This window comes from Fistularia commersonii, chromosome 32 (genome assembly GCF_037954325.1).
Source record: "Fistularia commersonii isolate RoL2024-O1a breed Wild chromosome 32, RoL_Fcom_v1.0, whole genome shotgun sequence".
Taxonomy (NCBI): Eukaryota; Metazoa; Chordata; class Actinopteri; order Syngnathiformes; family Fistulariidae; genus Fistularia; species Fistularia commersonii.
The window spans coordinates 3,771,051-4,058,557 of NC_141315.1; the positions used below are offsets into that span (position 1 = coordinate 3,771,051).

Consider the following 287,507-nt stretch of genomic DNA (forward strand, 5'->3'; position numbering starts at 1 on the left):
TAAAAAAATGCCCTCATCACAGATGTTGTCAACACTTTTAAGCTTTCCCTGAAAATGTTTCCTGGTTTGTTGTATTTGCTCTATATCTACATTATTTTTTGCATTGTCAAAATTAGTGTTAAATATTTATGTATTTATTTTGTTCATGTCTTGACAAATTCATGAATGAGTGTTTTTCGGGCTCAGGAGTCCTCACAGCTTTTTAGTTTTATTTCGAGTTGTTTCACTCTGTAAAAGATTTAACAATATATAAGATCAGTTCACAATGTGTGTCCTTTCAGGGTACCGCTACGTTGTGCTAGATGTTCCCCTTCTCTTTGAAACCAGAAGACTCACCAAGTTTCTCAACCACACCGTTGTCGTTTACTGGTAAGACTCCAAAAGACATAGAAAAAGCTAATGATTCGACTTCACTAACGCCAACTTTTCAGATAGGGATTGTGATCTAAAAAGAATATTTATTCTCATTTCAGTTGTATTTTCGATGGCACAGTGATGATTTGCCACTTCCAGCACTCATGGAGTCTTTTCATGTGCAATGTCAATCAGTGTCTGCCTGTCAGTGGCAGTGGACAGTGTAATATTACTGGAACGGGAGAAAAACAGCAGCAGCAGAACACTGACATACATTGTAATTTGTGGATTTATTTTAACTGCTTTAAAAAAAGATTAGTCAGTGAGTGACCTTGGGTCAGAGTTCCTGTTACACAAGGTTTGAAAACAGTGTCTAAAATGGCCACGTTGTGCATCCCGAAAAGTTCTTCAGATCACATAGGGCCCCTTCTGTGTTCAATAACCCCACACCATTTCAAGACAATTTCTTGGAGAAAAAACATTAACTCCTTCCAATGAAGCCAAGTCAGTGTGACTCAAAATGTCACTTTGTCATTTAAAAGCAAATTTGTCTTCTTGCTTAAGCAGGGAAACTGTGCACACTGTATTTTGTGAATACCTTTAAGTTTGTCTCATCATTTTACTGTAAAGAAAATCTGACCTTTAAGCTTCTAGCATCATGAGTTCTGAATTGCCTCTTCCCTCATCTTGCTACCTTGTTCTACAACTCTCAGGTTTTAGATTACTGATGGCTACAATGGCTACACTATGAGAAACTTCTATTGTCGCTTTCTTCTCAGTGACCCTGCTACTCAGCTGTTGCGCCTGATGCAGAGGGATCGCCTGACCCAGGAGCAGGCCGAGCAGCGAGTGGCTGCTCAGATGCCTCTCAATGAAAAGCGTGGCTTGGCCAGTCATGTTATTGAGAACTCGGGCAACCGGGAAGACACTCACCGGCAGGTCCTGCGACTGCACACAAAGTTGGAGGACTCCATGGACTTCCTCTTAGTGAGGGTCATTGCTATTGCTACCACAGCTAGTCTGGGTGGGATACTTTTATATGCTGCAAAAATGCTTTTGTCCTAACAGATGGCAGATGAGGGAAAGAGGACTCTGGTCATAGGATGAGGGTATGAAGAGAGGGAGGCGCAGGCAGGTCTGAGGTAACCGTGCAATTTACTGTGAGATTAGTTTCACTGCACCCACCGCTACTGCTCAGTGGTGTGTTGTTAACACAGACCCACATTACTGACATTACCAACACGGAAAAATGTGATTTTGTTTGAAAGTTTTGTTATGTGCAATTTTGTGTGGTGTCCCTCAGCCACACACAGATACATGAAGCCTACGTCACGGTTCCTCAGTTGCTGTACAGGCCCACCTGTCCTAACAGTTATAAGTGTGATTCTTGGATAAACCTGTAAAATAGGCTGAAACTTTACTTTGATTTAACAGGCAATGCATGCTTAATATATGAAAATCATTAAAACTGATAGCTGTAATACACAATTTTATTTTGTGACACTTATAGAGTTATCCTAATTCATATTTTTGGTAAGTGTCAGTCTGACTCTCCCTTAGAGAGAGAGTAAAAGGGCTTATATTCTGAACATACAATGTTAGAGGCAAAGTCTCTGTGGTTTCTGTAGTCTTTATTTATTTGCCACCAAGACCTTCAGATTTTAAAAGATTTTAAAATGTAGCCCTGTTGGAACCCTTAGTGAACAAAAATGTCATAGTGAAGAGGAAGATCTGATCCCTCAAAAATGGTCAGACTGTATTTTATGACTTCAGTAATGTGAGAATTTTTATAATAGACAGTATATGACAATCCAATGTGATGACAACAGTGTGAATTTACAAAAATTAACAGACTTTATATTTATCTCTGTATTTTCTTACACTTGAAGTTTTTTTCTGTGAGTACTAAGCCCATGAAGTTGTCTTTGTGCACACACACTTGTAACTAAAATGCAGTATTAGCAGGAGTAACTGCTAAATATAACTGTTCAAACACTGTTCTTTTAAAATTTGAACTAGAAAGAAATGTTTGAATAGTGTCAATTCTTTGTGAAGTTTTAACATTTAACATGACATTTTACACTTTGTTTCCACAAATCACGTTGCAGGATGACAAGCAATGTGGCATTTGGACAAGAGCTGGAAGACATGGCTAAAAATGTTACTAATTTGATAGCACTCCAAGGAATGAGACAAACTACATTATCTATATTATATTGGGGCAATTATTTATCAGTATTGATGAAAATGTCCTCTTCTTGCCCACATATGTCTCGTTCAAGCTCTTTCAAGCCTCTAGCTTAAGGATCATGCACAGGACCCTAGCTACTCCTAGGATTGTGTTCTTCTGGATAGAGATCTTAGATGATCCTGGATATATTGATGCATGAATATTTTTGTGTGTGCGTGCATGCGTGTGAGTGTGTTTGTGTCCAATACCACAGTATCTACTTGGGTTTGAAAAATAGTGTCTCCACATTAATGACAATTATTTTCATTTTTTTGAACAGTTACTGAATGCAGTATTCAACTGCAGCACACATCGTGTTGTATCTAGTCATTAAAAGTATTTTCAGGTATAAAAAAAGTGATTTGTCACTAATATAAATATATTTCTTCCCCTTGTTATATAATCGCTTGCAGTATCGTCAGATGATTTCAACGGGATATTCATCAATATATTATCTAAGCCCAATATTGAAAAAATAGTCACAAAGTGGACAACCCCAAAAATCAATGTATACTCTAATTTTCTAAATATTTAATATTTCAATATTTTATTCCATTCATTTTGTCTGTTTGAGCTCCTCCAAAACACACAGCTTCAGTTTGTAAGCTCTGTCCCAATATAAACTGACCTGACAACAATATGAATAATTTTCCTTTCATAAAATGCACTCAGACGCACAAGGATTACTATAATAATAATAATAATAACCATAATAATAACAATAATAATAATAATTATTATTATTATTATTATCTTTAGTAGTAGCAGTAGCAGTAGTAGTTAGCGTCTCAGAAGTTGAACAATTGTATCCCGTATAATGGGCCTTAAATGTTCCTGTGCAATCAAGAAAACACTACAATTAGTCATTCTGTATTGACAGGTCTATAACATTAATGACCTTATCAATGGTAAACTATTGTAATCTTGCCCTTGTGCACATTAGGGCTGAATCTTGCAAAATCAGGCTGTGGGCGGATGTGATATTGGCATGGAGGTGTCACTAGGCTCAGTGGCTCACTTGGCTTCTTCTAAAGTCCTTACTGGTCTTTTCTTTGTTGTTTTCAAGCCTGAACCATGAATAGGTTCAGTCACTATAACACAATAAATCTAAGGTTGCTTTTCAGGAGGGAGACAATCTGTTTTTAGATTATTTTTTTTCAACTTGGGTGCATTTTGATCAAGAGGTTAACATGTTTCTCTGGACAGCCAGCTGTTGAGCAGAGAATTTCAAATATGTCTTTACTCAGTTTGTTTCTCAGACACCGACAGAGGCCAGATACAATGTGTGTGGGGACAACTATATCTGTACCAGCAAGTGTGAATGCTCCAGGCAAAGAAGGGTGCTACTGTCTCTGTCTGAATATAAATTGGATTTAATTTTGAAGATGTCAAGCTAAAAGGTGAATCGCTAAACTTGCCTTGTTACACTTTGAAAAAGTGCATAGAATCAGCCACAGCCTGGCCATCTTATTGTGTGTTGTGTGTCCTCTCTGGGAGCAGAGCAAATCATTTTCTGATGGCAGGTGGTAAAGACTTCTGTAATCTCAGCATCGTGTTCAGAGAGGGGGCCTACGGCACCGCAGCTTGTCGACATTTTGGAATCTCCTGTCTGAGTGGTTTTTCATCATTCCCACCGCCTACTGCCGTCAGGGAAGGTAAAACAGCTTGGGCAATTGCAAACAAAATAAATAGTTTTCTCTAAACTAAACTCCAACTCTGGATAATTGACAGTTGAAAATGTAATAACTATTTCATTAAGTTTTTTTCTATTTTTTTGTTTACTGGACTGATTTTTTTTTTAATCGCCAAATGCAAGCACAAAATGTCCCTGAGGGTTATAAGCTTTAGTATTCATGGGGTAGCTGAAAGCAATTATGCCATTTTGGTAAATTATCAATTAATACAAGACCATTATTGTTTTCTTTCCAAACATTTCATCACTTGCATATGTGTGAGAGAGTGTGCCTCAGAGCAAAAATGAATCACCCAGTCAGGTTAGTATCTGGATGCTAAATAAGCTCACAAAGGTGTCTCACTTAACTAATTAGACTTGTGGGTGGGAACTGGCTTGGTTTGATTGACATTTGCCTGTCTGTCCTGCTTTGTAGTGCCTGTTAATGTCACAAAATCTCATATCCCTTAGCATTTTGCTTTGCAAATGTATTGCAAAGAACTGAACTCCCATTTCATGTAGTCTGGTAAGTAGACAGCTGGTTTAAGTAGTAATGGTCGTTGCCATTTACTAGTTATAAATCGTCGCCCTCTTGAAATAATCGGCTAAGTCAATTTTTTGCCTTTTTTTTTTTCTTTTTTTCCTAAATCATCTCATGATGCTGACCACCTCCGGCAAAATTGCCTACATCCTCAGTTAAACAGATTGTGTCATTCTACCCCTTTAGTAGAAATTGCCCATGTCAAGAGTGTGACAAATGGTTCAGTTTTTTGTGTTTCCTGAAAAATCTGAAAAAATGACTTTGCCGATTCTTTTAAGAGGGTGACGAAATGATATTTTAGCATTTCGGTTTTTACAATGGGGGCAGAAACAGCTGTCACTCACCTTGAATGTCAGAGCTGAAAATGGTACAATAATGATGACAAGAGCCCAGCGCGTTCCAGTCAGTAAAGTTAAAGAGCAAGACTTCCACACCATTTAAATGAGCAACCTTCCCTCGGATTCATTAACAGAGCAATCTCAAAACAATACTATAAATTCTCAGCCATGAATATTGTGAAGTATATCGGCAATAAGGCTTTTCACCCACAGGAGCGATTTAATCTTGGTTTACTAAAAGAAATTTCCTGTGAAGTTGTTAAAATGTTTAGTAAATAAGTTTTTTTATTTACTGTACACACAGTGGAATTATGTTTGCAGATAACATTCACCAACAATAATACTGCAGAAGGGCATTTCCACTGGGCTCCTCCTGTGCAACATCAATACAAATACAACACGCTTTTCAACCTTTTACATGATTCATTTAGTAACTTTTTAGATAATTGAAACTTACTTTAAGTTATTATTTATGCATTAGTCATGATAAAAGAAGTGTTCGTGTGTGAGAGCATTGAATGTCATAATTTACACAAGACACTTGCAAACTCCAGGTATTGCAGAACTGTAGAAGACTGAATTGCACTTTTTGTAAGTCGCTTTGGATATAAGCGTCTGCCAAATGACTATAATATAATGTAATGTAGAAAATTCAGTCAAGATATTTGTTATTATTATTATAATTATGGGACTGAAACCTCAGTTGCTTTATACAATATAGATAATATACAATACACATAATATACTCACATTACTTTTTAAATAGCGAACAGTAATAATCACTAGCTAAGTAAAAGGCTTGCATTGTCTCATGCTTTTCTGATCTAATTTTGATATTTGGTAGCTTGTTAAATGTTTAGGAGAGAAGGTCAGAGAAGCCAGATTGAGATGGTTGGGCCATGTACAGAGGAGGGATAGTGGATATGTTGGTAGACGGATGCTGGAATTGTAGCTGCCAGGCAGGAGGTCTTGAGGAAGACCAAAGAGAAGATTTATGGACGTAGTGAAGATGTGAAGTTAGTTTGTGTGAGAGGAGGATACAGAGAATAGGGTGAGATGGAGAAGGTTGATTTGCTGTGGCGATCCCTGAAGGGAAAAACAGAAAGAAGAAGAAGAAGGTAGCTATTAGTGAATGAGGACCACTTTATTCATGCATTATCATTTTCATCCACTGTTTATTTTTTATTTTTTGTGAAAGAAATGTTCAACACCCCAAAAAGTCAATGACATAGAAGAAATCGGTTAGCTCCACTTGTCGCACAATATGTCACAAATACAGCTGGACACCAACGGGTAAAACAAACAGGCCTGAGCAACTGTAGCAAGAAAGTGTTCTTGAACTCTGGCATCTAGTGTCGTGCTGAAGAAGGGGCACTCGCAGTTGCCTCTGTAGCCTGTTGTCAGGCTGCATCGACGAGACTGTAATGAGGTGAAGAGACAGGCAACACGCCAGCGGAGCGTTCCCAGCCACATGACTCAACCTGTCCCTATGTGTTAGCGCTGGCTCAGTCAGGACCATGAGGAAACAAGGCCATTGGTATTGAGTCACAGACATACTGGACAGTCCCCATATCAAGCATGACGACAGGGGATGAAGCGGGGAAGAATTGTATGCTGTCATGCTCTCCCGTGGAGTGGTAAGACAGGAGGTCATGCTCATTGGTGCATACATGTAGAATCCATTATGCAAGATGGTGATTTTATATGGGCAGATGATTTTGTTAACGCACATCTGTCCTCTCTGTGTCCCGCGATATGTATTGTTTTTTTTTCCTTCCCGTCATCATCTGGAAGCCAGTTTCTAAGAACCAATTGTGGATGCTCCTAGGTGGACAGCTGAGATGAGAAAGTAGCAATTGCCACTGAGTGAATAGGTGTAACGCTGTAAGTCAGAAAGTTTCTGGATTTCAACAATGTTTAGAATTTTTTCAAGCATGGCCTCTCACTTGTTTCACATACACCAAATGGCTGTTGAAAAGACTTTCTACTGACCTATTTTTCTTTTACTCACATTGTCATAGATTTAGGAATGGACCAATTTTGTGTTGGTGGTATAGAGTTAAGGCCACCATGACCTTACAAAGAGTATTTTCCAAGTCCCTTTACATAGTCTGTCAAGTTATCAAGTTAAGAATATATTAATGGTATTTGTGTTTTTGTGTAATTTACTCATTGCAGAATATAAGATTTAAGTTGGATTGTGACATTAGTCGCTGGCCTAAAACCTGTAGAAATAATGATATCAGCATTAAAGGGGTCTGAGTGGGCCAATGTCGAGTGGGCCCATAGTCACGGTGGAATTTTAATAATTGTTAATTAATGTGGTCTAGTCCCACTATACATGTTAATTGTCATGAGAGTACTTTGTTTTGAATTGGCCTCATATAAATCAAATTTCACTGATGTTGACATTGTTCTCATGTTCAATATTTTGTGAACATGTACAAGATACAGGGCTAAAGGACAAAAGGACCGACAGAAATGTGGTAAATATCTTGTACAATTTGGCAATATTGAACCTTGGAAGCATCATTGTGGTCCCAGCCTTGCAACTTCGCAATTTTCTTTTATTAGGTGTCACGTTCCAAAAATATTTATTGATTTATTTATATACAAGCCACTGGGTGAAGTCATTTTGGTTCATGTTTCAAATGAGTGATTTATTTGTTCATTTCCGTTGGGCAAACTATGTAGTGTCAATTCAAGTCATAGGACAAGGCAGGTAACAAACCAGGTGGGCGGTTTAAAAGAACAACAATGACTTGAAATCAGGGGGCGGCCCAGAGGTGTCTCAGCACGTGTCCTAGCATTGTAACGAACATATCAATTGTTTTAAAGGGTTAATATGACCATGCCAAAATTAATTAAGGCACTCATTTGAAAGTCAGTGTCTTGTTTGTCAGCTCGATGAGCATATATGGTTGCTGACATCAAATAGCTCATAGTGCTGGCCAATTGAGCTTCGAGCCTGCGTTTATGATCTCAATGATGTTTGTCAAACTCATTAAAATAATTCAATTGTGTATCTTGACGATTTGAGCAACCAAGGAGACATTTTTTCATTGTCACAGTGTCAACATGTAAGACGACACCTCACGGTTTGCACATTCACACAAAGAAACCATGTCTGTCAAAGTGCAGGTGGCTGTAGGCCAGATTTGGTGGGAGGAAGTGTATGTGAGCATGAAGGGCAATTAAGCTCGACAGCATAAAGCATCTATCTCTAATTTGGTTCTCCCCTGATGAGTTAAGTGAGATGCTCAAGATAACAATACCAGGGGCTCATTAATGTCACATTCGACATTAAGGAGGAGGTACTCTTTCCAAGCCTACCATTATCCTGTCCTGTATAGAATCATGGTCTGTTTAGTAGCTGATAAGTCTCACGCCTCGCCAGTTATCTCCTGCAAATGTCACAGTGATGCTATCTCAATTTATTGATACTGTGTGGGCAGGAGTAAAACAATCCCAATTTCTTTCAGTTCCATTTGCCTACTCTTAAGATTATGTGAAATTAAAACAAGTCGAGACATAATCCTTCTAAAATCCCTCTACTTATGGAGAATGAAAGGGGCGTACAGTGTAAAATCTGAAAATACCCCCACAGCCCATACCAAAAGATGCAGCTTATGTCAACAAAAGCAGCTTACAGCACTCCTCAGAGGAATACTTATCCTCAAACCCTGGACCTGCTTTAAGTTGGGGCACACATGAGATGAAATGTAAGCCAAAAGTTCAAGCGTCGCATACAGTCCAGATACTGTTTCATCATAAAATGGAACACTGGGGTCTGAGTGTCCTGGTGGGTAATTTGTTCAGCTGAAGTTAACATCAAAATACGCCTGAGGAGGGGTTTGTGTCACATAAGCACAATGGCTTCAGTGACCGTCACCCATTTTTTTTCTGTATGAGGCAAAGACGGAGCCTGCCAGGGTTTTTTTGGAAGACATGTTTGATCTGTTTCTGATCTGGATAAATGGCTTGCAGATGGATCATTTGGTGGCTTAAACAGGACTTTTTTGAATTTTGCACTAATGATGCAATCATTTGTATAACTTGATACCGCACTGAAAGTATTAAAATGGTTCATGCTGTAAGAAAAGAGAGCAGGAACAATATTGTCAAACTGCCAACTTGTGCATTTAGATCCATTTGCATTTCAGGCATATAGTTTGAAATCACGACAGCGAGTTTCAGCCTTAATCTTTGTGGTGTCTTGGGCATTTTATGTAAGGACGATTTCAGTGAGATTGTGTCTCCCTCCCTGGGGACTTCAGAAAAAGTACAGATGTTGCAGACTCGGGGGCAATGCGCACTTCCAATGGTTTCAGCAGTGAAAGCTGTTTCTTGCAGTCCGGGGGCATTTGCCTTTGACATCGTGACATGAAGTCTCTAATTTGACGATGTGCTCATACACCCTGCAAGGGGAGCCTGTGCTAGTTCTCAGCTGCCCCATGGCTCGGGTGACCTCTGCTTAGGCACGGTCCCTCAATCTTAATTGTGTCTGGAGGAATTGCAGTGTCTTAAGACAAGCTTAAGTTCAATCCAGAGGGCTTCTTGGCCTTTGATGGCAGGGAGCCGTTAAAAACACTGTACTATGGCAATCCAGCCCCATTCCTTCATTTTAATCAGCCTTTTTTTTTTTTTTTTACTCGTCACCACATAATAGTGACTTAATTCTGCTTCATCTCACATTTCGGATAACTTCTCTTTCTATTCAGGGGAGAATCTTATTATTATACCAACAAAACTGTCACATTTTCACTTTGTTGATAAGCTTTCAATCATATAATCTTCAATGTGGTAACACAGGCATCACAGTTAGCAGAGTGGAGATCTGACAGTATTAAAGACTTAATGGTTTTTTTTTTGAGGTATAGAGTAACCAAACTACAGCAAGTAATTGCGATGTGATAACTGCATTGTGCTGATGAAAGATGTGTGCCTGAAAGTTTCCTTGGTTTCCTCAGTTGTGAGAGCAGTAAGTTTTCTCTAAAAAAAAATCCTTTTACACTGAAAAAACAGCATCATTGGAAGAATGAATACATTGTGCAGAATGTGCACATTATTTTGATAGTTGCAATCTTTGTAAGTTCCAATCTTGAAGCTAGTAAAGAGTTATGGCGCCTCAGTAGCTAATGTCAAAGGCAAGTTATGTCTAGGGTATTTTGAAAAATCAAAATGAGCTCTCAAGAAAACAGAAAATTATACTGCTTTTTTTTTATAGTTTAGACCCAAAAGCTACTATCTTGTCTTTGACACTGCACTGGTGCTGTAGTCATGGTGGAGCTTAATTTGCCCTGGATTACTTTCGTACTCTGGCCTAAGCTTTGTCAGGATATGTTCTAACAGCTATCTGACTTCTCACACCACGTCTCCATACCCTTTCGAAAAGGAAAAGGAGACATCTTTCTTTTGATTCTGAAATACCCTGGCCCCTGCTTCATTTAGCATTTACACTGTTGTGTCGGCATCCTGCTGCGCCAGTGTGACTTTCACGTGTGCACCATTTGCCGGACCAAACTTTTGGTTTCACTGGAAAATGAGAGATCACAATAGATGAGGCAGTCACATTAGCAATGTAATGTGTGAGGAAATGCAAAAGAAAGGCCTTTTTAATGTAAAATATTCAGAAACAAAAGAGTGCTAGATAGATATTACGCCCACACCATTTAGTCAAACTTGATTAAAAGTCACAATATTTTCTGAAGCTCTCATTAATTAAACACACATTTGGATTTCGTATTGATTTCAACGGGTGTTGCATGCATTAAGAAATCAAATCATTACAAGTGAACACATTAACCATTACATGATATAATTGCACACTTATTTAACAGCCATATTTTTGACAGACACGCAAGAGGATGTATGTGCACTGCTAACACTGTGTGAAGACAAAATTCCATATCAGATGTGCAATTGAGACACAAACAATATTTGTGCTGTAATGGGATAGTATAACTTTATCCTCCAAATGACCACACTAGGAAACATTACATTGTTAGACACCACCACCTCATTTCAGCATATTTGACAAATGGGCATTTCCCTGGAAGAAAATCTAAAGAAATAAATCCAAACAGGACCTTAACAAACACTGAAGTTGCCAAGACAGTCTGATTTCCAGACTTCAATTGGAAATGATGGCTCAGAAATAATGTTGAGGCGTGGCACGGCCAGGGTTGTTAACTGCACCTCAGTGACCTGCAGCGTGGTTCGTGCTCTTCCGCTCAGGCATAGGCACCCTGACTACAATGTAACGTATGGATGAAGAGGTAGACTGTTACCAATAACCACGGATCCACAGCCTTCATCACTGTATTAATTCCAACTTTCAGTCACAGTGGGGCATCGAAAACTACAAGACTGTAGATCAATGGCTATGGGCAACATTAACCATACTAAAAGAGCCAAGTGAAAGTCAGGAATTGAATGTCTTCTCACTGTGATCTTTCAGCTCTCTTTCGTCTTCAGTCGGCATAAAGAATAAACCCTGAGAAAGTGCTATATTTGTTGCTGTTGCCCCCATGAGCCTTGCCCCCATCCAATTTTATGAAAACTTCATCGCCCGCATCCAAATGAAGAATGACACTGTTGCCGGCGTAGTCATAGCTCTGGTCCTGATCCTGGGCAATGGCGCTGGCCCGGACCTGGAATATAACAAGCACACATATACATGATGAGGAAAAGAGGCTTGAAATCTGTGACGGTGGACACATCAGTCAGCACAAAAGAAAAATTACATTAGTTATAATGCCTCAACAATGATCAAAAGAAAGAGAAGCCACGTTAGAAATGCATGCAGCGAATGAGATGGATATATTGCTGAGAAAAGAATATTTGCAAGAGGTGTGCAACCCCCGTGGTGAATATCTTGTTTTCCTCCGATGACTCAACTAAAAGGGTTAGGGGTTGAGTCAGTCTCCCACTGAGCAATGATGGCAGCGCATACTATCCCTTCTCCTTATGTCCCATTCTGTCACCAACCTTTCTATGGGTGGAGCAAACCAAATCCAAGGAGTGCCATGTCCCATAAATGTCACCATTTCAAGACAGGGTAATAACTTGTAAAATGAGTGTTAGATCTCCTGCGAAATCCCCTTCCTCAAGTCATGTGAAAGGAAAAATATCACTTAAAAGTTGCTTTGCTGAGACGGTAAGCTACTATGAGACATGTTCTACGATGGCTTTAGCATGTCAGTAATAATCTGGGTTCCTGTGCAGCATCTACACAATACTGACCAGAAAACCTGTGGTCAAGCTGTTATGAATAATTTTCTTTCAGACAGTAACTAATGTGTCTTCAGTTCTCCCCGGGCCATATAAATGTTAAAATTACAATTCTATCATTTAAGTCATTAATATTGTTGTTGCTGCTGCTGCTGCTGCTGCTGTTGTGGTTTTACTTATGTTAATTGTAATGCTGTCAATGCTGATTTCTCAGTAAGTCATTACCTCAGTGTTGACAGGTTGCTCTAGTTCTTCTTTTTTCCCCTCCTCTCCACATGGGAGACTCATTTATTTGGATGTTGCTGATTTTTCAGCAGATAATTTGGATCTTTCCACCAACGTACTCCGTTGCTTGGACCTGTTAGTGTGAATCCTGGTGTGTGCTAAGTATTTTAATTAAAAAAAATATTAAGTTATTGATATTTGTGGAAATTTTTTGTAATGCCCCTCCAGAATAATGGGAAAAAAATTGTCAAGGAGCTCATGTTTTTTTTTTATTCAGAGTTCTTCAAAATCCTTTTTTCCCGTCTGAAGGGCAGCCTGAGACTAATATTTAATCTCCTGACGGTGGTCAGCAAAGGTTAATGTCGCTTTATAAATGAAATGTCATATTTGGGAATGCAGAGTGGCAGTTTATGCTCAAGGGTGTAGACACAGACAGATGGATTAACAGTTGGCAGCTTATAGGTGTCTTTTCCAGCAACACTCAGCCTGCAGGTGAATCATTATGATTAAAACATCTACATGTAGGCTCTGACATACCGTGTCTCTATTCGGTGCTGCCTGATAAAGGCGCACGTGCGGTGATGTTTTAGAACTGTAAATTCAGCTCAACTTAATTGCGTAGGATTTTTATCTTTTGTCATGTTGAAGGATGAAATATTAATGCGCCAGGATATACTGTTTTCAATTCATTGAGCACAAAGACTTGGGGGAGCCTACCCTCACCTGGGCTATCATGCTACAGGTCCTCAACATCAATGTAATCTTACCCTGCAGCAACAAGTTCAGCGCAAATCAGACTTTTTAAGTCACGGTTGTGTTGTCATGGCTTGCATGTTAGGAAAAAATGTGTACATTAGAGCACAATGAAATCAACTGTGACAACTACATAGGTCTGATTGCTTTATCTTTAAATAAAATACATGCAGTTTGCTGTCAATTACAGCTTTATGCCATAAAGTGGAAGTTCATTATTGAAATTGATCACAATAAACTTTCATAATTAGCATCAACGGCCCTTTTACAGCTTGGCTGCTGTGTTAGATTGCATGTTACTACACAGGTGTCTGTGTAATTGTGTGAAGCCTCCATATAGCCTGTTGCAGCCACTCTGATGTGTTTGTGGAGAGGGTGTCGAAGCTCAAATTCACATGGTGTTTGATCAGTGTTATCACCTGGGGCACCGAAGACATTACAAAATTATCCATGAATATAGCAAATATCATGATTCGATATTGAAACGCCTGGGCCTGACAGGCTGTCTGATAACGCATACTGGCCCATCATGGTTCTATGAAGTTTCAAAGGGCACCAGCTTTGAACTAGCCACAACCTCAGGCTGTGTTTTGATGTGTGCAGACTTGAGATAGCGCTCCGCTCACTTCAACATGTACATCACTGGATGTGTAATATGCAAAGATACACAATCTGGCAGCATGCCACTGTGCATTGTCATTATACTGTAAGACCAGACCAAGTCATAGCTAAAATCATTGCACACATGAATGCATGACTACTCAATTTCAACTGGCAGCACGCTGGTTGCACTGTTCCCTGAGAACGTTGCCGTGTGTTCATCACAGTGTATGATTCAAGTTTTCATCTCTCGCAAAAATCAGGAAAATGGGTAAGTATTTGTGAAATAGGGATTTTACTGATCATAAATGAGCATTTAGAGAAATGGGGTTGCAGAGTTAAACGGGTCACCCACCAGTCCATTCTTGATGAGGTCAGCCCACATGCTGGTGCCATCGCCTCCCCTCATCAGCACATTGTAGATGAAAAAGTAAGTGCCTGGAATCTTGCAGGTGAACTTGCCTGTTGCGCCCTCATAGTTGCCACCGATATTAGTCACCACATCATCAAAGCGCAAAATGTCGTAACCTTCTTGAGGATTTCGCAGTCCCGCGTAAAATGCCACTCGAGGAGTGGTGTTGTAGGTAGTGGTACTAACTGCGCCTTTTCCACCTAATCCTAGAATACCAGTCCGTACTATGTCCACGCTTTCTCCGGGCGGCCCCTTAGGTCCGGGTGGGCCTGGTTCTCCGGGTGGTCCTGGGGGTCCAGGCTTACCTGGGCGTCCTGGTCTGCCATGTGAGCCATGATCGCTATAGGTAGGCAGCGGTGGGCTGATGCTGTGATCACTCAGATCCGCCTCATTGTCCACCTGTAGGCCCATGGTTGCTGTATCTATACCTGCGTGCACACCTGTGCCCGTTGTGCCCGTGCTGGGAAAGGGGTCGCAAACCATGCGGCAGGTACCCAGCATCTCATAGTGGCTTGTGCTGTCATCTATTCCTCCTGTGCCAACAGAGCTGACCAGCACAGGTATGAGAACAACAAGAACCAGGACCAGCATAACCCCCACAGCAGCTGCCACCAGGGTCTTCCGCCCGATGCTCAGCCTGGGAAGGGGCTGCGCTGCCAGCGTGGAACTCTCCGGAGTGGAAATGGTGACTGTGGGGAAGGCGTCCACCTGGCAGAACACTGACACGATGAGGATCTCCAGCTGAGAAGATGATGCCCTGGGAGAGCTGCTGGAAGTGTGTGAGTGAGTGACAGAGCCGTGGAGGAGTAAGGCGGCGGGAGAAAAGCAAGGGACCACAGTGATCCAAAGGAGAGAGAGAGAAAGTAAGATGAGAGGAGGGGGCAGCTTGAGTAAAAAAAAAAGAGAAGGCACAAGGGGAGGAGAGAGAGAGAGAGAGAATCATACACAGTAACCATCTGAGTCAGGGCTGAAGAGGGCACCTTCCTATTGGCAGATGATAAAAGTCAGGGAATACAGCGTTGCGTGTGTGTGTGTGTGTGTGTGTGTGACAGAGTGGGTTGAACACAATGTACGCTTCATTGGATAACCAAACTGAACAAAGAATCTGAGGCAGTTTGCCCATGAGGAGGGTCCAAATTTTCCATGTGGGCGTCTATCTTTACACACATGCAAACACACACACATTCATTTAAACCAATGGCGATGGTTTTCATGCATCTTTCTAGAGTAACCTTCTCTAAGAATAAAATACTCATCAATATTTATTGGATCAAATGAAAGGGTTAAAGGGATGTTGATTTATTGGAATGGCCCTGTTAGGGCATTTAATTTACTGATCCTTGCTAGGTTATCCAGAGTGGTTTTCTTAATATTTTGTCCATCGGAACTACCGTGTTTTTTTTAATTTAATTTTTTTCATTTTATTCCATCCTACTAGACTTCAGGAATTCAGATTAAAATACAGTGATTATCACATTTAGGGTTACCGTTTACCGAAGTGATTCATGAATTACAGTTCTATTGTGATTTCATATTCCATTATCAAACAAGAAAAGTTGCATAGCGCATGACCACATTTGAAATTATTCAAGTCACACTGAGTTGGGTACATGAGTAGCGACGGTGGGATATGGGTTTGTTTTTGACAGCAAGTGCAAAGATGATTTTTTTGTTGCGACACCTCCACATTTGGATCTTCCATTCCCAAGACATAGAGACAATGCTGAGTCAGAAAGCTTGGGCTTCAGTTTCAGTTTCACTACACCAATTATTGCTCTGACCATAAATTCAGTGTTTTATTTTCACTGTGTTGGACATTCTAAATGTAATACCTGATGCAGTTTTCTCCATATTGTCCATATAGATTAAATTTGGTAGAAATATGTAACTGGTACAAAGAAATTAAAAAGATAAATTTAACAAACTCTACATAAAGTAAACAAAAAATACATTAGAGTGATAGGTTCATCAAACGAGCACCCAATCCCTTTCCACTTGTAAAATTTTATGCATTCTTTTATGTATGTAAATGTGTTAATTTAATCACAAACTGATACCTATTGCCTCCTTTTTTAATTATGAACTTCTCTTTGACACATTTACTGCCCTCATGTGGCTGAAAAAAAAACTTTCTCCTCCCGTTACTGTGCCCCAAGTTTGAGTGAGGTTGATTTGGTTTTTGCTGAAAGCAGTTATGGGTGGATTTATTTTGCGCTTTTCCAGGCTACCGATCACTCAAAGTTTTTTTTCATAATTTTGGTGTTCGGCCATCTAGGCGCTGTAGGCTGGGAGCACAAATTTACAAAGAGTGAAACCATACAGAAATAGGTGAAGTTAAATACATAGCAGCTAAGCACAACAGAAAAATACACAGGTCTCCTAGAATGCCAAGCCATTACCCTTTGACAGCATGGTTTAATCGGGAATAAACTTTTCACAACTGTTATTTCTTGTCATCTGTTATTTCTGTCAATCAGCTAAAAGCTATAGTTGACAACAGAAGTTAACATTTACCGTATAAGAAGACCCATAACCTTTTTTCTGAACAGTCTGAAATTAAATCAGGCTTAGCTTTTCGTGTTTTAGGCAGTCAGTATAACCAAATAAATTTCTACTATATTTTCTTTTGTATTACTTTCTCTAAAGTCGAGCTGGGTCAAACTTCTTGGATATCTTTCCACAAGCTTCTCATAAGAGAATGTTCACACGTCTCTTCAGCTGAGATTCACAGCTTCGTGATTGCCACTCTAAAACATTGACGTTGTTGTCCTTAAACCACTTTGTCACTAATTCGGCGATACGCTTAGACTCAATTTGTATCTTGAAGAGCCATTTGCACCCAAGCATTAACTTCCTTGCTGACATCTTGAAATGTTGCTTCAATATTTCCTCATGATGCCATCATTTGTGAAATGCACGAATACCCTCTGCAGTAAAACACCCCCACAACATGTGCTGCCATTCCCATTCCTCACACTTGGGATGATGTTCTCAGGATTGCCAGCCTTCCTTTTTTCCTCCAAATGCAACAATGGTCATTATGGCCAAACAGTTCAATTCTAGTTTTATAAGGTCACACCAGACATGTCCCCAAACATTTCGGTATTTGTCCCTGTATGCATTTGCAAATTGTAATCTGGCATTTTATGTTGCTTTTGAAGTTATGGTTTCTTCCTCACTATATGGCCTTTCGGCCAACGTCTGAACAGGAATCGTTTTGGATAAAGACACTCTTCTTGCAGCCTCAGCCAGCATCTTCACAAGGCCATTTTGGGCTCAACTCTGGCACACAGAACCCTTCCTGAACTGTATGATTACACCCCCATGGTGTTTATGGGGATCTTATCTCCCTGATATCTTGGCTTATTTCTTCTGTTTTTCCCACGTGATGTTACAGAAGGAAGCAGTGTCTTTGTTTTGTCCCTTAAGATGAACCCACAGATGTGCTTCCAATTAACTATTAACTTAATTATCAGAACATCCAAATCCATGACATAATCATCCGGGAATTCTCAAATTATATAACGGCATGTTACTTAATGAATTCAAAAGAATTCTCCAGCTCTCACCATCCTGATGTTTGGTAATCGTTACTGATCTAAAATAGGAAAAGTTTCAGCTGATTTAATGTTAGACAGTTAGAAAAAAAAGGGAATATGTTTTGTTTATTCAGTACATTTACCTGTCTGGATTTCAACAGCATGCATGTTACAGACATCAGACCAGACACTGGACATGATCGTGCCATGAAAAAAAGAAGTGCAATAGAACTACTTTGACTTATTATTAAAGAAGCTTATGCAATAACTTGTCATGATTAAGTGGGTTGCAATTTTTTTTTCAAATAATTCCAGTAAATTTCCAGGGATATAGAGCTATGAGTAAAAGCAGTATTTAATTAGTCAGACAAAATTAAACCAAAAAGACTTGTAACATTGTAATTGAGTGTGTCAAACCACAATCAAAAATCATAATATGAATACAGTTTGCATCTCTGCAAAGCATGTGACAAAGGTATGAAATACAGGTGAACGCAGGCCATTTGTAAACAACAATCATTGAAAATCATGATAAAAAAAGCATGAAAGAAACTGTAGTAGAATGTTAAAAGCGAGATATTGAATAGATTGTTCCATTATAAAACAGAAAGTCCCAGAAGTGAAACTTACTTTACTCTTTGTTGTTTCATGCAAGATGTGTCAGTTCTCAGGTTACACTCTAAATTTGGTTTTAATGAATTCCAGACTTGTTCACCCTTTTGATTGTCTCATTCTTTCCGACAGAACTAGAAACTGACGACACATTACTTCCTTTCTTTTTCACAGGAAACACTTCTGTCATTAAAAAAGGTTTGTGCTCCCATATGTTTGTGCTCACTGCTTTTACTTTGTTCAACCAGATGATGGCAGCCATTGCTTGATATGTCGCAAATAAAAAGCAAAATGACCAGCCAGGAATGAACTTTGCATTAAAAAAAATGTCAAAAGATTTGCACGACTATGTTTGGACTCCAGCTGCCCTGTAGACGACAGCACTCCCTCACATTGTATCAGATCCACAGTAGAGGAAGCTAAAGACCACCCATCTTAGTCAGCCCTGCTCACATTCCACACACAGGAGTGCCTTCAAGTAACTGGATAACTGAGGAAACAGCAGGCCTTCTTTGATGTCTATTTTCAAGATGAACTTATGACTTATCATACTTTTTTGAGACGGCTGATGGAGTAATTTGCCTGCTGACGTACACTGACTCACTTTCTCTCGGGATACGTGAACAATAGGGAACTTTAAACATTACATGCTTAAACTGAGAAAATACATGTTGTTCTCCAGTTGCGTTGTCAAATTTATTTACAATGGGGTTTTGAAAACCACATCGGTGGTGGATGTGGCCAAAGTCAAACGTAGTCCACGTGATAATGAATAGATCCTGGCCTTTAAAAATAGTTCTAGCTTTTGTTGACATTTGGTATGGCAACTTCTCATTTACAAGGAAATGCATGACACCTCATATGTTCACCGAGGGGTTCAAACGGTACAACTTCCTCGATTCTTTCTTTTTGGCCACTTCCTTTTTAGGCAACAGACTGTTGCCTTGCGGTCCCCCTTGGGATTCTGTGGGAATTCCTTAGTTGGTTTACTTGGCTGTTGCTTTCTCTATTCTCAAATATTGTTATTTCAAAATGTGATGTTGGAGTGGAAAAGGAATTTGAAACATGTGCTGCCCGGCGCTACAACTGACATAGCCCATTCCCTGGTTTGTAAACAAATGTAGTCCTTGTTATTCTCTGTGATAAACAACTGAATTTGTTGTTTTATTCTAAACCTTTTGAAGTTGCCCTGCGACACCAATGTCATTGACTTGCACTTACTCCGGCCCACCTCTTTTATTTTATTCACGTATTTGTTCTGCGATTTTCCCGAAGATATTTCCCTTAGGGTCATCGATGATAGGATTATAAAAATGTCACCATTTGCATTCCCTTTATGGACTATTGGATTGTAGCTTGTGAGGGAACACATGGCTTTCTTTCGGAGGGGCCTGCGATCCAAGTCAGACCTCCCCTCCAATTCCAGTGCCAGAGGTTGAGGCTGTCAAACCGGTTCATCTCCAGCGGCTGGAATCTACTCCTCACGGACGGTAGACACATATTTCCCTTTTTAGGGCATGAGAATCTATTACGTAATTTAGGGAGCGCTCTTTCACCAGCGCTCTCGTCCGTGTGGGGGACGGGACGCTCGGAGACTGATTGGCAGCCGGCCGGGCCAAACAAACGCGACGATGCTTCGGCTCCTCGCTCCGCTATTGGTTCATCTTGAACGATGACGTCTAGCGGTCCGCGTTAGTCCCGCCCCCTGGCTCTGTGAGTGACTTTTTCACGTTCCGGCTCCCCCGAGCGGAGTTGTAGTCCTCACACGGGACCGAAAAGCCGTCGGTGGGGACAAAGCGCTTGGGACTATCTCGAAGCGCCTGTGACGGGATTTCGATTTAACTGCGTTAGGCAGCTGAACTATTAGCCGTTTTCTCTTCGGATAGTCGACTGAAGTTGTCACCATGCCGGTTTTTCACACGAAGACAATAGAAAGTATCCTGGAGCCGGTGGCTCAGCAGATATCCCATCTGGTGATAATGCACGAAGAGGGGGAAGTTGACGGGAAAGCTATCCCGGACCTGACCGCCCCGGTGGCAGCCGTACAGGCGGCAGTTAGCAATCTTGTGCGAGTAAGTCACTTTTTTTGAACAATTTTCTTTCCCATTAGTTCGTGTGCTACCTGTCGCTTTTTGTCCCACGCTAACCCCAAGCGAGTAACGCCAGGTAAACGTACACACGCTAGCTAACTTTCATGCTGTCGAGTGATTCGGGGCAAAGGGCAGTGACGCCCTTTCCCCCCCTCGCCGTCGCCCTGCCTCTTTTTTCGGCGCCGACTGCCGTGAGTTCACGTCGGCACTGCCCCGTGGGAGACAGGTACCGGAGCGGGGCGGGCAACGAGGAAGCCCGGCTCCCCAAACGTTGTACGTGGGCTAAAAGTTTTAGATCTAGCCACTGCTATGTGCTTCGAGGCTTAATCCGGAATGGCCGCGCTTCCAGAATGTGAATCTTAAGTTGCATCTGGCTCGTATTATTCCAGTAGGTTCTGCGACCCGCCAGAACATATTGCAATAAAAAGTAATCTCTATATGATATTTCTGTTAACGCCTTTTCTGCAACACGGAGCCTAGTAGACAGCGAATTTCTGAGGCTCTGATAATAATAAAATGTTCATTCAGAGGCACAAGTCTTCCAAAACACAGTGATAAACAATGACTCAGTCTGACTACTGCCATGTTTATAATTTGATAAACAGCGTTTCATTCAGTATTTCATTATACGCTGTATATTATTTTCTTGACTGAAATGTGTTACTTGCATCACTTTTTTACTTTTTTCAATTTCATTCAAATAAAAACTTTATCATGAGTGAACAGATAAACAGAAAGTTAAAACATAAAAAAAAAACTCTGAATATGTTGAGTTACTGTAGCAGATTAGTTCAATTACATTTCAAGACCATCCACTTCTTATTGAATATTTTGGAAAGTTTTCGATGAATGAAACGAAATCTCAGGTATCCTGCCCGGTCCGTACAGCAGGGGTTTTTGACTCACGGGCCATGACAGGTTCTACAATTTGACATGGTCCGGAACAGGTGGAGTCTATAAAATACTGATAGAACTATGACAACTATAAGAACTATGTGATACCCATTAAGTGGAAGGATTTGGCCTTCAACATCAACATGCAAGGCCCATCGTTCAAATCGCTTTCCAAATGTAGTTATTTCATAACACGGTAGAAAAACTTATGTACAGTTTCAGTGTTAATCTCCCTTTGTTGCCAGCGCATCTAAGTCTGCAGTTAGTTTTGTCAGAGCAATTCTCAGGATGGATCTGAAGGTGTTTGTCAGTTTCCTTGGATCTGTGATGGGCTCTGTTGATGTTCATGATCCTGAATGTCCGCTCACATATGTAGGTAGCCAACCTCCTTGCCAAGCCCCTGTGCTCTCTTTCTGGTCTTCGGGAGCCCCAACACTCCCTCGCTGTGTTTTGCAACCCCTGTGCTTTCTCACCTGTCTTCTCAATACCGAACTTGCCTGTCTCCGATTCCCCTCCTTCATCTGTGTCCTGCTTTTACAAACTGTGAACTTCAGTAAAGTATGAACTCTTTCTCTGTTGTTGTGGAGCTGTATTGTTGCAATTGGGTCCATACCCCACCTGCTACAGTGGTACTTGACTCCTGAATTCGTCGTTTGTCGGATTAAGAAACGCAATGGGCCGTACATGGCCTGTGGACCGTAGTTTGCCAAAGCCTGCTGTATAGGGACAGTTTAGTGTTATTCTCCACTAGTTTTGGTCCTTTTGAGAAATTACTTCCTCATCAGTACCATTTCTTCTTTACCCGCTTAAAAAAGAGACGTAACTATTTGTTTTAAAATGTAAAAAGGCGTTTCTTTCATCCAGAGTGTAAAAAAAATAAAAAAATAAAACAAATTAACAGAGCTAAATATATTGAACACAATGCAGTGGTTTTGGTTGATCACTTGGTATTTATGTAACGTGTCTTGATGGATGAACCTCTTCTGCAGGCTGAACTTGCTCAAGCTGAAATGATCTCAGCACTCCAAGTCTTCTGTTGTGTGGTCATATGTTTCCAAAAAGCAGCATGAATGAAGGCATGAGGTTGTAATTATTTCCCGTTTCTGTAGCAACATTAAAACATGGCCATGTTGTGATTTGATTAAAGTCCAGATGAAATTTGTTCTGGCTTCAGTTTGGCTAGTCTCGCGTCATAATTGGTGAGACTCATGTCTATTTTGCACTCTTCAGTTATAGTAACACAGTGACTGCAATGGAGGAAAAGTCACTGGAAAGAATGAGTTGGTTTTATCTCTTATAACTTGTAGACAATTTTAGGGTGTGGCTGTTTTAGAGATTGGAACTCATTGTCCCAATTACCCAGAACACCACAGGTTGCACACATGTCCCTTGGATCAGAACTTTAATCAGGTTAAGAGTCTAGATCTTCACTGTGAATAATAATCATAAGAAGTTATATTGGTATCTTTTCCTGGCTAGGCCAAGTAATTGTTTATGATTTTATGCTCCTCAATCCTAAGTGAACCTTTTTTTTATTGTACAATTGACTTAATCAATGTGACAAATGGCAAGACCTTCAAATCATCCATGTCAAGGACCTTGTCTCATTATTCGAGATACATAGAGAGAATGTGAGTGTGCAAGGCTTGACTTTAAGCTCAGTACTTCAAGTTAAATATGCTCTTTAGCCGATGGGAGACAAAGATGTCTGCTCCAGCTGAGACCCTCCACTGGCCCTCAGCATATTGGACAACAATGTTTTCAACTCAGACATCATTGAACCCGACTTCAATTAAAGATGAATGCGAGGAATGTGAAGAATTGGGTTGGTGGGGAGGGGGTGGCCTATTGGTGGGGTGTTGAGCTGGTCTTTTGAATGAACAACTTTATTAAAAGATAAGTTATAAGATGCACCATTTAAAAGTTTCCCAGTACATGTCTGCTCAACCTTTGGTTGCTGGTTTTTAATACAGCATGAAATTGGTAAATATTTTTACTTACTGGTCTCACACACAATTATGTCGTCAGAGAGGGTTGAGAGGTGGATTTGCCAACATTCAATCTAAAGTTGTCCATCAGTTGGACAATGACAAAGGCAAGTCTTTCTTATGAAAATGGATTGTGCAATTGTGATTGCGACAGTAAATTGCAACTGTCTGTGTGAAGAGAGGCCCCTGATATGTGGATTCTGTTGTAGTCCTATACAGAAGAGTAACTTCCTTACAGTTTACATCAGCAGCTATTCTTTTGCTCAGATTGCAGAGCCATTTTATTTCAGGCCTTTGTTCTTCATTATTTGTTTATCTTTTTTTAAAGCCCTAGGATCAAGAGTAGAATACCAGTGATGTAGGACCTGGAGAGGATGTTGTAAGTTTCTCTCTCCCTTTGAATGGATCAAAAAGGTTATGAGTTCTGTTCAGTATAAAGCTCTCTCATTTGTCATTTTTGCAAAATTGCAAGGATTTGTTTCACATTACTCAACTAACTATTTGAGTTCAGTTTAATTCAGATGGCAGATGAAAATTATCTTTAGATCAAGTTCTTTATAAACAGGAAAAGAAGCTTCCCTTTACCCGGTGCAGCCATATCTGGCAAATCATGTAAAGGAATCATTCCAATAAGCACAGCATTTGGTGCTGTCATCTTGGGAACAAGAAATCTTCTGTAATGTTGAGATTATGCAGAAATGGGATGTTGTGGACTGGATTAATTCCGCAGCTGTAGTGTTATTTTTCTTCAGGCAGGTGAAAATTTGTTAGGCCAGGACAACAATGAGCAGCACCGAATTGAGTGGGAAATGTGTACTTCCCTGTCAGGAAGACCCAGCAGCCGTTGACTGCCCTCAACAAAGCAGGCCCAAGGCATGAAAGGGAAATCCCTCTCCATCAACATCTAGTTAATAGCTGCTGATCATAACAAAGGATACAGCGTGCTAAGACTGTCATTTATCAAATATGAATTGGTTTTGAAAAATCTCAACAGACAGTCTGAACCAAGTTTAATGCACTTGTCCTTTTTGCACAAGCCAGCAGCGGTTATTGCGCTCTCTATAGTGGCTGCAGATGTTCTACTCCAAGTATGAATTTTATACAGAAATTCACTATCAGTTGGGAAAAAAACTCTAGATAACATCTGGTCTGTGACTGATACTGCATAATCGGATCACAGGATTTTAAGCAGACTGGTAGACGTTTCCTGCCCATCTTCGCTTCATTTTTTGGTTTGTTTAGGCAGGAAATTGGTTGTTTTCTGCCATAAACTTATCTCACAGTGTCAATGTTGTAATCTGACACAGAAAGGACTGCATCGACATTATTTTTTTAGCCACAAAATTGTGTTATTAGTTTTATGTAAGGTTACCATGCTGTGTTATCCTACCTGAAGGTGAAGTAAGACAGAAATACATCCATCTGCTGTCAAAACTGGTCAGCATAAAACAGCATTAACATGCCCGTAAAGTTGCAATAAAAAATATCAACATTTGAAAAGTTGATATTTCAGGATATCCAAAGAAGTGGTAAGGGGCACTGTGATTATGATTTATTTACTACAGGATCTCAAACTTAAAGCAGCACACAAATGTAATAAAATTCTTGTGTCATTTGTACCCATTCTTCTCAGTGACAAGTTCCTTGTCACTTATGAGAACTGCAACAGTAAACCCAATAAAATGAGCATTTATGTGAATTTTTGTACAACTATGTAGGTGGGAAAACTGCTTTTTTTCCACATCATATCATCAAATTGGTCACATGAAGAGAATCACTACTATCGTGAGCAATTTCAGAAATAAGTTTGTCTGCAGTTAAATAGAGAGCAATCATTCTTGTGAGCTTAACTATGAAATACTTGTCATATGTTGTGCTGATGGAACCAAAAAACCCTTACCCACAGTCTACTTATTGGAGTTCCTCATTGGTTACTTATGTGTATCTTTTATCAATTTGTTTTAGATAAATGCTGTCATTTCAGTTTCTATCTTCATTAAGCAATCCTACATTTGGAAAATGATGGCTCCTTTAGTTCTTGCCTAGTATTTTAAGGATAAGAATAAGAACAACTTTATTAATCCCGAAGGAAATTGCAGTGACCGGTGGCTGTCACTCTCTGCTTAGTAACACTACAGTCTGCTCATTTTCTGTTACATGAGATAGGTGATTGTGATTGATCCCTGCTGCCTGCAGGGTTTGGATAGCCAAAGCCAAGCACACTGATGATTTGTGACTTTCAACGCCTTTGACACTTCCTGTTACTCATCCCCGAGCAAATTTATATGCTACTGGCACCACTTGACAGATGCATGATAAAGGTGTTGACCTTCAATGTAGCCATTCTGTTGTGCCTGTGACTCATGATTAGTGCAAAGTCATTTGATATCTCTGATACATTACATGCTGGTTCTGAGATTATTGATCAAGGGCGGCTAATGCTCTGCTATTAACGGAATGCTGAGCAAAGTTTCTTAGGGTGAAAATTTACAATTGAGTTCTCCAAGAGAAAGTAACATGCAATCATAATGCATTCATGATTCTGATATAACCCTGCTTAGGGCACTATGGACAGAGATTTACAGAATTTGGCCATTGCAGATCCTTTTTATCAACTGGATGGCCTTGTGCTAAACATGTGAATGGCAGTGTCTGTCTTGGCAACTTTGACACTTTCAGAGTGGCCTTTCTTCTGGCAGAGCAACGGGCTCTTGTCAACAAAGACATGTCTGTTCAAAAGGAGCAGCCACTTTATCAAGCTACTTCGAAACACAGGCCTTCCACATTGCACTTTTGGATGTTAAAAGTAGTGTCAGTGTTTCCACTTGAGGGGCATAATGGTAAATGAGATCCAGTGAATCACATAGTATGTGACAGTTGGTTGTAAGACACTAAAAGATATAAATGTAAGTGGAAATGAACTGCTGACCATCCGGGGGGTTTGCCAACATCTATTTGAAGAACAGGATATTTGGGTTGTGGTTTTGAGGCAGCAGTGATTACCAATGAATTGAAACTAGATGCCCTGAAATCATCTCTTCTTTCCTGTGTGCACTTTCAACCTTCCAAAGCCATACACACCCCATTATGAATGCTGTATTCAGCTTAAAAAACATCTTACCTCAAGAATCACTGGATAAAATTTCCAGTGTTATCACATGTATATGGTTTTAAAACTAAACAGAGAGCCGGCAATCACAAACTGCTCGACAACACCAATCATAAACTCTGGTCACAGTTCTATTTTTACAACAGATTGTTCGGATCACTGTTGGGCTGTTTTAAGCTTGAAGTAAGACAAGGCTCTGAGGACGGGCGTAACTAGAGTACTACATCAAGAAACTGTACTCTTTCAGGATGTTAAGATTGAGCTTTTTAAGCCCGCAGAGTAAGAGATCTTTTGTTCAATTCAAGATCTGTCTGAACATTAATTCACCTCATGTAACTCTTCATTTCAAGTTCACACAGTCTACTTTTTCTCCAACCGAATTACATTTTAAAACCATTTGAACAGTCAATCTCTACAAAGCAATTTCAGGGCTGCTGTTCATTTGATATTTTAGTTATGATTAATTTTTAAATGGAATGAGTTTTTTAACACTATCACTTGTGACTGCTGTCGATGCATTATTTTTTATTTTATTTTATGGCTGTCCTTAAAAATGGCCATACCTCTTCGTAACTCTTAAAGGGAATTTTTTTACATTGGACGCAAATATCCATTTGAAGTCAATGATGAGCCGATTAGATCTTATGGCCAAACTTCCATTGCCTCCCCTGTGAGAATGCATTTTCAAATGGTATCACTTGGCCTCAAAACTTGGAATTACACATTTTGGCCTGGGTGCTAATAAAAATCTTGCAATGTCAAAAGCCAATATTATGCAGAAGTCTCCTCATAATCAAGTTTGGTTGCTCAATTAACCAAATAGGAATTCCATTAAAATATGCAGATAAGCAAACAAATTGGTACACTAGTTGGTATCTAGCCCTGAAAAAAAAAAAAGTTCCTGTCAATAGGTTTTGGTTGATTTCTTAAGGTCATTGTTATCTTTTTTTGTCTTGACAGTGAATGAAACCATCAGGAGAAAAATACAACACAGTCTAAACAATTGAATTATTTTAAAAGACTAGCCTATGCTAGCCTGGCCTATAGACATGTTTCTGTTTCATTCTTTAGATGGACTGCTTTAGCTTAGTATCAGTCTCAGTTTGGTATAATTTTGGCCCAAATTCCTGAAAAATTATTTTGTCTGTGCACTCTTGTTTTAAAAGAAAATGTTTTTCTTAATTTCAGCCCGTTTGTAATCTACCTGATATCACTGTGGATGCTTGAAACCATGACCAGAAATGATTGGAAGTTGAGAAGAGGTGCTGGGCAAACAAGTGTCTCACACGAAAAGAAGATAGGGACATCACCACTATCCAAAATAGATACAGACATGATTTCCATTCTTGTGCTGGCAGTGTCCCCCAAATGGCAACAAAGCCCCCTTTGCTTTTTTCAAAAGCGTTGCAATCAGGTACAGCACTGCTTTTTATCAGTCACACAATTAAATCTATAATCACATCAGTATGCCACACTGTTCAACATTTCTCTTATAATATCCATATCATAAACTCATAATATTTTTGGATTATAACTGTGCTTGTAATAGAAGTTTGGACTGACTGAAATACCAATGTCTATTTAAAAGACCTATGGATTTTTTTACGTGCATGCATGCAGGTCACAGTAACCCTGAAACCCTGGAAGTCTTCCAGATTAGAATAATCTGAAATTATTCTGACAATATCTAAAATCCATTTAAATGTGCAAGGAATTGTAAATGGAATTGCCTTAAGCCATTAAATAACCCTGTCGCTGATTGATTCAGCAACTAATGGTTCATACTTCAGCAGTTTTATGTGTATTAATAAGAGAAAATATAATAATATAAACTGTAAGGTAGGATATTTTGTCTCTGTTCTGGGCACTGAGATACTTAGTCCTGTTCTGGTTAGAGCATGTGTGATTGCTCAACAGTTACAGTTTGATGTGGGGGAGGTGAGTAACTTTTGCGGTAGAGGAGGCATTCAGCTGCTTTACACATCATGACTGCTGAGGCCTGGCAGAGTCTCAGCAGCTGCCTTGTTGAAATTATGTTTCACTGTCCAGAACACAGTTCTGCCATGATTATAACTAATAGGGAGAAGGATCTGTAGGATTTTGAAAAAAAAAATCCCCAATTTATTCAGTTGGTATTCTATTGATGTATAAAATCTGTGATGAAGTTGGTGAAAAGCTTGAAAAAAGCTACACATAACCATCACTGAGTCACTCTGCCAGCTCATCCACTGTAATGTAGAGCTGCTGATGGCAGACTTATAAACTGTCATCAGGGCTGAGATCATGATGTTTGTGGTGATGGGGAGGAGTGTGGTCACCTATCAGCACTACATTCTGCTCGACCACCCCCAGCTTAATTTTAGTTATGTTTAAATTAGTAATTTTGATCCCATTTTGAGAAGTATCATCAAAACATTTTGTTATGGCCTGAAAGGGATGAAAATCAAAGTATATGCTTAGGTAATGCCTCATCGTTGGTACTGATTATACCATGATACATGATACTGCATATACCATGATACATGGTATTGCAAGAAAACAAGTCTACAAAGTTAATGTACTAGAAGAAAATGCAACAATAAAAAAAACTGAGGAAGGTATTAATTCATCAGTGTCTTGACGTTTTCACAGAATTTGATTATGGTGTTGAAATGCATTAATAAAGTGTATGTATGTATGTATGTATGTATGTATGTATGTATGTATGTATGCAAAAAGCCTTGTGAGCCCTAAATTGATGATTTCCTGTCAGAGGGCACTGTGAACATACAGGACTATCTCAGAAAATTAGAATATTGTGATGAAGCTCTTTATCTTCTGTAATGCAATTAAAAAAACAAAAAATACTTTTCATGATATTCTAATATTTTAAGATAGGATTTTTGAGTTCTCTTAGGATGTTAGCCATTATCAGCAATATTGAAATAATTAAAGGCTCGCAATATTTCAGTTGATTTGTAATGAATCCAGAATGTATGACATTTATGTTTTTCGTAATTGCATTACAGAAGATAAAGAACTTTATCACAATATTCTAATTTTCTGAGACAGTCCTGTGGTTCTCATTCATGATTGTTGTTATGTTGGTAAACCAAAACCCATTGCTTTTTCCCTCTTACTGTTCAGAGATTTATCTGAACCAGTGGGCCAAAGACAGGGTCTTTAATGTGATTTAGTATTAAATTAAATTATTTATGTGATTAATTCATTAATATGTGAATGACTCAAATAAGTCTTTGAATTTAACAATGACAGAAATTGTATGATCAGAGATGGTATGAACCACATGAAGCTTAAACACAAACCATCCTCTGCTACAGTGAAGGGAAGCCTGACTGTGATTTTCTGTCGAAATAAGCTGATTTGAGCAGAGTAAAACAGTGAGGAATTCCATCTTGGAGAATTTCTTGCCCTTTATGAAATTAGGAATTTGCAAGTCTTTTTTGCTTTCTAAATGCATATCTAGCATAGTCGAGTCTCCCACAGAAGTTGTGATCTGATCAGATCTTAAAATGAATAAGAAGCGAGATTTTACTGCCATGTGTTGACCTATTACTTTCTTTCCCACTGAAAGCTGATGTGATAATGCCGTGTAGATTACCATGTGATATAAAAAACTTGTGAATGCCCATATTGTCATGGTTTATTTCAGTGAAATCCAAAGAGAATTCTGGGGTAAATTCAGCTTTGTTTTTTTCATTGCAAAATATACACTGATAAAAGTGATATAGACAAGTAATTGGAGAATAACTGACTGCTCAGAATTTAAGAAAAATTAAACTGAGCTCTATTCAATTAGACAATTGTTATAACTGCTGTGGTAATTTACATTTTAGTTCTTGTATTCTTTGGGGTCAGTAACGTAAATACATCTCACGGCCTGCATTTCTTGCGTAATACCAATGAAATTTAATGATATCTCTATTGTGTTATGGCCTGTCATTTATTAAAATCAGTATTCTTTCTACATAGATTTGTTGGACTTTGATTAACATAGTCTTTCTTTTCAGGTGGGTAAGGAGACCGTGCAGACCACAGAGGATCAGATCATGAAAAGGGATATGCCACCAGCTTTTATCAAGTAAGTAGAGAAGAAACTACCTGCATACTGGTTCTTGACAAAGTGACATTGTGAAGAAACTGTATCTTTCAGTATGTGGAACCCACAAGCCTTTCTTTGGCTCTGTCTTCTCTCTATTTATTACAGTAATGGCCGGTTGTGTTCATGCAAAGGTCAGACACGGCATGTTAAGTGCCTCAGACTCTTGCCCTTGTGTAGCATAAATACTTTTTCATGCCCAACTGCTGGTGCTTTTGATATCAGTTAAAATGACGCGGTTACTGACGAATGCTTAGGCCAGGCCTGGCCAACCTGTGGCTCCTGAGCCGCATGGGGCTCTTACGTTCATGTCGACTTTTGTGTTTGTGTGTTTTTTACTTGTGCAATCATGTGCCGCTCCAGTGTTCTCCGCGCACAGCAAAAAAAAAACCCACACAAATACAAGAATCGACATGAACGTAAGAGCCGCATGTGGCTTGGGAGCCACAGGTTGGCCAGGCTTGGTTTAGGCAATGATGCAGAAACCACACAAATGTGGCAAATCATTAACTTGTGCTCGGCTGCTTTCTCTATGTACTACAGTCTCTCACCAATTTTTATTACAAGACTGCAGTCAAGGTGAGACAGCAGGGACCTGAGAGTCCCCAGGGTCATGGATGAAGCCTCTTGGCATGGGCAGGCCGCCAGGCTCAACACATTTGGCGCCTCAAAGTCACATCGTCACCCTGTCGTCATCCATCAGCACGTGCTGGAATTTTCCTCCTTCACTAAATATAGTATCTGTCAGGGTCCGGTTAATGCATAGTTGTTGCTTCTTACTACTGCATGTTGAAGGACACTGTTTACTAGCCGTGCTAGAAAACACACTACCAGCCTTCATATTAAGCATGCATGTTTGTCTTTATCATACAGGACAATTGTTCTTAGAAGGAAGCTGAGTTTCTCTTTTTTTCCAGTTACATCATCCAAAAATGTGGAAAATAGTGATAATATTCCCCTGCTACAAAAGTAGGAAGTCCACATACTGTGGGAACTGGATCATGTGTTTGTCCTTGGCTTATTGCCTGCCTCTGTGCAGTATGGCTGTTACGATATTACGCATGTATCATAAGTGACACTGAATCAAAGGTTTTAGTCATAGGCCCGAGATCTGGTATGTACCAAGTTTATCACAGGGGTGCAGCTTTCAATCATTTACATTTCTGTGGAAGCAGAAATTTAAATTGCTCTCGAGAGCTACAGAGCAGCATAATCTCATTGGCTGGATGGCTGTGCTGCAGTTCACCAGGTCAAAGCAGATCAATTACATATTTATTCAAATGCAAGGAATCAGATCTGTAGTTTTATTGTTCCCATGGGCGGAAATCCAAATTCATTGTTTGTTTTGTGTAACGTTCTTAGTAAATTCTTATGTCCCTTCCCTCAAGTGCCTATTATAGCTTCAAGATCTTAAGGTAGCATTTTGTTGCAATTTAAATGTGACAACTGTCAGATAATTCTTCATCCTATTTCATAACTTTGAATAAAAAAAAGGTGCATTTGATGTAAAAAAAAAATAAATTTTTAAATCTAGTCTATTTTATGTTTTACTCTATCATAATGAAGCTTCATCTTTTTTCCTTCTTACAAACTGAACTTATCAATATGATTTAGAATTGTCTGAAAAATAGAAACCCAGTCTCTAAGTCTATTTCTGGATTTCCTGCTCCTTGTGGCCGATGCTTACGTGCTGATGAATAATTTAACTTATTGCTCCTTTCTTTTTTCAGATTAGCACATTCAAGGCTGAGATTATTTTTAGGACAGAAATTAGCGACATAGTCCATTTCGTTGCCTTTGCTTTACATTATCACCACATTCACAATCTACTCCAGCTCATGCTCTTCAGATTCCTGAGACACAGATGTAAACCCCTAAAATAGTCACTGAATACCACACTCACAGAACATTATGCTTTTGAGTGATGGAAAAGAGCTGCTCTACAAGAAAGATCTTACTTAGAAATAGCTTTCTGATTTTATGCAGCCTCCATACATTGTTCTTTGTAAAATGAATGACTTTGCTCAGGAATCATGTTGGAATTTTATACAGATCACGATATTATACATGTTTTATGCACTTTCAATTTTTGCATGTTTCAAACAAAATGTGAAGAATTATAATTTCAAGGATTTACTCACATTACAGTCATCGAAATTATGCCTGTCCTTATTTCAAAGTGAGTTAATTGTGTGTTAAAGATGAAGTGTTCATTTATGACATCAGTTTGTGTTACAAAACATGGAACGTTGTGGTGAATGTTCTTTTTTTTAGATCATTAATGAAAGACTTTTTTAGAGCCTAGATGCAATATGTTATGGTAAGCTACATCCCAAAGCTTCCATTTTTTATTTGCTGTTTCTGTGCTTTGTGTTATTTTGACATTCTTCTATCACCATGCCTGCTTTATAGTTTAGTGTTTTTATTTATTTTTTTTTATATATTTTTTTGTGTTTGTTTTTTTTTTTACTTTCCCTAAAATGAATCATCCACTTGTTTTTTTCCAGAGTGGAGAATGCATGCACTAAACTGGTGCAGGCTGCCTCCATGTTGAAAGCTGATCCATACTCTGTGCCTGCCCGGGATTACCTCATTGATGGCTCGCGGGGTATCCTTTCTGGAACATCTGACCTGCTTCTCACCTTTGATGAGGCAGAGGTATTGATTTGATTTCATTATTGTTTTCATCTATAATAATATCTGTTTTCTGGCTGTGTTTTTTTTTTTTTTGAAAGTGAAAACAAAATAACAAAATTGTGTTTTTGGGACTTTTGCTATCACGGCCCGTGAAAATCGTTGAATTGTAGAAAACTGTTTCCATCCTGATATACAGAGAGGTTATCTGATTTATTCTTTAGAGAATCTGCACAAGGGGATTGAAATCACTGCAGTAATTATTTTGCTTCAATGTAATAATGCAGTTGAGTAACTATTTCTCCTCTCAAGTTACTGCCAGATAATGTTAGAATCTTTCAGTCACATGGACTCAGATGTATGTTTTTTTGAACATAAAAAATGTTACTTTCATTGTCAGATATTAATCTAAGTCTCAGATTTGTATGAACTCTATGTTTTTACATGAATTTGTTACATGTAATGTAATGTCCATGTTGCTTATGGACCTTTGTTAATAGAAAAAGTACTGAGATGATTAAAAAAACACATTTTTATTATTCTCTCGTCATCATTAATTACCCCCAAAACAACAAAATTGGTGCTGTATCCTTGTACATGGATCATAGCTGTTAAAGCATTGAGATAGAGCATGCCTATCATAAGGCATTACTCTGCTGAAGGTATTATGATTGATTTGCAAGGAACAATGGAAACCTGAGCATCATTGGCTCACAGAGGATACTGTTTCCTCTGTAGAGGTAGATAAACATGGTACATCACTCTATACTGTTCTATTTTATAAATAGTTTATGGATCTTGGACAAAAAGTCACAAATCCATGGACTAAGCAGTCTGTCTGCAGCAGTCAGCAAGACTCAGTCGGAGTCATCCCTCAGCGGAACCATCATTCTCTGTTTGTGTTGACTCCAGCAGTCCTCATAAACCAGGACTGAAGTAGGACAAAGAGGCTGGAATGTCAGTAGACAGCATTATGCACTGTAATTAGAGATAATATGAATTGGTCAGAGGTCTAATCACTTTACCCACTCAATTTGTCTTTCAATTAACTTCCTTATTATTGTAGGTTCGAAAAATAATCCGTGTGTGTAAGGGGATTCTGGAGTACCTGGCTGTGGCTGAGATGTTGAAGTCTATGGAGGACTTGATCACATACACGAAGAACCTTGGACCGGGTCAGTCCGAATGAATGACAAATAAAGCTTTGTGACTTAATATCTCAAAGAAGTTGTTCTAGCTGACCGGGTCGGCCTGGCCTTTGACTGTGTGTACTGCTTATTTCTATTGATTGGTGCGTTGAAAACATTAGCATTCTGATTTTTTTTTGTCACAGTAAATTTCATTGTGCTCAATATAGTTTCAACTCTGTATATTGAAAGTGCTTCCATAAAGGGACAAAGGACTGCATACAAACCCCTATTTTGTATTCTGTTATTGTAACCACAAATAATCCCTTCCTCGGATTTTCAAATTCTCAATAGAAACGCTTATTGACTCTTCTTCGAATCCACCACCTCCATCTAACCCCATTCTCTGGATCCTGTTCTCTGACACCCAGTATCTTTTTGTCCATTTTCTCTTCATCCATAAATTGCCTCTTTTGTCTTCCTCTAGGCCTCCTGTCTGGCAGCTTTAGAAATGATGATTGTCAAATACCCTTTTTTTTTTTTATTCAAATGATGGTGTGAAAAGGAATCATCGTTTTCAGTTGTCTTTGTGATACATCCTGTATTTGGATTTAAAAAAAAACACAGTTGCTAAATGAATTATCGCAACATCTGAATGTTCTCTTAATGTTGACACTTTTCTCAAAGCCACAAACCAAATCTGTTTTGTTGTCAAAATATTCTTGTCATGGCAATCGGACTTGAATTTCTTCACTTGAAGATGTGTCAAACCTCATCCGAGAGGCTTCTATTGACGAAGCCTCTCAGAAGAAATTCAAGACAAGAATTCACCATGACCTGGATGACTTAGAACCTCCACAGATAATCTGTTTTGTCATGGTGTGGTCTGGGGCTACATTTTAAATTTGCTGTTTAGAGCCAACTCCTGTTGTCTAATCAACTTGTTAAAGTAAGAGGCAGAACAATTGCAAAAGCAAAGTTAACCTTCATTTTGCTTTTGTTTATTTGTCTCAGGAATGACAAAGATGGCAAAGATGATAGATGAGCGGCAACAAGAGCTGACACACCAGGAGCATCGTGTAATGTTGGTCAACTCCATGAACACCGTGAAAGAACTTCTGCCCATCCTCATCTCAGGTAATCCCATCACAGCAATTTACACCATCTCTACATTTCTTCTAAGTTCCTTTATATAAACTCATTTATTATTATTATTTTTTTGTAAAACGTATATACTGGCCAATACTGGAAAAAAATCTGTTTTCACTGGGTAACTTTTTTGTTTCTCAGGTATCAAAATCTTTGTGACAACTAATACCTCTGGTAGCCAGGGCGTAGAAGAGGCCCTGAAGAACCGGAACTTTACTTTTGAAAAGATGAGCGCTGAGATAAATGAGATTATTCGAGTTCTCCAGCTTACATCATGGGATGAGGACGCTTGGGCCAACAAGGTACATAAAATAAATTATGTGCTTGCTCCTCTTATCTGTCCATCAGTCACGTGCACACTATTAATCTTCTGGAAGTGCTAGTATTCAGATAGACTGAATTTGAAGCTGTGCTTTCACATGGAAGGCCATAGCGGATGTGAAGTGATCCTCCTCCCGTTGCTGTTTGCATTTTCCCATTAAGCAACGCATGCGCTTTCTTTCCTGAGGATTCTATATCAAGATCAACAGGTGTGGGGGGAAAAAAAAAAGATTGACTTTACAAGCTTACACTACACATCACAATCAAGTGCCTCTAGTTTCAATTCTTCATCATGACCTTGATGACTGAGCGCTTCCACAGGCATCTCTAGTCTCAAAGTACAGTATCTCGTCAATGTGTTGCGTCCTTGGTGTTCTGCATGTTTATGCCTCTCCCCACTCTTCAAACAGCTCTATTTGGCACCACGTTTTCCTTCATTTATGTTCATGGTGGCCTCAGTTGGTAATTCCAGTTAGCATTTGTATTGATGTGATTTTTCCTTCTTTTCGCTGTTTCTTTCTCCCTTCTTCCCTTTATAGAAGGTAAGCCTTGCCTTTTGTGGTTGTCCAGCAGCATGTCTGACCGATGTGTGGTCCTATGCTTTGTCTTATGCTTTGTTGTGCGATTTTGTGCTTTTTATCGGTGAGCGAGAGACATGAGGTTGATCTCCGGAGAATAAATAAGATTGTTAAACATTAGTATGCTGCTAAAGGAGTTTAATTCACAAAAGAAGAGTATAGCAGGATGCCTTGCGAGAATGTTAACTACTGTTTTTCTCATCTGTAGATTTGTTTTGCTTTGTAACACAACATTGTAATTTCGTGTGCTCTCCTCTGTTACCATATAAACTGAAGTCTATGCATGTCCTCACCTGGTCGTGTGATTGATTGAATTGGATCATGCAGTTGTGCTTCATCTGTCATTAATGAAAAGTCTTTCAGCTTCAATCAAAGATCTGATTCAAAGGAGGTTGATGCATGGAACATCTGATATGAATCTGTGTATGAATTGCAAATTTTTTTGAACATTGCAGTAAATCGCTTGATTAACTAACATTTTTTTTTCCTCATAACTTCTAAATAATACAATAGTTACTCTCCCCCATGCATGAAAATGCACCTCTGTATTCTCAGAGGCAACAATGCACTCCCTGTGTTTAATTATTAGCAAGTAAGGAGTGTGTCTGTATTTAATCGAGATCAAATTTAAGATTGTGGATCCTTGAACTGTCTGTTTTCACTCCTCACTTTTTCACACTTAAACTATTAAGAGTAGACACATCATCGGCTACAGTTATTTCATAAAGCCATTCAGCTATTCTCATATCATTAAACACCAATCGACATATCCCCTTTTTTGTGTTTCCCTTGTCCAGCTCTGTTACTCCTCACTGAGTATCTCCCAGTTATTCAAACAAAGATCTTTGTTTTCTTATATCAGGACAAGGGGTTGTTGTGTTTGTTTTTACAAATTTCCAACAAATGATTTTTGTCTAAATAGAGAGCAGTTGTTCTTTTTGAGCGTAATTGCCATGACTCTCCTCTTGAATTCACGGCTGAGAGTTCAAGTTGAACTATGAACAATAATTTGAATTTTCTCCATTGTATCCTGAAACAAAAGTTCACTTAAGCACTCCGTCATCTGCTCTGCTCTCCTGCTTTGCTTCATGTCCTTCAGGAATCTGCTTTTTTCAGCCGACTTCTGCAATGACTGGGGTCATTGTGGAGTCAATTGCTGTTGGACAGATTGTTGTATTTCCATCCACTCTGAGTGAGATACAACAGAGTGCTGTTTGGATTTTTTAACACAACACACTCATGTTGGTGATACAGAGACTGATGGAGATAGCATGTGTTACAAGTTTGTGCCTGACATATGTTGATTTTGCTGCACCATGATTTTGCTGTTATTTTTGGTGAATGAAAAAGAGGATGGAGGGTTATAGTCACCATTATAAGTACCTGGAGTCTCCCTGGACTATGTAATTTTTTCAGAGAATTCAACTCTAAGCTCACTTTTAGTGAGTCATTGCTTCATTATCTGTCCTTGCTTAGGCTATAATTATATGAGATCACATGCTTTCATCATCCACGCAAAATGTGCTCTTTATAGGAATTAGCCTGCAGCTCAAAATTCCAGTGTAAGTTAGAAAAGACTAAGACACAGAAAGGTGTGCCAGAGAAAACAGAGGAGAATTTCCACACTACATATATTAGTATTAAAGATGAATAAAAAAAGTTATGATTCAATGGAAAAACATGTTGATAAAGAGAATAGCTTTTTACATTTTCATTATTTGGTTTACTGACTTCCTTTTATGTTATTGGTGTTTTCTTTCTTTCAAACTAAAAGGACACAGAGGCTATGAAGAGAGCTCTTGGGCTCATTGACTCAAAAATGGCCCAAGCAAAGAACTGGCTTAGAGATCCAAATGCCCAGCCAGGTAATGAAATCCATACTTCTAACTGTTCTGATATGAATGCTTATCTTACCTGGTCCAATTTAATATGGTACTAATTGTGATTTTTTTTTTTAATTCTAGGGGATCCTGGCGAGCAGGCCATCCGACAAATTCTCGATGAAGCTGGGAAAGTTGGTGAATTGTGTGCTGGGAAGGAGCGCAGAGAAATCCTGGGCACCGCCAAAACCCTGGGCCAGATGACTGACCAGGTGTCTGAGATGAGAGCCAGGTACAGGCATAAAAGAATAAACCTTGTATCACAGCTATCTATGGCAAAATGATCCCCACCTTATCTCATACAGCTCACAGGTCTTTTCATGAATAAGCTTGAGGGCCTGGCTGTGGGTTTTGGAGGTTCTATGATAACTTTTATATTAAAAGGTTTGATTTTTAAAACTGCTTGGGTTGCAATTTCATTTTTATCCTTAAAGTGTTGAGGGTGTAATACAGTGGGCATTAGAGGGGATCATCGTGTATAAGCGTGAATGCTCTATCCTTTGGATATGAAATCTGATCGCCACCAGGGACTCAGTCACACTATCAAAACCAGCTGTCCTGCATTAACAAATAATCTACTTTAACCCCTGGTTGAGTCAAGTGGCTGAAAATTTAGAAATGCCTCTCAGTCTTCTATGGAAATCAAGTCAGAGTTTGTAGAACTGGAGCTTAATTGATATTTTTGCATGTGTGGCCTCAAAGTGATACAGAACTGCTGTTTTCTACATTTTATTTGTTCCAGAGGTCAGGGGGCATCCCCTGCTGCCATGCAGAAGGCCCAGCAGGTTTCCCAAGGCCTTGATGTTCTTTCAGGCAAGGTGGGAAATGCTGCCCGCAAGCTTGAAGCCATGACTAACTCCAAGCAGGCTATTGCCAAAAGGATTGATGCTGCACAGGTAAGCTATCAACTTCATTGGAAACTGTTAAGCTGTGAAAAAGATTTCAGAAGGACAAGAGTTACAGTGCTTATTTTTATATTTTATGACAGATTTAGTAGAGGAGTTGGTCCAAACTGACTTAAGAATAGCACAAAAGAAGATTTTGGTGTTTTATTTTCTGACAGAACTGGCTGGCAGACCCTAATGGAGACCCAGAGGGTGAGGAGAACATCAACGCCCTACTCATGGAGGCCAAAAAGATTGCAGACATGTGTGAGGACCCCAAAGAAAAAGATGACATCTTGCGCTCGGTTGGGGAGATTGCAGCCATGACTGCTAAGTTGTCTGATCTCAGACGACAGTAAGTTAAACATCTCAAATAAATTGTGTGTCCCGCACATTTGAACATTTTATTTTGCTTTCTCTTTTAATTTGTTAATTTCTTGATTTCAGGGTCACTTAATCTACATATATCCATGTACTTATGGCTATATGTTTTGTAATATAACATAAAACAGTTCCTTTTAATTTTTTTTTGTTTGTTGCAGGGGTAAAGGGGACACTCCTGAAGCCAGAGCTTTAGCTAAACAAATAGCAACTGCTCTGCAGAATCTGCAGTCTAAGACCAACAAAGCTGTGGCTAATAGCAGGCCTGCAAAGGCAGCTGTTCACTTAGAAGGAAAGATTGAGCAGGCCCAGCGCTGGATTGATAATCCAACTTTGGATGACAACGGTGTGGGTGAGTCAGACCCCCGCCTTCCACAACTTCCTCATCTCTCTATCTGTTTTGTCACACTGCCTCATTTTCCTTCGACTGCTCTTTCAGCTAAGTGCAAGACATCACTGTTACAAAATGTATCCGCTTCCTGAACTCTATCATTTCATGACCCCCTTGCAGTCCCACTATTAATTTCTATGGTCTGCCCTGGAATTGGTCAAGATTGCAGAACTATCTTAAAGATAAATAAATAGAGAAAATGTTGTTAATGATGGTGTTTCTCACTATATTTTACTTTCTGTGCGTGTGTGTGTGTACATGTGTGTGAGACCAGGCCAGGCAGCTATACGTGGGCTTGTGGCAGAGGGACGCAGGCTAGCCAACGCTCTTCCGGGCCCATACAGGCAGGAGCTGCTGGGTAAATGTGAACAAGTGGAGCAGCTCATGGCCCAACTGGCTGATCTGGCAGCCCGAGGTGAAGGTGACTCCCCTCAGGCGAGGGCAGTGGCTCAGCAGCTTCAGGAGGCTTTGAAAGTAAGAATGCTTTTTCTTATTGACTCTTGTCACCTCTGTGACAAAGTAGGATTCCAATACAGATGAATACCTCCCTCTGCTGGTTAGAAGTGGTCAATGATGTGCAAAAATCTGAAATGGAAGGATTTCTATTGAAAATGCCACCTATCAAGTTGGATAGGTTTTTTTATTAGAGTAACAATGCAGGAAAATCAATGTTTAGTTTTCATGACCACACAAAATAGGAAAAAACCTGAACTATTCATATTAGTATTGAAAATATTAAAAAATGGATTATCAGTACCATCATTCAAATTCGAAGTTGTGGTTTCGTCAGCCAATCTAAAAAAAAATCAATTGAATGAAAGATTAGCAGCATGTATTTGTAAATCTGGATGAGGGAGGTAACTAATTGTAACATGTCCATCTCCTGCTGCCAGGACCTAAAAGGAAAGATGCAAGAGGCAATGACTCAGGAGGTCTCAGACATCTTCAGTGACACCACCACTCCTATCAAGTTACTGGCAGTGGCTGCTACTGCCCCTCTGGACACACCCAACAGAGATGAGGTCAGTAGCACCATGAATCTGCTCACTGCTGTGTGACAGCAGAGAAGCTTCTTCAAATGCTTTATCTACTTCTTCTTTTCCTTCCGGCTTTTCCCTTTAGGGGTCACCACAGCAAATCAACCTTCTTCATCTAACCCTATTCTCTGTATCCTCGTCACTCACACCAACTAACTGCATATCCTCTCTCACTATGTCCATAAATCCTCTCTTTGGTCTTCTTCTAGACCTCCTGCTTGGCAGCACCAATTCCAGCATCTGTCAACCGATATATTCACTGTTCCCCCTCTGTACATTACAGAACCATCTCAGTCTGGCTTCTCTGTCCTCTCCAAAACATGTGTTATCCCTCTGATGGACTCCTGATCCAATCCATCCTCATCACATCCGAAGAGAATCTCAACATTTTCATCTCTGCAACGTCCAGCTGTGCTTCCTGTCTTTTTGTCTATGTCACTGTTTCTAGGCATCGCTGGTCTCACCATTGTTTTATATACCTTTCCTTTCGTTCTGGCTGATAGTCTTCTATCACATAGCACCTCTGAACCACTTCTCCACCTATTCCTACCTGCTTGAACTTGTTTCTTTACCTCTTTTCCACACTCTCTGTTGCTCTGGACTGTTGATCCTGAGAACTTAAAACCCTCCAACTTCTTGATCTCCACTCCCCTGTAGCCTCACCGTTCCACCTGGTTTCCTCCGATTCACACACATATATTCTGTCTCGCTGCCTGTCCATCACCACTGTAAACAAGAATGGGCTCAGAGCTTATCCCTGATGAAGTCCCACCTCCACCTTATACTTTCTTTGTTTACCCTAGAGCACACCTCACGACTGTCTCACAGCTGGGATACATGTCCTGCACCAGTCTAACATACTTCTCTGCCACTCTAGACGTTCTCATACAATATCAGAGTTCCTCTCTCTGCACCCCGTCGTATGCTTTTTCTAGGTCTACAAAAGCGCAATGCAGCTCCCTCTGACCTTCTCGATTAGCATTCTCAAAGCAAATACTGTATCTGTCGTCCTGTTTCTAGGCAATAATAAGGCATTATTATCACTTATTTATTACCCTTAAGGATACTTGTTTAAATCATGTCTAGGTCTTTGACGAAAGGGCTACGAACTTTGAAAACCACGCCAATAAACTTGGCGCCACAGCAGAGAAGGCGGCTGCTGTTGGCACTGCTAACAAAAGCACGGTGGAGGGAATCCAGGCTGCTGTCAAGTCAACAAGAGACTTAACACCGCAAGTATGTCTCAATTTAATTATCTTGTATGTCTATTTCAAAGGTTAAGTGTTTTGTTTTTATTGTTGGCTTGTTGAGCCAAGTGTTGCGACGTGTATTATGGAATCAGCAATCAAATTCTGGAATTGCTGTTTAGGTGGTGTCTGCTGCTCGCATTCTACTGAGAAACCCTGGAAATCAAGCTGCATATGAACATTTTGAGACAATGAAAAATCAATGGATTGACAATGTTGAGAAAATGACAGGTGAGGTTCCCCAAACCCTGTCTACATTCTAATCCTAGTTTATATTTCCACTGATTAACATGCTCTTGATGCACAGGGTTGGTGGACGAGGCCATTGACACAAAGTCTTTGCTGGATGCCTCTGAGGAGGCCATCAAGAAGGACCTGGATAAATGCCGCGTGGCTATGGCCAATCATCAGCCTCAGATGCTGGTTGCTGGAGCGACCAGTATTGCCCGCAGAGCCAACCGCATTCTCCTTGTTGCGAAGCGTGAGGTGGAGAACTCTGAAGATCCGAAATTTAGAGAGGTGGTGAAAGCTGCATCTGATGAACTGAGCCAAACAATCTCTCCCATGGTGATGGATGCTAAAGCAGTGGCTGGAAATATTCAGGACCCAAGTATGTTAATTTCCCGAGGAGTCTTCGGGTATATATTATATTTTTGAGTGACTGATAAATTTTGACATTTTGTTTTTATCACTAGGTCTACAGAAGGGCTTCTTGGACTCAGGTTATAAGATTCTTGGTGCTGTGGCAAAGGTCAGGGAGGCCTTCCAGCCTCAAGAGCCAGACTTCCCACCCCCCCCTCCTGCGCTGGAGCAGCTAAGTGTGAGTAACCAGGACTGAAGAAGCAATACACCTTTTGATTTGAAGTATAAAACTGATCATTCTGATTTGTCTTTGCAGCTTAATGATGAAGCAGCCCCCCCCAAGCCTCCTCTTCCTGAGGGTGAGGTTCCTCCTCCCAGGCCTCCTCCTCCAGAGGAGAAAGATGAGGAGTTCCCTGAACAGAAGGCTGGAGATATGGTTAACGAACCAATGATGGTGGCTGCCAGGCAGCTTCACGACGAGGCCCGCAAATGGTCCAGCAAAGTATGTCAACGTGGAATGCAGAAGTTCACATTAAACATTGCCCTGTACTATTGACTCTTTTCCTGTTTGGATCTGTAGGGAAATGACATAATCGGTGCAGCCAAACGAATGGCTTTGCTCATGGCTGAAATGTCTCGTCTGGTGCGTGGGGGCAGTGGAAACAAACGTGCTCTCATCCAGTGCGCAAAGGACATCGCCAAGGCTTCTGATGAGGTTACACGGCTGGCCAAGGAGGTGGCCAAGCAGTGTACTGACAAGCGCATCAGGACCAACCTGCTCCAGGTCAGGCAACATTAAGATGCTTTAATGGCTGTTGACTCCCGAGAGATAAATGAGCCTAATGTCGATGCTGATGTGCTGGTTGAGGGAATTGAAACTGATGTAGGATGAATAATTCATATTAGATGACGTTTCCCCTCCTGAACCCGATGAAGTTGGAATGAATAAATAAACCTCAGTAATGAACTTGCCTGGTTTTTATGTAATCTATCTGTTAGACATGAGAGATTGAGTAATGCAAATGCTGCTTCTGAGCTAACTATCCATCTGTATTATGACATACCTTGATCTGAACCATTCCAACTGCTTTCATATGAAAACCCGATTGAAAGGGACAATAGAATAATAATTGATAACAGAGAATCGTACAACTGTCAACAGAACATCAACATTCATGTCATTTCGTCATGGTTAATTTAAAACAGTTGATGCTGTTTGGGGCCAATTTCAACTTCGAATGAAACCCTTGTGTATTTATACAAATTAGAAATGCCGGGGATTCACCATAACATGAGTCAAGCTTCAAAAATGTAAAAGTCTGCAGTGTCTTTGGTTCAAACCAAAGAAAATGTTTTCTTTGTGTCAATGTTGAATAATTCCATAACTATCTCATATAATTTCAGGTGTGTGAACGAATTCCCACCATTAGCACTCAGCTTAAGATCCTGTCCACAGTCAAGGCAACAATGTTGGGTCGTACGAACATCAGTGAAGAGGAATCAGAGCAGGTGAGCAGAGTTTTATCTGGTGGCAGCTCTAGCTGACTAGGTGTTAACTATATATATTTCTTATTACAGATCATAAAATAGATATTGTTAGAAGCTTGCTTTCAGCTCTTATTCTATTATTTTCCAGGCTACTGAGATGTTGGTCCACAATGCTCAGAACCTGATGCAGTCAGTGAAGGAAACAGTGAGGGAGGCTGAGGCAGCTTCCATTAAGATCCGGACCGATGCAGGTTTCACCCTCCACTGGGTGAGAAAGACCCCCTGGTATCAGTAGGAGACTGGCCAGGTTGCTTACCTTGATGCTGGTGCTGTCCGGTTGGATTTTTAATGGACGGTTGTGTGCTGCATCAGAGCTACATGAACGTCCACTCTAATCTGGGCAAGGTTTCTTTATTACTCCCAAGTCCTGTCTGTAGCAGATGCTGTCCTGATTGAACATAAATGATCAGACTATTGATGAAAGTTAGGGGCTAGGTCATGCTGGGAATGTCTTTTTTTCTAAAGTGTTTAACAAATGTTTTTTAAATATTATTTTGGCAATTCCCAGAACAAATATATACATATATATTTATATTAATTGGAGGTTGAATTTCACCTTTTGCTTTTTGCTCTTCTCAACACACAAAGTACATTTAACACTATTAAGCTTTTCTCAAGAGAAATGTCAGTCTTTAAACTGATCCTCTTTTCCTCATGAGTTAACATTAAAAAAGCATACGTCTTGACATTTCAAATGCACTCTGCTGACATTGGTATTCTCAGTGATATTTGTCAGTGTATAGCACCCTGTTATCCAACTAAAAGAGAAACACTGCTCCTCATTATATTTTACAAAGTTTTTTTTTTTTTTAACTCCACCAAAGATTCTAAAATGATAGTAAGAGGTACAGTTGTGTTTTCAAGAAAACCAGCTATATTAAAAGATAACTCATTTGTACTAGCAGACAAAGACAAAACAGCTTGCTAGCTTGCATTGTTTACATGCAAGATGTTTTGCTTGTGTGGCATGTTGCTCTGAGATTAAAAGTTCTAAACAGGCTTGTGCAACAGGTTCAAGTTCCACTATTCCATAATGAAAGTTATAATTTTAACCTTCACTGCAATCTAGCAATTTTTTTGTTTACAGAGTGTCTCATATGGCTTGCATGTTTTTCCTCTCCTCAAACACGGCACACCATTGTATGTCTCACTTCGTGCACAATTGCACGCCTCCCAGTAGAAGGGCATTGGCACAGGAAACTGATAAGATAAAGTGTCATCTGCAGTCAACGAAAACATTCAATGCCACCACAAAAAACACAACAACCCTCTTCCTGTAACATTTGTAGGTTATTGTAGAGGATATTTGGTGTGGCAGTGTGAATGTTTGTGCATGCATATATATATATATATATATATATATATACATAAAATATGCATCCAATGTGCCTTAATTTTTTGTTTCAAAATGTTTTGTATTTACACAAAGTTTTTCCTGGTGAATATGTTCAAAACGTGTATTGTACATGACTTCCAAATGTGACTTACTGATTTAAATTGAGCTATGGTCAGATACTGAGGTTAGTTTAAAAACAATGTCAGAAACTTGTAACATGTACTCAGCTTTAGATGGGCCAGAACATTTTTGCTTATGCAATGGTCACCATTTTGTAATAAAGCATTTTTTAGCACTTTGAAGCATGTTTTCATTTTCTTTTCTCTATGAAGTGATACTCAAGACTCTTGTATGCTGACCATTTCTACTTAACACGAGCTATTAATTTGTAGGTGCACCATATAACAGGTATGTATAAAATATTATACATGGTTAAATCTGATTAGATAAAAATACCCATCAAATTGATCAAGTCCAAAGTTTTACTGATATCAGGTCATCCCTCACATGCCGATGCAAAGAAATCTTAACATTTTCATCATCATTTTCTTATTTTTTGCATGTGATTATTATTGGTCGTAGTAGCAGTATAGGCTATTAACAGTGACATGTTATGTAATTGTCGTCGTAGGTCAGATTACATTATGTTCCTAATAGAGCCTTTCAAATTGTGTATCAATGCCACTGACTAGGACATGGTAAGGCATCAAATAGCCTTTCTGGTGATATGCTCATAAAAAAACTATTTTGCAAGTATTTAAGCCAAAGGAACCCGATCCAGCATTAATAAACTCATCCTAAAGAAGTAATAATAACTTATCCTTTATTAATCCCTGTGGGGAAATTCGTTCTCTGCAATTAACCCATCACGGATGAACCATGAGCAGTAGGCTGCCGTCCACCAGCGCCAGGGGAGCAGTTAGGGGTTCGGCGTTTTGCAACACAACACTTCGACAAGCTGGGAATTGAACCAGGAATGTTCAGTTACAAAGATGATTGGGCTAACTACTGAGCCATATCGGCCCCAATTAATTCAATATGATTAAAATTATAACAAAAAAAAATTAAACTTCTAAAAGGGCAAAAGTAATAACTTAGTTTATTAGACTTATAAAACAAATATGCCAAATATTTTTTCAGCCTCCTATTTGAAAGAAGAATGAGAGAAAAGATTAAGCAAGCAGTAATGATTAATTTTTTGCCTTTTACAAGAGGTAGAAAGTAAGAACCTTGGAGGATTAAATATAATCTGAATTTTGCAAATTAAGAACACAGACCCCTGAGCCTTTGCTCCCCTCGCCCATGTCACTTTACCAGTCATTTGCCAGTTCGACATAGCTCCACACATCATTTATAAAAACAAGCCCTGTGCATGCCCTTTGGGTTCGCCATTTGAAAAAAGTAATTTAACCCTTGTGAATTTGCAGCGCATGAGCACCAGGTTGACTTGATAAGTGTTGATGACATTTTGATGCCTAATGCAAAAGATTCCTTAAGGCCGTTCATTGTGGTTATCGTGGAAGATATTCCTAAACAAAGTGACAACCAGTGAGCCCAAGGAATTCATAGCAGGGGGCTTCTTTTCCCAGATGATAATCCATCGTTGAAATGAGCATTGCAATAAGCACTGTACATTTCTTTAGATGGACCTGCTTAGTTTTCTCAATTCACATTCGTTGCATTAAAAAAGTGCTATAATATTGTGACAGGAACTTATCCAGTCAGTCGTAGCAAACAAAAGCCTATTTAAAGCCTGCAGACTTTGGGATCCTTCAATCACATTAGGTCACCAGGATGACCCCTTGGTGAATCATTTCAAAATATGAGGGAAAAAGCCCAGGAACCGCCCAAGAAATCAACTTTAAATCAAGTTGTTTTTCTTGGCGCATTAAAAAAAAAGTCAAATTCCTGCTTATCATCTTCTCATTTCCATCATCATTGCTGGTGGTTTTTGCCTGACTCAGTCCGGAACGCGATCATTCCGTTTGCATTTTATCTTAAATGTGAATCAGGCTAAAAGGGAAAACTCCCAAGATAAAGCAAGATATAAAGCCTCCTAATTTGGGCCAAATGTACGCGCATCCGGACAGCAAAAAGTTTCTGGGTAAATAATAGTCGAACTCTCAGCATTTGGTTTGGCACTCGTTACTCCATCAGCATCATCCAAGGGGAGGAAACCGCAGCCTCCCATCGAGGAGATCTCTTCGAATCCGCAGCGCCGACAGCGCCGTCAGGTGTATTTATTTATTTCTCTCTCATTTTCAAAATACCTCAAGGAGGCGAACATGTTGACGCGCAGGAAAATCACGTTAAGGTGAGTCAGCGTCCGCCGGGTGTGTTATCTGTCGTCTGAGCTCCGCGGGGCTAGCACGGGAGCCTGCTAGCTGGCGATGCTAAGGCGGTAGCTGTGGTAGCGTGGATACAAGGTTTGTGTGTGTGTGTGTGTGTGTGTATGTATGAAAGAGAGAGAGCCAGCAGGACTTTTGAGCGTCAAACCAGCTCCTGTGTGTATGTGTGTGTGGGGGTGTGTGTAGGTGAAACTAATCGCTAGCCACTTCCCACGCAGACCGGTGCTACAGTACTAGCCACTGATAACAACAGGCGGGGGGGGGGGGGGGGGGGGGGGGGGCGAGTAAGTGGGCTGGGGGGGAATTACACGTCAGGAACACACATCAAAACATAACAACGTAACAATCCACGCCACTCGTGTTCGCGGTGAATTCCTTCACACTCGCGATCGGTATCCACATGCAAAATAATCATACAGCTATGAATGACAGGGCTGGACAAAGAATGTGACGAACAAGAGAACCGTCACTGCAGCGAGGAAGTGGATGAAGTCTTTTAGTTTAGTTTAGTTAAGTTTAGTTTAAAAAGTTTATTAGGACAGTGTACAATTACATGAAGCACAGAGGCAGAGATGTTTGTACCAGATTGTAGCTCATAGCTAATTTCCATCTGTAGTCCTGGGAAGTCCATACAAATATAAAACTGTACAAATAGACCATATATGAAAAATATACAAATAGGCAATATAATAATTATACAATATACAAACAGGCGATAAAATAAGTAAAACCCAAGTTGACGCAGGGGCACAAGGGAAAAATAAAAACATGCATAGCAAAATGAGAGTTCCATATCTTTTGGTCGGTCACATTTAAAAGTACTAAAAGCTCTAAAAGAACTTAATAAAGTTCTCGATGCAAATTTCCTTTAGGTTGTGTTCAGGGTGCTGGTAGTTTTATGCACTGGTTTTAACGCAGCGCTGTCAAATCTAAAATTATCATATCATTTGTAACACATCTTTCAAGTAAATATATATGCAGTGAAAACCATCTTTCAAACGGACTGTAATTTGAACAATTTGAAGCGTTCTTAACTAGACACAATGAAAAGTCCTCCAAGTATAGCAACTAAATGCTATTACCAGTTACCAAACTTCTATTAAAACTTGTATTTCTGTCTAAACTGAATTATTGTTATTTAAAATGATAAAGATTTGGATGTTATGTAACAATTTTTTTTCCCCCCGCATGTGTAAAATGATAAAGAGGTCAAAAGCCAATGGGTAAAACCTGTCTCTGTGTGTGTTATGTTTCGTTTTTCCTCCCACAATTTGAAAACATACTGTAAGTTGATTGGAGACCCTCAGTTGCCCAGTTTTGTGAATGAGAGAGTGAATGGTTGTATCTATATGTGGCCTTGTAATCAACTGTCGATCATCTGTAGGGTTGAACCGCGCCTTTTGCCCCATGACAGCTGCGCCAGGCTCCACCTCGTCCCCGCCCCCTACCACACTAACTGCACGATAAGCAGTATAGATAATGAATAAACTAGTTTTTCAGAATCTGGAATCCCAAACAAAATGTAAAATGAAAAATGCAATCTTTGTCAAAAAAATGATTTTAGGAACAACCGGCACTCCACTGTCAGGGGCGGCGAGTGCAGGAGGTAGAGCAGTTGTCTTTGGAACCCAACATTCCTGGTTTGATTCTCGGCTCCTCCTTGTGTGTTGAAATGTTGTCGAGCAAGACACTGAACCCCGAACTGCCCCTCTGGCGCCGGTGAATTGCAGCCTACTGCTCACGGTTCATCCATGATGGGTTAATTACAGAGAAAGAATTTCCCCAAGAATGGTTAATAAAGGATAAATTATTATTAAAAGCAAAGGATCCCCCTGAGCAGCAAAATGAAAACCATGCTTCAAATGGCATTTGTACTTATATTTCCCAATGCTGGCGTTCTTAGAACAAGCTGTTAGTGGACTTTCCCAGCCTCAGCAAACACAGTGACCTGTGTGATAATTGGAACATGTGGCATGCTAAGCCACCCCTCCTTTCTGCTCAGCCAGTCACGAGTGCGCAATGTATAACTCACTTCCTGTAGTGAAAGCACATTTCACTGAGTTGGAGAATCACCCGATTAGACAGGGCTTTCTTAGATCATGCCAACACCAAGGTAAGCTTAAATGATAATATCCTCCTCTTAAACGTATCTGATGTCTGCTATGTATATCTATACCTCAAGAATGCAGTCTAGCATATGTCAAACCCCCCAAGGGGCGGCTGCATGACAGTGGTTGCATGTTAAAGAAGCCTGTTTCAGGCATATCATTAGGCCATGAGACAACTTTCAGTTCCTTGCTCTTGAAATAGATGATGGTGACATTTACCGGTTTCATAATAAGAATAAGAATAAGAATAAGAACAGCTTTATTTATCCCGTCAGAAATTTTTGTGCCAGAGTTTCAAGTAAAACATAACAATAATAGATAATAGTAGGAAGGAGGGAGAATAAGAAAAACAAATAAAATGTGATCACTTTTTCTATTCAGTTTCAAACTGGTCAGTCAAACCACGAACATCATCTAAAAGACAGCTTTAAAATCAAGCCTTTTGCCTCGGAGACACTGTTTTTATTGAAAATAAACAAAATGGAAGAATGCAAGACTTGTACCTTTTACCACATTATCTCTTGTACAAGTATTTCAGCTAAATCTTTGGATATGGAACAAAAGCGAACAACAGTGCTTTCATTTGATCAGCTCAGTTATTTGCCAAAGTCATATCCATCACAGAAAAAGAAGCTCAATCTTTGACAGTTTAGATTCCAGTTCTATCATGAGATCACATCCTTTGAAATGATGTCTTTATAGCTTTGTTTGCTGAAGAAAAGGAAACTCCCAAGATCATAGTTATGTCTAACATAGCCGAAATTATTCTTAATCATTGATTCCGTTTCAGCAGCCCCGCCACAGATTATTTTTATCACACGAAAAACTGTTTCCCAACTGTGATGAAGGGAAAGTTTATATAAAACAGCATGCTTCTGTCTCTGCACAGTGAAAACACACTCTTCGGGATGGGTAATCCCTTGCTAGACATTTCAGCCGTTGTGGAAAAGGACTTTCTTGACAAGTAAGTCTGAATAGCATGTTTGACTCCTCTGCCTTTTTCACTTTTCTGTTTCTTCATGCGAACCAAAACGCACTGACATTGTTTATCTTTTTTCATCCTAAAAGGTACGGACTGAAGCCAAATGACCAAATCCTTGCTGAAGACAAACACAAAGCCTTGTGAGTAAAAACCTCCCCCAGGCAGCACATGGCTCACTAGTGTAACTAGTCTATGTGTTAAAATAATGTGGAGCCAAATAAGGGATGACTGGTCATTCACACCGCACTGCAAGCTCTTCTTAAAATAGGCAAGATATAAATCAATCCCCTGTAACCAGGAGCCTCCAATTTTGACACACCCTCATTTTTCCCCAACGTGAAGGGATAAAGGAGTCACCAAATGAACAGTTGCTCTGGGCTTGATAGTAGATCCGTGAAGATCCAGTTTTAAAACATTCTGTGAATGGCTTGTTACTTGGCCAGGGTTGAGATTCAGCTTACCGTGTATGCTCTTTTTTCAGAAGCTTCCTTACTCGCATTGCAAGGAGATGGGCTGGAAACAGTATAGCCTTTCTCAAAAACATAGATATGTGTCTCTAAACATAGCCGCCTTGCTTTTGAAATGTGCTTCGAAGTATGCAACAGGCACACAAATGAAACCAGCGAGGTCTAGACCTAAGAATGTTACCCTTTTTTAATTTGATTCAGTACTGGGGGCATCATGTTTTAGTATACCATACTTATTAATTTAATGCAGGCTTAAATTTGACAAATTTGTGCAGTAGGTGTTGGGAGTTGCAGTGAATACGAATCTGCTTATGAAGTAAAACCAAACGCGTCATGATTTGTGAGCCAGTATTTGTGCCTCGATTGATTAAAAAGAATTTTTCTGAATTGAATCTCGCAGAAGAGTGTAAAACAACTTTCATTCTCTTATTTGATAAAATGATTGAAATCCTTGTAAATATCTGGCAATGGAATTACTCATACAACTTCTTATTCAGAAAAGGTACTTTCATTATCCATGAAAGGACACAAAAAGTAAAAAAAATCAGGTAAGTGATGACCACGTTTCTGATGTTGAACTCTGTCCCAGAAAATCCACTCTGTCCTTTTCTAACTTTGATAAAGATCTCCTGAAAGGCTGCTTGTAACTAACTGATAACTTCTTTGCGGGCAACTGTGATAACAGTTTTCTTTTTTTATATAACTGCACAATAAATGTTCCGACCCCCCACTTAAACCTATCGAGATCTCTAACTTAATACTGGATGTGAAGTTTTCTGGAAATATGTAGCCACTGCCAAAGACAACCTTTCTTTGATAGTTTAATTTCCAATACAGAGTCAACATATTTTCAACTCACAGGAAAAGAAGAGAACAGGAAGAAATACACAAAAAAGCAATACATTTTCATTTTATTGAAAACGCTAAGAATATTACAAGGCAATTACAGTGGAAAAATAGAGTAACACATATTAAGGACAATATTTATGCATATACTGTCTGATATTCACAACTTGTAATGCTTTTATTTTCAGACTGTTCTTTATCATTGTGAGAAAATAAAAAAATGATCAATCAATGTATGATGGTGAAAATGATGGTTTATTTTTGCTTCATCCATTGTTCTCTTCTCATATGTTTGCTTGCTTATAAAAACTATACAATGGGTTATTTGCAGCTTCATAAATGATTTTTGTTGTGTAGGAAAACCACTTTATGTCTGTCTGTCTGTCTGTCTATCTATTTATATAATGGAATTCATTCCTTATGCATCCAAATTTGCCTGGTCAAGAGCACCGTTGTCCGTTGACATGATAACCCAGCTCTTATCTGGTGGCCACGTGTTGTTCCACTTTTCTCGGGTCCAGAGTCTTGCATAGCATTTCACATTTCTGCAGCAGAGGTAGAGGTAAATTGCTATAGTGAGCTGCAATCCCTCGTCTGCTCTGACTTCCTGCTATTGCTTCATACAGAAAAAGTGAATGGAGCAATATCAGAAAGGCTGAGTAGCTCTTTTTAAGTTCATTTTTCTGTTCGATAGCTGCTTCGACGGGTTTTCTTTCATCAGTGTAATTTGACTTTTGCTGGGTGGCACAGTGGCGCAGTGGTTTGCACTTGGGCCTCACAGTATGAAGGACCCTGGCTCAATTCTGACAGGGGACCTTTTTTTGTGGAGTTTGCATATCGTCACCCTCTTAAAATAATCGCCTAAGTCATTTTTTTACAAAAAATTTTTTTTTTGGGCTAAATCATCTCCTCATGATGCTGACCATCTCTGGCAAAATTGGCTTCATCCTCAGTTAAACAGAGTGTGCCATTCTACCCCTTTAGTAGAAATTGCCTGTCAAGAGTGTGTCAAATGGTTCAGTTTTTTGTGTTTCCTGAAAAATCTGAAAAAATGACTTAGGCGATTTTTTGAAGAGGGTGACGATATTCTCCCTGTGTCTGCGTGGGTTTCGTTCCTCTGGATTAGTCAGTTTCCTCCCACAGTCCAAAGAAACTCAACTAAATACAAGTGGAAAAATTGCCCAGATGTGCGAATGAGAGAATTAAGTTGCGTGTCTGTATTTGTGGCCCTGCAATCGACTGGCGGCTGGTCCAGCACCCCCGGCCTCTAGCGTCTCCTGCAACCCTGAGTACGATAAGTGGTATATAGTGGATGGGTGGTTCTTTTCTGTCAAAAATCTTCACAGAACTTCATAGATTGTTAGTTGTTGGCCAATTCGCCATTTCATTGGTGACCGTCAACAACCTTGAGGTGAAAAGCAGCATTACATAATCGCTGAAACAAGAAGTGTGACATGGCTCCATGGAATAGATCCTGATAATATGCGTCATTATGCTGAAGACGGTCTACTACATTGACAGTTAAATCAAGAAATGGAAAGTTTTGGTTTTGTGTGTGACCTATGACCCTGAATATCAGTGACGAATCACCGGAATCACATAGAAATTGGTTCAAAGTTAAAACAGTAGACAACCAAAATGAGCAAAAAAGATGCGTTTGTGAGTCCGAAATTTCCTTCAGATGAAGTTTTGAGCTCTGAATATGTGGCACTGAATTTATTGTGTCTAGCATGTGCCATTATTAGTGGATTAGTATATCTGGTTTTTGCATTGCTTGATGTGATCGCGCTTTCCACTCCTTAACTTTAGAACAGTGCTAATCATGCTGTCCTGTATGTCAAGTTACAGGGTGTGGTCTCTAATTCTGATCATGAGCGTGTCATTTGATCCGCCTCTCGCTGGAGAAGTAGCAAATGAAATCCTAGTATTTATTAAAATTCTATTAGGATGTCAGTATAAGACTGATCATTACATCAGAAGGGCTGAACTTTACAATAGGCTACCTTGTCAGGTCTTGTTACTTGACAAAGGGACACATGTGACCTTGGGCTGCAGCAGCGGCACAAAGCAGCATCATCAGCAGTGTTGTTCTCTTCCAGCACAAAGGCGGTCGTGTTATCTTTAGCCCCACAGACACCATTCCCCCCACATTCTGTACAAGGTCAGGGCAGGATTAACATGCAGCTTTGGTGGTTAATTCCCAGTACAATGCATTACAATACATACTCTTCAATTTAACACACTCAAGCAAACCTGCCATCATGTCTGCCAGTTCATATGTTAATATACATGTTAGAATTTTATTACGTTCCCCATGAACTCATAGCTTCACAGCTTTTTAAAGGCTAATCTTAAGTGTCTGTGAAATGAACCACCGTGGCAACACTAATGATGTTCAGTGAGTGTCACTCTTGAATAATAAGGGCAAAGAGGTCATTCACAAGGATAGTGCTGCGAGGAAGAAGATTTTGTCTCAAACATCATTTCTGTAATGTCTGTAATAGACTTACACGTCTAGCCGACTAACACTATTGTCGTGTCTTTGATTCTACAAAGTGAAACACAAATCATTTTTCCCCATCACCCTGGTGGGAAAGAGATCATTGGATGCAGTACATTGTGGCCATGCCTGAATTCAATTATCTAGTCTCAGCAGAACCTATATAATCCTGTTGTGGCAGAGAAATTGCCTGCTATACAGCTGAAACCATCAGCATCCTTGTTAGTGGTGGCTTGGGACTTGTTTTTATGAGTACATTTCAACTGTGACTATTGACGTTGTTTATTTAGCTTTCTCTATTTTCATGTTATACATTTCAACTGGGGCCAGGAGAAATCCGTTCTAGTCCATATCCATACATGTACAGTACATATCAGGATAGCTGCTCAGGCAGTGAAAATCATGTCACAAATAAATTAATGGAGAGAATTGAGATCCCATTTTGAAATAGATTAATTTGACATTTTTTGGCTGTTATCTCATTTTAAGGAAATGTAAAAATAATTGTATATAGTTTTTTATTTCCAGGTAATCATTGCTGAATTTAATTTTATGTAGATTTCTTTGGTACATCCTCACTAATTTCTGCTGAGTCCTTTCAAGATTAATCTCTTAATCTGTTGCTTGTTTGCTTGGATTTTTTGAAAGTATACTCTTGGTTGTTTTTCCTTAACCACTTGTCTTTTTCTTTTTCCTTTTCCTTTTTACCTGACACATCATATTGCATGTTCTCCCTGTATTGGGTTGGGTTTCCTCTGAGTTCTCCGGTTCCCTCCCACAGTCCAAAAACATGCAGAAGGTGTGTTGGAAAAAATTGGGAAAATCGCCCGGATGTGCGAACGGATGTTTGTCTCCATATGTTGCCCTGCGACGGACTGGCGACCAGTCCAGGGTGTGCCCTGTCTCTCGCCCAGTGACAGCTTGGACAGGCTCCATCCTCCAGTTATCCTACACTTAGGCATCCATAAGTGATAATGAATGGATGGACATTGCATTTTGTCACGATAGTAAAAACAGCCAGAGGAACGAACATGATCAGTATAAAATTAAGAACTACTTGGCAAAACCAAAATACACTTTTTTGCAGATGACCATTTCATATCCAATTGTTGTGACCTTTAAATAATAGTAATTAATATAGGCTGAAATATCAACCAGAGCTAATTTCACGTGTCATTTTTTGCAATTAATATAACTCAAAAAAATCAAATAAAATGTACTTTTTGGACGCAATCGTTTTTTGGAAGGGAGGGAGCCTTGCTCAACTGTCGGCAACATCCGCCCTGCTTTATAATCCAGTATATTACCAGTGATACAGTGAGATTTTATTCTGCAGGCCCATTTTTCAAAGCCTGTACTGCCATCATGTGGCTTAAGATGTTAGTCTTATTTTGTCTGCAAGTTAAAAAAATAAAATAAAGGAACCGTCTCAAAAGATGTACCTTTTTAAAAATCAAGTCATCGGGCTAAAGCGATCATAAAGGTTAAATTGTCATGAATTCTTAATACAGCTGTTGGCCCAGTCAGACGTTTAATTTGTTTGATGCCTGAAATCAAACGTAATTATGAACGAGGCAGCCGATATTATTCATGCATAACATCTCACTCATTTCCTCTGTATTGAATCCAAAACAAACGGTGCGTGTTGCTTTACGTCCAGCAGGGGGCAACAGTAGTCTACTGTTTCTTTCTCCAGCAGTCTTCAGGCAACAACATGTCAACATAATGAAAACGCGCCTCTTTCTGCAGGAGATTATAATGTGGGCAAATAGGCATTTTATTCCTGGATAACTAGGCGGGTTGTTTAGGACACACAGCATATTATTATAAAGCATCCACTCAAACCCTCTTGGGCTTGTTAAGCGTATCATATTAGAGCTAATGACTATTAGTGTGTCAAATCACTGTTACACTGAGTGTATTGTCACCTCTGCAGGGGAATAAAAAGATCAGCTGGCTGGCTTCTGAATATTAGTCCTGTCCAAACATTTGTTTTATGACTCTCTCTATCCAAGGGTAATTAATTGTTTACTTTCTCATCTCTGGATGATGGCGTGACTCTTTGCAGAGGTTGTTTGCTCACAGCAATTAAGTTCATCAGTGCTCATCCTTTTTCCTCCTCCCTCTCCTTTCTACCCCCCCCCCATCCTTTTCTCTTTTTCTCTGTGCTAAATGCAGATTAGCGGCGTCACAATCGCATCGAGAATGAGAGTAAACTCCTCATTATGTCGTGTGACCCTCCGCTGCATGAATAATTCAGTGCTGCTGCGTTAGTGGCTGGCTGTTATTAGCATTTCGGTTGGTGAAGGAAACAGTGGGAGAGAGAGGGAGAGGGAGAGAGGGCGGGAGGCTCATATCACTGACAGGGCTGACTCAGGGGGATCAGCGCTGGATTGAGACACACATCACACACACATCATCACACGACACAGGAGATCAGTAGAGGTGCCTCTCCTCTCACACATCCCGCTGTCTGTGTACATCTTACACACCCCTGCCGTTGATGTGCCGCTCAATCTGCTTACTGGGAGGAAAACAACAAAGACCTCTCTGACTGAGTACATGCTAAACACTCCGGCTGCCGGGTGTACGTGTGTGTTTGTGTGTGTGTGTGTGTGTGTGTGTGTGTGTGTACTTGGGTGTCTGTGTGAAAGAGACTGATCAATTCTGGTCTGTAAACACACTTGACTTTGTTTTCTTTGATTATTATTTTTTAAATACATAACAAAGTGAGTTCTGAGTGCTAGAAACCCCTGGTGGAGCTCTGCTAGTGTGTCAGGGAGGAGAAACACCTCATGATGCCCATGTTTGTGTGTGCTCCCATGCAAGCATGCGTGCAGAAACTGCATGTGCTTGCCATGGTGCCACTTCACTAGATGCACTCACGCTTGAGTGAGTGTGTAGACATATTACAACCCCCTCCTTTTACTTCCCAGCTCCCCTGTCTGTTGCTGAGGCTGAGTGGTGTACTACAGTCTTTAAACCCACCTCCGCTGGATCACCGGAGGGGGTGGGGTCATAGCACGCCCCCCCCCCCCCCCCCCCCCCCCCCCCCCCCCCCGCTGCTGATGCCAAAGGTCATGGGCTTGCATCCATCAGCAAACCTCTGAGCCAAAGAGACGGAGCAGAGATTAATGGCACTCAAGTCGTAATTGAGACATCAGAAACATGTTCAGCCGCCAACCGTGCTGTTCTTGATGTTTTATTGATATGCATGAATCTGACGAAGTGGGCCGTTTGCATAAATATGACATGCTCGCCAGACTTATATTCATCTGTAAGAAATGTGGATCTAAACCTTTTCAAATATGAAACAATTCAATTATACAACAGACGCAAAACTTTTTTTTTTTTCAAATTGCCGAAAGCAGCGGGGGGAAAAATCCTCATATCTTGTTCAGCTGTTGTTATTTGGTGATGAAATGGGCTTTGATGCAGGGAGACTGCTCTGCATTGACACGCTGCATCATAAGGGATGGCTGATGCAATCATAATTAAGGCTCATCCTCGCTGGAGCTGCAAATTTCTCCCCCTTGTTGACGGCAGCTTCCAGCAGGTGGTGCCAGAAGGAAACGTCACAACTCAAAGGGAGTGTAACAAACATAATCCACATCTCTGCCCCCCCACCGCCACCTTTTCCCTCCAACTCTCCCTTTTAAAGAGCGTTTTTATAATTAATATGTGGGCGTCTCAGCTAGTACATACAGTGTGTTCAGTGCAGAAAAGCATGCTCAGGGCTATTTTTAGTCATCTTTGATCCCTGCAGGAAAAGCCACTGATGGTAGCAGCCTTTTTACATCTCGGCTAGTTAGTGTACTATCTGTGCCGATCATTTCCCTACACCTAGCCAGTGCGGGGGAGATGGAAGGCCTGATTGGTGAGGAGCAATACTCCCTGTGTGTTTAAAGTTCACACTGGGCCATATGGTCCCCACAGTGGGGGGTGTTGGTGGAATTATTCACACGGAGAGCCCCGAATCGCCAAGATCCTAGTATCAACCTCCAAGATAAGGGGACCGTCTCAAAGGCTTTGTGCTCTGGCTTCAAATCTCAATCCTCAAGAGAACACCAGAAGCCCCATCTTTGTGCTCACACTCCCTCTTCCCACTGTCTCCCTCACCATGTCCCTCTTTCTCCCTTTCATATCATCACATAAACACACTCACACTTCCTCTCCCACTTCCACATTGCACAGTGTGACAAACGACGCCACTCTCTGTAGCACAAAGTCAAAAAGCGGGGACATTTTAGAGGAGATAGTATAACTCATCCTCAATGAGCAGATTTTACCCCCCCCCCCCCGCACGTTGCACAGATCCTTCCGTGCGGCATAATTAAGTACAAAGAGCAGACTAATATCAACAAATGGGCCATTGAAGCACTTTTTTTTTTCTCGTATCGTGATGCAATTACTTGTCCATTATGACCATATAATTGCGCACTTATCAATCGCGAATCCAGTGTATATCTTGAAACAACAACCCATTCGTATCGATAGCTATTTTGCGACTGGGGGTGGGGGATTTGGGGTGGGGTGCTCTGTTTTTCCAGCTGAATAGAGTTTTTCCCAAAAGGTTTGTGATACCTGAATGATTGAGATATCGTAATGCTCCCTGCCCATAAACATTCATCCCACACTGTAGTCTATTAGAACATGTCAAAGGGCGGGGAACACAGCGTCGCTCCCTGTTTGAATCATGACTCATTTGCGTTCAGTACTTTTATGTGCTTCATTCTCTGCCATCTATTCCCATCTTGCCCTAATGTTCCACTGATAAGAATGTCCTATTCATTGTGCGTTCCTCGCCGGTTGGTACAGAGAGAGTGAGAGAGAGGGAGGGAGAGGGAGGGAGGGAGAGAGAGAGGCTCTACAGGCACTGAATGAAAAGCACATCTATTTCTGAGGGGGAGCTCGAGCGTGGTTGAAGATAATTATTGATTTGAAATAAGAAAAGATAAGGCTCAACCTTGAGCAGCCCGGCGATAGTGCGCAGAACAGAATAATTAATGGGCCTGTCTTGTGTTGGGACAAGCTTTCACACTGAGACGAGCGTATTGATTTTAAACAGATAAACTGCGTAACCCTTTGTGAAGGGTTTGACAAACAATTTAATTGGGGAGAAAAACAACAATATTCCTCGGCCTTTCCATCTCCCTTTCATCATGTCCCCGAGCTGTTTTTCCTCAGCCTGACCTATGGAAACAATTACTGTGCATCGGGCCTTGTACTGCTTCCAGACTACTAAGGAAGGTTGGTGTAGGATGCTCACGCTGATTGGGGAGTCTAATCAATGGTGGAACTGCCTCCAATCCAGATGCCTCTGCTGAAACTGGGATTACTGCATTATTTGAGCTGTATTGCCCCCTCTCTGCCTCTGCCAGAGAAAGATGGATCTGCCTGTTTAAATGTACCTTGCTGCTACAGTTGAAGTAGAGATAATTTACTGTTCCTGTACAGCCTTCCTCCTTCCTAATCTCCAAGGAGAGCAGTAAAGGTGTCCCAGTCCGCTCACTTCTTCCCTTGCCCTCCCCAAGTAGCGATAGAGGCTGTTTGATCATGTTTCCCTCTCTGTCCTTGTGATTTGTAAGCTGTTTTAAAACGTGAATGAGGCAATTAAATAAGCACGAGCGCCGCATAGGTGAGCCGGCGCTGCCGTGGTCATTAGCAATGAATTACCCCGGTGTGCACTCAAACATTTGGGAAGACACTTCCGGGCAGACCACTCCCGAGCATCCACATCCAGTCTCGCCATTGATTAACTGAGACTTGTTCTCGCTGTGAAATCACTCGACGGGGATTTTAGGGCACTCATCCGGTCTTATCGAGATAGGCTAACATCAAAGCTGAATGAGGAGGGATTGGGAAAATGGGGCTCGCCTTGCCCTCTATGTAAGAGACTTAGAGGGGCAAATCTTGAATTATTGTTTCATGTAAATAATCTACAAGACTCATTTTGGGGGGAGGAGGTGAGAGAGGAACTCATGAGTCACTTGGGGCAGAGAACGCTCATAGTACTTTGGAAGTTCTCATATTTCCCTTGATGGGAAATGACGGTGGGGGCTCCATCCTCAGGAATGTAAACAAAACGATGTTCCTGACTTGTAAGATCCGCTGATATGAGGAGGTATATTTCAAGGAGCAATCTCAGAATCCCGCGAATACGTGTTGTGCTCGGTAATCTTATCTCATCCCCCTTAATTTAAATATGATTTTATCTAATCTGAGAAAATAAATGTCCATCTAGAACGTGTGAAGTTGACAAAAGCGCCACTGCTGAATAGTGCTATTTGAGCGGTGTGTTGTAGGAGTCTCCCGCAAAAGGACACATTATATAACGCGGTCTTTCCATACATTCGTGGCATGCGCGGCATAGTTGGAATTGCTCCTCCAGAGAACATTACCACCGAGCAGAGTTTTAAAAGCAGAGGTTAGTAGCCGAGGACATTTTGTTCAATACAATTTATTTTTCTCTCCTCCCTCCCATCACGGAGTGAGCATCGACTGCAGTAGATGGGAAGGGATTTTCTCTCCCTAAATGGCCAAGGGGGCCGTTTACAGTGTCACTACTATGGGATCACATGATGTTTGAGGGTGTAAAGGTCTCGAGGCAGCTGCTCCTTTTCGGATGGGATTTTTGAGGCGTCGAAGAGCAGGGCCCCATGCTGTCTGCACTGAAAGGTGGAGCAAATACTTCTAGGAAGAAAAAAAAAAAAAAACCCTGAAATCCTCGGGAGCTGTGTGTCTATTTGAAATGGGTTCTGGAGTCCCTTGGCTGCCTTCATGTTATAAACACCCACAGTGCTTAAATTCTTCCTTTGTCAAGGAGTCATAACAGGTGTCTCAGGAAGGATTTTTTTCCCCGGTTAACATATTTTCCACTTGCATGGAAAGTTTTTTTTTCTTTATTAGGAACATTCTGCCCTGGGTAGATCCCTTGCCTGGAGACATGATATGGAGACTTTCTTTGAAGCAGTAAAGGTTACTTTCACACTTGCTCAAAATTCGGCCATGCTTAGTTAACCTGGGTTGTGCCGAAGTATTGAACACACTGGATGACATATATTGGCAAGACATGTTGCACTTAGCATGCAGATAGCTCAAGTGTATTTGCATTTTGACTCACGTTTTGATTTTTGTCTTTGTAAATTCTGACAGAAATGTCTGCCCCCACTGAATAAAAGGAATTCACACACTCAGTTGATCAAATCCTCCGCACTTTGCTTGTAACACCTTTTAACGCTTAACTTGAGGTGGAATTACAGCCTAGATTGAATGGTGTGGTACACCTTGAACTATTTACCATGCCAGTAGATTCAGACCTTGATGTAAATACCCTTACAAATAGGCAGTCTTCAATTTGCACTTGAGGGGAGAAAAAAAGGCAAGGACCTCCTAATGTGGTGTATCATCTTGACTGCAGTTAGGTCAGTTTCCTTAGTGGGGTGGACACGTTTATATAGCTGGCCCCCTGGGAGGCTGTTTGTGAAAGACGCGGAGAAAAAAACATTATTCATGTTCTCAGTTCCCCAGATAAAGACTCTATCTTGCAGCACAGCCCAGCTTTGCATCGCGTTAGGCGTAAACATTTAAGTTAGTGATATTTGAAATGACAGCAGGGAAGAATACAAAACTGATAGAACTGTCTTTAGCCTTTCACCGTAAACCAAAGTGTGTTCCTGCGGTTTCCGTCTGAGAATTCAACAATCGCGTGCTTCCCATTCCCCATGTCGTGTCTGTTTTCCTGACTTGTTGTGTTTAGTCTCTTACAGTAATCCTTAACTTTGCCGGAGGGTTCAAACATCAAACATTTAATTAAATGTGGTCTCTCCCTTAACACGCTATCTGTGCCTTGGGTTCTTGGGATGTGGGGTGGTGGTGGTGGAAAATATTAAAGTTACTTTTCTAATTGCTCAGGAAACATCATCTATGAAATTCAAAATAACTACCCGCCTACCATGTGTTGGATGAATAAGATTCTTGTATCAGTTGCTTTGTCTCAGGGAAGCAGCTCAGGTTCCTCAGAAGTGAGTCTCACCGCTCATGTTGCTTTAATACAGTGTGACTAACTGCAACCATGTGCAAACAATGTTTACTTTTAGCTCTTATCAAGCTGACATTTAGACCCCAACTGCCTCTATTCAAGTCCAGCAACCGTAATGGTCAAGTATCCCCTTTGTGAACGTCCAGCATTTTTTTTCCAGCATTTTCTTTTCAAACAGTTTATATAAATGACTTTAAACAGGAATGTCAGAATTAATGAAGAGCAAAAACATCTGCCATTCATGATTATTACATTATATAGTTAGTATATTGCTGACTTCTTTTTGAGCCGCTGACTCCATCCAGTGTTTGTCCCTCGGGACGATGGCAGAACTGATTTGATCAGAGAGATAAACATGACACGTGGAGAGTTGAAGAGACGAGCGTTATAATGAAACCCTTTAGAATCATTCGCTTAAGACAAAGATACATTTCGGCGTTTGAATTTTAAGCATTGGATGAAAGCATAAAAGTATCTTAAACATGTTTTTATTTTGGTGCCAGGTCAGTTGGTTAATCAGATATTTTTTTTCTGAAAAATTGTCTTTGCTCATTCTTATCAAGTTGATTTTATGCATTTATTTCAGTTTGTGTAATCTGTAGATCATTTGCCATTATTTACTCGGGTTATTTTTTCCAGATCATTTTAGTCATTTCTTGGCAGTCTTTTAAATAATGACTCACTGATTTTGAAACAGGAAGGTTAAATAGATTTTTTTTTTTTTGAGGGAATTTCTTGCTTATTCGCTGACTAACTCTTGATTGTTTTGCTGAGGAGAATCAAGTTTAGCTGATGAAAAGTGAAAAGCGATTCAACCAATTAGCAAAACAATACATGAAAAATGAAACTTAAAGCAATAAATCTGCTCAAATATATGGCGAAATAAAGCAAACCTTTAGCAATCCAGGTAATGAGATATGAAGTTTTTTACTACGTTTATAACTATTTAAAAATAAGTTGAGTACAATTGACAAAACTACCTGGATATATCAGATTTATGTGATAAATCGAGTTATCAGGGTAGAAAATAGTTCACAGTCTGTGGACTAAATCCTTTGTCCCGTTGATATAGATATTGTAAGAGATTACCGTCCCCTCCTGTCATTCTGCGAGTGTTGAGAAACACGTATCGGGTGTCTAATCTCTGATGTTCTGGTCAAATTCATTCTGCAATCGCACTTAAAACCTTGTCAATTGTGAAAACTCTGCTTTCTTTCAGGTTTGACGAAATTGTCAAGATGAGGTCAGTTGAATACCATGCTGGGGGTTCGACGCAGAACTCGGTGAAAATTGCTCAGGTTAGTCTTTTCTTGCTCTCTGCAGTTCACCTCTGTGTGTTTTATAATGCAGCTGTAGGCTTTCGCTTCGAATTACAGCCATGGAAACATAGCGCATATCTGTGCTATGCATGCAGGCCTTCTGGTGCTGTGATTTTAATCACACCTGCCACCAAAAACCAAAGACAGGGTTCTTCACTATATTTGCAGTATTGCCGGGTTGGCCTAATTTTCTGAGATGTATTAAAGATCAATTAGAGAGAATTACAAGTAGATGGAATTACCACGTCACAGCAAATTTGATCAAAACAAATGCTGATCTTCTCAGTGGTTGGTGGTCTGATTTTAGCATCTAAAAGAAACTGGTAATTTTCCAAATCTAAAATGGCAATCTGAAATAGAGAGGATTATTCTCTGAATCTGTCCTTTTTTTTTTTCCTTTTTCTTTTTTTAAACTGACAGCGCCACATCTCAGAATTGTGCACACGCTGATTGGCTGCTGATAAGGCTTTGGTCTGTTCACAATAAACAAAGAAAAGCACCGAGCTGAAAAATAAGTCTCTTCCAAGGAGAAATGAGTGCATAAGCTAATTGGGAGGCTGATGTCTGTGGAAGCACAGACTCTTCCGTGTGTGTGGGTTTTTGTTTGTTTGTGTTATTTGTGTCGTGGTGTGCATTATCGTTCAGATGTTTGTGTCCACACGTGTGTGCTTGCGTTTGTGTGTTTATGTAGGACAAAATATATATAAGGAGAGAGAAAAAAACAACGCAGACGGGCCCTCAGGTTTTCCACCAATGCACATCATTTAAGGAGAGATGTTGAGCTGTGTACCTCCATACAAACACTCCCTAATTATTAAGAGTGTTTGCACATATTCCCAAACACTAACTGCCAAAATACTTTAATTCCTTGGGCAATGATGTACCACGGTTGTGAAATGTTTAAATTGTCAACAGCTCAATCAGTCCAATTTTAAGAAAAAACAGCTTGACCATTGCAATTCCAAAAAAAATCAAATGAATGCTGTGCAAAAGCGGTGGCAAAAGCCATATATTCTTTCTCAGCCTCGGATAAGACAAAGATCTAGAGATCTAGACAAGAGTTTTTCATGATCTGTCTAAGAGGTCACTAGAGAAATTGCCCCAAGGTGTGCAACACCCTCGTGAAATCAGATGGAGATTTTTATGGCTGTCTCTTGCTGGGGGAAAAGCTGTTGTGTTCTCTGTGCCCTGTGAGAAACATTCAGTCAACTGAATTGGTCTTCTAATGGCATGGCAGACCCCAGTCAAACACTATTCTACTCTGTTTATTTGGATATTTACCCCCTTTAGCTGAAAGATGTAGAGCTGATTCTGGAATGCTCAAGATAACACAAGTGTTTTTTCTTCTCAGAAACATTTTCTGTCAATATATACCTTAAAGCGCTGACTTTTCCACATTTCACTTTCAGGTGATGGTGTTCTTTTATGAAAAATGTATAATGCATAACCGGTTCCCAGATTATCACATTGTAGCACCTGCAATATGTGAAACTTCAAACCCCGCTGTATTGTAGAAGCTCAACCTTCAAACACGAATGATATGCACTGCAGCACTGAATCCACATCAAAGCGCCCAGTGACTAAATGAGATGCTCGATCCAGGTCAGGTTTGCTCAGGAGCACCATCGCCGCTGGAAGAGAGAGAGGAGTGTTCAGAGGCTTTGCGCAGGAATCACTGCACATGCTGGGAAAACCCAGGGTGTGGGAGGATCAATTCCTTCGCCAGTAGAACTCGTACTTTCCTCCAAACCCCGACCGCTTCATCAGAAGCTGTAATAGGTTAAATACTGCCACTTCATCCAAGTTAAGATTTCTGCACTATCAAGGAAAACCTAAACCTCGGCTTTAGGAAGAGGCGGAATCGATGGTAATTGGATTCAGTCAAATGAGAATTGACCAAGCCGAAGCTTAGATGGATAAGTATTGCTTTCCTCTTACCACCATCTCTGCCTCGCTCTTGATTGAAATCATCCATTGCAGTGTTTTCTAGTCATCAGTTGCTTCTGCTATCTTTAGCGGGGGGGAGAGAGGGGAGACATCACGTTTCAAGGCTCCTGACAGTACTTATCTATAATAAAACACATGTAGTGACAAACCAGAAGTCTTACGGCCGAAGCATCAACGCATTTGTGCTTCCTTACCAATATGCCTCAACAAGCCTCACATCCAGTCAGTAAATCGTGCACGCAGGCCTCTCCAGTTCTTAAGAGACAAATGCAACGATAGAAGCGGGCTGGAGGTTGTTGCCTTTGCCAGGCTCTAACAAACTCCATGCCCTGAAGGGCCAGCCGACATGAAGGCTCACCTGCTAGATGTTGCAGGCTTGTAAAGTAACAAAAACCAGCCCCGCGTTGTTCGCTCGCTCTCGTACAGACTCACATCAAAGAGCCTCTGCGCCAATGAAGAGCGATGGGAGGCAACAATTCATTTCAGTGCTCTTTCTGAAGTCATTTACTAAGTTTAAGCAAAAACTGTGGCTTTTTTTTGGCCGCGTAATCCAGAATTTCGGTGCAACGCTCAGTTTTTATCGCAGGTGACAGAAATCTTGGGGGGAGTCAGTTGACTGGAGGGCTGTATCAAGAAGCGCTGTCAATTCATTTAGACAGAACATCAAAGTTCTCCCAACAGCTCCTTTGGGCACGGAGATTGAGGTCTGAGCACAGGCAGCTATTGCTGCTCCCAGGCAAATGCATCCTTAACTGAGCGCTCAGTGCAAATGTGCATTGTCAGCCTGATCCAACGAATTGACGCCGCGCACGCATTTATTTCTATATGTTATATGATGACTGAGCTCATTTACTGAAAGGGCAAATTGCTTTGTTTGAACACACAAACTATGACTGTCATCAAATAGTGATGAGAGTAACTAGCGAGAGTAAATAGTGTCCCCTTTTTTTTTCTCAAAATTTAAGTTGTGCAGTGTTTATAGAATAAATCCTCTATTCATTACAATGTCTTTATTATTGTGTGGTGAGCTAAGTCTTTGAAAAATCTAGTTTCACTGTTATGGTTATGATGCCTGTTTAACATTTCCTCAGACCTGGTCAATTGTAGAAGGGGTGAATGGGGCCCAGCCTTCGATGTTGGCTCTCTGAGCTCTTAATTTGAAACGCATGTGCACCACACTGTTGAAAGTTCTATTTAAAAAGGAGAAAAATCCCATAGCACTACTTGAGGTAAAAAAAAAAAAAAAAAAAAGAAAATCTCCTCACCAGCTCATATTTTGCAGGGAAATACTTTAAGTGGGGTTTGATGTCTCATTGAAGGCACTGACTTATTTCTTGGGGTGAAAATATTCCATGACCTAATGTTTGGCTTTTGCAGCTCATTTTGTTAAATAAATGAAGAACAGCAATTTGCCTCCATTTGAATGGACTAAATGAAGAAATTCTTGTGTCTGGTACCACTTAGAGGGACAGTGCAAGAGAAAGAGTGGGGCTTTTGTACTCAAACTATCTGACTATCAGAATGTGCTTATTTGCTTGAAGAGGCTATTTACATTTTGCCTTTTGTATTTTGCCTTTTGTATTTTGCTTTTTGTTCACTGTTTAACCCACATTCTGCTTATACCTAGCGATGGTTGTCGACACACGAGGAGGGGGGAGATTTTACGGGATCCTCTGTCGGGCTGTTTTTGTTTTAGTTTCTCGATCACTATGAGGAAGGTTGCAGTTGTAAAGATCTCAGCAGCTATGCTATTCTAAACATGCAAAAGCCCGATTAATCACTGTTTCACTCTGCAAAAATGAAACCTCTTAAGTATGTGCCTGTTGTTAAATCAAAAGCCTCTTGTTTGTTTTAAGACAGGTTAATTGCAGAACCATTGTTAGCACCAGCTCTTAGGCATTTTATGGCACTCGGGTCTAGCAGTTTCCATTCCATTACGAAGCAGTGGAAGGTCACAGTCTGTTAAGCATCTTGTGAGAGATGCATGAAGCCAAATGGATTTTTTTCTCGCTTTTCCATTCCCATCCCCTCTCATTTTAGACATTCCAGGTGTGCAAGTGTGCACTTGAGAGGGTCTACCATTATTTTCCTCGGCACAAGCAGCGGAAGCAGAGAACGCCTCATTCGCTTTGATGAGCGATGTGTTCATGCGTGGGCTTCAATGTCACCCGCCATGAGGCAGCTGTGAAGTTGCAGCCCACGTCTGTGGTGCCATTTACTCAATGATGAAGTGGGGAGATCTCTGTAGGTTCCAGATCCAACTCCTTTTTTACACACATGTACGCTCACACTGTTTAAGCATGTGTTCCTCCCACAACAGTTTTGTCACAGCGTAACATAGGGGCGGGAATCTGTAGGCCCCTCACGATTCAGTTTGATTATACAACAATTACAGATTCATGTTGAAGCATCGACATTTTTTATTTATGATGATCCATAATTAAAAGAAACACCTGAATTTTCCAGATATTATTTATTAGACAGCATTTAATCAGACTGAATAAACCCCCTTGGTGGAGGTTTGCACTTTACTGAGCTCATTTTCAAGTAATAGAAATAATTAAAATCTACATGCAGTGATAGAATATAAATGAATCAACAGGATTAACTGGTGGAATTGAGCTTGTTACTTGCGAGTGCCAGATCTTTACAAAAACATTGAGGTTGCCCATGTCATCAGTCATTTTTCTGTCTGTGCCTTGCTCTAGGTTGCAGAGTGAGTTTGCTTATCAAAAATAAATGATACGAGTTCAGATGATTTTTGCGGGGCATGTATCTGCTGTGTATCTATCATGGTGATGTTGAATCTGTTTAGCCTAAACTGAATGAAACTCCAGGCCAATGTTTCTTTTGGTCAGTCACAGATGCCTTTTGTTTTGTTTTCATTGATTTCCCCACTTTTGTGCCAGAGAAATAAGTCAGTCTTTGACAGGTTATTTCTGCCCTTTATCATATCATGTCATATCTCTGAGTACAAGTTCAGATAGATTCCTTGCATTATCTTTGATCGAACTCTTTAATCACGTCAATAATGATGTCTTCGGGCTTCGCTCGATTGTCGGTTATGATGTGAAATAATACTTTTCTTTGTGCTGGCCGGCTTAAGCGTAACCCCATATTTGATCCCAATGGTCCAATGGTAAAGGTTCACATAGTGATTCTGCAATGTTTTTTTTTTTTCCTTCTTTTTTTTTTTTTTTTTTCCCCTCCATCAGCTCTCATGGCTCCATCCCAGAAGCCTGATGTCTCTTTGTTTCCTTGTGTCTGACTTTCCCCCCAGAAGATTTTTGGATTCCATTTTCATCTCCGATATATAAGACTTGCATTGCCCTGGTAAGAACCTACGCAGTGATCCATAGGTGAGGCATCACTGTCAGCTGAAGATGATTTGCTGTCAAATTTGAGACTTAATTCAAGCCCCCAAAGGGAAGAATTGGAGAGTAGATTGTAACTCATAAGTATGCATTGGAAAGAGTGTTGATTAACATTGAGGGCTTGAGAGACAGACACCCTCAGTGTGTATCATCTGGCCTCAGAGGCTGGCAGTGGAATTGAATGTGATATCTTGCATAACGTGTCCTTGCTCTAAGTCCTTGGTTCCAGGCTCAGGAAGAAAGGCTGTTCCATTGGCTTGCCTGGTTTTTGCTTGGCTCTTGTACAGTTGCCCAGGCTCCAGGCGATCTCTGAGTGAAATATAAAAGGACTTGTGAAATAGACAGTAGTCTACATATCTGGCAGCGTTCTCATGTCAAGTTACAGAACGTTATTTCTTACAGGGCGCTTGGTACGCCTGCCACGTCGGTGTATTCCGCAGTTAAATGCAGGCACTTTTATGTCTGGTACATAGGGGATGAAAAGGAAATCTGCTGTGGAATTTGTCTGAGAGCCTTTCAGACTATAAACAATGGTTCGTTAAACAAACCATTGGTTAGAATAATCTGCAGATAGAGGTCAAGTAACTGAGGGATTGAATGATGATTGTGCATTTTACACAACTGCACTATATATATATTTTTTTTTTTTTGGGGGGGGGGGGGGGGGGGTAATTACTGAAAGATGTCCCTCTCAGACTTCCCTCACAGAAAGTCTGTGGCACTAGTATTTATTTGGCAGCATGCTCCCATTTGGTGGTTGCAAGTGTTGCATAGCAACTGAGAAAAACAGCCTTAAATATTTTGGTTGAAAAGGTTTTAAGAAAATAAAGAACAGCCTGCAATTACTGTTCATTTCTTTCAAGTTCAAAAGTTTAAGGAGCTGCAGTATTGTGCCAAGTAATAAATGAAATACCAAATTCGGCTTTGTGTTCACATGGAAAAACTGAGAAACCGTATGTCTAGTGGATTGCGTCCCCTTGTGCCAACTCAACAGTTATTCATCTCGAGCTAGCTTGTTTATCGAATAAATGCTGGCAGCTGTCGGCACCGTCACTAATTCACAACTGTTTTGAAACAAAGCTCAGTGTAGTTTTCAGTGCAGCACGGCTCAGTTTTCAGGCCAACTGAGTATATCTTTGACAGGATTGAAAATGTGTAGGTGAGTGCAAATTTAAAGTGATGTGCCTCAGGAAAACGGATGGGGATAGAGCGACAGGGATGGGGGCGCATGTGGAGAGAGAGAGAAGCCTGGATGACGCACAGCAGGTGACAGACAGACACTAATAGTAATGGCTCTTATCAGTGCTTCGCTCGCTCCCCTCTTTTCACATGGGCTCTGACATCCTCCTCCTACTCCACCCCCTCCATCTAGCAGGGGGTGCTGGGAGCTCGCTGGGTTGTACAGCCCGCTCAGACGGAAAGAGCCTGCCAAACACCAGTCCCCTCACATATAAATTGCATCATTAACATCGCCTAGATTATTCCAAGCTCTCCCACCGGGTTTATGGCAGCACCAGCTCAACTTAACTATTTGACTCACTGAAGACATTCAGGTTTCTTGAGTGAGCTGTGTTCAGATCTGTGCTGAAATGCGCCGGTTGTTTTTCTTTTTAGTACTAAACAAATTCAAAAGAAATCTGTCTACTTTTCGCTTGCGGAGGCTTATTATATAGTCTAATGTGCCTTTATTTTCTGTCTGGAGTTGTGAGAACTTGACTTGCGTGTCCTCTGGCACACCAAAGAAAGACCGGTTGCTATTAAGTCAGGGAGATGTTTATTTTAATTGGGTCTGAGTGACAAGTCTGTGGCAAGTATTTGAGGGGGCTGGGGGGGGGGGGGGGTGTTAATGAGGAGGAAAATACATCAAATACTTTTATTTTAATTAATAACATGCAAACACAATCTAACAATCAAGAAGAACAGGTGTTAAATTCACCTGCATGAACTACATGTGACACAAATATTTTTGTGTGACAAAGGAGGTGCAGACCGTGATAATTGATGATAAGCTCATCACTGCGGTTATTTAACTGAATAATGTGTTTCAGTTAAACCTTTCCCCTTTGCACATCAAAATCAGATAATGAAAAACAACTATCCATCAAAATGAAACAAGTATTTTGTTATATTATCTGATAATAGTATAAAATAACTATCATTAAATCAATTTTCAACACAAAATACTGCTATACATGACACATGTAGTCCATGTGTTAGTATCAGCACCTTGATACTAACTTTCTGATGTTAATGAGTTCCCACATTACCTGGAAAAACTGGAAACTGACTGAAAAAAATGTTGTGTTTTTTTTGTTTTGTTTTTTTTTTAAAAAAGGAAAGCATGTCTTTGGCTATATAAAATTATTTATGTTATGATATAACTTTACGTTCTGATCTCTCAGAAATGGTAATATTCAATTTTTTTTAGTTTTTTTGAATTATTTGTAATATTTATTTGTAGATATACTATATCTATATAGTAATGTTTTTTCAGATAGGGACTAGTTTAGTTTTTTCAATTTGAGTCTATTATCTAGTCTTTTAAAAATTTTAATTGGTGCTTTATAAAGTAAAAGAGAAAACTCTTCATCAATAAATCTTTGTAAGTTGTCACATCATCTCGCACATCATTTCAAGAAAATAGCCAAAAGCTAGTGATAAATTAGCAATGAATCAGTGAAAAGTTCTGGCCAAAACTGACTGATCCAAACCAAAAGCAGGAAAAGACTCCATGTTTTACTTATTGCCTTTTTTGTTATTAAACAATAAACTATGATGAGGAGTTCATCACATACAAAAATAATTTTCAACTGCAGCTTTAACCTCCTGTCACCACTTCCATGAGGAGGAGTAGGATTAGTGTTTTGGCCTTCGCTCTTTCATTCCTGCTAGGCTATCCCTGGAAATATTTTGGAAAAGTCCTGTAAAATGAACTTTAGGTAGGGGGTGGGGGGTGAGCCCTGAATAATGAAAAATATTTTCCTGACTGTGAAACATGTCAGATCATATTAAAAGAACCCAAGATAAAGCATAAGACTGCTGTTCAGTGTTGCGGTGTTTGTTTCACATCAGACAGAAAATGATTAAAAAAAAAATTCCTAGCCTTTCAATATGAACAATTTCACGAATCATCATCTTAAATCTCTAGTCCTTTTAAACTTTTAACATCAAACACTGCTCGACCTTAATTTGGCTAATATTCATTTAGTGGAATTATTTCATATAATCTTTTTTTTCATCACACCTCAGAAGGAGCCCCTTATACCTAATTGACAACTGCAGTTGGATTGAGCACCCTCCTCAGATCAGTAGGCAATTAACTTGTAATTACTGTCCGAGGTCAGGGTTAAGCTCCAAGTTAAAGGTTGAAGCAGCAAACATTTTTATATGATCCTCTTACTCTATTATCCTTTCTCACCGCTGCAAGGTTTTACCTCATGGGGAGAATACATTACATAAAGCCCCGTGGCAATTACTTCTCAATGAATATCGTCATGGTGTATAGTCCATATGATTAATCTGGAATCCCCTCTGCCCCTGTCGGACAGCACGCCTGCTTCTGCTTACCATGCAAGTTTCATTTTCACCTGAACAAATGACTCCTTTAGACAAAAAGTGCCAACCTTTTACTTTTACTGGCTACTTAGCAGAAAAAAATGGAGAAAAAAAGAGAGGTGAAGCTCAATGTTCTGCAGCAATAACAGATATCCCAATAAGGAGAGAAAGGAGGGGTAGGGTCCGAGTTTTTTTTTTTTTTTTTTTTTTTTTTTTAAGAAGGGGACGCCTAATAGTGTTGAATAAAGGGCCATTTATTTTTGTGCTTTGGCCTGTAACAGCCTCAGGAAATAGCTCAGTCTCTTGATCGGGAGCAAATCCTATTAACTTACAGTGCTCTCACTCAGGGTAATGGGCTCCACCTTGAGACCCCCCCCCCCCCCCCCGACACATTGATACGGGTGTCTGGAGGGCTTGGCGTTGGGAAGTCGAACACTTGGGCAGGGACTAATCAAGTCAAACAATCTTCCCGGCTGGAGCAACATGAAGTGAGGATGTTGATATCCAGCAAGTTCATTCAACAGGCCCCTTCACACGTTCCTAACCCAATACCAAAGGATCAGCACGCAGGATCAGTTCAAGATCAGGTTATTTGAGCCCCTGAGAGTTGTAAAGTGATCCCCAAGCAGCTTTTGCTTTCTCAGGAGCGATCGGAGCTGTTGGGTTTGTTATGGACTACTCGAGCCAAGGCCAAAGGGAACTCCTGGGGTCTCCACTCATTTGTTTCCAACGAGGGAGGGTCTGCTTGTCTGTGTGGAGTGTTGTACTCCACTGTAAAGTGACAGAGAAAAACTCAGTTAACAGTGTGTGGGTAACCACCGTCCCAAAGCCAATTTGTAGGGAAAGTCTAATATCTTTCTGCGGAGAGCAGTGTATCCTCTAGTTTATTATTTTCTGTCAGGAATATGATGTTTCAAAAATGGCTGTAGTTAGTTTAAAGCTGCCACATACTGTAATTAGCCTACTGTGAGAACCTCCGGAGAAATGGGAGCGCTCTGTCAAAGCGTAACTACTCCAATTAAGAGACTGCACTAGATTGAAAATTGGCTTTGTGGGTGGCAACAGACTTCTCTGCTTCTAAAAAAAAACGCAGCAAATTGCTTATACAGGGATACATATACCCCGAATTGCAGCTCTGGCACCTTCAGACGTGCCCCTTAAGTCTCGTCTAAACTTGTCCTAAACATGACCACGTTTGATACTACACGACTCCTCTGATGGATCACCTCAGTCTGGACCTGCTCATAAATCCATGTTCAATGGCGTGTTCCTCTCCTGTCACCATTACCCCTTGTGTCTGCTGTCATCCAGCTGTCTTATGTCTGCAGAGTTACAGTGTGCACCTGTCAGATACAATTTATGGCAAGCAATTTGTTGTGTACCATGGGAGTTGCTGTTTCTTGTGAACTTCTTTCTTTTTTTTTTTTTTTTTCCTCCCTCCCATGTATTTGTTAGACACTGCACATGGATGTATCTCGAGCAGCTTTTCTGGCCAAGGGTAAAGATTGAATTTCTACAGGTCCTGTGGCAAGATGCAGTAACAATCTGTCTTTTTGGTTAATCTGTATCTTAGCTTCACAGAACATATTGGATTTTCTTCTCGCGACGAGCTGTCAACGGCTTTGTTTGATGCAATAAAACCAAATGAATGTTCAACAATTAGATGTTTGTTCTGCGTAATTGTTGCACGACGGTGCCATTGCTGCCTGTGCGCTCAGCCAAGATTATCACCCCTAAGAGGGGGAAGCATTACAAAATGACAGCCTCTCATGTCGAACAAGTCAAGCTGATTCAGTGAATATTGAAGAGGTTCCCACCACATGTTCTTCTGCATGTTAAGGGATCAGCGTTAACCTTGTTTTGATTTGCATCTCCTTCGCAATTAAGATAATATGCTGTAATTAGAATTTTAATGTACCGCTGTGAGATTTTTAATAATTATACCGAATACACTGCAGTGATTTTGTCTTTGCCTGCTTGTCTTCACAGATGAATTCATGGCTGATTACATCACTGCCATAATCAGGTTGCAGTTACATTGTGAGACGTTTTCCCGCATGTCTCTGTCAAGCTGAGTAACTCAAAGTAACAATAAAAAGTTAATGTGAAAATTAGAGACATCCCAAGCTGATTCGGAGAGCCATGTCTGGAGCTGCCGCAGCTGTCTTGTCCTTCAGAGCAGCTTTCAGACACTGAGGCTGACTGACAAAACACAAGGATCATTAATTGTCATTACTTAATTTGTTTTCATTGTTAGGGAAGAGCCTCCGCCCTGCGCTCATTAATTGCAATATCTGCACTGATACATAACATCCGGTTGGAAATAAAAGCAAAGGACATCATTCAGTTCAGTACGTATTTGTTTTGGTTTTTTTAAACATCTGCTTAGGTATGACAAACAATCCAGACATACAACAAAAATATAATCAACGAATTGAAAATGCTATGTGAAAATATATGAGACATCCAAGAGTTGCCCTGTATTTAATTGGTAGAATTAGAACATTTGTTTTGTAGTTGTGGGTCTGTAATTTCATGCTTATTTGTATCATATGATGGTCTATCCATTTCCTATTTCAGAATAATGTCCTGTAGTTTTTTGATAACGTTTTCTAATACCTAATAAGGATATAATAACTAATAAGGATATCTAATACGTGTAATATATTGCTCATATTCAGGTTACCAGTATGTTTTATGTAATTGACAGCATTTGTTTTTATCCTTTGGGGAAACTTAGCAGATAGTGCTGTGACGTGACGTGTCGTGAACTGTATATTAATGTGTACATTTATATGACTTCTATGAAGATGAATATTAAAATATGTAGGCAAAATATTTTTTGTATTCCCACACACCCTGATTTCTATCAGGGCGGAGAGAATACCACGGTGGATAATCCAATTGAGGTTCAATATACTGATCTTCCATCACATTAGGTGGTGATGAGAGGAGCGATCTAATCAATTACTATTTGCTTGTTGTCGCTGACTTGGACAGAATAATTTAGTATATTGATTATTGATTTGGAAAAAAAATCATGATGTCATAGTTAAATATATGTAAGATTCATTGTTCGTTTCAGCTGTTTCCTGTCTGCTTGTTTTTATTCACCACGAAGCACCAGCCAATATCCCCTTGGCCTTTTCACTGCATAACCACAATCCAGTCAATATTGGCAGGAGAATATTTTCCTGCCCAAAGTTGTCACACTATCAATACTTGAGGATAACAGGGGCCAGAGTAAATGAACAGAGATCTGCAAAGAAAAACTAAACCTGAGACCTCTTTGTGGTTCAAAATTGGCCACCACAAAGGAATTAATGACGGATCCTGCCAGCATAATTGTCTAATTATGCCGGGCAGATGGGGCACTGCTTTAACTAGGACACATTGTGCTACCTCTCCAGACTCTTCACAACAAAAGGCAAACCAGTGTGACAGCCTCTTCAGCAGTGAGTGGGAGGGAGAGTGAAAGAAAGAAAATAGAGAGTGGTGGGGTGGGGGGGTGGGGGTGGGGGGGCTGGGTCTGTCACCGAGCCATTCCTCCATTCGATATGTTACCACAGAAACAAATGTATGGTGTAAACACTGTGTGGATCACAGCTCCTGGGAGGTGAATCACTGCAGTGTAATGAGGTTGGTTTACATGCTGCTTCTCAGCTTCCCACCCAAGCTAACTCAATACTTAAACCCTCTAATTAAAGAGAATCGGCCACTCGATAATTGATCACATCGGTTGCCTCGGCATATGCCGTCACTGTAAGGCTTCGCGCCACTGTTTATTAGAGCTGTCTGTCTGCTTTGTCTCCTGGGATGGAAGAGAGAAGGGAAATATTGGAGGGGAGGGGCAGGCTGGGAGCAGGGAAGGTAAACGTGTAAAAAATTAAATTCGTTGCTATTAAAGCAATGGATGAAACAGTGAAATATCAAGTCGGGTTTATTTCACCTGCAAGTGTTTTAGAAACCATACCTGATGTGATACCTCCAATAGAGAGTGTGCTGAAAATCTACAAATATTTATTTCTGGAAGATTTTATATGCATGAATTGAGAATTCTACCATCCTTTGGTATGATGGATCTTGACTTGTTTAATAGCCGACAGCTGCGCAGAAGCATGCTGCGCTTAAACCCAAACTATGTTGCTTTCCGTTTTTCTCGCAAGAAGGATTCTCAGCCGGGAAAGACGTGCATGTTACTGGCTCCTGATTAAATGTTGATTTACATTACGTCAATATAAATGCGTGGCAGTCTTAACATTTTTTTTCTTAGACTAATGTGAACCAAAATAGTTTTTCCAGAAAGCAATCGTTCACCTTGTGATGGGAAACTTTCTCCTGCATGAACTTTTAAAACTGTGAATCTGACAAGCAGGATTGGAGTCGGTTTATTTCCCTCTGCAAAAGTGTTCTCTTGACTCACATATAAGCACAACACTCAGTTCCCTTTTCCATGATACTGCACAGGCAGAGATGTGGAAAATCAACCATTCAGCTGTCGACTTGACTTACTCAATTGACTTCTCTTCCGAATAATCCAGCCCTATAAATATCCATTGATGAAATGAAGTCACACTTCCCGAGTCCTCCTAAGGTTTACACAGGTAGCGATGGATGGCAGTAGGTGTTTGTAAGAGGTACCTTACTTGTTACAACAGGAAACACAACAGATGAAATTAATTTGCTGTGATTTATGAACAGCAGTTGACTGGATGTAACCTCAGTTTCGTGGAAGTTATGATATGATGGAGCGCGTCCGAGCTTAAAGTCATTCTGAAAAAAAAACTGTCCAAATAAGATTTATTGATCAGCCAAAATGCTTATCAGTCTAAATTAGCTTGCTATTAAATACAAATACACTCTTGGAATCTAATTGCGAAACCTTATGCAGAGGAAATTTTAGTAGCTATGTGAGTGCAAGTGAAATAAAAATATCTCATACGGCCCATCACATCTTGCCATCACTTGCATGTTTCAAAACAGTTTATACTGCAAAGTGTGTTTGAACAACCTGAGCTCTTGGTTGCCGATTCACCTCAGGTTCAACCAAACGGCCCACATATCACTGTGTGTATCAGCGTGTGTGAAGGTGAAAAGTGAAAAGTCTTGGTTACAATGTTGAATTTCTGTGCACGTTTTTTAAGTTGACACGTGTACCAGGAGCCCAAGAATTGCTACTGACTGTACAATACAGGTGTTTTCTTCTATTCCTCCGATTTACAGCATTACCTCCTCTGTGTTTTTGGAGTCAGATCATTGTCATTGACCTGTGTTATCCTGATTATGAAGGAGGCTGATGGGAAATGACAGGACTGATCAGGAATCTTCAGAACCTCTGATTTATAGATTTCCTTTGACTCAGTGTGGCATTGGGTAACTGCTGAGTCTCACAAATTGATTTATGGAAAGCAAATGTATTGCCAAGGCCTGGATGGGGAGGGGAGTGATTTGAAAGGAGGAAACTGAGCTGCAGGAACAACTTAACACGTATAACAGTGTGAATCTGTGCTTTTCTGCTACTTAATGGCATCAAAATATATTATAAATCATCTTAAATGCCATAAAGTTATCACCATTAAGGATTTTATGCATGTCATTATTACCCAGTCAAAAGGCCAACAGGTACGGAGATGTGTAGAGAAATTATAATAAAAAGGCAAAAGGCTGTGATTGCGGCTAATTAATTGAAAAATAGGGTGGAGTCCCAATTATTAGATCTGTTCTTTAAGGAAAGTATAATTAGTGTTTATGAGCATTGGCTGTGACCCGACCTCGAACTTTCGAGTTTCCTCACCGTGATACTTTCGTACCGAATGATCTGGTCAGTCTGTCATGTCTACATTGGCAGCAACCCATTTGGCACCAAACCAAAGAGAAACTTATTATTACAAAGTGGGTGTAACTTCCTTATGCCAATCACAAAGTGCTGCTTTGGCATTTCTGCATTCCTGTGGTTGGCAGCTGTTAGCAATTTTTCTGACAGCCCTTATAGAGAAGCCTGCTGGGGCTTTCCCATCATTAACAATTATAAAGTCTTTATAGAAAGCATGCATGCACATATATTCACTGACTTTACACCGTGTAAAACCCCTATAAACCATAATATAGCTCGGTATAAAAATCCAACACATATTAGTATTTATTGACACTGCTTGTTTTAAAATCGGCAGACAGAATTTTAAAATGCTTTCTTATTATGCAATAGGGAGGACGATGAGGGTCATTACATTTAGCATGCATAGCAGCTGGAGCCCTATTGGGGTGAATTGCAGTTTTCCTCTGGCGAGGAGGCAATTGTTTAGAGTTAATCATCTAGTGCAGCTTGCAGGTCCCGTTTTTGTCACATAAGTGATAATAATAATCACTGTATGCCGTAGATGTATCGGCGATGGAGGATTCACGATAAGACTTATGCATTCTTAAAAATCCCTTTCAATACACATTATTAAGGCATGGAAAAAAAGATTATGAATGCTGTAGAGGTTGGCAGGCAACCTGCTTTTGCAGGAAATGAACAATAATCATTGGGTTTGAAATCCTTGAAATGAAATCTCTGGTTGGTTCACTCAAAGGTTTTTCAAATATTTTTTCATTTTATAACTGCTCGACACAAAACTCCCCTGAAGCCTATTTTCAGAGTGTGTGACCCTGAGGCTACAGGTCTTCATGTCATACGACTATACAGAGAATATTAGGGCAAGGTTGGTTTCGATGCGTAAGGACTCACATTCGGAGATCTGTTGGGAACTGATATCTCTAACAAACAGGAGATGTAAGAACTCGGGATAAAAGATGTCATTGTTTCCTTAAATGACTCAACGCCCTGTACTGAAAAACCGATGAAACGACAATACGCTTTCCGAGATCGGATCAGGAAACGTTCTCGTCCGTCTCTTTACCCGAATGGCACGTGATCAGTTTAGAATCCGAAATTAGTCGATGAATTGTTTTGACATCCGCTCCGCAACTTTCATCAGTCCTCACGCAGAAGTTAATATTTAGCGGGGAACAAAAAAAAAAAAAAACATCTTCGACGAGAGGAAAAAGTTTGAAAGTGTACGCTCAAGGCAAAAGTACTGCCTGTACTGTGGCTTCTCTTGCTTATTTAGTCTTTCTGCAGAGGTTAGGGTTTGAAATTAAGTTCGTTCGACTTTGTATCCTGTGCTCATTGGATTTTATTTCAAGGGTGTGTGAGACGTAGCGCTTCCCCTGGCTCTGAGCGGATCCTCTGTGCTTTATTGTAGTGGTGACCTTGGTTTTTTTTCTAAAAGCCGTCTGTCAGGGCAGATTCTTACAGGCACGCAGCCCTGTAGTGTTGGCTGAAAACTCATTGAGTCTGGTTTGCCAAAGCCAACAGGGCAGAAGGGTGCAGGTGGTGCACTGAATTTACTCCCTCTAAACAGCTTCTGCAATTAGTCAGACTCTTACCACTTTCACTGGAATTTAAGTCTGTTCGCAGTGTGAGAAACAAATAGAAATTGCAGAATACCAGACTTATGTCCCAGAACCAGTAAATATGCAGTGTTGGGTGGGAGTTTTTGTCAATCCTCGTTGGCTCGGTCTCAAATTTTAAAGATTATTATGAGACTTATTATTATAAGATTTAAAAAAAATAGACCGAATTTGATCAAATTCAGGTTTTTTTGGCCGAGGGAAAAGCATGTTGGCACCGAGTACAATATCCAAACAGAAATCACATTTTTCACTCAAGTTAGATTTAACTGGTGCGCATTGTCTTCTTCTCTGGCTCCGGAACGTAGCTGTCTAGAAATGTGAAAGACGTAGCCGCAGAGTTTCGGCATATTAACATTATTGGCATGCTGGGTGTTGTATCTGGCAAGAAGACCCCATTTTGGAAGAGTTTTGAAATAGTGTACATGCACAGAGCATCTGCCACAGACCTTAGTTTCTTCTCTTAACATGCAAAACATTAAATAGGTCAGTAATATTCCCCTCTTTCTCTTTGGGTTTGTAAAAGGATACAGGACCGAATCATTAGCATGGCGAGAATCCAGAGCATTAATGGCAACCAGGCAGCGTCGAATTACATTGTTATTGCAGTCGTTCCCAGGAAAGTGGGGGAGCTGAAAATCTATATTTGATTTATAGCTGGGTTTGAATTTATGTTTCAACTCTCAATAGGAAAGTAAGTGATCTTCACCCAGCTTCTCACAAGAACGGGCCCCACATCATCTGGTGCTGGAAACATCTCTGTAACAAACGGAGTTCCCTCCAGTTTAGTTTGCACTGCTCAACCACCAAGAATGTACACCTGTAGGGGATATAGTATTACTATGTTTATTGGACTGGCTTCAAGTCTGAGCCTCGAGAATTCCGATGAGTGAAATAAGCAGCTCTTTGTGGAAAAGGCTTACCAACAGGTTACCAGACGTGCTTTATTTTCATTTCTTACCCACTGATTGCTCACTGTTTCCTCCTTAACTATGCATGATTGTAAAGATGGAGCTATATAGTCATTTATCTTGTTTTATGATATACTAAACGCTTTCTTATGGCTCGAACGTCTGCACATTATTTTGGTCTCTGCGGCGCAGATCTGAAGCATCGTGTTTGCTTTGCTCAAGCGCTGTTATTGATTGGGAGTTCTTTCCTTTACAACATTGACACCGCTGCAAAATATACTGCTCATTGTCAGAGCGAGTGTGCTTTCGAATCTTTGAAGCGTTGTATCTGCACGTTATTATCAGCTCGAAGTGACGATACAAATACCCTTCTTTATGGTTTGGTAATAACTGCCTTATTTTTCATAGGAAGAGAGCATTATTTATCACTGGCAGTCTTCATCTGGATGAATGATGCATAAGTCTGCCGGAGTTGTCTGGAGTACGGCACTAGCCGAAGGATTCTGGAAGGTTATCAGAGCAATAAATCCAAAGTTTTTTCACCATAGTTTGTCACGCCGTCGTGCGTCCGCCAATAGTTTTGTTTCCAGTTTGTTCTTCCACTTTCGCCTCGCCATAATCCGTCAGAAAAGTAACAAAAAAAAATTGTTTAAGCTGCCAAATGATAAGGTGGAATTTTGTTCGCACACCCTCACAAATCAGTAGTGTTCTTAAATCTTCTTATTGCGATGACTGTGTCAGCTTCCAGCTGGATGATAGTGTGCAATACAAGTGCACCACATATTCTCTTCACGTCTGATGTCCATTCTTGGGAATGAGAAAATGAGCGCTGCCTGTTCAATCTTGCATTTCAGCCGTTTTGCCAATTGTCGTGATCCCATTTTGGTATGTCTATAAACTGAAAATTAGATTAGGTGGGCGTACTTTTACACATGTTCAATCTATATCCGCACAACAGCAACAACCACATTTATTTCATCATGGCTTATTCTCTCCGTTTAATTTATTGAATAAATTGCCCTTTTAACTCGCCAAGCAGGAGGAAACCATCCATGCATTGTCCATGATCCACATGAGGAGGAAGATTCAGTCTATTAGTGCCATGATAGGGCCTTTACTGCGAAGAGCTCACTGATTGAATGGCATCCTTCTCAAGGTCAGGCCGGAGTTAAGAGCTATTTTCTGCTTACCTGTGCAGCCATCCGGCCTCCGAATCGACACGCAAACTGCCTTTACACGGGCGGGCTTAGTAAGCGGAGAAGCCAATCTATGATATTTCTGTCTCGCGGCATGAAGAGAAAAGTCTTTGTCTGCAGCCGATCCTAAAGCATAAGTAATATGATAAGTGGGATGTTGCCATAGTGCATAACCACATTAGGTCCGTTGTTTTTTGATCTGCGGCCGGGGACAAATCCCATCTACTCATTTAAAGTAAAGTAGTGTGTTAAATGTGCATCAGTTTGGAGACGGCGTGGAGACAGGGTCAAAGGACATCCGGGAGCACCGCTGTTTAGTCTGCTTGTTGCTTATTTGGTTTTCTTAAACTTGTGCATCTGGCTACAATAATGCCGCAGTGCCAAGGGGATTGTCATGTCCAGATGAACCTAAAACTACAGGAGGCGCAGGCATTGGTGGACCCTTATATTCTATAATCGGACAAAAAAATTGCATTGGATCAAAATTTTTTAGAATGAGGAAGAAGAAATAGAAACATTTTTTGCGTTCTTTGATCTCATGAAAATTCACTTATTTCTCCTTATATGTTAAAATGGGAAACCACTTTTTTGTTTCTTCTTTTTTTCTCTCATTTAACTAAATACATAATTAAATGTCCTGTGATTCCCTCTTATAAGAGCAGAGAAGTTGATAAGCACAATTGATGTTGAACAAAAATTCAGCCTCAAAAATCACATTGTTTATCATTTAACTTCATGTAAGTGGCGACTGATCCTCAAATACTTGACAGTCCATACTTTCCTGAATGGATGTTTTCATCTTGTGGATTATCATTTCCCTGAAGGAAAATTGTATTAGGAAAATAAAACATTCACCACGCTCATTACAGCCCGCTTCATGTCAAAAAGCTGACGTTTCGAAATGCATTTTTTCAACAAATGCCCCCCTAAATTTAGCCAGGCCTGACCTGTGCTAACCTGTGCTTTGTTTCTTCTTTTTTTCTCACATTTAACTAAATACATAATTAAATCTCCTTACGATTCCCTCTCATAAGAGCAGAGAAGTGGATAAGCACAATCGAAGTTGAACAAAAATTCAGCCTCAAAAATCACATTGTTTATCATTTAAATACTTGACAGTCCATACTTTCCTGAATAGATGTTTTCAATATTGTGGATTATCATTTCCCTGAAGGTAAATTGTATAAGGAAAATGAAACATTCACCACGCTCATTACAGCCCGCTTCATGTCAAAAAGCTGACGTTTCGAGATGTATTTTTTCGACAAATGCCCCTCTAAATTTAGCCAGGCCTGACCTGTGCTAAGCCACGATTGGGGGGGATCACCTGTGCTGTCACCTCCGCAAGATGAAAGCACCGTGGAAATCCGCCATACTGTGTATGGGGAGTTGTGGGAGTGGAGGCGGAACTGATTCACCTGTGCGAGGGCCGAACACAGCTGTACTCCCACCAGCTGGAGCTCGCGGAACACAGATAGGATTAGAGGCTTTAGCCGCAAAGATCCCTCATCATCTCTCCGCCTGACCCCGTATCACAACAACCCCTGCAAACACAAATGCCACTTTTTGATCACTAAATAACACCCCCTCCATCCTTTCATACACACACACACACACACACTAAATCAGCTCATGTGCTTTCATACATATTGTCTCTGTATAAAAACAGGGCAACCCCTCAGTCTGGGAGTCCCAGACTATGAATTCTGGTGTTCAGGCATTTTCTCTCCCTGCAACCCCCCCCGCCATCCTCCCTGCCCCCTAGACAGATATCCTTGGTCACCTGGTGTGAAGCTCTTCCACGGTTACTGTGCCAGAGTTCAGTCCCTTGTACCCGTCTGCTATGTGCCACCGCCTCTGTTTTGTTTCCTTGAAACAACACCACTTTGTTAATCCTGTAAATAATTCAGCATTCCTGGGCAGCAGTATTAACATCAATATGCTGTTTTGTTTAATCAGGGTGGTAAAAAAAAAAATGAAAAAAGAGAAGAAATCAGGTGTTTCCTTTGTAGATAAACTTAACGCCTGGAGACAGTGACACATCCCCTGATTTCTATGCAGTGCGAAGATGCAACAGTGAGACGTTATGAGGTGTGTATGTGCGCGAGAGTTGATTTTGTGCTCTCGGTGAACTTGCCCTTTGATAGCTCTCTCTGAAGAGTGTACTGCAAGATACTGTCGGGGACATTCTTGTCGTGTTTAACATCAGAACCTATGGTGCGTTAGTGTGTCATTGAGTTTGATGCTTATCACGGCAGGCTGTTCCTGGAAGCTGTCACTTCCCCGCCTGCCCCACCGCCTGTGACACGCGCCTCTACATGGACATGAGAACTGTTAACTGTTCAACCCACAATCCAAACACCCACAATATAAATTTCTTAAAACAAAATATGGTGTGTATCAGACACTGTTTACATTTAATAACACAATGACACAACTACCAGTTAATGTTTTCCCCTGGGATGCCCTACCCCCAAAATAAAAGATGAATATCTTGCAATATCTGTTCAAGGTGATATATGATATAACACTACTCCCCCCTCCTGTCTCCACAGGCAAAAGTCCCATATATTATGCATGGCTTGTATTGATAACTCGTGAAAACATCCGACCATTTATTGTAAATAAAGTCATTTAAAATACAGTGCACTCAGCGCTCGCTCTGGAATGGGTACATGCTCATTCTTGAATATACTTCATTTTTTTTATGGTATTTGTTTATTTGTTTTTTCCAAAAGTAAGGAATGTTTATTAACATTTGGCCCCAGACTACTTTAGTTTGGAAGTAGAGGCTTGCACAAATAAGGTTCTCATGCGAGAATGTTTTTTTTTTTGTTTTTTTTTTCGAATTCTCATCTAAAATTTCACTTTTTTTTTAACATTTTTTTGGCATGAGCCCGTTCCACACTGTAAAGTCTGGTTAGCCACCGACTTCTATGCCACCGGGAAGCAAGTATAAACGACCTGTGTAAACATAATGAATCTGACAGGTCGAGATGAACACGCTTTGCAGAGGGTGGTAATTTAACACAATTAATGCCATCGCAATTGGCACAAAGCAAACAAGTAGTGATTCATTCATTAGAATGAGTAGTCCCAAATATGAAGAATCTTACGCGCTCGGAGAGTCGAAGGTCCTATGCTCTGACACAAAAAAAGGTGAAACAATTTGTTACTCGCTGTCTACAAGAGGGAATGGTTAAACATCCAGAAAAACGCAGGTTTCATGCACTGTTGGGCATATTCACTTTTTTAACAAGCAAAAATAAATGGTTTTAACATGGAACTAAATGCAAAGGCACATATCATGTCTGAAAGAAAGAGTTAAAGACTTACAAGTAGACTTGAAAAATGGGAATTCAATGACTGGCTGAGAGAACTCAGTCATGAGGTGGATCCAGATCTTTAATTCTCTGTGAGTTGTAGCTTCAGCGTGCTTCTGTTGTCCAATGTTGCAGTCTGCGGTTTACCTGAAATAAAGCAATTACTAAGATCAAACATATCCGTAAAAAAAAAATAAAAAAAAATTGGTCTTCATTCAATACTAATTATGTTATGTTACAACTGTACAAAATAATGTCAATTGGGGGGTTTAAAAGATAGGTAATATCATGCTTAAATGCAATTAAACTCAGCTATTTAACAAGATTCATTTTGTATGTGTGTGTGTGCGTGTGCATATATCTATTTAAATTCCAAGGACTGAGCAAGACATCTGTTGGTGAGGAATTAGGATTTATTGCTTTTAAGTAGCCCAATTGTATGTGAATAGAGGGCCCTAAGTTTTAAGGATTTTTTTCTAACTTCCTAAATGAAATCTATAAATATATGATAAAATTGGTGAGTTCTCCTAAATCGCTTCCATGAGTGATTTATAAATGAATTCATGGGTATGAGCGGTTCATTCATAAGGCCCATTGAATCCAAGATATCTTGAATGAGACCTGAGCCGGTGCATTTAGTTTTCTCAGTTAATATAGCAGCGTGGAGGAGTGTGCTGCCGCTACTGACTATAATTGCCATTTAACATACAATTTGGCAGATTTTCCATTTAAAGATCCATTGAAGGTGCGTCATCTTTTCTCAATGTGATTTGCTGTTGCTATTTTAGTCAAATATATCTGGAGGGAGTCCTCCCAGAGCCGTCCCGCTGACAACGTGTGAAAGAGATCCTAACAGAGAATCCTCATTCTTAGAACCTCCTTTGTTACAAGATGAAAAAATATCTATATTAACTCACAATTAAATTCTGTTCTCTATGTCCTGTTATATTTCAGTTGCACCTCATTTTTTTCTCTTTTTATTTCATTAATTTATTTTTGCTTTCATTCGATCATTGATATACATTCATACATTCATTCATTTATACATATAAAGTATACTTGGCCTTTAGTCAGAAAAAATGCCTTTTTTCCCCCCACATTTTTTCTTGACACTGAACAAATTTCTTAAAAAAAAACCCTGCAAACACTGAAAGCCTACCAGAAGCGCATGATCCAATGCACTGTTGGACTGTTTAAAAAACGCATTTGCTGTAGAACAAATAGCACTGCCCCCAACTTGTGAACTTGTGTGTGTGTGTGTGTGTGTGTGTGTGTGTGTGTGTGTGTGTGTGTGTGTGTGTGTTTTAGAAATTGAAAAGTTGCTCGGGCAGCTATATTTTTTCTGGTGTTTTTCTGGTTGTCCACTGATGGGTAAGTTTTAATTGCTATTTGGCTGAACACTTAAAAGGGAGAAAATGCATTTAATTGTGTTGGATTCATTTTATTGTTTGGTCATCCTAATGGGAACACATGGTAATGAAAGAAACAGAGGAGTGAAGGTGTTCATGTAGTCACACATTGCAAATTACACGTGAACATCATCACACACACATATTTTACACACTATCTTCATATTGTCTTGTAGCCAAACCCTAAAACTGCTGGAATTGTGAAGCATTGCTTTCAACAACACAGACTTTAGAGGAGATACACAAACGTCGCCACTCTGCTGGTGTGTCAGCGAGGGACGAGCCAGGCACCGATCAGAAGGCCCCGGTGGATCTGGGTGTTTGAAGCCGATATGGGCCGGATTCCCATCGAGCTACATGCTATGCCTCCCTATTGAGAGTTGATTGCAGAGAAGAGAATGTGGTTGACTGATCTGAAAAGAAATTACTGGAGAGAGAGCTTATCCATGCCTTTGACTGATAATCAGCTCATTATCGTGTTGATCATTTACAGCTCTCCTCTCGCTTGCTCTCTATTCTTTTAGCTGTGTCACTGAGGCAGAGCGGAGAGACTTTTAATGGCCTGGCGGGGAGCCCGCTGTGGCGAGGCGAGTTAAAACAACCATTCTAGCCCCGGCTAGTAGTCACGACACCGATCTCAACCTACTGTACGTATCAACCGTACCGAGGAGGGGAGTAAATTTTACGACTAAATTCACGACAACATGCGATCTCAATTGAAGCGCTTGAATATAACTAACTGTGTATGAAATTGGACTGATTTGAATTATTGACCGGAGGGCTCCAGCTTCTGCGAGGACAGTGAGGACAGCGGGTGTTTCGATGGCGGGGGGCTTATGTGTTACCTGATCGAGTGAAAAATCCCCGGCAGGTAGCTTTGATCCCTGGCACTTTACAGGAGAGAGTGATTTAATGGAAGCTGCCAGACCTCATCAGTGTCAGCGCTCACGGTGAGGGCCCTCCGCTCTCCCGTGCTTCATATAAAAGCTCTCCCCGTGACAGGTCGTGATGGACAGATGTTTGCTAGTTGTTTTAACCGCACGGTAAAAAGAAACGCTGATCAGCCCTCTGCCCCTGTTTCTAAAAAGGCTTCGGCGTTCAAAAAAAAGGCTTGTCTCAGGCCACCCCCAGTGCGGCGTGCAGCACCCTCGACTTCTGCTGTCTCAGACCTCTATAAATAGCCCTATTGAATTTGGGGCGGGTTGATAAGCCTATAATTAATGTGACCATCATTAGGTACGGACATGTTCCTCTCAAGAGGACCCCGCTGGTAAGATGAAGCGTGGAGAATGGAGACTTCTCTTCTGTCCTTGTTTTAAAGATGAACTTAGCAGTGTAAGAGGTTGGAAACCGGAGCGATGGCCAACCACTTTCCCTGTGATTTGCAGAAGGCGCTCGCTTTGTTGTCGAACCGCAGGATAATACGCGGCGTCGTCTATCAACTTCCCACAAAAGCCCACTGTGCAGCGCCTTCAGTAGATCTGAATTGCATAGGAATTGCATCATTAATAGAGCAGAAATGATTCCCAGAGACTATGAGAGAATTCATTGACCCCTGGGGGAGACTAGAAACAAGATGATGTTTTTACAGGGGGAATATCTAACTAGAGGTGCCATTACCACATCGTCAATACACAGTAGCCAGTGAGAGAGAAGAAACAAAGCGGGAGGGGATCGATACAAAAATAAGGAATGTAATAGTTTATAGCGCTAATGACGGTCTGAGCACAGAAATCCCAAACAGTCAGCTGCCTCTTCTCTTCTGGCCTGTATAATTGCCCTCCCGGAATCTGCCACGCGAAAGCTGCTGCTTCCGTAGTGAAGAGTGGCAGCTGCTGGATGTTGAGGAGCTGGTCCAGGTCAGCTCCCCGAGTGGGGCTCCTTGCAACCATGAGATGTCATAATTAATAGTTATCTGGGGGCCCTAGGGCAAGTGCTGGGTAGGGATGTTAGATTATTTGGGTAAATGGATTTCCAAACAGAGAGACGACAGACTCCACTTAACATAATGTATATCGTCACTTTGCCTTCAGCTAGAATGCCTGTGCAGCATCTTACCCCCTGCTTTTCAGGGATATTTTCCTCACGTGTTTGTATTAGGTTTCCTCCGCGTATCTCAGTATACCTACAGATGTGGTGCTGTGGTGTGTCATGGGAACTCATTAATCTTTGGGGACCAACATTCTCCCTAGTTAAGTAAATATACATGAGCTACAAGCTCCCAGCACCTTCAAAAAAATCTGTTTCTTTATATCCCCAGCATGCACATCCACACACACACACACACACACATACGCCACCTCCTCTCTTGTGCACTCTTTCTCTCCCTCTCTGTAACACGCCGCCAGGGGCAAATCTCACTCTGTCTCATCTGCTGCTTAATTTCACTGGAGTGGCCCTCAGTAATGAAGCGCCTTGATGTACATTTGCCAATTTCTGCCTCTGGCACTATGGTATAATTGGCATGTGACTAAGCATGAATACCCAACGCAGGGTTGGTTGACCTCCCGGTGACCCCACGAATAGTGCTTTTGTCATAATAGAGGTATTATCTCACATAATCTGGCACTGGAGAGGGATTGTCTGCAGGGTGCCATGGATGGAAAGGAATTGATGGAAGTCCCTGCTCATGTGCACCCACAGAGGAGGGAAGAAATTGTAAGGTCATTTTTTTTTCTACACGCTCATAATGAAGACATTTTCTTCTTATCTATTGCTGCTTTCTGTTTATTAGAAGAGGACAAGAGCTTCTGGCAAAATCTGGAGTGTTTTTTTTTTTTCAGCAGGGGAGGTAGTTTTGATTCTGTGACAACAGAAAAGATAGTTTTTCCCTCTTAATGTTCGAGTGTGCGTGTCAGCCTTTTCCCTGCGTGGGTGCACTGTGTACTCATGCACATGTTAGTGTATGTGTGTCTGTTAACGACCCTGTAAAATGACAAGCTGAGTTGACAGTGAGAGTACAGCTGACGGTCAGAGAGACAGGAAGAGGAGGCGGTGGAGGGAGGAGAGTTGGGGGGGGGGGAGAGATTGCTGAGATATGGTTGCGAGGTCGTGGTTACTCTGTGATTCACCAGGCTGTCATCAGAGGGACAGGGGGCGCCTGAGTGGCCCTCTATTCCCACCTGAGAGGCCTGCAAATGGAGGGGCCGTGCTGTCATTATTTACAGCCTGCAGCCCCTAACCTTGGATTCGGAGCTCATCACGGTGAAGGGAAAATCAGATTGGGCTTGACGTGTACCCGAGCCAGTGACCTTGATAAGTGTGAGGTGCCTGCAGCAAGAGGTTAGGGAAGAAGGGCTGTTGGCTTTCGCGGTGGATTTGCTTGCGCATGTTTGTTTATATCTTGGTTGGGGCGGACATGCTCATGATCCAAGTCGTATGTGGTTCTACTATAATTCATTGTGCAAAAACAATTAGGCGTGAAACTTGAAAACAAGTTTCTTGCTTACATAACATCTCTGATGTGTCTTTAGGCAACGCTACTGTTTGAAATAAGCCCCCCCCCCATTTTTTTTTTTTTAATTTAATTATAGCTTATCCTACTTATCAATATACAGTATGTGACTGTGCAACCAACTGTGGACTCGTCCAGGTTGTATCCTTCTTCTCACCCAATGACAGCAGAGAGAGGCTGCTACACCCCCAAGACCAATGAGTGCAGGATAAGAAGAATAGATAATGGATGGATGGATATTTATTTCTTCTTTTCTTTTCCCGCTGGTCCCCTCAGGGGTCGACACAGCTAATCAACTTCCTCCATCTAAGCCTTTTCTCTCACACAAACTAACTTCATGTCACTATCCCTCCTCTGCAAGTATCTAAAGCATTTCAGTTGGACGCTCTGACTTTATCTCCAAAGCATCTAACATGCACTGTCCCTCTGATGGACTCATTGTTCATCCCAGCCACCCTAGTCACTCCCAAAGAGAACCTCAACGCCTTCATCTCTGCTACCAACAGCTCTGCTTCCTGTCTTGTCCTCAGTGCCACTGTCCATAAACCGCAAAGCATTCCCCGTCTCACCACTGTCTTGTACACATTCCCTGTCATTCTTGCTGATACTCTCTTATCACACTGTACCCCTGACACTTTTGTCCAACCGTTCCCACCTGCTCGAACACGTTTCTTCAACTCTTTTTCACTCTCTCCATTGCTCTAGAGCTGCTTAAAATCCTCCACCTTCTTGATCTCCACTCCTGTAGCCTCACAGTTCCACTTGGGTCCTTCTCATTTACACATATGTACTCTGTCTGGCTGTGGCAAAAAACGGTGTACCTCTCCTTTCCAGGCTCCATCCTTCGAGAGTTTCTTCCACCTGCTCCCTCCTCTCACTACAGATCGCAATGTCATCTGCAAAAATCGTGGTCCATGGAGATTTCTGTCTGACCTTATCTGTCAGCCTGTCCGTCACCACTGCAAACAAGAAGGAGCTCAGAGCTGATCCCTGATGAAGTCCCACCTTCACATTGAACTCCTCTGTCACACCTACAGCGCACCTTACCACTGTCTCACAGTTCGCATTCATCTCCTTCACCAGTCTAATATATTTCTCTGCCACTCCAGACTTTCAGTACCATAGTTCCTCTCTCGGCACCCTGTCATGTTTTTTCTAGCTCTACGAGGGTACAATGCGACTCCCTCTGACCTTCTCTGTACTTCTATATAACCTTTCTTAAAGCAAATAATGCATTTTTAATACTCTTTCTTGGTATGAAACTACACTGTTGCTCACAAATAATGACTTCTGCTCTTAGTCTAGTAAGCTTTACTCTTTCCCATAACTTCATTGTATGGTTCATCAACTTTATTCCCCTGTAGTTACTAAAATCATGCACATCTCCCTTATTCTTAAAAATGGTCACCACCACACTTTCTATCTCACTCTCATCTCACTCTCTAAGATCCTGTTGAATAATCTACTCAGAAACTCCCATGTTGCCTCTCCTAGACACTTCCATACCGCCACAGGTATATCATCAGGACCAAATGCTTTTCCACTCTTTGTCTTCAATGCTCTCCTCACTTCACCCTTACTAATCTCTGCTGCTTCATGGACTACAATAGTCACCTCTTAACCTTTTGCTTATGTTCCTTTTGGTTCTATAAGAAAGACCCAAGGGCATTTCCATCCTTTTTGCAAAGTCTACCACCTCTGCTCATCACTTCTCCATCAGCTCGATCTCCTGCACCAACATGTCAATTGAAGTCCAATGGACCACCAATTACCACTCTCTGACCTCTGGGGGTGTTCTGCATCACTTCATTTAACTCACTACAGATTTTTTTTCTACTCCTCTAACTCAATTCCCACCTGTCGGGCACAGCCATTTAACAACACAGAGCATCACAACTTCAGTTTCTAGCTTCAGACTCATCACTCTATCTGACACTCTTTTAACCTCAAGAACATTCCTTACAGACTCTTCCTTCAAGAAAACTCCTATCAATACCATTATAGAACAACTTGGTACTTACTCCTTAGCTTCTAGCCTTTCCACCTTTCCCCTTGGTCTCTTGGACACTTAGGAGTTCCACCTTCCGTCTCTGAATCGACTCCCCTTCCTGTCAACGTCCCAATATTCAAAGTCTCTACAGTCTACTTGCAGACTCTTGCCTTTCTTCTTCGCTCTCCGCTTTTAAACACACCTTCCCTCTCCCACAGCGGCCCATTTTCCATTGGTGCCCTGTAGGTTATCGGCACTATTGGTATTCATTGTTTACTCAGGTCTCAACCGATCCGACTTGAAAGACATAATTTGTTCAATTTGCATATTTAGTTTTGGCACAAACTCTATCCCAGATGCCCCTCCTGACCCAACCCTCCGCATTCATCTGGACGTTGGGCCAGCTGAAGAGGACACTACTTTGTCTTTTGCCGTATTTGAACTGTTGATCTGACTTCAAGATGCGATTTAATGAGAAAATTATTAATTTGACAAGAGATGGAATAAGGGTAAATATCAATAATATGCATTCATCCTTGCCTTAAAATACCAGCGAGTTATTTATAGAGCAGTAAAAACAAGTCAGAATCAGCTAAATTTACCCTATTATTAGCAAGCAATTCCTTTCATATCTTTGACACTTAAAAAAAAGACTGAATGAAAAAACAAAATTTGTGTTTATGATCCGTCATGTGATTAGAGAACATAAATATAATACAGGACTGTCTCAGAAAATTAGAATATTGTGATAAAGTTCTTTATCTTCTTTAATGCAATCACTAAAACAAAAATGTCATACATTCTGCATTCATTACAAATCAACTGAAACATTTCAAGCCTTTTATTATTTTAATATTGCTGATTATGGCTTACATCTTAAAAAAACTCAAAAATCCTAACTCAAAATATTAGAATACCATGAAAAAGTAATTTTTGTTATCTAATTGCATTACAGAAGATAAAGAACTTTATCCCATTATTCTAATTTTCTGAGACAGTCCTGTATGTTGGGATAGATGTATTGACATTAGGATATCTGGGCTTCTGACTCAACACCTTTTTGTTCCACATGGCTGAGCACTAAATGAAGAAATGTTCATCAACACATCACTTTAAACCATAAAAGCATCAGTTGAAATCCTTAGTTTAATCAGGCAAATCCACAAAGAAGCTGCATTTGTAAATTGGAGGACTTGGTCTGAAAACACACCTGAGCCTTGCTAAGTGTTATGAATTTTTTCCAAGGTAATTTTATTTTTCTATTACATTTTTTTTCATCTAAACTAGTTACCTGGAGACTAGAAGGGCACAAAATATGAGGAGAGCATCTCAGGATGGGTGATGAAAATGCATTTTTCTTCCCCTACCGAGATGCTATTTGGTCGTGTGAAATGATTAATTTCACACATATACAGGTCATCCCCGAAAGCAGCAACATCTCATTCACAAGGGGCCCCCGTCAGCAACAAAACAGGAGGCTGCAATAAAATGAGCAAACAGCAGCACGTACTGTATGTCAATAAATCTTTGGAGGTTAAACCTGAGCACTGTAGAATTTGAGCCCCCCACCCCACCCCACCCATCACACACACACACACACACACCATCAGGAAAAAGTCACTGAGTACATCTGAACTGTGGAGACAAAAAAAAAAAAGCAAGCATGCAGTTTGGGGAGCGTCCTGTGGTACACAGTCCCACCCTCACAGAGTGTGTTTGTCTAAGTAGGATGGAGCCTTGAATTATTGGGTCTGTGCAAATAAGGTGATGAGCCTGTTTTTAGCATACAGGGAGGAAGGAGTGCTTGGATGAGAATAGTGCCTCTGTGTGGAGCGGAATTGGTCTTGGGTTGTTTACGACAGCTCACAGCCCTCATATATCACAAGCAGTATGTTTGCTGCGAAGCCACAGTTTGTATGCCATCTGCCTTAGCTGAACTTGACCCTTCAAGCAGACTTATATTTTGTAAACTGAGCTCACTGTAATTGCTGTTTGTATTTTTCCTTTCGTAGTGGATGATCCAGAAACCCCACAAGGTGGCAACTTTCTTTGGCTGCATCGGCCTTGACCACTTCGGTGAGATTCTGAAGAGGAAGGCCGAAGAGGCGCACGTTGACGCTCATTATTACGAACAGAGCGAGGAGCCAACCGGAACCTGTGCCGCTTGCATCACCGGGGACAATAGGTTAGCCAACTTTCAGGCACCCGCAACCATGAAATGACCCTCTCCCTCCAATTCAAAAGAGCCATTCTGGTACATTTTTGCATCCTCGGGCAGGCGGTCGACTCCTCCGGGCTGGAAGTCATAACAGAGAATCATTGCTCGGCTCACACATCAAAAAGAAAAAGAACAGCTTGAATGTGTGTGTTTTTCTAGGCCCCTGCTCGGCCGCTGCTGCCCCAGTGGGTTGTCATCCATCTATAGGCTGACAGTAGCAATGTGTTAGAGATTGTCGGGCTATCCCAACTCTCACCTGTCAGCCTTCTGTGCTGCAAAAGGCGCTTTAGCGTCTCTGGTGACACTAACATTAACACCATCATCAGCACACCTAAGACAGCAGAGGTCAAAGCCGACAAACACGAGTATCACTAAGAGTGAGGGCTCCAGTTCATGATAGACCAGGTGTGGATCGATAAACCGCTTCTCTAAACATCCCCGTCCTTCCCGGCCCTTCATCTGCGGCTACCAGAGTTGTCAGTCAGTCAACAGTCGGACCCGAGACGCTCTGGGAGCCCGCCCTCCTGAATGGTCTTAGTGGGCTTGTTTGATGTAGGGTCTGACACTTGAAAAGGTCAGATGCCGTGCTCAGGGAGACGAGCTTTGTAATATTTCTTACAGGTGTCTCACAGACAGCTCAGGAGGCCAGAGGAAAGGTCGCTGGCAGGGACGGATCGGAAGGGCGATGGCTTTGAAGGACCCGGAGTCATACTGCAAATCTTAATACTAGTCCACCTCTTGAATCCGAGTTGCCAAAGATACCGACTGTACCGATTTGTCGCCAGCTGTTCGCAAAAATTACAGATGTTGCAATATCACGTTCCCCCAGGTGTTGTAATATTCCTTTTGAACACGTAAACATGCGAGTTTTCTCTCTTGAACTGAATGACATCATGAAATTTGGCTGTATTTTCAACATCCATCTTCTTTATTTGAACCAGAATGAACCATTTTAAACAAATCCTTGCACCGTCTTAAATAATGTTGAATTTTTTAAAGCAGAGCTTAAAACATCCTTGTTCCTGTCAAAGAGTTATTGTTTTAATTTAAAATCCTGAAATGATTTGCACCATATATAAGTCACCGGTTAAGACGATAATAGAGGTAGAGGTGTGTCCGGGCAGTTGAGCCGCTCTCAGAAACTGCTGGGGACAACTTTGTACTGATTCTCCAAAAACTCTTTTCTATTCATATATTCGTATACAAATCTTTGTCAAGTTCAGCAGGAATCATTTGCATGCCTCTAGTTACACAAGGCACTTCAGTATTCCCTATTAATCCCGCTTTTTTTTTCTCCTCACGTTTTATCTTATGCAATCTCTGCTTTGACTTTCAGTCCGAGTGGCATTAAAAAGTCTCCGGTCTCATTTGCTTTGAGCCGTTGGAACCCTGAATGACATTTGACTCTGACGCTGTCGTAGCTGCTCTAACCTGCTCCCAGCACCGGAGTCGCGGGTCAAGATTAGTCCCAAACCTGCTGTCACAGTTTAGTTTTCAGCACAACGCCAGTGATCAACTTACCGCACTGTAACCAAGCCATGTGAGAATGTACTTCCAGTCATATGGTCGCCTGACAATTTTCCCTTAAGCAGTGATGATGGTTGCACTCATTTTGATGGCCGCTCGTAAAGAGACGGCATGCGAGGACTGGCTAATGAGCTGTGTTAAGATAATACCGTCGGCTTTACTTTCCTGCCCTCATCAACTTGAGTGTTCATAATGTCTTTCCGTTCTTTTCTGTATTTGTTAACACTGCACTTCGGCTGTGATACTGTAATGTGAATAATTCGAAGGTCTGAGTGTTGTTCTGAAAAGCCCTTTGTATATTCTAAGCTTTTTTTTTTCGTAGTTTCTAAGACAACCCGTGTTTGAAAAACAAAAAGACAGGCACCGCATGACTTATTTTTACCTTTGGTGAGACATTCTAGGAAACCTTTATCATCCTTTTATTTCTAAATTGAACAAAGGAAAGTCTGGCGTTTGCGTGTTTTTTGGGATGTTTTTGAAACAAAATTAAGATGGATGATAAGCAGAGCCGAAGATTTATGGATTCTGTCTCGGCAGGTCCCTCGTTGCTAACCTGGCAGCGGCAAACTGCTACAAAAAGGAAAAACACCTGGACTTGGACAGCAACTGGGAGCTGGTGAAGAAAGCCAAGGTCTATTATATTGCTGTAAGTGAGACCCTCTACATTCAAATGACTGCTTCCGTACTCTATTGCCAGAGGAGGACAAAATGTTAAGAGGCTTTATTCAGGAAATTCCTCAGTGTGCTTTCTGCATTGTCAATATATCCATTCATCTTTTGTCAAGTGAAATGAGCTATGTTACCTATTTAGACAATGCAGCTCTTTTCTCCCCATTTTCCCCTCATCTTTGTGCATGAAACTGCAGCGCAGTGTGAAATTGTTCTACATGTAATGCATTCATTCATTTCTTTTAACGTGAAGACAAGGCAACAGGTGCTGTGAAAGTGTGAAAATTGATTATGCAGGTTCATTCAGCATCACCCCCCCAACACAATGTTCCCCTAACAGACAACACGCACACACACACACACACACACACGCACACGTACACATACAGATTGAGAAGGACAGATGTTCATTCAGACAGTCACACACTCAAGTTGCACTACTGAGGTAATGTCTTCACTTACAGCTCCTGGAGAAGGATGGGCTGCCATGCTCATGTTTCTCTGTTTGGGATTATGTTTAATTCTGGCAGATCAGCGTATTCTCTGATCTCGCATCAAGATGATAGCCTTGAAATTGCGCTGCATTCCATGTCTTTAAGCAGGTCATTATCGGCATAAATCACCATTGCAGCAAAGCAATCAACATACTCTTTGGCATATTGTCCCGAATGAAGTTCACAATGCTCTCCCTGTTCCCTGCAAGCCCCGTAAACACGAGACTACTGTAGTGAATAATGACGGAGGTTTCATAATTAGCCTGCCAGTTGCAGAAACAAACATTAAAAAAAGCTGTCAGTATTTGTGCCAGAATGCAGATCAGTCTGTCGCTCCTCCAGAGTTTGTGTGGTCTCCTTTTTAGCCTCTGCTTCACATTAGCAAACATGGCACATCCTCTGCAAATTGGCAGTTGGGCATTGCCCACATCCGACAGTCTTGCGCGCAGGGAAAAGCTTCCGTGGGATTTGAGGGGGATAGAAGGGCCACAAATGGGTGTTTGTCAGTGCTTGGAATCTCAAACGTAGTGTTCAGCGTCCCTCCAGGGCCTCTTTGTCAAAACAGGGGGATCATTTGCTTTATTAGACTTCCATTCTCACTTCGAACATACTCGGCCAGATACACTGCCACAACTATTTCCACTTAATACAGTGTGGCGTGTCTGGACTGGTGGTCACTAAGGCCTCTCTCCATTAACCTTGTTGAGAGCACTCAGACATATTTACTCAATGTACAAGCAGACTGCTTTTCCCCCACCTTTCTCATTGTACTAACCACTGCTGTGTGCAAATGTGCTTTGTTGATTTTAATTAAAATGACTGCCGGGTGGTTTTCCGCAGCCTTGTACACGCTAATCTGTAAATTTAATTACAGGTAAGGACACGTGTGTGCCTGTACGTTAGCATGTTATTTTCCTTGCCCGTGCGTCGACGATTGTCAGAGCGTGTGTTAAAGATTGATGATTGATGATTCCTGGCAGAGGCTCTCAAGGTCCCTGCTACTATGTGGTGTGATTGGATGAAAACAGAATTATTAGAGGGCTCTTGCAGCCCGTCTGGCTCGTCCAGCATCAGCATCGGCGGCGGCGGCGGCAACAGCAGCAGCGGCGGCAGCAGCAGGGCCGGTGGCAGACGCAGAGCAGGGAGGCAGCACTGCCATTTCTCACAAAGAGAGAGAATGTTGAACTCCTGCCAAATGTTTGGTGGCAGGCTGTTGCTAGGAAATCTGGGTCCTTAGGCAAATCATTGCACAAAGACCAATAACAAAGGCATGAGGGGAGAGAAGGAATGGCTCGACGCATTTCAGGCAGAGGATATGTTTTTGTGGTATTGAATGCCATTGCTTACTGCAGTGATGTTTCCAGTTATTTCTTTTCCTGATGATTGTAAACATCAGAAACGGAGGGTGATGCATTGTGCGAGGAAAAGATGAGTGACTCTAATTGGTGGGGGTGATGCATGCTGGCCCAGTTAGCCTTTTCTCCCCCTTCCTCCACTGCCACTTTCCTTCTATCCCCATCCCCCCTTGTGGACACTACCCTCCTCCTCCTCCTCCTCTCCATCCTCCCCTTATCCTCTCAGACACACATGCACTTGCTGCTAAAGACACACAGCGAGCACGCACACATTCTGCAGCATACCACTGGCTTGTTTTTCTTACCACTGAGCGCTTTGCCCTGTAATTTGATCTCCACCGCTTGATGCATCCTCCATGATGCCACTTTGAATTAACCTATGGCTCCACAGCTCTCCTTAGCTTTGGCTAATAAAATGGCCCCTCCTAACTTACATTCGGCAATATAAAAGATCCTCTTAGTCCATACCCTGGTCATGTATGGAGCAAGTAGATTAGGTGGGGAAAAGGGGGACAAACAATTGACTTTAAAAAGGGGCATTTTAATGACTGGGCACAGATGGTCAGAAATAACCCAAGGATAGATGGAGGAGACAGTCTCCTCTGCCAACTGCCCTAATACACGAACCTCAGCCAAAGAGACACAAGCTGCAGTGCTGTTAGGTCACAAACCTGAACACAGCTGTGGAAGCTGTTCGTTTACCCCTTAAGCTAACAGCACAAGCTCTGTTAAGCTGCATGCACAGGAAGAGACGAGCAGCAGTGCCGCAACCGGAGGCCATAGGATGTCAGTGAAATGAAGCCACTTAGGTTGCGGTGATGGGCAAAACAACCCCTGGTGACACAGAGAGTGCGGGATTTAAACCTATCTCAACTCATGCAAGGGGTTCCTACAGCGCGGCTCTCGGCACACGGACGGAGGGTATCACAAGATGATTTGAGCACGTGAACACATTTAGAAATAGCTTATCAAAATTCTTCACCTTTTAAAATAGACTTCAATTCATCCAATTTCTTGTCGGAAAACATCATAACCTGTTCATCACCTACTAAACATAAAAAGCAAGATTTTGGGTTTAAGACGGTATAATTGCGATAGAGAAATTGCCCTCGATACATTCTGCTCTCTTCATTTGCAAAGACCTTTCCTGTCAAACAAACTTCATTTTACTTGTTAGATTGTCTTAACTAGGGATTCTGTCTTATAGTCAATATAATATGATATGCGACTAGAAATCATAGTATACAGGAAATGGTTGTACTTTGCAGCTGCGTTGATGTAGTCCCGTTTCTTTAACCTTCGTATTTTCGTCGTGTCTGAGGACACGCGGTACGTTTATTTTAGGGTGGTGGTGCTAAAAATCTTGGTAAACCTTAAGTGACACGATATTAACAACAGTACAGACTGTTGTAAAGATTTATTTTGACTGACGGCTGAGAAGTGTGGGGGGAAAATTTTCCAAGAGGGTTACCTAGGTAACTAAGACCTGGCATGTCCACAAGTGACAAAGCAATGGGTGAAATGAATCACTTTGTATGTGTATGCAGCTGGGATAACACTGTGTTTTGAAACAGTGCAGCAAGTTGAAGTTGCTGTTTTGCACACTGTTAACACTAGTGCACCTCCCTAGCATTAATTGGTATTTTCTTGCCCTCACTGCAGGGGAAAGCTGAGTTCAGCTTCAGTCACTGTAGCATAATATGCAAGGAAGAGAGCCGAAGGGGAGGGCAGAAGTAGAAAAAAATAAAAAATAAAAGAGCAATACTGGCACCACAAGCGGCACGTCAGCCTGCTTACACCCTAGAGTGGCACACATAGACACACACACGTAGACATTGCTACTCCGCCCCACCAGCCCCTGCAATTTGTTGCCAAAAAAGCAAAGGGAGAGGTTTTCAACATAGACAGTTAACTGACACCTCATCAGCCAGGCAAAGGGCTGATTAGCACAGAGCGGACTGCGGCTGTGTGTCTCTTTCCAACTCGGAGGACCACTCTGTCCTCATCCTGACCTTGAGCTTCCCTCGCTTCCTTTATCCTTTCCTCGCCGCCCCCACCGCCACTGCTCTTCCTTTCCAAATATTCCTCCCTTTCTGTCTCCATCTCCTCCCTCCATCCCTTTCTTTCTTTTTTTTTTTTTTTTTCCATCTTTTCTCCCTTTCGTCCTCACTCCACACTGCACCACTGCACTGCCCCTGTCCTTCCACATAGCAAGGGAGGGATCACGAGGCAAAATGTAGGCAGTGAAGTGAAAGAGGGAGGGAGTGAGTGAGGGAGGGAGGCAAGAGAAGTGGAAGAGGGAGAAAAAAAACTGGCAGGCTCCCCTTTTGTCTGCAGGCGATCAGTTACAGTCTTGGTTGCCGATGAAATTTAATCCCCACCGCATTTACATGCCAAGTTTGACTTCTGGCAAGCCTTATTAAATAGATTTGTAAATCATTTCATCTTGATTTGAATCTGTTCTCAGGGGATCAACATTTTTTTTTTCTTCTCGCTTGTTTTGTTATGTGCACAATCTGTGCCCCATTGGTGCTAAAAAGTTGTTTTGCAGTTCGAGGGAATGTAGGCGTTTAGGGGACAAAGAGCGTCGAGTGCCAAATCTGTCCGTCACCGGCCGAGCCCCTGTGTCAGCAGGTCTCCCGTCTCCGGAGGTCACGCCAGTGGACAATAGACTGTTATGATTTGTCTTCTCTGTATTAGGCCGACGCTACGGTGTCTTTAGCAAGGCACAATGTCGTTTCAAATTGTAAGTAATCAGATGGCATTTTATAATTGCCAGCAAGTGTCTTATGAATATGAATTCATAATTGTTCAATTACAAGCTGACAGCATCATATTTATTGGCTTTCTATTTTTTTTTTTCTCCCACTGGCCTAGGCCAATTATAGGATTTCAATCTTGAGGCAATCAAGTGATAAGGATGAGGCGTTTAGTGTTTGCTGTCACTATATAATTCTCTCAAATGTTAAACATGCATCTGGGAGGGCTGTATTTGTCAGAAGTCTGCGCGCGGAGGTGCACCTGCCTAATTGAGAGGTAATGAGCTGTCAGGAGTGTGGGTTTGGTGATTGACTCTCTGTGGGGTGTCACTTGCCAGTGGGATGTGTGGGTTGTCCCGGCCTTTGAGCAGCCAGCTCCACAGCCCTGCAGGCCGGAGAGGGTGGAGCTTGGTAAATTAGGATGGAGAGACTAAGCTGTGCCAGAAGCAGGGACTTTCACCAGTCTGCTGGGTTTTATATAGGTTGTGTACAATGACATTACTCCAGATTGGAGCTCACTACATAAGGACGGCTGTGAATGTGATTAAAATTGTAATAATCAAAATATGGCATCGGAAGTCATTTCAGTTTGGGACATAAAGAGAGAAGTTAGTGATCGTATTGACAGGTCTTCGACAAGAACACATGGGTGGCCCCGCACGTCTACATCTGTTTACAATTGACCATGTTTGCTTCTGTATTACATTTTTTGAATGAATGCACCCATTCATTCTCTTTATTATCAATACTGCTTATACTTCGGTTGATTCCACGGAGGGGAGCCTGTCCCAGGTGTCATAGCCCGAGAGGTGTGGTCATTCACTCATTCGCATGTCTGGGCAATTCAGGGTCTCCAATTAACCTACTGCATGTTTTGGGACTGTGGGAGAAAAACCCGCAGGAAACCAATGCAGACGCAGGGAGAGCATCAACTCCACAAAGATTATAAGCAAAAATCTAGATGTGTATTTTCAATGGGAACAAGTCTGAGGTTGCAGATTTTTCTGTTTCACTTGTTCAAAGTTTGACAAATGAAATTTGTATTGCTATAGTTTGCCCTTTTAAGCTGCCTAACATGTTTATAATGGTCTGGGACATAATGGTCCTTTTACATATTTGAAAAATTATAATGATTATGCTATGACTACTAACATCACTACTGTTAAAAGTAACAATAGTTTGTATTTTTCCCTTATAACTTGCTCCCCTTGCATGATATCATTTAAATTGCACTTGATGCATTGCTATAATACTGTATAGGTTCCCAGGAGAAGAGCTATGGTTCTTAATTGGCACGCTGATAAAAAAAATCACATCTGTAGATAACTTCAGAATGCTCTAGCAGGTTCATAAATATTAAGTAACAATTAATTTACTACTCGGAAATGCTGAAAAAGTGGCTTTGACTCCACATAAATCCCATATTACTCAGCTGTGTACCATAATGTAGACCTGAGTAATATGATACAATTAAACAGTATATAAGAATATTGAGAGGCACCTTTTTTAAAAATATATCACAGTTGTATTAATCTTAATGATTCATATATATATATATATATGATGTATATTGTCTAATAATGTCTAATATTATAATCAAACCATAGTATGTTTGTTTGAAATGGTTAAAGATGATGTTTAGAGAATGTCACGCTGTTTTGCTGAAGGAGGTGTCTTGTCACACCGCGTTACATCTGTTTAGGTTTAGATGTGCGCGGTTTATTTTTTATTTATTTAATTTCTTCTTGAAAGAAATGTGTGTGGAAGTACTTAAGACTTGGCAGTGCTAAACTGGTTTTATTTTGGGTCTTTATTTCCAGCCCCCTAATTTAAACAACAAGGGGAAAAATGCTTTAATCCACTGTATCTTGGGTAATTGTCTCTTGGGCATGTTTTGGACGCTGGCAGGCCTCCAGGCTTTAGTCCATAATACTCTACCAGCATGCAGTTACTTCCTCCTTGTACACCCATGTTTCATTGTAAAAACAGTTTTTCTCCTTCAGCGGGGGAAAACAGAATGTCCTCTCACCCCAGATTACTGTGTGCATCTGCTCCTCTGACAACAAGTCTGTTTCCCTCACTGCAAAGGTGATAAAATAATTCAGCCTTAACAATATTTCTGCCTCCCATCACCCCCTTCCTTCCTCTCCTTCTGCATCAAAACACATGCCGTGAGTGTGCCCTTTTTTCTATTCATAACACCAAGTTGTAAAAAAAAAAAAATACAACAAACAAACAAAAAAACAAACAAAAAAAAAAAAAAAACAACAACATAGGATGACGTTTCAGTCCTACACTTGGGTGTTGTGGCCATTTGTGTGGGCTTCACAGCTTTAATTGAATAGAGTGAGTAATAATTTGTCAAGTAATGCAGAGCAGAAAATAAATAGCCACTTTGCGGCTGCGAATTGTGCCTGATGGCCGTGTGTTGATACTCTCACCAGGGAGAGTAAAAACCTGCTCGACTGGCTAAGTATCTGATTAAGATTCACATGATGGAACTGCAGACGCTTTCGGATGGTGTGTCTCCTGGGCTAGATAGTGAGTAGAGTTAAGTGTCAGGCACTGTTATATTATCACACTGGAGCATAGAACCTTGACTGAATAAATATTGCTGGATTATTCTCTTCACTGCAAAGCGTCCGCAGCACTTGGGTCAGCCTGAGAGTTTAGTAAAACTGGCCTACAAAGAGTCGCCACAGATGTGCATCTCTGTGTGGCAGATGCTGAAAACTGTTCTTTGAGAATGATTTCCTTCTGCAAGGTTTCAGTTTTCCCCTTTATGTTGCTGTAATTTGTTTATGTTCTGTAATAAGCCAGTGCATATCTTCCTTCTGCTTGTTTGGCCTGGATCCATTATAAATTGCCAGTAAATTTTCTTGTCTTTCCCTTTTTTAAAGGGGCCTAATGACTTCTGAGGATAATCTTTTATTTTTTCCCGGTTCATATTGCACAAGATTTGTACAGTATAAATTCTCTGTATGGGTGCACGAATATACTCAGAAATAACCACTTTTGGTGGTTTCAAGGCTTCGTTCCTTCTATTACCACTAGATAACACATCTTTTCTTTAATCAAATTCATCAAAATATTTGAAATATACAATTCATTGAACAACCTTTTTGTGATCTTTCAGCCAAAGCTTTGCTTCTTTTTCAGAGGATCAATTTGCAGAGCTATCATGATGAAACTCATTTTTTGAGCTCGGGTTGTTTCATAAGAAGAGGTCATTTAAATTTCCAGCATAAAAGACTCAAGTGAAGCAATACTCTCATGAATTGGTAAGATAGAAGTGGTTTAATTATTTATCTAATTTATCGAGGGTGTAAAATATTTTTCTGAATATTTACTTCTTTACTTACTTGATATTGACAGTCCAATTCCAGCAAGAAGAGCTCTGTCAGATCAGTACCTTGGATTCTTGGTCATATTTTATTCTCTCCTTTGGAAGCTATTAGTTTTTAGAATCCTTTCACTCATTCACACACACACACACACACACACACACACACACACACACACATAAAATTCAAAACCATGAAATAAACAGCAATGTATGTTTGACTGCTTCACCAATCTTAATAAATACAGGTGTTTGCATAATTCCAGATATAGCTATGTGTCATATTTGCTCCCTCCTCAGCCCAAGTTATTCAAAGTTTTTTTTTTGTGTGACCAAACAACAAGATACATTTAAAACAAGTTATGAGAAAAAAAAAGTCTCTATAATCCAGCGCAGCTCAGCAACGTGACTATGACGGCAACGAAATGAAAAAATAGAATAAATCGACACCTCTCGGAAAAAAAAATTCAATACAGATGATTTGGATCCTCACAAAGAGAGGATTTGTTGTTTTGCCTTTTATCGCCTTAGTTTTATCTATGTGTACCTAATAAATTGGTATGTGAGTGTCGACTTTTCTCTCACCTTATCTATTGTTTCTCAAGTGTATATTGTAAGCAGCTTTGGAGGCTTTATGGAGACTTAGCCGGCAGGGCTGCTGTTGCTCTGGTGGAACATTTGGACCTCTGGCAAGTGTCAGATTTTCAGCAGCACATTAAATCTCTTAACCCAGTTCTTTTTTTTTCCCCTCCCCTTCCTCTCTCTGTCTCGCTCTCTTCCTCTTTCCCTGTGTCCCTGCCATACTAACAAGCTAGCTCTGATCTATTTTTCATGTGTGGCGTTGTTAGGCTCTGCCCCCCCCCCCCCCCGCACCCCCCCCTGCACCCCCCCCGGCGTCCTAACTCTTGTGCCAGTGGTTAGCCTGGTGCCCAAACCCTGAGGGGGCAGAGCGGAGAGGCGGCCAAAGCATCTGCACATCTAGCCCAACCCAACGCAGACCTCCGGTCGCACTGTCAGGATGTGGCCAAAGCCGTTTTGATTAGCATGTCCCTCTGTATTGGCCAGCTTGAATGTCATACACACCGATCCCAGTCGTCTAATGCTCGAGCCGGCCAATGGAGTGTCTCTCTGCAATTACTGATAGGGCTGCTCGTTGCAATGTGGAGGAGAGGCCAGGGAGAATGCCAAAGTGCCAAATTATTGTCCTCCGTAAATAAAAAGCAGACATCGTCCTTTTTGATGTTCTATATGTGCGTGCCTTATTTTCAGATGCTGTGGCGCAATCACATTTGAAAGCATTTTGTGCTCTAACATAACAAGGGGGGACCAATCAAAACAATAACTGTGGTTCCTTTTGACAAAGCCCTTGGCTCACAATTGTCAGAAGATGTAAGCTGACTCATCCACACAAGAAGGGCATGTATCCCTGGGAGCGAGGGGCGAAAAGCTATGATGAATCTTCCCCTCAGTGCTCTCCTCCTTCCACTGAGCCTGCATGGATTAATTACATGACTAGTAGGTAGTTTAGTCCCATTATTTATTTTTCTCATGAATAATTTTATTCTCCCACTCTGCCTAGATTTTATTCTGCTCAGGACTTTTCGGCTTCACCCTGTGGAAATAAGAATGAATTGATTATTTTCCATCTAGTAAATATCCCACCAACTGAGAAATAACATGCCTTTCCCCTAATTGGTTTGTTTATCTTGAGCAACAGACTCTGGGTTTGTTTGGACTCTGGCTGGCATCCACACACTGCACCGCTCCTCAGCATGATTACTCACCTTGGGAGGAGGCTGCTGGAGCAAGGTTGATGTTCCCCGCATAGACATCAGGCTGTCATTCTCCCCGCTTATGTGACATCATTTGCCAAGACAGATTTGTTACAGGAAAAATAAATTCAGGCCTAAAAAGGGATTGATTTAAGGACAGGCTGCGAGTGGAAAAAGGCGACAGGAGGGATGGGGGCTCCCAGACACATTTCACCACTGAGAGGGCTTGCGCTGGATCCAAACAAGCTGCCAACTGAAGATGGATTCTGGCTTCATGTATAATTGATAAACTGTATGTTCTAGGTGTCAGCTTTAAAGAGGGAGCTAGGACTATATCAGGAAGCTGCTTTTCCTCTCTTAGGCAAGCATCATTTTTATTTTGTCCTCCCCCGTTCTCTGGCTTATCTTCTCAGTTCAGAAAGCCCCATTTAAAATGATAAAATTATCTCTTTTTTTTCTTTTTTCTCCTTCTTCTTTCTTGAAAATATGATGTTTGGGAAGAGACGCTTTAAAAGCACATCCTGTTCCTGTGCCTATTAAGAGTGCCAGTCCGGGGCAGATAGCCATCTGCAAAGTTGACTGTACATCCTGAGTTATCAGGATTAGCCATCTCACTCTTGACACCTGGCACATTAATATTAGCTATGGGAGACTATCCTGCTGAAAGCAGCATAAAAGGATTAATGCAACGCTTATCCTTTTGGAAATAATGCCCTTTATTGAGCGAATCTGACACTGTAAAGGCTAATGGTGACATTGAATGGAGCTAGAATAACTAATGGCGCATCATCCTGTGTGCCCGAGCAGTCACTATTTGCATTCCGCTGGCTCTTAATGTATTGATTTTGCTGAAGGCGTTCAGTTGTATTTTTTCTCCGCAGCACTAAGAAAGCGTTGCTCTATCAACGTCCTGTAGCTGATGTCGGTCCTCTCCCGGCGGGTCCGATGACATGCTGCGCTCATCACCGCGCTGCCACCCAAGATGTCACCTCAGAGTTTTTCGGGTCGCGATAATTACTTTTCGTTCCTGAAACCTTAGATGTGTATACCCCATGCGGCTCTTCCAGCTCACTTCTCTACGTTCTCGTCTCGCCGTTCATATCCGTAAGACTCGGAATAGCGGGATAGGTCTCGGTGCGAGAAAGGGCCTGGAATATTAACTTGTACCGATCAATAACGGCTGAACCCATCATTTTCCTTTGCCATTGCATAAAAGCGGTGAAAACCAGTCGCCTGGTTGTTTTTGACAAGACTGTAGCGCTTCGAGTTCATTATAGCGGCTTATTTCAGATCGATTATTAGTGTTCCATCACCCCATTATACATTTATGATTGATGCCGGATGTAAACGTGACATGTACATGCATCGGGTAACCGGACCTCCGACGCACAGGGAGAATTTAAATGAAGCTAAAATGATTGTAATTCACCGGGAGCGAGTCTCCTTGAACCCTCGGCATGATTTGATTACGAAGAGGTTAAACAACTGTAATAATAAATCTGTCAATTTTTTAATAAGATGTGCCATTTTGTATCTGGCATTAGAGGACTAAGGGGCAGACGATTGTTCATCAGGACCACCTGTGAACGTTCACCCTGTTCTTTCTGTTAAATTGCTCCTTCCCCTGGCTGTATTTTTTTTTTTTTTAGCTGACAAGATAGGAACCTTATCAATCACAGCTGCTTCTTTCTTTTTTTTTTTTTTTTTTTTTTTTTTTTTTCCCAAGGACTTGTGTTGATATGTTCTAAGTGCTCTCTCCTTTGGCGGTTTTAATGGGAATAATATTGCATGCTCATTTCACAGAAGCCTGCCTGTTTCTTAATGAACTGATAAAGCTCCAATTATGAAGGCAAATCCTGATTTCTGATTTGCATTACTGACCCTTGTTTCACCACACGCAGCGGAAATGTACATGATTCAGAGATGTTGGCCTGCCTTCCCAGGAACCGACATAGTGTATATGTGTGTGTGTGTGTGTGTGTGTGTGTGTTTTGATGTGCATGTGTAGGGACACAGGAGATGGACAGATTAGATTAGATACACTAGATGCTGCACGGACTCTGCCGTTTGTGCGCTGAATGTGATTTAGTTGTGAGGTTTGAGACGGGCTGTGGGGCTGCTCTGGGCTCTGTGATGGGTGAGGGGACGGACTGACAGTGACAGTGGGGTGGTAATGGCTCTGAATGAGGAGGAATGGCCCCTGAAAGGCACCCCTCGCAGTGGCAGAACACAGCATCGCTGTCCAAATCCGCTGCAAAACATATTCTTCTCTACACTTGTGTGGGTTGTCTTCCCATAAATCAAGAAATATATATTTATAGCCTCGCCAATCGAGGAGGATATGGTTTAAAAAAGAATGCTCCACTTTTACTTAGCACTGAGCGGCTGCGGCGATGCCAGAGCTCAGATTTTCAGACATTGGTGGAAGTTTGGCTCTTTTATCTTAAACTGAAGAGCTTGGAAGGGCAATCAAAGTGGGTTTCTGGGTGTCTGATCAGAGACACGGACATTATAAGAAATGCTCATTTGCATATGAAATCCCAACGTTGTATTTTACACTGCCATATCTTTGACTCCCTCAGTGTGTGTGCCCCCTTTTTGTCTCTGTTAACTGAAACATCATGTCTAGAACTTTGGCTGGGTAACTCGGCGGTTCATGAAAAATGTATGAACTTGATTTTTCTTGCTCTCGTCGACCCCGATGGTCTTTTTAAATTGTATCCATGTCATGTCAGTGGGTGTATTAATTATGTAGTCGGGAAAACAATATTGATGCATCGCCGCAAAACATCCCACAGTATGTTTATTACTCGCTTGTCGATGGGAAATATAAATAGGATTTAATTAAGTATTGTGAGAAGCTTTAATGTTGAGCCTTGTGAGTAAATAACTCTTGGCCATTATTTACAGGAAGCATATTTTCTCTCTGCTCATCCCTCGGGCACACTTTAGCTCACTTCCCCCGTTGTGGTCATTTTTCCGGTTCAGCTGAGGTATTCGACCCTTGTCATCCTGCCTAACGCGTGCTTCGCTTTTTTATTCAGCGGAAATCACAATCCCTCATTCCACTGGTGACAAACGGTGGCTACCGGCACATCAGGAGTCACAGTTAAATTACTTCTTTGTTGTATTGTTTCAGCAGAAATATGAAATAGCCAACAGCTGCACATACACCGTGTCCTGTTTGAGATTTATGATTATACCTTTGAACACTCACTTATATCATAAATCAAAGAGGCGTGATTGCCTTTTGCAAATATTTTCTCAGTAAATGAGATTCAGGGGTGAGCACGGACCCGGATGATTCCTGGGAGAATACAACCGTCCCCGTCCCCCCCCCCCACCGTAGTCCTCGTCCTTTTTCCACCGATAAGTGGTCTCACAGGATTAAAAGCGCTCCTAATTCTTCCGAACATTTAGAGATACTCATCACCTTCATTACCTCATCCAATATACGTGCCATCTTTGTTTATCCTTTTTGTCAGTCTGTATTACTGTGAAATACATTACGGTGCTACGCGGTATGGAAAAAAGATCGAGCAGACGCTTTTTTGATATTTACAAATCACAATGTCGGCCTCGGTTTTGGGGGCGAATTCCCAATTCCGGCTGAGCGATACAAAAAAGCAGCCCGCTTGCTGAAGACAGACGCGTTTATTTTTTTTCATAGAATATGTAGACTAAATCTCCGGAAGATTTTTAGGGGATTTCTGGCCCGTTATTGTGCAATTTCTTTTCTCGTTTTCGGAGAATTCCGGGCTGGCTCTTTGAAACGACTTTCAATTTACCCATGTCCGTGATTTTGAAAACACTTAATTTAATTTGCTATGTAAATTAGCGGAGCACTTATTACCACAGAGTATGTCAAAAACCCCAGACAATGTGTTGAAATTCTTCACAGCCAATGTATTATAGTGAATGATGTGTTCCATTGGAAACCCAGCTCTAAGCTCATTAACTGCTTCAACTTAGTAACCCTGTCATTGCCATCAGTGTTGATCTGGTGTGTTCTGTAATGCTACAATGATTTTTTTTACAGCAGGGCAATTGCTGCGGCTTGGCAGGAAAAATTGGAAGTTCAAAGTGTCGATATGCGAGTGTAGCCCGGGGATAGGTTTCTGGAGAAGCTGACACTTCAGATGTATTATGAAGCCATCACGTCTAATTTGCACAGACCTCGTTTGTAATTTACCCCCAAACAGTCTCCTGCTCTGCAGCACAATGCGCACTCTGCTTGCATTGTTCACGCTCATTGGAAGAGACACTGAGTGAATGAGTCTTGGAGCTCAAATAATGTGCAGCACTGTTCCTGTCATATTTGGTGCTGTGTAATGGCTCCTGATCTGTAGTTTCCTGCAGTGCCTTTTGAGCTTGATGCAGAGAAGACAGTGCTGGGCGTTATATAGCAACTGTTTCCCGTGCATCCAGTCCAAGCAACTTGTTTACAACTCGCCGCTGAAGCATCTGCTTGACAGATAAAGACCCTCAAAATGTCGTATGGTCTCAGACAGGGGGAGGAAACCTCTTTGGAGGAAGGACTCTGCTTTTTCCACATGCCGCCCAGACATTCTCACACATATTGAGTTTGTCTGTGTGCATCTTTGAAGATGCAAATGTGTCAACCACATGTAACCAACCACCCAGCGAGAAGCTGAGCTGCTCAACTGCCTTTCTCACGGCTCTTAAATGGCTGCCAGTGATCTTTAGCAGCTCCGTGTGTCTGTGAAGCCTGCAGCTCGGACAGATTAGTTTTTGTGGGATGTTGAATAATTTGCGCACATTCATCATTGAGCTAAAATGTCAGTTTAACCACATTAGGACTTGGGAGCGATTTTTGCTGTAATATTTTATGACCTTTCATGTAGGCAAATGTTAAAGTAGATTTGTATGTGTAAGCTTTCATAATGACACGGAAGCCATTGAATCATCTCCGTTACAACCAAAAGTAACCGCACGCGGCCAATCGATTTGCTCGCGAAAGCATTTTTGCATGAAAAAGAGGGAGTGAATGCGTTTTGTTATCTCGTACCTGTAGTTTCTCCTCTATCCTCGTGAGGTTCTATTTACACCTCAAAGTTGCCAACTAGCTTTGACCTACCGCGTGAGGTACAGAGATAGCACATCACAGCTTGGCATATCCTAACAGCGGAGATATTTGTAAATTTTTAATGCTCTCCTTTGCACTGTCACCTATCATTGTTCTACTTATCCACACTGGCATTCTTAAAATGCAAGAGTAGTCGCCCGGCAGTGTGGCAAGTCGTGTTTCTGACTCTCATTTCAATATCTGAAGCGAAAGGTCGGGATGATATATTCCGTCCTGTCACCGTGACAGTGACTTACACGCCGCTGGTTCAAGATGGTGCGCTTTTACGAGGCCCACCCAGCCTGTCGAACAAACTGATAATGAATCAATCTGCGTGAAACATTTATGGGTGCTCCCGCCCTCCTAGCATGAGGCCAATTAGAGCATCTTGGTGGCCCCTGCTGTCTGTGTCAGGGAACCCCCTCGCATTGTCATATCAATATTCCTCTGTTGATCTCAAGCTGAGGCGAGTCCGGCTGCTCTTTCTACACTCGGTAATTTGCATTTGTCTGCGTGTGTGGGAGATGGCATGCTGGCTGCCTTTCTGCCTTCTTCCCATCTTACTGTTGCCTCCTTCTTTCTCTGTCTTTTTCTACTTTTTACAGAGAGGAAAAGGTTTCTTGATTCCTAGCATGCCAGAGAAGGGTCCTCTGAGGATTACATTGGCTAAGCCCTTATCACTCCAGGAAATTCACTGCCTGCTTAAAAAAGTGGTAGGAGTAGAAAATCAAGGGGAAGTGTTATTCTTTTTAAGTTTCTCTCTATTCCCATGGAAAGTTATAACGGGTTTGAAGAAAAGTCCTTTTTTTGGCACTCAAGTTTTCTCGTAACTGCATTTCATATTTCACCTTTTTTTTTTTTTTTTTTTTTTTTTACAGGCAGCTGGTGGAATTTTAGAAGTGGAAAATGTGAAAGCAGGTGCTTGAGAGAGAGGGAGAGTGAGGAGGTTTAGGGAGGGCTGCGCTCACTGGGAAGCGATGTTAAACATCCAGGGGAAATGTTTGTTATTCTAATGGGATACCACCATGGTAACAGCTTTAGAGACTCCCAAGGCTTTGTGTGGAGTATATGCACACTTTCATCAATCTCGCTTAATTTCTTTGGGGATTAGAAAAAGATAATCAGTCCCTTTTCCAAGTTGACACCTGCTTATTGATATGAACGCAATGCTGATATTTAACAGACTGCTGTCCTTTTGGATGTGGTGAATCCAGTATACGGGCCTGAATGCAATGACATTTCAAAGGAGCTTGTTAATGAATTCACAAGTCATCGGTGTGTCTTTTGTGCCGAACGACTGAGAAATGGAAAAAGCCTCTGCCTATCGCGCACCTACTTTCTTATTTCATGTCCCCCCGCAACTCCACAACAGAGGGGTTTTATTCATGTTACATCATCAACATGCTTCGAACAGAGGTACAGAATTATGTGATTTTCAGACTTAATACCTTTAAGGGTTTTTTAAGCCATTGGAGTGAACTCATTTACAAGTCTTGATGAAAAAGAGAAACCCTGTCTGATGAGGTGCCTCCACGTTTAAAAGGCTCCAATAATTCGTAAGCTCCTCTCAGTTTTATACCCTTTTCTCTCCCTCTGCAGATTTCCTTAAGTGGCTTATGTGAATTGCAATTGCCACATTGAAGCTGAGAGTATACAGACTATGTTTTTTTTTTTTTTTTTTTTTTTTTTACACTCCCCGGCTGTGACCAGCTAACAGAGCGTTGAAGTTTTGCTCGTGGTGATGGAGAGGTTTCACACACAGCACTGCAGCACCGGGGGGAATATAGCCTGACCTAAAGCTAAGCCCCCGGCCAGAACAGTCTTCCATCAAACTCACAACACTGCTCTCTTATCTACCGGCATTCCTGTCTGATACAAATAGTCAAGATGTAATATAGTTGGCTACGCGTCATATCTAGAATTGTACTAAACTCTACCCCCCACCAACCATTTGAAATATAATGCTTTTAACTTGCCAGTTTCTTGCCTTGGCTATTTTTCTTCCATTTAGAATCAGAGACAGAAACCAGTGTGTATGCGCTCCTTGGCCAAAGGCCAAAGGCTCTTTCTGATATAATCCCCACCATCGATCAGACTTTGTTTACTCTTAACATGGTTTCTCTCTCCTCCAGCAATTAGAAGGCAACCTTCCACCTCCTGCTCCTCAGACTGGCTTTATAGGTTTATTTTTCCCTTAAGTGGTAATTTTTCATGTTGCGGCTAAGCTCTAAGTGTGGGTGTATATTAAGTAATGGATACTCTTCAACCTGACTGACATGTTTGATAGCAAATTCCAGTTTTTTTTTAATCACATTTTTTGTCTTTGAACGAAAGTCACCCGTCGCCAGGGACACATTCAGCCATTTATCGTTATATTATTTGCAGATAATACACCGATTCGAGCGAAGCGTTTCACATCCCGTGTGTCTCATTTAGGCAGCTATACTTACCGTAGAGACTTTGAGCTCTGCGCAACGTACGTGGCTGCGGACGATGATTCTCCCGCCTGTTTGAGAGGTTCTCGTCAGGATTAGTCAGATGAGACAGTGACTGGTCTTTATATGATCACGATTGAGTGGGTTTATTATCTACGCAGCAGCGAATATATAGTTTTACTACTCACTCTGTGATCCTGTAATGATTATCAGTTTAAGCTCTTGATTTGAGATTTCCACCTTGATACTGTCTGTGGTGATTTAACTGTAAACACACTGACTGATGATGATTTAATTAAAGCTGAGAGCACACTGGCGACACGGTGGAGCAGTGGTTAGCGCTTTTGCGTCACAACAAGAAGGTCCCCGGTTTGATTCCGGTTCTGTGTGAAGTTTGCAAGTGTCTCCCCTTTGGGGTTGTCCAGTTTCATTGCACAAAAACATGCAGTAGGTTCATTGGAGACCCTAAATTGCCCAGATGTGTGAATGAAAGAGTGAATAGTTGTATGTCTTTATTCGACATATTAATGAGCTAGTGTGTGATTTAAATATGACCGACTGGTGCCCGATCAAGGGTGAACCCGCCTCTCGTCCAGTGACACCTGGGATAGCATCCTAAATTGCAGGATAAGCAGATAAAGCAAATAATGTATGAATGAAAGCCTAACTTTGAAGCAACTTGTTTTTTTTTTTTGTTTTTTGTTTTTTTTAGAAACTGCAACTCATAACTGTAATGAACAGTCTAATGTCTGATGAAATATGTTTTCAGCAAGCGTGCCAAAAAAGCTGCAGCTTGCTGAGAGTGGAAGCCGGTAACAACACATGACCCCAAAAGTGGCCGCTTGAATGGAGTTCCATCAGACATCTGCACTCATGTCCTGTTGGAGTGCTTTTCTTACTGTGGCTTACACAGCTTGCACACTCCCATCCTAATATAAACATTTAGTCCAATCCATATATTCTTGACTTGGACATGGTGCAAAGCGAAGACTAGTCGTTGTCAGCCCCACTTACAAAACTTAATTTTATGACAGAAACGCTACCCCGAGGCCCACAGAGACACTCAAGTGAATTCACTATTTAAACAAAGTGGGTGGGAGAAAATGACAGCTGTGTCAGTTAGTCATCAGCAGCTATACCAGCATCGCGCTTTACACCAGGCATTACTCTGACGCGTCCCAACGTTAAGCAGCCATTAATATTATGCTAACTGCCGATTTTGTCAAGAGGGGAAAAAAAACGAGTACGTTTTACAACAAAAACTGTATAAATGACCTTTTGTCAATTCCTCACCTCGTTAGTTAGGGAGCGTATGAAACGTGATGATTATTGAGCATCACAAATCACCAAATTATTGCTTGTGTTGATGTAAAGGAAAGTTTTTATGGGACAAATAATGACCCATTTCAGGCCTCCGTCTTTGACTTTGTATTCTGCATTACTTGGCAAACCGTGCTAATGCTTTCATCTGTCTTGCAGAAAACAAAATTATGGTACCAAAGGAATATTAAATGGATAATTTTGTAACTAATTCAACCATGTGTAGAAAAATAGACGATTAAGCCATATCCATGAAAATGCTGATGAGGCATATAAATGCAGTAGAAACATGGTGTTTTATTTTGGAAGCGAACATGTCCACACATCACAAATATTAGCCTTTATTTCTTAGTTTGACTGCTGCAAGGGCCGTGTGGATGCCGGCCCTGGCCCCTGATGTGTATAAGTCAAATATACAGAGGTTATATCGATTGCATTATTGTTAATAACTCTCGCTTTCAGAATCGTCAAAGGCAATCAGCGTCACGATGTCTCTTAACAATTTTGATTTAACATCTCACGCATTTCACCCTGTTACTTGTGCTTTTTTGGCAGACAACCCTGACGCCTACTTGCAGCATCTCATTTTTTTTTTTTTTTTTGTTTTGGAGGTTTCTTTTTGATACCTTGAAAGACTCTTCTTTTTTGGCTATGATTACATCCATCTCAATCTGAGATGCTACTCTCAAGTGGGAGAAGCAGGAAACAAACAACACAGCAAATATTTGAGTGCTTTAAGGGAAGAAAATGTCTGTTTAGTCTACCAGACAGCGATAACTTTTGCAGTAATTCAGAGCATCTAAGACCAGGAACTATTTCAAACTTTGAATTTACCGTAAAATGTCAAAAGAGAGACTTTTAAGCCCAGTTAAGGTATTTTCATCAACTGTGATTATCTGTAGTAGGGATGAGGCCCTCCTTCATCCCCCCAATGAAAAGCAATTTCAGGTTTTATCCGAAATCAAGTCATAACGAAGAAGAACCACAAATCAATTCTTTCAAAAATTGTTATTGCGGCGATAAAAGAAGTAACATGTAGTGTTTCATACCCTTATCGGTTTTTTTTTTTTTGCTTTTTTTTTCTGTACTTTTACACCCCTACTCAATATATCTCCCCCTTGCCCTGAATAAAAGCAAAAACAATCAGAGCTGAATAAACAAGCTCAAATATATCCTGGCCTTGACGGTATTCCTTACCAGCGGTCGTTTTGTATAGCGGTGTCATTTTTTGCATAATTCCACGGTGCATTGGCTTGGCTTGATTTGATTTAGGCCCTCCACTTTCAAGGAAATTGGGCTTAGGGTATGAAAGTTCACACTTCTTGCCTCCAGGCAATTGATTTTTCTGAGGTTGATTTTAGTGCTCTTGCAATACCAGTTGTGAGTGTTACCGTGGTTGTGTCAGTGGGCTCCAGAGCTATTTAGACTGTAGTGTGAGTGCAGGGTGAGTTGCAGTCAGCACACAGAAAATTAAGGGGGGGAAACAGCTTTCTATTTTTGTTTTTGCGGGAGGGCCTATTAGTAACAGTTGTTGAAGTGAATAGGTAAAAATAGATGATGGAAAATATCTATAATGAAACCCTGGCAGATTGAAATCTTTCAGGTCATTTCATGCATTTTAAATATATAAAAACATATTGGCAGGATGATTCAGATGTTTCATTCACTTAAAAAAAAAAATCTTAACTTTCATTTAACAAGGAAACCGTTTGTTGAAATGAACATTCCCGGCAGTAACACCAAGTAGATCAGAATTAAAGAGGCAGTTTTTTTTTTTCAAATAAGTTGGTTTACTGGAAGTGAAGAGTACCACTCACCCTGGGAAAACAGTTTTATAATGTCTCCTGTGGCCCTCAAGGGGTTTTCCAAGGTTTTCTGAGAAAATAACCCGGGTGACGTCATCAGGTGTATCTCTGCTGAGGCCTGAGTGCTACGATTCTTTAATAGGTTGCCTACTTTGCAACCTCGGGTCAGGTACGCATGCCGTGGGAGCTTATTGAAGCGGACAGCTCTAATGAAAAGACGCGTTTGTGTTCGCTCGTGGCAGATGTAGATTTCGGAGGTCTTGGTGTTTGACTTAGTCCGGGGGTCAAAAAATTACCCTGGCTTCTATTTCTTCAGTGTTTACCTGTGTGTTTCTGGCGCTGCCCCTTATCCTGCTACTGACACTGAAACAACATCATAGAATGTATTTAAATTGTTACCTTAAAGTTATAATCCTGAACATTTTACATCGGTTTTGACAAGTTGTGCACTGATGGGTCAGCCAAAAAACCCCACACTGGACCGGAGCCTCCGATACATCAGGTTGTGCGTCTGCACAACCACAAGCAGCACCACGATCACCATTGTGCACACAGACACAATATTATCACTGTCACACGCAAACTAACTTTGCAGTGAAATGATAAAGAAACAAAAGTCCCATTTTTCCCATAATAAGCCGTTGAGAAATGACTGCAGAAATGTCTGGAGTGACAAAGTTAATCAAACACCCTGACAAATCAAATACAGAATACACTGCTGAATGTGTGCAATTTGATGAAGCCTGCAAAGTGACGAAAAGTCAGAGAGCTGAGCCAGCCTAAAGGCCTCTGCCCAAGCTTTGACTTGGTCTTTGATAAAATGGGATGTTCGGTGCTTAGATTTGTGTTGAATTTTATTCACGGCTCCAGCAGCCTGGAACATTTGGTGCATCTGACATATTTTCATTTCTACTTTTCTCCTTTTTATTAGCAACTTGTCATTCGCTCCTAAGTTACACTTTTATCTCGTTGGAGTGAATTGACATGATATCTATAGGATGAGTAAACGTAATGAATGACCGGAGCTTCCACGGGAGCCCTATCGACCACAACTCCCATCATCCCGTGCTGCATCGTCAAACCAAGGCTATTCTTTCTTTCAATAAGAAAAACCAAATAGTAGAAATTATAAACTGTCCATGGAAATGCATCCAGCAGGCCATTTTTCATGCACAGTCTGTCATATTAGAGTGCTTAATTAGATTATGTCCTTTAAATCAGGCATGAAAAATTAAAAATTCCATGTCTGCCACATTATCCCCTGTTTTGCTGGTGCTGAGTGCACACAGTCAGAAGTTATTATTAGACTAAATCTAAGCAGCCCCCTGTCCTCCTCTCTGAGCAGTGGGCATCAAGCTCCTGCATTGAGTTTGACAGCCTTCACACAATATTGTGCAACGGCACTCCCTTGGCTTCTCATGCTGGTTAAATGTAATATGGCAGATGGATAGTATTTGCAGGGAGAGCAGGGGTCTTACCCTCCCTCTCACTTTTTTTTGCCATCTCTTGCCAGTACCTCAGACATTTGAAGGGGGAGAAATGTGTATCAAATTAACTCTTAGCAACGGGGCCTCCAAGCTCCCTGCCCTTGTCTTTTCAGCAATCAGAGCTTTGTTATTTTAGTCTTTCAACCAAAACCAAACTGGATTCAATGGCTTCTGCAATTACCTGTAATTTTCCAAGCTGGTGCGCTAGCTTTCACCATAGTGACTGTGAACAGTGAAAGACTGTCTCCTCGGTTCTTCATTCTAGTGTTCAACTGAAGTGCACTAATTCATTTATATCCACAGAGTGGCACATTTGGAAATGTTCACTTCCCAAGAATGTCTGTTGAGATTGTATTTTCTGTCCGTGCTCAACTTTCGACCGACTGAAAGTAGAAATCCCTCCGCGGTGTCGACACTCCGACACCGAACCTCTGCTTTATACATCTGACCCATATATTAATATGTCCTTTCAAGCCAGTTCAGAAGAGACAACTCTGAAGCCCAACATCTGCTTTCACATTGCAGACCTTTATCCCATTTTTCCACTGGCCCCCCCAGACTCCCCTTTCCATTCCTCATCCTGTTCTCAAATCATGTAAGAAACTACAGCAGACTCAGAAAGTCTGTGTGCGCGCGTGCGTGCGTGCGTGCGTGCGTGCGTGCGTGCATGCGTGTGTGTGTGTGTGTCTACGTGCGTGCGCTTGTAAGAATTGGAGTGATGTTTCCCCTTCAGAGGTACTGAAGGAGAGAGAACTGCTTGCACTAAAATGCTAATTAAGTGCAGTGTGGCAGACAAGGACACTTGAGAGTGTATGCATTAGTAAATTTTAACTCTCTGCAATCCAAACAGTTTGTTCTGGGCTAATCTCCCAATGATGGAGCAAAGAACAACAGTCGAAACAAGACCGTGCAAACATAGATTTGCTGCAGAACAGGGGGAGAGAGAAAGAAGCATTGTTTTCTTTTTCATTACGAAGATAACAGTTTTTCCAAAGGAAACAAGAGCCTCTCCTCCGGTATCAGTTTTTATTTCGTCTCCTCGCAGAGGTAACATGTGGTATCTGTAAGAGAGAATCAGTTTGCGCTATGTGGTGAATTATTTTGTGGATTAGTGTTGGCATTTAAATGCTCTTGGCTTTAAATCTTGTCTGTTTTAGATCTTAAGTACATTCCTTGGCATCCCGTTCTCCCGCTCAGACTGGCCTCTTCCCCTGGCCAACACATTTTTGAAACTGTAGAGCTTAACAGAAGAGCAAAAGGCAGCCATTTGAAAAGACCCCGAAGCTGGTCTCAAATTACTTTCAGTGAGATACTGCTCAAATCAAACTAATATATCCAATGCTATTCCGACAAAACCTTAACCTTTTTTTCCAGCCGAGTCTTTTCCCCCGTTACTTAAGAGCAGAGGCGTCTGAGGTTAATGTAATTACGGTCTCTGATGGTTGTACAAATTGCAGTGTGACACACGCTCGCCTCAAATGTTCTGCGGTCGACTCTAATATCTTCTTTTATCCTCTCGCATTATGGCGACATTGGCCAGGTATGTTTCGTTATCGTTCCTGACCTTCTAACTGCATCTGTGTAATTCACATGCACCACAAGAGAGCTTCACTTCATCAGGGCGAGATATCCGCGAGCTTAAAAATAAAGATAATATTTAAACCAGACAAAGTGGCTTATAGAAATAAATACAGCAGCAGTAAGTGAGTGATGTCTCTGCCCAGTTGTTAAATCTAGCATTTGTGGTACATTTATGTTGCCCTGGAGATTCGGGCTGACATGATAGCCCCTTTCCTCATCTCTGCGCGCCCTCCCTTATGTTTCCAGTACAGTTGGCTTCCTCCCAACTCCCTCAAAAGAAGTGGATGAATTCCGAGATGTCTGATAAGCTTCAACAGAACATGATTCTTAATGAAAGAGGGAAGAAGAAGAGGCAGATGTTAACAGCTCTGTTGGATTGCCTCGGAGTCAGATCAAACATCCTAAAAGTGCAGGGAGTGCTGAATCACGTTGCGAGGCTGTTACACATTTATCTTCTCTGTTGGCTTAATTGAAATAAATGGAACCAACTGGCCGATTCAATGCAAACAAAACATCATTAGCATTGTGAAAGTTGCTTTGTAGTGTTTTTTTTTTTTTTTTTTTTTGTTGCTTCTCTTTTTCTTTTGAAATGAAGAGCCTTGAAAAGCTCTTCTCATCCTCCTGCATTTTTTTTTTCTCACTGCCACTCAAGGGATTTGGTGACACCACTAATCACTTATCTTTGTTTGTTTGTCCTCTTTCTTTCTGCCGTTTTATTGAGCCAGACTGATACATTTTCCCCACCCATCATCATGTACGAAAGTCTCTTTTGTCCCAATGTTTGTGTGTAAAACAGCAGGACCTTTGGGATCAGAGAGTAAAATATATCTTGCAACACTGGCGTAGCGTGCCAGAGGTGTCTTGATGGAGATGGAGTCATACTGAGCTAATGAAGCTCCAAACCTCAGCTATCGATCCACCTCGCAACAGTGCTTTACAGAGATAACTGAGGAGGAGAGCAGTGTGTGGCATCACGCACGCTCTGATCTGTGTGACATCTAATTCTGTGTAATGAACCCTGTGCACCAGAGAGGATGATGGGGGGCTGTCTATGGTAATGACAGGGATAGCATTGCCTGGGCGGTTCTTGAAAAGCTCTGCCACGCTGCCTGTTAGCTCACAGGACTTTTATGACAGGAGGAATTTATCACGAGAGCAAACCGCTTAATAAAACATCTTGAAACAAAGTCACGTTGCAAAAATTGTATATATGCTATGTTTTGTTTATGAAGTCCTGTGTGGTGCACTGGGATTCTTTTGCTGTTATTGTGTAATTACTTTGGGGTTCTGGGTTGTATACTTTATTTGTTTACCCCACAGAAAACAAGCAACAACTGTCGCCCGCCTGTCTTGAAGTACAAGCTGTACTCATTTGAGGATGCCGTGGAATTTTCTATCACTAAACTCCAAGTGAGGTTAAACAAAAAAAAAACATCAGAGCCGATTTAAGTAAGTTCACATGTTATTATCAAAGATAAATGTGTATTAAACACACTTCAAAACTATACTATACAGGACTGTCTCAGAAAATTGGAATATTGTGATAAAGTTCTTTATCTTCTGTAATGCAATTAAAAAAACAAAAGTTACTTTTTCATTATATTCTAACATTTTGAGATGGAATTTTTGAGTTTTCTTAAGATGTAAGCCATAATCAGCAATATTGAAATAATAAAAGGCTTGCAATATTTCAGTTGATTTGTAATGAATCCAGAGTGTATGACATTTTTGTTTTTGTAATTGAATTACAGAAGATATAGAGCTTTATCACAATATTCTAATTTTCTGAGACAGTCCTGTATACTGTATGTGTGGCAATATTTCATCCATGCAAATTCAAATATTTGTCCAGTATCTATGATATATAAGAATGCCGCCATTAATCTAAAATTCAGTTAATTCATTAGATAGTATTCTTTTCTCTGTAGCTACTTGCCTTAGCTCAAAAGCATTTCCTTTCAGCACAAATTCTGGAGTCTTGCAGTGTTAGCATTACAAATAGGAAGTACAACCAAGGCCACTTCTCACTAGCACAACACCTCCAGAACGCCTTGAGGAAATTCATTAAAATTGCATTTCCTTTCCTTTTTTTTCTACCAGGGAATTCTTTGAATATTTTTTATTTTTTTGCAAATATTTGCATGAACTAAGAATTTGTGGTTGAGGTTGATAATGAGGACATGTACCTGCAATTCAGACACTATTCAAAAACAAAAGTAAGAAGCATATTTTAAATGAACAGAAAGGTTTTAAGTCAAATGATTGAAACGTATATGATTATGGATTATACAATGAAAAAATATTAAAAAAAAAAAAGCCCTGTTCTGCTCCACTGAGGGGAAAAGTTCCCCAAGCAATTATGATGCTCATTTTGAATCTGTACTAAATATGGTGTACTGGTTTTATATCAGTCTGGATGAACCCGGATATTAACCACCATTTGGCAGAAACACACAAGCCATGTATTTTAATTTTTCCAGACCGAAGTATTTGCTCAAAGTTTTTGAATTTAAATGAGCACCTAAATGTATGCTCACATTTGCTGCGGGCTAGTTTAAATGGCTTTGCCGCTGCTGTCCTCTTTCACTTACTGTATGTAAGCAAAGCATTGGAACCTGATTTGTGTTGTGGGGCATTTTAGCATTTAAGCGCCGAAGGAACTGGAACCGTACACATCTGTATGTTGATGCAGTGTTGCTTCATCGGAAGTAGTTTAATTTAAAACAGCAGGAAGCCCTGCTTTGCTTGAGCTTAAACATGTACATCGCCCTCAACCGAAAAACAGAACACCTCCAAACAGAATGAGGAAGGTTACTTTTGACAAATAATGGCATTTTTGTAATTTCTATTTATTTATTTCTTTTGTCCAAACCCATAGCATCTGGTGACTCCATTAAGAAAATAATACCAGTATCTCCTGCAAACTATTCAGTACTATTGATTCAAAAGTAAAGACATACAATCACATGCTCAGACTTATTTGTTTGTGGAATAACTTCCCTCAAAAGTTCTGATGGGGGCGGTCATGTGATTACAACGTGTTGTACTTCATAAAATAGCTTTTCAAGTGTTGTTTGTGAAGATGAAGTGCAGTTACTATCATTATCTTTTTTAAATTGACAACTATTTTGCAATCTCTCAATGTCTCTTTGTCTTTAACAAGGATAACATGGGTGCCTTATGGAATTATTAAAGTTGACCTAACTTTGACTATTTTTACTGGACAACGCTTTGTTTTATTTTTTTAAGTCTGAAGAGGTCCGCGGGCAGCTGTCTGACAAACAACTGTGTACACTACCTACATGCCTACACACTTGCATACACAGACACACACACACACACACACACACACACACACAAACACGCGAAACACACAGCAGACAGAGCAACAATAGCTTGGTTTTGTGGCCATCTGGTGAATGCTGGCAATATCCGCTTTCTCTATTATTTGGTTCACCAGCTCCTGATGGAAAAGCTTTGCTCACTGGCTAGTCACTAACTAGTTTCTACTTGATGCTTAGCAAGTTGCCAAAAACTGGTTTATTAACACACATTTGTGCTAAGATGGAAGAAAATGATGCATGCAGAAACCGGGAGTCAACCGGAATGCAAAATAAAGAGATGATCCCGATAGCGAATGTTCACGAAAGATGTCAAAATACTTAGCAAAGCTGATGGGCAGGTCTCATCGTGAGACTTTATTTTGCAAAAATGATCACGTTGTTTAGACATCTTAGAGAAACTTGCAAAACATCAACTTAAAGATTTAGAAGTCTAGGTAAAGTTATAGGATTGTAGGAATTTATTGTTTTCATTGAGGTGATGATAGTTCAAATCCCTTCCTTCCTTCCTGAGTAATAGGAAGTGTCAAACAAAACCCTTGTGACACAGTACTTTGAACACTCCTCTGTATCCCTGCAGAATTAAAATAGCCCTGGTAGAGAGGGGAAAAAAAAGCTTTTCCTTTTCCATGACCACCTCTGCTGCTGGTGTAAATGAAAATGCCCTTCCCAAAATAGATCATTTCTACCCTTCAGATGTCCACTTTTATTTTAAGCCCGGTGACACCACGCCATCCATCACACTCCAGCCTTTCAAATGTGAACAGCCCTGGGAGGGGAAAACACTGATGTGATGCAGGGAAAATGTGATGATGTGTTTCTGCTGTGTGGTTGTTTGGGCCTCTGTGGTTGGATTGCCACTAATTTCATCTCAGAGTAGCATTTAGGCATTTTCTTTGTGTGAGTTAAGTAGAAATCATTGAAAATGAATGCCTTGCTTTTCTCACCCTTCCCTTAAATTACAACTTGACATGGCCAAACATCGTTCTGCATTATTGTCTGCCAGGGGCAAGCATTTCTGAATACTTTATTGAATGTTTTGGCTGGGTGGAAATTGTACTTAGTGAGCAAGCACTTTGATCATCTTGACCTGGAAATGTGATAGTTATGCCACTTCATTGGGCTCTCTGACACGTGGGAAACGCGATCCGGTATTCTTGATACATGATATATACTGCAGCACTAAAGACTTAACTTCTCCTGTTTCGTAGCCAACTGAGGCTACCGATGGGAACTGGAATTTCACTTGGCTCAGCCCGTGGCTCCCCCCGCGAACAACTGGAGTCACAATATTGGGAGGCTGGTGGAAAAAAGTGACCCGCGTGACTTTTATGAACGGGATTCCAGTAACATTACTTTGACCTCAAACAGACACGCAAAAACTGTTTTCCGGCTGGCAGTGACCGCTCATGCATTTCTGCATCATTTAAGGACAGATATACTGTTGAACTGAAGCTCCTTAGGGTATCAAATAGGTATATCAGTGTTATGTTTTGTCCGTTTTCTGTTTGTTTGTGTTTTTTATCATTTGTTTCATTAATTTCTGTTAAACGGTTAACTTTATTTGGGCTTAAAGATAAAGTAAATGGCCTCCACTTGTTTAGCACTTTCACACCTTGTAGTTTCAGAGCGCTTTACACCAGATTGCGGTCTCCATTCACACGCTGAATGTTGTCATGCAAGGGACTAACCAGCCCGTTGGGAGCAACAAGGGGTTAAGTGTCTTGCCACGGGACGCTTCAGCATGCAGACAGGAGGAGCCGCTAAAATGAGGCATGCCTGCCCTACAACAATAATATTGATGAAAACTTTCCCGTCAGAATAAAGTACCGCTTAAATTCACATATGACATAAGTTTAGTAATCTCTCGAGAAAATGCGTCAGTATCGTGTCTGGTTCAGTGGAAACAGTGACGAAGTCACGCTGTATATCAATACTTCTCTGTGTCACTATTTCCACCCAGGTTCACACTCATTTACGTAGCACAGTCAGCTGGTTCAATCTACAGATTTTCATCTGTGCAATGTTAACACAATAGCAACAGCTTTGCAAGTGACGGCATTTTAAGGGTTCAGCAGCAGAAGGAGCCGTTCTCTTGATCAAATCAACAAACAATTCCGGGATTCCTGCTAGACCGACAGGTTTTTGCATTTGGGTCATCGTAGGCGTTCTATCTGAAAGCATCCATTTCCTCTGGTGATAAGGTATCAAAAGCTTGTCTTGGCTTAGTCTATTACTTGTGCATGACTCATTCATAAAATCAAACTTTTCATTTTATCAGCCTACCGCACTGAAAAAGTAGTTTCAATCAAAGCAAAAATATGGCATATTTGTATAGTTGTCTTATTTTTCCCGAGTCGGCGCTTGGACTTTTTTCATTTCAGCATCATTAAATCAGACATATAATCATGAGAACTTTATGATATCACAAGCATATTTATACAGGAGTCAGTTCATGTTTTTCAGATCAGTCTCCAGAGCACTTTAATGTAATGACATTGGCCGTAACAGCGGGGTTAGAAGGAAATTATAGAGCCGGTGTGTGATTAGGAAAACTGTGGCATGGCTTTCAAAGTTCACCCTCTCGTCAGATATTTGATCGAGTCGGCGGCCTTTGATCAGTGTTAATATTACGGCCACCATGACAGTTTATTTTCAACTTCCAAAGAAAGACCACTTGTGTCAGAAAACAATCTCCCCCTCCTGTGACACGTTGGCACACCGCAAAAGAAAAATGTCAAGGTCAGTGATGGGCCATTAGCCCGGAGTGAGTTTCCTTTGTACCCTCGCATCCACTGAAAACAGCCTTTTAGTCTCAACAGATGGGACCTTAGCACAGCAACCTCAGGTGCTCACTTGGGCCCAAACTTTGAAATGTGAAAAATTAAAAAAAAAAGCATCGGAAGCGCCGGATTGCATTTGAATGGTACACGGGGGGAAGACGATTGAAGAATTCTACTCAGCATCTCTGTGTTGCTATGCCTTGTCTGTTTGATTGACTGTTCAGTCAACCTCTATTCATCCGTCCATTACGTCAACGTCTTTTTTTCACAAACGTTGCTCTTCCACCGTGCAAATGTCATCGCGATTTATTGGGAACTACGCTTCAGCTCGTAATAGACGCTTTTCAGACAGATTAAATGTATCAGTGAGTTGAAACTTTCCTTTCCTCCGACCCCCCCCCACCCCACCTCACCCCCTGTCCCTATTGTGACACAGTGGTTTTACAGAGCAGCTTGTTGCTGAAAAACAAGGATGAGAAGATCAGTATCAAAGGAGAAGTGTTTTTGTGTGGCTTGCAGGAGAGTCTCGCTTCAGGTTTCCACCTGCAACACAAAGGTGTTTTCTTACCTGATTTGTATTCATTCACACAATGAGTGGACCTGCCTCTCTTGTTTCCAAGTAAGGAGAGTCCAGACGAGACTTTTGTTTGCCCTATCATCGGATACGTGCACGTAGCTTCCTCCAGTATGAGCCCTGGAGCCTGGCCACAGGGTTTGTTCTGGGTGGACTTTTTTTTTTTTCCTGCCCTCTTTCCTTTTTCTTTGTTTTGCTTCTGTGTTGTTTCAATAATACCATGCCTTGTCACCCTAGAATTTCCTTGTCAGGATCCAAAACCCGCAAATTAGCTGTTTAAAGTGTTTCACAACATAGTAGCCTGTTTTTCAGTCACATTCAATGCTGTCAATAACAGGTAATGCTTCCTTTACAGGGGTGCCGTTCGGATTATTTCCTTTGGTTCGGTTCAAGTCAGTCAAACTGAGAATATGACCGAAATAAATATTATTGTCTTGTTTTCAGGGTTTTTTCCTGACTGTTTCCCCGGAATCAATCCTCAAAGTGGCAAAGCACGCTGCAGAGAACAACAAAATCTTCTGCATGAACCTCTCAGCACCTTTCATCAGCCAGTTCTTTAAAGAGCCATTGATGAAGGTCATGCCTTGTGTTGACATTTTGTTCGGCAATGAGACGGTAAGTGAAACAAAACAAATGTTCTATCTTGATATTCCCTATGAGAGTTTAGATTTTCATCTAATATTGTGGCTGGACTCAGCCAGCCCAAATGATTATCTTTTGATACGCAGAACTCGGTTCTGACGATAAACCTCCTGGCTGTTTTTCTATTAAAATAACAAGTTACTCAAGGGATTCTTCAGCCTCTCTGGAAGTATATTTTTTTTTTCCAGTTGAACACTTCATTGTCTCACTTTGTTTAGAGTGATACTGAGTTTCATTTATCCAGTTTCACTGTTGTCATTCATTCCTCAATCTCCATTTAACTCGGCACCTACCTACCGCTGCCTTATAAAGCGATGAATAACAATTGCCCTAATAATCATTCATCTCAATACCGTCACTATTCATTGTCATTTTTTTTATTCCTCCCGCTCTTATAAAATAGAGAAGGTAGGCGGAGGATAAGCCGGGTTGAGGTGGTCTTCTCAAGTCACGAGCACCTCAAGTGGGTGGGATGGAAAGACAGGACCAACAAGGTCCTCTTTTTTTTGGGAGGAGAATGTCTCCACAAAGCCGGGCAAGAATAGATGAAGCTGATCAGTATTTGGAGATTTATTACAGTTGCTGACTTTAGTTTTTCCAGCATAGGACCTCCTGTTTACATCTATATCTCTCTTGCTCCCTAATTGCTGTGAGGAATGATTCTGTCTCCTGAACCGCAGCGTACATTTTGCAAACATTATGTATTTTCAGGTGGGTGGTACTGTAACTGTTTGCCTATGAAGTTCGCTTGCACCTCCAGTCATTACAGTTTAACAACTTTGGATAATTGCAATGTATGTTTGTTGAAAAAGATTATCTTTTGTAGATTCTGTCAGGGCTTGTTCTCCAGATTCAAACCCGAGTAAAACCACCAAAATAAGCGCTTCGATGGGAAACAGAGCAGATATTCACCCCTCTGCTGCCTCAAGCAGTGAGGTCTTCCAGGGTCTGTACTGAACTAATGCCTGTCCAGAGTGTTTTGACTCCTTTTAGCCTTCCCCCTTGTCGGCCGCTGGGAGGAGGGAGGAGGGAGCAGGGAATGACTGCTCATACAGTCGAGCACCAGACCTCCCATTGTGCACAAGCCAGACAGGTTGGCGGTCATGCTGTAGTGCGCCCTGCCCCCCCACCCCGGCCCCTCGGCCCCCCAGCCTCGCCCCAGCCATCCTCACCCCGATTTCCAACCCCCACCTCCCTAATGTTATGGATCAGCATCAGCCTGCAATGCTTTCATAACAAGTCAGTGACAGTTAGTTTCATGCAAACTGACTCCGATAGCCTCGCAGGATGTACCGTCCGGGAAGGCTAATGTGTCTGCTTGGATCTGACGTCCTCTCCCACACTTACTGCACTTCATTGTGCTGAGAGCAGAGGCAAACAGACAAATATTTTGAAAACTGCAAAATCAGATTAGTTGATAGTGACTCGTTTTGTGTGTCGTTTTAACCGAAATTGAAACCTCGAAATTAAGTACTAGTTAAGGACAAGTTACCAAAGTCTTGGATCACAATTCCCATTTGAGCATTTGACATTCCAGAACAGTCGTGCAACACCAAAGACTCCAAAATATGTAAATACCCTCTGGTGCTCTTTTTTTTTTTTTTTCTTTTTGCCTGCCTCTGATGTTGAAATATGCCTGTGTTTCTAAGTGAGTCTACCCTGGGTAATTCTGCTATAATTTGATCCTGCTGGTACTTGTCTGAAACCTGGCATCAGCAGGCTGTGCCTGACCTATCAGCATCCTCTTACTTATATAACAGTTTTCTATCCATTCTGTAATTACTGCCTTTTTGGGTCATAGTGTAATTCCTGTTCACTCGCTGGTGGGAAGGCGGAGAGGCTAGGAAGGAAGAGCGTTGCCAAGGCTTCCGAGACGGCCGATGGAGATGCGTAGACTTCAGATGCTACTTCATTTAATTGGCTAACATGTTGTGTGATAACCTGGGAACAGCCCGGGCTTAATTGAGTCCTCCTGTGCTGTCCCCCTCTGACTACCTGACATGGAACTCAGGGCATTGCATTTCCTTCCATTTAATGGCTGCAGTTAATTAGGCCCGAATGAGGGAATCATTACTGCTGGAAAAACCACATGCCAGTGGATTTGCCGATAAAATTAGCCACAATTTGCTTTTGCTATTTGAGCATAAGAGATAAACCACACAAAGGGGGGAAAGGATTGGATCATTACTGTCAAATTGGTATTATGGAATTTAAGTCCCATCATAGACAAATGGAATGATTAATCGAGACTCAATTAATCCCCTTGACTGATGTTTTTAAGCCTGGATTCATTGCCGCCTAAATTTAGATCTTTTCATGTCCTTGGACTCTTTTTGTATCTGTGCAAACGTGTTTCCTTAATGAAAGGATACCACGGATGTGAAGCATTTTTGCCCCATAGCCAACCGGCCTGCTCTTCTGTCATTTAACATTATATAGTACCATCGTACAAGAGGTGGTATTATGTTAAATGGCGTCGCCTTCCGTGCCTTCCAAAGTGTTCTCCAGCTCCACACTCAGAGGGAGCTTATTTATATGGGCTCCGGTCTCGTCTTCCAAACGAGAGACAGCCATTGTAATTGAATACTCAATAGGTGAGCCATTTAACAAAAGTGGAAATGGCATTCAGCTATGTATTAATGTGCTTTGCTGAGGCGAAAGGAACCGTCATCATTTCAGTGTTCAAGCTGTTTTAAAAGGGCATTTAGTCTTCCATCACTCCAGGCCATGAGAGCAAAATGACATGGGTTTCTTCATCCTCAGTACTGTTCGAATGTTTCTCGCCTAATATTTTGTATGGTTATCTTGCATATTTTCCCATCCGTCCCTCAGCACCTCTCTGTGATCTAGGTGGAGGAATACAAGCAGCTCTACAGAAGGTTATTGTCACGAAAAGCCCCTCAGGCGTTTTGGCTTTCAGCCCTATTTTTCTCCATCTGCATGGAGTTGTGCGTGCGTGCATCCGTGCGTGTGGCATGTGTGTGTGTGTGTGTGATGTCTGTATGGAGGGGGTTTAATGATTTTTCCAGGACTGGCTGAAGTAGGTGGATATAAAATATATATATATATATATATATATATATTTTTTACACATATACACACAGTATATATCATACGAGCAGGTAGGAAAAAAGCGCCAGACAATGGCAGTATACGAGCAATACGCCGTCTCTTCCTAAAAACTGCCTTCTCCCCAGATTCGTCATCTGGCTTTGTTTGTTTGATAGACTGCTTGGAAGCCTTATCTCTTTGGCGAGGCCCATGGCTGTTTATCGCCTTGGTGACGTGTGTGAGACCGTGGAAGTGCATGCACTCCGCTGTCAGTATGTGTGGGTGATGGCAAGTTCACTAAAGACCCCTTAGGGTATGAACGGTGTTCTCGCAAAAAAAAAAAAAAAGGGAGAAAGAATTTCCCCTTGACAGCTCACCCACAGCAGTGTGGAGATGTGCTTCTCAACTGTGGCTTCCGGAAAATATCCCGTCTCACCGCCTAAAACAAAGAGATGTGCGAGCCAGATTAGCGTATTACAGAAACAGCTTTCCTTTTATGCTCTTCTCTCTCCTCCTGTCAGAGCTGTCTGCAGAGAACAGTGAAGAACATGAGACATTAACCTCTATGTGTTTATTCACAAGGCCCCACAGGCCAACTGGGAGGATGAACACAGAACCATCTCTAAAGCCAGTGAAGCAGAACAATCACAATGTGTCATTGGAGGAAAAGACATGAAGTATTAGCTGCTGCTCTCCTTTGTGTCTTTCACAACTGAATTTTAATTGAATGTGCTATTTCTGTGATGAGTCACAAGCCTTCCGTTCAGAGCCAGAGTACATTGACCTTCAGTGTGACGTACAGTCAGTGAGCGTGATGAGTCATAGTGCGCGTTAGCTGTGAAAAATAGCTAAATGCAAAAGCTGTTTTGTTTTTAATGTGTTTTACCTTTAATTTTGGATGGATAGTCTCCAACTTCTTCGTAAGAGTTCTGACTGAATAAAATAAAACATGCATATCTGCCACAGGAAATTCTGAATCTCTGACCTTTACTTTCTTCTTGTATAAATGCATTAATAAAAATGACTTTTTAAAGAAAGGACAGAAGATCATGAATGCCCTTCATCTACATGTGCACCAGATTTCACTGCGTTATCCAACTTTTAGTGAGGTTACTTAAAGCCACACACTCTTAGTCACATGGTGGCGTTCGTCGAAACGTCCGTAATTCACCGAGATCATTAGAGGGTCATAAAAATTGTCACAATGTTCTCTGAAAACAATTTGTGAGATACTTTGCCCGGAGGAACGCATTTCTATAACTTTGCCTTTCATACGTCGGCGCTGCAAGCATCGTCATTTCTCCAATAAAACATTGAGAACAGGAAGCACAACTAACAAGCATCAAACTGTTGCTTTCAGGTGACACCTATGGCACTAGACGTCATCTGTAGGTGTCATCTATAAGGGGTCATGAGAAAACTTTTTGAGGCTTTTAAGCAACACTTGTCACTTCCCTGCTTACAGGATGCAGACACATATCAGAAGCTCTCTTAATCATTTTTTCTTAGTTACCTAGAATAATTTGTTGATCTATAGTTTGACAAACCCGATAAATACCAATTGGCAAGAAAACAATTTCCTTTAAATTAACTTTGCAAAAAGGAGTGTCCTTTAAAATTTACCTTTTTTGTTCAGTGTCACAAATGCTTCAAAGTGGATTTTTATGAAATTGCAATGAAATGCAATACCTGAAATATCAATGTTAATAACTTATATTCCTGGATTACAAAAATACCCAACCACTAATCTAGGGCAGGTGAAGGTCAAAAAAAAAATAAAATAAAAAAATAAAAAATAAAAAAATATATATATATACATATAAATTTTATAAGCTCTCTATTCACAGGACACCAACTAATGAAGTCAGAGTAAGAGATCTGCTCTGCATGAACTAAATGCCTAATCTATGGGAGTCTGTGGAAGCCTGGCAAAAAAAATTGTATTCAAAATACGCGAGTCAATTCAAGGAAGTAGCCTGTTAGCCAATTTGTTTTTGTGGGTGAAGCCAAAAAGACCTACTGTATTCTGTGACAAAGACAAATACATACAACTAAATAGATGATATCCTTGATATAGTCTTCTTCTTTCGGCTTTTCCCTTCAGGGGTCGCCACAGCGAATCAACTTTCTCCATCCATCGCTATTCTCTGTATCCTCCTCTCTCACACCAACTACCTTCATATCCTCTCTCACTACGTCCATAAATCTTCTCCTTGGTCTTCCTCGAGACCTCTTGCCTGGCAGCTCCAATTCCAGCATCCGTCTACCAATATATTCACTATCCCTCCTCTGTACATGACCGAACCATCTCAGTCTGGCTTCTCTGACCTTCTCTCCAAAACATCTAACATGTGCTGTTCCTCTGATAGACTCATTCCTGATCCTATCCATCCTGGTCACTCCCAAAGAGAACCTCAACATCGTCATCTCTGCAACCTCTAGTTCTGCCTCCTGCCTTTCATCATTGTAACTGTTTCAAGGCCATACAGCATCGCTGGTCTTACCACTGTCTTTTACACCTTTCCTTTCATTCTGGCTGATAGTATTTTATCACATAATACCCCTGACACTTTTCTCCAACCATGCCAACCTGCTTGGACCCGTCTCCTCACCTGTTTTCCACACTCTCCGTTGCCCTGGACTGTTGACCTCAAGTACCTATAATCCTCCAGCTTCTTGAGCTCCACTCCCTGTAGCCTCACCATTCCACCCAAGTTCCTCTCTTTCACACACATATATATTTTGTCTTGCTGCGACTAACTTTCATTCCTCTCCTTTCCAGTGCATAGCTCCACCTCTAGATTTTCCTCTACCTGTTTTCTGCTCCCAGATCACAATGTCATCTGCAAACATCATGGTCCATGGTCCATGATTACTGTCTAACCTCATCTGTCAGCCTGTCCATCACCATTGCGAACAAGAAGGGGCTCAGAGCTGATCCCTGATGGAGTCCCATCTCCACCTTGAACTTCTCTGTTACCCCTACAGCACAACATACCACTGTATCACAGCTAGTATACATGTCCTGCACTAGTTTAACATACTTCTCTGCCACTCCAGACTTCCTCATACAATACCAGAGCTCCTCTCTTGAAAATCAGAAAATCTACCGCTGCCTCTCCTAGACACTTCCACACCTCCATGGGTATATCATCAGGACCAACTGCTTTTTCACTCTTCATCCTCTTCAATGCCTTCCTCACTTCACTATCACTAATTTGTGCTACTATGTGGTCTACAATAGTCACCTTTCTACCCTTGCCTCTCCTTCATTTTCCCCATTCATCAGCTCTTCAAAGTATTCTTACCATCTTCCCATCACTCTTCTAGCATCTGTCAATACATTTCCATATCTGTCCTTAATCACCCAGACCTGTTTTAAATCCTCTCCATCATTATCTCTCTGTTTCGCCAACCTGTATAGATCATTCTCACCCTCCTTAGTATCCAACCGAGCATACAAGTCATCGTATGCCCTTTGTTTTGCCTTTGCTATCTCTATCTTTACCTTAAGTTGTATCTCCCTGTACTCCTGTCTGTTCTCTTCAGTCCTCTCAGTATCCCACTTCTTCTTTGCTAACCGCTTTCTCTGTATATACTCCTGCACTTCCTCATTCCACCACCAAGTCTCCTTATCTACTTTCCTTCCAGATGACACACCAATTAGTCTTCTACCTGTCTCCCTGGTAACACTAGCTGTTGTTGTCCAATCATCTGGAAGCTCACCCTGACCACCCAGACCCTTTCTCAACTCCTCCCTGAAAACCATGCAACACTCCTCCCTTTTCAGCTTCCACCACTTTGTCCTCTGCTCCACCTTTGTTTTCTTCATCTTCCTTGTCATCAGAGTTATCCTACAAACCACCATCCTATGGTGTCTGGCTACACTCTTCTGAAAACGCCCTCCTCCTCTTCTTGTTCTTGTTCTTGACCCACAGTAGCCCAATTTCCACTGGTACCCCATAGGTCATCAGTACCAATAGCGGTCGTCATTAACCCGGTCCGCGACCGATGCGGTATGATATGGTTATGGTTGACTCGCATGTTTGGTTTTGGCAAAAGTTTTATGCCGGATGCCCTTCCTGACGCAACCCTGTGCATTTATCCGTGGTCGGGACCGGCGCAGGGAGACACTGCTCCGTCCCCCCCAAGCCAGGCTTGGGGAGACACGGGCCAGTGCCGCCCTGAGGCTGCATTAATATCCTTGATATAGTAGACCACAAATAATGGAAAGAGGAGTTTCACTTACAGGTCACAGACCACAGATCAGGAGGTTTCCATAGGAACTGCTGTAATCCCTGTTTGGTTGAATTTGTATATACAGCAGGTGATTAAAAAGTGCCCCTTTACAATTTTTTTTATATAGAGCAAACCATGTCGATGCAATTTGGCACCGTCAAGTGAATTTATTTCCCATAGGAGAAGTACTGTTTAAACACCACAGTGTTTTCAATGAGCTGTTCTGGCCGTCCCTTATACGCAGATGTCGATATGGTGCAATGACGACCTCCATCGCACGCTCATTGGCTGAAGATCATTTTCCTTTGTCTCAATTACTTTTATTCAGCTGGCCTGGTATAGCGCCGTTATATTATTTCTACCCTGGAAATGCTCTGTAAAAGCGGCGAGTTACAATCAAAGTGCTGACTGTTGTCCAAGTTTGTAATGAAATATTTACTGGCTTTGGCAAAGAAAAAAATCACTAGAAAATGCATGGCTTTTTTGCCTTTTTTAAAATTGTGTTCTTTATTTCAAAGGCTGAATTGGAATCACTTTCAAAGGTTTTGAAAATGTCAAAGGGCACCGTTGCAGAATCCAGCAAGTGTTAATTCAATGATAGTGTAACAGCTCCAAAGAAAATCAGCTTTTTGTAGACATGCAGAGGGAAGATTCAGTGCGGGAGAAAGATGACCAACATTGCTCTGTTTTTCCTGGCTTGACTCTTAGCGAGTCATGGTAGTTTGGGAGCCAGTATGGCTCCACCAGGGGAGTCCGACTAACCGCTGTAATTGTGATTTGCTTAAGCCGCCTTCCTCAACTCTAGGACTGAACAATGAAATATTTGAAAATGCCAGGGTTAAGGGAGAGGGTCCTTGGCAGTTTGTTGTGAAATGCAAGACAAGAGAGCATCTTTAAAGAGGAGATTGATAGAAAGCCATCCAGAGGGGCAGCCAGGGCTCACACTGAAGTCCCCCCGAAGGAGAATGATTATGGATGTAACAAGAGATATTGCATTTGGGAGCAGATCAATATGGCCTACATTCTGGTGGTGCTGAGGCCTGAGTATTTGTGCCACAGCAGGAGAACATGTAGGATATCTGCTTGTTGCTTGAGGGACATGCAGTAGTTTGAGTACTAGTGGGCTTCCCAGATACCCTCACAATCTTCATGCCTGCCCTTCTGCCAAATAACCGCTGCTTGGAGTTTGGCTGGTTTCCTCCCCTCCCCTTCCCCTCCTCCCCTCCGTCTCCAATCCGCTTATCCACATGGAGTTGGCAGGAGAAGTAGCCTTTGTCTACCCATGATTGTATTCCCAGCCTATACGGGTATGTTTTCCAGTGTCATTTGGATGACTCCCCTGTCCCTCGCATGGTTAGTAAATTCCGACTAATAGGATGACAAAAGTACAGTCAACAAATAATAACATACCCACCTGTAATATCAAAATCAGTTGCCCTACGCCACTGATAATAGAATCTACTGGCTTCCCCTTGAATTGAGGGAAATTATATTTTTCAAATTTATTGTCCGTCTCATAGATTGCACCATGCCAAGAATTTCCCGCTCGAACAGCCTTGTGTTTATTTTGCTCAGCATGCACCATCTATCACTTGTTAGCTATGTGCACGCATGTGAAATGATTTAACCGTGTGGTGGAGAGGCCCCCGTTCTCCATGCAGCTTTTCCTCTGGCAAACAGCCATCTTATGCCACATCAACAGATAACTTGTTGGATATCATCTCAATTTTTGTATGGCCAATTTATTCAGAAAAAGCTCTCATGTCCCCAATGCTTGCACATGGTCTGAATTATTCTGAGAGCTTTTTTTCCTCCCTGGGTTTTTCATTGTCTGAAGCATGCAAGTTCCTGCAGAGCAAATCTTTGTTTCTCATTAAGAGGTAAATAGAGCAGGCCAAATGTTCGCATGTTTATTATACACAGGAGGTCATGGTCACTGTTCTCAACAGTTCAGTGCAGATGAAAGTAGTTTGCTTTCTTGGCCTTTGCTTGCAGCGCCTGCAAGCCAGCGTCTGTTGTGTTTACTTGATAATAAGTTGCAAGAAACTGACGGACTGTCACATTTCAACCAAGTTCATAAACAGTAACCTTTGCATGATTTAAAGATATTATTTGAAGGGCTACTTTGTCCAAAACACCAAATCAATGATAATAAAGTACTGTAAAAAAAATCTTTTTTGGTGTGTTTTTATATAGTTGTATTTCTTCTGTGTCATCTCAAAACATAAAACTTGACGACACTCATTTGAACAGCTCAGGTTTCCTAAAAATTGTTTCTGAAGGTTTTGGATCTGATTAAGTTTAGCCCAATAGCAAAGTCAATGTATTGAATCAGGAGTGTGATACTGAAATATATAAATGAAGTAAATGGTTTATGTCGTAAAAGCAATCAGGCCTCCTTTCTGATTTCAAACAGAAATTCAAATAGATTGAGGGTCACAAGCAGTCGTTTGAAGCTCATCTGTTGATATAACCAGTCAATAAACAATTTTTCCCTCATTCAGTGTTGACAGACAGCCAGTCTCTGTTAGTCAGACGTCTCAGGTCTCCCCTTTGTTAGAGCCTGGGGGTGAGATGTGTGATAGAGCCCCTTAGTGCTGATAAGGGCATCAACTGATAACTGACTCCCCGTACGCAAGGCTGCTACTAGTGTTGCCGTTGCTTCCATTAACCCCACCGGAGTGAATGAATGGCTGCCTGCTCCCCCTCAACCCCCCTGCTCTATTTGAGGTTACATCCTCCATTCTGAGCCCCTTATGCAAACCCCGCTTCCCCATTCTGAGATTGCTATCAACAAGAGATATTTATGTACTGCACATGTTTCTGATTGTTTAACCTTTGGACCTATGCTGTAGGTGGTGCTGCTGTCCCTGTGGGCTTGCTAAGAGACCTCTGCTGACCTTGTAGGCAGACTGAGATAGATGGGAACATAGGCTGTTGCTAGAGGTGTGTAATGGATTGACAGGCGAGGCACCTTGGGTCACATCGAAGCTACGGACAGCGCGGCACTTGCTGTCAAGTTTGCTAAAAAACAAAAGTACTGTAATATAAAAATTCCAAGCAGTTATTTGGGTTACCTCTTTGATACTTGCTATCCAGGGGCCTTTTCCAATTAATATGTCGGACTAATTTAACGCTAATATTAATGTGGAGGAGTTTGCACCCTATGCGCTGCTTTGTAAACTTTAGTTTAAAGCCGTTGATCAGATGTATTAGAAGTCCATAAAACTCCTAAATGTACAATATAGATTGTTTTTTGCCCAGTATACTCTTCTTCTTTTCCTTGCGGCTACTCCCCCCAGGGGTCGCCCCAGCCAATCATCTACCTCCGTCTAACTCTAACCTCTGTATCCTCTTCTCTCACGCCAACTAACTTCATGTTTTCTTTCACTACATGTCCACGGACATGCCTCCCTCCTCTTCTTCTCCATCCCCCGGTAGCCCAAATTTTCCACCGGTACCCTGTAAGCGATCAGCACCAATGGCAGTCGTTGTTTACCCAGGCATCGACCGATCCGGTATGAAAGTAGTCGATTCGATTCGCCTATTTAGTTTGGCACAAGAATTACCACGGAAGCCCTTCCCCACACAACCTTCTATATTTATCCGGACTTGGGACTGGCAGAAGGAGAACACCGGCTTGTGTCCCGTAGGGACTGCATTCTCACCCGGTGTACACTAATTCAATTCTGATTCAGTTCTCTTTCCCCCGGAAACTTTATTACAACTTCAGTTCATATAAACTAAACCACAGACACTGTGTTGCACCAATCATGTAACAGCAAATGAACTAAATCTCAAACATTTGCCTCTGAAGAAAACTGCAAATTAGCTTTATAATATTGTTCATCCTGTAGCTGAGCAGAAGCTCTCCAAATTATATCCCATTGGTACAGTGGCTAGCACTCCTGTCTCACAGCAAGAATACTCCTGGTTCACTTGTTTTGCCGTTCTTCGTTCTCCCCACGCCTGGATTGGTTTTCTCTGTATTTCCTTTCACACCAGGTTACTCCAAATTGCCCATAGGTGTGTATTGTCATATGTCTTAATAGGTAATGAACTGGCAACCAGTCCAGGGTGAACCTCCCATCACTTGGTGTCAGGTGAGATTGGCTTTTGCCCCACCTGTACCCCTGTGTGCGGGATAAGGGGTAGACTCAATGAACAAAATCACCTTGCTAATATACTGCAGACTAACAGCCAAAATGTACCACGAAGGTACATAGATACAATTTTTACAACAGAATTCTTCCATTACAATCCACAGAACCTGCTCAACCACACTTTTCCCCTCTGTGCAGTGCTCCAGAGCTTAAACTTGACTGTGTTATAAATAAGCATTGCAAAAAAAAAAAAAGTTTAACCGAACACTTCTGCATACAATAGTTAACAAGAGGCTGCAATGCACCTGTGTGTTTTTCCCATTATCTATTAAAATGAATCTATCTAATCAATAATGCACTTTGCCTTAGGTAAAAAGAGACAATTGACAGATGTTGAAAATAACTTCCTATTTCTTATGCATTGAAGATGGTATGTCTAATGAAAATTTCTCTCTACACCATCTGTTGAATGGTAGTTGAAATTTGAATCGGGCTGAAGTTAAAAAAAGGTTATTTTATAAATCCGTCCCTATAAAGGCACGCAAACAGCATTAGCAACAGTTGATGCATTAGAACTGGAGTCCAGCCACACGTGTGTTATGAAAAGTCAAAATATTGTCCACACTCTTAATGTGCACAACTATGTGATCTAAAAAAAAAAAAAGCAATGAGGTAAAAAAATAAACTTGCCATTTTATGGCTCAATAAAACTTAAAGTGAAATGCCGTCAGGTGTTGTTCAGTGAATTCACTGAGGCTGTAATAGCAGCGACTTCCTTACTGGTGTGTGCTGTTGCTCCATGTATGTATGTATGTATGTATGTATGTGTGTGCATCTGAGTGATTGTGCATGCGTGATGTGTGCGTGTGCGCATGTGTGTGTGTGTGTGTGTGTGTGTGTGTGTGTGTGTGTGTGTGTGTGTTTACCCTCATGTTTGTAGCCTGTCATGCATGAGCCGAATTGCTGCATTCTCCTGGGAGCTTCAGGAGGGCTTGGTACAGGTGATTTATTCCTGCTAATCTGTCCTGCACGGTAGCAGGCGCCTGCCTGCCTTTTAACCAGCATGAGTGAGGTGCTATCAGCTTGCATGATCGTATTAATAATCACCTGTAGTCTTTATCGGCCCACATATCTGTGAGGCTGCCACTTCCTGTTCGGCATTACCTGGATTCATGCTGTGAGCCGACGTACTGACACACCTAAGGAGTCGTGTTTGTTACCCCGAGGCCGTGTCAAGGGCACTCACTATCCCCATTGTTGCCATCACCTTGATTAGTTATGTATTCTCTGCCCCACCCACAACTCTGTAATGTATGCTATAATAATTTGCAAACACTTGAGTTGATTTCCAGATGTTTTTACTGGGCATTTATGAAAGCTGTCTAACTCGCCTCAGTGATGACTAACACACATGCACGGACCAAAGAAAACATGCCATATGCCATTGTGATATATATCTGCCAGTATTGATCATTTGCAGCACAATTTAAAATGTCATGACCCAGACATGCTCAGTTTAACGTGAGATGTTTTTACAAATTGTCATTTCCTACTGATTTGTCTCGACCTGATAATCAGTTGTCCGGTGTGTTGCGGTGTCACCCCCACACTAGTTATAAAGTCTTATTTTTTTCTTTTTTTGCTCAATATTGAAAGACCCCGTTAAAATTGTTCTCGGCTTAAATCAATGACGTGTTTGAAGCGAGCTGTTATTGAAATGCTCGGACACAGAGAATGAGAAAACGGATGTTGTTGTAAATAACTTGTCAGGGCTGTACCCTCCTCAGTATCTCGCCACCACACACACACAGTGTCAAATACAATTCAATTTCTGCCTCGGCATCAGCCTGGGCTAACACGGTCAGGCAAATGCCTATTTTCTGAATGGCCTAGGGGAGTTACGCTTTTCAGCTTATCAACTTTTATTAACCTTAGCACTGAGCTCTGCTCTTTGATTTAGATTCTTTGGGAAACACTGAAATTGGATTTTTTTTCCCAACACTCAGTTCTACTGTGACATGCTTGACAGCAACGTGTTACATATTAGAGCAAAACAAACCAAATGCTTGCTCCAGATCACTGGGCTGTTTTGTTGTTAGAGGCTGTTTTCTAATTTTGTAATGATTTCCTTTGAGACGTCATTGTCTGCTGTGCACAGAATGATTTGACCAAAAGTGAATTGACCTGATATATTCAGTGAGGGTAAATTTCTGTTAATTTTTTCGATTACTCCAGCAACATATCAAGATGATTCCACAAGCAGGTACGATTGTTACAATGTATGTTTTGTTGCATTTTTCAAAATTCTTTTTATAACGCAAAGAGATTATCTGCAAGGTCAGCAGATTTTCATCATTATCAAGGAAACGAACCCCAACAGCATGGATCGCACTCACGTAACGTTCCGGACGACTGTGAATCCTTCTATATCAGGCCCGGTCGGCTCCTGTCACTTACAGTTTCAGGGGAATCAAAAAAGTGCCCTTTGCATGAAGTCTGTATTTCCCCTTTCCTTTTGCGTGGAAAGAAATTGTAGACTTCTGCCTCCCTTGACTGGGCTCTGGATTATTAGCTTAAGCTCTCTAAAAATATCCTTTTGACTGTTTAAGCCTTTGACAGCAGCAACATCTCACACATTCTGATAGCTTTCTACTAACTACGGCTGCAGAGGACTCATGCGCTCTGTCCGCCTTATCTTTTACCTTGTTTGCCCGAGGAGTACAGGGTGGAGAACTGATGCGCCCCGTTCTGCCTCCATCAGAGCCAGACTCAGAGCAGATCATCACGGGCAAGCACACAATCATGGCAATCTCTGAACAAACAAGATGCTTTTTTGAGCATGAGAGGATTTTGCCCAGATGTCACTCGAAGTACTTGTCATTGTAGCGACAGCTGTAGAAGCACATGGACCGTCATTTGAAAGCTGTCTAGGACAACATACCAAAACAGATCATGTCAAATGTAAAACACTCTCAGCCTAAAATATTAAGATCTTAAAATATTTATGTTCTTAGCTCCTTAAGAAATCCTGATGTGTATTTCTTATCTTTCCAGTATGATTCGCTTCCTTATCTAAACTCATAATTGCAGCTATCGAACCAATATATCGGTTGAGTGAATGTGATATTTAGCTAAGCATACAGCAACAACTATTTTTGATGTCACGGTAGGTGTTAATCGGACAAAAACGAATGAATTCCTCAAATATTCCCCTTCTCTTTGAGCCTCTCTAATCAGTGCAATTGCCAGGCGTGACATGGAGGCACGCACCGGCTCTTTCCCAGTAATAAAGTGACGCTTTAACATGCTTCATGATGAAATATCACTGTTTGAACAAGACATTTTCCAAGCTGCTCATGCCACATGCTCCTCTCATGATGGAACATTCTCAAAGAGAAAAGTCAATACTAGTTGTAAATAAATGAAATCAAATTTGAGACCCAAGCACCCAATAGACCGAAGCGTGGATAGAAAAAAACAACTCACCTTTACTCATTATGAAACTGCGTCTTGACTAGTGCTTCTAATTGACCGGCCTCTCGGACTCTGTGCGATGGAGGTGTCGGGGGGCGATGAAATGACATATTGCTGTTGCTGTGATGTTGATCCAAGGCAGAGAGGCCATGAGGCTCTTCTCCAGGGACCAGTAACCTTATTGTTCCATGTCATTTCCTACCCTTCTGTTTGAGGACCAGGTTGTCAACCTCCGCCCAAGGTCATGCAAAGACCAGCCCCCCTCCTTCAGATAATTTGGTTTATTTCAAATCATAGCATCATTTTATTGCCCCGTCTTGGGTCAAAAGTAAATTTAGTGCACAAGGTTGTCTGTCACAATTTGCTGCATTGGTCTAAACTGACAAGCAGCAGTTTCTGTTATCATTTAAAGAATCATCGCAGTGACTTTGTGTGCTATTTCTGATGCATGACGAATCATAAATTGGACATCAGAGCTAACTATTATTTCGGTTAGATTCATCCCTGGCCTCACTATTTCTCAACAGTACAAGAGATCCATTCAAACTTTTAAAGCTGTGTCCAAAGCCTTAGGTGTAGGTAGGGGTCATGCTCTGAGATGTGTTTATCCCTATGCCTAATGATGGTTACAAGTCTAACCAGCTTAATTATTTGCATTTAAGTGTCGCCCCCCCCCCCCCCCCCCTCAATTTTTGCCAATTATTACAAATTCAAAACTTGATCTTATCAAAGTCTTTCAAGTCTCCTACAAGATTTTCATCCCGTCAAATGAGTAATGGAAACCAGGTCTCAAAGTCGCACTTGTACTTGGTCCCAGCAGGTCTGTTTTACTCTTGGCATACTGTGACTTTCTCTTACATGCTAATAGGGTCTACAAGCTGCCAGTACTCTATAAACTGCACTGTCCAGGGGTGAATGAAGTAAACTGTGCATAGTGAGGAATTTTGGGGCACCCTCAACACAACTGAGTTAATGCCATTGTGCCATTATTATTAGCTGTGCTTGTTATTACTACTGTTTGGCTGCAGTAAATGCTGTTGTTTTGATATTTTATTAATTTTTCAAGTATATATCCCTTGTTTTCCAGGAAAATCCCATTTTGTTTTTGCTGATGCTACATTAACAAACTTCCTACTACTTGGAGAGGCACTAATGTTAGCCTGTTGCTCCAAATGTCCATTTTTTTATGCTGCGGTTTAGCATGTGACTGATTTTTCTCTTGTCCGTTTGGAACCAGGCCCAAATGACTGATAATTGGTTTATGTTTTTTTTTTTAATGATGATTATTATTATTATATTATATTGATTATTGGTTTATATGACATTAATACTGATCTATACTTGAAAACACCTGATATAAAACATCTTAACATGCACAATACACATATTATAAAGTACTATGTAAAAATGAATGTGATGTTTACCTTGATGTATGTATGTGTATCAATGGTGTCAACGTTTAAGATGCTTTCTCACCTTGCGGTTTCATGATGCTTTTCATTAGATAGCATTCAGACACACACTTTCACATTAAACCAGTGGTAGCTGAGATGGCATTCAAGACACTAACCAGGCTGTATGGAGCAAGTTGGGGTTCAGTCTCCTGCCCATGCCCACGTCCACACACAGGAAGGGGGAACTGGGAATCAAACAGCCAACCCTGTGATTGGAGGGACACCTTCTGTACTGACCGAGTCCGAGTCATGCCAGCTGTGTGTGTGTTATTGGAATAGTACATCAATTTGTCTCTGCTGGGTTACTGTTAAAGCAAATGGCAACGTATTGATTAAAAAAAAAAAAAGCAATCTCAAAAGAATGTATGCGTTCTTCTGATGACACACAGTTCACACACAAATACTGCAAAATGATGGTTACGCTGGACCCAAGTGACCTTGCTTATATCATCCTTGTAGTTTCATGCAGGGAGTGTTAGGTACATTCACATACCAGGACATATTCATGGATTTAGTGGTGTTTTTATGACCAGTAGTTGACATGGCGCTATCTCACTCTGCTGTGGTAAGATGAGATGAAGTGGGCCAATAGATTAAATAGGTGGGCTGGTTGCCTATTAAATCAGTAGTTGGCAGAGGAACACTAATACAGGTTGCTTATTCTCAAGTGACAGTCCTGCACATGGGATAAGTGGAGGCAAGCAAGATGTCTTTACTTCATGAAAAGAGTGTTACATTCTGCTCTGTTTGTGACTCAGTAATTAACTGCTCATTTCTGTCTGTTTGTTTTTTTGTTTTAGGAAGCGGCAACCTTTGCTAAAGAGATGGGCTTTGAGGTGAGTTGACCAGCAGTTGCACACTAAACAGATCCTAAAGGTTTATTTTTGCTGATAATGAAGTTCTTTTTGGACAGTGATTGATGTGCTATTATACTCTCCAGGCCTTGTAGCAGTTGCTATGGAAACCTGGCAGTCGTCATGGTTTCTTTGTTCAGCCAGCTCTGTGTTATGACGCACGCTGCTAGGTCTACACCCAACATCGCCTACAGATGTTATTTATTGAATTTTGAAAAGCCTCTTGGGAAGCTGAGAAGTTGGGCATGGTTTCAAGCCTTTCTCTGGAAGCATGGGGCTCATCAGGTTGCCTGGCTAAAAAGCCTCCTCATTATCTTCATTGCACTCAGGGATGATACTGTATGTCTTCCTTTCACTGCTATAGCATGACATTGCACTGAAACACATCCTAGACTTTTGATAACCAAATTATAGCCACCTGTGGTTTGGGATTATGGAAATGAAAATCATCGCGCTTGTTATACTATAGAAAGAACAGTGTGCGATTTACACTGAGGCTTTCTCTTAAGTGTTACACAAATGTCTATTTTCGCCTGCATTTTGCCTATCCCCTTCTACTGTTTTTCCAACTGTGAAATCAGTGTGCGAGTTTTTCAAAATGGGCTCAGGTATTTTAAGTGCCTTCTCTCTTTCAAAGGTAGAGCTACCTTAAATATGGCTCTGCTCTGTGTGAATAATTGTCATCCAGAATCACTAACGGTGCGATCAACGTGACTGGAATAGAAATGCAATCCTGATGGCAGTGACAGGTTTAAGAGAGGAGAACAGAGTCGGGGTGGGGGGGGGGGGGGGGCATTAATGGAGGAAAATAATACAAAGGGCAAAGTGTAGACTCTCTTGTAGTAGTTACAATTCTTTGACATTTTCCCTGTCAAACTGATTTTCCAGAACACTCCAACTGCATTGGCTGAATGTGATTTCTCAGATGACATCAGCGGCGTGTACTGTATTTACTGCATTTTAGATAGTTGCAATTCAAAGAGTGTCTCCCCTGATGTCTTTACTTTTTCTTTAGTCACATTTGATGACAAGTTTACTTGCTACGTGCAAGTTTGACCTGCAAAAAGATTAATATGGTACGTCCATTAGCCTGCTAAACATTTGAATTAATAGTCACTATTGACTTAGTAATGTAATTTGTATTGCTGGACACATATTATCATGGATGTCATTTTTTCTTTCCAAACATCAGCAATCATAATGGGAAATTTGTCTTCATCCTGTTGCCCTCCTCTGCGGAGTTTTCTCCGTTGTCATGGAGATGGTTTAGTTCTAATGTTCAACACCAGAATTCCATTTTTTTTTTAGGTCACGTGGTAACATCTTAACAATTTCCCTTTGCATTGGAGTGGTTATTTTTTTCAAATCAATTTCACATCAAATGTGATGACTTGTCCTCTTTTATGCATTATGTCACACAAAATTCTACACTTGTGCAACAATTTCATCAAGCATCGCATGGATTTATTCTAAACTATACTTAAATTTGCTATTCTGTTGATCAGATGTATTCCTAACATCCAAAGCTTCACGAAGTGTAATTAGTCAAAGATAAGTATCCCAGGGGAAGCTGTTTGAATTTTTATACCCAGCGAGTTCATTTAAATTCATGAAGAAACCAACTAATAGGTCATTGTGGGACATAAGAAATAAATAAATAAGTGTTTTGTTTTGGGTTTTTTTTGGTTTTGTTTTTTTTTTACTTTATTTGATTATTGTTGCAGTTGCTACCCTGTTGTTAATACCCCCTCACAGCCTTTTCAAATCCAGAATATTGCACTACTGTCGTGGCTTGCTGTCTGTGTAAAAATGCACCGAGACAGAATGGGGGAACAGACGTTCTGCTGCTGAGCCGGCAGCAGTGGCAGTCACAGCACAGAATTACCATTTATGAAACCGTCGGTTTCGACGAAATACTCACAGCAACATGAGATGAAACCGCTTGATTGCCCGGTCTGCAAATTAAACCAGCGGGTTTTTCACTATCTTGTTACCCGACAACTAACAGCTATTTGGCGTTGGAGTAAATTGGACGTCGAAACAGGTGATTTACCCTATGCTTAAAAAATACAGTTGACCTGACGAGGTGATTTTCTTCTGTCTGGCTTGAGCTCGGCTGAAACGGAACGGTTTTCATCGCTGCAACGTGCCGGGCACAGTTTTGTCTGGCTGCGGACATTTGTTCTGCAGCCTTAAAGTTGACAGCTGGAGCCGTTGAACAGCAATCTGTATACCCGGACACTTGTGTTTATATCTCACACCTTTCTTGCGGATTATTATAATAGTTTATGAATTCACACTCCCGGATGCAGTTACACTGGCGTGCCCCGGCTGTGTGTACATAAGTCCTGTGGGGTTTTTGCGGAATAATCTGTGATAAAAGTTGTGAAATCAGGCCCAAAGACAGATTAGCTTAAATTTTCTCATCATATCCTTATCGCAAGCAAATGTGACGGCGGCTTTTCTTTATTGTAAATAAAAGATAAAGCTCGCATTTCCCAAAACAGCAATCGACAGATGCGGGCATCCTGATTGCGATCTCTTTCCTCGAAATGCTCTTTCGGTTCTCGAGCTATAATTGAATATTTTCCAGGTAGTGTGTCTCAAAAACCCTGAAGTGGTGTATTTCGTCTTCTCCGTGGCTTCAATACGGAATTGCAATTAACACAGTTTGTTGCTTTACATCAGATTAATTGCCCCTAGACTGTAGCTATAAAAGCTAATTTGTTAACCGTAATCTGCGGTGACAATATCATTTGTCATTTCATTTGTTCTGCACGGCAGATATTGTTTTCCTGTAATCTTAGAATGCTGTAAATTTTTCCCGGACAAAAAGGGAAAGAGTTGTGTCTGACAGGTTGCGTATGTTAGTAGCTCACCCTGCCACTTTGGTTCTCCCAGCCTTTTAGCAACTAAAACCTGAGTAAAAGTGCCTTTTTTATGTCGCTGAACATAAAACCAAAGGCAGACAATGTGCCAAAGCCCTGTGTGGTTTTGCATTCAGTGTCTGGAGGAGTGCTTGTGGTTACATGCAGTCACAGTGACAAATTGCCTTTTTTTCACCGTTGCCTGCTAACAGCCTATGTATTAACCTCACCATTAGCACTTACTTAGAGTGTTACACCCATTTTTCCCCGGCCCAGGGTCTCCCCGGACCTCTCGGGTCTGATTAAAGGACATTTGGGAAGCATTTAAAGGTGTAAAAGCTCATTGGTTTGAGTGAGCAAGTGTGCGGCTTGCGATATGGGGCCGGTGCCCATCTCTTCGATTACTCCCATAACCGCAGTATTTGCTCATCCTGAAAGTATCGGGAGCGCTAGCTTTGATACAAATGCTAGAGGTGTCGACGACCCTTAATTCCGACTCCTGGCTCGGCTGTATTACAGAAACTCGGAGTCCGCCCCGCTGTGAGACGATGATAAAGACATTCCACCTGCTCATAGTACATCATGATGAGTTAATAATAAAGTAGCACTGACAGGTGTGGGTTTTTTTATCCCTCTCATGATCAAAGGGAAGCACTCGGGAGAGTTCTGTCGTCTCCAGGCGAGAATATCCATTCTTTGCAGATGCTGAGGAGAGATGGCCTGTTTCAGGAAGTGAACGATACAGTACATGCACCGCCTATTCCTTTCAGCTCGCCGAAGTAACTTTATCTGACAATGGCATATCTTCACACGCTTATTTTCATCTCACTTAGGGAATAGGACATTCTAATATTTTTCAGCTCTGCTATAACTGCATGGAAGCTTTATTGAGTGCACTTATTGATCTTTTTCTCAAAATGGTTTCATAGCCCATCTGGTTTCATTATCACTTGATCCATCTGTTAGGATTGGAAAACGCCGGAAAGACCCCTCGCAGACACATATTTATAAATCCTCAGACGCCGTCCTTGCGACGCTTTCATTCAGGCAATGTTATGTTAAATGTACTTACCCTGTGGTATGCTGTGTTCGCAGACAGATGACATTGCAGAGATTGCAAAGAAGACCCAAAACCTGCCAAAGGAAAACACAAAGAGGCAGCGAGTGGTGGTCTTCACCCAGGGCAAGGACGACACCGTGGCAACTGTTGGTAGGCCGTTTTCGTTTTTTACTTGTGTCCGCACATCTACGCATATCTTTGGTAAACTACTACCCAAAGACATCCCAACTTTGGCCCCTTTTGGAAGTCTTTACCCTTCACGAGACCTCATATCTCAGACCTGCAAAACCCAGCTTTAAATAGATGGGAGATCGAGGACCGGAGCGCCAAATGCTATCAGTAATTTCTTTGAAGTTAACCTCCAATATTGACACCAGATGTGGAAAAAAAAATGAATGCTTGCACTACATTCTGTCATTTTAGAGCATAAAAGAAGTGTGGGGGATGCAGAGAGCAGACATTGATTTGTGAAGTACTTCTAACTTTGTCTTGGACAGACTCCAGGCCAGTCCTCAGCAATTTTTAATGCTTCAATTCTTACACGGTACCCCTTATTCCAGAAAAACGCTGGCAAGAGTGACCTTGGGGATAGGTCGACAACATTGGTCCTCAAATCAATCCAGTTTCCTTTTGATGCAGAGGACTGTTGATAGTGGGATATTAAAAAGAAAAGCCATCACAGAGGAGCAGGGGCCGCAGGTTTAAGCGATGTTGGGAGAGATGATCGTTTCTGATTGTCGGTGGAAGCCTTTCTCTCTGCTTGGAGTCTGTTCTCGTTGCCCTTATGTTCGAGACGAATCGCACGCAGGTAGAAAAAAGTCTCAGGTTAAGACTCCACTCAGCACTTTGAGACACTTTGCATCTCTTGCCTGTTTCTGCTTTTCACACTCAGACCAGGAGTCTTGAATGCCCAAACGTATTTATTATTGTTATTATTATTATTATTATTATTAGTAGTAGTAGTAGTAGTAGTAGTACTATTATTATTTTAGAAATCATCTCTTATTTCATGATCATGCTGAATTGTTCTCTTTTACCTCACGCTTTTATCATATTTTGTTATTGTTAGAGATTCCTAAGAAGATGAGGTTTCTTTAGCCTGTGTATTCTCAAACTACACTTTTCGGCAAAATTCGAAGGGACCTTATGAGGAATGTATTTACTCAGGAAAAGTATTACTGGTAATCTGTGTGGTCTGCATTTCCACCGCACCTCAAAGTTCAGGGAGATGTAGTCAAACCAGGCGAATGACACACAGGGAAGTGGTAAGAGTAATTGCATGACACCTCGGTCATTTCGCGCGACTGACTCAAAGTCCTGCTGAATAAGCTCAAAAGATCCTGGACCTCATCGTCCGTCCACGTCTCTTTGTTTCTTCTGCTCTATTTTTCCAACAATGAAAACAAAAGTGTGTGGAAATGAAATCAACAAGTGAACAGCTGCAAATTGGCTTTAACATGTGGAAATGCTGCAAGTGTTTTCTTCCAATCAGCATTCTTTGTTTGCTGTAGAACGCATGGAAACACTTGCTGTCTTTACTCATCCCGCAAAAAACTCCAGGTAATCTGAAAAGCCCCCCCCCCCCCACTCAGACCAGGTACCACTTTCAGGGAAAGTTTGAGGTCAATGGAAACGTTTTTTTACCTGGTTAATGTCACTGGAAACGCACCGGGGCTTTTTCGGAATAGCTGGTAATACAAAGTCCCTGGTAAAAGTTGCTGAGGTGGAACAAGGGCTGATCAGACCTTCTAAAGGGGTCACTTCTGCTTAAAGACAAATATAATCCTTGTTTCTTTTAATGATTAGTTTGCTTCCTCATTTATTGAAAAGCAACTCATTCAGAAATTGGATGGAAAAGGTCTGATGGGTCAGCGTAGGAGTTAAAATATCAGATATATCAGTTACAAGTGGGTTGAAACCACAACTTCTGCTTAAAGGAAGTGCTTTTGGACTCTGAGTCATCAAGGAACCACAAACATGTTTAATGACATTGCCAAATCCAAAGATTATGGTTGCCAAATATAATCTTATATTTGATAATATATGTCTCATTCAAGCATTTTTTTTCTCCCCAAACCATCAAGACAACCGATTCATAGAGCTTTGAATCCAGTTGATTTACACAGTATTTGCTTGATGAGTGCATATTTTGCAAAAAGTATTTATAATGACACATAAAATAGGCCTGCTTTGTTTACATTATTTTAGTCAATGTTGATATTTTTATGATTTAAAATGTTTGCTAATTTCATACGGAAAGAAATAGTTTTCTTTCTTATGTACCACTTGCTTAAGATGCTTAACACGATGTGAATAAACCAACATCGCTGGCTCGGATCCAGTTTGGGTTTCTGAAACTGGAGAGAAAAAAAGTAATGATACATGGCAGCGCTGAATGAATGACACACAATACTGGAGGCTAAAATCAAAATTGCAAAGAAAAATATGATACCGGTTAATGCGTTAAATAGTGAAATACATAAGGGCATTTCTGCTGCATTAGTGTTTGATTTTTTTATTTTTTTTTACCCAAAGCACTCAAGGATTTGATGGCAGGACATTGTAGCCAAGATGTGTGTCTGCATCACAATGTGTCATCACATTAATCAGTTGTGTGCATTTTCTCAAAACTGCTTGCTGATTTTCCAGCAAGACATTCTTTGTCATGTTTACTGGCATCATTTTTTTTTCAAGTTTCATCTCCTTTACTATATTCACTCTTGATCTACCAAGGATGAAGATAATGTGATTTTTAGGTATAAATCATTCTTGTCATTTTCTTCACCTCCATGCCTTAAGATGTATCCCAACAAAGACAACGCCAACATCCTGCACCAACACTGAACATGAGCACAGGAGGGAAATTCAACATAATTCCTAGGGAGACAGAGATGAAAACGTTTGTCTAGAGGCTGCTGTGTGATTTTACAAAGAAACCAACAGTGTGTGGTGTTTGTACGTACGTCAATACCGCAGATGAGTGCTGCCCTTCATGTAATACATCAGATAAAACTCTTCAAGCATGTAACCGACTTGCGCGAGATTTAATCAACAGGAGTGTGTAACGTAGCAGTGATGTGATATTATCATCTCGGTATGATTCCACTTTAAGTCAATAAATGCTGACATTAGTTCTCGGGCTAATTAGAAGCATTTATTTCAAGCAGAATCGAAGCAGATGCATTGCCTCTCATGACAATTTAAAAAGGAGTCTTAAAGCAGGGGCCCGACAGTTATGAAGAATAGGAATGTATCCATTGTGCTGGAGGTGATGGATAATTCCTGCCTGCTTCTCCCATTGCTCCTGCATAAAGACAGAGCCTGGCGCCACTGTGAATTTTATATAAAGTACATGATGAATGCAGGCAGGATGAAAGACAATGTGTTTCAGATGTCATCTACAAAGGCAAACATGATAAATGTCATTGACTGCTCTATCATTGCGGAGGAGCAGTTACAGTAGTAGGTGCAGCAGAATGTGTGTGAGCGTCATTATTCGGGCCAGCCAAATAAATGTCAATGTAAAAAGAGAATTAAAGATTTTCATTTCCCAGAGGCAGAGCTCTAATAAACTTGATCTCTCATTTTGTTTGCAATTTGTCCTCCTGTCAGGATTTGATCATTTGCCAGCCTCTGGATGCCATGTTAAACCATTTTATAGTGATTAAGGATGCTAGAATGCCTTCCCCTGTGGTATAATTCTCCAAAAAGAGATGTCAATTTGTTATTGTTCTTTTTTCTCCTTGCCCTTCATTCGGAGCTTTTCATCACGCCAGTGCTTTAAACGTGCCTTTTAAGAGCTAAGAGCAGGGGGACGGGGCCCTTTATTTCGCTGCCACTGACACTGCTGAACTACACAAGGCTTTTGCTTATACTCCCATTAAAGCAGTAATTAAGATCATTGTGCCCTGAACCTTAACGGTGAAGAGATCTCATAAACGATCATTCAGCTGGGGTTGCAGCTGTAATCGCTGATAAGGACTTGATAAAGTCTGGGTCGGCTGCTTCGCGAGCGCTTAAGAGGGCAAAGCGGGCAGGTTATAACTTTGGCAAAAAAGAACTGATGTGTACACATTCAAGTCCAATGTTACTGGAGTTTAACACTGATACTGATATATAGGAGTAAAAAAAAAACAAATTTATGTCAATAATTCTGTCAATTGCCCATTTTATGTTGTTACAGTAGAGCTGATTTTAACAAATAAGAGTTTCATTATCTGCAACATCAGCCCACACTGGACTAAAATTGTATGTCTGAATGACAACAGTTAATCTCAAATGATGCGAAGCACACATTACATTGAAGTTTGTAACTCATAATGATTTTTGAGTTTGGTGTTAAAATGCGATGGTGCCATTAAAATCAACAAAACACCAATGTCAAAATTTGATTTGGGGTCATATTTAAAAGAATGGGGGAGAAAATGGACAACAGCAAAAGATCGAAATCATACAATATCTTGCAGTTGCTAGATAACGTGCTTCGTTATTCGACGGCACGACGTTGACATGGCAACATAGGTTCAACAAATACCATTTGGATAATGTTAGCGAACAATCGGATGCCTGCCGGGAACGAGTGTCGAATGAACTGATCAGATGTTTTACGTCTAAAATATTGATCTGCAAAGATTCCTCGTTGTCTGATACATATGTTGACATACTTATCTGTCAAAGGCAGATATTGACCAATTAAAATGAGCCGATCAATGTCGGGTTCGGCCTCCGATATGCTTGAATCACACTGTGAGTCGACACTCACTCCAAGACAGAACACTCATTTCCTACTTTTTGTGTGTTGGTTTTTACGGCAGTATTTTTTAACTCACCAAAGATATATTAAAAAGTGCGGAATTCTTTCACAATTCACTTGAAATACTCCCAACAGTCTGCTGAATAGCGGGATGTTTATGTTCCATACTTCCTAATAGACAAAAGCAATTAGCAAGCTGTGCTATGAGAGACAGCTCCTCTCTTTTCATTGGCATCTCACACTGAAACCTTTTCTTTCATGTCTCCCTGAAAAGGGTATTGGTTGGCGATGTTCTTTAGCCTGTGGTTGCCGTAATTACAGGCATATGTATTTTTCTTCTAACTCAATTGTGAAGAAAGATGCTGGTTATGATAGGGGAACGTATTGAATATCAACGCGCTCCCTAACCTGTTGCATTTGCCAAGAAAGCGGTAAAGTTGTTTTCCTCTCCGAGGCTTAGAGTTTGGCCGGAATGCAGCGGGAAACGTTCCAGTCGAAGTATTCATGGGGAAGTTTCTCACATTGAGATGTTGTACTTAAACTCTCACTTTACACTTAAGCAGAATGATTATGTGGATTTGTGTCATTTGGCAGCTCATTATTTCCAATTAGGTATTAATTTTTCTAATTGTGTAGACGATGAAGTGCGACACGAGCACAGCTCATTTGAAATGCGGACTGTTTGATCTACCTGCGACGTGTCAAAGATGCCAAACCCGGTGCTGGAATACAACCCAGTGAAACGTGTAGTAATCTCAGTCAAAACAATCCTCCGTATGCTCGTTTTCCAATAAAGCAGAGGTCACCTTATTTGCATAAAGAATTGCTTTTTTTTTTCTCTCCGGGAAAGCATTGTCTCGGTCATTGTTTTGCTGTGAATTGCCATTATTGAAAAGAATAGTCAATAATAAAGGACTTAATTGATACTAATTTCAAAGAGACGCCTGTTGAAACAATTTCTTAAGTTTAATCACCGCCATACAAGAGTTGTAATGAGGGTATTATGAGGAGTGAATTAACAAAAGCGCACGATTATAATGTGCCGGAAGAAAGCATTTGAATTCTTTTGAATCTCTCGGCTTTTCTCCGCGTTGCAGGTTACCTGTCAAAGTACGGTCCTGCCACACTCCCACATATTCACCACAAAACTGCTCCTTCGGTCTTTGTTCAAACTCATATCCAAGGAAGAAGAATATGTCAGTGTTAGAAAAGAAGAGCGCAGCACAGTTTTAATGGCTATAAATGATGTAGCCAAACTCATTACAGTGAAATGTAAAATGAGTTCAGCAAAGTGCAGTTTTCAGAAAATCTACAAGCCAGCAACCACAGAGTCAGAATATTTGGAATATATACTTTTTCTTTTTTGTTTTGTTTTATGTTTTTCCTCATTTCCATGACAGATTCTTGCCAATGAGGTTGTTGTTACAGACAGCTGGGTAATTGTTGGGCTGTAACTTTAGTAGACATGCCTGTCAAATGTAATAATGTGCATCAATGGGGTTATGTAAACTTTTCCCAAACAGCGGAGTCAAAACGGAGGCCATGATGATAGACAGCGTTGGAATAAAATTGGGATTTCTCTTGTGCCATGTTGCTAGCAACGGCTCTCAGAAAGTTCTGCTAAACGCATCAAATGCCTTCATGTAGGCAGCATCTTTCTGGCTAATTCCGAGAGCTTAATAGTAATGATAGAGGGGGCTGCATGCTGCTCAGAATGTAAAGCCCATTTAGGCAAACCGGTGATTTGCAATTTTGTACTTTATAAATACAATTTTCTTGTAGATTTGAGATGCAAAAAAAAAAAAAAAAAAAATCACAGTTATTGTATTAAAAAATTCTCTTCTACCTCAACTACCAAAGAGATCAGTGGGTCGTCCAAAGTTGGCTCATATGTAATTTCTGTATTTCTCTGTCTGGCACCAGAAGCCGGTATCATGCCTTTGTTTTGACCACATTTGTCTGTTTATATTGTGCTGGTATTGTTAGATGAAACACAAATTGTTATGTCAGACATGTCAACTGCTTAAATAAGCAAATTTGGTGAAAAGAATGCAACGCTTTGTACTTTCCCATTCATTCTTTTCACAGCGGCCCTCTAAAAATACAGGAACCGGTGAGATATCGCTCACCTTATACAGATTTCAAGACTTTAAGTCCCCCTTCCGCGTTTGTCACGTTCACATTTCACTGTGCAAAATGATGCCTGTGCAGTTTCAGCCTAGAAGTTTGTACAGACATTCAGCGATGAAAGTGAAGATCTGATTGTTTTATGACATAACAAATCTTTTGAAGCCAACCTTGGTCCAGGATGCATCAAACTTGAGTGAAATACGGCTACTGGAAATCTCCGGGTCACGAACACATATGACAGACTTTGAAGGAACAAATTATCTCGTGCATCATCACTGACACCGCTTAGATTCATATTTAGAGACTTACATGGTTCGGAATTTTGAAATTAGCAGAAGGAATAGGTGATATTTCAAGTATCTGTAGGTTTCCTTCGGGTTGTTCGGTTTCCTCCTATAATCGAAAAACTTGCAGAAGGTTAATTCGAGCCCCCGTGTGTGAATAAGACGGTGAACATTCGTTTGTGGCCCTGTGATCGACCGGTGACCGGTCAAGGGCGTACTCCGCCTCGCTTTCGATGACAGCCAGGATGCGCTCCGGCAACCCTGCAACCCTGAGTACAGGATAGGCTATATGGATATAAATGAATAAATCAAATTAAGTTGTTATTATAAATGATTTAACCTTCATCGGATACACATAACAGTGCATATGAGAGTGTTTATCGATTTTTTTTAGGCTACATAACGATGTGGATCCCTAACAAAAAACTACTAATTACAATGAGACACACAATAGGACTGATGTCAACAGATCGCGCATGGGTTTCCCTGAATGAATGAATTTTACCGTCCGTGAATGTAGTGTGATTGCAGCGATGAGCACCAATTCGAACAAGAGGTTATCATCATAAGACCTGATTAGTCTTGAACAGCCCACGCCCATGAAAGAAACCTTTTGTTGTAACCATCCCACGCACACACACACACGCACACATAAACAGCATATTCTACCGGGGCACTGGTAACCATCCTGTTTGTTGCAGTAAAGATCAACTTGAGTCTATAATGTGCAATAGCTGACAAATTGTAATGTATTAATATGAGATTTTATGTGCGGTTAATCGTTTGAAGAGGGAGGAGGATTCTCAGGCTTCAGCTGTGGCATTAATTAAGCAAAGTCATTATGTCACTAATTGGCTGATCCTGAAAGGATTCTTCTCATATTCTAATTTATTATCAAAATGACAATCTGCTGTTTTTTTTTTTTTTTTTGTTTGTTTTGTTTTTTTTGTTTTTTTTTGCTTTGCTTGGAGATAATGCCATTGTGAAACACAATCATAACTGTTTATCTTGTCTGGTTTCTGATTCTGACCACTAATATAGTCAGTCTGAAGCATGACATGCAGTATTTGCATTAATTTAACAAGATGATTTCCTGTCTTTCTTTGACATGTGGTGTTCAGCATATGCTTGGCTGCAGGTTGTGTATCTTGCCCTGTGGGACAACGACAGGAATGTATCAGTGGGCTGTTGTTACATTAGTAGGGAGCCTCATTAAACAACCTTTTTGTATTTTTTTTTCCCGTATGTTCTCCTTAAACTCCCAGAGTTTTTTTTTCCCTCAATAAGAGGTCTGTCAGCCTCCCCATGTTCCTTTTATCCACATGTCAGTCTTTTGTCTCCTGCACCTTTTTGAAGGTTCCCGTCTGCGCCGGAGCTTTCGGATTGTTTGAAGATTGTGTGTGTGGTTTACATTGTTCTGACATAAGTTGCTGATTTAATGTCACTCTACACCTCAAGACTTTGTCATCTGGTAGATTTTTTTTTTTTTGTCCCCACTCCCCCCCCGGCCCCGGTCCCAGCCCACCCAACCCTTTAAACTGGAAGCCCCTTTGAAGTGCATATGCCACTGATAATTGAAGCAATATCATTCGCCGAAGATAATAAAGAGCACCTTATTCAATGGATTGTGTTTTGAATGGAAATAACACACAGTAACTCTTGTTGCTATATTTCTCAATTCATCGGAGCAGCCATTTAGAGCTTTAAAGGTTGTTGGATTTGATTATCTGTCGCTTTTGTGCAGGGCATCTGCACGGTGCTGCTGTCAGTCACTTCATGTTATTCAACTATCCATTAGGACTGATGCAATATTTCTTTGGGAAATTAATCACTATTTAGTAAGAGATTAAATATCAGAATTTGGTTGGTTTCTTTTTGTTGTTTTCTAGTCATTGCAAAGACTTTTGTTTTGGACCTTTGGATATTGCACATACAAAGCCATACTAGCCAAAGATAATTGGCCTCAAAGTGCTGTAAGATTCAAACCATGTGTGCTTTCACAAGCTCTGATAACCGTAATGATACAAAGCAAAACTAAAACAGGCTCTGTACACAATTATTTACAAGAAATGAAACATAATGCGACTTGACATGTACAAGTAGTAATTAAAAAAGTCAGAGTTTAATTTAAGACACTTGATTTGATTTCCTTTTTTTTTATCCCCTCCAAGATTAACTTGCTCGGTGGATGATCATTTCCCTTCTGTCATTTTGTTTTCTCAGTAGGTTAACACCACTTCAAAAGTGATGTTGACATTAGTTAAGCTGACAAAGTGTTAATGGTAGAGGCTCGCTAAATGTTAGCAAACATAGGTTTGTTTACATTCCTAGGGTTTTTGACTATACAAGCAACTGCGGCATTATGCGACAGAAATCATATCACTATAATCTTTGAGTGCCGGAGAGATCCTATTCAATTTTTTTTCTAACCGTTGAGTATTCTTTTAACTTGTCAAAAGCTGTTGTGTAGTTGAGTAGTATGTAAAAACACAGCAGCACAAGTAGTTTAGCTTCATCACTTGGGCACTTTGATTGCTTGACGCATCAGACTTGTTGAACATAGTACAGGTGATAACATAACAACTGTTCCAAGACAGGAAATTTTGGTCGGAGGGCGTCTTAAACGGGGGTCTGAGTCATAATCGCTTTTTTAGACATGCATATGTAGTGAGATGACAAACAATCCTTATTCAAAACAAGGAAAAATACTGAATATACTGTTGCAATCAAACGTGTAATTGTCTATAACAGGAATGAAAAATGTGTTTTGCTCATCTTTAAGTAACCGCTGCCCTATTTCCTGACCTCAGGTGAGAAGGTGACCATGTTCCCTGTTTTGGACATCGACCAGAATGACATTGTGGACACTAATGGTGCAGGAGACGCCTTTGTGGGAGGTATGGCATGAAACTAATCCTTCGCACAGCTTGGCTCCTTTATGCAGTCCCAATTAACCTTTGATACTGGTCAACTATGTAATGTAGTAATATCTCAGCATTATGTGAGCATGGCATTTAGCTTGCTGTTTTTACTCTGTATGGGTTGATCATAATGCTATATAAAACAGTCATCATTTGGTTCCTACGGAGGGCAAATTGACAGTCTAATTTTCCAGATGCCATTAGCAGTGGCTGAATATTGATGCTTGAAATGCTTTGGAGATGATCGATGGTAAGGGGTCGACCTCTGCTACTCTTTCCATCCAGGATTCCTCTCAGCACTGGTGCAAGATCACGCACTGGAAGAGTGTATCCGAGCTGGACATTACGCCGCCAATGTCATCATCAGACGAGTCGGATGCACCTTCCCGGAGAGCCCAGACTTTCAATGAACCGCTTGAGCGAAAGCGTATTTGTGTTTTGCGCGAGATAATTGTATATGTACGCTTCAGGATATTATTTACATGTTTTTCTATTCACGATGACTGCATGGTCGTAAATGATGCAGCTTGATAACAGTATCTGATCACACCTGAACAAGTTTAGTAAGACTCAGTGATGTAGAAGTCAGACATTGACATAATAAAGTCATATGAAGGAACATTCCAACTCCTGAAAGTTTACTATTAGGTTGTCAATTACTCACTGTCATAAGGGTCTTTAACTATCCAAAGTACTGCATCAGTTAGTAAGGCTCGCCTCAGGCCAGGTTTGAACGGAAATGAAAACATACAGATATTTTTGTAACACTTTATTTTTCAACACAGATATTCACTGTCAACTAGTTAATTATTAGCATGCATATTAGCTGCAATATAGCTTACATGTCTTTTTGTATGACATCTTGATGCTTCATTGTACAGGGGAATAATTTGCAACAAATAAGACATATATCTATATCTGTGTTACTAACACTTCATCTGGTTCACACTGAATAAAACACAGGAAGACTGTAATTCAGCGACAATGTCATACTTACTTGCCATCAATGAGCAGTCATTTGGAATATAATGATGAAAAAATGTATTTATTTTCAAAATAGAATGTTAATGACTTTGTTGGAATCAATGAATTGCTAATATGCTTGCTAAAATCAATCACTTTGTTGTGAGTATGTGAAAAGTGATTTAAAGTGTTACCAGGCATTAAAGAAAGGAAAATGTTTAAAATCCCAGGCCATCCCTGCGTTACTCTCCCATCGATCGGTGTATGAATTATTCTCCAAGCCACAAAGCTTAAAAACAAAGCGATAATAGTCCGAGGTTTATTCGTAAACCATAATGTTTTCCAATTATTTGGATACTGAACACATGGATCTATGATTCGGAGGCTCACTGTCCTTCAGAGATGGAAGGGAAAAAGTCATTAAGACCTGTTTACAAATCAATTCGGTGTCATGACATTAAAAAGATCAAATCAGAAGTCCATGACTTAAACAAATCAGTCCGATCCTATGACCTTACGTCAGCCATCTTCTCAGAATGTTGTCGAGGAGTTGCTCTGTATACACCGCGCCAACCAGAATGCCTAAACCGAGGGTCCATCCTGTGCCTTGACTCGGGCTAAACCCATTTACCGGGTTTTGCGAAACTAAGCCTTGTAGTTTCCATGTAATCCTGCTCAGTGAGAGAGACCCAGGTGCAAATGTATCCTTGGCGGTGGAGACAATTACACAACTTCCTTTAAGAGCTTCAGGGCTGTGAGGAGGCAACGCTGTGACACACGAGTAGTGTATTAGTAGTAATTAGCAGTGTGAACCATGAGTGGCAGCCTTTGCAAGCCAACAAGCTGCAAACTTTTCAGAGCCATGTTTCTCGCCTGCAGGGCTTGAGTGTTGTGATTCTCAAAATCGTACATTTTCAGTTGAGTAGCCCTTAAATATCTCAGTTGTATAATTGCAATGTTATGGATGTGATAGTCTGTTATAAACATAGTGGTTTTGTTACACAACCAGAAAGTTTTCTTTGTCCTCATCCAAATAAAACAATACGAATCTCACAGAAGTAAGACTCATGTATCTGTACATGTACATATATATATATATACATGAATATATGCATGTATATGAATGCTACGTAAGCTTTGACGTATGAAGTTTGTTCCTGTTCCACCCAAAAAAAAAAGTGAAATCACGCCCTGGGTTTGTATCTTTCTCCATTATCTTGTCAGCCAGAGGCTTTATCATGCTAATCACTTTTGGATAGCTCAACACCCTCCATTAATGAGTGTGTGTGTGTGTGTGTGTGTGTGTGTGTGCATGTGCGGGGGGGGGGGGGGGCAGGACCAGGCTTGTGTTCTGGCTCCACTCACTGGGTCCTAACTGAACTCTCGAAGTCTGGAGCGGCTCTGCAGGGCTACAGGAGATCATTCTTCTCAGTTAAGGGATTAGTGGCTGGTCTTCGTCGCAATCATTAGAGGGAGCAGAAAATTAGGCTGATCCTTCGTACCCAGCTGTGCTGTCGCTGGGGGTTGGAGACGAGGATCAGAGGAAGGCCCCTCCCCAACTACCCGCCTCCTACTGACTGTGGGCCAGCAGAAGTGTTGGGCAGCGTTGCAAGTGTTTGGTGGAAAACAATTCCACACTCATCTGTTCTGCAAAGAAGTGCGATCGAGAATAACACTTTTTGCCCCCCCCCCACCAAAGCGGAACCTGTTACATTCCTTTTATTTGACTCGAACAATATCCAGGTTTACTATGGCGGCGCAAAAGCTTGGTTTACTGTAATGAGGCGCAGTCTATTCGCTTATGCTAATGAGGGGTATCTAGGTGAAAACATTCTTCAGCCTAAATGTTATTAGCCAACTTTGAGGCACTTTATTTTCATCAGCATTTTTGAAGGTTTCACACAGATGCGCTTTGAAAAGGACCACATTTCTGATTGGGCAAGATCACACTCCATGGCAGCTGGTTCATTTGCTTCTCAAGATGACAGATGGCAAAACACAAACACAAAAAGAGGGAGCCATGATTAAGTAATGAGAATGCCTGCCACAATAAGGAAACTACTAAACATACTTTTCTCACTTTCCATGGTAAACTTTTGCGTCGCTCAATGAACGGAATGAGACCAAACAAACATCGGATCTACGCCTTTATTTACAGTTAACAATGCCGTGACATCTTTTGTCGCAGCCTGTGAGCCCTTGGCATCTAGAAAAGAGAAGACGCCAGTGAGACGTTCTTATAACCGCAAATCCGCATCTTTACGTCGGCGTAAATTCCAATCGAACGACGAATTTGAACCGGTGAAGTTTGATGACAGAATTAGTATTGTTGTATTGTCTTTATTTATTTATCCCAGCGCGGGCAAAAGAGTAAACGAGCCCTGGCCAGTGTTTTGCCCCGCAGATGGGCAGCAGTGTTTGTGAACACCAGTGTGGCAGTTGGCAGGGATTGGGGGGCGGCGGGCCGGGGGGATGGGCAGATTGCAATGGCACATGCTCCAATTCAAATTATCTCTGGACCCATGCAGCAGCGGAGGACCTGCTGGGGCCCAGGGTGGCATTCATTATAACCAGAAGCGGTTTTGGTCAGCGCCTCCGTCGTGACACCGGCCTCGATTTACCGTTCCCCAGCTTTCAAAAGAACAGAACACTTGCTCGATATAACCTCCGTATTGCAAATAATTCAAAGCAACGCCGAACTACGAACACGAAAACTTGGCAAAAGTTTAAAAGGGAAAAAAAGGACGTCGAGGTAACCCTAAAAGCCCCCGAATGATGACGCGCCTTAATGAAATAGCCAAACTACGATCACAAATGAACGCAAATCAAATTACACGTGGTGGAGATACGCCTTCTTTTTTTTTACAAGGGCTAATGTTTTCATTTCATCTGCCGGTGCACTGCGGTACGTGCTATAATGTAATGAGAACTCACCAATTATCTCTCTAATTGCATCTGTATTACTACATGAAAAATGAGCATTCTGACATTCCTAACGCAGTTAAAGAGTTGTTGCATGAGGGGGTCGAGGGTGTGTGTGGTGGATTAAAGACTGAAAATTTAATGATCTACATTATAACTCACAACTACTGCTTGCTCTTCCTTGGGCGTAGCGAAGTTAATTAGCAGATTAGGGTGTTAGTGTTTTAATATCCTGCCTTGGGTGATACTGCCCAGTGCAGCTCGGTGTGAAATTAGAAAAAAAAAAAAAAAAAAGAAGTGTGTTTGTGTCAAAAAAAAAAAAAAAAAAAAAAAAAAAATCACATGCATGTTGACGGGGGTGGGGGGTTAAACGGCATTAAAGAGCGATGCATCTTGAAATGAAGTGTTTTAAGGTAAGAAAAAAAAAAAAAACGGTGCTGCTGCTGCTGCTGCTGGTGTTGGTGGTGGTGGGGAGAGTGAAATTGTCAATATCATTGTAGGAGCGCACTAAAGGGGCGACGGTCCGCTCCACTACACTGAAGTAGGGATGTCTACAGTGGAAGAAGAAGAAGAAGGGGGAGGGTACCACTTTGTCACAGGCTGCTATGTAGATTAACCTTTCAATTAGTTGTTATCAGGTCCTCTCCATGTGTCGGCGCAGGGTCCCCAGCCTTCCTCCTTCCCGTCTTCACACCAAATCACACCAAATCGCTCGGATATGTCGCCGCACATCTTCCCGTCGACGTTCCCCTGATAATGAAGAGGAGTATCCGAGAGGGGGGCAAACTTGAAGAGGTAAAAAAACTACCAGCGAATATTTACGTTAGCTTGTGTGCTCTTCTTCTTTTTTCCTAACCTCCTTTACTCATATGTTAGCATGAAACTTGGTGTTGATTTGTCGTGCGTTTTCGCCCCGCGGCGGTGAAGGTATCGCGGCTTGTTGTGTTTCGGGATTTTATTTATTTATTTATTTATTTATTTAAAAAAATAAAATAAAATTAAAAATTAAAAACAACAACTCGGGAGGTCGTGTGTCCCGATAGGAAAGGCAAAGCCGGGAAATGTGGAGCTGAAAACTAAAGCGGTGCATCATTGAGGAGCAGCACCGGAGAAGAGCCGCTCTCCCGGCGGTCGTGTTAACTTGTATCCCCCCCTGAACGTCCCTTTTTCCGGCCTCCGGGGCTCAAATGTTTCCCCTCCCGGAGACATTTGATAGTTCACGGTGATAAAGGAGTCGTGGCATCATCGCAAAGCGGCCGCGCCGGACCGGAGTCATTCCGCGGAGCCGACGTGCAAACCTACTTTTTTTTCCTCCCCCAGACCCCCCTTTTTTCTCAGTTGCGGCCAAACGTTTATGTTTATCGGCGTTTATTCGGCGCCAAATAGTTTCGGCGTTAAATATCAGGAGAATTACGGCTCCTCTCGGGGAAAGAATAAGAAGCGATGGAGGTGGAGAAGGGAGGGAGAGAAGGAGGAGGAGGAGGAGGAGGAGGAGGAGGGTAAGGCGATAGCTTTCACACACTTCAGCCTGCGGTGTTTAAATACGCCACCTTGAATTTATTTGGGGTGGGGGGGGGTGAGGAAAAAAAAAGTGTGTTCCACTTTAAATCAGCCCTTGACCTCTTGTAGGTTTTACGCAAACGAATGATTGATTTAACAAATAACCAATTAAAGTCTAAAACGAGCCAAATCACTTTCAAGTGTAACCACTGTTTCAAGGAGGAATGTAATTAAGGTGGGCCGGCGTGAAACGGCCCGCAAAGCGGCTGAGATATTCCTCTCTTTCGGGCTTTGCTCGGTCGCCGTGTGTCCGTTAATGTGTTCGTAAGAGGCGATAAGGCGGTGTCGCCGCGGGCTGAGCCGCCGAGTGGAGACGTTACGACCGTTTGAGGTAAATGATATCAACTCGTCACCGACGGTACCTTAAGAGGCGGGTCAATGGAGGGAAGTGACAGACCGCGCAGCCTCTGAGAGGGAGCTCATACATAAAGATTGACATGTGCTTTATCAAACCAGAAATCGGATCTTGTCTTTTACAGCCAATATTGAAGTTGCTAGGGAGGGCGCATTAGTGTAGGTAAGGTTTAATGAGACTCCATTGGATTGTAATCAGCGTCATGTCGGATTCATGTAAACTACAACATTGTAACAAAATGGCGACTGTTTAGGTGACATCAGTAATGCTGGCAACACTGACATTTATCTGCTCAACTCGGCGGAACACAACTCCGGGTTTGTGACTGAGTTATTACAGCTTTGTCTTCGTGTGAAACGGCTCGGCGATGCTTCGTAGTCCGGCCTTAAACGCGTAACGGGAGCTGTCACGGAGCGAACATAGATCGTACATCTGGCGGCGGCGGCGGCGGCGGCGATCAGTTTGTTGTCGCGGACATCGAGCTGTCAAAAGTCGCGTGTGTGCGATCGACGGTTAAACGATCCACATTTCGCCTCTTTTGTGGCCGTCGGGGCGTTTTATCGAACGCACATTTACACTTCTACTTCGGAAACCAAGGCGGCTCGCCGCTCGAAACATGTCAACATGTAATGTTAAAATCTGAAAGCCAGTACGGAACGCTCAATCAGTCGAGGGGAGTGTTCGTACTTTTCCATAAGTCGGTAGAAGTTTCTAGCTAAGCTAGCTGTCACAGTGGGAAAACTTGCTCGCTCCTCGAACAAAATCGTCCTCTCCGAAGTAGCGAAAGGCTTTCAAATATTCGGCGTCACCTGTGGATTAAGTCACTCTTAATTTCATTAGCAGCCATGGCAGCAGTGCATCTGCTTGTATGTCTACTAGGATGTCTTCCAACTTCTGCCTCCATCTGCCTTTTCTATTTGACAATGCTGCTGAAAGCTTGTTAATATGATGCAAATGAGAAGAAAAAGCCACCAAACACTGGATAATTAATTACAAATGTATTTCACTTCTTTCTTTCTTTCTCTTTGTTTGTTTGTTTGTTTGTTTTTTCCCCTGTAGATTTGATCTTGGATTTCATTAACGCACTTCCAGGTCAAGCGGTAACTACGGTCGTGGAATTAATTAGTGCCAACTTTTCCTCGAGCGCCGTCGTGGTCAGATTACCCGGGATCGAGACTAACGTGGACGGCGACGGGGAGCATAACTTTTTGACCTTGTTAAGGATGTGGATGTACACGGTGTTCAGCAACAGAAAGGGGGAATCTGTATGGATCGCATTTTTGTGAATCTAATTGTTCAACCATGGTGAAACTTGCAAACCCTCATTACACGGAGTGGATTCTCGAAGCGATACAGAAAATCAAAAGGCAAAAGCAGAGGCCCTCGGAGGAGAGGATTTGTCATGCCGTGGCCACGTCACACGGACTGGACAAGAAGACTGTCCTTGAGCAGTTGGAATTAAGTGTTCACGATGGCTCTATTCTCAAGGTTACAAATAAGGGGAGCATCTCTTACAAGGACCCAGGAAATCCTGTGAGAGTTGGATCAATCCCGCCTGCAAACGTGTCCGTGCCATCAAAGGAATCTATATGGAATTCAAGTGATCTTCGCCATATTGATTGGAATAAGATACTCAAGAGGGCCATCGAGGGTCTGGATGATACGCACGGCTCCTCACTCAAGAACATCGAGAGGTATCTGAGGAACCAGGACGACCTCTCCAACATCAGTGATAACCCCGCTTTCCGGCAGAGGTTACGCTTGGCGGCCAAGCGCTCAGTTAACAACGGAAGGTTGTTGAAAAATGGCCCGCGGTATAAACTCAGTCTTGGCAGTGCAGAGGGGAGGAGCTCCAGGTGTCCAAGTGCTTCCCCCTTGGTCCTGTCATCCGTGACACTCCTTCCCCATGAGCGAGACCAGGTACGCATAACTCAGTTGCTGCGTTTTCACCTCTTCACCCCCCGCTGATCCTCCCCATCATCCTCTTATTGCTGTGCCTTATGTTGCTGCTACCCATGAGAAATGCCATCGCTTTTTACAGTGAAACAGCCTGGCCAGTATGTCAATGTGTAGACATGGATTTTAAAATGACTTGAAATTTCGATTCAATTTTTGCATGACAATTTTATGGGGGGGACGGGACGGGACGGGACATCTTTTTGAGTTTAAATCAATGCCTTTGTTGCATTTGAAGTGCAGACAACTAGTCCTTTTCATACTTTGAATACATTCTATCTGCAGGTGGTTTTCCTTTATATGAAAAATATATTAGCCTATTATTGCCACGTCAGAGGGATTCATTTCGGTGTTTCCTATGCCGGCATCCTTATCAGCTGTATCATTCCATTATCGGTCAGACTCTGTCTTGACATCAATTACCTCTTGACTTGAGCAGTCTCACACACTCAATATGTCACTTAAGCTATGTTTTGCATTTTTTTTACAACTTGTTTTACGTTTGCAAACATGTTTGTGATTATGGTCTTTGTCATTGGAACTCGATCTGGGCTTATCGGAAGAAGCAACACCGTCCAGAGTGTCCCTTTGGAGTTGTGGTTGTTCTCCATAAAAAGAAAGCTTGGATAACCAGAAAGTCATGCTGAGAGTGTGTGGTAGCCAGTCTGATGTAGGCTTCCCACAGGTTATGTAACTCTAGCCCAATGACCTTAAGGGATGTGGTTTGCTCTCTTGTGAGTAGCAAAGCACCGATGACCAGAATTGAGATATTTTATTTGTCATTTGCCGATACAGAGAACACTAACGTTGCCCTAATAGACAAGCCAAAGAATCCGAGTCCAAGGAAGTATGGTATATATCCCGCACTATATGCAGTCGTATTGACCTTTGTGTTAAGTGAGTTGCCCCGGAGGGAAAGAATATAAACAAACTTCCAGGATGCATTGTTTTCATTGCTTTTCCTGTTTGATGAGGTGGTTACTGGAGCTTGCAGTTATAGCGTTCCTGCTTTCACACACGCTGCCAACAAACAAATGTCTGTAAAATGTAAGCACTGTTGCACTTGCTTTGCAATCTTTACCGTTTTTAACTGTAGAGAGCAGGATCGTTTTTAATGGAAAGATTTGTCTTGGTGCAGCACACCTCCACTTTGATTTGATGCAAAGACTTCCCACAGTTTGTTACTTTAGGTTTATCAAGATAAGCTGCGGTCCAGTCGTTTACACGTAAGTTAGTCTAGTGAAGTGGTGAGCGGTCTCAGACTATAGAGACGTCATCCTGCGCCACACCGGTTTTACAGTGAATAATCAGGCAGCGACACCTTGATACTGCAGCCACAACTGTGACTATGTCTGTGGTCAGGCCAAAAATGAAACCGAGAACTGTTTGGAGACACAGTGTCCTGTGATGGTTCTCATAGCTGAGGAAGGCCTGCTGTTTTCCATTTGGAACAATTCAGCCTATTGCTGCCGGCCCGGTGACATCACCCAGCCAGTCCACGTTTACCTTGCCTTTCAAAGGACAGGACACGTTGGTCCGCTCACTTTCTTTAAGTACAATGAGAGTGTGTGTGCGCTTGTGTGTTGAGAATTACAGATACTTTTGAGGTTAAAAAAGAGCAGCCGTGTTTCAGAGTTTGTAAGAGTCTGAAGAGACTCTGGCAGGAACAAAGGCAAGGAATGAGTTTTTTTTTTTCTTCTTTTTTTTTTTTTCTTCCTGCTGTGTTATGCAACCACTTGAGCTTTCTCTCTGCACTAGCAGTGTTCTAATAGGACCCCACCCCCTCACTCAGGACAGCCTGCTCCTTTGAAGCAGCATAATTTCCTGTAATGTACTTAATTTAGAATCCCCAAGAAAATCATCAGCATCGCTTCAGCTGTGTTTGTTTCTCTATTTTCGCATTTTTGTGCCGTGGCAGATAGTAATTGGTTTTAATTACCAGTCCTAAGAATATTTCTGCTGGAAATTAATTCACCAGTTCCTGGATTAGACATCATAGCTCAGCCAGTGGGGAGACTATGCTGTGAAGTTAAGACATGTTGAGATATTTTTTACACAGTGCATCAGCTTTCACGATTTCATCCACCGTAAACGTAGGCAAGCACAGGTAACTATGAACTCCAGAAACCTGAGGGAAAAACACATTGACAGTTTTGTGTTGGTAGGCTATGTAATGAAAATGCCATATAGGGTTATGTCTCGATAAACACTTCCATTCGGAGTCTGGTTTCCACTTTGCACAATACATGGAATTGTTTCGCTATTACACCGTTCAAAAATATGTTTGATTATTGTTCCTTCTCTGATGTATGACCTTCACTGTTCAGAATGATGTCTGTGCTGACTCTGACTACAAGGTTGTTTTCACATGCATCTGCTTGAGGCAGAAAAGGTGGTTTTCCACTGCAGAAGGAACTTGAGGCACACACCAGGTGGAGCAAATGTTTACAGGAACGGCCCCTAATCGTCCCGTTCAGCCTCTCCGTTTCCATTGCGATATAGAAACTGCAATGATCTGAGTCACATATTGTCATGCAGAGATTGAGAAGTTCACCAATGAAACCTACTGCTATCTTAAACCAGGGCCAAAATGCCTTTTCCCCTAAAACTAGCCACAACTAGCAAAAGATGAGCAAAGTGTAACACATCACTGTATTGGCTTCGTAATATTGGTAGATATCTAGTGGTTGTCCTTTTTGCACTGTAGATCTATCATGGGGTCAAAGACCCTATAGATTAAGTATCTGCTCCAAGGTAGTATTTCTGAGTAGACATAATGTTCACGGTGCAGGCCGTTATCGGGTACTCCTGCAGTGTAAATTTATAAAGCCCTTAGTCTGAAATCTGAATTAAAGCTGCATGCAAACGCTGCTTTTAACATTAGAATTTTGCATGAAATCCAAAGGCATCCTTTGCTTAAAGTCTTAGACATCTGTTTGTCAGTTTCACTGATATTCTTGCAATTTTAATGAGGAAAATTATAACAGTAGTCACAACTCTTCAGGATTTTAGCAAAACGAAAACCACATCAGGCACTAATTATAATTCAAATCATGTATTTTTCAAGTTTGTTTCAAGTTACTGAAAACGTGTGCTGAAGACTCGAAGCTTTGCTTAGAAATCCCACGGACCTTTTTTTTTTTTTGTATTGCTCTGCAAAAGAAACATACAGGGGGCACAGTTTCAATGCTAGACAACTTTACTATTTAAGAAGATAGACATCTGGCTAATTAAACAACTGATTAACATGTAGCTCAACTGGCTTAATGGAGTAGCACTGGCTCTTCACGTTGTTAGAGAGTGTCTTCATTTTTGTGTGAGAGAAATGACTAGCGTTTCTTTAAATTGACCGTCCTTCGAATATTTGTACAACTAAGTGGTGTCTCAGGAAACATCAAGCTCTTCGCACCCATTAATTAAACTCTGATTTAAGCTTAAGTTATATCCCACGAACATTTCAATCATCTCAATACTAAAAAATCAGGTATATGAAGCTAGTGAAGCGTAATAGGTGGCAGCTGCTAACTGAACGGCTCAGAAACGGCGAACATTTCATTCTGCCCATTTCATCTTCATGACTGAACACGAACCAGGTTGTTACTGACTAAAAGTAATCAAAGATACATCGTACACCAGTCATTGATCTTACTTAAATGAGATGAAAAAGCACAGCCCTTAGAGATAAATGCACAGTAACTTATGTTATCGAAACACCCCAATGTCATCTATGGGCCATTGGTTGGATCTTGAATCGGTGAATGCAAACAGCCGGCGATGAAGGGCAACGTCAAATAATTCCCCCTTTCTGTCTGTTAAAATGATGGATGATCAGCTGTGAAAACATGTGGCAACAAGGCTCTAATTATTTGAACTATTTGTAGAATATGAACAGTCTTTCTGAGACTCCTTCCGCACAATTTTTGTAGACCCAACTTACATGTTTCTGAGCATGGTGGGTTTTTGAATCAGCGTACAATTAAATGTTAGAAACTCTCTGATTACCTATTCACTCATTCCCTATGGTATAGCACAAACGTCATTTGGGGTCATAATGATACTGCGTGCACAGCAGTTAGCTTCTAATTCCTGTACCCACTTTAAAATATTGACCTGGCAGGTTTGAAAATAGAGTAATCATTAATGTGGCAGTAAACTCTTCCCCCTGCCATAACATCTAATTGATACAGCACCCAGGAACAAGGACCAAATTTCCAGCGTGTGTGCTTGCTGCATTTCCCTCGGGGATGATATGGATGGTGTAACAGGTTGAAAGGATAGTCTTTTCATGCGTCTATTGACATATGGAAAAAAGATTCTCCTTCATTGAATCGAAGATCGGCAGGTGGTCAGGTCAGGAAAAGTAGAGATTTGGAGGTCAAAAATTTGGCAGAGACGTGGATGCCGATCTGCGTCACAGAACCCAGGATCTAATTATGTGCGTCCCCAGAGCTCCAGTCAATAGACCAGGCCTTAGTGTGTAAACTGATGATGAGGTACGTTATTTATGGTCACACCCCGTGAGTGTTATTTTCTGTTAGGAACTTCTCAAGCGGGGAAGGAGTCAGACGTTTGTTTAATGCTCCTCTTGGGCCCTGCATATGTGATCTCATTTTTAAAGGTACACCATATGAACGTCTCTGTTTGAGGTTACTGTGGCCATAATTTCAGCCTAACAGTGGTTCTGTTTTTCATTGGCTGCATTCTAAAGACATGACACTAAGTTTTACCCAGTTTCCTCCCTGAAGTCATCCTCTCCATTCTGAATTGTCAATGTGGAAATCCTCTTAAATCTCGAGTTCATATTTTACCTCTCCTAAAGTTCACAAGTAAGCCTTTAAATGAATGTTTGCGCTGAGACGTGCAGCATTTACAGTGGATCATGGCTGCATCAATGAGGGCATGTTATATTGTTGAGGTAATTTGATTACATGCTGGTTAATCCTTTCAGAGTTGAGTGTTGGCTTTAAGAATTGGATTAAGCCCTTAAACAATGATTACTATGATCACTTGTTATTCATAAAGGAGGTGGATCTCAAAGGCAGCATATCTCTTAGGACATGATCCATCGATTCCAGTCTTTTTTACTGCGTGTTCATTTTTAATATTCTTCGAGCTCATACTTTTTGTCCACGTTTCTGTCTATCAGAATTGATGTATGTTTTATATTATTGCCCAAACCAACCTGCATGCAGAAATCCCCAAATCTTATCAAGATTTTCAAAAAGTCTGAAAACAAACAGACTTTCAGCCACTACATACACAGCTTGTTCTCGTTTCTGTTTTTTAAACAGTTTGTCCATGTTTGTGTTCCCACCCAGCACCGGGTTGACCCCATCCCAATATGCAGTTTCTGTCTTGGAACGAAAGAGTCGAATCGGGACAAGCGGCCAGAAGAGCTGCTGTCCTGTGCAGACTGTGGGAGCAGTGGTAAGTTTTCACAAGCATATTGTAGCCCTGAGGAAGCTGATACCATATTGGCATTATTCAAAATCAATGATGCGAGTGGTTACATGATAAAACATTTGCTTGAATCATCACCATATTTTACAGAAATTCTTTTCTGGTATCAACTGCATTACAATATGATGAATGGTATGAAAATCACAGTCTTGTATTCACGGCACTGAGCCATGTTGCGTATTGTGCTCTATTACTGTCGCTTACATAGAGCAAGATGTGCAAATGTGCAAATTGTGTTTTCATTTGTTGTTTTTTATTCACTCTTAATGTATTTGCTTGACACTGCCATCTGTGCCACACAAAGACAATACAACTTCAGAAATCTTTTCTAAAAAAAGGTTGCTTTTTTTTCAGCTGCTAAATTTAAAAGATACCAAAGTGATATACCACGCTGACTCTGGGAAGTTGTAAAATGCAAGTCATTAGTTCATGTATATGTGAAGTGGTTGCTGGAAATTCAGCTGACCCAATTCATGTGTAGCCAGGTAGAAAAGTTAAGGATTTTTTTTTTGTCTGAAATACCTGAAAAATCATTGCGCTTAATCCTATCAAGGTTAGCTGCTGTAAATCTAACATCTCCATTAAGCGGTTGTGCTTATTGATTCGCAACGTTGCCCGCCATCATCAAATATGTCTGTAAAGCTATCTCAGCATAAAGGTTATAGAAAAGTCTGCAACGGGTTGACAAATTCACATCATCTCTCAAGATAGTCTATCATCACATCACGTAATCCAGCCTGGTATCAGCAGCTCACAGCATCCGCTAAGGAGATGTCATATTCTTGCTGCGGATTTTTTACTTATCTTAAAGGGATTTATTGGAAGAACAATGCTGAAATTGAGTGGTTGAATGGATCCAAAATGCTTCCAACTCTCTCTGGGCTCCGAACGGGGAGATACTCCATAAGTGGTCATTAGAATGTGAAATAACCTAAGTCATTTTCGCTCAATTCAGTCTTCCTATAGAGAGCACGAGGAATAGGGGATCGAAGATCAAAGCGTTTTTTTTTTCCCCCACAGCTGAACGGTAGCATTTCGCTTTCTTTTCTTTTGTTCCAGACCAAAATGCTACCTCCCCCCCCCCCTTAAAATTACCACTGCCAAGGAGTCATTTATGTCTGAACAATTATTTTTAAATGCCGTAAGGAATTGTTCTCCTGGTGACATTTTTATAGCTCAAATTTGACTAACTAGCGTTGAGGTGGTTTTCATTAAGCACTGGTAGTGTACACAAATTGTCCTCTCACTGTAAAACAGCTGTTTTACAACCATGAGAGGGAGTCGGGTGAGGGAGAAGGCAAGCTTTTACATGACTTTCATGGATTGGCTTCCATTAGAATGAGTGCTGCTACTGTTTCTGCCTCATTAAGATCAAATTATCTGTAATTAGCAGCTCAGATGTTTGATCATACTGTTTTTAGACCCAGCTTGTGGCAGAGGGGGAAAAATGTGTAGCGGACATACAAGCCCGCTATTGTATGATTACATAATATGTTAATATTTAATCTGCAGTATGGTGGAAAGCTTTGACACTAGGTTAGTGATATTGTTATAATGGACCCATGTTGATATGCGTTTTCAATTTTCCTGAAGGGCATCCGTCATGTCTGAAGTTTTCCACTGAATTAACGTCAAATGTGAAGAGATTACGGTGGCAATGTATTGAATGCAAAACCTGCAGCTCCTGTCGAATACAGGGGAAAAATGCTGTAAGTATGATATTACACTTAACACACAGTGCATTTTCAGCGATGACAGCTCAGAGGTGGATCCCATTTTGTGCATCCCTTAGGAGTTGTTGGTTTTCCCTCTGATTTGCACAGCCTCTCGTCTGCACAATTGGTCTTATTTTCTCCAAAAGACTTTAAATCATGGTGGGTGTTCATGTATGCAACGGGGACATCCCTTACACATGCCTGCTGTTCCCTTTCAGGATGAGATGCTATTCTGTGATTCATGTGATCGGGGCTTTCACATGGAATGCTGTGACCCGCCACTTTCAAGAATGCCAAAAGGTGAGGTTATACTCTGTCTAGCTTCTGTGTTTTCCTTTCTGCTGTCAATTCAAAGCCTCCTCTTCACAGATGGCCGTTCGGGGCTGTCACTCAGCACGCAGAGAGGCAGCGGTGGCTTATTTGGAGCTTTGCATGCATATCAAATTATTCCAGCGTCCCTGGGGAGATTTGCTATCTCTGGATTACAGCACTGACCCTGCTGTGAGGCTTGTAATGATGGTGCACGTACTGTAGTAGGACATTTGGCAGGCAATTCATACAAGTCATATAGCTTTGCTCAACAAGCTGACACAAAGTCTATTTCATTGGACAGAGAATTGACCCAATGTTTTTCTTATGGATTTCCGCTTTGCGCTGAGTAATTGATTGTCATTGTGAGCTTGTGGGATTCTTGCCAGCTGTAGGTATTAAAGGAAATGTTTTAAATGAATGTACTGCATGTCCTCCGAATTGATGAATCCAACCAACAGTATTCTCTATGTTTGGACACCTCCCAGGAACTTGGATCTGCCAGGTCTGCAGACCGAAGGAAAATGGGAAGAAACTGCTCCACAAGAAAGCCGATCAGATCAAACGTCGTTATGCAAAGCCAATTGGACGGCCCAGAAATAAGCTCAAGCAAAGAATGTAAGTGTGTGATTATTAAAACATCTGGCGTCCTTATTTTGTTTTGTCCTATTCACAATCGCCACATTGTTCCCACAAAGTTAATTGCAAAGTAATGTTGCATGTTAGGGTCAAAATGTAATAAGTGGATTTTTTAGATCATCACTAATAATGTCAAATAATTACAATATATATAAATGAGAAAAGTAGAGCCAGGTTGCAATATACTGCAGCAACCCATAAACACATTTCCAATGGCATAAGCACTTACCGAGAGCAACAAAATCTTCAACGTTGCCATTATATGACAGTGAATTATTTTTTTACTCGGCTCGGCTGAGCTGTATTTGCAAATGTCTTTCTCTGTACCACCGCAAAAAAAAAAAAAAAAAACAAAGAAAAGAAAAACATCGCACTATTTCTCCCATTAGGAAATAAAGGATTTGTTTAGACAATGTGTGTGTTTATCTGACCCAATGATCACGTTTGTTTTCTCTGTAGGTCTGTAACCAGTGGTGATGGTTCCATGGTAGCACTTGGAGGATCACCTGGTAGGGGTCAAAAGATTACCGTCTGTACCACACCTTCATCTGGTCATGCTGCATCTGTGAAGGACGCCAGAGACAAATTGGCTGTTGCAGACCCCAGTTGTGCGGTCGACGCCACCCAATTCACCACTTCCACTCCCACCACCACTCCCCCTCCCACGCCCACCTCCACCCCAGCTACACTCACAGTTAACAAGAAAACCAAAGGGCTTATCGATGGGCTTTCCAAATTCTTTACCCCCTCCCCCGTGGGGCGTCGCTCGCGAGCTGTATCAGTAGAGTCTCCTGCCAACCCGTTGAGCACTAGGGACAAGGATCAGCCCAAACTGTCCAAGCCACCAGAGCCGTTTGTCTTTGCTGCTCACGCCACTCAAAACATAATGCCCTCCGCACTTCCTCCTGCTCCCACTTTGCCGGGATTTAGCCCACCGTCACAGGTGTCCAGCAGCTCCACTTCTGCTAATTCACCCCAGAGCTCTTCCAGCCAGTCTAGTGTTCCTTCCCTGAGTAGTCTTTGCAATAGCAGCCAACTTAAGGGACTATTTGACGGACTCTCACACATTTATACTACTCAGGGACAGTCACGAAAAAAGAGACTACCTTCCTACGCACCGCCTAAGCGCCTGCACCACAAGCAGGAGTCACCCTTTTTGTCCAAAACAGGGCCCCAGCGCCTTGGAAAGACCGAGTTTAATAAAAATCGGTTAAACGCCACCACAGCTGGGCCAGGCCGACCCAGAGGACACCCATTTAAGTTGGTTAGTCATTTCAAACGTAACCCCTTCCTTAAAAAGCACAGGACACTAGGCAGGCTGAGGTATAAAGTGAGCCCCCAGAAGGGAGCCCCCTCACCAGGAAAGGGAGACTTGACAGACGGAAGAATTAAGCCTGAGAATAATCATGGTAAGCAAGGCTCGAAACACCAGCCAAGACTGCGTCGCCACACCTTAAGCTTCTCTTTATTTTTTAAAGCTTGACACTAATTTTTGTTTCCAAACTAGAGCTAATCTTTTCTTTGAGAAGGCACCCTCAACATCCTAACAGACTAATCTTCTGCCTAATTTGAATTCTTTTAGTTTCTTAACCCAGTTTCATTGCGTTTTGACTTGGCTGCGGAGTTTACGTGGCTTCCATCCTCTTGCCCGTTGGCTTTTGTCATAGTGCATGGCCCACTAACTCCCTCATGTTGCTCCTCGCTCTGTCCTTGACCCTCTCCAATAGTTTATACATTGTAGTCACAAGCTAAAAAGGTTGCAGTAACACAGGTTTTCTCTCTCACCACGCCACCACCCTTGAAATCACTTTCTCCACTCTCTTCCAACAGTCAATAGACACTTAGAACCCAATATTTCACCCACCCAAAGTGACTCGCACCCAACCTGATGATTATAACTAGTGCAGTAACACTTTGCATTTTACTGTGTGTCAGAGAGAAGTTCAAATATGGATAAATGTCTTGTTGTAGAATTGTGACTATAAATTGCAGAAAACACTACCTACCCAGCACATTTCCATATATGTTAATGACACATCAATCCCGCTTGTAATGGGTTTTTGTTTGGTGGTTAAGTCGTGGTGTTGATGTCTTTCATGAAATTACTGCCTGCTTTCCAACATCAGCTGCTTTTCATGTCAACACTTGCTCCCTTCACTGCATCTGCTTCTTAATTCATGGGAAACTGTCTTGGTAGATGACTAAGCACATGAAAGCGGTTACGCAATTAGAGTGATTTAGTTTCACTTCATTACATTAGGGATTTTCATATAAACATGCAAAGATGATACATTATGAAATTCCTCTGAGACTCAAAGAGGCTCAGCAGCAATACTCACAGTATAAGCACATTTGCATAGAATGCATTTATGAGATTATTCAGCCACGGCGGCTTCAGCCAGGCCGGTATTGATGTGTTGATGTTGTGTTACTGTGCCTGTAACAGCCCACAATGGGGAGCTGCGAGTGAAGCAGGAGTCCCCTGCCGATTTTGCTGCCATGTCCAGAGAGCACGTCACAGAGGAAGACATTGAGACATTCACACGAGTCCAGGAACTTGCTGCACAGGTGATAACATTTTGAAATATCCAACATCTTAAATGCAAACTGCAGTTTCAGACTTGACTAAGCGATCTACCATTTTTCACTTATATACGTTCAAGCTGAAGTTTGGGGGTGACGTGGGCTACAAATTGATATTGCTAGGAAAGGATTCTTCGGTGACGTATCATGTCCTGGGGCTTCTGTGCAATGGATGATGCTGTGTCTCGATGATGGTTTTTTTGCTTGTCAGAGAATTTCAAAATTGATAAAGGCTATATATCCAGGTATGATGAAAGGTTAATTCCCCACACCAGCAACTTATTTCAAGTATAATATTATTTGGCCCACAATTCCCTGCGGCAGAAGATGGATGGATATTATTTGGGAGTAAAACAGACACTTGGCATTTTCCCACAACCGCAAAAGCTCAAGGATGTTAATCAAGTAATTAGCAACTTAAATCACCAGATAAAATCAAATGAGATCAAATAAATGTTGATATCATCACATACTTCAAAGTTCAACAAATCTTCAATAAAGGAAACTTTTCAATAGATTGTACAGAAAGTTATCATGGTCATCATATGAATACCTCAGCGTTTTCTTTTCAGAGAACTGGACCCATGATGAACACGGACTCTATACGTTGCCCTGCAGTCATTGAGTTTGGAAAATTTGAAATTCAAACCTGGTACTCGTCACCTTACCCACCTGAATATTCAAGGTAATTTTTTTTTTATGCCATGAGCCGGGTTCTTTATTCGTTTTTTTTATTGGAAGAAATCCATTTTATTTTGAGCCATTTATAAAACTTCACTGTCCTTCTTGCTACCCTTCCTTTTGTCTTTTACAGATTACAAAAGCTTTATCTGTGCGAGTTCTGTCTGAAGTACATGAGAAGCAAAAACATTCTCCAGAGACACACAAAGAAGTGTGGCTGGTTCCACCCGCCGGCCAATGAAATCTACAGAAAGGATGACCTTTCCGTCTTTGAGGTCAGCTTCCTTTTACAGCAATGAAGCAATAACTGTATGCTGCACGAGATTCTCCTGGATGGGTTCTGGGAGGATGAGGGAAAAAAATGGGACTATTTGAACAGTGTCCTCTTGGTCTTTTTTTTTATTTTTTTTTTTTATTCCGTGTTTAGGTTGATGGAAATGTCAGCAAACTATTCTGCCAAAACCTCTGCCTGTTAGCCAAGCTTTTCCTGGATCACAAGACCTTGTATTATGATGTGGAGCCATTCCTCTTCTACATACTTACAAAGAATGATGAGAAAGGCTGTCATCTTGTGGGCTATTTCTCTAAGGTAAGAATTACAGAGTAATTATATGGGAAATGAAGGAATACTGCGCATCATATTTGAATGATTATACTAATGCGTGGCGACCTAGAGCTCGTTTTACCATTTTTGTACCCTAGATGTAAGTTATAGGATCGTCAAATGATTCATGTATTCAAGCTTCTCAGAGTTGTCAGACTAAGAAATAGCAAGACAAAATTTCAGTCTTTGTGCAATCTTTCTCTGATGTTGAAAAAAACAACATCAATTTAAATCAGCAATTGAAAATAGTGGTGAAAATTGTCTTTAGCCATAGCCTCAATTTGGCTATAGACCTATCATTTTTATTCAAGTCTCTTCAATTTTTGTATGGTGCTCATGTACATGTTCACAGCTTCAGACAAGGACAATGGCAGGTGCCGTAAATTGCCGGCTTCAGCAGAGCTCTGACATACTTGATCTGTTTCTCCTTCCCTCAGGAAAAGCTTTGCCAGCAGAAGTACAATGTCTCCTGCATAATGATCATGCCTCAGTACCAAAGGCAGGGATTTGGAAGGTTTCTTATTGATTTCAGTAAGTGCCCTAATGTTTTTAGACTTCTGAACTGACTTTTTTCTTGGTCTTTACAAACAATTTCAGATTAAGGAATGAGTTTGTTGCTTGTGGCAAGGTAGTGTTATTTGTATAAGGCTTTGAAGTGCCCTAATCAAGAGCATTCACGAACTGTGCTTAGGCAACCACAGAAGATTAGGAATAAGAAACATCACATTCTGTGAGCATACATTATTTAATGGCCAGTAGGATTTCACCAAAGCGTTGCCTCAAGACCCTTTTTTTTTTTTTTTTTTTTTTTTTTTTTTTTGACAGAAAACAGAAAACTTCTGTCTCTTTGACTTCTGAGCAACTGCCAACGCTGCTCATTATGTTTAAGCCCGGTAAACTTGACATGCACAATCTCGAAAGTCGTATGGCCGTGCTCATGAAAACAGCCGAGGCTATAGTTGTCTCTGTGTTGAGGTGGGCACTCTTTTACCATTGCATTTTTATTACGAATGTTTCCTCACAGAGTTTGCGGGGGATGAAGGGAAGGAAGAGGAACAAGTGTGGGCAGGGCTAGCGGTAATGGAGCATAAGATTTCCTTCTCACTTTGGGAAACATTGAGACACAGAGATGCGAGAGGATCTGTGATATTGAGAATGCTGATAACAAAGACAGGGATTAAGGGAGATTGAACACAGCTGAGTTCTGAGCTCTTTGAAGACTTTATTGGAAAATGTAGCTTTAGAGCTGGAAGTTGTTTGGATTAACAGATTTACTGTTATATTGGATTGCATTAGAGGAACGCTTTGTCTCAGGTAGCTGCAAGAGCACAGCATCAGTGAGAGCCTGTGTGGAAAATGGGCCCATTCAATTTCTAAGTCAAAGCCCCCCAGAGCAGCTTTTTTATTTTGTTCTAATAATCATAGTATACTTGTTAAATGACACGGAATAGATTTTATGGAAGTTCCATATTCGGTGCTTGTTGTTTATCGTCACGGGCTTAGGTTTTAGTGGCGAATATTTTCATGATCACTGAAATATTATATGTTCCGTATTCAGTGATTAGAATACCTTGTTTGGTTCTCAGTTGTGAGTGCACATTAAAAAGCATTAATTAATTTCATGCCGTTCATAATAGATGACCCTTGGCAGGGTGGCTATAAAACTAATTACACACAGATACATATTACTATTGGGTTTTTTTTTTCTTGTGCAGTCTCTCGAGAGCAATGACATCCAGCTGCTTTTCTGTTATGATGTCCCTTTGTTCCCTCTTTACTCGTCTATTTCGACTTCCTCGGTCGCCCTTGCCGGCGCGTATCGTAACCTCCGACAGAGATCGAGGGAGGGGAAAACTGATTGCCCCTCTTCTCTTTCTATTATTTGAAGGTAGAATCTAAACCATGGTTCAGTGGATAGGTTGGGATTGAAATGCAATCTGAAGCAACCTATTAGCAGTCTCTGGCTTTACTAAAGCATTTTGTTTTTGTTTGAATCTTGTCTTTTTAGGTTACCTTCTCACCAGGCAAGAAGGACAAGCTGGCTCCCCAGAGAAGCCACTGTCAGATCTGGGTCGCTTATCCTACCAGGCATATTGGAAAAGTGTCATACTGGAGTACCTTTATAAGCACCCAGATAAACATATCAGTGTTAAAGGAATAAGCAGGGCCACTGGGATGTGTCCACATGACATCGCTGCGACTCTTCAGCAGCTCTGCATGATTGACAGACAGGATGGCAGGTCAGTTTCCAAGCTGCGGTCTCGTTCAGCCTGCGCCGTCACTTCTGTGTGTTGTTTGACTTATCCAGGCCAACGGGTATTTTTAACAGCGTATCCATTAATGCTGCTGAATATTGACAGAAGTAAGTCAGGTTAAGCACCCTAAGGACATAAGAACCCGCTGTCCCAAAGAACTCATATTTATGCTTCTATTTAACCACATATCACCTTCTGCCCATGATAGTGTTTCACTCTGGTGTGGACATTACCTCACTGTCATTTCTGTCTGTAACCTAGGATTGTGTTGATCAGAAGAGAGCGTTTGATACAGAGGCACATGGACAGATTGCGCGCTAACCCCCGTAATAACGAGGTGGACCCTGACTACTTGTGTTGGACACGGTCAACAACAATCAATGCTGTCCTGTCTGAGGAGGAGAGGGAGGCAGAGATGGATGTAGGCTTCTTTTCATTTGTTTGGATTTGCCTGCTTTGCAAAATATTGGCTTGATTAGTTGGGGAGTTCAGAAGGAGGACATTAACAAGCAAAGCATTTTCACTGTCAGCAGGCATGTAATGTTGTGCAAAATTGTTCTAAATCAGTTTGCCACATACTTGATAGCACAAAATACTGCATGAATGGCAATCTTTTTAGGGTTGCTTAAGATGAGTTATAAGAAAACATCCAATCAGGATGTTGCTCTTATGTTTAGAGGGATGCTGCTGTGATTCATTTGTCACGGTGTTAAATCCTACATCTTCTTTCCCCATTGATATCATTGCTCAGATGTTTGAGTCACGCTTGCACTTTTCCCTGAGTTGATGCATCTCGTCTGTTTAATTACCAGGCTGAGCGGCTGAAGGAGCAGGCCAGTTGCTGGGAGAAAGAGGAAAGAGAGAGCTACATGATGACTCACGGTAGCAGGCAATCTCTCACCAAGGTTCATTGCAAGGTTCCTTATAGAACGTATGAACGCCGCCCCGCACCGCCCTGGACTCGGCGCATCCAGCATGCAGAGGATTTTAGTGACGACGAACCTGTTGACGATGACGACTCTGATGGCTCACCACCCATCTTGACAAAAGCCCACGTGATGCTTTCGGCAAAGAGAAAGGTGACTTGTCAAAGTGTCGGGCTATGTCATTCACGCTTCTTTTGTATCCCTATAAGTCAGCTGTTTTTCCCACATGCGATTTTTGCATTGATTTTGTGGACCGTTGTTTTTTTTTTTGAACAAAGCAGAATTAAATGTATATCATTAGTTCTTTTCCTTTATTAGAGATTTCTGTGTGTACTGAGGCGAGGTGGAAAGGTTTGATAAATATTCATGAATTCAGTGCAGGGTTCAGTAGCTTCCTCTTGTCATCTGGAGCCTCCCCGTGTGCCTGCAGCTGTAGATAATAGATTGTGTTTTCACTGCTGGTGTCGAGACTGCGCAGGCTAAACCTTGTACTATTGTCAATGGTCATGGTTAATTTACTGCCCTCCTCTATGTTTCTCACATCTGTTCTGTCTATATGGCACTGCCCCCTTGTGCTGGAGATAATGTTACAGGCGCCTGCATGATGCTAAGGACACATTTTCAATATAATCAGTGTCGAATTCAGAATAGCGGTAGACGTGTTGGTTTATTTAGTTCAATAGTTTTGGTATTGATTTAGCAATTATTTGTCTTGTGTAGGATTTTGGAGAGGGGAGCCGTTTGCTGGTGATACCCCTGGGAAACAACTGGAGAATGTAGACTATAGACTGATAGACTGTGGTTTCTACTTACTCTGCTGTTCTAATTTGTGGTTTTCCAAACCAAGCTGCATTGCTCAGACGTTTAGTCTTAACAGTGTGGTTTTACATTTTTTGCTTAGCACGAACGTCTGAATGGAGGTCACGCTCCTGGTGCCCTAGTTTTCATTCTTGACAAAACTGCCGGAGGTTTCGTTCAGTTTTTCAATGTTTCTTCTTCATTTACGTTTCAGAGAACGATTGTGCTAAAGAAGAGAGGGCGTAAAAGAAAGAGAATAAACAGCAGCGTAACAACCGAAACCATTTCTGAGACAACGGAGGTGCTGCACGAGCCGTTCGAAAATTCGGAGGATGAGTGTCCCATGCCCCTGCTGGAGCGTACCTGCAGAGTAGGTGAGCTGGATGAAGAGGAGGAGGACGAGGAGGAGGAGGACCAGGAGAACAACACAAAGATCACACCCATGAAACGTCGGAGAGGTCGCCCAAGGCTTATGAAAAATGCACAGAAAGACAATCTTGACCATTGGACAGAAGGTAACGGCACCCATTGTCAAACCGGACGGCTCGTCGCAGTAATTCACGTAAAAATGTTCAAACCGAATGCGGTGACAGAACACTAAGATCGTTGTATCTTTTTAATCTGCAGGAGCCGATATCCTTTCCAAGAGACCCAGCAGACCTCGTCCAATGAAACGAAAGAAAGGGTGGCCCAAAGGAGTAAAGCGGGGTCCTCCTAAATGGAGGCTAAAGAATGAGCGCAAAATGGGTTTCAAGCTCAACCTTTACACGCCTCCTGAAACTCCCATGGAAGCGGAGCAGCACCATATTCAGACCGAAGAAGTGAAAGGGGAATCAGACCATGACATTGTCAGAGCTGTGGAGAGCAGCAAAACAGTCCAACGCTCTACAAGTCCAGATTTATCGTTACAGGAGCTCAGCCCTGAGCTCCCGGTCCTCGTTGATCATCACTCCGAAAAGTCAAGCTCCCCCGAAGGTTCGCCGGTGGCTTCTCCAGTGTTCTCGTCTGCCGCCTCGCCAGTTGCCATGTCCCCGAGGCACGAGGACAGAGGTGACTATCCAGAACAACCTGAAGACGACCAGCAAGAAAGTGAACATGAGCAGGACTACCCAGCCAAAGATGCGGAGCCTAGTACCGAGGGTGTCATCTTATTGGATAATGACAATGAGGAAAATGAGGAGGAGGAGGAGGAGGAGGAGCAGCAAAGAACTCAAATAGAGGATCAGGATGCTGATGATGAAGATGATAGTCACAGCAAAATAGCCGAGCCCGAGAGCAGCAAGTTAGAGTCGGATCAGAATTCGAAAGAAATACCTAAATGCGCTCAATCTTTTTTAGATCCAAAAGAAGACAGTGACTCGGCATTGAGTCAGCAAGGTTCTACAGTTCCGTGCAGCGAGGCAGAACCAGCTGCTGCTGCAGAAAGCATTCAGCATGCAGTGGCAGAAACAAAATTAGCAACACCACCATCTGCAGTAGAGGCAGTCTCTTCAGTAGCAGCTGCAGACTCTGATAATCCTGTAGACTCTGAGTCAGAGGAGGAGAGCACGCCCAGTCCCTGTGCAGATCATGCGCCTACACAGCCTGCGGAGAGGCCAACTCCCAGTCCTGTGCTGAGGGAGAATCCCCCGGTCTGCACAGAGATCGACTCTGAGACGGCCCAAGCTGTTCAGTCCTTGACACAGGAGGCCGAGCGGGAGAATGTTTTCCAGGAATGTGTGGAGAGCCAGGAGGCTTGCAGGAACCTGCAACCCTATGCCCACGTGGCCCAGAGCCCCCAGCTCACACCGCTGGATGACTGTCCCCAGTCAGACCACAGCAGTCCCCTGTCCTCTGCACCGTCACACCCCAGCCAGTCGGTACGCTCTGTCAACAGCCCCGCTGTCTCCATTTTGGAGAGCGGTTACACTCAGATTAGCCCTGACCATAGCGCAATCTCTGTGCCATCTCTCCACAACATGGAGACCAGCCCCATGATGGATGTACCATCTGTGTCAGATCATTCACAGCAGGTTGTGGACAGTGGCTTCAGCGATCTGGGCAGCATCGAGAGCACCACAGAGAACTATGAGAACCCCAGCAGCTACGACTCCACCATGGGAGGCAGCATCTGTGGGGCAGGCCCCTCCCAGAACAGCTGCTCCTATGGCAGCATCCCCCCAAGTGGCTTGGCCCAGAGCAGCTGTGCCGTGAGCCAGCAAATGGCCGCCGTCAACCCGGGCAGCTGTGGGATGATTCAGCAGAACAGCCTAAGTTCCCCGCCGCACTGCAATGTCAAGTCACCACAGGGCTGCGTGGTGGTGGAGAGGCCTCCCAGCAATAGTCAGCACAGCCAGCACAGTCACAACCAGCGCAGCCAGCACAGCCAACACAGTCAACACAACTCCCACAGCAGGCACGGCCCACACAATCAGCACAGCCAACACAATCAGCATGGTCCACACAATCAGCTTAGCCAGCACAGTCAACACAATCCTCACAACCAGCATAGCCACCATCACAATCACCATCTGCAGCACAATCAGCTCAGCCAGCACAATCAGCACACTCAACATAACCTTCACAATCAACACGGTCAGCACGGCCAACAGGAACCCATGGCTCAGTGTGCCATTACCACCAACTTCGCCACCACCATGCAGCTGGCAGACATTCCCGAATCTGGCAACCCAAACTTTGCTCTCTACGAGAGGATCAACCACCAAGGGGAGTACGGCGGAGGGCACTACACGCAGTCGTCGGGCCTGAGTTTGGCGAAGCTGCAGCAGTTCACCAACACGTTCATGGATCACCCTTTCAACCATTCGGCCTCACATCCCATCACATCTTATGCAAACACCCCTCCGCTTTCGTCTCAGCACTCCAGTTTGGTCTCCTTGTCGCAGACCCCGCATCGAGTCCCCAACCCACAGGTGCAGGCCACCATGACCCCGCCCCCGAATCTGAGCTCCCCGCCAGCCATGATGTTACAGCCCAACATGGGCATCCCGCCCACGCAGCGAATCCAATCCCAAATGACCTCCAAGAGTCACATCTCAGCACGCTCCAAGTCTGCCCCACTGTCGCACCACCAGCAGCAGATGTACACCCGGCCGCCGCAGACTATGGCCATGCAGGCGCCATCCAGGACGTTGGCCGCCATGCCGCGCATGAATATGAGCGTGAACATAATGCCGGCGCCGGCCTACAATGTCAACTCTATGAACATGCCCTCCCTCAACGCCATGAATGGCTACAGCATGAGCCAGCCAATGATGAACAGCGGCTACCATGGAAACCATGCCTATATGAACCAGTCACCCCAGTACTCTATGCAGATGGGCATGATGGGAACACAGCCATACCCCCAGCAGCCCATGCAGGCTCCACCACATGGCAACATGGTGTACACTCCAGCTGGTCACCATGGTTACATGAACACGGGCATGTCCAAGCAATCGTTGAAAGGGCCTTTCATGAGGCGGTAACTGACCGCAGGACTAAGCTGGTTCTTCTAACGTGCATTTTGCTGTTCAAAGATGCACTGATTTGGCCTTGTTTTCTTTTTGTGTCTCTTTTTGTCCTCGTTTATGACGTAAAAACCAGCAGCAGCACTTGGAAAGAATGCAAAAATTTTCATCAACGTGTAAACTTTGAAGCTAATGTTAAAAAAAAAAAAGAAAAAAAAAAAAAAAAAGTATTTTTGTTCCTCCAGATGGGAAGCCTTACATTATTATAATGAAAATCTATTTAATTAGTGTTAATGTCTCTGATGTGTCTTTACAGCAGGCAGGTTCAGAGCTCTGAGGTAGAGTTCATCATGGTTTTGCAGTCGTGTAGCAGCCTCAATTGAAGCCATTTAATGTGCCTGCTACAAGTGGAGTTAGTGGCTTTTGAACCTGTTCAGTGTATCTGTCTAACAGTGCTGACAATTAGTTTGTACTATACTCATGCCTTTGTATATTTAAATTATTGTACGTATTTTGTAAAGTGACAACTAGCATGCTTCAGTCTCTGTTAGTGACAGTGCATTGAGTAGTACTGTACAAGTGTTGTGCTTAATAGCAAGCCATTTTAAGGATATCTGGCCTTTATTAGGTTTCCCTCCACGGGAGAAAGATGAAACTATATTTTGTTAATTCTAATAATGTAAAAAATGTACTTAGTCCTGTTTTCTGTTCGGTTGGAGAGGTTTTATTGCTATGTATGTATAATTCTGAAGTCTTTTGTAACAGATCTCCTTGAGGCAGCTTTCTGTTTGATGAAGCAGACTGATTTCTGTCAAAGTAACAAAGCATATCTCAGTGTTTGTACCCTGAAAATTCTAAAACATTTCAAAATGTCCAGAAGTGTGGCAGAATTTAAAAGAACTAAATGATTATAATGATGAATAACAATAAAGAAAATATAAATTTAGTCCAAAGTTGATATTTTACATAATGCCTTTAAAGCTACGTTTTCATTCCATCTGTAGATTTGTTTTCTATCTTTATAAAATGTTGGATTTATATTTTACCGAAGTGTAGAAGAATAGAGCCTGTGAATAGACCAAACTAAGCTAATGAATTGCATGTAATTCGCAACTTGTACTTGTGGTTTTGTTTATATTGCTCTTTTGTAGCCTTTGTACCTGTACAGAGTTGCTGGTAAGAATTTGGGGAAATATCTGGCTATGTGCACAAAAATAGGGCAGAACGACATTCTTGTATTTATGACTTTTCTCCTTTTGTCAGTCACTTAAAATGTTGTACATTTTAGCATAAGAATAAATTATGATTGACCATGTATATGCTTGTTCCCCTTTCATTGATCTCACGTAAGATGGATCAGAATAAGTACTGAAATAACATTAGAATTCAGGTATGTGTTTTCACATCAGAAAGATATTTTTAAATATTTACTTATTTTTAAATAAATCAAAAATGAAAATACTTAACTATTTAAAGACTTTATTTATTGGAACCCCACCCCCTAAAATAGACCTTAAAAAGAAACCGTGGCGTTCAGAAATGTCACAGATGAAAAGTGAAATTGTAATGTACAAAAAAGTACAATGGACAGATCGACATGCAGGCCATGTGTTGGGTCTTTGGACTGACGTGAGAATAGGCCTGGCTATGTGTCCTCTTTAGCCTTTGGTTTCTCTTTATTATAATTGTGACGGGATTTAACCTTCTCCAGGCAGATGTTGCAGATTTGCGACAGCCAAATATCGGATTTTTCCTGCAACTACAACTTAATTTGAGCCTGAGAGGGTTAAAGTAGCATTTTACGGGACCGGGGTGAAATTAGAAAAAATACAAAAAAAAAACAATACTGTGATAACATGAGACTTTGAGGGATGTGAGATCTGAATTGGCCTTTTCAAACATTCCTCTGGATTTCAATTTTAAACTGTCAGGTCTCTCAGATGGTTTTCCTGTGAAGTGATTGCTCACAGTAAATTCTTGTTGACTTCCATCAAAAAGGGATGTCTCAACTTGTCTGACAAGTCCATTACTCAGCTTCTCTCTGCAGGTGACCTCCTCTTCTCCAGGAGGTGCATGTCCAGCTCTCTTAGCTGCTTCAGGAAGCCCCAGTTTGGTACGATGCGCCTGCGGGTTTTCACCTGCTCGATGGCTTCGACCAGCGTCATGCCCTCGCAGATCATCAGGTAGGCCAGGAAAAGCGTGGCGGAGCGACTCCTTCCCATAACACAGTGAACCAGCAGTTTACCTGCAGGGTCATAAGTCGCACTATTAGGAAATTCTTTTGTATTTGTTAAAACTAGTCATGACATGTTGATTTAGACTAAGGTCCTTCTGGCGAGTGGCTTCTTGCTTCTGCGTGCGGCAAAACTTAATAAGTAAAACCACGGCCCTGTTGTGAGACGATACCCTCCTAATGCTAACACATTAGCTATGATGTTAGCTATGATGTTTGGTCATGTCGGTGTGGCTAAAGGTGCTAAACTAGGTTGACAAGCAAACACTTGCTGAACATCTTAGGTCGGCTGGCTGAGTAAAAGTGCGCCTTTTCCAACTTCTTGTGAAATAAGTCCAACAGGGCCGTAGCCTCAGCTATCCTTGTCCGCCCAGTGCATCAAGACCAGTGAGTAGCAAGTGTTGTGGCCAAAAATATCAGAGATAACAATGCCAGCCTAGAACGTCTGTAGCTAAAAAGCAAAAAGCAAAATTAGAAACAGATATTAGATATGATTCTTCCAAGGTGAGGTCGGCACAGTTTAAATGCTTCTGTTGACTGCTTGTAGCTGGCACGGTAATGGTCTTGAATTTCTTTTTTAAGCTTCCTCCGCAAACATCTTCTTCCTCTTTTTCCAACTAGCTCCTTATACCGGAAAGCAGGACAACAAAAAGAGCCAAGAGTTTTTGTTGTCATTGCCTCAGGTTACATATTGCAGAAAAAGTGGCAACTTCGAACAACTGCCAGGGCACCTTTGCACTCATTGCCACCCGATTTTCTTACCAAAACAATGATGAACAGATACTGTAAATTGTCTTCAGTGAAAATGAAAGTAGAAATTCAGCTTCATCCCATAACCACAGTAAAAAAAAAAAAGACTTTTGTAGTCCTATCAAGTATATTTGTGTTGTTTCTTGACACATGCTTGGATCGACACAAATCCCCAAGACTTAAGGTGTATGTTATTTTAATAAATCACTAGACGCAAGTTTCCTGCTATTCCACGGGCATATTTTCCCCATTTGTTTGTGTTCTTTTATTACAATCATCCTCAAGAAGTATGTATCACATCTGCAGGACAGGCTTTTTATCAATTCAGAAATCTCCCTAGTTAGATGCTTCCTGAAACAGTCAGATTCTGAGAAGCTGGTTGCATATTGGGATTTTTTTTTGTTTGTTTGTTTTTTTTCTTTCTAGCAGAATGAAAACACTGCACCCATAAAGCAGGTGTTACATAAATCCAGATGAGTGAAAAGGCTTCATAGTCATTATTGAGAGCAAGCAAGAAACTTAAAAAGCTCTTACATTCTACTGTTTTGGTCCCCAAGCAAAGCAAATATTTGATTTTGAAATACTAATTTTTGCCCATAATTCCTATTACGTTTGTGAACACTTGCACAGACAATGCTAATGAGTTCATCCCGCGAAGATCACTTTGCTGTAACCAAATCAGCTGACGGCGCCTTCGGTCATAATAGTCCAGTTCTCTGGAACTCTCAACCACAGGACTTTACGTCCCCCTCCAGGCGAACATTTTGTTTCTCTTCTTGTTTTGACATCTGATTTTACAATCTTCTCTGTTTAGCAAATGATGCTTTTGCAATAGTTGTTTTTGAGTACTTCGATCAAAATGCAAATTTTTTGAGAGTCAATGCCTCCAAGCATGATCTATGACAACCCACCCTGATCCATTATCCAATGCATTCGGATACATCTTGTATCCAGAGGTTTAAACCTGTTTTTATTAGAGTATTGTGGCAGGATTCTTTTCCTTTAAGTGGATCAAAAATAGCTTTTCATTTCTGTTTTTTTTTGCAATAGCTAAGCAATATCTTTCACAGATTGAAAGACCGTTTTCCTTCTGTAACAAGTATCATTTATACAATAAATCCCTTTTAAAATAGTGTTTACATTTGTACAAACATATCTTGTAGATATGCTTGAGATTTTTTTTGGTCACTTATAATTGTATTCTAGGCGGTTTGTTTTCATCTGACATTTGAGCGTTTTTTTTTTAAGGACGAAGTTGATGTTTACATGAAATTGGACAAATACAGTTTGATATTCTGTTTCTTTTTCTTTTGTTATGTCTGTTTTTCTTACTCTGAGAGTTGCTCAGTGTTTCTTCTATAAATCGAGCGGCAGAGAAAAAGTATTGGCTGAGGTCAAAGGTCGTGACATCTTCAGCCTCCACGCCATAATAGACCACATCCATGTCGCTGTAGTAACCAGCTCCAGTGTCCACATTGTTCCACGTTCCCTCTGCAGCATTCAGTATGTGTGTAATCCCCAACCTCTTCAAATTATACTTGTCCTTTGCAGTCTGCCTGTGGAGAAATAGCGTGAATACGATTTTAATCCTTCAATTCGTTTATTCCCGTCGGTCCTTATTCTGCTCTTTGACTTACTCGTCTCCGATGTAGACGTTGGGCCAGACCTCGTTGACGTGAGTGTAAGCCACACTCCCACGGTTCAGGATTTTGTCCAGCTCGTAGCCCCCAGGTGTGACATATTCATCCACTGAGCTGGATTCCTCCCTTGCCTTTGTAGCATTTATCTCGGTGCCGGTCTTTGACTTGTGAGAAGTCATTTTCTTACCGCGACTTCCTGTCACTCATGATTTCTGAGCTTCAGAGAAAAAAAGAATAACTCACTTGCTTTTTCCCTCAATTTTCCTCCCTAAGAAAAATACCGTTTTGTTTTTATTGTTGTTTTTCTCCCCCCATGCATCTTGCAATGCAACTCACCAAGAGGCTGAAGTCCTTCAATTTCCTGCTTGAGAATTTTGTTTTTATCATTCCGCCAGCTTGTTGTGAAGCTCGCCTGTAAGGCAGAGCATGGTGAGGTTTAATTCTGGCAGGCTCAAGTCAGGGCACAGATTGTATAACTGCTCTGTGACGGGCATCAAATGAGGAGGATATTTTTAGGGCGGTGATGTGGCGGGCCCCTGACCTTAGCTGCCACGTTGGCTGCCTTTGGGGAGAACATCCACCCAGCCAGTCCCTGTCATCCACCTCTAAACACACAACTTTAATCTCCACCGCTGGCAGGAAGCTATGCTTACTCAAACTTTGCACTTGCCAGAGGATATCCATATTCACTGGAGTGAGCAGGGTGCTGTGAGCTTTCGCTCAGCCGTACGAGCAACTCCTTGAAATAATGTCAGTCTCTCTTAGCCTTTCTGCATTTCTTAAGACGCTGCGAGAAAACTGTGTAAGTTCTGCACCACAACATCATTTAGGGATGTTATGGAACCTCTCCGGGCCAAAATTGTAAGACAGATGTGATTTTCATAGGATGGCACATGTCTTTGATTCCATGTTAATATGATATGCATGGTCCATTCAGTGATCTAAATGCAGGCCCCTAAAGTGAGAGTGTGATGATGAGTGTATTCCAGAATGGCTGGATGAAGCTGCTAACATGTCAGACTGAGTTTTCACACCATCAGACTCCTTTATATTTCCCTCATATCTTCCTACTGTGGCATCATTCATTCTGACAGTGAAATCATTAAACCTATGATATCATATTCCTTTTATTTTGACAGCATCTCCCTCTCTCTCTCTCTCTTTTTCTCTCTCTCTCGCTCTATCTCCCAGTGTGCTCTGGAGAGCATCTCTTATTAAGATGGCTTCAGCGTTTCATCTCTTTTCAAAGTCTGACCTGAATCTGTATACACGTTCAGAACCATGCTGGCATATTTTTGTCATCTTGTATCAAGCCTCTTTAGACATCACACTTTTAACTGCACCATGCTGCATTGCAGCAGTTAAAACACAGTGTTTTGAGAGATGTGAATAAATAAACAGAGCATTGTTTATTTATAGCCATCTACTGTCTTTGTGTCGTTCATGTACGGCGGGAGGCGGTTCGCAGTTGTTCTGCATTTGCTTTAATGAGCTAATTGCATTGTGTATTTGACAGAAGCCTGAAGCTATAGCAGAGTTTTTATATTTTATAACTACCAGATTACAAAGTACAAATATTGCATTGTACTTGAAATGTGGCTGATTTTCAAATTCAACTAAGGTTTGTTTTTTTTTTTCTTAAACTAAAGTGATTTTTTTTTTTAGTTGTTGCTTTTTTTGGAATCATTATTGTCTAACCAAGCGGGATAGGCAAGCGGTAAAAAGAAGTATAATCACTTAAAATATCAATTCATCAGACAATTACTATATTATTTCAAGTTAGATAAATATTTAATTACATCAGTGTTTAAAAGAAAACTTCTCTTCATCAAACTTTTGTATTGGAATTTCTTAGGAAACTTTTGCTTTGCGGCTCAGTGTTGTAGGCGGGACTTGAGCTAAGCGATGTAACACAATTCTTTATTGTCCAGTCAGTTGTCGGGTATGAGACCGTAATTGTGCAAATTCCACCCACAAAACTCGACAGGAAGAAAAATGTTGCAATTTGTTGAGATAATTTCAGATCCATATTAATACAATTCGATCATATTTTTATAGCAGGGTCAACAGCAGTCACATAATCGGAGAGCATTTATGGTGGGATTGATTTTTAAAGCAGGGATTAAACCTACAGCATCCAGAACACATCAATTCATATCAAAACATTGAAAGATAAATGAAACATAGTCACACATGAGAAAATGCAACATTTTTGATGTGAATTTAACAAACTTTGAGGAGATGGTGTCATCAGTATACGTCTGAGAAAGTTTCGAAAGTAAACCTTTTCTGAGTCGAGTCTCAGCGTCAGCTTATTTGACAAATTAAGTAAAATCTTAATTTTGTCAAGCCATTATCAAATCACATTTGTAATAAGTTGAACCAATGAAGAGCATCAAGTCAAGCCAGATTACTGTTTTTTTTTCCATTACCGTCTTTAGTAAAATCCATCAATGACTACCACCAAACATGATTGGTTGATGTATTTATTTGCAGGTGAAAACTCAAAACCATGCATTTCACTTTTTTCCTGATGCAAGATATGGAAGCTCTGTGTAGAAGTATTTTCAAACTGTGGGCTTAAAATTTCACATCTTCAAAATGACCAATGTTATTGGCTCATAATTTGTTGGTTGCTGAAAATGAGATAAATGCATCTTGAAATGACTAATATGATGTTTTAACGTTCAAACGTCGTTTTTGCATCTTGACATGATGTTGTCTTTCTCTGCCGGGCCAAAGATAATTCCAACTCACAGAGCTGCTTGAGAAATCCAATGTTTGGGAGAATGTTTCTGTGCCTACAAACAGTCTGGACAGCCTCCCTGAGGGTGTGTTTTTCTTTGATCATGAGGAAGGCCAGAACAAGAGCTGCTGAACGACTGATTCCTCGAGCACAGTGGACCAGCACCTTACCTAGATAGAACAGATAGAATCACAAAGCCAGCGGATTCTGATTTGCTTGCAAATTATGCATTCATTTTGTTTTGGGGCCTTTTTCCACAGCACAACTGTTAACTTATTAAAGCAGGACAGGAGGTTGTTTTTTTTTTTTTTTTTTTTTCTTTTTCTGATAAAATCAAAATTGCATCGACAGACTTTTGTAAAAGGTTAGGGATGTGTGTGATTCAAATCAGATGTTGCCTGGCAAAAATATCTGAAGAAACTTCCAGACTGCATTTCAAGTATCTACGATAAAAACAATGTGTTCTGTCAATTTTTGGAGGAGTCACGACCACTTGCTGCCTGTAGGCTGCAGGTTTGGTTTTTAATGTGCTTTGTGACGCATGTAATTATGTGATGGAATATAAAGTACATTTTGGGTTCGCCTTAATTTGTTGGGGAAAAAATGTCCCGCATGTTAAGTGATATCAGAAAATGCAGAGGACAATTTCGGAGGTCGTCTTGAAAACGGTCATGAACTGTTGGGAGATTCTGACTATAAATCCATATGATCAAATATTTACACCATTGATTGTTTTGAGATTATAGAGTTTTTGCTTGACTGAAGCTGAATCTGCACCTTCTTGTGCGCCCTAACTTATAAAACCTGCTTGTGTCAGCACTCAGATAAGTGTTGCATTTTATGGCCTTTGGGTTTATGTAAAGACATTTCTGTAGACCGCCGCGCCTCATCATCATCGCCAGAAAAAAAAACATTTATTGTCTCGGTGTAGACGGTGCTTAAATTCAAAGCTCGAGATAAAATCAAAGCTTAATAAGCTAACTAATATCAATTTAGTTTCACACATAAAATAGAAGTTTAAATTCATGCCCTCCGATTAATGTTTTCAACCAACTAAAAGAGGAAGTAACTGGGTCTGACTGTGGAAGTTGAGGCTGCTTAAAGTGTAGTTTATTGGAAACGGATCTTTTTAAACCATACAATACATATAAAATAGAAATTTTTTTCAACCGATTCCTTTCCATATGGGCATAATTTGACAGGATATGCTAAAGTGATGCACGATACCTTTCTGTATCAGAGCACTGTTAATGAAATCAGCTGTCTGGTTGAAGAATGGACTCAAGTCAAACGCTTTGCTGTCTGCTGCTTCCACTCCATGATACAGTACGTCGATATCTTCGTAGAAATGTGGCCCGGTAACAATATGCTGGCGGCCATGTGCGGCATTTACCACATGTGTTATCCCCAGATTCACCAACAGTGGCTTGTCCAGAGCTGTGGCGCTGCAACGTGACATACAGTTTGATGGAAGGACTGGAGTTTTAAGGGCTTTTTCATAGCTCACAGCAGCCGTGGGTGCATATTTCTACAAATGCATCATCGGTGCATCAGTTGCACGGAATTCATGATCGTTCCTCTGGTTGGCCAGATATAGGATTTGTTTGCAGCAACAGTTTCATATTCAAATCAACATATTGCAGCCATGCCATGAAGTGAGAATGTCACTTACGCGTCTCCAATGTAGAGGTTGGGCCAAACCTTGTTGACAGCTCCAGTGGGGCGTCTGTTCTTCAGCAGAAGGCTGAGCAGATCGCAGGTGGGTGGTGACTGATATTGTGACTCCTCCTCTGGACTCATATCTGCAACTGTCGCTTGAGTGTTGTCATGTAATTATCACAGATTATATTATGCAAAAGTTGGATAGCAGCTTTATAACTTTTCCAAGTACTTCATGTTCCCTGGGTTGGAAATTTGTGAATTTCTTTTTTGCTACTCTGCTGTTATTTTTCTTCCCTCTGGCATTTGGAAAGCACCTACAGTAAACTCTAACCTTGTTGCCTGCAGCGCGATCTGTTTGCCATCTGAGCTGCATATCAGTGTTGCATGAAGGCTGAGCCCTGCTGGAACCAGACAGCTGAGGATACCAGTCTGGGCAGGAGGAGAGTGGGCTATTTATTCCTCAGATGACTTTGACAGAAGCCCGACTGCTTCTGTTGTGACAACTTCTACTAGAAAAACCATAGCGCTGTTTACAGTTCCAATAGCCGTGTTGACTTGTTACAACAGGTCTCATTGGACCATATTATGAAGCACATATATAAACTGTGTTTTTGGAGGGTGACAATACAGGATTGATTTTATTGTAGAATTGTTAATTAGGCTATTCTTTTGCACCGTTGGAATCGTCACGCACGTCTTTGTTTTCATCAAAATGTGCATATACGTTGTTATTCATTGAACTCTTTTTGACTCTTAACCCTGTTTTGTTTCTATTCCCATATGCCTCCAAGCCGAGTCTCCTTGGCAGTGAGGAAGACTTGTGGCTCAGGTCCGACTTGGCAACAGCTGAAGGCGCTTGGTATCGGGATGCATACGTTTTCTAATTCACATATTACAGCGATAGGAATTCAAAACGGTTTTGTATGTTGTTTGCTCTAGATTTGCAGGGTGTTTTGCACGTGTGCTCTGGGAGAGGATTCGATCCTCAGATGCTATTTCTGAGGTAGTTTCCCAAGAGCTCTTTGTATTGTTTATCCCAGAAAAAAATAAAACCTTTTTTTTTTTTTTGTCAGTGGGGTTATGATACAATTCTAAATTGGTTGTTTTAGTTTTAGGAGCGTTTTTGCTTGGAAATCACGAGCATATCCTTGTGTTTTTGGTCATGACAAATATATAAAAACAAATGTATATGGAGATACACGATTTTCTCCGGCTGTATAAACTAGCCTAAAATGGAATGTTCAAGTAAGGAAAAGAGCTATAAATTCTAATATAGATTTAGTATCAGAGTCCTAGTTACTATCCACAAATGTATCAATGTAAATTGACTTGATTTGACTTGTGACTTAGAAAGATTGAGGATTTAAGGGCACATTATTAGGATTTACACTAAAAAAACAACAACATTTAGTTTATCGTCCTAATTTTTTCACCGCATTACTATTGACACCTCATTGCTAATGGTAGTCCAACTGCTACTTACTACTTTTAGCATAAAGATATGTTACTTTAGGGTGTTTGTTTTATTTGTTTGGTTGGTAGGTTGGCTGGATGTCTTTTGACAGATGCTCAAAATACCACGAATTTGCCCTAAATGTAAAGTTGGTGTGCCAAAGACTGATCATAACATCAGATAATAAATGCATACGGTTGCTTTTAGTGACCCGAGGGTTCTGAAATAAACATTTCCAACTATAAAGAACAGAACTGAGGTTCAAGTTGTCATTGCAGTACTCAAACAACAATGAATAGTTTTCCGCTGCTGAAAGATATTTGACAGCTATTCTATAACGTTTCATGTTATTTCCCGTTGAATGTTTGTCAGTCATATACTAGGATTTCTAGTTTTTCCAAAGCTCTAATAGTGAGCCCGATGTCTCGTGCAATACCAGATATTCTGGTTGAGAAGTGACAAGGTTGTCTCACATTACTATTATTATTCCATAAATCATTAGATTATTAAAAGAAATGGCTGTAAACCGGCCGGTGGAGGCATACATCACAATTTTGGTATTCCTAATTATATTTATTTCTTATCTACATCAGAGCTCTGAGAGCTGTATGAAACGATGGACGCTGTGTCACGTCTGGCCCTCTAGACCGTATCTCCTTGATAATCCCTGGCAGTGCAGCGTTTTGTCCAGCTCTCGCAGCTGCTCCAGAAAGCCAGCATTTGGTGAAACATTCCTGTTGGCGCTCACAGCTTTAAGGGCTTCCGCCAATGTCATGTTCTCGTGGATCATCAGATAGGCCAGGACCAGGCTGGATGAACGGCTGATACCCATTGCGCAGTGGACAAAAACTCTACCTGACAGAAAAAATATAGTCGGTAAATGTGTTAGTCTTGTGCTCAGACATCCTCCGCTAGCTCCGTGACTATATGTACAACCGTGCAACAACTGGATTATGGTGGTGAACTTTATTCTAACTGTCTAATTTGTTACTCCTTTGTGGATTAAAAGGCATGCACATCACAGCAAGGAGTACTTCTAACTCCTGACTAAAAGTTTTCAACAATGTCGCATCAAATGTTTCTACACACGGTAATCCCTGGTTCCTTATCGGACCTAAGGATTAGTGCGCACAGGAGCGCGTAATTGAACTGTCTTGGCGTCTGTGTATTTCTGCTGGGGATTACTGTTGGCCCCGCTACACACTGGAGCCCCTGATCAGCCAGCATGTGAAGGAAGAGGCTTCATCTTATTACTGTCATGTCAGATACTGACTTCACTTTGCATAACAGGCCAGGCAGGCACAGGCCACAAACATAATTGTGTAATTTCCATGTCCAATGAAAGTGTTGCTTACAAATTACCAGGGCAATCCATTTAAAACCAATTTTCCTGGCCAAGGTCTGAGCCTATGAGAAGATTACCATGGGGGAAAGATATTAGCTTGATATTATGTTTAGTGATTGATTTGCATTTTAATGACTCATACAACCCGGGCTGCGGTAATGGGAATTGACTGACAAATGTTTTCTGTTGCTTGCCTTACAGAAAAAGATGTCTTCCCCATGTTAATGCGTGGAAATGATGAGGAAGAACCTTGTGCATGTTGAGAGCCTCTCACCTGTGGGCGAGCTCAAAGCATGCCGGATGAAATTGGCTGCCGGGTAAAAAAAAGGACTCAAGTCAAATGATGACATGTCGAATGCTTCCACTCCATGATAAGTGATTTTGGTGTCCCGGTAGAAGCTCGGGCCTGTGTTAACGTTGAACTTCCCGTCGGCGGCATTAAGCACGTGGGTGATGTTGTGCGCAAGGAGGGTCTTCTTGTCTTTGGCTGCGTACCTGAAAAGAATAGCAATCAACAGGGAAATGTCAAAGATTATGCACAGTCAGTCCTAAAACAGATCAATAGGCATTCTTATTATTTAAAAGCGTCACCATCCAGTGAACCAAGCAGCAAAACTTGATGCTGTGAAGTTTGTATATCTCTCTGAGGGGGCTTATCCATATGTGGTTTTGAGTCAGGGACATGGGCCAACTGGGCTCCAAGTGATTGAAAACAGCAGTTAAGCATGTAAGGTATTTGTCAGTATTTGTCGCTTTCTTCGGGAATCCAAAGAGGTGCAAAATTAAAATTTTCATATACCAACAGATTGAAAAGCATTGCTCCCTAGGCAGCTTATTTCACACGAAGCCAAGAAAGACAACACCCTGACATAAACAACTAAATTGTTTTTTCGACGCGAAAAAGTTACGTCAGATGTTTTTATTTATTTCATCACTTTGAAAAACATTGTGATCTAGGACGATTAGTCTTCCATATGTATTTAAAGTGAACAACACTATGATGAGTGATTGAGGAAATTATAAAAAAAAATTAAAATTTAATACGCGCTGCAGTGGTCAGCGCTTCAGTTTGGTTCTGACAAAGGGGGATCTTTCGGTGTGCAGTTTGCATCTTCTCCCCGTGTCTGGGTGCATTTCCTTCGATTTTCCTTCCACAGTTCAAAAACACGCAGCAGGTTATTTGCCCCGAGCGAGTGAATGGTTGTTTGTGTCTGTATGTGGCCCTGCCATTGACTGGCGGCCAGTCCAGGCTGTACCCCGTCTCTCGCCCGACGAAAGCAGGGATCGGCTCCAGCATCCCCCGCGACCCTGAGTGCAGGATAAGCGGCAGAAGGCGGATGGATGAAATTCAACCGTAAATCATAACTTTGATATATATTTATAGTCCAAATCATAGATGGGATATGTCCAAAACATGAGAAAACTGAGGATGGAACCTTGAGTTACCCCACAAATCAACTGAGATGTTTGAAAATAAGCCTATTTACAAAGCATAGTTTGACTTTTAAAAATATTAATAAATCAAGTGGCGCTTTGACATGATTGATATATGAAGAGCTATAGCCTGGTTGGTTTCGATAGACCGAGAGTTTACAGCGGTAGGCTGTCTTTTGTCGGTGTCTTTTCCGAAGCAAGACAGCAGGTCCTCTCAAAATAGTTTGTAATTCGCTCGTGGTTGCTAGTATGTCCATGTTATTGTGTAACTCTTTGCAAATGTAATGCATTCATGTTTACGCCTGAATTGAATGGTGTTGCAATACAATAACAGGCTAGTAAGACACGCATCAGTGTGTTTCTCTTGCAACCAAATGTCTCTCGATATATCTGAAAAGGAGTGTGTTACGTCAGTGAAAGTCCATTCTGTATTGCAATGAGCACGACCATTCATGAAAAGAAGTGTTCAAAATTGTGTTTTTGAGCAGCTTTACAACCATAATGCTGTACGTTCTTACATGTCTCCCAAAAAGATCCTCGGCTGGACTTCGTTCAGATGGTTGTTGGCCCCTCTCTTTGTCCACATCAGTCTGTGGAGCTCTGAAGCCGGGGGGGTCTCATACCTGCCATCTCCCCCCTCAGGGTTCAATGAGCAGCTGATGCCTCTGGGCATGTCTGGATGGTTAGGCTTTTACAACCTGTCACATGAAAAAAACATCACTTTTTACTTTGTTTTAACTGGCTGAACACTAGTCATTTTTTATATTTGGAGCACGTTCCGAAGGAATTGAATGTGTCAGGAAAGTTTGTTTTCTCATTACTTGCTTATCAATAAGGAAACGTACCACTGCAGGCACAAATATCCTGAAATGCACTAAAGCGAGCGGCGATCATCTCCGTAACACTGAGAAACAATGTGGCATTAATATGTGGCTCACTAATTGAAACATTAGGCATACAGACTTTAAATACAGACTATAATTATGCCTATAAATGCACTCCACAGTGGCAAAGGACCACAAGAACACATAATTGTAGGATGGCCTTATGATGCTCTCATTATTTTATCCACGGTCCACCAGCTCTTGTTAGATTATTTATCTCCAGAGATACATAAAAATTGGTATTCAAGGGCTGTAAACATCAGTTTTTCATTTCCTGCAGGCAAGTATAACCTGTGCATTTACAATTTACACTCTGGGGTTTAGAGGGACTTATACAATGCGTATTGTATATATTAGCATCCATTTAGGCTGCTGTGTGATTCTGCTCCAGGCTGGGGATACACAAGTGATGTATATGCATTGTTATAGTAAAGAAACTGATGGCAGCTCTGCTTCTTATTTGCATTCTGTATGCGTTCTGTGGAGACATAATGTGGTACTCGGGTTTGGAGATCTATTGTCGTGTCCACAGGGATGAGTCATTGAGACCGAATCTGTTTCGCTGACCTTTTGTTAAGCTGTCGCGGCATATGGAAGTTCACTCAAACATCATGATGGCTTTATCAATCTCATGCTTTTCACACATGTGATGCCGTATGCCAGCGAAGCCGCTATGGATGCGCTGGTTCCAGGCGGGTGTATGTGTCTGGAAAGCAGTGTGTACAACATGTGCCCAAACTACCTGGAGGCTCTTCTTTCTCTTCATTGATCTATAAGTACAACCCTTTCCTCCCTCCCACAGTCAGGGCAGAGAACTGATTTCCCTGGTGCACATGTTGAGCTGCAGTGCTGCTTTCACTGCTTCCCCTTAGGCTAACCTGTCCTTCCTGCTCTACTTCTGTGTAATTAAAGATGCTATGTATGGGAAAGTGCCCATGGTTAACATGGAGGGCAAATAAAAATGGCTTTTTACCGCCTCCAGGCCTTTTCTCAGTGGTTTTATGAATTACACTTCTCTCCTCAGCCTTTCGGATCTGCTTTGTCTGCATTTGTATGGAGAATTAATAAAACAAGACAGCACGGTAATCAGTCAAGTGGTATAGTCACAGTATAAAAAGTGCTTCATAAACATGTTTACCTTGCAAACTAAGGTATACATTATGAATCCATAGGCTGTTTTGATAAGCTGTACACAGTAATTAAAAAACACACCGAAACTTGCCTTGGCTGGAAACGTTGTTTTCCAGGTCTCACTGTCAGAGTTACATGTAGGTCGACACTCACAACCGTTTCTGTTCTCTTTGGTAACCGACCCTGCAACCTTTTACGCTATTTTAACATCCGAATCTCAGCCTGAAATAATTTTGGCATCATCTGCTGCATTCCTTAAAGGTTACTGGAGCTAGCAGCACAGGGGAGGGAACAGGACAACAGTGGTAGAACTATATCACTGGTGCAGTACTTTAGCTGGGTGGGATTTGACACAGTTCAGGGTATGTAAAAGCATTTGGAAATAAATGTGGGGTTTTCTTTATTTTAAGTTCCATTTTACCCACTGGGTAGAGGAAAAAAAACATCAGGGTTTGCATTTTATAACTTGAGTGGGAGTGTGTGCAAACCCAGTCTGTGATTGTTAAAATACTGTAAAAAAAAAAAAAAACCAAACAGTATCAATATCTCTTAATCACTGTCAAATAAAATATCAAAAATAAAAATGACTCTTTACAAATGGACATTAAAAAACATTTGGACTTTTGCTTTTTCTTTTCACTTTGTTTTTGTTGTAACAGGATATCACATAATATGTGTGTGTGTATGTGTGTGTTTGTGGTGAAACATTGAGAACCAAAGATATTTTGATGCCTATTGGGGATCAGCTTAACTAATGTGGAAAAACTGCCACACAGTGAAAAGACAATTGATAATAATCTGTTTATTCCCATTTTAAATTGCAATGTTAAACTCGAAAGACAGACAGAAACACTTCTGTTGTTTCTCAAGCAAATCTAACAGACAACTTTCACTGCCATGTTTGGTCCTTACAGCTGTAATACGAATTTAGGATGACAATTTCACAAAAGATAGGTGAAACACTAAATCCAAACTTTAAAAAAGAAAGAATAAAGTAAGCAGTTTTTATAAAATAAATTAAATGGCTATACCATAATAACAATCTAAAGTTAAGCTGTTGCATATGAGGCAGATTAACAGACCCAATGGTTGCACCAGAATAAAAGGCCATTCTTCCTTTCCGGCTTTCCTTTTTTAAGCCTTAAAATTAAGGTTTGGTGGTCTTGCCCACTTATTAAACACGCAGAAATCCATGTACTTACATGTTCAAAAGTTTCCCTCCAACTAAGCTAATAGCATGGTCATTTATTCTAAGATAGAGAAAGGTGGACCAAGTCATGTTCAGCAGGAAAGTCCCTCATAAGTATCAAGTTTTTACATTCAAAAGTAAGACAGTAAACATCTCAAAGCGAGACAGAAAACACAAATGCAATTTCTTGGCAACTCGTTTCAGTCAACGGAGTAACGCATTTACAAAATCATGAATGTTTCTTAACCTTCAGTACGGTAGATCCATACTGCTGAGGTAAAATCGCCATCATAGACCTGTGATACAGGCTTTGCGTGGATGGGGTTATTAGTGTACAAATGTTGCACAGAAAATAAAAATCTTGCCTAACACATGTGTATTTCATGTATCTAATACACAATGTGAAGGGCTATTTTCATTTTTTTTTTTTTTTTAACTATTTTCTTAAACTTGATTTTTTTTTCCCTATAAATAATCCTGCAACACTTTTTTTTTGTTGTCTCTTTGTCCTCCAATGATCCCGATCCCCCACTTTTGGAATTGTTTGGTGAGCGCTGCCTGAGGCGCTCCATCAAAAATTCATCTCGAATCACTGAAGTCACCTAAGTCCTGGTGAACATGCAGTTCCTGTCCGAACTACATTTCTTGGCAATGAGTTCGATAATCGTTAGGACATTTCACTCCGGACCAAAGTGTCACATCCCTTGAAGTGTCGCTATAAAGTGTCTCGCTCACAGTATCTGGCATGTTTTCTTTTTCCTTGTAAGCTGCAGATCAAGATCCAACAGCAAAGCCAGGAAATTCCTATTGGGGTAGATGGCTCTCTTCAGGATCAATCTCTGCAAAGCCTGTTTGAGCGGGAGGTGATGGTAGATCATGAGGTACGCTAACACCAAGGTCGATGAGCGGCTCATTCCCATGATGCAGTGCACCAGCACTTTCCCTGAAGAAAAGACAAGATGAAGGCCTCAGTCTTATTAGCGAGCAGGATTAGTGTGAGGCCTCAGTCTTATTAATATCATACATGACTGCCCATCTCACACTGTGGCCTTTTCTTTTTTCCTGCTATGAGCTAAAAATAGTGCCTACAGTTCATGGTCTTTGTTCATTTAAGGATATTTTTCAGACTGAGACCCAATGTCCCTTTAAACCCATAATCGTTCGCTACTTGATAGCATCTAAGGAGGGATTCATGGCCACTGACCTGACCAGATGAATTTTTATTATGGTTTTTGTCCTTAAATCATATTTTCAGATGTCACATTTAGGTTACAGATTAAATTGAGCAGGTGGCATGAGGAATGATTTACGGGAGAGTTTTCTAATGATACAGCAAATGAAGTGGAACATAACTGTTTTGTGATATAAACTGCATTTAACTAACTATAATCATTTATTAATTCCCCTGGGGATATTGGTTTTCTGCATTCAACCCATCATGGATGAACCATGAGCAGTAGGCTGCCGTCTACCAGAGCAGTTATGGGTTCAACAACACTTTGACACACTAGGAGGGGCTGGGAATCAAACCAAGAATGTACAGTTCCAAATTGCTCTACCTTTATAGATGCTTGTGTTACTAGTAGTACTTTTTAAAGTAATTACAATGATATTATACCACTGTCATTCTAAATTACAAAAGTAACAATAACACATTTCTACGAAAAGTAATATGAAATTCCTTCTTGGGACAGGTTTTACAAATTATTGTCAATGAAGGAATCTTCCATCTGCAGTTGTTTCCACTTAGTCTATAGTTTATCTTTCCCAATCTGAAAAAAATAAACAAAAAATTTTATCCAGCCGAGACAATTTGACCACCATAGATCAATAATTCTTCAATATGAATTTTATTATCTATATCCTGGTCTTTTTTCTTTTGAGTCTTTTTGAACTTTTCCCTTTTAATCCCTTTGAATGGAACATTGACTTTATTGTTTTCAGACCTAGATAAAAAATGTTAAATATATGTACCTACATTTGCATTCATTGTTTAAAAATCATCAGGCTGTTCTCAGTATTGGCAAGAAATTGTTGTAAAGTTAACTTAAAAATGTTACTTTCTACTATCTGCCAGACATCACATGAGTAAATCCTGAAATGAACAAAAAACAAAAGGGAAAACAGTAAAACACTGGAAAATGAACAAATAATCAAAACAAAAAAATAAATGAACCGTTTCTGATGACAGCGGTGTATTTATTTGAATTCTGAAGCAAATGCCATGACATATTTTAATATTGAAAAAAATATTTTAATATCCTCACATTATATTGTTTTATTTTTCCAGGCGCCCAAAGAAACTGAGTAGATCCTGTGGAAAACAAGCCTCGTAGAGTCTTACCGTCAGGAGACTTCAGACCCCTATGAATGAATTCGGCCGCGGGCCGGAAATAAACGTCCAGTTCAAAGTGTGTTGAGTCATCGGCCGGAATGCCACAATACTCGATGTCCTTGCCATAAAAGCTTTGGTTCCCGATGCTGCCTTGCTTGGAGTGAGCAGCATTCAATACGTGAGTTATGCCTAATTTCAGCAAGGTAGCCTTGGTTTGAGCGATAGCCCTAACAACACAAAGATACAAAGAGTATTACATTTTCCGAATGATATAGTAGCTGATATCAGATGTGTTCAAGAATGTCAGCTACTCATAGCACTGCGGGCCAAACTCATCAAGTCACACATGGAATTGAAATAAAGTATATACTCACACATTTCCTATGTATATATTTGGCCAAACCTCGTCAATTTGACTGAGGTTTAGTTTGCATGAGTCCAAAATCCGCTGAAGATCCTTCACAGTAAGATATTCTTTTCTCTTTCCTTTCAAGGCTGACATTTTAACTCTTAAATTAAATCCTCTGTCTTGGATCGATCCCTGGCCCAAATGTTTGTTGCATTAAAGCAGTTCCTTTCTACTCCAGCACAGGATGATCTGTGCAAGCAGGTGTTTATCTGCTGTCACTGGACAGTTACCCAATTTAGTGCTTAACCTAGCGTGTAGTCTTACTTGCGCTGGAGGCAGAACAACAAACACCGCAGCCTGGGCTCTGCTTTTCACACCACGGTGGGACTCTGATTTAATAAGCCTCAAACCAAGATGAATCATTCCATAAACCCGTGATAATTGGGTGTAATTATGGACAAATGTTTAAGTGCTTTGCTTCTGCTGGATTGCAGAAATGCTCGGCGTAATGCAGCATTTATTGAACAAAAATAGCAAAGCGGTTAGTCCACCACTCTCGAATGAATGTTTTGTGAAAGAAAATTGGATAAAAAGGGGCAAATTTTGCCTCGCCGCCTTCATCTAACATCAAACAGTCCTCACCCGAGAAAAAAAAACAAATCTCTTTTTACCCTCCTGTCGTATTGCAGGTCTGTCAGTTGAAAGAAACAATCACAACCCCTGTTTTGCAATGTGACCTTTAACGCTTCTCCATAGTTATGAATGTGGATGTAAGATGTGTGCAAGAGGATGTGGTTCGACTCATTGTTTGCTTACAAAGTCAGTTAATAAATCACTCCTGGTCATTTTAACCCAGAGACTGTCATTGATAGATTATTTTAAGTGTAGCGTCTTCTAATTGATAAATGACGTGTGGTTTGTTAAATCCAACTTGCAATGATTGGAAAAAAAAGAGCATCTAATCAAGTGCAGTGTTGGGTTGAAGGCATAAATGTAATATTGTTACTTTAGTCTGAGTTGTATCTAACATATTCTCGCTCAAAACTGAGCATCTTATCTCAGCTATAGATCATACACTGATGTCATGTGTTCATGATAGAAATAAAAATGAAGTGCCCCAAAATTAACCACAAATATCTTTATTGATATTTGTTATGTTTCAAGGCAGTTGCATTTTTGCTTATGTAACATCTCCTGATGGGTTTTTCTCAACGCTTTTTTTTCTTCAAATTGGACTCGGGGCTTTTTTCTTTTTCTCCAATAATCCTGCAATCGGTGTTGTGTTCAAACATGATTATGAAGACCATGTGTGTCTTTCCTCCTTGTTTGGTTCAAAATTTGATTTTTTGTTTTTGCCAATCTCTATATAAGAAAATCTGCACAGTAATGCAAAAGGGAAATGTAGTGTTACACATTATAAGAATCACTTTCCAAAGAGTGTAATTAAAAAGCAATGTTTTTTTCTTTCAAAAAGTAGCACATTACTTGTAGTATCTTGTATTTTTTTACTATAAATCAACGTGTGGCTGACACATTTTCCTTCATGAGAAGCACGTCAACATTTAATTTCTCTGAAAAAGACACATCACAACAAACTCCAGCTCAGCCTTCAGGTTTTTAATTCTACAGAGTAAAGATTATATCAGGTCCTACTATTGCTACTGACTGATGGTGTGTGGAATTCGTAGTCTTTCGTGGTAAAATGCATCCAGGCGAAGCTTCGTCTGATTGTCAGAATCCATACATGCATGTTACCGGACATAATACTGGACATTTTCATCAAATAACTTTGCTGTGTTAAAGGTCAGTTTGTGTCTAAAAAGAAAAAGGTTGTATTTCTTGAACCGACTATTAAAACAACAAGTGTACAAAGCAATAGGCAAAAAAAGCAACACAAACCCTTAAAGCTAATGCTCATTATTTCAAATGCATGAACAGAGGGTTAACTGTCAAGAGCCATTGAGAAAAATAATTACATTTTCAAATACTTGAAAGGAAGGTACATTAACACCATAATGTGATGCATTAATTTACCGACTGCAGGCACAATGTGAGAAAAAAAACATTTGAATGAAGTTTTGAGAAAATATAGTTTTGATTATTACGTGTAAGCCAACTAGAGCCCTGAAAAAAATCCATATGCAGCTTGTATAAAGGGACTTTCAACACACCTGTAATAATCATGTCATAATATTACCTTAAAAAATATTTTCTAGCCTCCTTCAAATGCCAACTGGAACATCTTTTAAATTACCTATATGTAAGGGAAGCATGGGCAGTTTGGATTTATCCCAGAACCCTTAACCTTCAAAGAAACCCTGGGAGGACTAATGAGCATAAATACGCTCTGATGTTTGTCTTATACCAGAATGTGATGTTAAAAAAGCACAAAGAATTTCCTCTTGAAAAATCGCAATTTATAACATATTTTAACCCTTGGGCACAGGCATTGTTGTACTGCATGCACAATCCATGCATGGTTGATGCCGTACACAGGTTGCATAGTGTTAACGTTGGCTTTCCACAAGTTTTAACTTATGCTCGGTATGGTGCAGTAGATGCGATAATAATGCCACATTGTGCTGCTTTGGGAGTGATTTCCTGTCCAAGGGAAACAAAGGAAGTGATGCCAGTCTAAACAGCTTACCAAAGTACAAGAAGAGTAGAAAAGAGTGGGAAATTGCTTGTGGACGTACACAACTTCCTAAGGATCCGCAGCTGTGATCTTGCCGCTTCTCTCCGGATACATTTGACACATTTAGCCGAGCTAAGCTGCTGAAAGAGCTCAGGGGTGCTGCTAGTTTTAAGCAGACACGAAAGCGCCGTGCCCACACTCTTATTTTTCACACGCATACAAAAGGTCCTCAGAAAATGAGTGAAGCCCGCTCAAAGAATTGCCGCAGGAAAGAGGCACTGGATGTTCTCCTGCAAGGATGTCAACAACCCACCACTGCAGAAGTAGCATCTGTGGACGAAAGATTGGTAACGGTGGAAGTTGTCGACGAGTCACCTGGTTGGTCTGCACAGCGGTCCATAAATCTACAGTAAACAGCCAATGACTAAATGTGGGGCTCCTGACAACAGACGCTCTCTCTCTGCTAATAGCCCAATAGCAAAACAGTTGCCACATGCACACCGGCAACTTAGCCCAACTCTTCCCTCTTCGCATCTTTAGTCGTCTTCATTTGGAAACTCATTACGACTTCGGTCTTCAGCGCTATCCTCCTCGCTCGAGTCTCTCTCGGCTTCAAATGGGAAGGGTTGCACAGATTTCATGTTTTTGCGCCGTAGGGTATGAATGGGACCAAGCCCAGTGCAACCTTGTGACGTCTCTACCAAGATTGCATTGCGACGTAAACAACAACGGCTGCCAATGAGTGAAAAGTTCTCTTGTAATTTTATGCAAACTAAGATATGTTGAGAGATTTTATTATTGTTTTTAGGTAGCTGGTACAAATGTTGAGCAAATAGTACAATAACGTCTTGGCAACCGGGGATCCCTTTAAGGACTGGTCAGTTTTCCTTACTGGATATACTTCTTAACCAACAGGGAAAACAAGTTTTGAATATTGAAATGCAATATTTAAAAAACTAGCCTAATTGATATTGTGATATTACATAATGGGCTTCAACTACTTTTTAATTACATAATGCCATGATGAATACATCAAGAATCTATTGTTTCCTGATATAACTGTCTCTTGTGAGTATATTTGTAATTGAAACACTAAAAATGCTGAAATTTCAGTAAAGGGTTGAGAAACAGGAGTTCGGTGTGTAAATACATTATTAACAGGCTTTATTTAACAGTCTGATTTGTTAATGGCTTTGTCATGATGAAATCTTGACATATGGGGTTGTAACTTTTAGGAGCTCGAGGGGAAGCTATGACCCGAAGGCTTAGAGAAGTGGACTTTATTAGGTTGGTAGCTGGTTTGATTTTCTGGGCCAAACGGTAAACCTTTAGGGATCCAGTATCTGATAAATAAATAAGCGTACTACATTAATTTATTACCTGTTCATACACCATATGAATGATTCAACAATCACAGCTGTTGTGACAAGTGCACAAGTTAACGCTTTAAAATTTGCTTTAGTGAGCTCGGACACAGGGTAACGTGATTGTACAGGTGGCCAAAGTAAATGCCAAACAGGTTTATTTAAAATTCAACTGGAGTGGACTTATTTCAATTTACGAAGCATTATGTAATGCTTCTGTTTATTGTTTTTATTTGAGGTATTTTTGACTAGAAATTCCAAAGAGATTTAAAGCAGGGATTTAGAATGAAAGTTTATTGCATTTGACATGTATTCATGTGAATAAGAGCAAAAGATTCAATAACAAAGCATACTTACTGAGCTAGTATATATACTGTATACGAGTACATGTGAATAAGAATCTTATATGCTGTAAATATATGTTTTTGGAAAGAAATTTTTATCCAAAGTATTTCAAATGACTCCACACTGATAAAAATATAATATTAATTTGGAGTTCTGTTTGTTAACAATAAGAAAATGAATACGTATAATTTAAAATGATGTCCTGTGCAAGCTTTGCCAAAAATTCTTTAGGTTTTTATCTAAGTCAAATTTTAAATTTAGGACACTTATTTGTAAATTAGATTGCGAAAGGTCTCTATTTACTTCAGTAAATGATTTCCCAACAGTCCAGCACTGCACAGAACCATAAATGTTAGGTATTTTTCATGAATGTAAAATTAGAATTATGATCCGATTTAGCCAACGCTGAAATTCTATTTACACAACTAATATTATGCTAAGTGTCTTTTGAAAACCGAAAATGCTTCATCTTAAGGACCCACAGCACAAGCATCAACTCTGTGAACTAACCAAGAGGGAGACAAGTATCTCTCCCCCTACTGGCCGGTTGTGATATTTTCACGGTGTCGTCCTCAGTTTCAAATCCAAGGCCCGGAGCTGTTTGAGGAATCCCTTGTTTGGGAAAATCCACCTTCGCTCTTTGACTTTATTGATGGCCTCTAGAAGGGTACAGTGTTGCCTTATCATTAGATACGCAAGGATGAGGGTCGCCGACCTGCTCACTCCAACCGCACAGTGGACCAAAACCCGAGCTGGTAACATAGGAGAGGTCGATAAGCCCATAACATCACAACGTTATATTGATTTTGGTCCAGAGTAAATGAATGTTTTCACGGCCAGACTTGAAAATAAGCGATGTATATTTACCACCGTCTGTGTCAAGCGCATTTTGAATAAACTCTGCCGAGTGAAGAAAATAAGGGGAGAGGTCAAAAGACGGCGAATCATCGGCGGGCACTCCATAATAATCCACAGAAGATCCATAGAATTCACGATTCCCCTGGCAGTACATCCTCCCGTGAGCTGCATTCAGAACATGAGTGATTCCAAGCTTCCACAGGCTGAAGCGATCATTGGCCACAGACCTGCATGTGGAGGAAAAAAGGAGTCTCATTCATTTCTACAATGGAATACTATCAAAATGTGCATGCTATTTCATGCTAAAAGATGATTCACAGCGAGACTTACATGTCTCCCAGGAATAGATTTGGCCAAACTTCATCCATGTGATTGCCAAAACGTTTTCCTCCGTACAAAATTTTAACCAGGTCTTTCACAGATGGAGTGGGAGGGGAGACCGGGCTTGTATCTTGCAGATTATCCATGATACACTGCACGAAAAACTTGCATTTAATTCTTATAACCGATTCGAAATGTGCATTTACAATGACAGATGCTGGTCTAAAATGATTCATTGATCCATATTCTATATCTTGCTCATTTCAATTTATCTTTTGAGAAAAAAAATCATATCCAAGCAAAAGTGCTCAGCTTTCGAACAGCAGGTAGAAATACAAATATCTGCATTTTGACACCGTCCATTGCAGCGCCTTCTTTGCACCAGATGGTGTCAGTGTTGGCAAGGATCGTTCTCAAGCGTTATTGAATTTAAGTGCGCAGCTTATCTGGACATTACCACCTTGTGTTATAAACAATGCTAACCAGCGCGAACCCGGGGCGAAATGATTACCGTCAAGCCCGGTGTTTTTCAACAGCAAAATGTGATACGAGTTCCTCAGATTGTTGTGAGATGGCGTACCGCTAGCTAGGAAGTCTGTCACCTTTCAGCGTCGTCTTGTGTTCCATCTCAGCCCGGGTGAGTGAACGCGAAGACCGCGGATAGATGAAGCTAGCCTGTGACCTGCTAGCTAGCGCCTGACAGAACCGAATTAACCTCCCGGGGAGTGTTGTGACAGAGATGATGCTCTCTTCCGGCATGCCAGCGGTGACTTACACGGTTAGCTTACAAAAATATCAGTTATTTCTGGCCGTGGGAAGATATCGGTTACACCTTAAGACCCGGTCTGGCTTTCTTTCATTACACTGCGATGTGGGTACTCGTGTTGGATGGGTGCAACTGGATCGGGTGGTCGTTTGTGATTTGTACGAGTACAAAGTCGTACAGTCGCTATGATAAAACCATGACAATGACTTAAAAAGCTATTGGAATTCCTTCATAACCTTCATGGAATCTCAACCTGAATGCTAGTGTGATGTCTTCAGGTCAGGGTGTCAGTAGGATATATACGGCAAACGACCAGTTTAAAGACGTTTCCTGATTTAAGTGATGCTATAAAGCTTGTTATTCTCCTTTACCTACTGTTATTCTCCAGGGTGTGGTCCCCCTGTGCAGGGTAACGTTCTTGCCCTTCTTTTACATCACACATCACTCTCTTAATGCATAAATCCGCCTTTTATCCTCTTCTACAACATCAACTTCAAACTTGGCCTTTGTATTCCAGGACGCACAAGATGCATGATTTGGAAATCAACGCAGAGCGAGCATAGGTATCAAATACGATTGTCTCATTTGCATTTTTAAACGCAATTGTTTGGGGGAAAACTGTGAAGGAATCCATCCACGAGGAGGAAGAGTGGAGGATTTTTGTATTGCAAGAGTGTTTGTTTCTTTGCTGTTGCATCCATGACACTTGTTATCTGTTTGAGTTCCTTAAACACCCCCTCCAGTCAAACGCTTGGATTTCTGTATTTACCACGCCAGTTGATTTTTACACATCGACTGTGTGTTCGCACAGTGGGATACTAAAAGGCTGAAGGCAGTTTTTTCAAATTGTTTCAATAAAAATTTTACTCATTTAAAATCCCCTTCGGACAGGCAGGCCCTCAAGCTGAATTTGTGACATCACCATTATTTTGAATCCTTCTGTCACCTAATTTTCACAATTCAGAATTACCTTAAGTGCACCATCGATGCTAAAAGACGGAATCATGAACGGTGGGGCACTTTGAATCTGATACTTGGAACTTGTAATTTGAAAAATATGTAAAAAATATTCTGTATTCTATATTATTATATGAGGGAAAAAAGGTAATGTAATGTCATAGTTTATTATCATTTTTGTATTACCTTTGCAAAAAAATGCGAGACACATTTATCAGGGATGGCATTTGACATACATTTTCCTTATTTGTTAAGCCATAGGACAGGGCAGAGGGGAACATGTTTATCCAAAATTCTCAAGGCTTGATACTAGTTATCATGATCTCATCATAGGCTATGAAACAAATTACTGAATGACGTGTACTTAGTCCCTCTGCAGAATATTGATTGCCTTTCATTTTAACAGTTGTTTGGTAATTTGTGGCAAATCTTTTGTTGACATTTACAGGTGATGGATTTTGTACATTGCAATTGAAGACTATGATCTTTGTGAGGATTTATATTACACAGATTCACCTGTTCAAATTCTCCAAACAATCAATAAGCTGTCAAAACAACAAGATATTAGGTATTTATCTAGACATTATTATTCTCCATCAACCACAAATGAAACATATTTTAATAGGCCAGTACTGGTTAGGTACATTTCTGACATAATTACCTGAGAGTTTTGAAACAAACAAATCTTTTTTTTTTTTTTTTTTTTATTATTGAGACAAGCTGTCAAATGAGGGAGTTTTCTATGGAGGTTTCACACAAAGTTTGTAGTTCTGGAATTGCAGAATCTGTGGAAATAAAGTGTCAGCTTCCTCCCAAGAATGTCAGTGAGGAAGTGTCACTGTTAGTCATAGCAGGCAACTGTCAAATATATGTCTTCTGTTCTTCTAGCCCTCAGAGGGAGTTGGAAATGACACAGCTGAGTGTCCGCCGTTGGACACCCAAACACGTTGCCAAGTGGTTAAAGGAAGAGGGCTTTTCCGACTATGTCGACCTGCTGTGCTACAGGCATCGACTGGACGGCACCAGCCTGCTCGCTCTCAGCGAGTACGATCTCCGCTCTCCGCCTTTGGAGCTCAAAGTTCTGGGGGATATTAAGCGGCTGATGCTGTCGATCCGAAAGCTACAGAAACAGAATGCCGATGTGTTGGAAGAGCTGGGCCTTCCATATGACGGCCTCTCTCCCACTGGCTCGGGAGGCAGCTTGGACTGGCTGTGTAACGGAGACCTGGGCAGAGACTGTGACAGCACTGACACAGCACCGGTGGGAGAGGAGTATCACCAGTACACCAACGGGAAGTATAAGCAGCAGACAAGGCGCCTAGATCCAGAGTACTGGAAGACAGTGCTCAGCTCCATTTATGTGGTATTTGTGTTTGGCTTCACGTCCTTTGTCATGGTCATTGTGCACGAGAGGGTGCCTGACATGCGCACATATCCTCCGCTACCCGATATTTTTCTAGACAGGTGAGTTTGATAGACCGTCGTTAAGTTTGTTTAGCCTTCTTTCTCAGCCTTTGCTAAAAGAAATATATGGATCAGCCATGTGCCACCTGAGCAACATAGAAACATTTATCAGCTGGCAGATCACCACATCCCCTTGCCCTCCTTCTATGTTTCTATTATTGTCCCCACATGCTTCTGATGGGCTGCTTTGGTTTTCAGAGACCTTAGAGAGTCTTTTAAAATGACCCACTTTTGACTGTGGGTTTTGTTCTAACCACTTTTGAGCCACTACCGGGACTCTTGGGTAATCTGATTACATAGAATCTAAAAGAAATTCACCTTAGAGCAGTGTCAATTAAACACTTAATCGCTTATTAGTCAACACTTAACAACCTAAAAAATCAGCACCAAATAACCAAAGATTGCTTTAAATTGCCTCTGAATGCCCTGAGAATAAGCAATAAATTAGTGGGCACCGAATGTCGAAGATTATCAAAGGATTAGGCACACTTAATTTTAATTATTGAAATTGTTTATTCAAAAGGTCAGACTGAACACTTAATTGAGAAGCATTTTTCAGTTATTTTACTAAAATTTAAAAACTACTTCTCACCACGCTGCTGATGCACTCAGTTCATAATTGTGCGTTTCATGTCTCCCATGTATTACTCTCACCCCTGAAAAAGATATATAAATTTAATAACCGTTTCAGCATACTGAGATATCATGTTTTTCCGTATCGCCTGGCCGAAGGCTCATCCATTAACCGATAAATGATTTTTGCAATTATTATTATTATTATTATTATTGTTAAGTCTCCTCTTTCAACAGTGTGCCTAGAATACCATGGGCCTTTTCCATGGCTGAAGCAAGTGGAGTGATCTTGTGTAACATCTGGCTGCTGGTGCTGCTGCTACACAAACACAGGTTGGTTTCAAGCTATGTTGTTGACTCATCAGACCTGAACTATGTGTCACCTTAGTAAAGTACACAAAAGACCAACATTCACTGTTGCTTGTGATTTTAAGATCCATCCTTCTGCGGCGCATGTGCAGCCTAATGGGGACTGTGTTTATGCTGCGCTGCATCACCATGTTTGTCACCTCCTTGTCTGTGCCGGGTCAGCATCTGCAGTGCTCCGGAAAGGTAACGCACCGACTCATCTTCCAAGATCTTCTAGAACTTGACTGCTGACTTTCTGGTGAGGTTATGGTTTGTAATATCCCTTCATTTGTGTGCTATTAGATGTATGGTGACATGTGGGCTAAACTGCAACGGGCTGTGGCCATCTGGAGTGGTTTTGGAATGACACTGACAGGGGTGCACACTTGCGGTGACTACATGTTCAGCGGCCACACTGTCGTCCTCACCATGCTCAACTTTTTTGTCACAGAATGTGAGTATCCTATCTTGACATACTGTTCAGCTGTTTGTCTTAAGACCTCTGGGGTTGCCAGTATCACCTAAAAACAAATCTGAAACTCACAAGAAGCAAATTGAGTTCCAAATGTCATTTGTGTTCCTTATCTGTTAATAATTGATCAGTAGTTTGTCAGATCAGCTTAGTAGAGGGATTATTCACGCTATCTTTAATGGTTAATGGTTAACGGACGTAGTACGGAATCACTTTTGAATGAAGATTTCTTGACATGTTACAAACACGTCCAACAATGTTGCTTTAATGGAAGTTTGATTGTACGGTGTTGGTTTTTTGTGTTAACATTTTTGAGAAGACCAATGAAAACAAATGACACCTTGATGTGAGCTTCAAAGCCATATCGGAGATATAATTTAATTTCTTGTGAACAGTAGTTGATGCTTCACTACCACCTGAGACAGTATTACATTCATTTTCAATGCTCCCTCTATGTTCTCTAGCTACAAACATTTATATAGCCATTGAAATATCAAAGTGGGCTTCGGGGTTCGGCTATCATTGATTCATGAAACTGACGAGAACATATGACCTATTATTAAAGCCTGTGAGATCACAGTATTACTCATGATGAAGACAGGTCCAGGAAGAAAGTGTTTAGCCCTCTTTAGAAACATTGGTCCTTTGTTGCCATCTAATGTTTTTTTTTGGTAATACAACTGACCCCATGTTCCCAATCTTAAATGAGCCAAAAATATTGTGACATTTGAGAGTATTACTTAAATATTTAAAAAACAATCTTTGCTCAAGTGATCCACTAGGGATGGAAGACTGTACTCTGGCTCAATATAGGAACGGATCCCAATATCAAATCAATTAATATGACCCCAGAACATAAGCAGTTGCAGGAGGTTTTAATTGACATGCTGATCAAGGTGATTCACAGGCAACATTGATTAGGATCATATCATTATGTTACCTGAATACATTAAAACCTAGATAAAACTTGCCAAAACGCTTGGTAACCTGAACATTAATGTGACAAAAAAAAACCTGTGCAAGTAGCAAGAAATCACCCAATATTTTTCAGGATTTTTAAAAACCAGAAAGCACTTAACTGAAAAGCAGTAAGAAATTGTAATGGAATATAAGGGAAATGTACTTTACAAAAAAGGAATAAGGAAATGTTTGAAAAAGCTTTTACACCATTACATCTATAAGATGGAATAAATAAGAATTCTTGATCTTGCTTTTTATTGGGTTGTAAATGCAGTGTGTATTCAACCACTTTTTTCTTCAATAGACACTCCACGGAGCTGGAACTTCATTCACACCTTGTCCTGGGTCCTCAACCTCTTTGGCATCTTCTTCATCCTGGCTGCACATGAACACTATTCCATTGATGTGTTCATAGCGTTCTACATCACAACCAGACTTTTCCTCTACTACCACACTCTTGCCAACACCCGGGCCTACCAACAGAGCCGGCGAGCTCGCATCTGGTTCCCAATGTTCTCCTTCTTTGAGTGCAATGTCAACGGGCCTGTCCCCAATGAGTACTGCTGGCCTTTCTCCCGACCAGCTGTGTTGAGGAGGCTGATCGGATGATGAGCGGCAGTGCAACTCTGAGACACTTTCGATGCTTGTGCTGTTAGTGTTCGCTTTGTCAAGTTGCCAACAGAGGCAGTAAGGGTGATACTCTTATCACAAAGACGACCGATGTTATCCTTTCAGCGCCGAGCCCTGCCAGGAAACACAGGCCCCGTCCTTCTCATATTTTATGGACTTAGCTCTTGGACTGCTTCTTCTGTCACCATTTTCAACAGGATTAAGTAATAATCCCCAAAACCTTGCAGGGTTTCTTAAATGTTCCATTATCCTCCTTTGCCGGATTTGTAAAGTGAACATTTGCTTAGGTTTTCTTCTAAGGGGGTGTCATTTTATGTAGCATAATGGATTTTTTCTCAGTATCTCTGGAATTTAAACCGCATCTATAATGAGTATTGGAATTGCATATCATTAATGAAAGCCACAGTTACAACATTTTCCCTCAGCAGTGAACATCACCCTTTCAGGTAGTGTCATTCTGTCATGTCACTGTAATGATTTCATAAAATGTCCAGTTAGCGAAACAAATACTTTTATCAGCCAAAAATATAAAATGAATATTTTATTTCCCCAGCTGTCTTAAATATAGTTTGATTTGCCAATTACCTTGATTATGCTTATCCACAGGTTTTCAATGTTAACTAGTTGTATAATCCTTTTCAATCCATGCACTGTGCAAATGACCACACTTAGGTACCATCCAAGCTTTTTCTGATGCTCGATGAATCCTTGAACATTCATCTGTAGTACTCGTGCTAATCTTTAACTTTGTATGTATTGTTTATATTAATTTATTTAATTTTTTTTCTATATGTCAATAGGTATTTTTATATTCCATATACAAAGTTAAAGCAACATGCACATGGACAAGTATGTTTACAGTTGCTCAAAACTATGTATTTGTTTAAAACACAATGTGCTTTTTAGGTGTAATGGTGGTTATAAGTCAGCCTCCTCATTTCATGGAGTAAAAGTTGCCAGTCATAGAAGCGATGTAACAGAGTTTTGTCATTAGAGCAGAGAATTTCCAAGAGTATTTCAAATGGACTTTCCAGGCTACTACATGCATTGAGGAACAATGATGTTGTGGTGATACTGAAAAGACACATTTCAGTCATTTCATCATTAAAGAACTGAAGTCGAAAGACCAACTTCTTACTAACTCTTTTATTACAAATTATCTCTACAACCCTCTACAAACACTTGCTGCATAGCAGATAAAATAGACGGCCTGAAACTAAACACATCCCGTGATATTTGGTCCAGAATGGGAAAGCTTAAAGTTCATTATTTACTGTGTGACATGAAGTTTGCTCATGTGCTGTTGAGGATAATTTCCCAGAAAATCATACAAAATGTTCAATATGGATTATGAATCTTTGGATTTTCTGTAGATTTCTTAATTTGCTAAGTACACACATGTACATTTGATTTACAATGGAGCTCCAATGCTAAGGGCAAATAAGGGATTTTAAGATACTGTTTTCCTACTGGCCGTGAAGGTGTTTTGGGAAGGTGGAGGACAGTGCGGAGATGGAAGATAAGTGAAACCACTGTTGTTTAACTGTGCTAATAAAGATAAGGTTTGTTTACTGCCAAATCGTCATTGTTCAGCGCGTTCATGCCGACATTACAATACATTCAGCTTGGTGCATAGGCGAAATGTAAACCCCAAGAAGCTACAGTCATGGCCAAAAGTTTTGAGAATGACACAACCATAGAAACAGCTGGCAAACACGTAAAAACCCTGAAGGAACAGACTTTGTGAAAGTGTCATTCTCAAAACTTTTGGCCATGACTGTACTATGTGGTGTATGAGAGAATACAGGACTGTCTCAGAAAATTAGAATATTGTGATAAAGTTCTTTATCTTCTGTAATGCAATTAAAAAAATAAAAATGTTATACATTCTGGATTCATTACAAATCAACTGAAATATTGCAAGTCTCTTATTTTAATATTGCTGATTAAGGCTTACATCTTAAGAAAACTCAAAAATCCTATCATGAAAAAGTAATTTTTGTTTTTTTAATTGCATTACAGAAGATAAGGAACTTTATCACAATATTCTAATTATCTGAGTCAGTCCTGTATGTTATGCAAGGAAATGTCCTGCTCTCATAGACGCGCCTGAGAGACAGCAGACCTAGCGCGTCTGCAACACAGGCAGTTTCTTCTTGTGAGGCGATGACATATAAATGTAGAAATCTCGGCGATGCTATGTTTTCAAGGAAAGTCTCAGGGATGATATAGTGTTTGTCTTGCATGGGTAATGAAGTAACACTACAATGATAAGTAAAACGTAAGTTAACAATGCTGGAAGTCCGTAGTTCAATTGAAATTCGTATCAAATCATGCTTGTCTACCGTCTCTGCTATTTAAAAAAAATCTATCACACACACACTCACAGTTCGATAACAATCGATCCACGTATGTTCCTCAGAGAGGTTAATGAGAAACCCTGTAAACATGACAAGACATGAGGAATATTGCGTCGGCACCTTGGTTGCCATGGTAATTTAGTAAGTTTTCACAAGTGCCGGTATGAACATTGCACAAATGAAGTATTCTGGTTTAGACCAACGTGGACGGTCACACATTAAGTATAAACAATTTTTAGTGTTTCAAGATATTAGAATTATATCTTAGATATTGAAACAGTCCCAAAACGTGTCTAATCTGTCGTATTACAGACAGGCACAGAATAGACAGCTATATCCTTGGGTCCTGCGGCGCCGAGGTCAGCAGGGTGTATTTGCAGCGTCTCCTCCATATCGTCCTATACCGGTCTGCTAATTTTCCAGCTTTCTTTTTCCCGCCGCACAACTTCATAACACCGTCGTTAACGGGTTCGATTTGTGGTAAGTGCTAGTTCTTATCACTATTTTGGCTCACAGCTTTGTATTGTGATTAAAAATGGCCGATTTGCTACATTGAAAACGCCCCCTAACGTTGTCCTCTCGTGTGATTAAACCCCTTCGAAAATAGCTTGATATAACCTGTCAGGTCACTGCATAGGGTTCGTTTAATAATGAAATTTAAAATATAGCGAAGTTAGTTGGATCTCTCGAGTTGTTTTTTTCTTTATAACGTGGTCAATTTAAAGTTACAGTCGCCGGGGTCTTTGTCAGTTAGTGTTTTATTAAAGAACATCAAGACGAGAAGGGCATTGGTTTCATTCAGGTCGAAGCTAATCGAGATGATCGAGACACAGAAATACTAAACAACACCTACAAGTATGTTGACACATATTTCCATATCTTCTCCTGAGCTTTTGAGTGGTTAGCGCTGTCATAATGTGTCCGGCTAACAGACGTTACATAGCTCCAAGGGACGTCTAACCTTGACCGTGAAAAAACGGTGAGGCTCAATCAAATGTCAGCCAATACAGGCCACAAAAGCCGCCGAGTTGTCCTAAAAAGTTAAGAAAATTGCTTTTGTTTCAACCTTGAAACGACTAAATGCAGTCAGTTCTCAGTCAAATGGTGTTAGAACTGTGCATTTTCATGAATCAGTTTGAACGTGTACGTGCAGGTCAGTTCTATGATACTTGTATATGCATTTAAAGCACACGATTATGTTGTAACCTGTTATGTTTCCACCTAACGAAAATTAACTAAATGTTAGAATTGTAATTTTGCTCACAGTTCGGAGTATTTACGTTTCTGTAATTATCTTTTCTGGTACCTTCAGGCGGTCGTGTGCCTATGCATTTGAGGCTTTGCACATTTATGTCTTTGCCTATGCCTTTTTTGATCAATAAATTGATTTCTTTTTAAAAGTGTTTTAGGCTTGGGGTTATGGCCCAATGCCATTATTTACGCGCAGACTGTTTTTGTGACAGGTACGATGGCAGTTCCTCCATCATATGCAGACCTTGGGAAGTCAGCCAAGGATATCTTCAATAAAGGATATGGTAATTTGAAGCAAGTTAAAAGGCAGTTTCACAAATCTGCTTTTGTGGAACCTCTTTCAAATATATTAGCAAGTGAGTTGTTAAGTTTGTCACTGTTGTTTTCCTCGTAGGTTTTGGACTAGTTAAGCTTGATGTGAAGACAAAGTCTAGCAGTGGAGTGGTAAGTTAATCTGTTGTACAAAAACTCAGAATATAATGTCAGATACTACATGCTCATTATCACATATAATACTGCTTAAGGATGTTTTAATATACTCGATTTTTAAAAGGAAATGACAAAATGATTAATTTCATATTATTTCTTAACTATAAAGTGTGATGTACTTACAGTAGAAATGTTTATTCATGTAACAATATTGTTATTTCTATTATATAAAGAGTGATATAACCATTTGCTTGTATGTATTTGTTATCGGTTTATATTCTATTTGAGCTTGTTGGAGTGAATTGCTTTTCTGTTCACTGTAGGAGTTTAAGACATCTGGTTCATCGAATGTTGACACCAGCAAGGTCACGGGAACTCTGGAAACCAAGTACAAGTGGGCTGAATATGGGCTGACGTTTACAGAGAAGTGGACCACAGAAAATACCCTCGGAACAGAAGTTTGCATTGAGGATCAGGTAAAAAAAAAAAAAAAAAAAACAAGCAAAAAAAAAACCATCAGACTGTTCTTCAAACAGCTCAAGATTTAGTGGGTCTTAGGAAATGATTTTCTTTTTCAGATCACCAAAGGCCTGAAACTTACTTTTGACACCACTTTTTCACCAAATACTGGGTATGATGCAACTGTTGTTGTGATGAAAGATAAAATCATTGTTCTTTAAACGGTCATTTATTGCATTTTTTTTCTTTTATTTCACAGCAAGAAGAGCGGGAAAGTCAAGACGGCTTATAAAAGGGAATACGTTCATGTTGGTGTCGATGTGGATTTAGATTTTGCCGGTCCCACCATCCATGGAGCCGCAGTGGCTGGCTACGAAGGATGGTTGGCTGGCTACCAGATGACCTTCGACTCAGCCAAGTCCAAGATGACCCACAGCAATTTTGCAGTTGGTTATAAAACAGGGGACTTCCAGCTCCACACAAATGTGTACGTCTTTTAACAAAACATTTTGAAATAGATCTCAAGAATGTTATTGATAATTTCACTAATAATGAAAATGACTGATTAGTTAATTACAATAATTTTGTGATAAGTGTATTTCTAAAAACTCCAGCAGGATATGATAGACACTATTAAGACATTGTCCAACAGAAATCTGAGCAAAGTAGTGAAAATCAGCTGCTGAAATATCAAAAATTACAAAACTACTGAAACCCCATTCATCTGTACTGTTAGTTTTGTCCATCAAGGGTGTCAGAACAAAATATAAAGACATTGCTTTTTCATGATTTTCTTCCCTAGAAATGATGGTTCAGAGTTCGGGGGATCCATTTACCAGAAAGTAAACGACAATCTGGAGACTGCTGTCAATCTGGCCTGGACAGCGGGCAGCAACGGCACTCGGTTTGGTATTGCTGCCAAATATCAGTTAGACCCCAGTGCCTCCATATCAGTAAGTCACAACTCTTGCTTAAGAGGTTATTGTTTCTTCTCAGTTCTCTTTCAGATGAACAGTGTATTTGGGATCAAATTGCCTTAGAAATAAATCGCAGAGCTTTTATAATACTCTAAAAACGGGTTGTGTAAATGCGGGTTGCTTGTTTCTCTAAATTTGTCAGGTTTCCATCATAGTACCGGATGAATTTATAACAAATAACCAGGAAAGTGACCAGAGAGGTTTCAAATTTTCACTGCTCTTTTCTGAATAATAAGGAATTGATCTGTTGAGAAGTGAAAGTCACAGTCAGACGATACTTTTCCTCACTCATTCAGCCCTAATAAAAGATTTTTTTTTCCAAAGGTTGTTGATAAGCTTAGATGTACTGAGTTGTTTTTTTACTCCCAAGGTGATACAAATTCCTTTTGCGTTATACATTACTGATTTCTTTGATCAAATATTCCCTAGCCAATTTAACTTCAAGCACATGGTCAAATCTCTTCATGCCCCTGTTATGATAGGAAATAAATGTATTTCATTATATTATATCACTTCAATGGTTCCAATTTTAATGTTTTTTAATGGGATTCCCTCCTGCTTCATTTCAGAATAACTTGTTTTCAAGAATGCCAGACATCTTTTGCCACTCAGTTGACTATGTTCCACATGTCAGAACCACTTACACTATATAAATTACTACCGAAAACAATGAGCATTTGAACAGAAAACTAAAGCGGTTTCACTGTCTTGTTTCATGGATTTTATATTGTTTTTTTCTATCTATTTCTTGTGGTGTACATAACACAGCATAAAAACTTAAAACATTTTTTGTGCTTAAAAAAATGCCTTTCAATGTTTTATTTCCCATTGTATTATAAAGTTGTAAAATTTGATGTAGACAAGATGCAGATTAAAATGTATAGGAGTGCTTCTAAATAAACAACAGATATTGACCTTTACATCAAGCTACCTGAGATACTTTAATCATGCTGCCTGCTTTTTTTTCTAGGCAAAGGTGAATAATTCCAGCTTGGTAGGAATTGGATATACCCAGACTCTGCGGCCTGGTAAGAACCATATTGTCTTCTTGCTTCAGCTCTCACTTCAAGTTGAACCACCCGGACTCTTATTTACTGTCATTTAAAAATGAATGAATTTGTTGTTCCAGGGATGAAACTCATCTTGTCAGCGTTGGTGGATGGAAAAAATATCAATGCTGGGGGCCACAAACTTGGGCTGGGGCTGGAATTGGAAGCATGAGAGTCTGCTTTGTTATTTTCCAAGGCCTATTAGCAGAATCTAGAATTATATCTTCCTGTCTGGTCCGTGAAAGGTATAAAGTGAGAAGAAGCCAAAACAAAAAAAATCCCTCCTAAGTCACTAAGATGGCAGTGTTCCCCAATTTGTATCCTTTCACTGTAGCCACAATAATCAGTGTGGTCACTCACATGTAGTCAGCGAAAAAGAATACTGTAGAGGATATACCTCTGCTACAGCTATTATTTTGGGGGGGGACAAGGTCAGTTTACCACATTGAGATACCCTGAATTTCTTCCTTGGCCAAAGCTAATCCCTTCACCTGTAGATCGTGTTAGTCAGACCCACGTAAATGAAAACACAACCTTCTTGTGGGAAAACACAATTTACTCCAGCAACCTGTTTATCGTGCAGAGGAGAAAAAAAAAATGATGAAAGTTGGCTTCTTCAGCTTGACAATCCAGGAATGGTTCCAGAAACACAACACCTTGTTATCTTGCTAGTGTGATGTAGAATGTAAATCTAAGCTGTTATTTTGCACAGTAGAAAATATCTTTATTTAAGCTCTTCCTGTTTATTTTGCACATTTTATTTATATTTTGGTAGTGGTATTCTGCCTATTGGGAGGACAAAAACAACAAAATGTGCTTTTCAAGATTGCTGGCAGTCTCTTGACTGGTCCTCACTGTGTAGAAAGGCTTCATTATGCTGTGTGTGAGTGTCAGAACCCTTACATAACCGCTTCTAGTCTGAAAGACAGCTAGTTGGATTTTAATTTTTCTCATTGTGACTTGGGTGAAATCTGAGTGGGTATATCTTTCTTCTCATTTGAAGACTGTGGCACTAATCATGAACCTGTTGGCATGTCTAATTTACAATAAAGTCTTGAAAGCAACCTTTTTCCCCACAAGCTTGAAGGTGATATATAATCAGACATGATGGCAAACATTGTAAAATAAGTTGGGTTTAATAGTGTTGAAATACAAACTAATGTTTCTTTGTCTTGTATTCAGAAATTTCCTTCCAGTGTCTGGTCACACATCTGGCATTGATTGTCTTGTGGTTGCTACTCTTAATCGTAATAATTTGCAAGGGGTCTATAATTTGATTGCCAGTGTGAGTCCATCCCCCACTGTTAACATGCTCAGGCTGATTCGAGTGTCTCGATGCAGCTTCTTGTTCAGCTTGTCGATGGCCACTGTGTCCAAGTCGTCAGAGGCGGGATTCAACACCTTACCACCCCAAAGCACCTGAAGGACCACAAACAGGAATAAGGGGCGCAAATATGCTTGAACTGACTCTGTTTCTCTAATATATGACTGCTAACTTCAACAGAAAAAAAGCTTTGGGGTAAAGTTCTTACATTATCAATTGCAATGATGCCTCCTTTTCTTAAAAGCAGCAGTGACTTTTCGAAGTAGTTGTCGTAGTTTACTTTGTCTGCATCAATGAAGACGAAGTCAAATGTTTCAGCCTGGCCAGAAGCAAGAAGATCATCTGAAAATGGCAAAATGTAAACGCAATCTGTAAGTGAAGGGACATTTAGTACCAATAGGGAGAAATCACAAACCAGCCACTTCCTGCCCCTCAAGTCCCTTAAATATGCCAATAACCAAAAAGTTTATTCATAAACAATTTAAAATACTTTGAAATACAGCCAGTTACCAACTCTTTCAATACAAACCAGAAACGTAACTTTGCGAGGTGATGCTTTGCAAGAACAAATATACATTGAAAATCCCATTATATTTGGCTTCAGTTAAATTTCTTTTAAAATGTTGCACTGGGAGAAAATATCACTGTCGACGACAGCCTGCCCGCTATTACAATTTCTAAACTTAATTTGCAATTGGTTCTAGTTTTTGAATGCAAACTTGAAATAATTTATTTTAATTTTGACATATAGTGACTGCTTCAACAGGTTTGTCCACATCGTTCCCAGACACCCTAGGGTTCACGACCCTGTGCACTGGGGGTGGGACTGAGAGATGAAGGGCGCGGCTAAGCAAAGTTCAGACACAGCTGGTCTTCAGCACCAATAAGCAGTCTCAGGTCAGAAGCATGAAACATGGCACAGCTGCTAGCCTGCAAGTTAACGGTAGGACCAAGCAGCACTCAAGCAGAGGGAAACAAGAACAGACCTGACCAGTGACGTGCGGCAAGGTTCATGGCCGGGTAGGCACTGACTCTTTCAAAGTCAAATTTACAAATACTGAACATTCATTCAACAGAGATCGCATAAATCCCCCATTCACCAACTGGCTGCTTGCACATTGTCTACTTGTTGTGTTTTATGTCCCTCATCAGCATTCTTTGCACACATGCAGGTAAGGTACATATTTGGCCAAAGGAGAACATTTTAATTTAAATTTTGTGGTGGACTTTTCAGCAGTGTATGTGTGGTCTTACCGCTACTTGTAAATGGAATCCATTTGCCTATCTGTCTGGACAAACTTCTCTGTGACTATGTGTAACAGTCCTCTTTATCCTCTAGTTTTAAAAGTCTCTCAGTCTCAATCAAGATTATTGCTAGGGAGGAAAGCCTCCCTTGGTCAGTCTAATTCTCACAGTAGGCTTTATTTGTACCGCTGTTTGAAAAGAGCCAGTCGGAGAGGCGCAAACTAGGCTAATACCACTGACTGGAAATCGCTAAACATGAACGCACATTAAATCCACCGCACCTGGGGCTGTAGAGAGAAAACATGAAAGAGGGATACGCCTACCTCCTTTTACGACTTAAGAAATTTAGTTGATGTTGTACTCCACCTTCATCAAAGTAAACTTGGGATTTATTATGGTGAAACAAAGTATATCAGTTAAACTGTTAGCATCTGAGCACTTTAACTGACTGGAATGTAAGATGGTTTAAAAGGTGCTTCAAAGCTGGACTGGCAAGAATGAATTCTGAATGAGTTTGGCTTCAAATGTGTTATATTTGCACTTCATCCAAATGTATATTGAATTGCAAATCCGTATTACCAATTATTTTATTATTCATGGAAACGAGTTGAAACTCGTTTTCCAGATGAGAAGAACTCATAGAACAGAGAAACTGGATATGAGCCACAATTGCATTTCAGCCTGTGGCTGCCAAGGTTAAGAAAGGCTGAGAACCAGCTCAAGGTGACAACAGAGCAGGGGCCACAGAGAAACAGTAGATTTCTGGTAAAAGCCATGATAGTAGATGCAGTACTTTACCCAAAGTTTTCAATGCTGGCTGTATGTGTAGGTCGATTTTGTTTTCAACTCCAGCCTGTCAATGAGAAAATGACATTCAGTATTTTGAAATACTTCAATGGGGCTGTAACTCAGAGCTGATCTCAGTCTTTTGTTTGTTTCAACAAATTCATATTGTAGTGGCATTATATGTAACATGTAGATCATTCATTTGTTCCTTCATTATCTACTGCTTCATCCGACAGTCAGGGTTGTGGGAACACTGGAGAATATTCAAGCTGTAATTGGTCGAAAGGTAGGGTACACCCTAGACCTAGAAACTAGGAAATACTCACAAATGGAAAGAGGGATATGAACATGATTAAGTATTTGTGATTGAGAGTTAGTGTGACATGAATAAAAAGATCCTTGGGCTATTTGCCTCACTTGCATTGTTTCTTATCAAGTATAAGGTTTACAAATGCTGAAGTCTGTGTCATAATCACAGACGTTCCTCTTAAAGAAACAATGGTATGCCTGACATCTTCAGCCCCTTAACATCCATTGCAATGATGAGCAGTGTGAATCGATTCAGGGCCATCAATCAATACAGGAACATATTTCTCCAAAGCCAGTCAGACAACACATAATTAGCTGACTGAAAGAAAAATGTTATTGTTCATACCTCTTTCCAGAAAGGCTTGCCAATGTTTGGGTAGTCTTCCGTGATGTCACAGGCCACCACAACACCATCATCGGGCAGAGCCAATGCTATATTCAGAGTGTTGTAACCTGTGTATACTCCTGTCAAAACAATGAGACTGCAGTGAAGATGACAACAAAACAGTGGAATATTGTTGGCTGATTTTAACCAGTGTAGCAACTTTTTGCTTTTCAAAATTCCTGGGAGGTGTGTTAAAGTTTTTTCAGGCATTTTTTTCTGACTCGTGCGAAGATTCTGGGAGGCATTAAAAAAACAAAACAAAACAGCACAGTATTTCCTTCGTAATATAGTGTGGAGTGCAAGTTTACAGCCATATCAAATCAAATTACTGCCAGAGGGATGTGCACCCTTGCAGGTTATTAAATAGGAGCACAGAAAATAGCAAAAAAAAAACTACAGTTTTTTTCTCTAACTGAACCCTGACTATTTGCATTTATGATAAAGACACAACAAACACTCATAGGGGCAGTTAAAGGTATGCTGCATGTTTGCTGGCTGATACTTCTCAATTTAACAAAAATATATGTTACAATGCATAACTTTATGGCATAATTCAACAAATAAGCTGATAATAAATTAGAACTATTTGTCTTAGGACAAAAACCATAAAAGCAGTATGTATCAAGATTAAAGGTAATTAAATTTGGAAAAAATTATCAAGCTCTTTTTGTTGAGTTTAATGTGATTTGGAGTCAACTTGAAAATGTTTTCTCTGATAATTAAATCAAGCAAATTAACCATCAATAGAAATGATTACTCAACTAAGACTTCCAAAAGCAACAATATGGATAATTCTAAAAAGTTGTGTTTTTTTGTAATGTTCTAAGTGATTTCCTGATTTATGTAACAAGATTTATTCCTGAGTATCATGTACCTTGCTATTCCCCATTATATGAAACCCTGGATAATATACTTCTTTCTGTAACTGAAGCAAAACAGCCTCACATGACAAATTATCACAGTCAAAATCACTTAATGTTTCAAACAAATGCAAATATTTATTGTTGGAATTGCTAGCAACAATAAATGTTATTGCTGTTTTGTGTTCTTCTTGTCAAACATGAATTTAAGTGTTGCCGGTGTGTTTAACCAGGTAAAGGCTTGTAAAATCTCAACGGGTACAACTTCTGTGCTTCTGAGGCTGATTATGATGCTCGAAACTTGACATTACCTATCTCGAGAGCCTTCTTTGCTTGTAGTAGTTTTGCCAGATTGGCCATGAATTGCGACTGCTCACAGGCGACCATCATCGCATTCCATGAGTCCTCCATTGTCCTCTGGAAGCGATGAGCAGAAACAGATTGGACAAAACGCAAAATGAAACCTAACTAAATCTTATAACCTGAAATGCTTTTATTACACTGGAGCACAGCCACAAGGACATCCTTACCAGTCTTAGTTTTGTCAAGACTGGATGCTCCCTCATTGAATGACTGAGGACATATTGCATTAAAGGATTCTCCTTTCCCCCGCAGTGACTTTTGGAGATGCTCATTGTAGAAGATTTCTTTTTCCCTGAGAGCAAACATGAACAAAAGAACAATCAGGAAGAAGTTGAGAGCATAATTACATCATGTGACCTGCCTGCAAGCTATACACATATCAGAAAACGGAATTTCAGTATGGCAAAGGCAGTTTGTGTTCTTTCTCGAGATAAAACAGTAATAATTAACCTGGAAATTAAAAGTACATGCACAAGCAGCAACGTACTGGGTAAAGTTTAGCCAGTCTTGACTGACAGACTCCTCCCTCTGCTGGCCATTGGCAGTCAGCAATATTGTCATGTAACTTGATCTACTACATGAAATAATTGGTATATCAGGTGTGTGTGTGTGTGTAAATCACTTGATAGTCTCTAGCTACAGACAAACTATTGAAAAACATTGCACTGAACACTGTATAAATTCGTATAACTCTGTGAACCTGACATTTGGTAGGGAGGGGGCAAAACTTAATCTGCTTGGCTCGGTCTTATTTGTTAAGTCTGGAAGCGTATTGGTTATGGAGTCTAATACTTGGGGAATGTTCATGATTGGACTTATCCCCTGCAATTCATGCTACGAATATAACCACGATGACAAAAAATCGGGGCCAATTCGACATGGACACTTAACAGTAGACAATCAAAAGAAATTTGTTAACTTTGACCAGCATTGTCTCACACTAAGAGGCTTTAAATGAAAATCTTGCTTAAATCTGGTCACAGACGTGACCAGCTTGGGCTGCAGCGGTGTTGTTGGACCCGGGCTGCGCATGATACCGATGGGCAATTTTTGTAAAATAATATAGAAGCCTCCAATCAGATCAGTCAATGTCATCTTGCGCAATTGCAACCGGGACGTGTCCGGTGGCACTGTCGTCTGTTGTAGCAACGTTATAAATACCTTAAAAACACTCAAAACAATCGTTTCTTACCAAAGAAATAACCAATGAAAAACACAAATCCCAGTGTGACGGATCCGGCCAGCGCCTCTTTGGAAATATTACGAAAAGTCATGGCTAAGAACCAGCTTGGTTCCTCGACTCAACTGAATGCACTTCCGTGTTGCTGAGCGTCTTACCGTAATTGCAAGAGATGATGCGTAAGCAGCGCGATAACATAAAGCTGTCAATATATTCCGACACAAATGTAGCTTACAGCTATCATTTAGCATCTGTGCCATAAGGATTGATGCGGGCTTACAATGTAGCTACTGTAGTCCATTCAAATGAAATTCGACAATTGTCATATTGTAAAGCTAAACTCACACCCCCGCCTCATTTGGCAGTGTGATTAAATGAATCGAGACTCGCTTAAACGATGAAAATCTCACCTGCGTAGTTACTTTACCCGAGAGAATTGTTCTGCAGTCTCTGGTTGTTTGAAGGAATTCCTCCTCTTCAGAGACGCGTGAATATTTAGTAAGTCATGTAGAAAAGGCTTGGGTCACATGACCCGTCGCCGTTCACGTGATAGGCTGGTTAGACGACGCTTGTCTAACGGTCCCTCCTGGGACCAAATCTTAGGCTAAGAAAAAACGAAAACATTGACACTGTGATACAAGAACATCATTAAACATAACAACTCGAACAAGTTACATTTTCAAAGATTGGGAGGTGGGGTGAGTATGTTTTCTAAAAGAATATCCGTATTTTTCCGTATCGGTATTTTTCCGTGTTTCCCCTCCATTTGACAAAACGATTTAACAAAAGTACCATACAAGAGGAAAAGTATGAAAAAGTGAAATATGAGTGACAAGCCCTTCGATATTTAAGAAATAAACCACGATAAGTGATCGATGTACATTTTTTTGACATACGTTTTGCATGTAATGAAAGATTTTATACACAAGGGGGCAGTGCTGTTCCAATTGTTTGGTCCGGAGTCGCTGAGTCGACCTCGGACAGGGAAATACGGATGTCCGGGTTTGAATGCCGTGGAGACCAAGCAACATGATTGTCAACATTTTGACTTAATTAACTAAAGAAAACACATCTAACAGGTGCTGACAGACAAAAAGGGAAAACATTACATTTCTTCAAGACCATTTGACCTACTATGTAACGCAATCTACTTCCCAACCATGTGTAATCTATTTTTGGTTTTGAGCATGGCCTTATCGCGGCCACACACCCAGGGATAACTTGCATATGTTAAATGATTGCATGTTAACATTCACCTAAAAAGATGTAGTTCAGTGAGAACAGCTTCATGTTACCCTCCACATGCTGCATCTGTCACGCCGGTGCATCTGTGGAAGACTTATAAGTAACATTGCTTTGAAGAACAAGACAGAGATGAATGTTGGACATTTATTTTTTTTCCAGACGCTGGACAGTGTTTATGAAAAGCAGTGCATGTGTGTGTTCTCACAGAGATGTTTTTAATCAGTACACACAGATTTATAGTTATATATATGCATCACATTGTTTTATCGTTATTATTTTAATTGCATAAATGTCATTAATTGTTTGAATGCAGAAATGTGTGGGTGTTAGTGCAACATCAAGACTTTATTTCATAATTGTTGAAAATGTGGTGTAGATTTTATTTGGTCAAAACTAACATATTTCAGACATGCCCTGATGTTAATTCCATATTATTATTCTTATGGTATATGTTTCAATTGATGGATTATTCACAGGAGTAATGTGACAGGGAGTAGGGTTTGAGGCGGTAAACACATGCCAGAAAAACAGATGAACTATCCTCTCGAAGGTACCATAAGTGATGCAAAAGGGTGCATATTTTTGCTTTATTTTATTTTGCTCATCAGTATTCTTTGTAGAAGAGGCATGCAGCATGGGGAATGGAGTTAATGCTATCTTGGGCCAAGTAGAGGAAAGAAATCACAAAATCTATTATTACCATTCCGCTTGTGTACACTACTGAGCTACATTTTTTTCATAAGACACAGTGCTGCACCCTTGGTACAACTTACAGCTTCGTTTTATCGAATAAAGTGTAATTAATTCTCTAAAAAGTGATGCAATAAAATACCATTGTTCAGAAAGTCCAAAAAAACAGCCAACCAATTTTTTTCTCATATACATTGACAAGGAAATACATAGATTGCTAGTCATATATAGGTACCTTTCTCCTTATAGAAGAGTATCAAATTGTCGGCTCAACTCCGCCCGGTCTTACATTTTTATATTGAAACAAATGGTAATTGTGAGCCGTCAATCGATGCCTTTTGCATGCAGATCATTTGATTTCCCATTTTATTTATTTCTACCATATCTTAATAAACAAGTGCTACAGTGAATTATAAGGAAAAACCTCTTCCAAAAAAGCCCCAAGACTCTGACATGATGATGCCCCTTACTTGTTTGGAGTGTGAAAACTTATGTGTTCAACTTTTTTGATTCTACAATTTTGTGCAATGATTAAAGCTTCAAAATGATTTTAAATCATCTTTAGAAAAAAATATGATTGCTGAAAATGGATGTTGTTCTCCTTAAATACCAACATTTACTTTATTGAACTAAACTTTCGAAAATGTCTGTTTTTCAAATGCCAAAAAGAATGTTCAAAATTACAAAATATATGTAGATGTCTAATACATGATCTTGCTAAATACATAATGAAATCAAACAAATATTGTGCCATTTGTTATTGCACATCTAATGATATTCTTGGTTACACGCTTACTGTGCGTAGGAGGGAAACACCCACAAAAAAACTCATATCAAGACTAACAACACTGAGAAGAGCAAATTAAAAACTGAGCCCACATTTCAAAACTGTTTATAAGTCCACAGGCCTCTGAGTCAACAGAGTTAGTGGACTTTAAAACCGAGCAAATAATGTATAAAGTAGATGATAAAAGGCTTCCAGACAGTACCCTGAAGTTCTGTTTCAAACAGAATGAGTCAGAATTAATTCAAAGGAAATTGTATGTGGACTGCAACAAAGATCTGCCATATATCAGTCAAATGAGACAATTTACAGAGTATCTTGGAAAAGACAAATCCAATTGGGTAGGACACAAAACTGATTAAAAGAAAAAGATGATTAACAAATGTAGAACTGAAGTATGAAAACTAGTATACACATGAACTGTTATGGGGACTTTTGACTCTGCTATAAGACACAAAACATATATTTGAATATTCCTTTTCTTTTCAGTTAATAATTCCAAAGCAAGGTGACTGAAACTGATTAGATAGATAAGTTCAGTGTGTTAAACCTTTCTTTCTCTTGAATTTGTGTTGAAAGAGAAATAAAATGCTACAATCAAACTCGTGACATTGGAAATATATACACACAACATTCTTCAGGTTGTATTTTTCTTTTTAGATTAATTTCTGACTTATAGAAAGCCGATCAACGCAGTGTCGTGAAACAAGAGTAACAAACATGTAAGAAATCTAAAGTCATATAAGAAACCCTAGCAACGTGTGAGTCAGAGACATAAAAATCTCCTGTTAGTGATGCTTCTGAGAACAACATCTCAACCTACAGGTTTTTTTTTCTGGGTTGGTAGTCATCATACCTGTTTTCCCTGATGGATAACTTCCTGTCTGATCTTTTGTTTGCTGTCTGATCTGCGGGTCCCAGGCAGACTTGGCTGTTGGTTACTTATAGCGTCTGGACAGCAGGGGTGGAGGGAGTATTCCTCCAGGGGGCCGGGATAGTTACAGCTGGGCTGCAGAGGTGTAGAGCTTGCCTTGGGGCGAAGCTCTTATGTGGGTAAACAACCATCCCAGCCCAGCAGAGAAACACACCGCTGAGGTCGGGGAATTTTTCTGGTACGTCAGAACAATGTCTGACACTGTGGTGTTGATTGAATTTTATAGGCCGGCCCGACTCACTGGTGTATGAGAAGTTTATGATGTCACATGCCGGCATGATTTATGTGTTGGCCTCTGTTGTATGTGTGATGAGGCAATGATCCTCCACAGTCACAGATTACGGGAAAGCTGTCACCAAGCATTTCAGAGAATTGTTATGATTTACCGAATTAATGCATGCATAATACAAGATTCTTGCCATCGTCACGTATTGCCAAACAAACAGGCAAATCCGTTATTTTTAAAACCAAGCTAGTCAGACTAGTCTCCCTCCCAGACAATGAAATGTCATGTAAGTCCACTCTTCTCAACTCCCGAATCTGACTTTGGCAGCAGTCTTTTTCTCTGAGTGACAGAAGAACGAGTGATATGACTCCATCAAAAAGGGCAACCTGACAGTTTGATTTGACAGCCCTCCTCAAACCAAATATACTCCTTGTTCCTGGCATTACATCAACTTGACAAGAAGAAAAGTGGTAAAAAAAAATGATGTAGATAACTACATTGTGATATATTTCGCCATAAAAAAAATAACACAAAAACATATGATGATGTGATGCTACATTCTGTGGTCCTCTGATAGGCTTTTATCTCTTTTGCGGCTGCAAAATTATTAAAAATATTGTGACAATGACGGATTAGCAAGAGGCAGGAAAACCAGAGAAACTTATAAGACAGACAAATATTGGGGGGGCTTTTCCAGGAGCCAGGGTGGCATAAATATTATTAAACATTTCCTGAATTGACACAATACTCTGTAGTGACAGGTGCAGTGTCAGTTATTTATACTCACATATAATTTTGTCTTATACTTGGGAAAAAAAAAATTGGGAAAAATGCTTGGGAGATTGAGTAAGTGCTTGTTAAAAAAACATACTCGTGTGTCTGCAAGACAATGACAAGAAAAATGGAATAATTACACTTAAAAGTATAGTTTGATAAATGCTTCTTTCAAAATCCTTTTCACATGCATTTAAACAGACCCCATGTCTATGACTTTGCTTAGGACATAATGACAAAATGTAATTTTTGTGTAAACCCCAAAACCTCACATTTAAGTTTAAGTGCCAGGTGTCAGGAGCTGCTGTAGTGAATATGTCAATACAATTCACTCAACATACATATTTTTTGCGTCTGCTGGCTGACATGCGAAAGCCATGCATGTAATTGCTCTCCTGGCCATTGTTTCCTGACGTTTTTCTGTCCGTAGGCAACATGAAAAGACGATGACATCAGTGACAAATGTATGGTCTATATGGTGCGAATTGTTTTGTAATGGTAATGAATTATGCAGCGCCAAGCTCTTAATGTACACATCGAAGAAGTCTTAAAACCTAAAACCTTTGGGTAAACATGACCCTTTAATAGCCATTAAACAACATCCTTCGTCAATAATTCATCAACTTGAAATGTTTTCTGCCATTAGCAGGAGTCGGCCTGAAGTTGGGATCTAGTCACTAATATTCTTGTACCTCCGCTGTCATCGCTTGAGAGTGTAAATCTCTATCATCTTGATATGCCGACATTGTGCTCTCCCATTTAGCCAATAAAATGCATACACCTAAATGATTCATGGCAACCATTTACATAATTCATAATTAATAGCAACCCGTTGGCTTGGAATTTATTAATAGTGAAAATGCATTGCTGTCATTGAGATATACTAATTAATATCTTAAGTTATTATTGGCACATTGCTCACTCAGCTGGGGTCTGGCTATGAAGCAGGAATAATGCAATGCAACAACAAATTATCTGTGCATTTAAGTGGGAATGTCTCAGAGTGATGGCCGCAATATGCATTTGCCTTAAGAACTTACCAGAGGAATCCTTTATCAGGGTTGTCACATGTTCTGGCTAATCATTTTGAACACCGTAAAGATTAGGGCTAATGCATTTTCATCCTCTCAGTCCGTCGTAGGGCTCCGGGGCATCTCTAATCACGCTGTACACTTTTCCCACAATCCTCAAAAAGCATATGCCAGATTTGCTCTCTGTAAGAGCTCTATATACTGGGGACAAAGGACAGAAAAGAGGATGCCTCGCAGAGCAGAAAGAAGGAGATTCATATTCCTAGATCAGACACCAGAATCGTCATAGTGGTAAAACAGTCAAATGATTAGTTTAGCAACAGAAAACTAATTGATGACAAATTTGTTTGTTCAACAGTCGTTTGTTGTTTGGACCCATTTTGGTAGTGCAGTGGCTGAAAAACATTTCTCTCAAGACTTGTCTTGCACATCACATTCCTCTGCCACAGATTTAACTGATTTTTCTTTACTTTCTGGCATTTTATTTGCAAAGTAATTTAGTTTATCAGACCTTTGAGTTAAAAAAAAACAAAAAACAAAAACATGTTCTCTTATTATTATTATTATTGGACAAGTAAATAAAACCTTTTCTCAAATACTTAATATCAAGATAAAATGAAATCTGACTTTTTTGGAAACTTGTATCCTGAACCTTGTGCTTCCTCAGTATTATTATAACTTTGTAACACTTTGAAAACTATCAGTAATTTTATGAGTCACGAAAAAGAGTATCCATATTTAGCTGAATGATGAGGCAGAAAGGTAAGAAAGAAATATATAAATATGTTTTATCTTTAGAAATGATTCCAAACTCTGAATCTCAAGTGGGCCGGAGCCAATTTCGTGGCGGCACTGGCATAAATACAGGTATAAATAAAACAGGGTAAAAAAAAAACTAACATTTAAATTGATGGAAAGTAAATAATTGGGAACACAGCTACATATGCAGCCTCAAAAGAGAAATGTCAATTGATGTCACAGTTTATCAATTGTTGCTTCACCTCTACTGTCATTTCAGTTGGTGCTTTTAAAAGCAGATCAATATATTTTATTTGATTGAGTCTTGAGGCACATTTGGTTCTCATATAATCCTCCACTTTTACTACTGACTTTTGACTTCTTTGGATTATCTTCGTGCATTGGGCGTTATATCTGGACTGGGATTTTATAGAGGATTATGTAAGAAAAAAAAATTATACACTAAATAAAGGACATTACCATAGTTGCATTATAGCGGAGGTTTTATTTGGAAAGCAGGGAGGTCGACCTGACCCCACGATGACATCTCACTGTTTTCAAAAACACATGGGTCAGGATAATGAATTCTCTTATGAGCTCAATGTATTCTTGTTTTCGACAGTTAATTCAGAAGCGGACGTCCACTAACTCTCTTCGGCAGTGAACAAACAAAGGGGTCCTCTTCACTAATGGTCCCTGAGGCTTCACCACTATCTATTGATCTACTGTCACCCAATTTCTCTGTGACTTATGCCCTTCTTAATTCCCATTACTGTGCACACTGAAGCCTTATCAGTGAGAACAATAGGCTTGTTGTCACAGAGGGTAAAAATATGAGCGGGCCTGTAACAGTGTGAGTGCAAACTCATGACTTCAACTCCTCGAGCCCTCTCTGTGACCTCTACACTCATGTAGGCAAGTGAAGCTCGGTATTAGAATGCTAAACTTCTTCTGGACTGTTTGCAGATGAATCAGAAAATTGAATCTTGACTATTTCATAAAAACGAGCCCCCAAAACAGAGGGCTGCCTCTTTAGCCATAAAACTGTCTCCATGATATGTCTCTTGCAATGATGACTCTCAGTTTCAGCGTGCCCCCTCTCCACTTCTTCCATCCTCTAGCTGCTATCTTCTCCTTTCAATTATATGTTTCTCTGCTCTTTTAGACAAAGAGTAATAAAGCTATAAATCCTGTATCCAGCAGAAGGTATGGACATTCTGTCTCCAAACTGCTGTTGAAAGTACCATAAACCCCCCGCAAAGTCAAAGATAAGGATTTACAGTTATTTAACATCATCCATGTCTCTTAAATCACACTGATAAGAAAATTATGTGATGGCTATAGGTTCTTTGTCCTCTAGCTATTGATTTTTAACAGAGATGGCCAGTGCAATGTTTTTATTGAACATCCCATTTGCTTTGAGCTCAATGCAACAATTTGGATTGTTTTCACTGAACTAAAGATTACACACACACACTTAATTTATATGAAAGCTGAGGCTTCCAGTTTAATTTACATTCTCAGCTGAGGGAATATTGGAATTAAATTCAATTTGACTTTAAAAGAAACTATATGGAGTTGAAGCATAAATGTCACAACCAGATTACACCAGATTACACACACACTTTGTTTGGCTGCAGGCATTCTTTCAGTGAATAATTTTGATGACCCATTTATGCATAGTTGCCGATCAGAATATATCATTTTGTGAAAGATATTTTTATTGTTCTTGTCATTTGGTGTCTTTCTATCGGTTTGAGCACGCATAGAATCAGTGTTATCCTGAGTCCAAAGTCATAAAAATGATTTTCCCAACAACAGTATCCCACAGTAGTACAGCACGTAAGATGTTTACTTATTTTTCTTTGTGGCACCTAAAGCAGATAAAGCCAATAAAAAGCAAATGCACAATATGCTGTAAGTGTGTATGCAGATCATTTCAGATGCACACACTTTGCCAGTGGTACCACTAGCACACTATTTTGCTGGTGGTAAATACTGGCTTTTTAGAGCCAAATAAATACCACATAGAGACATTCTGTTATTCTATGGATTTGTCAATTGACAAGTCGACAATATTTCTTTTCACTGACCTCCAGTTGACATGCTGAACAGCATTAACGACAGGTCAGCATAAGATGTCCCTGTAATATCTATTTAACTGTTCCTTCTTGCTGCTTTAGACAAAACACATGACTGCAATAGTTATAGTATTGATAATAAAATGCAGCAAATAATCAGCCTATTAAAGCAGCCATTGTTTCACCAAACCCCGAGTATATGTCCCTCTTAGCGCATAATGTCCCAGTTTGAACAAAGACGTGTTTAGCTCAGTGGAAGTTAGTCACTCGTTTCAGCGTGAAAACACTTATGTCAGTGCCTTAGAGACAGCAAAGCAGCAGCCATTCACATTTAATGATTCAGTTGCTGTTTAGCTTCAAGTTCGCGACCCTGGAGCTATGATAAATGTCAAGCGCGACAATGTCCCGCTAACTAGACATGCCACTGCCAACCAATCATCCCTTTTATTGACTGAGATAGCATAAGGCACTGTAATGTGATTCTAAATGTTACATTATGGTGTATCTGGGTAAACATGTGGCCTGGTTATTCAGTCTGATTCATTTGGCTCAAAGCATCAGCATCACTTTCTACTCCGGTCACCCGACGACCGTTAGAACAGTTCTCTGTTGAGGCGCCAATATTTTCATTAATCATGTTAATCGGGGCGATTTAGATTACTAACCGATGTCACTTCCCCTTTAACTTTCAGCTTTTGCTGCACATGCTGATAATAATATTTTTGAGACACTGTTTCATTAATTCTAGATTTAATGGCTCAGATTTATATAATGTTAACGTTAATAATGTCTTCCCTCAAGAGATCAAACCATCCTTCATTCACTGTGCTTTAGGCTATGAAACATTTAAAGTGACTGTTACATCAATTTAATCTTGCACATTGATATGAAGAGGCCTGGATTTACTCCCTGTGGTCCTCCAGGGTTATATATACAGTTTGCATTTAATTCTTTACATTTTTACACAGGGGCCTCATGCGTTCCTAGTTTCTATTCAGCGATTAATTCTGGACCCAATTGGTTGTCCGATAAATTTCCAAGAATGATGAAGAATATTTCAGTGGTCCATCTGTGATTACTTGGTGTTCCATCGGCTAATTTCTGATCACCCAAAGGCAATATGGATACTCTGGATACTATAGTATCACCGATTGCATGTTGTCATAATTGATATATTGAACAGATTCCTCTGATACATAACTTTTTACTTCGTTCTGGAGTTCTAAAGGCTTGAGAAGAAGAAACTGCAAATTAAGTGCCAATAAAAGGATTGATCAAATCATCTGAATGTGTCTCAAACATTTATTTTTTATTCACAGGCTAGAACTGATAAACCAAATTAATGGGCTTCATCATAGCTGTGCTGGTTTCCTTCGTTCAAATTTCACAAGCACGTGCCTGGCAACAGAAGCACCTTATATAGCAGTGTTTGAAATGTTGGCCAAAATGTTGTCTTAAAACCTTCCTTTTTGAGGAAGCTTGCAGTTATGCTGCCATAGGCTCACTCTGGCAAGGAATATCCTATGATGCACCCCTCACATTCCCCCCACTTTTCCTGTCCTGTCTCTACTCATGTCCCATCATCAATATATGAGAGTAACATATCTTCTCTCAAGCCCTTGGGCTCTCTCATTTTGCAGGTTCCCATGGGACAAGGCTTGATCTACTGCCAGGGTTTCACCAGGTGTCCACCTTTGCTATTTCTTTTATGAATATTGAAATTATTTTTGTATTATTTCAGCTATTCCCATGATTCTGTCGGCGCTATTGGTATTAGTAGTAATAGATCATTTTTTGGCTGTGCCTCCCAAATCCTCATACCTCCCTCCCGCCTCTGTCACACTCTTGCTTTCTCTCTGTCCTTCTCTCGATCTCTCTCTTTACCCCGACCAGTCTAGACAGAAGGCCGCCCACAATGAGATTGGCTCTGTCCAAGGTTTCTGCCATATAAAAGGCAGCTTTTCCTTTCCGCTGTCACCGAGTACTTACTCATTGGAGGATGTTTGATTTCTGTAAATAGTCCTGAAAAAGGTCTGGGCCTACCTTACATGGAAAGTAGAAAATGGTGTTGTGATTTGGTAATATGTAAATAAAATCTAAATCTGACATACTTGATCTTGCCCAGTAAAAAAAAAAAAAAAACAATAGATCACAAATACAGTAATATTTTATCCAAAATAATAAAAACTGTCAGTAACAAAATCTATTCACATTTTATTTAGCTGATGATACTATCAGTTATCGAGCTGACAAAAGTTAAGGGTAGGATTTAATCTTTCATACAATGTTCGCAGACAGAAGTTCATTCTGAAAGGCTGTCAAATCTTTCACTTTAGTTTTGGTTTGATGTGATGACAGTCCTTAATTCATTTAAAATAGTTAAGATACATCAATAATCAACAAAAGAACAAAGTATATTTACTACTTAAAAACAATTAACCCTCCCATGAACCCTGTGGCTTTTGCCCCAAACCAGGGCGCTCTCTATTGCTTTGGCCCCCCATCCTTCACTGACCCCCTTGACCCTCTGGCCCCGTCCTGTAAAAATATCCTACTTAAAGGGCAGATCTCCAAGTAGTATCAGCAGTTAATTTGGAAGGCATGTCATGAAAGGTGCACAACACACAAATGCCTTGAGCTCTGGTACTTTGGACTCATGTACTTCTAACAATAACAAAGCACTTCAGCTGCTTTCTGTGTGACCCTACAGTCCCTGTAAATGTTGGGCAAACTGTACATAGTTACTGTTGTTCCAGATTTCGCAATAAAGCAACTGAAATTGTTTTTGTGGCAAAGTATGCGGACAATGAACAAGTTAGATCTGGAGAATTCACGACTCATTAAGTCCGACAGATGCGATTGGAGGGATCAAAACAAACAAATGGATAAAAATCTCAACATTACACATGCAAACACAAAATAGCTGTCAGTTCAACCACACTTGCAGGCATCAAGACCAGTTCTTAATTGTTTTCGTTTTCATGTCATTAGTGACCCTACATGATATTCTGAAAACGTTTCACTTCATTTGGCATGGTTTAAATCAAAATCTTTATGAATACAAAAACATATCTGAAGCTAATGACAGTGCATCACGGGATGGAATCACTTTGCAAGACCTCAGACTGAACTACACTATCAGGATCCAACAACCGTGACATGGTGCGAATGAAGGGTACGAATGAAGGTCAGTCTAGGGTCGCATTAAAGGGGAGTTTTTGACTGACCCTGGTCATGTGAAACAAGCTATTTATGATGGCTTAGAACTCTGCTCTGCCATGGCACAGCCATATATCAGTCCCAGGAAAAGCTAAAGGGTCATTTCTCTTCTAAGTATAGACAGAAGGGTTTAGGTTTGGTTGATGTTAGGCAGACTTATAGTGAGAGATTAAGTGCGGTTTAGTAAAGTGCAAAAAGGAATTGTCATTGACACTGTCTTATTGTATTAAAGAAAAGGTTTAGGACTTTTACAGCACCCGACTGACTAAAAAAGAGCTTATAGGAGAAATGAACCTGCAATGAAAACCATATTACGTGCTGAAACAGTCCATTTCCCCCCGATGAGAAAATATACTGTATCCAAAATAGATTTAGATATTGTCATATTCAAGGTGTTCTAGCACAAACACAAATAAATAAAAATCACATCTGTTGGGATTTTTATTTTTTGTTGATTCTTTGTATCAGTATTTTTACACATGGCAATGTTGCATGATTTTAAATGAAATCAGTATAAAAAACAAAAAAGTCAAATGTAATGGAATTCTTTGTAAGTACCTATTACAATTGTGATGATTGACAAATGCTATTTATAATCATTTTGGATTATATTCTGAAAAAACATCTCATGACCCCACCAACATCTCAAGTTCCTCTGAACCTCTGTCTTATATCACCTACTGCATGAACCTAATGTTGTGATTTTTAAAACCTCACATTTCTTAGAGTGCTAAATAAACCAGACGCAATCTTCAAGCTCATAGTGACCGGAAATGTTGCCAAAGTGGAGGTAGAAGCTTCTCACTGGTACTGGCAATATACATCATCTGATCACAGTTCTATTATTTGTTGAAACACTCAAAGGCATCCCCAGTTGTCAACACTGGATGTCATGGCGCAGCCCTCTTTGGCAATGTACTGTTATATCAACATCAGCTCTGACAGAATGATTAATGATTGTTTTTGAAATTTTAGACTGATCAATTAATCAAAGCCCTTGATGGATTCGATAATTGCGAGTTGCCGATGATGAATTGTTATGCTATAGATATATGATACAAGCCAAATCAACAGATAATCTTAGAAAATCCAACTGTACAAGAGACTGCCGTCAAAAATGCTTGTGTTCTTGAGTGACCACATCTCAGTGGGAGCTCAGTGGGTCTGTGGGAACTCCAAACTGAGTAAAGAAATCCGAAACCCATATAAACACAACCTAGCTGGAATTATGCTCAAATGTAAAACTCCCAAACAAATGAGATTGGAAAACTCTCCGGGGCATCTTCTAAACTTTGCTGCTATCATCAATCAAGAATATTGCCACGCAAGTCCATACAGGACATGGAGAAACTGCTTCTTTAAGCATTTCTCTGGGAGACATAAAAGTGTATTTATGGTCACCGTGGGCAGGTATAAAAGAAGATTGGCAAACATGAGAATCAAGTCGTCTCCCGGGTGCCATCGAGCCATGCTCTGCTATGTTAAATCATAGATGGAAAGAACAACAGTCTGGTGGCACACCAGTCTAACAAAGCACCACCTTGGGCCTACGTTTTGCATTCCTCTAAAGCCAGTTATTGGAGTCAATGTTTTGTCTTGATACCTGTTTTCGGCTCTCTAATGAACTTCATCTGTCTTCCTCGGTACACACACACTCAACACGTTACAGTTTAGTCTAACCTATAGTTTATTGTATATTATCAAATACTAGGATTTTGGAGTAGAGGAGATCCTGTTTCTGCACTTAATTGACATAAGATTGTTTTGAATATGTGAATCCCAGAGGTCATTACTGAGCTGGACTCTTTCATTAAATTGAGCTGCTGCAGCCTCAGACCTTCTGAGAGGGACAAACAGCATTCCGTTCCTTTGCAGGCTGAACTCTGAAAAATTCCAGCATACAAAGTATGGATTAATTTTTCCCACCACTGACGACCATTAATTCTCTGTCGTGAACAACATTTTATGTAATAGGCGATAGCAAAAGGAAAGGTTAGGGCAGATAATACTATATCGTCACTTACATCTTGAATTGAGATTATTATTTCTCTGAAAATGGAACAAAAAAACATTGCTTCGCTTAATGTAAGGTTTTCTCTCTTGTTTCAGTTTTCGGCTTCTGAAATGAAAGACAAATTATCTGATCATCCAATCAAGGAATTTCTTTTTACACCCTCTAACAGTTTCCATTAGGGCCTTTCTGAGTTTGTTAATGACCAGATGAAATAAGTTCAATGCAGGAAAAAGAAAATACTGTGACACAACAAAAAAATGAAATCACATTATGTATTGGATTGTGTGTAAGAAAATAAAACTTGAAATGCTATATAAAAACTTCAGAATTTTTAATTATGAGAAAATGCTATTGTGCGAATAAGGCTATTTAAGTAAAATGAGAGAAGTCTTGTTACCGTTACAAAAAAAATGATACCTTTAAATATGAGTTGAAAAAAAGGTTTTTAAATGTTACTATTAAATTGTTTATTTTCTCACGCATTTAAGTATATAATCTCTGCCTCAACTCATTTGTGCACCCCCACACTCGCAGTACAAGCTGTGCCTCTGCTCACACTGCATGTTGCTCTCGCAAGAATGTTCCTCAAACACGTGGGCAGTATTGACTTTTCAGATAAAGAGACATTAATGTTGATAACGGCCATTTTGAATCCTCATTAGTCACCGGTAATCTAGAAACATGGGCAATATGTTAAAGGGGGTGTTCACAGTGAGTCATTGAAGGAGAAATAAAAGACAAAATAAATCCAATTTTGGAATGCCTGCCATTAATCATGTTGGCCACCGCTGGCTGGCTGCTCAACAGTTTTATTGAGTCATTTACGCTGGCTTCCCTGATAATCCATTTATTCTGAATAATTCCTCCGTTCATGCTCAAAGTGCTGTGTTCAGGTGATACGGCCATAAACTGTACTTTGGAGCTTCGTCTCCCCCACAGACAAACATATATTAAAGCAATTACGTATCATGGCTGACAGAAGAATTTTCACATAATAACATGTATTTTTTAATTATTCTTTAATGCTCACAAACCACGGTAGTATCAAGCTGTGGCATCTTGAATGTACTGACATGTGCGGTCAGTCTGAATGATGTCCTTGAAATAGCCATAGAAGGCCACACATATCATCATGTGATGTGACTTAATGAACATTCAGTAATTACTGACATTTCAAGAACACAATAGGGGATCCCTGACACATGCTTCAGTGTCACCCCTGGGCCTCCTCCAGTGCTGTTCAGGGCAGCGATGGCCCCGGGGGGCTTGTGACAGAATGCCAGTTTGCTCTAGGGTTCTGCAGAAAATCTGGGTGGGGGGAAGTGACGATGTGATGATGCAAGACAGGGCGGCCAGCGCTGAACCTGCCCTGACAAATAGGGTGTGTGTGGCAGATTCAAAGAGCAGGGATCATCTGCATGCTCATTGTTTTTGATCCCCGCCTCTTTGACAATGTGGATAAAAGACTAAAAGAGCACCGAACAATCCGCACGTAGCTGGAGTTCAGTGTTAGATGGACACAATGCTTTTAAAATCCATCATTAGTCTGATGTGTAACTCCAGTGTTCAACCTCCAATAATAGTTTGCCCCGAAATAAAAATACAATAATTTTGCTCACCTTCGTGACAACAGAAGGTCATGTAGAGGTTGTGTAGCTCATAAAAGACTCCCGATGTTGAAAACCATGTTGCAGATTTGTCTCAAACAACTGCAGTGAAAGGTAGCAAATGCTGAATATAAAAAAAAATCGACTCCAGGAAAATATCAAATGTCTGGGTAAGCCAAGCCTCAAAGAGCCAAACATGTAAAGACAACAAGATAATATAGAATTTAAATTTTACTGCTTAGAGAGGGCACAACCTGAACACGTTGTCAAAAGTTATGGTTGTGAAATTGACCTTCAGTAAAGAGAACTGACAAGAGTTTTGAACATACTCACGGCTTGAGGTTAAGAGGTTTGGCTACAGACAAACTTTTTTTCAAATCCTGAAAATAAAACTACCTTCTATAACCAAAAAAAATGTAGAGTCAACAGATGTTACAGTTTGATATGGTGCAGCATTAATATTGTGATATTTGGAAGGGGCTGGATTCTGGTCAGCTGATATCAGATTGTTATGGCTGAATTTGTATGTTATGATAATATTGCTGCTCTTCTGGGAACATCTTCCTAACAATCAATTGCATGTTTTTTCTGTAAAGCCAAATTTAAACTTGAAGCTTTTTGCTGTGTCCTTAAGTCTTAACATGGATTGGATCAAAATTATAATTAGGGACCAAGGTCTTTGTCTTAGGGTGGAACGGCGGCGTTGTTGTTGGCACTTTCACCTCTCAACAAGAGGGTCCCTGGTTTGATTCCCACATTCTGTGTGGAGTTTGCATGTGTTTCCTCTGGGTTCTCCGGTTTCTTCCCACCGTCCAAAAACATGCATAAGGTTAACTTGAGATCCGAAATTGCTCAGACGTACAAATAAGGGAGTGAGTGGTTGTATGTATCTATGTGTGGCCCTTTTGCTGGTGACCAGTCCAGGGGGGACCTGGCCTCTCGGGGGTACAGGCTCAGCACCTCTGTGACCCCATGTGCAGGATAACCAATATAGAAAATGAATTAAAGAATGACTTAATCTTAATTCTGTTAGGCATAATAATCATCAATCATGGACAGTTTGCAAACTACCACTATTACAACATGAGGTAGAAGACAGCTTAAAATTACTACATGCCGACCAGTGACGTGCAGTCAGTAGAGGCAGGGAAGGCCGGGCCTTACCTGTCATCATGGAAAGAAAAAAATGCAAAATGAAAAAATAAATCAAATGGTTATATTTATTCAGTGATTTGTACTATATAGTTATTTTGCATGTAGCCTCACCATTTTCAGTTATTTTTTTCAAAATTGATAAAAAAAATTCACATTTACCGTTCAAATATGAAGAAGAGACGTGGTGATGACGTCAGTGCTTCACCAGCCATGAACCTCACCGCACGTCACTGATGCAGACTAAAATGAATACATTAGCTAACTAGCTAACCTTGAAAAGACCGATATTTAAATAGAACGGATATTTAATTAGAATAGCAGAGTAAGTTATCAGATGATATAGCTCAGTTGAGGTTTATCATCAAGCCCAAAGCCCTACACAGTCATTTGGCCATTCTATTTAGCCCAACATGCTTCAGGTTTGTCAAAATATTTGTACCACCTCTCACAGTAACCCAGTTAAGATCAACAACACCGCAAATTAGTGCCTCCATAATTACCATTACAATAAGTCATGTCTTTCAAAAGATTCAATAAAAATGGAAAATTGTAATTCCCATGAAGGAAGGATTTATGGCTGGGCTTTTCTATCATACTGCATTAGTCTTATCTGGGTGTACCTAATAGATTGGCATATGAGTCCATGAACTGAATGTACTGGTAGATTAATCACTTGTTCCTTGGTTCATGCCAAACATGCGCCTAATTTCACTAACATTTCCCCTGTAGTTTTTGACATATCTTGCAGAACAGAACCAAAACCATAAAATTCCAAATCAGCAGTAAACATTTGAGGATTACCCCTTTAAGCACTAGATTTATAAAAGAAAAAAGTCACAGCTGTTGGTTTTCAAGCCAAACATGAGCAGCCTGTTTCCGTTCAACATTAGTAGATTTGTGGTTGTATATTTAGTAATGAGCTTTTCGAGCGCTCTCAGCAGCGTCTCCGGAGACTTCCTCGCGAGGTCTTGACCAGAAGCCTGAAGCCTATCGAGTATCTCACACAGCCCAAGTCCTCGCACCTGACGACATGATTCAGTGGGGAGTTTCTGCTGTCGCAATAAATCAGAAAAAGACAGGATACAGTCTAATCACGCCGGTGTCCAGTTTCACTTAGTCTTTCCCAAAAGCTTCACCGAAATCTCTGCTGCACATCATGGTGCACACCGCAACTGTGCAGAGGCTGCCATACCCGCAGCGCTTGATGGTTGACTTGAGAGGAATAATCCATGAGAGATAGCGCACAATGACCCGTTGATGGTTTATGTTGCAAGTCTACCATTGTACACAATGATGTACTGTAGTGCTGGTAGCTCTCCTGATTCCCAAACCTCCCTCACTTTGATGCTAGCTGCAATAAATGGGATGCCTCAGAGGGAAAATAAGCCCAGAGGGTCTGTTTTATATCTGAACATGAAGCTTATACCTTAGAAGTGAGGCGTTAAAGCTATTTGACGATGTTTGAAAACAAAGCGGTGCACTCTGTTGTGGTGCAAGGCGTCTCCTTCAAAACCAAAGTAAACAGGGGTTCCTGAGATGTCAGCGCAGGGAGCGACGTGGTGCTTATGTCTGAGCTTCCCTCCCTTCATAAAGGTGAATCATGATGTCTAATTCTCGCAAATTACCAAAACATTGTGTAGCTCTCTCATTTCAAACACTGTTTAATCTGTGTCTGGAGTATTCGCTGTCACTTCTTGGTGCAAACACTCCTTTCACTTTGGCAGTTCATTGTCTTTTGATGGGCTATAAAAGACTCGGCTTGATGGATGATAACTCAGGGCATCTCTCTTTGTTGTGGGATGTGACAACCGAGTGCATGTGTGATGTGAGGAGAAGACTGTGTGAATGGAAGATGTCATCGATGTCTCGGGCTGACACCTCAGCCCTTAGCACACACTTTGATCTCGGCGAATGATTGTAAAGCAAACACAAATAAGAGATCCTGCCATCTTCCAGATTTCAGAGAAAAAGAGCCAAGTTTTTTGTTTTTTATGCACTTCACCCAGAAGATCTCCACGCACTGCCGGATCAGGCCTCTGTAACCATTTAGAGGTGGACAAATTGTAGTAGGTGTTTTTGTGCTTCCTGTAAATAGGACACAGTTTATCTGGAAAGAGGATGGCTCATGCTGCTGCTTTCTGATGCTGTCCAATAAATACTGAGAGCTCAGCTCCAGCCCTCCCTGCTAACCCGTCAACATCTGCTCAGCCACTTACTACTTAATATATTAGCTGCGAGCACAGGGCAGGTGTTTTCAGCTGAAGCCAGAGAACATGGAAAACAGATTGCGCGATTGAATCAAAATGAGTCACCGAGAACTTTTCTCGTAAAATAAAAACAAATATCGTGGTGCGGTGCGCAGGTGGGAATAGGCCTGCTCTGTGAAAGCAAAAAAAAAAAAAAAAGAAAATCAGCTCCTCACATAAGGACTCTATTGAGTGATAAAGATTAATGAGATGAAATCATATCAATACATTTTTGAAAATCAAATTTTCACTTCACTTTTGAAACTGCGCTTCCAGATACTTAACTAAGCTCTTCTCTTCACTGTGACTGCACTTTATGTTTTTAATAACTTGCTGAACATAATGTGTCCCGTGATTGTTACAACATACCCCACAAAAGGAAAGTGAACCTAGAATCATGCTGGTATACAGGCTCATTAGCAAACAATTATTCCGTATTACTTCACGCTATAATGTTACTGTTGGTATCCCTGCGATTTGAAGATTGGCGGTTGGATTCCTGACTCCTCCTGCATGCATGCAAGACACTTTGGCAAGACACTGAAACCCCAGTTGCATCCAATGGCCTGGCCGATGATGACGAAAGCACTCTATAACTAGAGTGTTGTATAAGCGCTATATATTTGGATTGGGGAGATAAGCAGGCGCACAGACATACCTGACACCTGCTTCATTCACAATGAAGGTCCAGCTTGCATCATTAGGACCAGGGCACATTTATGGCCTTATACACGTCCCTCCGGAACAGGAGAGGACATGGACAGTTTCAAATAAAATATTAGTTTTTCTTCAAAGCACTTACACCTTTTCCAAGAAGAAGTAAAAAAATAAATATCTTCTTAATTTTCTTTGTGCAGCCTAGTTATTATGCTACTGTACTCCCCAAACCATTATCATAATGACCAACTGTGAATGAATAGAGTAATCAGAAGGACAAGAGGAACTCTGAGTAGTTTATGTATAATTTTGGAGAAACGAGTGTGATTACTTTGATCCAAAGTAAGAGGAAATTTCACTTGAAAAAATTAATAGTGCTTATGCTCCTTACAGGGTAACTGAAATAATATAAATATATAAATATAGCTTTTCAAACGGCTTCGGCTGAAATAAATGACATTTTTTTAAGGCGATGAGCCTTAAAACGTGCGTTTTATACTTGCACTCCAGATTTTTTAGCTCCTAAGCCTCCATTTTGAAAACAGAGGCTTGAGAGGCTGGAAATTAATCCACTGGTAATGTTTGTGGGGATTTGAAAACAAACTGCATTTGTTTTTTTCGTTGATCCAGCTATTAAAGCCACCTTGAAATAAATGTTTCACGTTGTATTGTTTTTCACCATTTTCACACTACATAGCCCGATATACTGTATATGTATATACATTTTGTTTTATTTAACTGAGAAAGATTGCAGATGAAAATAATAAGCAAACACTGTTTATACCACATACCAAAAATCTGTATTTGCATTCAACTAATATTAGTACGAGTAGCATTAGTACTACTTCATGATATGATGTATGATACTAATATTATAAATTGATCAAAATCATCTACATTTATTACATCCAATTATGTCCAAAATCACAATCATGACATTACAATTTTCCTTCAGGTCACTGATATATATATAAACACCCTATGTAGTATACTAGGTCACAATCTAGTCTACTCAAAGGGTTCTTTTTCTGCATGCCATTCGGTAAAGTATTAGTTTAAGTATTGTTATTATTGAGACATAGAGTATGTTACATATATTACATTTGTCTCAAATGAAAATAACACCCATGCCGTTATGGCAGGTAATTTGCATCTTTCAAAAATCCAAGTATGTTCCTGGACATTTTTGGCAACTGTTTAGATAAAAAGCAGCGTATGTCCGCGCCAGTCCAAATGACTAATACATGGTTAACTTCAACGGAGAGGCAATTATGAGCTAAATTATGAGCTAGATGTTTCCCTCAAGAGTTGATAGAGACCAGACATATCACCACATCAACTTCAAAGGTGATGATACATTGATGTTGTGTTCGTAACTTTCTTTTCAGCTGCCCCCATTGTATTTATTATGAGAGGGAACACGTAATTTAAGTTTCATCGTCTCACTTCCGCAAAGTTCACCGACTTGAACGGGGGCGGGGGTTGGAGGTCTGACAAATTAACAATTTTTTTTTATGGTTTGCATTTACTAAGGGCCAAGCGTGTAAGACTGTGTGATGTCAAACTTGAAAATGACATCCCATGATGCTTATCATTTATCTGTTCCTGATCAGCTGCACAGTTTTCACCCGTCGTCATCTATTCAGACTAGTTATTTGTGTATTGACTATAAAAAAATCCCTTTATTGATTTCTTGCCCCTAATTTCTGTTGCTCCTGGGCAGTGGGTACATATTCACTATCAAGCCCTGTCGATGTGATAATTTGGGCACGAGACCTCGAGTTGTTATAGCATTACAATATTGCTCCTGAGTATGATTTGTTATTAACATTCAAAGATATAGTGTTTCGGTGTCAAGAAATTCTGCATGTAGCTTACACGGCCTATAGTTTGCACCTCGGGAACGGGCTGAAACCACATTTCACGTCTTCTGTCAGCTGAGAATGAATAATGTGCTGTAGATCATAGCCTCGGGATAAGTCTGTATCTGAAACAGTGTTTGAAGGATGTCAAAAACCCAGGTAACTCAAATTGACCTATGTTTCTCTGCAAAGTACACTTTTCTTTTCTTACTGTTTTGTGTCTTTTCTCTCATATGAGCCCCGCATTATGTTGTACACAACAATCTTCAGCCATCTGGTTTTCATTTCCTGCAAGGTTCAAGATGGTCGGAGAGTTAAAAAAGGAGCCTCGTTTGAACTAGGGGCTAATGTAGTCAGGATGGAATCTGTCACTCAGTCTATTGCATGTTGATGACTAAGGGCAGTTTCAGCTGTAAGCGGTCCATGATTTATGGACACTGAGTGAACTCTTGTAAGCAAAAGCCAGCAAGGAGTGCAGCAGCGACTGGGCCTTTCTTTTTTTTTCTTTTTTGGCTGTGGCCCGCCTGCTTTTTTCTTTCCATTCATGCCAAACTATTTCGCACGGCAATTAGCTCTGTCCTCATTTGGGTCTGCAGTCCCGCAGGCTTAGCAAAGTCATTTATCATCCTCAGGGCTTGGAACTCTGCAGCTCTATCTCAGGTAGTGGTTGTAAACAGTCACTGGCCCGCTTCTTCCATTTCACCAAATGAGAAGGTGATACAGTAGTTTTGAGGTTCTGCCATCCGTCTGCCGGATACCTCGCTTTTTCTCTACAGGTGTGAAAGCAAAAAGGGAAACGTCACTTCACACGGCTCATTTGTCTCGCGCTAACAAGATAGTCGGAGTGATGACAAGACGGTCCCCTTCTTTTTTCAGGCAATCAACAACGCTGGATGCGGCTCGAGCACGAAAAATATTCTAGACGTCGCTAATGAGGAGTAAGCTCGTAGGGAAACTGGCCGGAGGGTTTTTTTTATATATTTTCTTCATAACCGCAATGATATTTAATCTTTCGTGAACAAAATGTATGATGCCGTTAATAGCAGACTTGACATTTACCACGTTTACACAAATAGAGATGTAACATATGTAACCTTGTTAGACACGCATTAAAGAACTATTCTTGTTTTATGTTGATCTACGCCTTGAATCATACTGAAAGTGTTGGCACCGGTACAAGTATTTATATAGCTTCCAACTGCCTGCGGGGCTTCATTAAAACACATATTTGAGCAGGCCGAGCCATAAACATATGCTGGAGACATTTTTGGTCTTCTTTGCCCGCAACATCTTCAGAGGCAGCCAGGAAAATAATTGAACTACAGTATGTGCATTTTTCTATTTTCAGATCTATCCTTGGAGAGTAATTACTTTACAAAGAGCTTGCCAACTGATTCTGAATTCATCATGTGTTGAACTGATATAATGCGGTCTCTGTTGCTGCTCTGTCTTTATCAATCAGAATTAAGGAATTAGATTAAGCTCTTTGGCTTTCTCCTCCCTAAGTGGAGTCACACTGCAGTGCGGAGACCCAGAGGTTACAAAAGTATCAGACGGGACTAATTGTCAAGGTTATGTCTCAGCGGATGATTGATGTGGGGCCAGGCTGTTTTTGTCAGCCTGTCAGGTGGCTGGAATGTTTAATGTTCTCATTATTGGTTGCTCTGTTGTGTATATTTCTCTGTCAGCGCCACTGAGCCATCTGAACTGCCAGAGCACTTCAAAGGCCTGCAGGTCATCCGTCTTCCTCCTGACGCCCTGAATGTTCAGCCTCAGCTGAGTGCTGGTGATTTGTTATGACTTGAGAGCCAGCTGACAGACAGGTCTCCTATAAAAAAACATGCACCCATTTCTCTTTTGTCGTGCGGTGAAAGCATCACCGCTCCTGTAATGGTTTGGGGGGGCGGGGAAGGGCGGCTGTTACAGGAGGCCGGCACCTGACGGTTGCGTCGTCTCGCTAATTTGCCGACGCGACGACTTGAAGTATTTCGTCTCCTCTCGTGCCTCGGCGTGGATTTTGGTTCCGGTGTCACAGACTCTCGCAGGTCGCCATCTGTTGCCGAGCGCCACGGGGAACAAAAGCTGAAGAGTGATCACTATATTAAGACCCGTTTTCATATTCATCATTAATTCGGGGCTCGGCGCGGGCCATGTGACGGCACTTAGCGGCGAGCATCACGGGAAAAGCGCTGAGGGCCACAAAAAGGCAAGAGGTGGGACTTTCTGGGACACGAGAGAAACAAAATCCAAATCTCAATTTTTTTTTTTTTTTTTTTTCCCAGGCCCATCTCGAGATTGATTGTTTTTCACTGATCTAATTTTGGATTGTGTAGAAACAGTCCATTTGTCTCAAAGAAAAATGACATGCCGCGTGGCGCAGATGGAATTTTTCTTTTTGTTTTTTTTTTCTGAAAACTCAAAAAGATTAAAGAGTAACTCCGCTCCTCAACCGTAATCACGAGCCGTAGATTACTCTGTCGATTTAACCAGATGGCAGGCTCGATTCTGCAGGCTCTCCTGTATATTAATGAACAGCAGTCTGTTATATTTGACTTAGGTAAGTGAAATGTCTATCACCAGTAATGGTCTGCCAGCTGGCATTATGCATTTTGCACCACTTTGGGTCCACTTGGCGTTTTTCATTTCCAACATTATTGAAGGAACATTTTTGCCCCCTGCTATTTTCCATCATTGTCACTGTTCTGCTAAGTTTTTTTTTTTTTTTCTTTTCGGCCCGGAAGAAAAGTCACGAAGTCGTGTCCACAGCTAATTTCCTCTCATAGGTCAATGCAATAACTCCGGTACTAAAAGTGTCACACTGGGCGAAGCCCCACAAGTTCAAGAGTAACTTGATTAAGTTAGCTGTCGACATGACTGCAAACACAGCAATACAGTATGTTAACAAACCTAATAATGGGAAGGAGGAGATGAAATGGAGGGGATGGCCACTCCTGTTTAGCCAATCGGTGCAGCACCACAACAAGCAACTGACCTTAAGGAGCAGCCTCTAAGGCCGTGTGCAACGAATTGTTTGTGTTCGACGTGTCCTTTTTTTTTTTTTTTTTTTTTTTATCCCTTCGACTGTCCGTGCAAGTTAATCGCAGCTCTTGATAACTTTATCGCATCGCCCGCATAATGCCTTCGGTTTGCTTTGAGACTTACATCTGTCTCGCATCGCGAGTCTGCAGGGACCGCCGAAAAACTTAAAGCGGCGATGAACACATGTTTGCCAGCCCAGAAACTCCCTCCATGAATATGCCAAGCCTAATTTTAAACTAACGGCGGAGGAACTTTGGCTGTGTTTTCCAACCCGAGAGCACGTACTGCGAGGAAGCACAATGCCAGTGTGTCATACATTTAAACACTGTTAAATTAAAGGCTGTTTACAATTCTCTGAGACCATTCATCTTACTCAACCTTAGTCCGCTTCTTGCAAATTTGTCAGTAAGAGCTTCCACATGCTAGGACGAGAAGAGGAAAAAGTTTGGGTTATCGGAGGAGGTTTTCATACAGACGGGCTGAAGTTAATTAGCCACCTCCACACAATAAGGCTATGAGTCATTAATCACCCGCGCCACGGCAAGTCGACGAACTGCAAGCAAGACATTCGGAGACAAAAAGTTTGCCGCCTATGACAGACTTCAAAATGGCCCTGTCAGTGGTGTGTAAATTATAGGGCTTGTTGAGTGCTGAAAGACAAGGGCCCACTGTTTAACTCACTGTTGCTCTTTCCTTTGCTTTGTGTGTTGACAGACTCTCTACAAGGGAAAATCCCTCTTCTCGCCGCTTCCCGTCGGCAGGATTACACTCCGAGAGACACACTTTATTGTGAGTATGCAGAATAAACACACACGTTATCCGAACTGAAATATTCTCAATCTGACTCGCTGCGCTTTACGACGCCTCACAAATGTTAACAGAGGAAGACAAGCTCCAAAGGTCAACTGCTCAGTAAAACCCAGCTTTTCTTTCGTGTTCCCTTTTTCGTACGCTGTTATTTTGAATGTCAAAAGGAGGAATTGATAGAGTGATAATAAGAATTGGCTTGTTTTGAGAAGCAAAGGGTTTCCTCCCGGCGAAAATAAAGAACGGTTTTGCACAGAATGATGGAAGACACGCTTTTCGGCCAATTGAACGTGCAAAAGGTCATCGGTTTTGTCGGTAAACAGCGTTCCGTCTGCCTTTCCGGAGGATATAAGCAGCAAGGGAGGTTTACGCAAAGATGCAAAAGTTTATGTAACATCTGGGAAATCCCTTGATTGCGCCATTAATATTGTTGACAAAAGGGTGTTGGATTAATGATTTAACCACAGCCTGTGTGACAAGTGTTTGAAAGCTGGCTGATATATGTGTATGATCCTTTTTGGAAAAGTACATTTCTGTACATCTTTGCGGACAGTGTTTTGAGGACGAGCATCAGCTGAAGAATATGTCCTCTGTCTTCAACAATAACACGCGGCTGACAGTGTAACACACGGCGTGCAGCTGTGCAGAAGTGACACGGGGGCAATAAACACGTACACACACACACACACACACACACACACACACACACACACACACACACATGCAGAATTTCATTTTTAAATTGTGACAGGCTCTGCTGGGCTGATCTGTTCCCCCTCAGGTAAAAGGCCATCAGTCCAGCTCACGCTACAGTTAAAAGGCGAGACTGTCTCTGTCTTCAACATGGAGTCTCAAAGTCACGTTGTCTCTTTTTCTGTTTGTAATTTATAGTCCTGGATGTGTAAAACGCAAAATCTGCTTCGTAAATGTCAATTTTTAGAATGTTAATTCCACTAATTCAAATAGCCAAGTGGTATTCAACATACCTCTAAACTATCCCAGGTTTAAAAAAAAAAAAAAAGCATCAATTGATAGTATTAAATGTAATCAACTGATTAGTTTTCCGACTGGTCGGGCCGCGCAGCCGTGAGATCACGAGTGAGTTCACACAGCGGTGTCACACATCCGATTAAATCTCGAGGAACCCCGTTAAAATCCCAATTTGCACACATAACGTATGCGCTGTTTGCGAAAAAAAAAGGCACCACATATGATCCACGCCGGCTTCACGGTTGACTGGCTGCGATCCCTGAATTGTGTGTTAGGGCTGTTATTACCATAAATCACGAAGCAATGTTTAGGATTAATCTACATGAAAGATGGGTTTCTTTGATGAATATGACATCTGACCATTAATGATGGGGATTTATTGCTGGAGAGCAGCCTGATTTACCAAGGATGTATTATGACGGTGTTGACTTGATTTAGTTGATTTGTTTTAAGGAGCTGATTAAATAGTTAGGCCTTGTTCTATTTCATGCTCTGTGCATCGTGGCTTCATTACAGCGATCTCAAAAGCTGTGGAAACGTCTCACATCTGGTGTCATTATAAATCTTTGCTTAGTGAGCCCCTCAATGATATCAGTAGCTCATTTGTCTTCGTTATTGAAACGATAGTCCGTGACCTCTCAATCGAGAAGACTCAGCAGGTTTTGATGAGGCCAGGAGACAACGCATCATGCAAACACACACACACACACACACACACACACACACACACACACACACAGTGAATGTACTGGAGCAATTGCAACGGGGCCTTGGCTACATAATCTACAGGCTGGGTCTAAGTTCCTGTCAGAACTAGATAATAAAACAAACATAACATTTGATAAAGGCTTTACTCCATTCAAGAAACTATCTTGAATTCAAATGAGAAATGTGTAAGGGTTGAATCATCACAGAAATCAAAATGACAAAACCAATATTTATGCGAAAAGACTTTCATTTGACCATGACTTTTCACAATGAGATTGTATAAGTAATTAAGCCCTGTTTGCCAAAGCATAATAAAACGATACTACTGATAAACTGAACAGAGGAGTGTTATATTTTGGTTCAGAAACTCACAGTACACTTTTATTGCACAGCCAAACTGACATTCTGGGACAAAATGTGAAAAGTAATATTTGTGGGCTACAGAATAAATTCCTCTTATTCCTACCGGAAGGCATTTTGACCAGAGTGATAGCTCACGTTGCGTTTTAATTGTAAATGTGTGCGCCTCTTGAAAAAAAAAAATCTATTTGGGACAGGGGGGGCTTTTTTTTCTTTTTTTTTTTTTTTTACTGCCATCTGGCTAAAAACAGGCTGCGTGTCGCATGAGGCCGCAAAGCCCCCTTTAAGATAAATCAATGACAATTCTGAAGGAGCTGATTGATTTTTCACATCCGTCACCGGGGCTCCTGCTCCGAAAGCAGAATTCAATTTTCTTTTACAAGAAAAGTAACATCGAGGGGGTCGGTGGGTTCCGGGCGGGTATTTTCGATGCACAGCGGGTAAACACATCCCAATAACGTCTCCCTTGTAAAATAATGCACATTGACGCCGTTGATTATATTATGATATATTTTTTTTTTTTACTTTTTTTTTTTTTATTTCTTTTTTTTTTGTCACGCTTGAAGCTATCGCAAATAAATACACTGATCCCCACACGGATTCAGTCCCTGCATGAAGTACAATATAAAACTCATTGGGCCTAAATTTCCTTTATAAATGTATAATTTCTTTGTCTTTACTGGTATCCTAAGGCCGAGGCTGTCGTCAGTCTTTGTCCATACAAAGCGTACGGGGAGTAATATGGTCCGGTGGCCGCGGGCACCGGCACCGGGGCTCCGGGGGTGGGCAGGGGGCTCTTGGAATACGGGTGATAGCGGCTGCTCAGTCCGAGTGGGTGATGGGGGCCCCGGAGGGCCAACGCACCGGGGCTGCCCGGGCTACCGTTAGAAGGCATATGCATGTGACACGCCATGGCGGCGGCGGCGGCGGCGCTTGCGAGAGAGGAAGAGCCCGGGTATCCGGATATCAACTTCTCCGTGCCGGCGAAGGCCGTGTGAGTCCGCAGGTGGCTGAGCAGCTCCTCGGAGGAGGAGAAGCGCTTGTCGCAAGGTCCGTTCGCAGACACCCAGTTGCAGACGTGCGGGAGGGGGTCGTTGGGAAGCATAAACCCGTATGGATACAAGGGGTGCCCGCTGAAAGACGGGGCCGAGGAGTGCACGCCGTGCAGCGGGTGCGTCGGGTACATGAGCGGGTATCCGGATTTGAGCGCGGAGGCGGCGGCGGCGGCGGCCGCGGAGTCGTGCGCGCAATTGGCGCCGGACGCGCCGGACAGGTGGCTGGTGCAGTGGTAGCTCAGGCAGTACGGGTCGCGGCACAGGCCGGCCGACATAAGCGTCGGCGGGGACGCGCCGGCCAGCGGGCTCGTCCCCGCCTTGCTGCAGCCCAGCGAGTTGGCGGCGGCGAACTGCGCCGCGCTCAGCAGCTGGCTGCTGGATTTGGTCGGGTCAAGGGTCATTCCGTGCGGGAGGAAGGGCTGCGGGTAGCCGGCGTAAGCCCCCGCTAAACTTCCGGGGTAGGAAATACCCGCGGGCGGCAACGGGAAAACGGAGTGGCCGGGTTTGTACGGGGAAACCGGCGCCACCAGTCCGGAGCCGAGGACCGACGAGGACGAGGAGGTCACAGATGTTGACTCGGATGTAACAGTCTTGGATCCAGATGTGCTCTCCTGCTGTTCCCTACCGTCAGGGGTAATTCCACTTATCCTATGACTGCTATTAGTGTCTGACGAACCGCTTTTATTGCTGTCGGACTCCTTCTTCTCCTCCTTGTCCCCCGCCTTGCCCTCAGACGGCAGCGGGGATCCGGAGGTGCAGGAGCTGGGGCTGCCTGTCCTGGGGGTGAACGGCTGGCAGGTGGCGCTAGGCACTCGGAAACCGGTTTTATCTCCACTCAGGCCGCCGCCGCCGCCGCCGCCGCCGCCACCTCCGCCGCCGGAGTCCTTCTTCTCCGATGACTTGGAGTACGGCTTGAAGCTGGATTTGTCCTCGGCTCCTATGTCGCTCATTTTCAGCGGGCCGCTCTTGGATTCCTTGTCGCCGGATCCGTTCGAGGCGACCGAGGAGAGTTTGGAGGAGGACGGGGGGTCCGGTTTCCCGATCTGGGAGCATGTCTGCGCCAAAAGAGCCAGCGGACTCTTCTTGGCGTCCAACTGTGTGAACACAAAAGCAGTGAATGGCATGATTAAAAGCGCTTACATCGTGTTTGGTAAACACACACACACACACACACACACGCACAAACGAATCGACCTGCTCTTTTTACGCATTGCGCACAGGATCGTAAAAACTCCACATATTGGCGAAGGGAGGGAGAGCGCAACACCGAGACGAGTTTTCAAATAAGAATCACAACACCGCGGAAAGCTTTCCGACCGAATCCCATTTCGACGTCGTCTTTTCAGAAGAAAAACACACTCTGAATTTATTGTATTTCTTCACCGAGCGAGTCAACCGTCAACGGCTTGCCAATTCATGTAAAACAATATGGAAACTACCGCGGGAGCTTGGCTCGCCGGCGGTTTCCGCTTTCGAAACACTTCTTTGTGCATTCTAAGTTGTTTTATTTTGATTTTTCTCAACGTGCTTACCTCAATTGGACTGACCGGGGTGGACGGCAAAGGCTGGAGGTACTCCGGATGCAAAATGTGCCCTGCCCGAGCCGTGAGCATTTTCAAAATCTTGATGGGGACACGACTGGCTTGGCGAGAAGGGTCTGTCGGAGAGACGTGGTGCGCGGTTAGATGGCGGGTCTTCACTGCGCCTTTCTCCCCCGAGGAACTGCTCTCCCACGCTGGATTCGTGCTATTTCTCAGGACAGAGACCGTGGGCGATGTGATCATGACCCAATTCTCGTAGAAATTGTTGAGAAATACATGTGCGGGGCGGGCGGGGGTTGGGTGGAGGGTGGGAGGGGGGTGAGCGAGGAGGGATGTCGGAGGGGGGGGGGGGATGAAAGACAGCCAACGGCCAAGACGTCAGATGATCGAAATAATAATAATAGTAAAAAAAAAAAAAAGGAGAAGAAGAAAAAAACCCGTAGTCAAACAGGAAACAGGACAGTGTTAAATCCTCAAAAGAGACGCGGAGAATGAAAGCAGAATCCGCAGCGTGCGACCGCCCCGCTTCATCCCCGGCGTCTTTCTGACAGCGAGGTTGCGGGTCCGAGAGCAGACTGAGGTTTACGCGGGCGGTGGGCAGGAGGGATCACTCCGCCTCCTCCTCCGGTAGCATCCAAACTAGTCCGCGGATCACAAGCATTCGCCGCCTCCCGGTGGCAAAAAAAAAAGACGCGCATTGATCGTAGGTCGGAGGGGATATGTCGCCCCCCCCCAACCATCCCCCTCTCCTTTCCGTTGCCCCTCCTTCTCCTTACACGGGTGCGTGTTTCGGATTTCATCCACCCCGAGCGCTTTTAATTTTTTTTTTTCTCTCGAGTTTTCAGACGCGTCTGTGCGTAAATGGCACCATGACGCATGCGCCTGCCCGAGGTTGCGGGACAGCCGGATGAGAATGAACGGCACCTCTCATTTAGAGAAGACTTTTCTTTTCATTTTTTTTTTTTCAATAATGATATATGTTTTCCTTTAGACTCACTCTGGAGACATTTACAGCCCTCAGCTTACTTTTTTTTTTATCCCGTCACTTGGACTGATTTCTGGATCATCGGGACGCACGGAAAACAAAATAATCTGTTGACCACGGGGGTCATTCGTATACACACACACACACACACACACACACACATATATATATACTTTCCTTTTTTTATTCCGATATACCCAGAGGCATGATTCTCAGTTCCTCCAAACTTTCCCCTCTCACTCACAGAGCCTGGCATCTGTCAGTCCCCCGTCTCGTACGCCAGTTATCTGTCAGCTGTCTGTAATTTCTTCCTTTCCTCCTCCTCCTCCACCTCCTGGCTTCGTCAGATTCAGGTCACAGCGAAGTGAAGAGGAGGGAGGATGAAGGGTCGTCCTCCTCACCCTCAGCTCTCCATTTTCAGGCCTGTTATTTTGTCTCATCGGCTCGTTTTTTTTTTTTTTTTTTTTTTTTTTTTTTTTTTGAGACAGAGAAGATCTAGTCTGTGTGAAACTATTCCACCACATTCAAGCCAAAACATTTAAGTTGTTTTTTTTTCTAAATTCTTATTTAAAATCCCAGGACTACATCAAGCCACCGCCGAGGTGGCCATTAATCATAAAAGGTTCCACATTTCCTTGAATCAAAATAGACCCACTTATCTTATTACTCAATAGCCTATAAATGTCTTGCTGATCAGGCGAAAGTTAAACATATGCAAGTGTTTTTTGATTGATAACGGGGGTGCTGTTTTCGGCAACGGCTGTCAGGTTCTGACACAGCGCCGTGAGTTATTAGGGCAGAGAAGGGCGACCATAAATTTCCACCGTCAGGCAAAAACTCCTTTTATTGTGGCCGTGATGGATGGTTCCACCGCGGCAGACACCAAATTCCCGGCTTTATCCCTTAAATGGCTGCACATATTTTCCTTGCCATAATTCATTACTTTTAAACAGAAAGCTTGAAATCTCATGCGTGTATTTCACACACAGTGGAGGGAGGAGGAGGAGGTAGTGGGGTGGGGGGCTACGGATCACCCCTGGAGTCTGTGCAAAATAAAAACCCGTTTACAAGCAGGATTGGGCGATTAGGCCAGGACAAGACACCAAACCTCCACAGGCTCTTTATTTAAAGATTGCAATAACAAGTAATGTTTTCATTAAATGGATATCACCCCCCCCCCCTCCACGCCCCACCCGCCCCTCCCCTTCACAAGTTCCTTTGAGCTCATAGTTTGGCATGCATTCAGGAAGGCTGTCCCAAAGGTCACATGCAAATCCACAGAAGGGTAAATGGGGCTGTCTAATTATTTCATGATTAAGTGATTAAGTTGAGCATTTGGCCAATTCGATCGCGGGATGCAAATTGTAACCCTCTCCGCTGTGCAAATATAAGATTATCGGGATATGAAGTAAAATACATGTTTTGAAAACAATTCTCCATTTTATTGTTGCTTACCATGTAATTGAGTGATCTTGTTGCCAAGCGTTTCTTGACACTTACGGTTTCGCAATGGATTCCGATACACCTCACCTGATTCAAAAGAGCTCTGTTTGCGGCTTGCGGGGAAATCATCTTTCAGCTGCGTCTATGACTTAAGTGTCTCAAAATAACCTCGGTACGATCCAATGCACATTAGCGCTTATATTCATTGTCAGTATCTTATATGTATATTTGAGGCGTCACCGTTGATCATCGGACTCGATTAAAAATGAAAAGCAATCGCTAATAAAGTCACAAAGACAAGACTTTCTGTTATGACCGCGTTGTGTATCGCATAGATAATAAAGGTGCATATAATTGAACTGTAAGTGCGACGATTACCAAATGCGAGTTTGCCTTTCGAGGCATTTTCTCTGCTTCAGGAAACGGCAGCTGACGTGAAAGTCAAGTTTGCGAGATCTATTTTATTTCTTTCAACATCTGTCTTTCTTTTCCCGATACCGTGAAAGCTGCAGCAGGAATTCTTTCCACCCTTTTTTATTCTACTGCCTTTTGACTCGTATTTTAAACAAAAGAAAAAGTATCTCACAGGACGTGTAACTGAAATGATCAGTAAAAGAAAACACTCAGGTGAAAATGTCCTTGACATATAGCTTTCAAAACAAGGATATGGTTCATAAATGCAACACTATAATGCTGAACAAATGGAATAAGAAATTCCCTCGACGCGACATGAAAATTCCCCTCGTGGCAGCCGATGCAGGGCGCGCCACATCAGCAGCCAGACAGGCCGACTGGATCTGACAGGTAAAAAGGGGAGATGATGGTTAGAAGGTGCTATTGTTTCATGCCTCTTTCTTGCCCTGTCAGGTCCTGGTGCAGAGGCCCCGATCAAGGACCTCCTTGTCACATGAAAACAGTCTTAAAAGGCCGTTATCCAGACTATGGTGATTTCTCCTGTTTAATTGATTTGCTTTGCACTGAGGCCTGTCACATTAATAATGGTTAAGTACAGCCCCAGTGTGTCACCCAGAGTGGTGCGTCTATCGGGAAATTAACAGCCTTAACTAACTTCTCTCTGTGAAGCAAGAACCGTGCAATCGTATGAAATGTGGCGCGTTGTATACGGGCAAATCTTCGGGCCTTCATTAGGCGGCGGCGTGTTTCCCCTCCACCTTTTATTTGTAAAGCCACGCCCCGATTTGACCTCTTCATTCAAGTGCTTGTACGTCGGGCTATAATGCATCCCTAACTCATCGCCATCTACCATGCGGAGAAAAGCGCGGCTCTGCACTGACAAGAAAATGGTGTTGAGCGAAAAGGATTCAGATTACACTCCTCACCACTTCACCGCCTGCTTCTGACAGGTCGCAGTAGACATCAAGTCTCTGTGATATTTCCATGACTGACTGACAGTTTGAAATTGCTCCCATCACCTTGATAGCATGGTAATGCACCTTGAATGCGGACTGTCTTTAAAAGTGCAGGGAATTAGACTCCAAGTTGAGAGTCGCCTTTCAACCAAATGTGACAAGAAAATAGACTGCTTTTCTTCTGCGCCCGGCGAGGGGGGGGGAGGGGGCCCCACAGATGCTGGCACAGAATAAGAGGTTGTAGGAGGAAGTGTCAGGAAGTATTATGAATATTATGTGGTTAAGACAGGACGTTTCAGATACTCGGGAGCCATACTAGTTCGCCTTAAAACAGCCAAGACCCCCCTCCTTCCCAATCTGTGTCAAACACTGTAGCTTTGACATCATTAGCAAAAGCTATACAGGGAGCTGACATGAAGAACTTACACGCCACCTTGCCGGAAGTCAAACGATGGCAGCTCAGCATGACGGAGAGAGTTAGAAAAGTTGAGGTGCAGCCAAGATTGCGGCGGTGAAGGGTCTTTTTCACTTTGTCTCCTCAATTAGTAAAAGCTGGTCAGGAGACGGAGGTAAAGCCTATGGAGATTATGTGCTGTCGTCCACTTGCCATCAGGTAGGTGAGGATCCTGGCAGGTCGTAGTCATGCTGTAGCGAGGAGTTAACTTCACCTACCCTCCCTGTTAGCACTGGAACTAATAGCTCGATTCAACCCGACAGCTGCCATATGACTCGTTTAGAACTTTGCGGAAACTTCGCGAAGCTCCTGTAAAGACCGACTGCGCTCGGCTGTCGGCCGCTGACGACGGCGCAATCATTCGCACATTAGCCGAGGTTCAGAAACGCCACACCGCTTCATTCGACTAATTCCGATGACTTGTAATCCTAAATTGCATTACCTTCTCTATTACCAATTCATCTGTTGATTACTCGCCGAGCGATTCGATAAATCACGAGCGATATCCATTACGGGAGATCTGCAGATTGTTCACAGCGGCTCAACCGGCTCTCAGCTCACGTCACTGGCAAAAGCTGCAACTCCTGGCGTCTGGAAACACAGACTGTCTGTAGTTTTTTTGTTTACTTAATCATTAATGGTTAATCATTGCCGATCGCTTTTGTGGTGATCCTTAATTTGATTAACCAGCTAATTATTCAGTTTATTAGTCAATGATGATCACAGAGGAGTGAATCAGTCAGACGGCAGACGGCAGACACAGTGCCGCTGTTGTGAGGCACTCGGTATAAAATCAACATTTCCCACATCTGTGCACATGCAGCACATTGGTGCTGAAATCTCACATTTACTAGATTTAATTTTTCTTGCCTAAGCTGTGTTGAAAATGTACAGGTAGCCTGTTTTGACACTGGAAGCACTGTGCGGGTCGGGATGAATGTCTATGATGGGCAGATTATTTAGACCAAAGTAGGCCTTAAGAATGATCTTGTCACATTTCAAAGACGGGATTAGGGATACACGGGAGGAGCGCTTCAGTCAGGAATTAGCGTCATGTGGTCGGCTGGAGACAAGCATGCAAGGTATTTGCCGAGACAGGCTTGGACACTTACTGCTCCATTTGTCGACTTAGCGATCAAATATCGAGGCTGATGGTTATTTTTCTGTCATTTATGGTTTATGTAATACGCATTCATCTGTACGTATTTGCGTGCCGTGAAATTGCGTGAATTTCAAAACAGGCTATTGACACCTGGAGCCAGGTTCTGTTTGCCGTTAACTGCATTTATTACACGCAATTATACATTTCGATTCACAATAAAGGGTGCCAGATGCGACATATGATGCCGTCCCGGTACATAGCCCATAGCAGCACCGACAATATTGGCGGCTTTGCATTTTAAGTGGAAGCGAGCGTGAGTGTCTTCGGGCTATCGGAGTGAGCCATTACCCCAATGATTGAGCAGCGAGGGAGTGAGTGAGCTAAAAGACAAAGTAGAAGAGGCCTGACAAATGAAATCAAACTTCATAAGACCTGCCAGTGGTGTCAGTTGCTATCCATATCTCAGGCGCATTATGGTACTGCAACGCAGAGTACAGCCTTCTCGTCTGTCGGCTCAAATTCGTCACATTCTCGACTGTTTCTTTTAAGTCACAAGTGTCAGAGTGAAGAGGACTCTTAATTGACAACTGAGTGGCACAGTTGTGGACTGCTGCCTTTATTTTGGTGCCAAGAAGGGTTGTGTTGTTTTGATGAGCTATTATTGGCAGAAGCCAGTAGCAGATAGCAGTCACCCTGGAAATGGGAAGTGACATTAGACAGAGAGGAGCTTGTCATTGTCTTCAGGCGAGTTCAATCTCACTGTAAGTTTCGGAACAGCCTGTTGAAATGTCGGTCGGGGGACTTTCTTATCGTCTGAGAGAGGGAACGCGCGTCGATCTGGTTGGGTTTTTTAGGTGGAATTATTTTGCTGTTTTTACTTTGACTTTCTGAATGGCTGATCCCAGTTGGCGTAGATTCAAGATTATCCTTCGTGGCAAATTAGATTTATTAAGCAGTACATAGGAAACTGCCATGACCCGTTCGTTAGATTGCACCGGATGACTGATTTCCTGTCATAATATAGGGTAAAGACAAACACGATTAAAGAGTTAGCTCAATCACATTACTCAAAATCCTGCCTCACTCGTCTTTTCACCGCACGGTTCGAGTGCTGATTTCAGATGTTTCGGAGTAACATTTGATCTTGCAATTTTTCTTTTTCCAAAATGTGCACACTTATGGTTTTTATGTAATTCAAGCTGGCTTTAAGTTATGCGCAGAGAAATTTGACTTGGCTTCACTGCCACATTTTTAACATTCAAATCACAATATGATAAAGGGCCTTGCGCGTTCATAATCCCTGCCTGATTTAATGCCGAATCTGTTCCAGCACTTTTTCTTTACAAATTATGGCCACTCTACCCCTTTTACAATCATCTTGGAGAACTCACTCAAAGTCATACGCCCGTGAGCATAATTTGATCCTAAATTTCACTTAGTCACACAGATAACCGGTAGGTTAGTTTGGCAATTTTCGATGATATTTTCCTTACATGTGAATAAAACAGATTAACTTTGCCCAAAGCATTTCAGAATACTCCACACTGGGCATAATGTCTTTGCACTTGGTTCCGATCCAAACACACAGATGAAACTTGCATGGCTCAGTCATTTGTTCACAAAATTAGATTAGAGGTAGTTGTTTTTTTTAAATCAAAAAAACAAAACCTACTAATACTTGTGTGCACGTGTGTGTGTGCAAACCCCAAACAAGCAATTATTAGACATGATTTTATGCATGGCTGCAGGGTGTTAATAATCCATGGAGAGAAAACAAGGTTTCATAAATTGCAGCTAAACTGAAAGACTCCCAACCTCCTCTCAGTGACTTTGACCTCGTCCACACTGTACATGCAGCAAAGGGCCACAGGGGGAATGAATGCGTAAATAAAATCTGTAAAATGTTTCTGTTGAAATAGATAACATTTGTTATGCGGCAAAAACTGGTTAATTTTTTGTTGTGAAAAGTACCTGTAAAAAAGACATCTTTTGCGTCTCCAACATCTTTAGCTCCTAAAAGACGATGTGATTCTCACTGACACAAAACTTATTTATTTGTCAATGAGCCGACATATATATATATATATATTTTTTTTTTGTTTATCTTTAGCTCCTAAAAGACGATGTGATTCTCACTGACACAAAACTTATTTATTTGTCAATGAGTCGACATATATTTGGTTTATAGGGAGAAAATATTTGAACTACTTTTATGAGATCGAGGAGAAAAATGCCTTTTTTGAAAAAATAAATGTATAAATAAATAAATAAATAAATCTTCTTTGCACATATTTCCCATTCCTCCAAAGATTAAATAGAAAACTGCTTTAAAAAGTAAAGTAATGTTGATTTTGTCAGCGTTATTTGGAAAACAAACACAATTAGTGGCGATTTCGGAATTTCCCGAATGGGATTAATAAAGAAGTCTTATCTTATCTTATCTTATCTTATCTTATCTTATCTTATCTTATCTTATCTTATCTTATCTTATCTTATCTTATCTTATCTTATCTTATCTTAAATGGCCACACATGGCTGGTTCCCAGCTTAGATTTAGTCATGGTTTGAGGACAGCTAATGTAAGATGTTGTGCTTCATATTCTAACCAATAGTTTGATATGGCATCTACAAACTGCCAAGTGTACATCAGTGACTGGTTGGCGATGTACGGCTCAATAGATTCACTACATAATCATGATGTTCTTCTCCTACGTTCACTCAGCTGGAATACAATGTAAGTAAACAGCCCTCAGCATAGTTCATTTTACTGTACATTGATCATGAACACGAGACTCCAGGGCAACTATGCTAAAAAAGAAAAATGGCTTCCCTGTTTCCACTCATCTGAGGTTCTGTACAGCCTTTAATAGACAGAATCAGAATGTCTGCTGTGGGGTTGCAGGCTTTATGAGACCATTACCGCTTTTTATTGTTTATCCCTGGACTAATGGCTTTCTGTAGTCGGGTTGATTTACGGCCTGTCAGCTTTGTTGCTGTCCATTAGAGCGAGAGGTTGACATCAAGCCAGTGGTTGAAGTGTTCGCTGTTCAAAGTAAAGAAATCACCTCACACGTAGATATCGGGGAAAAAAAAAAATCTCCAAAACACACATGCATTCCATTCCCTTTTTACCCATACGCATCCTGTGCAGCTTCATTAAGACATTTACTGAAGCTGAATATCACCATTTTGCCGGATGACATAAATTGCCTGTCTACTGAGGGTGCTAGGAAAAATTAAGGGTCTGTCAAATCCATTAACAAGCATTAACAATTAATGTTTGGAATCAGCACCATCAAACTGTGTTTTTATGGCTCTAATTTTATTGTGCATAAATGGAGGTCCAGGCACTTAAACATGTCATTAAATATTAGTTTGTCATTACGATTTTATTTTTAGCTTTGATTTTCCTTTTTTTTTTTTTTTTTTTATGTGTTTGCGAGTTAACCATTATCATTATAAGCCGCTCGCACAAGAACTACTACTGCTGTACACCTGTGTCTTAAGCATGTAGAATTGACAAACTCTTGGATCTATTTATCATAGGTTTGGATTGCAACCTCTCCCCTTTTTAAACCAAAAATAGCACATAATTTTTCCCACAAATTACTTGGTGAGATCTTTGCGCTACAACCTGCAACTTGCACTGCGACCATGTTACTACACCTATTGGCAAGGCTGACTGTACTCCTCAGGACTGATGTGATTGTTTATTTATATGTGTTATCTGATTGTAACTGTAATGATATATCACGATGTTTGAGAATTTTACTTTGAGCAACCTAGTTTTTTTGGTCGATTATTGCTTCCAACATCTAGCAAGTGCAACCTTGAATCCGCTTCTTTGCGTCTGCTACTTAAAAACGTCAAAATAATTAATTGACAAGATTATTAGCCTTCGAGTTTTGAAATTTCAGAACAATATGTTCTACAAAGGGGTTTTCGAAATGCTGTTTTGATCATCTCAAGGCCATGACAACGGTGAACCTTGGCTGCCGATCACTAAAACAGATCAAACAGCTAAAAACGTGTTCATTTGTCTTAAACAGAAAGATTGTAAATAGGCTATTGAGCTTTATTTCAAAACTAAAATAAAGTTCAGTGATAAAAATTGATTTCTTAGTAAACCGGCAAGATTCACCTTGAAGCACCTCAGCATGCGTACCGAGGGATTTTTTTTTCTCCCAACATTTTGACTGATTTTTACTTCTTACGCATGCCTTATTTTGGCCTGTAATTCATATCAATGAACTATTTCCAACTACTTCTGAAGGCACTTAAATAAAAAAAAAAGAAAAAAAAGAAAAAAAGCTGGAAAATAATTATATTATTGTCCTGGAACAGGACCCAGGGCCAAGAGTTGTGAGCCATGAGCCTCTGGTTTGATTATCGTCTGGCTGCACCTTTACTGCACGTCTGACCCCTCCTCTCATTCCCCACATTTCCTGTTCCTCCTGTATGCAATCTCTCCAATAAAGCCAAAAGAATGCCCTGAATTCTCTTTAAAAATAATGATGTCCTTCAATGTGTGAAGGCTATAGATTCAAAAGGAATATGTCTTTGGCTAAAGTTGATACTTCCTTAAAATTACAGTACGTTAAATAATAACCATGTTGTTAACTTTATGCAACTGTCGGGGATTGTAAAATGCACTCCTGTGAATGTTAAACCGCTCGGACGAATGTTTTGTGTGTTTGACGATGCGGGAGTTATCTGTATACACGGGCATCCTGACATTTGTTTTTGGCCAATATGCATTACAGCTGCAGGAATTTATCTTTTGGTTGAACTATACGAGCCAGCGAGGGGCCCCGCTCTCTTTTCTACCAATTGCAACCAATAACAGACATTTAACGGGTTTCTAATATCCGATTCTGTGGAATCGGCTTCAATTACAATAAATAAATAGAGAAATCAAATAAATCTGCCGTTAAGAGAATGATGACAAGCTGATATTCGCCTTTTCTTTGTTGCCATTAGCTGCTATGGTGAACACAAGCAGACAAATAAGAAGGAATGTTTAATTTAAAGGGGATCGTAAACGGATCAGTAGACAAGAAAGCCACCTCAGACTTTTATCTCTGTTGGCTTCTTTTTGACCTTTCCTACCGCATTTGTTATGTACAGATGGGCTCACTTTAAGGCTTGCTGAGTCACAGGACAGTGCTCTTACCTTAAATAATCTGTCCTGAATCTTCCATAAACCTCACTTTATTAGTTCATACACAAGGATCATCCAAGTGGAATTAGAGCAAAAAAAAAATATTACCGTGACAATTTAACTTCCCTCGGCCGGCCTGACAGGAAATTACACGATACGACACAGATTCCGCATTTTGTCTACGCGATGCGTGATTATCAAAATTTACGAGCGAAGATAACTCATCGATATTTCTCTCGCTTTACCTAATTGTTGGTTATATATCACTGCCACAGGCCGGGGTTAGGCAGGTGATCCCTGATGGGGGTGGAGCCGGTCCTGCTTCACACAAAATCAATTTTGGCCTTTGGTGTTGGCAAGCCAGCGGGGTTTGGAGCGAGGAGGGGAACACATGTCTGACACCTCTTGACTTTTTCATGAGGCGGCGTTTGAAGTCTTAAACCCCTACGGAGGATTCTCGGGGTGACGAATATAAAAAAGAGGTGCGACTTAAAGCTGAGGCGATGTGTAAAGTTTGATGGGACCAGTCACGACATGATGAGTGGTATGAAAGGGTTTTCCACACCTAATAATGTGAAAATGAATTTGACTAAAATTCAGGGTGTGTTTTTCCTCTTATGAGGTACATCTTTTCAACATGGGCTGCTCCCCTTTTGAGCGGTTCCGTTCCCTCTCTGTTAAAGCACTCAGGGAGACGCAAAGAAGAAGTGCATAAACTCAAAGCATCTTTTGTCGAAAAGGCGGCGGAAGGTAGTGGATGTGATTCACGTGATGGGGTCAGGAGGCGTGGCGGGTACTGTGGAGACGGGGCGATGACGAGTTTCAACCCAGCAGCGCCGGTGGTCTTGTCTTTCAGATGTTTTTTAGAAAAAATCAGATTACATAGTTGGTAGATGTCACTATTTATTAAATCCGAGTTACTGCAGCTGCTCAGGACAGTCACTTCAGTACATGGTAACTACTACATTTAACCATTTGTAAAGTTCTTGTTTGTAGTTTATATGTTTCTGCTAGTCGTAACGGTGGTCAGCTCTTTGGCCTCGCAGCACGAAGGACCTGGTTCGATTCTGACTAGGGGAGTGGAGTTTGCATGTTCGGCAGCTTAATTGGAAGAAAAATTGGGAAAAAATTGCTCCGAATAAGTGAGTGAATGATTGTTTGTCTGTACATGTGGCCCTGCGGTCGACTGGTCCAGGGTGCACGCCGTCTCCCGCCCGATGACAGCTGGGATAGGCTCCAGCATCCCCTGTGACCTTGAGCGCAGGATAAGCGGCAGACGATGGATGGATGTTGTCGTTAAAAAAAGACTTCTTAAAGAAATAAAAGCAGTGTTGAGTTTCTTTTGTTCTTACCTCTAAAACATAATGAATCCCCTTTGGTGAGCCAAACCACCCCAGCAGGAAACATGGTTCTTTAGTACAGTGAAAATGAATGCAGTCTCACACACATCACCCTCCTGCCATAAAAATGCACTGGAGCTTTAAATGTGTATTAATCTGCCAACACTAGTCCTGAGCAAATGCACAATTTATGCCCATTTGAATAATGTTTGTAGAAAACTGCAGTGCCCATTTGTCTGGTGAATTAGGGAGCATTTGACATGGGGGTGAAACGCTAGTATGAACATGCACCAATTCACACATGGGATTTAACTCACACACACACACACACACACACACACCCACACACACACAATAAAATATCAAATATCTCCTTTTGAGTGCAGTCAAGTATGAATTCATTGTTAAAAATAAAAACACACATAAATATAAATACGTTATATTTTTTAATAAAGACAGACTTTTTTTTGCAATTTTAACAATTATGCTTCAGTGTAAACATACATTTTTTCACCCTTAAATTTTGACTAAATCTTTACCAAATAAAGGCGTATAAAATTGTCAATGTACATTATAACATTATATTTTGGCAATGTCTTTGTATAAAGTCCCTTTTTGAGGCAATGCTTTCACATTTTATAAAATTGAATCACCTAAATTATAATTTCTTGTATGAGATTACTATTTCTCTTCTAACTTTCTGGTAAATCATAACTGTGTGATTTTACTAATGTATGTAAATTGTATTCATTGTTTGTTTTTGATCCCTGGCTTTCCTATAGTTTTACTTTATTTGCATGTGACATAATATTATGACGTTAAAACACTTAAGTCATTTCAGACTGGCTTTCAGCTACCACGTCTTCTTCTGCTTAAAACAAAGGTTAATTTTGTACCCTTGTCCAAATACTGTCCTATAAGTGGCTGCTAGGCCACATTGTTGACATTTTAATTTTATATGATAGCCAATAACAAACAGAGCTCCAAGAACCAAGGCTGACTCAAATCTTACAACCAAAGATATAGGAGGATAACATTGAAACGCACAAAACATTACAAAGGCTGAGCAATCCTAATTTTTCCCGCTTTCTGTCACATAACATACATGAGAACATTTTAGTTTCCTTGCTCCTTTGTTGGCAAACATTTGCTACGGCATGAGAAGCAGACCTGAGGAGGGAGTAGGTGAATAAGCAAAAGTATCCACTGGATATAATTATTCCAGCTCTCTGCAAGTGGCTTTGGAAGTCCACAAACTCAGTGCATTCTGGTTCTTGTAGGTGTCCTGCCTTTCAGGAAAGGCAAGCATAATACCCCACTTTTCAGCTATATATTTTGCAAAATACTTCTTTAAAATGTTTTACTTGGTGCCAACTGTCCTCGCACAGCCATTATATTTCCAGTATGTTGGTACTGCAATGTTGGTGATTTGCATCTAGATACAAGCCATTGTAATGGTGTAATAGTTTAGTTGCTCAAAAGTTTGTTTTAGAACAAAGAAAATGGTGTAGTGTTTACCACATGGTAACTGACAAATTGCATTGAACAGTTTTCCAAATCCAAAGATGTGTCATCTGGGGTCTTACTCTAACAGATGTTGTTGCTCCTCTCATGGAAGTGAAATGTCCTGGATCTGGTGGCACTGTCATATAACAACTGTATAAATAGATTAATCTATGACAGCAACATTCATCTCCAGTCATGAACATATCAACATTAATAGACAGCTCGCCAAGACCTCTGCGCATGTTAGGGCAAGATCAGCCGTCCAGATGTCCGAGATGTAAACTTGTGAAGGGGAGATTAATTCATCTGTCATCCCTGTCTTTGAGAGTAGTTGTAAATCTGATTTAGATGTTGAGCAGGGGCCATGAATAAGGGCAGTTGGATGTGAAGAGTTCAAAGGACGAACTCATGACTTGTGCCCTGCTACAAACGGGTCAAAAGTTCTTTTGGGATGTAGCATGTGTGTGCGTGCGTGTGTGTGTGTGTGTGTGTGTGTGGTGGTGTGACATTGTTTTTTTTTTTTTTTTTTCTTATGTAGTCAGAAAAATGCCTCTGCTCATCTTTTTTTTTGCTTGTTATTTATAAGATGGTGGTGATCACAAAGGGCGCTTCAGACAAAAACTGGGCATGCAGGGTGTCAAAGGAGCTATTTACTGGTAGATGGATGGGAACAGGCGATACGCGGTGGTCACATCCTGTGACCATCTGCACGGCAGTCATGCTAGTTCTTCAGATCAGACACAGTTGCTAGGGTATAACATGAGCCTCTATGCAGATATTTGGACATGAGACAAAATGTTTGCTGGCCATGACTGACGTGGAATGTCAAGTGATTCTAACTTGCAGGGATTTATTACAGGTTCATTTGAATTTTATAGCAGATAAGTTTAGACTCTGTCCCCTTCAGAGTTTTTTTTAAGCTATGTACTTCTATAGACAGTGAAAATTCAACCATTTGTGTATTTGGAGAATGTCTTCTTTTTGAAGACTAAACCCTATCACTAGGTTTAAGGAACTGCAAGGCATTTACTGACACTCAAATTACTCTCTGCATAACACAGCGCTTTAAAATGCCTAAATTGGGTATTAAATGTCATACTACATTAAACAGCTAAATGACCTGATCACAGCAATGTGTAGGTGTAATGTGGGTGGGAGAGGAAACACACGATGATGAATCTTCCCTTTGAAGCCCTTTTATTCCACAGCTCATCTGTGACGCTTTCCACCCCAATAAATCACATTCTTTGTGTGGTAAACAAGATGTTTTTTGTGACAGGGATAAAGAGAGTTATACATTTTTAAGGGACTATTATCATTGCCTCTACGGATATCAAATGGACATATGCTGAATATCTTCAGCCGCCTCAGTGATGTAAAGAGAGAATGTGTGTGTTATTTAGAGTCGTGGCAAATGATTATCATTAATCTGTTTTAGGATTGATGCAGATCAGCCTTCAAAGTACTTTATAACTGGATTTATTTCAACATCAATATTTAAAAAAAAAGGATTTTAAACAATGATTCAAAGACACTATTCTGTATGTTTTTAAACCCTCATTATTTCACATTATCTTCTTTTCCTCCGGAGGGATAAATTATAGACCAGGTGGACGGGGGCTTCTGTTGGACAGTTCCAGCTCGCGCACATTTAGGTTTTCCAGTCCCCCGTTGTGGCTGGATCAGATTGACAGGTAGAAAGTAATCATTTGATTGTTTCGCTGCGGAGTGTAAAAGACGTAATGCTGTTAGACAATCACTGATATTTGCCAAATGTCTGCCGTTAGCGGAGACATTTGTGGATCTACTCTAACAAAGCATGGCGTTGTTATCATCAACCTTACTATATACCACTTTTGCTATAGACCACCAAATGTTTTTGGGAGACGTTGGAAAAAATTACAGATATCCACGATCCTTGCACGCCAGAGAGGGGTTCTATTCCATGATCCAAGAAAAAGTTGGTTGAAATTCATCTGGTAAGAGCTGAGAACTCAGGGGTTTGTGAAGCTATGTTGACTTCAGTGTCACACAGAGGTTAGAAATAGTACTGAAATTGGTGTGGTGGTTCCTTTTTCTAAAATTGGGGACCAGAGGCTGTGCCCTGAGTATAGCGCTATAAAACTGGACAGCCTCCAGAGAAATTTTTTATTTTCGGCTGCCGGAATGGACAGCCCAGTTTTTTTGGGGGGGGGATGATTTGGCGCTGCTTGTCTGTTGGCATCTTCAATGTGTCAGAGGCATCGGCCCAAGTGGTTTGGATCTCTGGTACGGTTGCCCTGTGGACCCTCCCGTTCAAGGTCTTCTTGGCACGCTCAATTGTTAAGAGGCTCCATGGTTTAACCCAGAACGAGCAAAAAGGATAATATATCTTGTCTGGACTTGGAACACCCTGGGGTCCCCTGGGAAGACATAGAGTGCTCTGTTATGGACAGGGAGGCGGAGGACGACTTCTTTTCTGCTCGCTGCCACCAGTACCTGAAACGAGGCAATATTAGAAAGGTCCCCTAGCGGAATTGCACAAGAATAATATGCATTAGTGAATGACTTTATGTTTACCTAATTATATCCAGATCCATCTTTATAAAGGAAAACATTGTATATCTTTATTGTGCATTGCACTCCTGCGATGTATATATTTAACTGACGACATCAGTGGGAGCTGAGGCAGTGAGACAAATTCCCATTTTATAAACAGACCTCAAGGTTCGCCAAAACAATTTAGAGGGGAAAAAAAAGACAAAAAAAAAACAACAAGTCTTTGTACGGGTGTGTGTTTGGAGTGTGAATGTTAAAATGTCCAATTTTCTTATTTGCGGAGGCATTGAGCTGAGCAACATTGATGCATGGGAGCACTGTGTTTGATGAAGCTATTTTCTTTGCTGTGTCTTAGAGGGCAGCTTGCTCAGCTTACTGGACTACACAGCTCTGCTCATCAATCATCTGCGAGCCGGCAAGCATTGCTAACCAAGTTGAATTCTTGAGGGATACCCGGTGAAATTAGAAAAGGGCAAAAAATAGCCCACGTTTAAGAAAAATCAGGAAACAAAAGAGCAAAACTAAATCTAATCAAAGCAGACACCTGTTCATTGTACTACAGACCAACAAGTAGTTTCAACTTTAAACGAAAGTTTCCCAAAGGGCAGTTGGACCCGCTGGAAGATAAAATGTACAAATGAATAGAAATGTCCTGTGACAATTATTTGGGAAATAGTTGGTGTCGCTTATGATACATTTCAATGCAGTTGTGTTTGATTTGTCTTTGTTTGCTTTAACCACTTTTAAGAGTTGTAGTGAGATTACCTTTCTTTAGAGCTTCGGGGCTCAAATGCCCATCTCTTAATCATCGTACCTTTGCGAGTGCAGGTTTTTAGAGAACTATTGACAAATTAATGCCGGACTGGTTTTAATTTCAACTCTGTACAATTGCCATCTTCTGATTCCTCTTCCCAATGCAGTGTTGTAGGGGGAAAAAAAAAAGGTCTAAATGGCTTTAATAAGCAGCTTTGTTCTGCTTCTTAAAATCCATTTTTCATCCTCATCTAACAGCAAATAAAGTCCTTTTCAGGTGTCTCCTCGCCCCAGTTACTGCCCGTGTATCACGCTATAAAATAAGTCATAATGTACTGCTGACTTATGTGAACCTAATTATATTAATGATAGCGGCAATTACTCCACTGGTGCGGATTGGCCACTGTGGGGCATTTTTTTCCCAGAGCTGTGGCATGGACGACAGTGGGAATTTTGACATGTCAAAGCTTCCAGGGCCAGAAAAAGGATTAATGGCCATCAGCCTGCATCCAAGGTCCTTTAGCAGTAATTGCAAGCAGAATCTGACTCTGTGATCTCAACAGCGGTATGCAACATGCCAAAACAGCCTGCCTTTGACAGATTGCCTTCCTGCAGAAATAACTTAAGCACATTCGTTCTCTGAAATTAGGCATCGCATGCCTCCCACACCACAAAAAAAGGAGCAATGACTTATTTCTACCTCCTCTGGATATATATTTAAGTTTATATTTTTGAGCTTTGAAAGATTAAGTTCAAACCGTAACTTAGTTCTCAACGTCTGCTGTTGACCCCATCGCTTCACCTGTAGTTGACAAGATCTGGGAAATAAGATGTTTTGAATGAGCGAGATAATTAAAGAAAAAAAAAAAATCTGGAACAGCTTTGCGGAGTAAACCTGATGGATTTTCTGAGAATCATGCCACAGCTCTCTTCAGGGAAGTTTGAGTGTGTTACCAGGTCTGACATTTTAAATTCCAGGCCCAAGCAGGAATAAGTCTCTGTGGCTCGAACTCTCATTCTCTCAGTTGATAGCTTGCTGTCCAGCCTTAGGACAGAGGTAGTCCTATATGCAGCACTCTAGTGGGCTGTGTCCTCTGGAGCAGTTAAAAGCCTGGCAGCTCCACCCCATGACTGTCCAAACACAGATCACTCAAGGCGTCCACATCACACAGCTCTCCACGAAGCCCCATTGGAAAGTTAACCATGGGGTGCCAAGCTTATTTATTTATTTTCCACGTTTAAAAAAAAAATTGCTTTGGATAAAAAAAAAAAAAAAAAAAAAAAAAAAGACGTCAAACTTTGCTCATTAGTGCAAGTGAAATTGAAGTGACAACGCTTTATTTGAGGAGAGGTTGTGACACTCCAAATGTTTCTACTCAGCTTCTATGCAAGCGAGATTTAAAGTGAGTAACAAGAAAAGACAAGTTAATGAAAGATCCTTTCAGCGTGCTCCTCGGCAGTACCCACAACACACACGTTGGAGCAAAATTTACTTTCCTGGCAATGCGGGTTTCGGAGCGCAAGCGCCGCGATCACTAATTCTTCCTGCCTTGAAATCCTTTGACATTGTCGTTTGAGGGTTGACGCTATGTGAAAATGTAAATAAACTTTAGGGGAGCTTTGGGTCAGTGTGGGATGAAATTTATAGTTTTGGCATTTACTCTGCAGCCATCATTCATTGTGCTGTCGAGAGCGGAGACCTTGATCAGCAGAGCCTCTGTTGGCCCTCAGATGACCCGAAGCCCATCTGTCCAGCTGTGGCTCAGATGCCTCCGTCGGAGATGTTTGCACTATTGTAATAACGTGCCGTAAACCCGTCAACATCGGGTGGCGTTGTTTGAATTTTTGGTTTCCAGAGTCACTCTTTAGATCGCTTGATAAGACGACCGACTTTTGACAAGGGAGAGTTTAAGCCGATCGCTGCTTTATGTTGGAGAACTGAAAATCATTTAAATTGAGGCATACAGTTTTCATCGGCGCTACTTGTTTGCTAAACCAAGTGATAGAAAGCTGAGTCGGAGAAGGTGTACGACCACAAACCAAATACAATTTTCTCCCGCTATGCTATGTTGATAGTAGAATGTAATTCCAAACAAAAACAATTTCATCTGCGTGGTCGCATCCAAAGAGACCCCTGAAAGATGTCCTCCATGTTGCTCACTTTGTAATTGCTCCGGCAGCTGCTCAATACTCGGCAGGGCGCGCGCGCCACGTAACAGAATGTAGAGCCCCGTAAAAGCCGAATCAAAGTCTAATAATGAGAAGGTGGCCTTCGAGCAAAGCGGTAATTATTTTAAATTGCTCTATTAAAGGCGGCAATCATAACTGTCATGTTAGCATTTGGATGTAACGGCTCACTCCCGGTAGTTCATTCGGGGGTAAGCGCAACCACGTAAACACGTGCGGTTTTACATAACCTCGCAAAACAAATGATTTTGTTTGCCGACTGCTCGCCACAAGCGAACGGCAACGGAAAAGATCGGCACTTCGACGGACGGAACAAAGGGCCGCGGCGTTTTTCCTCTTTTTAACAGGTGAGCGCTCCAGCTATTAATTTGTGTAGAGCCACCTAGTTTAATTGGTCTTAATCTGGAGTGAGTAGCTTTGATCTCTCTGACAGTTTGACTGCATTAGCACGAGTGTGTAGGCTAATCCTTTGCGTAGCTTGTTCTTTTGGCTCAGCTAGAGGCCTGTCCAACGATAATATGTCAGCTGAGGGATAAGCCCTCATCAAACAGCCAGGTCTAAGCTTCTGGAAAATGGGGTTGAAGGGCCACCTCCATGCTGTGCTTCAAACAAAGAGACAGACCGTGGATGGGAGTTTGTATTCCAGCTGAGGAGGGACATACTTACGTTTTTTTGCGTTTCATACTCTTTATGTAAAGTTGTTGTTAAGTTCACTCCTGTGTCCCGTGACCACGCTCTTTTTCCTGTATGACAAACAACATTACATGGTGCTCTTTCCCTGTGTGCCGGCTACAATGAAGTCTTTATTGTCATCTTCTGACTGCCGTCCATACGCTCAGCATGCACGATTCACATGTCCAAATACTGGCTTTATCAGTGCTTTGCCATCTTATTAGCAAGTAACAAGCATATGAAGTGTTTGTCCTGAACTCGAAATGAACTCTCATAAATTACGATAACCATCTAGCATTTAGCAATATCAGCTTTCAGAAAGAGCAAGAGAAAGAGGGGACAGTGTTAAAATGAAGAAAATAGCAGCTCTTGCGCGTTCCCCTGTGATTATATCGTATCATGGTAATTTTTCTTATCACGACTGGCATTTCCTCACTTCAGTTGATCTTTTGGTTTTTTATTTGTCCCGCCATGGTGTTGGAATGTTAGCGAGGTTAAATGCATAAAGAATGATATATCCTTTAACGTTAACTCAGAGGAAGTCAGACAGCAAATTGGTAGGTTTGGAGATGACGGAGCCCTGTGAATTCCCGTATCTGTTTTGTTTCAGTGAGCTTTGTTTCTTGTTGGCTGAGAATTTGCTGCTTGGCTTTGTTGAAAATGTCAGTTTCCTCTATAAAAGCATTTGCTAAAATACTTTTTCAGAAGCAAGGGTATGAATTATATCTGCTATATTCAATAAGCAGGGCCGCGCGGTGACATAGCAAGAAGGTCCTCGCTTCAATTCCAACAGGGGGCCTCTCGGTGCGAGGTTTGCATGTTTTCTCCGTGTTTCGGTGGGTTTCCCTCGGGTTATCTGGTTTCCTCCCACATTTCAAAAACATGCAGTAGGTTCATTGGAGACTCTAAATTGCCCAGATGGGTGAATGAGCGAGTAAACGGTTGTACGTCCACGCATGGGGGTCCTGCAGTCGATCGCTCCAGTCGAGGGCGAACCCCACCTCTCGCCCCATGACCGCTAGGAAAAGGCTCAAGCTCCCATTGACCCTGGGGGCTAAATAAGCGTTATAGATGATGAGCGAAGCACTAAACAATTTTTAATAAGCAACCACCTCCTATCCCAGCAAGCTAACTAGACTTACAGATTACTGTTCATAATGTACTCGCAAAATCGAAAACAACACTCTCGTTCATGAAACAGTTCGACTTGGTTGCAAATCCACCAGCTGAGGAAAAAAACCAACAAGATCCCCTTTTTTCCACCTCTTGCTCATTAGGAAATTGCGGAGGTTACTCCTCATTTAATCTAAAAGGATAAGAACAACAAAACAAAACAAACGCGCAATCGACTCGATGCCGGTGAGCGCCGCGATCTTGTGACCAAATACATATACAAGCCTTTCAGACATTGATTTATTTTCATCCGACTGAAAGTTGATGCACATTTAATGGATCTTTTGTTTGCCTCTCCGGGTGACAGTACAACATTTAGGTTTGCGTTTGTTATATTTTTTTTTCCCCTGGTCGCGCAAACCATTTTAACTGCTTCAAAAAGTTTCCTTTCCCAAAATTCAAATCACCTGCCGTAACATCAGGGAGCATTATTGTAAGTGGACATGCACTTAAATTAGTGTTGGGAGTCTGTCATCCATCACAAAAAAGACAAAATATTTGGATAACAGGGAACACCACTGGAAGGTGACTCATCAGTCACGGGCACAAGGTGGTGATTGATCAAATGTTATGCATACTATCACCAGCTGGCAGCACCAGCCTCTAAGCCTTTGAGTGAGGAAGTCCACAGAGAGGCCCCATGGCACAGCTGAGTTTGTCTTGTAAAAGTGCAGCTGTCCAAGACATGACAGCTACAGCATTAGCAGGGCCATTAAGAGGTGTAGAACATTTCCAGGGAAACCATTTGAAAAATGACAACCTCCGGCACTGCTGAGATATTAATTATACACAGCACCCATGGAAAACGCGTGAAAACAGTTGGTTAGACAAAAGACACCTTGTTTTCTCACACGATGGCTTGTTTTTGCATGAAGTGTTTAATAAGCAATAAACAGAAAAAGGAAACAAGGGAAAATAATTCAAACGATTGCCAGTAGCAAATAGCTTTCAAGCATGGATAACCCCGGCGATGACTGATCGCCTTTAGAATTCATTTTTCCACAATTAAAATGAAAAAATTCTGCGCAAGAATGCAGAATGATTCATTTGGGAGTTTTAAACAAGCCTTTGGATTTCTCCGAGGAGTATTTTGGAGCAGTTATTCAAGCTCATTGTAATGATTCATAATGTTGTCCTAGGCTTGCAGGATGAATTGCAGGTAAATGTGTCGTTTGTTCGGTGACATGTACACTTTGTCCAAAATAGTTTTCGATGTCGTATCAAAGCGGTTCACCGTCCTGTGCCGCTTCAGGACTGTGACGGCAAAGGTAGGAGTGACCTGTCATCGAATTTGAAACAGCAGCTGGGGAAAAAAAAACTGGAGCCCCTTCAGGGGGGAAAACATTGGGCTCTAAAGAGAGCCAACACTCATTCGGTCTTAACAAATACCAACTTCACTAGTCAATAACCTGGTGATAAAGTGCTGGAAACCTGAGGAGTCTGAATGTTGTAGATTTATAGTTTCCTTTTACTATATTGATCAGATCTGTCTTGGTATTGATTGTCTCCTGGCTATTAATCTTTCTGATGTAATTTGCTATTTTCGGAGAATGTGGAGAGCAGGAGAGACAAATCCGGGTATCTAGTACAACAACTGCTAGGGTTTATAGAGAAGGTTAAAGCAAAAATAAAGAGGTCAGTTCTCTTTTCAACCGTCTATCGTGATTTAAGGCGTAAGTCATTCGTATACAAATGTGTATGGGTACGACAGCAGTAGAATGGAGGTGATCAGATGTCCTCAAAATAGAGAAAATGGCATCATCAATATAAGATAAGCATATTAAATATAAAGAGCATACAACAATTACTCATTAGAATATCAAATGACTTCGGTAGCCAAAAATGAAATGAAGTGTGGGTAGGAAATGATTGAAATAATGTCCATCTCCAGTTTACATGACACACCGTTTATAGCAGGAAAATACCGTGATAGGATTGGGACGGGAAATTAAATATGAATTTAAATGATATGATAAATATTACAGAAGCTGAAAATGGATAATAACGATGAAATCAAGATAAAGAATCTTTCATTATGAAGCGTCATAAAAAGAAGCTTTGTCCTAGCTCTGGTTCTCTCATCATATGTGGAGGACAGGAGGGAATCAACTTTCATTTTTGACCTACAGAGGGGATACAGGATGCGGATATGGGTCTCACATCATAGAGTAATGATTAAACTGCTTACATAAGGGATATTTCCATCCTTTTTTGCAGAAAGCTTTTTTCCTTATGACTTAATCTGCCTGTAATGTTAATTGGGGATTAATTTGCCATGTTTTCAGTAAGTTGAAGGCATTAACTAGGATCCAACAAGGTGCCCCCTAATTAAAATTGCAAGTTCATGAGAGTGTTATAATTCCCAGAAGAATGTAGACAATTAATTGGTCATAACTAAACCATGTGTAGTGTCAATTACAGCGATGGTGTGAAGCCTGGTCAAAGTAGTTTAAGCTCTAAAACTATTCCATATACAGGAGCTATTCCCTGTCCTCTTCTCAAGGGAATAAGAGGTACTGATGATAGCCACATAATGTCTATTCACGGAGCCTCATAAATAAAGAGCTGCCCCTGAGTGCAAACTATGTTTATTATAGCCGCCTGAACCTTCGTGCCAGCCCTTGGAGTTACTTATGCAGATAAATGCAGCACCATTCATCATCACCTCTATTCATAAATAGCCAATAACTCATCTCTCTCCATATGGTAGATTAGACCTTGGAAATGTGACTTAAGCACAGGAAGTATTCAGTTCATGAAAAACATGAGTGATCACACGCACAGTCGTCGCTCCTTTACTCATTATATCTTATTCTACATGTCATTCCCCTGCCCGGCTATCATCTACAAGACCCATAAAGAATGCAACGGGGTGCTTCTTGGTGGTACACGCTGACTGAGAGCCGGGGTGTTTTTCTTCCTCCGATACTGTGGTGTGCTGGTTTGCAGAGGAGAGGCCACAGAGGTGCGCAGACTGATGAGAAGGGATGATATATGTTGCGCCTGTGTCCCAGCTCTCCTCTGGCCTATTGTCATTAATCACGGCCATTAGGCTCCCCCTACACTGCAGCTCGCCTCGTCTGCGCCCGGCTATCACAGCCTCCCTTTTGTCTCATATCCATAAAGGGAAAGGCTCTATACTTTCACCGAACCTCCCACTGCAGTGATACAGTCTTGCTAAAGAAAAGAAAAAAGGGTTAGAATGTGTTCTGGAGAATAAAGTTATCATTTATGTAATTACGGCGCGAAAGGCGTTTCATTATTTTGGAGCGCGCGCGCGGTGTAGGAATTCCATGTGCCATTTGGCAAATTTCTTCTCTTCCTCTTACCCGATAAACTATTTTATCTTAAATAGGTAAAACCGTGTCATTGCGAGTGCTCGGATCGCACGTTATCGTCCTGTTGTCCTTATGAGCTAATCAGTAGTCAGAGCCGTTCGCTTCTCTTGAGCGCCGTCTTCACATCGTTAAGCCCCCCCATCATCCATGTCATCAAACCCAAGAGGTCTGATATGATAATATGTGTGAACTGAAATGTGAAAGCAATTCATATCACTTTCCAAGGGCTTTGAATATTTGATTTGCATAACTAGAGAAAATGATATTAGATGGGCATATTGATTTAATTTCATCCTAGAGCACTGTTAATTTTGGTATCATAAAAGTGTCATCTCTTTATTATCAGGTTCAGGATGGGGTTGGCGAAGCACTTGCGTTAATATGGTAAGGTTATCATTATCATATTGTTAAGCTCGGTTTTATACGATGGTCTTGAGTCGCTGTACTCGAGATTATAAAGCGGCTTTTTTTGTACACGTATCTTTCAATCGAACGTCTCTGGCTTCAAGGATTAGCCGTATCTGCACTCACTTTGTTCTTTGATATTGGATGAATTGATCTTCTAAATGAGCTGTTCTGAATGTTTTACGTCTGCCTCGCTTTGCATAAATGCCCCTCGACTCCCCTGTCTTGATTTATATATCAGTTTTAATGGTATTACATGTTTTACATCACATGACCAGAGAGGGAGCACAATCTGTCTTTCAAGAGTATTGGAAACATGTGTCTTATATATTGCCTTTTTGTGATTTCATTTCGCGAAGAGTGAAATTTGCATGGGGTTAAAGGATCGCTGCTCCTGTATCGCAATGCACACACACATTCGCACGCCAGTGACGGCGACTCGAAGGATGCGCGGCGCATGACGTATTTCCCCTCCGCTTCCAACTGAATCTGGATCTTTACAAATGGATTCACTGAGTGCAATTTATCTAAATGAACAGTGATCACTATTCTAGATCTACCCCATCCTTAATGTCAGAGCACTATTGAGCAGATATCTCTTTAAACACAGCAAATAGGTGGTCTAGGCTGGAAGGAAGGCTGAGTGCATTCATTACCTCTGTTCCCTCTTTTTTTTTTTCCCTCAGGAACACAAAGCAGTGCATAATGTGCAATCTGATAAGTGTTCTCCTGCGCACGCCAGGTTCCCCCCTCCTCTCATCCTATACATCACTGGCCAGCTCAGCTGTGGTTTGCGAGAGGAGATCTCTGGGATTGGTGTGGCTGAAGTTGATGAATAGGCCTGTGAGGGTGAGAAACTCCAGGGCCAAGCTGTAGGTCCATCCCCATGGCATGTGATGCTGATTGGCTTTGTCCTGTGCGGCCGCTCTGGAGAAGCGGACATTAAGATTAAGTGATACTGTCGTGTCTGGGAGCAGTGCACTGCATCATCCTGGGGAAGAGACAGCTGCGGTGGTTAATCCTTCATCACCAAGGGAGCGCTGCCCGAGCAGAGATATACAGCCAAAGATAACCCTCCATAACTTCTGCTAAAGATCAGAAACTTTGAGTTTGCATCCATCTGTCCTCGATCCCCACTTAAAAATGAGGAACGAGCAGGAGGCGCGCTGCAGACACTGGAAACCAAATGGAGCAAAGAACATCAAGATGAGGTGAATGTTTTAGTAAGGGGCAATCCCGCTCTAACTCACAGCAAGTAAAAACTGCTCATTGTGCAACGCATACTGTAGCTTCTGTGAGAGGGTGGAGAAGAAACAAGGGCAAACAAACACAAACCCATTTACACAGCTTCTGCAATTGCTCTCATGTCAGTTGCTAACAGACAGAAGTGTACTTTATCACACATTCTGGGTTGTGAGAATTCCCAGTAGATGGAAAATCTAGTTTAAACAGAGAAAAAAGCCACTCAGAGCCGAGCCAAAGTGGTCTGTATTTATGTGTCTGCACATGGCGTCAGCATATTTTAGATTGCTGGGTTTGCATGTTTGTTGTTGGTTTGATGTAGCTGTCATGTTGTGATGGATGAACATCATCATGCAAAGAGTAAAAGGAGAGGTCTGAGCTCTGAGAGAAAGTCAACATGGTATATTGCCCAGGATGGCCCGAAAAAGATATTACAGCAGGATCAGTCTCTTTTCATCCACTTCATCCTCCTCTCTGCCCCAAAGCCAGCCTGCTTGAACTTTAACATTTACATTTTTATACCACTTGTGCTCGCCCTTTTTTTTTTTTTTTTAATATGGTAATTTCCCTGAGAAACCTTCTCAGATCCTGTGGGATGATATATTTGGTATGGTGAAAACATACCTGCAGAGAGCACTTGTGACAGTGACATATTAGTTACAGTGTCTCTTGGAATCTGATAACTTCAAATTTGCCACCTTGTTAAGTTTTGATTTATGTGATACCATTTCACTAAAGTAATTGGCCAAGCCTGTTGTAGAAATAATCAGCCTCTCCGTATGAACAAATGCCGGGCCATGCTAATGAGGCGGCGCGAGTGCTGAACGGTTGCCGTCGACAGACAGTTATTAATGATTGTTATGATATACAGACTAGTTGAGATTGAATCAAGGTGGGTAGAAAAAAAAAAGACATCTATGAAATACGGCATTTTGGGAAGGACTAATGAAGTAACGCACTGCCAGAAAAACAATCATGCGCATTGTCAAGGCAATGTGTAATTACCTAGCAGCAACCCTGGCTGGCTGTTTGGCAGGCAGGCAGGGGGAGAAGTGCACAACTTGGCCTGTAATGGATGGAGCTTTGTTGGCAAGGGGCTAAAATGCACTACGCAGTGACAGAGGTGTACAGATTGATGAATTAATTGGGTCTTTCTTGGGACATAAGGGGAACTACTGCGGCATATGCTCGGCTTGTTACTTTGGAAAATCTACTGACCCTGAAAGGGAAGCCATCCCACGCAGGGAGCGGTGTTTTTTTTTTTTTTTTTTTTTTTATTATTTTTTTTTTATTGCTCCTTCTCTTGACATTAGTTTGCACACATTTTAGTTGACTGGCTGTACGGGGTTGTAGAATGGAATGGTTAAAAAAAAGAAGGGAGAATAAAAACACCAAACCGAGATATACAAAATGGAACTGCAGGGTTGTAAAACTGTACCGTGAAAAATAAACAAACAACATTTTTTGTTCATCTAAGAGAGGGCGCATTAACACGTTTGCTTGTCTCAAGCTATTTCTTTGAAAGGAACTTAGTCACTGACCTTTTTTTTTTTTTTTTTTTACCATGATCCTGATAATAGAAAGCTATGATTCAAAAGTGCAATTACACCAATTTTTAAAAAAAGTCAAGAGGTCAGTGACCATGAGATAGAATACGGTAGGGACTTTGTCCTAATAAAATTGGCCCTTTTC

General features: G+C 41.0%; 14 protein-coding genes across 26 annotated transcripts in view; 6 read left to right on the plus strand and 8 right to left on the minus strand.

The window, feature by feature from the left end:
* Window positions 1-2,380, plus strand: part of dcakd (dephospho-CoA kinase domain containing) — a 5,903-nt gene extending 3,523 nt beyond the window's left edge. The window contains exons 4-6 of one of the 2 annotated variants that reach the window (XM_086139921.1): window positions 282-369; window positions 1,134-1,341; window positions 1,423-2,380. In XM_086139921.1, the coding sequence (XP_085996047.1) occupies window positions 282-369; window positions 1,134-1,341; window positions 1,423-1,461 (335 nt within the window). In that variant the 3' untranslated portion in view covers window positions 1,462-2,380. Of the gene's footprint in view, window positions 1-281; window positions 370-1,133 lie in introns of both variants that reach the window. The other variant, XM_086139920.1, reaches the window with a different exon arrangement.
* Window positions 2,381-10,732: 8,352 nt separating this feature from the next.
* LOC147215169 (C1q-related factor-like) lies at window positions 10,733-15,179 on the minus strand. Its single transcript, XM_086139762.1, has 2 exons — window positions 14,302-15,179; window positions 10,733-11,788 (listed from the first exon to the last, which is right to left on the minus strand). Exons 1-2 carry the CDS (start codon window positions 14,947-14,949, stop codon window positions 11,609-11,611), a joined length of 828 nt encoding a protein of 275 aa, XP_085995888.1. The 5' UTR covers window positions 14,950-15,179; the 3' UTR covers window positions 10,733-11,608.
* A 5,071-nt stretch (window positions 15,180-20,250) lies between these two features.
* LOC147215170 (vinculin) lies at window positions 20,251-46,086 on the plus strand. Of its 2 annotated transcripts, none has more exons than XM_086139747.1 (21): window positions 20,251-20,581; window positions 30,601-30,671; window positions 33,197-33,347; window positions 34,390-34,498; window positions 35,465-35,587; window positions 35,741-35,901; window positions 38,270-38,363; window positions 38,463-38,610; window positions 39,121-39,274; window positions 39,442-39,617; window positions 39,805-39,995; window positions 40,309-40,508; window positions 40,928-41,056; window positions 42,158-42,307; window positions 42,441-42,549; window positions 42,626-42,928; window positions 43,014-43,138; window positions 43,217-43,402; window positions 43,481-43,684; window positions 44,305-44,409; window positions 44,537-46,086. In XM_086139747.1, exons 1-21 carry the CDS (start codon window positions 20,414-20,416, stop codon window positions 44,681-44,683), a joined length of 3,204 nt encoding a protein of 1,067 aa, XP_085995873.1. In that variant the 5' UTR covers window positions 20,251-20,413; the 3' UTR covers window positions 44,684-46,086. The 2 variants fall into 2 exon arrangements, with proteins under 2 accessions (XP_085995873.1, XP_085995874.1); XM_086139748.1 differs by having other exon boundaries at window positions 38,273-38,363.
* Window positions 46,087-47,929: 1,843 nt separating this feature from the next.
* adkb (adenosine kinase b) lies at window positions 47,930-160,572 on the plus strand. 2 transcript variants are annotated; one of them, XM_086139566.1, is made up of 11 exons: window positions 47,930-48,098; window positions 51,130-51,204; window positions 51,309-51,362; window positions 64,296-64,374; window positions 95,019-95,191; window positions 97,289-97,397; window positions 128,000-128,170; window positions 145,319-145,354; window positions 149,335-149,449; window positions 159,277-159,363; window positions 159,673-160,572. In XM_086139566.1, the coding sequence occupies exons 1-11, from the start codon at window positions 48,070-48,072 to the stop codon at window positions 159,795-159,797; spliced, it is 1,053 nt and encodes a 350-aa protein (XP_085995692.1). In that variant the 5' UTR covers window positions 47,930-48,069; the 3' UTR covers window positions 159,798-160,572. The 2 variants fall into 2 exon arrangements, with proteins under 2 accessions (XP_085995692.1, XP_085995693.1); XM_086139567.1 differs by lacking the exon at window positions 47,930-48,098 and adding an exon at window positions 50,173-50,245.
* Window positions 160,573-163,891: 3,319 nt separating this feature from the next.
* kat6b (K(lysine) acetyltransferase 6B) lies at window positions 163,892-187,879 on the plus strand. 4 transcript variants are annotated; one of them, XM_086139568.1, is made up of 17 exons: window positions 163,892-164,067; window positions 166,247-167,107; window positions 172,462-172,570; window positions 174,197-174,312; window positions 174,537-174,618; window positions 175,116-175,245; window positions 175,726-176,675; window positions 177,713-177,834; window positions 178,422-178,534; window positions 178,664-178,805; window positions 178,958-179,119; window positions 179,572-179,665; window positions 181,143-181,374; window positions 181,651-181,810; window positions 182,202-182,468; window positions 183,328-183,628; window positions 183,741-187,879. In XM_086139568.1, exons 2-17 carry the CDS (start codon window positions 166,490-166,492, stop codon window positions 186,578-186,580), a joined length of 6,438 nt encoding a protein of 2,145 aa, XP_085995694.1. In that variant the 5' UTR covers window positions 163,892-164,067; window positions 166,247-166,489; the 3' UTR covers window positions 186,581-187,879. The 4 variants fall into 4 exon arrangements, with proteins under 4 accessions (XP_085995694.1, XP_085995698.1, XP_085995695.1 ...); XM_086139572.1 differs by having other exon boundaries at window positions 163,896-164,067; window positions 175,726-175,775; XM_086139569.1 differs by lacking the exon at window positions 163,892-164,067 and adding an exon at window positions 165,364-165,504.
* Window positions 187,264-191,646, minus strand: LOC147215173 (dual specificity phosphatase 29-like). The gene is made up of 4 exons (XM_086139573.1): window positions 191,522-191,646; window positions 191,183-191,402; window positions 190,878-191,101; window positions 187,264-188,807 (listed from the first exon to the last, which is right to left on the minus strand). Exons 2-4 carry the CDS (start codon window positions 191,362-191,364, stop codon window positions 188,593-188,595), a joined length of 621 nt encoding a protein of 206 aa, XP_085995699.1. The 5' UTR covers window positions 191,365-191,402; window positions 191,522-191,646; the 3' UTR covers window positions 187,264-188,592.
* A 1,399-nt stretch (window positions 191,647-193,045) lies between these two features.
* Window positions 193,046-196,062, minus strand: LOC147215174 (dual specificity phosphatase 29-like). The gene is made up of 3 exons (XM_086139936.1): window positions 195,604-196,062; window positions 195,159-195,376; window positions 193,046-194,101 (listed from the first exon to the last, which is right to left on the minus strand). The coding sequence occupies exons 1-3, from the start codon at window positions 195,729-195,731 to the stop codon at window positions 193,866-193,868; spliced, it is 582 nt and encodes a 193-aa protein (XP_085996062.1). The 5' UTR covers window positions 195,732-196,062; the 3' UTR covers window positions 193,046-193,865.
* A 1,545-nt stretch (window positions 196,063-197,607) lies between these two features.
* On the minus strand, window positions 197,608-202,086 carry LOC147215175 (dual specificity protein phosphatase 13B-like). 2 transcript variants are annotated; one of them, XM_086139934.1, is made up of 4 exons: window positions 201,932-202,086; window positions 200,344-200,523; window positions 198,666-198,886; window positions 197,608-197,901 (listed from the first exon to the last, which is right to left on the minus strand). In XM_086139934.1, the coding sequence occupies exons 2-4, from the start codon at window positions 200,496-200,498 to the stop codon at window positions 197,675-197,677; spliced, it is 603 nt and encodes a 200-aa protein (XP_085996060.1). In that variant the 5' UTR covers window positions 200,499-200,523; window positions 201,932-202,086; the 3' UTR covers window positions 197,608-197,674. The 2 variants fall into 2 exon arrangements, with proteins under 2 accessions (XP_085996060.1, XP_085996061.1); XM_086139935.1 differs by having other exon boundaries at window positions 201,922-202,074.
* Window positions 202,087-202,626: 540 nt separating this feature from the next.
* LOC147215176 (dual specificity protein phosphatase 13A-like) lies at window positions 202,627-205,972 on the minus strand. The gene is made up of 3 exons (XM_086140044.1): window positions 205,739-205,972; window positions 205,374-205,591; window positions 202,627-203,972 (listed from the first exon to the last, which is right to left on the minus strand). The coding sequence occupies exons 1-3, from the start codon at window positions 205,864-205,866 to the stop codon at window positions 203,761-203,763; spliced, it is 558 nt and encodes a 185-aa protein (XP_085996170.1). The 5' UTR covers window positions 205,867-205,972; the 3' UTR covers window positions 202,627-203,760.
* Window positions 205,973-207,319: 1,347 nt separating this feature from the next.
* LOC147215177 (dual specificity protein phosphatase 13A) lies at window positions 207,320-211,967 on the minus strand. Of its 3 annotated transcripts, none has more exons than XM_086139951.1 (4): window positions 211,817-211,967; window positions 211,246-211,388; window positions 210,925-211,142; window positions 207,320-210,809 (listed from the first exon to the last, which is right to left on the minus strand). In XM_086139951.1, exons 2-4 carry the CDS (start codon window positions 211,380-211,382, stop codon window positions 210,616-210,618), a joined length of 549 nt encoding a protein of 182 aa, XP_085996077.1. In that variant the 5' UTR covers window positions 211,383-211,388; window positions 211,817-211,967; the 3' UTR covers window positions 207,320-210,615. The 3 variants fall into 3 exon arrangements, with proteins under 3 accessions (XP_085996077.1, XP_085996079.1, XP_085996078.1); XM_086139953.1 differs by having other exon boundaries at window positions 211,839-211,937; XM_086139952.1 differs by having other exon boundaries at window positions 211,748-211,885.
* Window positions 211,734-219,148, plus strand: samd8b (sterile alpha motif domain containing 8b). Of its 2 annotated transcripts, none has more exons than XM_086139950.1 (6): window positions 211,734-211,873; window positions 213,848-214,423; window positions 215,234-215,329; window positions 215,431-215,548; window positions 215,648-215,798; window positions 217,081-219,148. In XM_086139950.1, exons 2-6 carry the CDS (start codon window positions 213,867-213,869, stop codon window positions 217,383-217,385), a joined length of 1,227 nt encoding a protein of 408 aa, XP_085996076.1. In that variant the 5' UTR covers window positions 211,734-211,873; window positions 213,848-213,866; the 3' UTR covers window positions 217,386-219,148. The 2 variants fall into 2 exon arrangements, with proteins under 2 accessions (XP_085996076.1, XP_085996075.1); XM_086139949.1 differs by lacking the exon at window positions 211,734-211,873 and adding an exon at window positions 212,108-212,565.
* A 970-nt stretch (window positions 219,149-220,118) lies between these two features.
* LOC147215179 (non-selective voltage-gated ion channel VDAC2-like) lies at window positions 220,119-225,106 on the plus strand. The gene is made up of 9 exons (XM_086139777.1): window positions 220,119-220,246; window positions 221,230-221,301; window positions 221,412-221,461; window positions 221,770-221,922; window positions 222,025-222,077; window positions 222,165-222,392; window positions 222,708-222,858; window positions 223,853-223,910; window positions 224,012-225,106. Exons 2-9 carry the CDS (start codon window positions 221,235-221,237, stop codon window positions 224,101-224,103), a joined length of 852 nt encoding a protein of 283 aa, XP_085995903.1. The 5' UTR covers window positions 220,119-220,246; window positions 221,230-221,234; the 3' UTR covers window positions 224,104-225,106.
* Window positions 225,049-230,928, minus strand: LOC147215180 (catechol O-methyltransferase domain-containing protein 1-like). Of its 2 annotated transcripts, none has more exons than XM_086139776.1 (7): window positions 230,794-230,928; window positions 229,371-229,495; window positions 229,152-229,257; window positions 227,942-228,060; window positions 227,299-227,353; window positions 225,464-225,597; window positions 225,049-225,350 (listed from the first exon to the last, which is right to left on the minus strand). In XM_086139776.1, exons 2-7 carry the CDS (start codon window positions 229,473-229,475, stop codon window positions 225,198-225,200), a joined length of 672 nt encoding a protein of 223 aa, XP_085995902.1. In that variant the 5' UTR covers window positions 229,476-229,495; window positions 230,794-230,928; the 3' UTR covers window positions 225,049-225,197. The 2 variants fall into 2 exon arrangements, with proteins under 2 accessions (XP_085995902.1, XP_085995901.1); XM_086139775.1 differs by lacking the exon at window positions 230,794-230,928 and adding an exon at window positions 230,396-230,533.
* Window positions 230,929-258,046: 27,118 nt separating this feature from the next.
* On the minus strand, window positions 258,047-260,700 carry LOC147215181 (zinc finger protein 503-like). 2 transcript variants are annotated; one of them, XM_086139721.1, is made up of 2 exons: window positions 260,153-260,700; window positions 258,047-259,699 (listed from the first exon to the last, which is right to left on the minus strand). In XM_086139721.1, the coding sequence occupies exons 1-2, from the start codon at window positions 260,387-260,389 to the stop codon at window positions 258,227-258,229; spliced, it is 1,710 nt and encodes a 569-aa protein (XP_085995847.1). In that variant the 5' UTR covers window positions 260,390-260,700; the 3' UTR covers window positions 258,047-258,226. The 2 variants fall into 2 exon arrangements, with proteins under 2 accessions (XP_085995847.1, XP_085995846.1); XM_086139720.1 differs by having other exon boundaries at window positions 260,138-260,698.
* Between the last annotated feature and the right edge of the window lie 26,807 nt (window positions 260,701-287,507).

Excerpts from the sequence above, each read along its gene's own strand:
- LOC147215169 (XM_086139762.1), bottom strand. The coding sequence starts at position 14,949 with ATGCTGGTCCTGGTTCTTGTTGTTCTCATACCTGTGCTGGTCAGCTCT. Across the intron at positions 11,789-14,301 it reads ACCTCATCAAGAATGGACTG|GTCCGGGCCAGCGCCATTGC; the intron begins GTGGGTGACCCG and ends GTTATATTCCAG.
- LOC147215170 (XM_086139747.1), top strand. The coding sequence starts at position 20,414 with ATGCCGGTTTTTCACACGAAGACAATAGAAAGTATCCTGGAGCCGGTG. Across the intron at positions 30,672-33,196 it reads ATGCCACCAGCTTTTATCAA|AGTGGAGAATGCATGCACTA; the intron begins GTAAGTAGAGAA and ends GTTTTTTTCCAG. Across the intron at positions 39,618-39,804 it reads TTGTCTGATCTCAGACGACA|GGGTAAAGGGGACACTCCTG; the intron begins GTAAGTTAAACA and ends TGTTTGTTGCAG.
- adkb (XM_086139566.1), top strand. The coding sequence starts at position 48,070 with ATGTTGACGCGCAGGAAAATCACGTTAAG. Across the intron at positions 51,205-51,308 it reads GAAAAGGACTTTCTTGACAA|GTACGGACTGAAGCCAAATG; the intron begins GTAAGTCTGAAT and ends TCATCCTAAAAG. Across the intron at positions 51,363-64,295 it reads GAAGACAAACACAAAGCCTT|GTTTGACGAAATTGTCAAGA; the intron begins GTGAGTAAAAAC and ends GCTTTCTTTCAG.
- kat6b (XM_086139568.1), top strand. The coding sequence starts at position 166,490 with ATGGTGAAACTTGCAAACCCTCATTACACGGAGTGGATTCTCGAAGCG. Across the intron at positions 172,571-174,196 it reads TGCAGACTGTGGGAGCAGTG|GGCATCCGTCATGTCTGAAG; the intron begins GTAAGTTTTCAC and ends ATTTTCCTGAAG. Across the intron at positions 179,120-179,571 it reads TTGTGGGCTATTTCTCTAAG|GAAAAGCTTTGCCAGCAGAA; the intron begins GTAAGAATTACA and ends TCCTTCCCTCAG.
- LOC147215173 (XM_086139573.1), bottom strand. The coding sequence starts at position 191,364 with ATGACTTCTCACAAGTCAAAGACCGGCACCGAGATAAATGCTACAAAG. Across the intron at positions 191,102-191,182 it reads AACGTCTACATCGGAGACGA|GCAGACTGCAAAGGACAAGT; the intron begins GTAAGTCAAAGA and ends ATTTCTCCACAG. Across the intron at positions 188,808-190,877 it reads AACACTGAGCAACTCTCAGA|GTAAACTGCTGGTTCACTGT; the intron begins GTAAGAAAAACA and ends ATGACCCTGCAG.
- LOC147215174 (XM_086139936.1), bottom strand. The coding sequence starts at position 195,731 with ATGAGTCCAGAGGAGGAGTCACAATATCAGTCACCACCCACCTGCGAT. Across the intron at positions 195,377-195,603 it reads AACCTCTACATTGGAGACGC|CGCCACAGCTCTGGACAAGC; the intron begins GTAAGTGACATT and ends GTCACGTTGCAG. Across the intron at positions 194,102-195,158 it reads CAGTGCTCTGATACAGAAAG|GTAAGGTGCTGGTCCACTGT; the intron begins GTATCGTGCATC and ends TGTTCTATCTAG.
- LOC147215175 (XM_086139934.1), bottom strand. The coding sequence starts at position 200,498 with ATGCCCAGAGGCATCAGCTGCTCATTGAACCCTGAGGGGGGAGATGGC. Across the intron at positions 198,887-200,343 it reads AGGATCTTTTTGGGAGACAT|GTACGCAGCCAAAGACAAGA; the intron begins GTAAGAACGTAC and ends TATTCTTTTCAG. Across the intron at positions 197,902-198,665 it reads TGCTTTGAGCTCGCCCACAG|GTAGAGTTTTTGTCCACTGC; the intron begins GTGAGAGGCTCT and ends TTTTTCTGTCAG.
- LOC147215176 (XM_086140044.1), bottom strand. The coding sequence starts at position 205,866 with ATGTCAGCCTTGAAAGGAAAGAGAAAAGAATATCTTACTGTGAAGGAT. Across the intron at positions 205,592-205,738 it reads AATATATACATAGGAAATGT|GGCTATCGCTCAAACCAAGG; the intron begins GTGAGTATATAC and ends TTGTGTTGTTAG. Across the intron at positions 203,973-205,373 it reads GGGTCTGAAGTCTCCTGACG|GGAAAGTGCTGGTGCACTGC; the intron begins GTAAGACTCTAC and ends TCTTTTCTTCAG.
- LOC147215177 (XM_086139951.1), bottom strand. The coding sequence starts at position 211,382 with ATGGATAATCTGCAAGATACAAGCCCGGTCTCCCCTCCCACTCCATCT. Across the intron at positions 211,143-211,245 it reads AATCTATTCCTGGGAGACAT|GTCTGTGGCCAATGATCGCT; the intron begins GTAAGTCTCGCT and ends CTCCACATGCAG. Across the intron at positions 210,810-210,924 it reads TGCGCTTGACACAGACGGTG|CTCGGGTTTTGGTCCACTGT; the intron begins GTAAATATACAT and ends CTATGTTACCAG.
- samd8b (XM_086139949.1), top strand. The coding sequence starts at position 212,534 with ATGATTTGGAAATCAACGCAGAGCGAGCATAG. Across the intron at positions 212,566-213,847 it reads TCAACGCAGAGCGAGCATAG|CCCTCAGAGGGAGTTGGAAA; the intron begins GTATCAAATACG and ends CTGTTCTTCTAG. Across the intron at positions 215,799-217,080 it reads CAACTTTTTTGTCACAGAAT|ACACTCCACGGAGCTGGAAC; the intron begins GTGAGTATCCTA and ends TTTCTTCAATAG.
- LOC147215179 (XM_086139777.1), top strand. The coding sequence starts at position 221,235 with ATGGCAGTTCCTCCATCATATGCAGACCTTGGGAAGTCAGCCAAGGAT. Across the intron at positions 221,462-221,769 it reads CAAAGTCTAGCAGTGGAGTG|GAGTTTAAGACATCTGGTTC; the intron begins GTAAGTTAATCT and ends TGTTCACTGTAG. Across the intron at positions 222,859-223,852 it reads ACCCCAGTGCCTCCATATCA|GCAAAGGTGAATAATTCCAG; the intron begins GTAAGTCACAAC and ends TTTTTTTTCTAG.
- LOC147215180 (XM_086139775.1), bottom strand. The coding sequence starts at position 230,477 with ATGACTTTTCGTAATATTTCCAAAGAGGCGCTGGCCGGATCCGTCACA. Across the intron at positions 228,061-229,151 it reads AAAGAAGGCTCTCGAGATAG|GAGTATACACAGGTTACAAC; the intron begins GTAATGTCAAGT and ends TTGTTTTGACAG. Across the intron at positions 227,354-227,941 it reads GCAAGCCTTTCTGGAAAGAG|GCTGGAGTTGAAAACAAAAT; the intron begins GTATGAACAATA and ends TCTCATTGACAG.
- LOC147215181 (XM_086139720.1), bottom strand. The coding sequence starts at position 260,389 with ATGATCACATCGCCCACGGTCTCTGTCCTGAGAAATAGCACGAATCCA. Across the intron at positions 259,700-260,137 it reads CCCCGGTCAGTCCAATTGAG|TTGGACGCCAAGAAGAGTCC; the intron begins GTAAGCACGTTG and ends GTGTTCACACAG.